Here is a 247,457-nt window from a genome sequence, read left to right as displayed (position 1 = left end):
GTAATTTCTCTTTGCAGGGCTCGAAGCTTGGCTCCTGCTGTGCTCCTGCTTTGGCAGAAGGGCCCAGCATGTCACATCACCTCATGCTCCATCCCGACCCCAGCTGCGTGCCCAGCAGTGCTCCTCTGACTCGCAGCTGGCACTGGTGGCTTTCCACGCCTGCAGCACACGCTAAGTGCTCACGGCTGCCGTATTCCCACCAAGGGGTCTCAGATCAGCAGGAGAACAGACCATGATGCCCTGAACCCTGCTGGAAGCTGTCTCCTTGCCTTCCCTCAGCCACCTGAGATATGGTGACGGCTTTCCTAATAACATTTCAGAGTTCTGATAATCAGTAAGGTCCCCCTGCTTTGTTTTCCTCTCCTCCAAGGGTCTGATCTCCCATCTTACAGAGAATGTAATTTTTAGGATGTTGTTCAATACTTATTCTTTCACAGCAGCAAAATCCTTATTAGTGAGTCTATGAGCAATGATTATTACCCTGACTACCAAAGGGCTTTGCATTTGCACTTCTTTTCCTTGCTGTTCACCCAGTCTTGTGTGCCAATCCAAACAACACCTTTACTAGCAACATGAGCAAACCAATGTTGTGTAGGCTAAGCTGGGCAGGAACATCGTCTGCTAAATTACGTGAGGTGGGAAGGGTCAGACTCTGACCTGAGCTATGATAGGTATAAGCTGTCTACACTCTAAATTCCCTCAGAGCTCATGAGAATCTAGAGTCTGACTCACATCTCCAGAGGTGAGTTCTATGGTACAGTCAGGAGACAGGGTAACATGTGCCCTGGCCAGCCCTCTCTAGCTGCCATCCTTCCTTTATCTTTTCTGTTTGGCCTGAAACACCTCCTCAGTGGCAAACACTCTTTTGTGCACCATTTCTGCCCCAAAAGAGCACTACTACTATTTCTATGCCACTGGAGCAGCAGTAATAGCACTCAGGCAGGCGAGAAGAAACCACCAGGGTGTCTCTACTTCTCAAACAACCTCTAAGAAGTTCCTTCCCTCTTTTCCTGAATTTTTCCTTTAAAGTTTTCCCTCAAGTCTGCAGAGCAGCTTTTCCTGATGCTGTGAGGTCCATATATCCCCCGCAAGCTGTAGTCCTCAGCTGCTGTTTGCCTTGGTCGCTCTGGGGTTTGGTCCAGTCTCACAAGGCAAAACTGACACAGAAATTCACTCAGACAAAAAGTGATCTTACAACAGTGGCTGATTTTTTAAAGTTGTTTTTTTCAGTAAGCTGAGCCTGCATTTGTTCGCCAAAAGCAGGTCATTTTGGGTAAAGGGCACTGACAAGGAACAGGCATTTACTGAGCTCCCTTATGGCAACAGACTAAAAACCCTCTCCCGGTGCTGCTTTGCCTCGAAGGGTGTGGCGAATAGGAAACAAACCCAGCCCTCCCCGATCCTCTGATCTCCAGTAATCCGGCCCTCTGGCTTCCTGCAGCAATTTTCTCCATAGCCCACCGTGGAGAGTGTGCCCTCATTGCCCTGGGCCTGCTTAACCCGGCTCTACCTTCATTTGCGCTAGCAGCAGCATCACGTAAATTACTTACTCACTAATGATGCCTCTCGTAAGTAAGCAAATGGGATGACATCACCCACCAGCGACATACCAGCTGCTCAGGGAGGGAGGGAAGGGCTGAGCCCTGTGTGCGTGGGTGTGCGCACACGGACCGCTTGAGCCATGGCTGCATGGTAGAACCCAATCCTCTCAGGAATGGAGACAGGATCAGCAATAATTCAGGCCTGGAAGGCACCTCAGGGTATCTCAGCCCACCCTCCTGCTCACATTACTGTCAGCAATGAGGCCAGACCAGGTTGCTCAGTGCTTTATTCTTCTTAATCTTGAAAACTTCTAAAGATGCAGCAAATAGCTTCTCCGGGCAACTTGCTCCAGGGTTCAACTGTCCTCACAGGGAAACATTGCTTCTTTGTGTCCAGTCTGACTCTTTTTACAACTTAAGGCCACTCTGCCAATTGTAAAGGTGGTTTTAAATACCCCTATACACAAAAATATCATGTAGACACATTGAAATGAATCCACATCTCCACCCACATCTTTGTTCATAGGAGCCCAAGCCTTCTCCAGCCTTTAATAATCTTGTTATACAATATCTGTTGTACACAGCATCATTTAATTTGTCTGTGGGAGTGCAGAAATTAGTTCATCTCCTAAATACCTCAAGCAAGCAGGACTATAGGCACTAAGGCAGGTAAAATGATTGCATAGCTTGTTTTGTCCAGATGCTGCATTATTACTTCATACTAAAAAAACCTACTGTTCACTAATTTCTCACAGTCTCCCTCCAGGCAGGAGGATCCCTGCCAGGTGCTCATCTCCAGAAAATGTCTTGCTGCCCACTCAGTCTTCTTCATGAGATCAGATGGTCCCATGCTTGGGGCAGCCCTTCTGCAGCCCAAGCTGGCTGGTAACGGAGACCACACACAGTCTCCTGTGTGCTGGGGCTCTGGCACTCAGCTTGTGCTTTGGGAGGAAGGTCTTCAACCCCCCAAAACCATTATCACTCCACAGCACTCTACCCAACACCACCCAATTTTGCTCCAAGAGCACTAAAAGACTGGTCAGTTGGATCTGGTGTGAGTTGCTGTGATGGTCATGAAAGGAGATTACATTCACCTGCCACATTCAGAAGCCATCTAGCAAACTGACAGCTGGTGAAGAGGAGGAAATTAAGAGAGGCACTGGAAAGCACCAGAAGAAGTGGTGCTTGCTAATACCCACCTTTGGGAAGGGAACTTTGCTTGAGATGGTTTGGTGGCATAATGCACATCCAGGACATTGCCAGCTAGCACCTCTGAGCCCAGAAGTCTCTAAAACTGAAGCAGATTAGAATGATCCTAACTCTCAGCTCCCACCATTATGCATAGACCAGTTCTGCATTAGACACGTGGTGGAAGCAAATATTCCCACCTGCACTGAGACAGTTATTTCCAACACCAAAATCAAGTATCAAAATCCACTTATTCCCCTATCCTTGCACTTAAAATGTGCTTTCAAAATTGCCAGTTTTAACATAAAATCAAGTTCAGGATATTTTTATTTCTCTTCTGATTTTGAGCCTCTTGGGTGTGCTCCAATTCTGTTGTGAAGCTTCTTTCTAGAAAGATGAGTGCCAGAATTGATTTTTTTTTTTTTTTTTTAAATCCAAAAGCAAGGATTCTGTAATTCTGTGAAGGCACTCAGGGAGACCAAAAAACTGTGAGACCTTGCACAGAAGCAATGATAGCAGACTGTACCACTGCAGCTCATATCACTCACACTGAGACACCTGTATCTGGGGGGGAACCCTGTAAACTGAATACCCCAAAAAGGCAAAAAAAAACAGTGAAGAATGTAGAAAGCTTATGGAAGGGAAGAGGTTGGCTCCTCATGTGTTTGCTCCCTGGCCTGCCCAAGGGACTGCTGTTGGCCATACCACCACCCAAGACAAGCAGCAGTAGCAGGTTGACTGCCCACCACCCCCAGCCCCACTGGGTGTTAGTGCTTACCAAGTGCTTTGAACACATGCCAGAACAATTGTGCACAGACATACAAACAGCACAGGGGTGCTGGAGATTAAATATGCCTAGGGAATAAGGGGATTTCCCTTCCAAAACTACCCTGAGTGTGTTGTCTCAGAGGGCAGATGCCTGCAGAGACACTGTTATTTGGTGTGTAACCTGCTGTGCAAAATTCTTGCCTGTCATCTCTTATTAGATCTGGTAATCTAGTCAAACTGGAGGAGAAAATGGATTTCTGTAGTAAATTTCAGGCATCATAAAGAAACATATGAAATTTTAGGTTCTTTAATTATCAAAGCAAATTCGAAGCCAGAGGAAGCAGAGAAAGCTATTAAAATCTGCTCAAAAGGATAATTAAGTTAAGATTGCTTGAAAATGTAACATGGTTAAATGCTGCCCTTTGTGCATTGTGAGAGCAAGGTTAGTGGCTCAGATATGTCTGTTTGTTAGGAAGACTCATCTGCAGCAACCCTGCTCTACAGGCTTCTGGCAAGAAGAAGAAATTGGCTTTGGTGAGTAGGTTAATACCACGCTCACGGAGATTGCTGGAGGATTGAGAGACCTCCCTTCTCCCTAGATTCCCTAACAGAGCTTGCCAAATCTACAGCCTGCAGAACACTTGCTTCCAAGTAAAATGGAGGGGAAAGTGTGTTCAGCCTGGGGGTTGCAGAAATCAGCCCCTCCCTACTCAAAGAAGAGGATCCAGAATATGCCAAAAATAGCACTAAGTGCCCTGGAGACCTTCCTAGTAGTGCAGAAGTCCCATCTGTAACCAGAAAGTTGCGATGTCCGGTGTCAATAATTACCAGCAGGCAACCCGAGGAACGCCAGATGTGTCTTCCCCAGGAGCAGAGCGAGGCCTGAGCTTTCCAGCGCCTCCCGCTCTGGAAAGGTGCGGCGGGCTGGCGAGGCCGCAGCATATGGAGGGCAGCCAGCTGGGAGCTGCTCCAAAGCCGGCGCCCAGACAGAGGTGAAAATCAATAACGCTGCTAATAAATCAAAGCGCAACCACTGGCACACAGCCCGGCTTCGCCCCGGCCTCGGGTTAGTCACTTCTGGCTGCTTTCTCCTGGGCCGGGGCCTCACTGGCTCCTGCTGCCGGCGCCCGGCCGGGACAGAGGGCTGCTCCCGGCTCCGCTCCCGGCCCCGGCCGTGCTCAGCCCTTCGGGGCGCCCCTTTCCCGGGAGCTCTCTCGGATCACCCGCGGTATTTGCGGGGGTGCGGGGCGGCGGAGGGAAGGGGGCCAGGCGGCTCCCCGGGCTCCAGCCCGGCCGGCAGTGACACGGCGCGGCGCGGCCGCCGGGCCGGCAGTGACACCGCGCGGCGGGCCCCGGCACCGGCCCCGGGCCCCGGCACAGCGGGGACACGGCGCTGGGGGCGGCTGCCCCGCCGGGGGCCGTGGTCTCGGCTCCTGGCACAGGGCCCTGCGTGCCCCCATCCTCCAGTGGGGGATGAGCCTTCTCCTCCCTTCTGGATATATGCACACACGCACATGCATATATTTAAATGTATATATATAGCTGCAGCCCACCTCCCTCCTCCTCAACTCAAAGCCTATAACGCTGTCGTGTCTTGCCTCCACGCCCCGCATGCCCATTCCCACTGGCGGCGCGGCAGAGGTGCCGGCAAACCCTCCCGGATCCGCGACAGCCTCCGGGAAGCAGCAGCCTTATCTGTAATCAAACTCACCCCGTTTTTTCCCAACCTTAGTCCCTTACACCATCCCCATTTGGCTCGCCCTCCCGGGATGTTCTAAATGAGATTCTGATTTCTTCAGGCCAGGGATGATCTTTTATCATGTCTGGTACAACGCTTCGCACGCTGGGGTGCAGGCAGCGTGGGACCGCCGGGCATAATTACAGTCCCGATAATAAGTACCAGTCACGTTGTTTGTCTCTCCGCTCAGGCTGCCACGCCGTGCTGTAATCAAACTTGCTGCTTGTTTTTAAAAGGCAGGTGTGTACTTTGGGCCTGATGCAAGGCTGTCCTACATTCTGCTCTGGGTCACATCGGGATCTTTGGATTCGATACTGAAGGGCTGTGGTAATCCTCCAGGCTTGTGTGCTGTAGGGCTCTGGCTCCCTGCCTTCCCTAAAAGACCTGAGATCCCTGCACTCAACACAGCGTGTGTGCACAATGCTCAGCCAGGGCACACATCTGCTTGTTAGTCCACTGCGAAGGAGGAGTGAGCTGATGCTGTCCTCTCATTCTACTTTGTGAACCACAGCACTTCCTGAAGGCTGCCAGCCCCGTGATGCCCAGCATAGCAGACGTGCCAGGTACATTCCTCCTAATTTTCCCGTTAATAAGCATGTGGTAAGTGCTGGTGCTGGACGGCGCTGTACTGCCAGCACCACAGACTCCCATGAGGAGACATGGCAGGACAAGAGGACTCCTCGCTGCCTCTCGGATTAGCATATGTCAAGTCAAGCTGGTCGCTCCACCTGTGCAGATCAGTACAGAAGAGACATCAGCACATTCTGAGATGCCAATTTGCAGCTGCGGCTCCCTCTGTGTGGCCAGCCTGCCCTGTGGGAGCCACATACCAGGACTGCCAATGTCTCTGGGGAGCACACCCGTGCTTGCAGACGCTGCTGGCACACGATGCTGCTGTGGAGCTCCACCACAGACACAAACTTCGGCAGAGATCATGTCCCTGGTTTTCTCATGTGACCTGGTTAAAGGGCAAGTCTTTGGCTTTTGGGAGGCAACCAGAATTGTCACTGCCAGATCTATGATGTGGCAGATCACTTGGGGAAGGCTTGGGAAATGCACTGAGACCCTGGACAATAGTCTACCTTCTAGATGCTGCTGTGCTGAGGCTGACAGGGCTATGTATCTCTGTGTCCAAGACCCCTTGGCATGTGTTGCCCAGGACCCATGGAAATGTATCACCCCAGCCCTGGAGGTGTCCCATGCCCACATGTCCAGAATAAAAACTCAGGATCTTGTCTCTTCTTTCTGCTCACCCTGTCCCTTGAATACTAGCAGTTTCTTCAGTGTCTTCAGGGGCCTCAGATATTAATTTTCAAGCCCCCTCAAAAATATGGCTTGGAAAAATGCAAAACACATCCACACCTGGCATCGGGCAGATGCCCATCTGGATCTGGAGAATGCTACAGAAGAGTCTGTTCTCTGAATATCACTGAGATCAGAGAGAACTGGGCCTCTCATCTGCTGAGCAAACAGTTGCATAAATGAAACTGCCTCAGGCTCACTGAAGTAAACTCACACACCCAGTGTGTCTTGGAGTTCAAGCGTTTTAGAGAAGAGAAGCACGGAAATATCACTGTCTGCTAGGGACAGTTCACTGCTCCACCTTTTTCAGCTCTCCTCTGGCAGGCTGTCATCACGCCTTGCCTATCACACCGTTCTCCTCTGCCTGGCACTCTGGGCAGGTTTCCAGGCTCCAGCTGGGGAATACCGACTTGATTAGATTTGATTCACAAAGGCATTTCACAACATTTGTTCACCTAAACAAAATAAAAGTCTTAGATCTAAGGATATTAATTAAGGGCAGGATAGATCCTTTTGAAGCAAACTACTGGTAACTCACCAAATTTTAAATAGTACACTTTCCTGACAAAATCCCCTGCTGAGGGAAAGTTCATATAAGTTCAGCTGCTCAACCCATGACTTCCTGAAATAGGAGGTGACGTGTTTCTGACTTTTGGGTCCCTTAAACATAAAGACTTATGTTCCAATTTTGTCAATTAACCACTCATCAGGTATGCAGGAGGCTTTAGCCATTTTTCCAGGTGTCAGATAAACAGGATGCCACCAAGGATGAGGAGGATGTTGTGTCTCTTACTCCTTCACCTTTGATTGTTTTTGCTTGGACTCCTAATTGATGTGTCCAACATGCACACTAGAAAAAAGAATGAAAAACCATCACAGCTGCAGCAATGTCCAGTTCCCAGTAATTTCTGCTCAGACTGACCTGGGAGGAGAGAATCCCTGGCCCAGTTCCATGTTGTGGTGTCCATCATACTCAAAATTCACTTTTTCTCCCCTAGCTGATTTCTCAGTAGCTACATACAGATGGGAATGAGCTGGTTCCTTTCTGAAAACCAGCAGACTTTGATGACTACAGCTAAGTTTATAATGTGGTTGGCCCCCTCATGCTCTCAGTCTGTCACCATGTTCAGTTCTAGCACACTGCTTACCTTGTCCATCCATGAGGCTGTGGATGGAACTGCTTAAAAAACAAAGCGCACTGCACAAGGAGAAAACCAATGGTGGCATACCAACAGCCTTCCTGGGTGCTCAGGGAGAAGAGCAAAGCTGACCTCTTTGGACCCAGGACAGGGGAGCATCATTTGCAAGCCACTGTCTCTCCTGGTGAAGACCAGCTCAGCCACCAGCTCCTTCTGAAGCACTCAAAGGTGCAGGGGCCAGACTGGCTTTGGCTCCCACCCTTCTAACAGTTTCATCCTGAAAGAAAACCACTATGGGGACACATTCAGTTTCCTCTCCATTAAACTGTTGCAGAAAAATAATCTCTACCAAGTGTACTTTCTTCAGAAGCAGCACAAAGCCTGTTCTGTGAATCCCAACAACAATGTGCTCATTAAAACTTGTTGTTATGCAGCAATGAAAGTGCCCTTGGGAAATGGGTATAAAAAAGGGGGTACAGTCAGGAGCAGAACAAGTAATTGATGGAGAAAGGAATTTACAGTCAGGCACTCCTTCACTAGGATGGAGTTACTTCAGTCTTACTGCAAAATGCTCTAAGGCAAAGTGAGAGCTGTTCCTGAGCAGAGGAAAACATGCAGGCACATGCATGCTCACATGATGGAAAGGGCATCTGAGGGCCACATGACATCTCTCAGGAGAAGGCCATGATTGAGGTGGATCTCTGAGAAGAGCAGGAGACTGGCCTGAAGCTCAGCACTGTTCCCATCAGCTCCCAGCCTTGCTGAAGGTGGAGGGATTTCATGCAGCATCAGATACAACACAGGATTGTGCCACCACCCCATGCTCAGGCACAGTCCCGCACTTTCTCTGGGGAAGCACAGCCCTCAGCTCACCAGGCAGGTCTGGTGCACCACACTGCAACATGAGACAAGAGAATACACTTTTGGCCATATCAAAATGAGTCATTCTTTTAACTGGAAATTTAAGCAAAGTGAAGACCATTGTGCAAAACATTTCCATGTCGATGAATCAGCTTCTTCCAAGGGGAAAAGCTGAGCCATTTGAAGAACACTGGCCCGTTATACAGCACAAGCCCTTCCCCAGAGACCTCACAATTAAGGCCTGAGACAAGCTGGAGCAAGCAGGCAAAATAAACCCTAGGTTCACAGGTACCAATTAAGCAAGAAGAACAGAAATCTGAGTTTACCACTGGCCTGACCAATGCCAGAGGGGAAGACTGTGTTGGCCAATTTCAAAATTAGATTTGAAAGAAGAAGAGCTGCTTAATATGAACTAATAAGCCTTGGTAGGCTGAAAAATTATGAAATAGCCCTCTGTGTGTTTCTTCCCCTTTTATGCATATGTCATGAATAATTAACTGTCTCTTTGTCTTCATCCCTTGATGAATTCTGGGGTGTAGTAACAGGAGTAGCCGATGATATCTTGACTGTTCTCCTTTCAGACAATACTACACTCTTGCATGTAATCCTATGGTGGCACAAAGCAAGTTCTCCTTATCCTCCCAATCAGGTTTCTATCCTGTCTTCTTCCTGTGCATGTAATTATCTTCTGGAGTCACGTTCATAGAAGCCATAAGGACATATACCACTCAGCAGCAGCGTTCAGACTGGCAGAGCTGCTAAGGCTGGGCTATAATTACACAGTAGAAATCCTTCAGCAGCAGTCAGCAGCCCTGGACAATAACAGCAAACAAGTAACACCTTGTAGACCAGCTTACCCATTAGTTTTTCATTATTTTTGTGGTCATGAGTCATGTGGGAGTACCTAGCAAGTAACATGTCACATGTAAGTGTTGAACTGGAGACCAAATGGAGCAGACAATATTTCTTCTTTGGCTGTAATCTGAGCTACCCTCAAGAGATAAGGTGGGCTATCACTGTCCTGGCAGTCATGCAGGTGGCTGGGCACACAGTGGTGTCCCACCATGACCAGGAGCTAGGGAGTTGCCAAAGCAAATGAAACACAAGACAGAAGGTACATGAATAAATCTTGTCTACCAGCACTGCAGGCAAACACAATCCATGCTGGGAACAAGCAACAGAGAATGTGATCCCATCCCACCCAAGGGTGGGATTGTCATATTCCACTTTTTAGCAGACCATTCAACAGTCCAAAGCTTGTGAAGTTCTTCAGGACACCTTGCATGTGTTCATGCACCTCCTGGGAGCACCATGAAAGCCACTGTAATCCTGGAAGTGTGACAATATTGGAGGCTGAACTAAATCACACTACTATGTGCCCACATTTCATTAGATGTGGCTGAAGTGGGGAAAGGCAGCCTGATGCTGTGTGCACTTCTGCTGTGGACAGCCATCACAGGCTGGCAGAGGGAAAGGAGCTTTCTGGGGAAGGAGACAGAGTATGGCTGGCACAGAGGACATAGATGGAAGGGCTGGCCCTAGCTAGGGTGAGACGAGCAAGTTTACTTGAGATCTTGGAGGATGATTAAAAAATGAAACACAAAGGTAGGTCTGAAGAGTTGCACGAGCAGTCACAGTGAACTAGCACAAACAGGTACTGCCGGTCTGCATCTCCCTCCTTCTCACCCACACCTCTCATCCTGCCCCAGCTGCTGGCTCCATGGGACATGAGTCTCCACAGCTCCCTTCTAGGAAAGGACAGCTCCTACCCTTTCCCTCTGTCTCCTGCCAGGCTGGTAGGCCTCTGCCTTTCTTATGTACATCCTCCTATGGGCCTCAGGAGTCCTGTGGACTGTCCTTGGCTGGCACTGCAAAGGCGCAAGGGGCACCCACCCTTGTGGCCCCTTCCTGCAGGAAAGATGTACAAAAGTGGTGAATTTCCCTGCTCTTTCCATCACATATTACAAGCCTTTTATGAAAGAAAATAATTAAAAAACAAATTAATAAAATAAAATTAACTGAGATATGACTGCAGCCTGGCCACTCTGAGCAAGAGGCAGTGTCTGGACCTGGTCAACTGTTGCTACACCTATGCCACAGCTTTCTATAAAGTAGTCAGAGAAAAGGCAGGGTCCATACTGCATGTTATTAATGTTTCTGGTGAAAGAACAACACTCTTTCCCTGATTTTCCAGCTTTTTCTTATGGGAAATTACTGGGAAGTGTTTACCTAGCTACTGGAGCTGAGAGTGAAATAAGGATGTTGCAACAAATAAACTGCCCATATTTTTCCCTTCAAAATAAATATAAACACAATGGAATCAAAATCTGCTCTTTTCTGACTTGTCCCAGCTAAATTAAACACATTTCCCTCCAACTTTGTCCTTCAATTTTCATTGATGCTCCCGGCTAGCCTGGAATCCCAGAGCAACATGGAGACAACGCAAGGACCTATCTGGGACAAGCACTCCTGTGCAGAGTGACAACAAGCACAAGGCAGGGGATTACTGCGGGCTAGGGAGTGTATCCACCTCAAAAATGCTGTTGGCTGCAGATGTATGAGGAAACATGTCACCATTGTAGACAGACATGTACATAGTGATGTCTGATTCAGATCACTATACTAATTATTCTGGCAGGGTACTTGAGGTGCCTTAGAAAGCCAACACCCGCTGATGAGGCACGATCCTTCCTGGAGTGGTGTTCTGCCACTGATTGCAGCTTGGGTGTTTCAGCTTGTGCTCATCTTTCCTCCTGAGAAGGGGCTTGCAACTTCTTCTGATGCTGAGCTCCCACAAGGAATGTGTTCACTGCTCTGTGATGAGCTTCTGAATGACAGCCCTGAAAGCAAGTAAATTTATGACAATTCAATACTCAGCTATACATAACTGCTCTCGCAGTGGGGGTTTTCACCCACTATTGCTTAGCAGAAAGTTCACTCAGGAAGTGAAGGAAAAGTGTGATGCAATCCATGTCCTATGTGAGGAAGAGGGAAGATGCCTCTCTGCCCCTCTGACCATGCAGAGAGGCTCCAAACAAGACTAAAAACAAAAACAGAAAAAGGCAAGAAAAAAATATGGATATGAAATGCAAGAGAGAAATACAACTAAATATGAGAGTGGTAAAAAAACCATCCAGGAAGGCATGTGCACTTGAAGCCCCTCTTCTGTATGGCCAGGGCTTCCATTCCCAGCTGTGCCACCTCCAGCCCCGCCATGGCCTCTAACCTGTCATAGGGGACCCAAGAGACATGAGGGCCACTGAGCCAAAGCTCACTCATTTGTTCCCAGGGTACAGCTCATCCTGCCCAGCCACCTCTGTATTCCAGCCACACTGAACGAAGAGGCAAATGCTGGCTCTCCTGGACACTCCCATGGTGACACTAAACCCATGTAGGACAAACACTGGTTCCTGCAGGACAGGTAGTCTTCAAAAGAGCCAGTGCCCTGGGGGGTAAGTATTTATGCATCCTTGTAATTTGATTTTAAAGGTTGGAGAATCCTAGGCAAAGAGCTGGGGAAAGTGGCGTGAAAAGACCACACTGGTTTTCTAATTGGCATCTTCTTGGCATTGGAGCAACACACATTAGCAGTAGCAAAAGATCCAAGACAAGACGTTCAACAAAAAAATTAGGTCAGTGGAACAAAACACATTATTGCTGAAACCACCTTGCCTCTCAACATTAACTGTGTCATGAAAGACACTGACTCAAACCTGATAGGAGATGAAATATTAGAGGTTGCAGCACACATTTCTCAAGAGCTCCTCCATTGATCCTGCTGCCCAGTTAATGATCAGCCTCTTTGACGACTTCCAGTTTCAGCAAGGGGTCCTTTCCCCGCTGTGCTGGTGTGAGGCCCCCACATGGCAGTGTGTGCCATCCAGTGTTCACAGCAGTGCTGACTGCTCTGGCTTCTTCTGTAAGGTACCTACACACCCATAGCAGAGGTCTATCCCACACAGAGGCTGTGCTATTCCATCACGTTGCTCACTCACTTGTTTTATATGTTGGGTTTTTTTCCCAAAAAGGAAAATGGAATTATTTTTTCAGGTTTTCTTTCTGTTGCGTTTTGGCTTGGTTTGGTTTTAAATCATCTTAATATTACTTGCAGAAAAAGGACTTGCACTTTGGACTCATGCAAGTGACCATGGGTGAAATTATACTCTCATTCAAATATTGTACTAAGGTCAAACAGCTCAAGGAAGTAAATTAAAATATTTTTATTACTGTTATGGTAAAGACTCTTGAAAAAAAACAACAATATTTTGCAACCTTGCATTTCCTGACACATGAAGATGAATCTAAGTTCCAGCACTGGAAGTGAAGACCTTTGTTTATTTGCTCATATGGAAAAAGAAAGTGGGAATGCACTTCAAAAGGGCACTACTTCTTGTTTTGGTGCCCTCTGGGAAAATGGTGGGACCAGGCTCCATAAAAAGCAATTGAGCAGATGCCTGCAGGTGGACTTCAGAGCCATGACAAAGTTAGGAAACCCACCAATTTAGGTCAGAAAGAAAGGAAAAGCCTTTGGCTGCAGCTGAAAAAGTGCTTTTGATGTATGATGAAACTGACCCTTAAAGTTCCCAAAAAAAACTGAGGTGGACTCTAGCTGTTTCTTTAGAGAAAATAACACCACAGGGATACTGAAAACTGGAAAATGAAGGTTAGGAACAGGCTGGTTCATTAATGATAAATCATCATGACACTCTTTGCAGAGAAACCAGGAAGTTTCTCTTCTCAGGTGTACCAAGGTCTTCAGGAGGAAATGATTGCAAACACAGTTGCTGAATCTTTTACCGATAATTATAATCTGGTTTTCTACTCAAGTAAACTCCCTCACTATTTTGCAGTTCAACTCAGGTGAGTTTTCAACACTTACATCATCATCATCATAAAAAGGAGTGTCCAAAGTCCTGCAAGGACTGGGAAGGGCAAGCAGCAGCATCGGCTCTGCCTCCTGCCCAGGAGCATCAACAGCACCTGGCAGGTGATAAACAGTATTCAGTCTGGGTAGGAGCAATATCGAAGCAGAAAAAATCAATAGGTCCTGAAGCAAAATAAATCTGCTGCGTTCTGAAATAGATATCTACCTGAAAGAGAAAAGCGAGGAGAAGCTGGGAAAATCAAAAGGGCTGCCAATATGGGCTGCCCGTGCAGAGTGCAGAGGGAAACATCATCCCAGCCCATGCCATCCCATCATTGCTTCCATTTGGGGGAGCCCAGGAACACTTATCCCTGGAGCAGATCCAAAGGAGGACAGTGACTGGACCAGGCACCACAAGGATTGAGTGATCCCCAGTGAGGAAGTGTGGGGAGCTCACCCTGTTCCCTGCACTCTCACACACAGCCCTCTGGGTCAGATCAGTACAAGTATTTAGCTGCCTACAAATGCAAATCAGGTGCAATGTGGTGTTTCCCAAAGCATTTGCATCTTAGACACCCACATATTCCTAAAACTCTCCCCTTCCGCCTATGCACTCTGCATTAGTTTCTTCATTTCTAAAATGGATATGGTAATTACCCGCCTCTCTGGCAGCAGCAGGAGGAGAGGAGATACCTGCTCTGCTGCCGTTACCCCAACAGAGGCAGCACCACATCCCCTTCCCATTCCCCCTCTGCAACACGTGCCAAGTGATGCCAGCTACTCCACCAGCACCTGCAATTGCATCTGGAGACTTTGGGAGAGGAGAGAAATGCCAGTTCTGCATCTAGCTCTGTTTAAGATGGTTTTCTGGGATGATGCTTCCTGACCACTACCTCAATATCTTCAGGCTTCTGCCTCAGGAAGACTCCCCAGACTGGCAGCACATCTGATCGTTGTGTTTCACACACACAGCTGCTGGCAGGCACGTGAAGGGCACTTGCCAGAAATACCATGGGGTCATGAGCGTGCACTGCAGGGAAATGAAGTCTGTGTGGGTGCCTTTTAAGGAAACCACAAGTCTTTGGGTGCCTCAGCAGTCACACAGCTCAGGAGAATCTGTCCCATGTGAATTTTTTGCGGTGTGTTTTTCCTGGACTGTCAGTCTTTTGTACTTCCCTTTCATAGCTAAGCCATGTCTTCATCTCTTCTTGGCAGTGCTCATTTCTCACAGTAAGAGAATATAATCAAAACCTAAGAATAACAAACAGAAGTGTATTCTTGCCAATCAGCATAAAGCAATCTCACATTAAATTGACCTTCTGGATAGCGCTTTATGTTCTACTTACTCAAACATAAAATCGTGTTTTCTTTTAAATAGGAAGGTGTACAAAGGGGTTTCACTTCAGGAACAGAGAATACCAAAGAGACTTCACCAATTCAGTTTGCAGGCTGAACTCAGCAATTAAAATATCACAAGTAGGAATCTATATGCTCAAACAAACACTTCAGCTGATCATCCACCTACTTCAGGCAGGCAATCCATCAGGTCTGACCACTCTGACACTTTTGAAAACTTGTGCAAATAAAAGCAGTAGGCAGTACACCTTGAGGCAGGTGCACTGGCCATGGGCAGAGCAACATACCTGACCTAAAAGCTCCCAGGCCAAAGAGGGAGCTGTCAAGACTGAGCTCACAGAATAGCACATATGGTGGGGTCATAGTGTTGAATTCCAGGTGCTCAGGTGCTTCTAAACCTCTCAGACACAAAAGGTACCACCAAAGCAGCAATGTGGCAAGTAAGAGGATGCAGCTCCCTTTGGCTGCAGTAGATGCATCTCATTCTGTACAGGCTCTCAGGGAGGTGCTGAGTGTAGTACACCAAATTAGCAGGAATGCTGCAGCATGCTTATTAACGCATCCTGTGAGCTGCTGGACTCACAGAAACTCCACAGAGCATAGTGGAAACAGACTCTCCTCAGCTGCAGACCTGTTTGCTCAGCCATTCCAGCTCTTATTTTTCATCCATGTCAGGCTCATTCTGAAATAGGGAGCACCATATGGTGATGGTGGTCCTGAGATTTTGGCCACAAGTGTAACAAAGAACAGCCCTGGATGTAACAAACTCAGCCCATGGTGCTGCCTCCTGGGTGTCTGCTATCAGTGTGCTTTTTTCTCACCTGAGCACTCGAAAAATTGTTTGGCTATCTAACCATGCCAAGATACACAAAACCATAGGAAGATACTAACAGTGGAAGCTGAGCTGTAGTGATTAATAAAGACACCAAATCCTTCAGACTTTCATTAGGAAATACAGCAGAGACCTGAGTCACTGGCTGCTCACAGCGTTCGCTGCAGCAGTGGCACTCAGCAGCACCTTGCAACACCTCTGCTGGCTCAGCCACCTTGCCTGCCTGGGAGTTTCACTACAGCCCGTGACAGTTATGCTCCAAATGGTGCTGGAGGATTGAAAAATTGCCCAAACCACTGTTTCTTGACTAGCAGACTGGCTTGTGGAGTATGTGCTTCAAATCTCATGCCATGTGGAGGAATGTCAGGGTACCCAGACCCAGGAGTCACAAGAAGAAAGCCACAAGAGCCTTTGAATTAAAAGGTCATTAAAAGGTCTCAGGGCTTAGCTGCTAGGCAGGATCTTCTATTTGCAAAGTGTCTGAAGCATCCTATGTTCATAAGCTCTTAAATCGCTGTAGTTTTGTCACTAGGGACTGCCATCCTGGGTCTGATAGGTCTTTCTTTCTGTAGCCTGCCTCCAGAAGGATTCAGCAGTGTGTGCTGATGGAAAGAGAGTGAGAAGCAAGATATTCACTGCCCAGTCCCTCTCTTGGTGGGTCCTCCTTTTCAGAAATTCCTCCTTTTCCTACAAGGTGTGCAAGGCTAGACAGGCATTTGTGCTCACAGATAGCTTATCTCTCCAGTTCATCCTCAGTCCTGGGCTCCCAGCTTCGTACACTGCCTGCTGGTCAGCAGCAAAGCTGCAGGCTCCCTGGGGCAAAACAAGGGGGGTGGGGGGTGGGGAAAAGAACATCAGCCCTCACGACTCAGGAGGATTCAGGTCAAAAGGTCTCCCAGCAGGCAGCCTGCCCACTACCTGGCAACTCCCATTGCAAATACCCTTGCAGCAGAACCTGCTTTTCCTTAGCCAGCCACAGGAGCAGAGTTGGGCCAGAGAAGCAAGCGACAAAATTCCTGCTGATTTCAATGAGAAGCAGCAGGCCAAGCTTCAATGCTCCAGGTATTCCCACCAGACACCAATGCAGATTTTTTTGCAGAGCTGGTTCCTGTTGTAGTAGAAAACACAAAGCATTTATCTGGCTTCTTCTGGCATCCAGAGGACTGTCCTTGGAGAGAAAGGATAAATAAAGACTTTGGTAGTTATTTGTGCTGCTCACTCCTCTCACAATGACAGCCAAGCATGGTGGAGGTTGGCTAGGACAGAGGCAGAGCCCTGAGATGGGTCTGGCTCAGCAAATGCTGCCATGGGCTTACCATGGGCCAGGGCTCAAACTTCTTCAACACCCGCCCCTCCACAGTGTTAGCTCCTGTTTTGCTGACAGTTGCAGCTGTGGAGAGCCTTTTGCTGATTCACAGGCTTTGCAAGGGTTATTATTAGCTTATTGAGATGAAATGGCTGTTGATTTGAAAAGATTTGGTACAAAACCGGAGCAGGGTGACCTGAAACTGGGCAGATTGCATTTTCTTGATGAGAAATGTCAAGCCCATCATGCTTTGCCTGTATGCACATACAAGCTGATGAGGATTAATGCACAAGTAGCGAACTGTTGTCACTATTAAAACAGCAGCACCCTCCCCCTGAAGAAAAAAGGAGGGAAGAGAGACATCCTTTTACATGGATCCTCATCCCCCTAAAAACAGTGAGCTAGGACTTGGGGGTGACACTTCTGGAGGATAAGAGAGTGGGGCTGATGGTCACTGACATGAGGTGTCCACCTGCTCCAGCTGGCTGTGTTTTATTATGCAATATTGTCTCCTAGCAAAAATGCCCAGTGTCTTTGCCCTCCATCTTCCACAGTCATCTTAATCCTTCAGAGCAAGACCTCTTGTAGCAGTAGGTGAGAAATGGAGTCAGACGTTTCCTGAACTGTCCTATAAAGTTTCTCTGCTAAAGGGTTCAAGCAGCACTGATGCACAGCAGGAGTGGCTACACAATCCCTCCACCACCTCAGCGAAACAGTGTAGGAAACCAGAGAGAATAATATGTCCTGTAACAATTTATTTGCACAAATCATCCAACTCCAGAACCAAATCAGATTGCTTCCTTGGTGCCTAATTAAGCTGATTTGCTCTCCCTTGGACACATGGGAATAGGATTGGTTGCTGTCACAGCCTTGACAGACTTTTCAGGGCTCCAAACAGGTTCCCACCTGGCTCCCTGCGTGGGTATCAGAAGGGAAGGATTGCTTTTAGTCACATGTCCTTGAGGAACACTCCCTGACCAGCCACTGCACCAAGAGGTCAGAGCTGAAGTCCCTGCTGGTGTGGCACCCCAGGGTCAGCATTTGGGCTGCTCAGCCTGGGCCGTGCTTGACACACCAATCCAGCTCTGCAGCCTCCTGCCGAAGGAAACAAGGGCGCTGCAGCGCTCCAGGCAGGCTCATGCTTAGCTGCATGCATCTGCCTGATGGATTCAGCCTGCGGAGCTACTCACACAGCTCTCCTGGATTTCTGCTCGTCTCAGTGAAAGAAGAGAGATCAGCAACAAAGCTGACAGCTGAAGCCAGATCTGCTCAGATCTGCTGCCACCAGCGAGTCTGGTTCAGGAATCTCTCTCTGAATTTCCATTTGAACCCACAGAATTAGTTTGAGTATAAGCAGCAATAACACACCTAATTTGTTTCACCCTGGAATACATCACCATTTAAAATCCTGTAATATTTATCGTTGGCAAAGAGATATTGATTGCTTAGCCACAGGCAGAGTAAAAATCATTGAGGGGAAAAAAAAGAACAAGCATAAAAACAAACCAGAAAATTTGCTCCGGTGGCTTCCTGCCACACTAGTGTGTGATGTGCTGCCTCAGTTTTCACTGCCTTCCAGCATCCCTCAGCTCTCACAAGCTTCCAAGGCACAAAAAAATGACTTTCCCCTTTGAATTTATTGGAGAATGGTTTCCAGCAGCTCCCGGGCACTTTATCACCTTCCTGCAGGGAAACATAAAACAGGGCCCTTGTCTATGCCTGTGCCGTAGGAACAAATAAATAAGGGCAGCTCCCTGCAGCTCCGCCACCGGCTCATCCACGCGCAGGAGCTGGCTGCATTGTAGCAGCGAGCTCAAGCTGCGGAGTTCAGAGCTACCTCGGCTCTCAACTCCCCACCGCCCCTGGATGTTTGGAGCCGGTTATTTCCTTCTTAGGGTTTGCCCAACAGGAAGGCTGTTCCCCACCCCTAAAACCTGGTTAAAAGCTAATGGTCCATTGTGGCTCTTGTAAAAGATTGATTTCCCTGCTAATGGGGGCTGCCTGCTTTCTTGTGGTGGCGGCGATTCCAGCGCTGCTTGGGCGCTGCAGTTGGGTGCGTGCGGCCGGAGCGGTTTCCTTTCGGCAAATTGCATTTTAACAGCGTGAGGGCAATCGCTCTCCTCACTGGGGTGCTGCAGTGGCCCTGCGGCAAGCCTCGCCGTCGCTTCATTTGCCACAAACCTCTCCCGCCGGCTTCCTCTGTGGCCTGTGCTCAGGCACAGCGGCACCGGCGCCTTCTGGGGCAGCGGCTTCAGACAGGGACTCACCGACACGAGAAAGTGGGGCTGATCCTGCGGGCAGTGGCCTGGCCATTCACTGGCGTGGGGGCTGGGATAAAACCTCGTGGGCGAGTGAGCAGCGGTGGAGGGCTCAGGGAATTGCCGTGAGGGCTGGCAAGCCGCCGCACTGCTGCTGGCCAGGGCCCGCTCCGGCCCCAGCGCAGAGATGCCCGCGCTGCCTCAGGCAGGGTGGTGCCGGGCCGCTTCGTGAGATAAGTGTGGGGCTGTCCCCCTGCACCGGCGGCCAGGCCTCTGTAATCTGTCCCCTGGCACCTGTCCATGGCCATCCCAGAACAGCTGGGCACAAGGACTGCAGCCGTGCAAGGTGACTGTGGCCGTGCACAAAGACGGAGGCCAGGCATGAGGATTGCGGTGGTGCAGCCCCTCCAGAGGCAGCCGCTCCCTCAAGCCCAGGCGTGGCAGAGTGAGAGACTGAAATGTCAGCAAGGTTGTGCTGGTACCAAAGGGACAGCAGCATCCCAGCACAGCCGCGCTCCCCGACAGGCAGCAGGCCTCTGCTCTCCCCACCACCCTCTTTGCTGGAGTGAGAAGCACGTAAATTTGCACCTCTGTGGGATTTTGCCACCCGCCTCTGGAGGTCTGGTAGGCGTGCCTCAAGGTTTTGATTATTCTAACTTTTTTCCCGGTTTTATAAGGGAAAAAAATAAGGTGCCACCCATATTTAAAAAAAAAAAATGTGGACTAACCTGTCAGTTCATTCACAGGGAACAATTTGTTGTGTTCTCATCAAGCCGTACTACTATTTCTTAAAAAAAAAAAAAAGTACTGTCTTTTCTCAGCCTAACCTTATTGATTATTCCTGCCCAAAAGCTTTAGATAATTATTTGGTTCAACATTTATCACTTAGAGAGTAATTCATGTGCTAATATGCATAATCCAACAGCAAAGTTTAATTGCAAGATCTTAGCACTACAGTTGAACTGCATTGTTGGGTTTAATTTCTCTTATTCTTTTACAGGCTCTAATTAGCCACATGCAAATAACAGACTTTCTAGATGTTAGCAGCTCTGTAAGCCTTTAGCAAAAGCTACTGGGGTCCAAATGTTTTGTTCTCAAAACACTGAGAGAATTTGAACGTGTAATTTCATTTACGAAAGTATTTCAAAATGGAAAGTGGTTTGCAGTCAGGTTTTTTAAAATAACTATTTCAGGAAGTTAAAGTGTTTTACAAAACATAAAGTCATCATTGCTCAAGTCTGTCTCTGCAGTGAAACCACCACCAGCTACTGAAATGTTTGTGCTTGTGTTTTCAAAATTTGGGGGGAGGGTATGGATTTCTCTTCTTGCCTTAGCATCACTTAAAGGAATAGAAATTGAAAGTACAGAAAGTAAACCATCTACTTACGAAAGACCTGAGCAAGGGCTTTGGGTGCCCTGGTGCCCCAGATCATGTCTGGGCTTTCCAGTCATGCCACAGGAGATGTCATCTCTGCTGTAGACATAAGATTTTTTCCCCAAATAGAATAGTAGCATTTTCAAGACAATCCTGTTGAAAGCAAACAAACCTGCTTAAAGTATCCTAAATTCTATGCAGTATCACTTGTCTAAAGTACACAGAGGCTCGGAAGCACTTGGGAGTGCTACTGACAACTCTGGGCTTTCTGAAACCATCTAAGTAGCATGAGAACATGGTGGTTTGTCCTTATGTTCTGTGTGACAATGAGATCCATGATACTTTTTGTGACACTTCTGTAGACTTGTAGACTGACAGCAGTCCTGGAGGTGGCTGTGGCTTGGATGTGGTGCTTCCTTGCCCCGAGAGAGGACAATGAGGGAGGACAAGTGAGCAATCTGAGACAAGATGGATTTACTCTCTGCTGAACTCCACAGGTCTTGCTCACACCCAACATGCTACGAACTCCTCAAGAGCACCAAGACAACTTCTTTCTTTCAGCCCCTCTGCTTCTGCCTGCGTGAGAAGCTGTGTACCAGGGAAGCACTGGCTGCATTCAGATTGTGGAGGGCTCTCATTTCACCACCTGACACATAAAAGCAAAAAATAAAGAAGTAAGAAACATTATCACCATGGAACTGTTCTGGATGAACTTTGTCCAAGATTAAAACCAAACCAGGAGCATTTTCAGCATGGCATGCATTTTCTTTAGCTTCCAGAAAAGAAAAACATGAGTCAACAGGCTAAAGAAATCTCAGAAACAGGTGGTGAGAGATGCTGTATGGAGTTCAGTATTTGTGCAGTTGCTCTGGTTCTTACATAGGCCTGTTTTAAATGAACCAAAATACCACTCTGTGGTTGACAAATACATACTGCCTTACAAGCAATGGACATCTACCACACCTTTGCTGCAGTGATGTGTATTCATTTAATAAGACAGTCTCTTAAATCTCCTCTCTATAACCTTTAAGAAAATCAAAGTGTGACCAAATAAATCTCTCTATAACTTTTAAGAAAATCAAAGTGGGACCAAATTAAAAACCCAAAAAAACACAAAACCCCACCACATATTTTTGGGCTTGGTTGGAGTGTTTTTTTTTTCTGGTTCTTCTGGACATCAAAGAGAACAAAATTAGGAAAATCCTTGAGTCCAACTGCTTCTGTATGCCTCCTAATTGACCTCCACAGGAGTCTGTCTCTATATCACTTTCAACCTGCTTTAGCTAAACTGCTTCAGGATACAAGAGGTTAAACTACCGTGCTGGTGGGGCAGAAGTCTTTTACTTTAAAGGTCTAACAGCCTTTCCCTTAATCTGCAGAGTGGAGCTGGGATCATACAACAGCTAAAGTCATGAGCTTGTTAATGCTAAAATGACAGATGTTATAACAACAGGATATTTATTAAGTTTCCCATTACCCTGCTGGGTTGTCAGGCCCCAATTTCTTTCTCAGACTGCTCTTTGGATTTTTATAACCAAAAGTTAACAGAAGTCTGTTTTCAGCCTTCTAACAAGAAGTCATGTGAAAGGAAAAAACAAAAAAAGAAAATATTTATAAACTCTCTGTCTCAGCTTGACTCCTGCTAAAGGAGGAAGCACTGCTACTAATTCTGTCTTTCTGCCTCCATGTTATGGTATAGATTTCTATTAGAGTAGGTATAATTTTAACCTTTTACCTAAACACTATACAGCATTGCATGAAAAGTCAGCATCCGTGTGATTCCCAAGTCCTGGAGACTTTAATATCTATTAATTATTTAGTGAAGCGCTGCAAACTGTCTCATGGTGGGTGTTTTTCCTAATTGCCAGATTAGAAAGCATCCAGCAGCCCTGCCTGGAGGATACCTACCTCTATGATCTATGACCTCTATGCTGGGAGGTGACAGCCCCTGCCCAAGCAGGGCTCGGAAGTTACTGTGGAAAAAGCAGACAGCCTAGAAAAGCCACATGCACAAGGAAACAAGAAATAACCAGGTTTAAGCAGTCGTTTATGTATAAATGGAGTTTCAAGACTCATTCAACAGTTCTAAACTCAGTAACAGCGTTAGTCCCAGAACAACTGTAGTGGCAGCCCAGTATCAGAGTTGTTACACCACTGGTGGTGCCATTCCCACCAGGCCATTGCACCCTTTACACCTATGCCACACATGCTGTGGATGCGGAGGCCTTTCCTATAGAGACAGGGGAAGTTTCAAACGTTGAGAGGCAGCGCTGTGCACACATTTGTTGGTAGATGGGTGTTCTGGACAGGAGATGCTCAGAGCACAGATTACCTGGCCTGCACATCCCAGCTGATGGCAATCATGTCCTCACTTCTCCTGTGTGCTGTGGCCCTAAAATCAGTGCAGCACAGCCAGGATCAGCCAGAAGCAATCCAGACCTCTCCAAGGGAAACTGTTGTTTTCCATCCCTCTAGTTGTGTCGGTTTGGAGTCCAATCCAAGAGAAGATGGCTTCTTTCCTTAGCACAGCTGTAGTCCTGCTGGATGCTTCTTGAGAATTTTAAAAGCCACCCCACACCTCTGTTTCCAAGGTCATCCTTAAACTGAAATTCTGGCTTTTGAGGAAAACCAAAGTCCATATGGAGATAAATGAGACCCCTCAGAGAACCACAGCTTCTACCATGGTCACATTTTCGAGTCTCAGCAAGTACTTCATATTTCTTTAAGCACTATCTAGCAGAGTTTGAGGGATGAAAAGTATGAGAGAGGTCAGGGCCCTGCATGTGCTATGAACAGAGAGCACATTTCACCTGTCAGAGTTCCCAATACAAGGCAGACTCTTATATTCATAATCTACTTACCAGAGATGAAAAGTGAGATGGAAAACATGCTCTAAGGGGTCCTGTAACAATCACTACCATTCTATCCAGTTTACTTAGTAAACATCTTGGACTTACCAAGAAGTACCTCAGTGAAATTTCAATGAATATTAAGTTTTCCTCCTCTACATATGAGTGGCTCTGTTTGGGGTTAGTCACAGATGCAGATAGTAAAAAAAAAAATTAACCAAACAAACTGAAAAACAAAACAAAACAAATCCCACCAAAACCCAAGAGCTCAACTTGTATTAACAAAGGCTTAAAGTGCTGAGAATTAATGTAGCCTTATCTTCAGCACATTCTTCCACATTTCCAGGTCTTCAATATCCTCCATCCAGCTCAGCTTGGTTCAGAGTCTTGCACTCCTACTGAGCACAGGAAAGCACAATGTTACTGGCTCAGCCAGCCAGCACGTGGCCCCTGAAGGCATTGTCAGAGGAAGGTACCCTGAAGCCAATTCGGCTGAGACATCCCCCTTCAAAAAGAATCTGTCAGAACAAAGTTCCTGTCAGAACCAAGTTGTTTGAAAACTAGGATGGTCACATTTGAGTAAAATCCCCAACAAACTCTCACATTATTTAAAAAAAGGTTCACATGTACTGGAAGGAGTAGCTGAATGATGTACAGTCCAGTATTGCATCTACCATCTCTCCACTCCTTCCCTACCATACTTTAACTGGCTGGATAAATCAGTGCATAGGACAGGATCTAATCTGGTATTTATGGAATAAAGTCACCATCACATCACCAGTATCTTGAAGGATTAGTTTTTCAGAATGCTATGTATAGTACAAGCCAAAATCCAGCTTACGAACAGATACATTTTCTTATGTATCACTAAAGCAGCTTCCTCTTTGTAAAGTTCAAGAAAACATTCTTCCACCCTAAGTTATTGCTGTGGACCCTGTCCACAGCACATTCTATGGCTACTCAGAGCTCTGCAAAGTGCTGAAGTACTTGTTAGTGGTGAGTGACCTGCTACCAAAATTCTGTGGTTAGCTCCACATTTTATGAACTTGACACTTCCTCTCTTTTTAGCTGATGTTAAAGAAAAATCATATGTTAGCAAAAATTGGACAGGTTTTTAAAAATAAAGCTTATTTCTATGTTCTGTGGATTAGAAACAAAGACATAAAATAAGTATATAATTCATTAAATGTTTTATCAGGAAAATTAATTATTTAATTTGAAAATATTCTTAGTAGTATTAAAAAATATTTGCATTTCAACTTTAAAGGCATAGAAATATTTCTGTTACCTAGAGGAACTTTCAGACCTTCATCATCATCAAAATAAGTAAGATCTATTAAAACATAGCTGGTTTCAGCAGTTGCAGACACACTGCACTGCATTAACCTCAAACTTGCAGTTTAAGGTTAAGGTTTAGAGATAAAGGGGAAGGGGAAGATGGCAGCAGTCCATCCTTGTTTATCTTGTTTAACTTTTGTCCTAGACCCAGACCAATGACTTTTTCTCTCCAAACCACTGTTTCGAAAGGGGAACGCTCATGTTGCATAAGAACCCTCCATATTTGACTTTTACCTGAAGTCATTTGGAGAAATACTGCTCTATCAGGATTTTTGCCACTGCCAGCAACAAACCCCCAAGCAAAGACATTATTTTTGCCAAGCTGCAGTCTCTTGCAGAGAGAGGCTACTTCTCATATGCTCAGGTGTGAAAATAAACTGCTGTTACCTGATTTTCGATCCCATTTCTCCAGCAGTGAGTTAAGCTTGGTACTTCACACTAACCTTTTCTGATGGAACAGCTGAGGCTGTGCTGGCTACCTTCTGTCACAGAAAGATTAAGTTCTCAGCTTCAGCTGTGATCTGTTTAAACATGTTTTTCCATGTCTTTCACTAACTTGGATTTCCATGGACTCCCAAGTGTGTAGGTCCCTCAGTAACAAGCTGTTAAGCACTGCAGAGCTATAGAGGAAAAGTAAAGAAAACCATTACCCTCATTAAAGCAGCTGCAGGAGGGGGAAAATATAACCATTACAAAATCAAAACCTAAACGCATTCCATTGCTTATTTTTCTCCATTGATGCCATTATTTCATTTGCTTTCTAATAACCAGAGTGACCACCACGGGAGAAGTGACCTGCCTTTTTGATACTATCCAAGATTAAAGGAGTTTTGGCAAAAATCTTGTAGATCAGATTTTCCATTCTTAAAGAATGCATCTAAAGAACTCCAGTCTGCCCCACTGTTCTTCTATGACACATGAATTATTGCATGCACATGCAGTAATAGTAACTCAGATAACTCTCTGGGAAGAGGACAGCAAATAAGAGCATCACAGAAAAAAAAGCTTCTGCAGAAGCTGTAGACTTGAGTATCTCACCAGCTTTCAGCAGAGAAACATTGTTTTGACATTACCTTGTTTTTGTAGATACTTTTAGAAAGGGCACATCAAGTGCAGTGCCCTTCATACTCTGGGTTCAATGGCACCTTTTTTTTCAGAGCAGCGCACAGTGTTGCAAGGCAGTTGAGCTACACACTCACCTTAGCTGTGTGGCTAAACTTCTCAGCATTAACGGATTGGAAAAAGGGGAAAAAAAACCCATGCAAGTTTTCAGTAAAAGTTACTGAGGTTTTCAATAACACATAAGAGCTGGGGTGATGCTCTGGGCTTTTCACATACGGCCCGTGATATCACGCTGCGGCTGTGACATCAGCGCAGCTCTGACACAGGCGCTCTGCCCACGCAGCTTGACTCAATATTTAGTTCTGCAGTTTTCCTACTCCTTCAGAAAAAGATAACTGGGACATTATGGTGCCAAGTGTCATTCCACTTCCAAACTCAAGCATATGTACCAAACACCTCCTTTTTAGCAATAACTTGCCGACTAACTCGTCAGTGTCTCTACTGAGATGCTGCTGCATGCAGGGAGGTTTTCAACGAACTGGAAACACACCTACTAAGGCTGGGTAATAATTTTTGTGATAATTAAACAAAGTTCTTTCCTTTTTTCTTTTTGAACAGCAATGTGAAGAGAAAATCACTTCAAACTAGCATAACACACAAGTCTAAGACCTGTGCCAGTCTGGATATTTAGGATGAACTTCTTGAGCCTAGATTTTACCCAGTACTTAAGTTCAACCCCTCCTAACACTCAGCTGGAAGCATGCAGAATCAACCCCATGCATTTGGGTCAGAACCTTCCCACATGCCCACAAAAATACAAGTGAAAATCATCACCCAAATTTTGATAATTCACATAATCCCTTTCTCAAGGAAAAATGTGCTCATCTGAAACTGACTGGGGGAGAGCCCAAGGCAGCACAGCATAAAACAATGGACTGAGTCTCCAGTCTGTGCTGCCTAATGAAAAAATCTTGAGGGTATAGCAACATGTGCAGCACTTACCTGTGGGAGTTTTTCACTCCTGAACTAGGGTATGAGCACCTAGCTCAGGTAAGCAACAGTGACCCAGTTACCTGCAGACTGCCTGTGCTGTACTCGCTGCATCCTCAGCTACAGGGATCACACGGTAACATCAAACCAAGCAGTGAAGCTTGAATCCAGGTCTGCAGCAGGCGAGCAGCATCCACTTACACTCAGCAGACACACTCTGAAGCACAGAAGACTGGCAGCAAGTAAATATTTCCCTCAGCTGAGGTCTTACCTACACTGCAAAATGCCTATAGCACAGAATGCAACTGGAACGAGTGTGGGCAAACCTTATCCAAGTAATTAAATCTAACAAATTCACCCAGTGAGTCCAGGCAAAGGTAAGGACAGGCTTCAGCCCAGGCCAGCAACACGAGCACAAATGCAGGAAACCCAGCAGGTTGCACATCCTGTTCCGCAGCATCACTAGGGCTATTCTTAGCTGCAGGAGCTGGTGCAGGAGGGAAACACTGGGAAGCCGACCAATGCTGTAACTAGGAACAGAGCTTGAGTGATGGGGGGTGGGGATTGCCATTTGGTCTCAGCAATACTTTAAGGTTTGTGTTGATTGTCAGAAGAAAAAACAACAACAATAACAACAAATAAAAAAAACCAAAAAAACAAAACACAAAAACCCAAACGGATTAACCAAACCACAAACATATATAAATGCTAGCCAAAGTTTCAGTGGCAAGACTTCCATGCCAGGCTTGGGATGCTAGCACAGATCAGCCTGAGAAGGTGCCTGTTGAAAGTGCTTGTCTTCCTGGAGTCAGACACTTCCATCCTACCCTTCTCCTGTGGCATTAGCTTCTCCAATGGAAAAGCAGCAAGGAGTTGTTCTGGGAGCTGGCTCTGGTCCTTGTGGTCAGGCTGCTATCTGTGGTAGGAGGTCTAGGAATGACTTGGGGGAAGGTACATTTAGCAAAAGTAAGCTATCGACCTGAAGCTTCCCTTCCTGCTAATTTAAAATTCCCACACCAGCATGTCTCATAAAGGATGTTCATAATAAGTTCAAATATCATCTTTTCATGAAGAGGTAGAAGCAGCTTTGGAAAATGGCAAAAACCAAGCTCACATGCAGTGCTTACAGCACAACCAGACATACCCTTCTGCACATATAACTAATAATGTGGAATCACTTTTCCCTCTTGAAGCAGAAAAAGAAGCTGCTGAAGGGCTCCAAAATGAACTCATCACTGCAAGTTTATTAACAGTTCAAGACAGGTACTGCTCACCATCCTACCCTTCTCAGTACTAGTGCTGGCAACTGCAGTCAGTCCTTTCCTCCCAAAAAAACCTGGGCAAACTGCAGTGTTTCTGAATTGAAACAAATGAAGCTGAAAAAGCACCAAAGCATCTTCTGCTCTAAAGCAGCTTTCTTCCAAAGACATTGAAAGAACAGTACAGAGTCCTCTTAGGAAGCCTACCTTATTGACCCTTATGTCAGATATTTAACCACGGCAAATTAACAGGTCAAGAAGATTTTCTTTTCAAAAGCTGTTTTCCTTTGAGATAAAAAAATACCTTTTGCATAATTAACTCTTCATGATACTAGAACTGAGCAACTCTTCTTTTAATTGGACCTGGAACCCCGACAGTTGGAGGCCAGGACTTTAAAACCCACTTACTAATCTCCACCTCCTCTATTTGCGCTCTTTTTATCTCTTTTAGATGTTCTGGGAGGTGGTGAATATGCATTTCTACTAGTTAGATTCCTTCCTGGGAGCTGATCTGAGAAAGAAATCCCAACTAAATGTATTTGATAGTCAAGAGCTCAATTTATTTTCTCAGCATTTTAATACTTAAAAACAAACAAAAAAAAAGAACAAAAAAGAACAAAAAAGAACATTATTCTTTATTTTAAAAGAAGGCAAAAAAGAAATATCATCAATGAACAAGCTATGCCAATTATATTTTAACATTGTTCAGAAACAGGATCCAGGACATGAAAAAAAAAAGAAGCCAAATTAATCCCATGTGCTTTTTGGAGACATACAGATGAAAGATATTTTTCAGCTTTGTGGTTTTGCTTTTCAACTAGTTAGACAACACGGTGAGTGCAAAAAATATAAATGTGAGCCTGCTAAAACATGGTGCTGTACCTCACAGGCAGCTAACCACACAAAGCAAAGGTCACAAGGAATAATTAGACCTTCTGTTATCAGCAAAGCTACATTTGATTTGGAAAATTGTCAACTCTGGCTTTAGCTCAGGCAAATGGAGCATCCACCTTTTTCTGTCTAGCAGAGAAAGGAAAAGCCAAAGATACTGTGGACCTGAACCACTTAAATGCATACCTAAAAAGGGTGTAACTGATGCTATGCTATGGAACTAAAATAGTCAGAGCATATTTATATGCTTTTAAATATAGTTAGCAGTATTTCCCATTTCCTCCACATGGAACTCAGAACATCTAGTTACAAAATTCACCCCCTCCATCTCCCCTGGTCTCTCCATAGCTGAAGAGATTAGAAAGTGCAGTCAAAGCAGGGGGCAGGGGAAGGAAAATGGCAAGAATCTTTATACCTTCTCACCAAACTCCACCAGGCAGTTTTTAATAAATTCAGATGGCCTGATTTCAGAAGCTAACAGCAATGTCAGTTTTGCTAAACTTGTTAACAAGTCTTAGGACACTCAGTGGGCTTTTCTCCCTTTCTTTTTAGATAATGGGGAAAGGGAATAAATACTGGAATTATACCAAACTGACAGTATTTCTGCAGCAAATTTAGAGACACCATAGCAGTCCTGATTTTAATACATCCATAAAATCTAGGTACTTTTTTCTTTAAAAGCCAGGCCACACTGGCAGAAGCTTTGGACTCACTCCCACAAGTAATTCCTGGCATGCAAGTAAGTACTCGTCAGCCTGATGAAACTATTTAAGAATACAGTAATTTTCAGGAGTAAGCCCTTGCCATGACTTTTGGGGAGTCACAAGTTGGGGCTGGTTCTTTTACATAACTCTGTGTATGTCCATACCACACACTGCGATGTGGCAACTACATATATTACCAAAGCCCACAGTGAGTGTTGAAAGCAATTGAGCTACAATTATTCAGGGTTCCACAAAAACAATTTACTCTGGAGGAAGTAAAAGGAAGACTAATGGTACTGTGGCTAGCCCACTGAGTGTCTGAATTAGTTCTGCACTGCACCTTAGGTGCAGATATAATCTAGGAAGTGATTCTAAAATAGCATGTTCCTGGATGAGACATAGTAAGGGTAAAATATTTCATCCAGTGATGTTTGGTACATCTCTGACACATTTAATCAGAAGCCTAAACAATCTATATGCTGAAGTACAAAATTGTTTTTCCTTAAAATCAGTGTTCCATAATTGTTTTTATTTTAAAAATTCAGGAATGTGATACACAACACAATTAGCTCCCTACCACTGCAGTGTTCACTTACATGAGATTCACTAGTTTCATGCTTTGTGGAAAAAAAATAAAGTAAAATAAAGAGAGACTGTGCAGTGCTTTTGAATGCTCTCAGTATTCTTAAACTGTGATCTTCAGAACAAATCAAGTCTGTGTAACTCCAGACAGGTCAACTTTAAAAAAAAAACCTGAGCTATTTCACAAGCTAGCAGGCTACAGTCTGGTCTCCTACAGCCAGAACGGAGAAATTGTGTTCCTGCTGCTGCACAGCCACCCCCTTGACCTCACTCTATGCTTTCAGGGAGTTTACCATCAAGGGCTAAGGAGACTAAAGGGCCCTGGAAACACCAGCTGGTGCTGCATGTGCAACAGGGCACATGACAGAGCGGCCACGCAACTCCCCCTTCTGCCCCCATCATCATCATCATCACCATCACCTCTGCATCCTGTCCTGATACTTAAAATAATGCGGGGGAGAGCTTTTTGTCTTTTTAGCTAGCCATTGCCTGCAATGGACACAGAAATAGAAAAATATGACTTCTGGCACAAAAAAAAAAAAAAAATTAAATAGTTCAAAATGGAATTAGTGACTACAACTCCCTCTACTCAGATGCATTTACTGAGACTATTAACCAATGATGGTAAGTGTTATGACTTACTAGTTGCCCTCTTTTTATAAGAGCAACAGGAGAGAAGTCAATGAGACCTCTCAGTGCTACCATGGTTTGATTTGTTGGTATTTTTTAAAGTAAACTAAAGAACAGTAGTTCTATGGTACGTTAGTGATATATGGCAGAACCTCAACAATTCATACTAACAATTGAGATGAATTTTAAACTAGTGATGAAAATAATTAGTGAAAGTTTACCATAGAAAGCAAGGATATACATTTAAAAAAAAATAGTACTTCGTTCATTTCAAAATTTACTTGGTTAATACTCTGTAGCATAGTAGCTGTGGTAGCATACTCGGCAAACGCAGTCTCATACAAGATCTCATTTAACAGTCAACTCTAGATCATATACAGGTAACAGAAAAAAGAGTTAAGATAATTCAGAAAAACAAAAGCATATATAAATACTATATTAACACATTTAAGTTAGTTCATGAGACTATACAACAAGCATATACACAGAAAAAGGTGAGTAATGCTGGTCGCTGCAAAACACCAACATCCCAAGCCAGCACAAAGCCGATCCCACCCATCCACAGCCCACAGCTTCCCACGAATGCGTCTGAGCAGCCAAGGGGCAAAACCCCTGGGCAGTGCTGTGCTGCCCCGACTACGCAGCCTGTGATGGGGCTCCCTGGAGGCAGAGCCGGCACCTCCACCTTGCCCGTGCTTTGGCACACAGCACTTGGCCAGAGCATGGCATGAGACAGGGGGATGGTCTTGGCTCCACAGACTGCACAGTTAATGCACAACACTGGTAATCCACCCATGGATAATCGAGAGTTGACTGCAATGCTTAGCTGAGAGCTTGGGTAAGAACCACTGACGTGACTTGGGCCAATCCGAGTCTGATGAGCAGCAGGACTATTTTTTGTACTATTTAGGAGTAATTATGATGCAAGACACAAACTAGAAATGCAAACTAGGGAAGTGTTCTATATCTGGAGGCAAAGCTACATTCCCTTCACTAACAAAACATTCTTTTTAAAAAAATCTATATTTAAATACTGTTAAAAACCTGAAAACCACAGCATCAAAGAATTTCGTAAGGCCAAAACTATCCTCAGTTCCCTCTGGTTGTGCCTAGGTATTGCAATACATTTGTAAAAGTAGTAAATGCCAGGTAATCTAGTAGCTCATCCTCTTTCCAGTGCCTTCCAGTAACATATCTCAGAGCTCTTCACACAATACTTAAGCCTCACAACACCCCTGTGAGGTAGGTATTATCCCCATTTGAAGACAGGGAAACTGAGGCAAAGTGTTTATCATGTCCAGAGTCATAGAGCAAAGAATGGAAGATCTGAGTTGTTTTCCAGTTTTGCACACTAGAGCAATCCGTTAATCACATGACATTAGTTCCCGTTCATAATGTGAGAGTGGATCAAAAGGGCCAGGGTTTTAGATTAGATTTCTGGTGTTTTATCTTGCAACTCTCATCTCATCTCTGCCAAATTCAGAGTCCACAGAGCAGCTTCTCCTTTCCTAAAGTGTAAATTGGCAGCACACTGTAACAGCTTCTTTAGAGCCAGTTGTCAATTAACTGAGTCAAGATTTTAAACCATCGATTCAGATACTGAGTAAGTGAAATTATGTGATACATAAACATCTCAAAGAGTGAAATACAGTGAATGAAATCTTACTCCCTGCACCACTTCCTCAAAAGTCAGTGGAGGGCTTCTGAGGACACAGTGGGGGACCAGGACCGAAATCACTGCAAGTGTTTACAGACACACTCAGCTAGAAGCAAAATGCACCTTTACATTATCTGTTGGGGAGCTGCTGTCTGTGCTTGAAAGCAGGAGTTACACTCTCGGTGCTTGGCAGACCTTCCCCAACAGAGTGCTTACTGACAGAACAAATTATTTTATCTTAGTAAACTCAGCATCAGCTAAGTATTTGTTCACAGCACTGTTGAGTCAAGGGTTCTTTAAACCTCAAAGACTTCCATCACCAGACAGAACTTGGAAGTAAGGGAAAACAGCAGAAAATCCATAAAATGTAAAAGTCTGCGTTACCTTATCGACCAGTCTCATGTCTTGATCACAGAGCAGTACAGAGTAGCCTGAACTGCCGTTCTGACAGAAAATAAACCCTTTCACATCTGTTGTTTTCAATTACCTTGCTACCTTACTTACCTCGCTACCTTACCAGAAGAAGAGGGGACAATTTCTGGCAATCACATGATGTTGTCTTTAAAATATGCTGTGCAATAAATTCACTAGAAAAGCCTTCACATTTTTTATTATTATTACATAGCTTTAAGAAAAAATAAGTGAAACTGCAAAGTGGTTTCCAGTTTTTAGTAGTTATATTTTTTAAAATGTTCTATGAACTTTGGTTTTCTTAGGGCTTCTAAATAAACAATATATTAAGGTATCTACAAATCAAATATTAAAGAAAAAAGTAGGTCCAAGAAATCTGTAACACAAATTGAGTTCCTACTTGCTTATCCCTCAAATACCTTTTCACTGGAAAAAAGTATCTTAATCTGAAGCACAGCAAAAAGTGTCTCTGCTGACATGCTGAAACTGGTTTTCTGAAGTGTTACAGCATGGGTGCACTTTCTGTCTGTCTCAGTCAAACAAAGTCAACACAAACACATTTTATCATGACAGTGACATTATATTCTTTAAAACAAGCATTCTATATTTAGCAATATGACAAGAACAAGGACTTCAGCAATTACACTGTTTGGCAAAATTGCATCTCAAACATCTGTCTCTTCCTCTTGCAACACAGCTGTTGACAAAGTCTCCACAACTCAGGTAGCACCCTTCAGGGAGTTACAAAGATGACTCAAACTGCTCATTTTGATCGGTGTTCGCCTCCAGCTTCACTGAAGGGATGCTCTCCGACTTAGTCCTCCTCGTTTTCGGAAATTCAATGACAACTTCTGAACAAGAAATACTAAGTGACGAGGATTTTTCTGTCTTCTTTGCAGTACTATCTTCTCCTGTTCCGCAACACTGCTTCAAAGCACATTGAGTCCTGCAAGGCAACTCACATTTCCCTCTCCCTGACTCAGAGCCAACGCTGGCAAACTCAGGCTGAATGGTAGTTGCATGAATCCCTTCATCATGAAAGATCTCTTTGATGCGCTTGGCCACCATCATGTATGTGGAAGGGTCAGGACACTTGATGTGAGCAGTGCCAATGATCCTACTGCCTGCTAGCTGCCAAATGTGTAACTCGTGGATTGCTTCGACTCCTTCGAGGGTACGTAACTTTGAGTTCAAAGAATGGACATCGATTTGTTTGGGAACAGTCTGTAGAAGGATGAGGGCTGACTCCCTAAGTAACGGGTAAGTTGTATAAAGGAGTATACAGACCATAATCAGACAGAGGACAGGATCTAAATATAACAACCAGCAAGGACCAGCCACCGTAATGCTCTCTTGCTCAGATTTGTTAGCTCTGCCAAGTGCTTGGGATAAAGTAGCATTTTCCATGCAATGATTATTGACGCATGGATTAAAGCAAGGCCCATCTTCAGGACACGGATTCCACAAGCCATAAAAGAGTAAGGCATTTACTACCACAATGACTGAACCTAAGGCATCTCCAAAAACATGCAGAAAAACTCCACGCATGTTAAGCTGTGCACTAGAGTCTTCTTCAACTTCCTCTTCATCCAGAGGATAATGGCCAGCGTTCCCATTTACTTGTACGTCACTCATGTCATCTTTCATATCACCTGACAAAAAACAATGAAACAATTAGGCATGAGCTATAATACATGTTACTGTAATTCCTTATAAAATCATATCCAATGGTAATCATGGCACACTGAGTATGAAACTGAAAAGCAACTCAACCCACACACTTAGCAACATCTTCTCTGGCTGAGGAAAATTCAGTTTTCCCAATAAGTGATCTAAATAATCTAGAAGGCAACTGTTTCTACATGGAGATTAAAGATGTGCAGTGGCAAAGAATGAAGATGACTACATTCTAACTTACTCTACTGACAAACTACTTTCACCTTTTCCAGCTGTTTAACCATTTGCCTATTCACTGCTTGTTTCTTAAAACTAAATGCAGAATTGCAGAGGATATGTAAAAAAGCTGGTTTAAGTAGCTCAGTTAGTTACATTTGCTCCTTCTTTTGAAACACTGATAGACTGACTGATTGCTAAAATCTCTCTTTAACCATAGGAATGCATTGCTATTTCATATTAAAATTTGAAGCTAGAAGTTCAAAAGCTGTATGAATACAGCTGTGTAGTAGCTTCTTTTCAGGTTTACCAAAGCCTTTTCAAGAGGCTTGTGAATTCAAGGAAAAGGTAGTTCTTCCAAGATGGTGCATGGAGTTAGCATGACCATGAGATACAATCAACTGAAATTTTGGGTCTGAAAGGCAGAATTTACCAGCAGAATTGACTATGGGGCAGCGTAAGTTATCATTGAAATTCTCTGATGATATGAACTACTGTTATTTATAAATAAATAAATAAATAGTAAAATTATAATTTTAATGCAAGTGACATATAGCTGTTGAGTGACATACAGCTTCTGATGTCCATAGTCATATGTCATGGACTGTGCATAAATTAACATTTTAGTGCTCTCCTTTGTCATAACTGTCTGCAATATTTACCACTTCAACACAGCTAACCAGCTGCATGGGAATAAAGACACACATCATTACAAAGAAGAATCCTTTATGAAAGAAAATCACCTTCCAATGTTCAAATTGAAGAGAACTGTACATGATTAACCTCCTGTTTTTCTTCAGAAGTTCTTCTTTGGATACTTCCAGTGCTAAAGCAAGTAACAGGCACTGGCCCCTGGCCTGACAAACTGAAACAAGGAACTCTTACTGCTTCTGAGGGTATTGAGTTCAGAGCTTTGTAAACATTAACACATTAATAAGACGTGCAGATTCTGCTGTTCTGCCCTCATGGCTGCGATTCTGCAATTGCAGAGTGGCACAAGTCCTCTCCTCTCTGAAGGAGTGGGCTCCTACCAAGGCTGACTTCCAAGCCCCAGCTCATTACCTCATCCAGTATGCTTCTGCCCTGAAGCTCCAGCTACATTTTCCACACTACCTCTAAGAGTTATGGAGCATGGGACCTGTAACTTTCCAGAGAATTAAATACATTAGAGGGAAATATGTCAGGTTACAGAGTTCAGACCTCAAGGTCCATCATGAGAGCAAGGAAAGAGGAACGCTCTACTTTGTACCAAATATTTGGAATAATGGAGATCTGAAAAGTCAGTACAGATATCTGTAAGAGTGGGGAACAGGAAACATAGTTCCAGAAAGCTCTTGAATGTTTTTTTAATGACAAATGGTTAAAACATGTCCATTTGAAATACGCTCATTGAAATGTACCAAAAAACTGATTATTTTACATAAAGTGCATGCACAGAAATGCCTGTGCAGGACTAGCACCTAAGGCTATGCCTACTTTTCACTTCCACCTTAGGAAATCAGGGCTACCCCACTCTGCGATTTCTAATGAAGGCACAGGACCACCCTTGTCTCCATCTCTACATCTTACATATTCTCCCAAGCCTCAAATCACCTTTACCTGTAACTTTTCCATAGGCAAACTATGAATAGCTCCATCCATTACATAATCATGACAGGGCACAGAAGGAAATACAAACTTAATTCAAAGTTTCACTGTGACCAAAATTATGCCCTATTACCATCTAAATACCCACAACAAATTATTTGTTGTTGCCAGAAGCACATCCATGAGACATTCCAGACAAGTTAGCTCACAACAATATGCATTTTAATCTATGCTATAACCTTTGGGTCTAACTAGTCCAAAACCTGGCTAAAAGCACAACTTTTCACCATTAAATAATAACTCCCAAGCCAAGGTATGCATGACACCAAGGATTAAGAGGATTTTACACTGTTTGAAACTAATTATTAGGATACCTTTGTTGGAATTAAACCAACATTAAGAGCTTATTATGTGGTCAAGAAAATGGTGTAGTATATTCAGAGGAACTTTCCTATTCTCTTGAAAAACTTGTCTTTCCAAAGCCAGCATGGAGTACGAGAAGCAGAAACTAAGTTTCTCAAATGTGTATTGGAACCTCTGACCACAGAAAACCTGAAACTGTAGCAAAGTTCACCCCGATCAATTAAAACTCCCTTTAAGCTACAACAATGCTCTGCCGAAGTCACCCTGAAACTGAAGGAGAGCAATTGGTTCCAAAGCCTAAAGTCCATTCCTTCTGGCGACAGGGATTCCCTAGGAACAGAGAAGTGGCAATCACGCACACCTTTCACTCCACTAGCACGCAATACTAGGCTTCGACCAAGCGGCTTCGGAATGAACTATCCAGGCTTCTGGATTCATTTTTAATTAACCCAGAAACTCCTATCCATGAAACCGTTTAACCACAATTGGGAAGGGAAGATTTTAAACGCATGTCTGTGTGCAGGTGAGTGGGAAGGCACATGCTTTAGAAAGCTAAAGAAAAATTATTCCAAGACACCACACGTGCGCCCTGACACCAGCATGCTCCACATTCCGGCTTCCACAGTTCTGACTGGCAATTTCCAAGACTTCCTCCTATTTAATACCGATGCTATGAAGAAGCACAATGTTATGGCAATGGAACAGGACTACAGTACGTGTGGTTTAGATGGAGAATAGCTTCCCAGGTAGTTAGTAACTGACCCAATGGAGCAATCCAGCTGCCGGGACCGAGGCACTGAGCCGCGCTCCATTTGATGTGCAGCCAGGTCGAATGGCATTAGAAGAGCATCTTGTGACAGCTCGTGTCGCTAGGCAAGAAACGCTTGTCATGTGCCTTCCCTTGCAGAACCAACTTTTTTCCCAGGGCAAACTGCTTTATTCTAAGACACTTTTACATTCTGACCTGTCTGCAAAACAAACATGCAGCTTAGAGCATCTGAAGGAAAGGCGTGAGGAAGAGGTGCGACAGCCATGTGCCCCAAGAGCTGCTAAGAAAGTTTCTCTCCTCTTTCCCAGGAGTGGGGACAGATGGTCCTCACAGAACCCTTACAGAGCCCGCACCAGGTGGGACCGGGACGGCTACCGTCCTACTCGGGAAAAGGATCCCTCCCGCTTTTCTACGTGTGGATGGGGCAGCGGCGCTTCCCCGCGGGGCTTACCCAGCTTCTCCTGGTTGACTCCGTTGGAGCTGCTGCAGTTCTCCACCAAGGTGCTGGTCTCCTCGCGGTGCAGCGCAGCCTCCCCGTCCCCGGGCGGCTGCTCGGGCTTGGGGCCACCGCGGGGTTGCTGCTGCCGGCCGCCGTGCGAGTGCCCGTGGCCGTGGGCGTGCCCGTGGCCCCCGACGCCGTGGTGATTGAAGAGGCAGAGCCCCAGCAGGTTGATGATGAGCCCCGCCACCCCCACGGCGATGACCACCAGCGGCTGCTGGATCTCGTGGGGCTCCGTGAAGCGCTCGATGGCCTCCAGCAGGATGGTGAAGCAGAGGGCGGTGAGGAACACGGCGTTGACGAGGGCGCCCATCACCTCGGCCCGCACCCACCCGAACGTGTTCTTCTTGGTGGCGCGGGTGCGCTGGGCGAAGCGCACGGCCACCAGCGCCACGACCAGGGCCATCACGTCGGAGAGCATGTGGAAGGAGTCGGAGAGCATGGCCAGCGACGACGTGACGCGGCTCACCGCCACCTCCACCACGAAGAACAGGAAGGTGAGCGCCAGCATGCACAGCAGCCGCGCCCGCCGGTTCTGCCAGCACCGCGGCCCGCCCGGACCCTGCGCCGCCATCCCCCCGCACATCGCGGCTGCCCCGGCGGGGGCGCGAGGAGCGCGGCGGGCGGCCGGAGCCCCGAGCTCTCGGGCGGCCGCTCCGCTCCGCTCCCCCCGCGCCGCCGCCGCTCCTTCCGCAGGCGCCGGGCGAGCAAACTTTGCACCCGAGCCCCCTCACTCTTTTCACACGGAACCCGAGCGCCGCCTCGGCCACGCCCCCACCCGCGCCCCATTGGCCGGCGCGCCCTGCCCGCCCGGCCGTGCCCTCCCGCCCCCGCGCCCGGCCCCGGTCGCCATTGGTCCGCGCGCCCTCGCGACAGCGGGGCCCCGCCCCCGCCCGGTAACGCCCAGCGAGCCGCGGCCGCCCCGTTCCGCCCGCCAGCGTCTGAAACGGGAGGTGGGCGGGGCCACGCGTGACGCGCCGGGGAACGACGGGCTCCCATTGGCTCATCCCGCCGGCTTTCTCCTCCCGCCCCGCCTCCGCAGGCCCCGCCCGCGGCGAGCGGGACTCGTGCAAAAGGTGCGCTTCACACGGCCCCGGCCCCGCGCGCGCCCGGGGGCGGGGCTCCCCCTGCGGGCCGCGGGGGCGGCGCCCGGCGTGAGGGGCGTTGTGACGTCACGCGTCCTGAGCGGGGATTTCGGGTGGGATTTGCGCTTTTTCTGTGAGTTTTTGCGGAGGGGTTTCTGTTTAATTCTTTTCCTGTTCGTGACACTGAGGGCACTAAGAGACGTGCGGACGCGGTCAGTAATAACTGATGAGCGGCTAAAGAAATTCGAAAAAGAAAGAAGTTTTGCTTGGGAGTTTTGAAAGGCTGTATAATAGAAAAACATATTAATAAAATATATAATAATTGCGATAATATGAAATAATTATTAAATTTTATAATAATTGTTTTATAATTTTGTAGCAGAAAATACGTAAATGCTAAAAAGTCAATCTCTGGACACTCTTTGGTTTGTTACGCTTGTAGTTAGGAAAGGGAAAGCAAGTGTTTGAGGCGTCCAAAAAAGTCACAGAAGGGTAACCACAAAATTTAAAAAAAGAAAAAAATAGCCGAAGTTACAAAAAGGCAGAGCTGACCTCTTACTTACCACTGTGTTCCAGGGAACCAACAAACACAGCAGCAAGAGGAAGTGTGGAAGAATATTCCATGAGCAGAACATGGAGAGGAGACAGCAGCCTTTTTGCACCTCTTTGCAGCTGTAGAGATGTAGCTGTGTGTGTGGGCCCATAGAGGCAGGAAGAGAACTGGTGCCCTGAGAAGGAATACTTAGCCAGAACACAAAATACTTTTCCTATACTTGGAGATTTCAAAGGGATTGTGATTCAGGATCTGTGCAAAGGTTCCTGACTCCATTTCAGCAGTAAAATGACAGAAGGAACTCACAAATCCACAATGAAAGCGTTATCAATGAGAATAACTGAGAGCAGTGATTCAGGACAGGCTTCCCCTGTGCTTGGCAGCATCCCCACGAGCCCACACCTGGATATCACACTGTTATCCTTGTGTGCCATCCCCTCACCTTTGCTTAACCTTCCTCACATGGCAGAGCTGGCTTGAGCACCACAACCACTGCTGTGCTGACCTATGACCCTGAACCCTGTTTTCTGTGAGAGTATCCTTGTGTCAAAATCCGGGCGTGCTACACACTGGACGTAGCGGTAGCAGCCCACAGAGAATTATTTAATGACCATTGTAAAGACAGTCAGCAATTGGATTACTATAACATTCTCCTCACCTGCCTGGCTTCCCGTTGCCCTAACATCACTCACTAAGAAGTAAATAACCGGGAAGCTGAATGGCAATTACATGGAAATGGAACATGCCCATGTTGTGTCGTCATTACTCCCACACAGGGCATTAGTTAACAAGAAAGAATTGCTCAAATTTAGGATATATGGTTCAAAGAAACTGGTACAGCTCAAGCCTCCTTTAATTCCTGCAGGTGAAGTGGGTCACCATTTTACAGGGATTGCTGTTAATCCAATGGAATTTAGCTAGGAAGGAAAGGAGGACAACAAGTTTGGTGTCTCTCATTGGCTTGGCTTCAGGAATTTGTGAAATTCCTGAATTTGGGTTTTAGTTGCCACTGGGGTGTCATCGTAATTTTCTTGATTAAAAGTATTTAGTCCCCTCCTGAGAGAAATAAACAGGATATCAATATCAGTAGAACCCTGATGAATAAAACTTTGTTATAAACTGTGTCAAGAGCTTTGCCTGATTTAAGGAGGGGAGTTGGGGCTTTTTAGGCTTCTTCCTTGGTATGCAAATGATGTCTAGATCAATTTGTGATTTTTTTAACATCACTGTAAGACCTCCTGATCTGCACAAGGATACCCATGCCACTGATCAGTGTGCTTCAGCCTTCCACTTACAGCATGGCATCTTGTTGATCCTTAGCCATGTCCAGGAATAGCTTTTTGTCCTGATATACCAGGCTGAATGTTGAATTCCACTTGGGGCCAGAAGCCACAAGACATGGACCATATACCCCAGGAGAATGGGAGGGTGTGGTTTCTTCCCAGGCAGGGAAGAAAAATGGTTCCTGAGGCCTTCCACTGCTCCCTGATGAATAGAGTTGGGCGTATAGCTTTGACCCAGCCACTGTTCTCTCCATGGGCTTGAAATACAGGGACTTTGATGAATGATCCCCTGTGGCAACCCAATCCTGCTGCCATCGTGCCAGGCATGGAACGGCAGCTAGACCACACAGGAGTTCATGCTGCCACCTCTTCCCCACACTCTTTATTGAAAACCAGTGGGCTGTATGCTGCTGTTTCCAGGCTTTTCTATTGTATTACTGTACACCAGTAGCCAAGAGGAACAGGGATAGTTCCTAAACTTAGGGCTGTCCATCTGGCAACATCATCAGTTTTAAGATTAATGGGCAAGTGACTGATACAGGTACCTAATGAAACCCTAAATGTTGTTTTACAGGAGACACAATGTTCTTGCTTATGCTTTTAGGGACAATACTTTGTCCTCAGAGTAGGGAGGACTCTGGATTTTTTGTTGGTTTATTTTGTTGGGTTTTTTTTAGGCTTCCAGGCATTGTTCATGACTCAAAGAATTCTTTCTCAGCTCAGCTTCCGGTCCACAGAGGTGGAAGGACCCATCTAAAATCTGTTTACTTACCATAAATGCTCTGTGTTCCAAGGGGAAAAGTAGCTGTGGATGTCTGGCACACAGCTTCCTCCCCCCAGAGCCAGGTGACAGGTCTGAACAGAGGGCTGCTGCTTGTCACTTGTCCTGCAGCAAAACGCTTTGTACCAGGTCCTGCTGGGCTCTCCTGAGCCAGTCGAGCACTGTGTGAAGAACAGGACTTTGGCTGTGAGTTTTGCTATTACTCAGCATGTTTGCTGAGTAAATAAAGCCACTGCTTTTTCCCTTTGAATTCCTGCACAGGGTTGCAAGTGGAGAGATCTCCACCATGGAGGGCTCTTCATCACTCTGTGCCTTTCCACTTGGAAAAGGTGAAACCCTGCCTATAAGCCACTGATGCAGTCACATATTACAGAGAACACTGCCTCCTTTTAACACCTAACTCTTCCCCTTTCTGTGCAGTCATCAGACCTGTCGGCTTTTAATGAGGGCTTGTGGGACTGTGGCAAATATGACTCCATCTGTCTGTTCCACTTCAAGGCTGTCAGTGTTCATTTTAGGCTGCGTTTCTCACAGGCAGTGTCTCTCTCTCTCTCTGGTAGCTGTCCTTACAAGGTTTCTTCAAATTAGATGCAGTCAGCAACACCGAAGTCAAACAGGAGCACTCACTGCCCAGTTACCTGCATAAAAAAAGGTTGTTCCTTGTAATGAGAAATAGCACAAATGAAAAGTGAGTATTACTGTTCACGTAGCTCTAGGTTGGATTCACTCTTATGCACTGATTCAGGAAAGCAGCTTTATCAAGGAAAGGACTTAGACATGTATTTGCAGTTAATTTAAAAGCCTTATTTGAACAGAGGCAAGTTAGGCATGTGCTTACATGCTTTTGTTTGTGACATGTGAAGAAAGACTATAGCATTAATTGGCACTGAGATAGGAAATGAAGGACACCTTGCTCTCTAAAGAGATTTCTTTTTCTACCTGGTTACTGTGTCTGTGAAATCTGGGCTCTTTGGAAGTCAGTGGCAGAACTCCAGGCAAGTTGAGTGGACAGTATATCATCTGCTATACTTCTTCTGAACCTTGCAAAACAGATTAAAAGCCCTTTTTTTTTCTTTCCTTCCAAAACATTTTCTCCCTAATGAAGAAACATCAGATTTTTATAATATGCCTCTCTTATGTCCAGTTTTGATCTTTCCTTTATTTTGCATTTTTATTTCAAGCTCTTACTTGATTCAATGGTGTTCAGTATCCTGTAACTGTTCCAGAACTTCGGGCACCACTGTACGCCAATCTGTAATTGTTTCTAATGAACAGGCATGCCCTTTTTGGTGGACTAAAGAGCATTTCCTGCCTGCTTTGATTACCAGTTTGTCTGCTTATGATACAAATAGTATTTTCTTAAAATCCACAAGTAAGCAGGCAAAATAGTTGCTCTAATCAGCTGTGAAATTAATACTGATAAGGTATTAGTTAGAACTAATGCCTTATCCAGCCAGTGCTTGAGTGGATCCAACTAGAAAAATCACCACCATATTAATCATTAAAGGAAAAAAAAAGGCAGGAAAACTTGTGGTGTTACTCACTTTTGCACACAGTGTGGCTCTCTGGTGGAAAGAGTAACAATGATTCAACAGGGATGGGAAAATTCTGTAAATATGGAATTCTGGAATAAAAAAATATCTTTGCATCTGATTGGTTCATAATATTTTTAATTATCACCAAAATAAATCATTATCCTTCGTATGGCATTTTCCATAAATCATACTGTTAAGCTCTGCCTTTTATTATCATTAGAAAGAACATGAGAACAAGCCAATTCTCTTGGAGCCATGCTAATGAGTATCAATGAATCAATGGGTAATTGCTGAGGACAGACACTGAGAGAGATATGTGCTAATCACTGCTGGGGCCTGCTACACCTATTTACAGTATCAGGTCTGATCAGAGAGCTCACAGTACTTTCTGGTGCCCAAGCTGGTTAACTGAGGGCAGGGATTTCCTGTCACAATATGATGCTGGATTTCATTGGTGAAGGATCTCTAGATGGTCTCTTGTAGGACGAAGATCACTCAGGTCCTTTCAGGTAAGTCCCTACAGGAACAATTAATACTGTAGGAACTCATAAACGTGCATGTACTGGCATTGGAAAAGGCAGTTCAAAACTAGTTCAACAAGTGCAGCTCTGAGTCGTGGGAAGCTGCAGAGCACCTCCATGTAGTGCTGCAAAGAAGCAATGCCCTTTGGTGGCACATTTTGCCCTCATGAATGGAGCTGTTCTGGTTTACCTCCATGTCTCCTGGGAGCTCAGTGACATCGAGGGCACACTGTGCAAAGACCTCAGTCTCGGCAACTGAGCTAGGCTATGTAAGAACATGGTACCAGAAGAGGAAGATCCCCAGGCAGATTGGAAAGGAAGCCATCCCCCTGGCTGCGTATATGCAGAGTTTACAGGTTGCTTCCTGGAACAGCCGTGAGCGCAGGATACGGCACACCCTATCATTTCTGCTGTGCGAGGCAGGCCTGCGTGCAGCATGGCAAAGAGCCTGGTGGCACAGGACATGCAAGGCATGCTCAGGCTTGGGGCCCCTGTGCATCTTGACAGGCTCCTGCCCTGACCCAGCACCAACGGGTCTGATCTGGAGGGCAGCCTCAGGCTCAGCTTCCCCAGCAGCCCAGGTACTCCTGGTGTTTCCAGCCAGCTCACCTACCCACACACACTGCTCCTGCTGCCACAACACACACCAGGCAAGAGCTGCAGCCTTCTGTCCTGACACAAAATATGTAAAGTCATTCAACTGGCTGAACAATAGCACACTCGTCATTTTACCCTTTACGTATTAGATATTTACTGTGTCAGCTTGAGGTAGATGAATTTGCCTTTATTACACAATAAATACTGATGCTTTGACTTGGAATGTGCTGCAATCCCAACTCTGAGACCTGCTGGACACTGCTGCTTTTCCCAGATGCCACACGTGGCCTTCACATAAGGATGGAGACATGAAAGCCTCTTTTTAAGGATCAATTATATTTGATGTTTGTCAAATCATATCCCAAGGCAGTAAACATAGGTTATGTTCTGTAGCTGCATCTATTAATTTTCAGAACTGCCTTCTACAGAGGCCATTTTGTTCTCAGGTTAAGATGGTCCAACTAAAAGCTGGTTCCAAACTGGGCCACTGCAAGTTCCTTTCAGAAATTTTATTCCTGCTCCTAATCAGGCCTCAGATCTAGCAATCAGGGTGTGTGATGCCATGAGGGGCATCAGCTTTGCCTGCCAGTGCAACCAAAAACCAAATTCTTTTTCATTTTCATTGCTTTTCAACCAGTTCAGTAAGCTAATCCTATTTACCTAGGGCAGCAGGATTGCTAGAGCTGACACACAGGACCATGTAATTGGGGCAGGGAAAAGAGTATGACTGTATACTGGCATCTACTGATGCTGCTCATGAAACCACAGCCTCAACTGGACAATAAGGGAGGAATTCATGTTTGGAAATTGGTAGCTGATACACAAACATCTTGTGATCACCTTTAGAGTCAGCAGAGATCTAATCAGCTTTGTCACTGTAGTCTGCAACAATGTGGTTTATCTCCTCCTACAGTGCTGTGTAATTGATTAGATGAGTTCCAGCCTTAGAGTGCGCATTTCTGTCCTGGATTATAAAGAAAGCTGGTGTAAATTGCTTAGATTAGGTCAATGGGTAATGAAGTGGCTCCTGCCCCCACTGTTGGTTTTGCCCACTATAAGACAAGGATTTTCCTTATTCTTTCATTAAAGAACATGAGCTAAGTGAGTTCTTTAATGTCACAAACTGAGTAATGCCAGCAGGAAGAGTAGAATCCAGTGGCCTGTCCTGCCAAGACCAATGGTTATACCAACATGCTAGAAATGTCATGTTCAAGGCTGCGTCTCCAAACTAAAATTCACAGGCATAGATAGCATCAGCCCTGGGCAGTTGACAGTTGCCTCAGAAGCAAACATAAAGGGTGGCTGCTTTTGGAAAGCAGGTCATTTATGTACATGATTAGGCACAGAAGAGCCTTACTTGGAGCATGAGGTTTCAAAACACCTTCATCCAAATCTTATGAGCTAATTCCATACAGTTCATTATCAATGGCTATTTGCATAGCAAAAGAGTGACTGTGAACATTATTTCTTGCAAGCTTTATTTGTGTTACCCTGCTTTATATCTAGCCAGATGTTTCTACCTTAATGTTTGGGGAAACAGGGGTTCATGTCAGCATGGGTGGATTAAATGATGTTCTACAGCAGCTGCAGAGTCAATGGAGGGAACCCATTTCTATCACTGCTAAGATGACAAAGCAGTTGTTAAACCCAGCAGTTACAGGGCTGGCCCAGGAAGGACTTGTCAGTCAAGTTTCCAAGTAATCTGTTTGTGAAATACGTGTTCCATCTCCCTTATTGACTAACAATGTATATTATCTGGTTAGTTAACTGTGGGGATAAAGGTCTTTTTTCATGTCATTTGTCAAGCTCTTGTGCAAAAAGTTGCTGCTAAACTGTGAATAACCTTAGAATCCTGAACAGTGCCAACTAAAGTTCTAGGAATATGCTTATTCAGTTTTTTACTAGACACATAAAATAGACAAACTTTGTGTCTTTGCCAATTAGATAAACCAGGGTCTACCTCTTTCTTGGAAATTTCCCTAGAGAAAGATATTCTCCTTGTAAAAAGAGAAATATAAAAATAAGCCAATTATATATTTGAGGAGCAGTAACATATTGTTGTTAAAGCTCCAGTACATGCATTTTGTAGCACCATGGTTATATAAAATCACCATAGGCATTATCAAAACACTTATAGACACTAACTGTTAAAAATGAATGAATTAGGAGATCTTTTTTAAATTGATCTTCAAAGCTTCTATGTTGTTGGTAATTATATGCAACACCTTTGTATCTAATCAAAAGCAGGAAAAATGTTTAATGGAGAATGATTCATGGAGACTTGTTTACAGCCTATAAGCACACAGAAAGTCAGCCAATTGTGTTTGTGTGTTCACATATCCCCAAGGAGTCGTAAAAGGCTAGGCTGACACAGTCCTACATCCCAGTGGACTGCCCTCTAGGACACTGTGTGGGTGAACAAGGGTTTGGGTGTGCACATGTGGCCGCTCCTGAGACCTTCTGTATGGCAATATGCAAGCACTGTGTAGGCTGGGAAATGTTACAGGAGGGAGAGGAGGAGCTGCTTGTTCTCTGTCATTATAATTTTACATTGTCATACGTGATGAATTCCTGGAATTGGCTCTGGCCTTATCAAGCAGGTGGGGCAGCAAGAGCCCAGCACTTCCTACCAGAGCGGGTAGCATGAGTGAGCCTCCCCTCTGCTGAGATGATTCATCTGAGCCCCACATACCACAGCGTCCTCCTGACCTCCTTAGTCTCTCTCTGACCTGCTGTGAAGTGTGTCACACAGCCTGCTTGTGCTGGTTGGGACGGTGACAGAGATCCCAGTGTATGGATGGGGAACTCTGGCAGCCAAATCCCAGTGCTCGGCATGCCCATGGCAGGGACCACCCAGTTACAGGAGCCCAGTGCTGTTCCCTCTGACTGACAGGCCCCAGTGTAACCCCAGACTTGGAGGCAGCCCAGTTTCATGTTTCTGTCTTATCTGCTTTACCCAGAGAGGGAACCCTCTGGGCCAGCAGGATAGCACATGTGCCTGGGGACCCTCCCGCCTGCAGCACTGCTACCAGCTCCCCTTCCTCACTCCTGCACAGGTGCTTATCTGAGACAGCTGGAGCCTTTCTGGGGGAATGGTCACCTCCAGCTCTTCCTTTCAAGATTGGCTGCACAGCCTTTGGGTGTGCCTGAGTGCCATGATCAGCAAGGTCTCCACATAGCCTTTTGAAGCCACCAAGGTGCAAACCAGCTAATGATTAAACCTGCTTTCTTGGTTTTACTGCTGGAGAAATGCTTCTGTGGCAAAGCACTGAGGAGAGTACAATACTCCTTTCACATCAAAAGAATATGCAGACACCCAAGGTAAATACTGGCCTGCACTGAGCACACTTCTTTCTGTGCTGCTATCTATTTGATAGTTTCAGTGAACTGAGTTCCTCAGCCCTCTAAAGAGTTCTCAGCACAGTGGTCGAACAAACAATGTAGTTTTCTTGGTTTTATTTGTTTCAGTAAAAAAAACCAAAACAACAGTGTGACTGAAAAATACAAAGGAAATGGAGCAGACAGTCAAGAAGGAACGAAGACAGCAAGAGGGAAAAGAAAATCAAAAGCAAGTAATTGGCAGGGTTAGAATTCGTTATTTATACTAATTCCAAAGTTCTTGCTTCCTTCTGCCAGCCTCATTCGATTGCTGGGCAATAGGGACAGTTTCTTTGGGTTTTCCTTTAGTTAAAATGATTTGTTTATAAGACATATTATTTGTAATAAACATAAGTATCACTTTGTAAAAACATTCTTCTTCAGGAAGTAATAAAGCACTTGCTCAGTTTAAAATGTGTCCTCAAGTGTTTTTGCTGGATGGGTGTCATACCCATGTGTCTTGACTCCACTGAATCATCCCCAGAGAGAGTAGAAATGAGGGATGGTGGGGAAAGAGATTTGGAAACAAATAAGCACTCTAAATCATAAGGACAGGACTTTGTGTGCAACCAGGCCACAATAGCATCAATAGCTCCCACAGGGCCAGAATTCCTCCTGCATTTACCATCCAAGGACAAAACCTAATAATCTCACCCTCACATTTCCTACTGCAGCAACTTCCCTTGGTAGTTTACAAACCTCAGTTCAGCAGTGTCTGATGCATGGCAGATGTCTCTCAGAGCTGTGAAGCCCCCATACTGTCATTTTTCTGATGTCACTCATGCCTCAAACTTAAAGGACTTACCAGCAGGGGATGGGGGAAATGCATTTGTCAACAGCTTTTACTACAATAGTTCTTAGTGGGACTTATATTTTGTGAAAAAGAACAGGTTTTCTTAGGAGTTCTCCATCCTTTGTAGATGCTCTAAGAGAGATGAAAGAAAATTTACAGAAAATCTTGGGGGCAGGTTCTGAAATTATTGCTCAAAGGCTGATCGTTAGGAGCTGTGGCTTTGATATAAGTTTAAACCCTGACTCAGAGATTCTCACATCAGGGACTTCTACCTAAATTGTGTACTGTCTTTTTGAAATCTATCCAGGAGTGATGGAAAGGTTTCAAGTTGTGGGGAAGCCATCTCTTTCCTCAGTATCTCAAGCCCTGCAGTCTTGCTGTCCCCTGGCTGCCAGTGTCTTCTGGCAAGAGCAGCCCCAATCACTCAGGTCCACACACTGGAAATGTTTCAGAAGTAGATAAATAAAACATTAATGATGATCAATGTAAGAGAAAATCCAGAAATAATACACTGCAAAGAGATGACCCTAATTAACAGCTGAAGGACTTTTTATTATGGACTTTTTATTATGATGTTAAGCCCAAATGTTTATAAAAAGTTTCTACATAACTCGCAGAGGAAGATGTAATTATGAAATGGGTACTAAATTAGAATTCCCAATTATAACCCGTGCCTTGAAAACGTGGAAGTTACAAGTTACATGGAAATTCTTTGCTTCCAATGATGCTGAATTAGGGTTAACATTTCTACCATTGCAGGGAAATTACAGTGAAACCCCGAGTACCTGTGAAGAAAGTACCATTGTTTTAACATCCACTCTCCCTCCCATTGTCCCAAGGGACAATTAGCTTAGACAAAATTTTAAAAATGGAAAGCATATCAAATATGGTCTTTTGATACCTCCTCAGTAATCTATGTAAAATTACCTATAATTGTTCTTCCTCTTTCTTGAAGAAGTAACCACTTCATAAAACACATAAGTAAGAGACACTACTCAGAGCAACCTAGATGAGGAAGCAGAGCACATACAGACAGGCTCACCTTGTTAATTCATAGTGAACTTCCTCTCATCAGTTACTGGGCTTAATTTAAGTAATAAAATGGGTTGGATTTTGCCACAAAGACATTTTCAGTTTACCTTGTGGTCTGTGTTGGTGTTTTGAGAGGGACTCAATAGCTGTGCAAAGACAACATATCACCATGGGGTTGTTTCTTCTAGCTACATGCTTGAAACAGACCAAAATCTCACTGCCAGCTAATGCAAATCATAAATAGGAATTTTCTTAGAATAACTCACAGGTGGAGAAATGTCTGGTACATGCATTTACTTAATTCTTTATTATATTATATATTTACACTACATACATGTATCTACTAGACATTATATTTTGTATTTTAATATTTGCATCCATATGTTATATATTTATACACAGAATATAATATTATATGTTACATATTATGTTCTTGCTTATTTCATGCATTTATTATTACTTATTACTTGCCAAGGACAGGAAGGAACCTGACTGCTAATCATGGGTCTTAATGCAGTTGGGGACATGTGGAGTGAGGCTGGGTTCATGTCCCATTCCTCAGCACTGCTGGGGCTGGCACAGCACAGGAAGATTTACAGCATGGTAAGGAGTCCTCCTGGCATTAAAGAAGTGAGCAGCTCCTGTTCTTACAGGCTGTGTCACCAGGGAGAATGAGCCTGTAAATATGGGAAGATGATCATTGTTCTGTGTTTGGTTACTAACATGGAGAGTAGGAGACAATTCTGTGTTTGCATATACTGAAAGCTGTCCACTGCAAAGACTTGGTTTTATTCAGTGCTTTCCTTGTCGATGCTTCTGATTTTCTGTAAGAGAACAATTGGTGATTCTACTATAAGATCACTAAAAAATATTAATTCACACCCCAATATTGTGAGATACTGGATTAGGACTGAAGTTGGCAGCATATTTGGTAGTACATGTTTTTATAATAATAACAATAATAAATCCGTGCAAAACATTCACAGTTTTTCTCCGACTTCGTACCAATTGTTTACATACAGTGTATCTTATCCACTACTAATTAGAGAGAATTAAATAGCATTATTCAGTATGTACAGATCTCAAAATGCTTCATTTCAGCATAGTAGTTTCTTCAATCCCACTTTCTAAAGGTAGGGGTTTGAGGGGGGAGGGAGGTGGCTCTCTTTGGGTTGGTTTTGTTTGTTTGGTTGGTTTTGGGGTTTTTGGTTGAGATGTTTCGGGGATTTTTTGAGAAAGTTGTGAGTTTTCCCAAGCTGAAGATGTGGAGAAACAGCCCGATGAGGGATGCAGGGGCAGGACCTGCAGAAAGGTTGTAGAATCAATTTCCATTTCTGACAGCAAGTCTTGCACACAACTGAGGCAATGCAGATATGGCAGGCCAAGCATGAAGTCTGCAAATCACAGCAATAATGCTTACCGAGATGATCTCGGCAGCAAGTGCTACTTCACTTCCATGAAAGTGGCTTTGAAGATGGAATATAAACTGAAAAAAAATTAAAAAAAAAAGAAAAAAAGTGACCAGTAGAGCATCTGCAGCATCATCAGCCGGAGCAGTGACTCCCGAGCGGTTTTCTGCCTCCTCTCCTCTCGTTATCCCGCTCATCCCTCCCATGCCCTCCCCCTGGGCCCCGCCGCGGTCTCGGCTCCGCCGGGCTCTCCCCGGGGCGCTGCGGGGTCACTGGGGGCCGTGGAGCTCCGGGCCCGGGGAATGCCGACCACTGGCGGGGCCGGGCAGGGGGACGCCGGAGCATCCCCTTTGGGGGGTGGCAAGGGGATCCGGACCCCCGGGGCAGCATCAGCCCCGCTGACGGCATCGCGGTCCCCTCCTCCCCTGGAACCGGTGCTGCTCCTACAGCGTCCTTCTGTGGCTTCCGAGGCCGTCGTGAGGCTCCTGGATTAGTGCGAGCTCCCCGACGGCTTCGTGCTTGTGATGGACCATCCAGAGTGCACCCAGGACTTCTGGGATTTCCTGGAGGAGTAGGGATTCCTTTTTTGTTTTCAGTCGCAGAAGGATTTGGGCTGTTCTACTCCCTTATTCAGCTTTGGCCTACGATATTTTTTCTTTGCCAATACATGTGTAGGGGGTAAGGGGATAAAAGCAGGGTTTTCCCTACTCAACTGTCCCCTTGCAGCACCAGAGGTTTTCTTTCACAACCCAAAATTTGTAAACAAGACTCAGGCACTGGTGAGAAGGCAGTGGGAGTGCCTTGTGCCACCAGTGCAGCCCTGACATCCCCAGGGATGCCCGGACAAACGAGGGTTTGAGAGGGAGCAGCATCCACCTGATGAGCTGTGCCTGTGTCCTGCGGGAATGCCAAAGTACAGCCCTCCAGAGTGGATCTGCTTCCGCTGCTACTGTGGCCATTCAGAGATGATCTAGACCCTGGACATCCTGCTGGACAACGTGATCTGTGGGGACCTTCCTGCCAACAGCAATGAGGACATCATCCAGGGCTGCCTGTTCTTCACACCACAGGACTCTTGGGGTAGGTAGGTACTTGGCTTCATGGCACAGAGCAAATAACAGCGCTGGAAGGGTGCAGGGTGACACACGAGCATCCCGTTCTTGCATCTCTGGAGAAAGTGGCACATACCCTCTGTCCTGCTCTTCTCCAAAATGTAGAATTGATTAGGGCGCTTGGGTGCAGCTCTGAGAAGCCCCAGTGTGGCCTGCGCACTTGGGGGCACTGGGGACACTGGGAAAGGGTGCACAGTTGTTTTCTTCCACTGACCAGCAGTTTCTGTCTTCTCTCCCTCTCCCTGGAGTGCCAGCACCTCAAAACATCACTCAGCCTGTGAGTTTGAAGGAAGGGGGTTAGGAGAAAACACTTTTTATGAGGATGAACGCTTTATTCACAGTCAAAAATAAACTTTATGCTTTTGGTCCCCCTTCCTCCAAGGCAATTTTTTGTGTCCTTGCTCACTAGCTTTATTGCAGTTAGGAAGGGGGTTAGGCAACCCAAAGAATGAATCAACAGCCTCTGTTTCAAACTGCAGCAGCCACTTCAGTGACCCTGAACTGCCACCCAGGCACACATGTGAATGTGAAAAGCAAGTGGGCTGCAGGGACAGAGATCTCCTGTGAGACCCCCTGTGAAAGCTGGGTGGAAATCAGAAGTGGCAAAATGCATTTCAGCTCAACCTCTGTCCAAATGGTTCATCTTCCACCTGTAGGCCCCTGCAAAATGGCCAGGCAAAGCTGGACTCTAGCAAGGTTTATTTTGGAGCGCTTTGTGCCCCCTGGCAGGAAAGTGATCAAGTAAACTATAATGTTTATTGATTGGAAAATGGATACTGAAGGGAGAAGGGGATTGTGGGAGACAGGGAAGTCTCTTGGGTCTCCTTTCTATCCCCAGGAGCTCCTCATGAAGAGAAATGCCTACCCTGGGTTTACACCTGACACCTCCCGATCCATCCACCCCTTCCCTCACTCGTGTCTGACCCATTCTGTGGACTTCATTAGCTGAACTAAGAGGAGTCCCAGTATCAATCAACACAGACCACAGAGAGAGGAACCCTGTGCAGTGAAGAAAGATTACAGATCTTACTTCAGGGGTAGAATTTGAGAATTGTATTTCTAAGGAGTTTACAATTTACTCTAGCAAACCACAAAACACTAAATATAGGCTATGAATCTTAAATGAAAAAAGCAGGAGGCGTGACAGCACAGGGATCAATAAACCAAAGGCCCTGGACCACAGGGATACCCTGTAAGCCCTAAACCCCTGGCAATCTATGGCAAGCTCTGAAGGCTAAACAATCGACCCTAAGCAATAACCACTAAAGCTGAATGAAAATCTGGAAATGCTGCTACTGATGTTTTACAACTCTTGTAGAGGTGGAGAACATGACAGAGAACAGTGGGTTCTGGCTGTCAGATTGTTTTTGAGAAGTTTTATATGCTATTATACCTAGATTCTATTAACACCCCATGCGGGGGGTTACTGGATCTCCAGCACAGCATCAGCTCCACTGATGGCATTGTGGTCCCCCCACATATTTTCCACATCCCTTTGGTGGAATGGGTGATGAGCAACAGCCAAAGGTCTGCCACAGCTGGAGAAATACAGATTTACCACTGCGGAGAAGACCCTTCTGGGGTGCAGGGGCCGCACAGAGACCCAAAGAGGAGGAGACTCAGAAGTGGCATCTTCCACTTTTATGAAGAAGTTTGATGGTCCTCTATATTTATGTCTGATTTTCATTTTTTTATCTGCCCAGCCAGACAGCCCTTTCACACTGTTTTAAGTGCTGTTCAGCTGGCTGCAGAGGTTACAGGGCATGACAGCTGAAAATCAGGAGACTAGTCAGTATTTTTCAAAGAAAATACAACTTTCCCTCCAGGTTATCCTTGATGTTCTTATGCATATAAAACTTCTGCAACTCCAGAGGTGCTCACAACTAATCATATTATTAAAATTCCTGACATCTGTATTAAACATTAATTAATTTCTCTCACAACATTCCACAGTGTACACCATTATTATAATCCTATAAGGCTTAAGCTGTACCATGTCCATATGCACACTTTTCCCTTCCCTTCTAAGACATTAGTATATCCATCAGCATGATGGCAATGTTTTGGAAGTACTCCATAAGCAGTCACCATTCCCATAAATGTTCTATTTGTGAATGTTCTATTCCCTGAATATGTTTGAAAAGTGCATTCTGAGTGTGATTCCAATGCTACACACGTTCTATTAGAAAAACAATTACGCCCTTGTAGGAAAATGTGAGTTTCAGGATTTCAAAGCAAAAATCCTGAGAGAACGAATACCATCTCCAGGATGCCTTTTACTATGTTTGGCACATCTTGGTAGGAAGTTCTTATTTCAAAAACCTCAAGAAATACTACATTTATCATATTAGAATGATAATACTTCAAGAAGACACTGTAAGAAATGCAGTTAAGCAGCTTAATGCTACAGTTGTCACCTAAGCTGTTCTCATTTATTACTGCCATTGTGATTGATACAGTTTGCACTCTCTGTAGCACTTCGGATTCATAACAGCATAGTTGTTAACCAGGACCTTGATTCAGCTATTTTTATAATGCATGCATAAAGATGCAAAATGGAAAATCGGAGATAATTATAATTAATTGCACCAGCAAGTACTAAGGCAGCCGTAGCCAAAGAAAGTCAGCATCTTGCAGCAACGTGCTTAGAACAAAACAGGTAAAAAGAAATGTAAATAAGATATTAGGTTCTGGATGAATGTATAATAGAGGAAGTTCTTATAAATGACAAGGCAACGGCGCCATCTTGAGGTTACTAGAGAATTAAAGAGGAAAGCCACAGACGGTGCTCTCAAGGCATTTTACTTTTAAATGCAGAAATGTGTGTTCCAAGAGAAGAAATAATACTCTCAAGCCATTTTCTTACCTTGGTCGTGTTAAAAGCAAAGCATTTGTAAACACCAGCCCTTTCACATGATTGGATGGATGGAGCAGCTCCCTTATGAGGAAAGGTTAAGAGAATTGGGATTGTTCAGCCTGGAGAAGGCTTTGGGGTGACCTAACTGTGGCCTTCCAGTACCTGGACGGAGTCTAGACGATGGCAGCTTGTTTACAAGAGCACGCTGTTACAAGACAAGGGGGAATGGCTTTTAACTGAAAGGCAGTAGGTTTAGATTAGATTCTAGGAAGAAATTCTTTGCTGTGAGGATGGTGAGGCACTGGAACAGGTTGCCCAGAGAATTTATGGATGTTTCCTGGGTGGTCCCTGGTAGTGTTCAAGGCCAGGCTGTGAGCTCTGAGGCACCTGATCTAGAGAAGTGTCCCTGTCCATGGCAGTGAGGTTGGAAGCAGATGAACTGTAAGGTCCCTTCCAACCCAAACCATTTTGTGATGCTATGAATATGGAATTTCATGAATCAGTATTATTTTCTTGGCTACTTGTTTTCCTCCTTTCACTGACACCTGAGTTTTACAGGCAAAACATTCTTGAATCCTTTGTATTTTTTCCAATTGTACTAACACCACTGTGCATCTCACCCTTTAATGTTTTATGGGTTAAGCCATAAAGATCCACGAAGGCCAGAACTGCATAGCAGTGCAATGCAGTGATTGAGGCATGGAACAGAAAAACCTGAGTGAGCAAAAATGGTGACAAAGCAGGGATTTACCCTTCACATACGTGTGAGAAGCTTCAGAAATATGATGGAATGCAGAGGAAAGCTGCACTGATCCACATGGCACATTCCCACCACACCTAGTGCTGGGGAATGACCACCAAAACGTTGTTAGTTTTAGATCAGCAAACAAAATAGTCATGTCTAATTCTTTTAAGCAAAGGTTGTGGTGAAAACAGCAACCACTCTGCAAGCAAATGTTAAGTTCTGCTGGTTGTTAAGAATCTGCTAGAGCAGATTGTTGTTGGGTTACACAAGTACTTCTTTCCTGCAAATCAGAATGATTGAGGTTGGAAGAGACCCTTAAGATATCTACTATGTCAAATTAAATTGATGTTTCAATGAAGATTCTTTTATGAACTAAAAACCATCTAGAATACCTCCTCAGATAACATTCATAGCCCAGTAAGGAAAGAGATGTTTTGAAAACAAGCTGTTTTCTAAGAATGTATGTTTTATGACATTTCAATCCAGAAAGAAAAAAAAATCTTCATATAAAACATATGCCAGTTTCAAAGGATATTTTAAAATTCATTGAGTCTGAGTTTATGAAACTTACACCACCTTAAGTGAGCAACTCCTACACCAGCAGGGAATTGTAAAGGGTAAGATGGAGATACCTCCTAAACTTCAAGAAAATAAGGTTTTACTATTTAAAGGACAACTGCCCCACCCCAAAACACAGATGCCAATATGCTGGATAGTGTCCCATCCTAGACAGCAGTCTCAGGGGATCAGTTTATAATACAGTTTCAAGGCAAGGCAAAGAAGTTGTTATTTCAAATGCCATACCCTGACGCAGGTCTTGTAGGAGGATGGACAAAGCATTCAGCTGCTCAGGCAGGAAAGGAATATAAACCCAGAAATTACATTATTTTGACCCATCCCACTCATTAGTCAAAACATAACATTAAAAGTAACCTGCTTTGATAAGTCACTTACTTAGTAGGAAGAGATGCAAAAAATCTTTGTGCTTTTTTGTTATAAAATATTTACAATTGCAGAAAAGAAGGCACTGTTTTCCCACATATACAGAATATCACTTCCTTTATCAACAACTGTGCATTACATACAGCATCATTTTAACCTATAGACTATGAATCTCTGTACATTTTTCACCTGAAAAGTTTTCCACATCAGATTTTAAACAAATAATTTATATATATTCATTCTTTATATTTTCAGAAATGTATGGTAAACAGGAGGACCAAAATATTTTTCTTTAAGAATACAATTAATTCAATTTGTTTTATTTGGTATCAAAAGTACCTATTTTCATCATAGAGCATCTTATGCATTTATCATAAACTACCTATCATAAACTAAGAGTTTGTACAAGTGTAAAAATAATTCTTCAGTAGGTTCTAGCTTAAGAGAGGGAGGCACAAGTATCTGCCTATACATTTAATCTTCTTTTCAAAGATAAATATATCTGTTACAGTTTCAACGCATGCCCAAGATTTGTCTGCTCTTTAGTTGATAGTTTTTTTCCAGTTCAGCCAGTGCTTGAGCTCGTAGATTTGCAGCATAGAGACGACTTTTGAGATCAGAGCTTTTCCCTTTGGAAAGGAAATAGTTTTCCATATTATGAGGAGACACAGCTTTCTCTTCACTTCCATCAAGGAGTGAGTTCTTCTTGGTTGTAGAAAGGGGAAGCAGGAGTGCGTTATCTTAAGAAATCAAAAAGTACTGCATTAGTGCATCTTCCAGCATTTATTGCCTTTAACCCTGGTGCCCATTTTGTCATCTACCTATGGCTTTAAGTGATCTAATTAAACGCATCTCAGTTATTAGCAACAATTCTTTTCTATTTTTTGAGGGGAAAAAAAATTGAAAACAAGCCTTTTAAATTATGGTGGCTAAAGGATATATGTCAGAGTAGTTTTTAGGGTGCACCTCCCAATACCTAAGGAAAGATTAGTTGATTCAGAAGAAAAGACATGATATTTCTTCTTAAGGACAGGAATTAAAAAAAAGCAACATAAGCCAATTTCAAAAGAAAATGCAGAATGAATTTTCAGCTTCTCAGCTTAATTTTTTTGAAAAACCTTGCCTTTGCATCCTTTCCAGTGGTCTTTGTATTTTACCCACATTGTTCCAACTCTATCCTTATAATAAGTCACTGGGGTACAAAATTAGGCTCTGACTTGATGAGTAATAAGTTTAGATGTATTAAAAATTAATAAGCTACTTTCACTGCAGCCTCTAGAACAGGAATTTTCGTAGTGTGTCCTACAGCGTGCCACTATCAAAAGGCAGTTACTGACTCAGGAGTAGAACAACTGCCATCAAAAGCTTTTGTAACACCTGAGTTGCCTCACATAAGAGCCAACTTCACAAGGCCCAACTTAAGGTGTGATTTTTATTTAATCAAAGGTCTAACTATTCTAATCTTAACACTGAAGCCTTAATTGTCAATTTATGAGGCTACAGCAAGAATGCAGGAAGCATAAAAGAGCAAGAAGGAATTTAAAAAGCAAGAAGGAATTAAAAAAGCCAGCAAATATTTCAGCATTGTTTAGCTTCATTACTGTAAGTCAGATCTGTTTTAACATTAAATGGTTCACTAAGAAAAATCCCTGCAAAAATAGCATCGTGTCTAGGACACTGTCTTAAAATCCAGGATTTTTTGTATTCCATTTTACTGTCAAAGTGAACCACTCAATGGACTTCTCCTAGAAGTTAGGGATCTAAGAGATGTGTGAGATGCAGTCCAGTAATATTTGAGCAACTGAAAATGCAAGCAAGCAATCTTGGTACCACTATTGGAGAAACATTCCATTTGTATGAGAATAGGCATAATTTTAGACAGTGTTACAAGAGAACCATAGAATGAAATGGAAGAGCAGCAAGTCACATGCTCTACAGATAGTTTTTACAAACCTGACCAAACCTTGCACTATGTTCACTTTGCATTATCTAGCTTGAGGTATTAACCATCCAAACTGGTTTTGCCTATCCTCAAAAACTAATATGGTAGGGTCAAAATATCATGCAAATGGATGGGAAATGCAGAAAAGAACAGAAGTCAGAGCTAAAGCTCATTTGCCTTCAGTCATCCAATTTTAGATGCAACATCAGAAAGCCAAAAGCAAGTTTGTTCTCAAATTCTTTAATGTGATGATGTCAGACAAGATGTTGAGAGACGGGTGGAATTCTCAAAGTTGACAGAAATGTTATAAACTGCTCAAGGAGCACTCACTTTCTAGGGACATTTTACTTGTGTCCTTTCCTGCTCTGATAGGCAGTTCTTGAAAAAAAAAAAAAAGCTACTTCAGTTTTATTTGGTTGGGAGGCAGGAACATGCTTATCCTGCTTTATCAGACCAAAACTAAATGAAGAGTGTTACTGCATGTTAAAGAGTGTTCACATGGCTTTGTTCTAGAGCATGACTTCTGACGCATCCCTTCATTATTCCTACCACTATTTAAAAAGGCATTTAGATACTTGAATATTATTTTTAGTAATAAAATATGGGAGCAATTAACAGATGATACCCTTATGATAGCAAAGGCTGAACAACCAAGGGCCAAGTGAGTATAAAATACTACTGTAAAACAGACTGTACTAGAGGCAGTCAGGAAGTATTTTAGTACATTTCCAAATATGAGTTTCTTTATAATAGCAATGTGTATTCTTCATAGTTTATATGATGCACCCACCAGTCACAGCTGGGTTCCTTGCAACAAATAGTATTTCCCACGTTAAAGCTTTTGGGGGTTTAATGAAAGCTGAATTTATTAGAAATGTGCAATTTTATTAGAATTAATTAAATTAAAGATCTGTAAAAAGACATCCATACATAAAATAAGTGCAGCTCTGAGAAAGGTTTGGGTTACAAGGAGGCACTTCCCTTAGCTCACCACAACAACCTAACCTCTCAGACAGCACAAGGCTGCAGTGCAAACAGTGCTAACACAGACTTTTGGCTGAGCATCACTCATTAAGTCCTTTTGCAAAGCAGAAAATCAAAAGTCTTTTCTCAACCATGCAGCCATAACTGGGCTTTGCCGTGCCCCAAGGGGACTGTGCCGAGCATGCTGAGCACCAGGGACTTTCTTCAGTTCACACCAGCCTACATGGACCTTTGCAAGTGCCTTCTTGCGTATTTGCATACCTGGACCTTCCGCACACGTTACCTCCCGCTGCTCCTTGTGGAGATTGTACCTCTTCAGCAGGTTTTCAGCTCTGGATTGGGAAGAGAAGTTTAAGCTTTTTGTTGTATGACTGTAGAGTTTCTAATATAGACTACTATAGGTTAGTAAGATACCTAGAAAGTTTGTCCTCTGCCAGTCTCTCCCGAACACAAAGCTCCCGTTCTCTCTCTGGAAGTAGAAATACGGTAGTATGCAGTGTGAACATGTAAATGTTAGAGTGACTGTGCATGGTAGGCTTCTGTTACAGGGAAAGACAGCAGTAATAGCCAGTCAGATGCACCCACACTTCTGATTCTATGGCTCTAAACAAAGGTAACTGCTGCGTAGATACATCTTTATCAATGCACTAATCAAGCACTGACAAGTACTCTGAAATGCCAGGCATACTTCTGTCCCAAACTCTGACACGTCTGCAACATAACAGATAGATAGCAACTTTCTATTATGCACATTAACTCATGGCACACATGACAACAGATTTAAATATTTATATACCAGATATTATAATTCAGCTATAATTAAACACTGCTCACAACAGTAGCAGCTGTTACTCAGGTTCATACATATGGCTAAAAACTGTATTGCAGAGACTACTGCATATGAAGAGAGATATTTTATGTGGGCAGGAAATGCCAGCACCTGAGGACCAGCCATCTACAGACTCAGGTAAACTACCTGTGGGAGTGCAGCTTTTATAAAAGCAGTTGACAGTTTACTCAAAGATTTTTTTTTTTCCTCCAGCATCAGGCTCACCTTATACATGTTAGTATAGGCAATTTCTACTTGCACAGTAGGTGAAAAGCAACCTACACTGCACAGTGCAGACCCTACGTTTCTGTATACTTCCCTGCCACTCATGTTTAATAATCTTCCACAAACCAGACTTCCATATACAAACTGCCAATTCTATCTTAGTAACTTAAAACAGAAGCTAGTATAGCAGAGTAAGCCCTGAGCATTCTTGGTTTGGTCATTAGACAATTCTAGTGGTGAATGCAGGACTATAGTATCCTAGTGCATTAAAATGAGGGTTGTGAAAACTTTCTACTTTTTCTTCCTCCAACTGAATCAGAATCCCACTGCCACCCCCTTCCCAAAATGGAATAGCATACGCTCCAGACGTTGTTCTCTCTCTTTAATGGCTTGCTCTCGCTCCTGTAATTGTTGCTCCTTCCGTTTCAGCTCATTCACTGCAACATCTGAGTACTGCGGCCTTTCTGGCTCCCGTGGTCTCAAGCCTCTTCTATCAAAATTCTGTTTTAGTTCTTCTGTCACCACATTTTCTATCAAGGGGCGCTGCAGAATATCTTCAACAGAAGGTCGGCAGTAATCCTAAAGGAAAGACATTACCAACACGTTCCATCTGTAAAAAGAAACATTAAGGCCAGAGGTTCCCAAGCAAGACCAGCTGAGGTGCTACAAAGTGAAGGAGAAAATGGAGAAAACTGGAGTTAGGAAGCAGTAGCACAACCAGATGATAAAAGCTAAGGGAGGAGGCCATTACAAGCCTCCAGATCCAGAGCTGCAAGTCTGTCTCCCAGCACAGGGACCCTCTTCTTGCAGGGTCAGAAGGGCGTGGGTGAGCCTGCAGAGGCAGCTGTCAGCAGATTCCTCAGCTAATACTCTGCTGAACAATCCATACCTGCTGGAAGCTTGGGTGCTTATTGTAGCTCTGTTGTCCCATGCCATGTTCTTCTCAGCACCCCCACAGCAGCCATGGGGGGAACAAGCTATACATTAGCCATATAAAGTAAACCCCAAAATGAAGACAAAATAGCCCCTTTCAGCTTCCAAACACACTGGAACCATCTTAATGCTGAAATTCTAAGACCTCAATAAGCATGCAGTCAGGAAATCCCATGTAAGCTAATATTGAGGCAGCCTTTGGCATCCTGTGACCCTGGCATGACACCTGAGCTGCTGCCTTTGTTTGATGGACTCCAAGCACAACTCCTCCCTCCTTCCTCTACAAGTGACACTGCCAGTGACAAGGTGATAACAACCACTGCTTCAGATTGGTTTGTTTCATAATTGAGAAGGAAAACTAGTATTTCAGTACTAGCTCAAATTATAGCTGGAAAATTAGTAATTGGTTCTTACCTTTACATTCAGCATCTCTTTGAGAAGGTCATTCAGCTCATCTGAGTAACGATATGGTATTCGCCTGAACCTCCCTTCCTTTATCTTTTCTGCCAGCTCCTTTTGGTTGTAAGCCGTAAATGGAGGCCTGAAGAAGAAATTTTTTCTTGGATTCTTTCACTAGTTTTACAGGGCTTATTTTCAGAAAAAAAAAAAATATCAGACTATGAAGAAGCCCTGCAGTCAAGGTTTGTTTTGACTACCCAATGTCAAGATGAATAGAGAAATAAAAATCTAGGACTAGTCTCTGAAACCTTTAAGCTTTCATCTACAAAAAATACAATCACACCTACATTAGCAGTTATGTTTCCACATTTGTTATCATACCACCATACTTACGAAAGAGCACATAATTCATACACGAGACATCCCAGCGACCAGATGTCAGATTTTTCATTGTATGACATGTAGTTCATTTGTTCCTAAAGAAATAGAACAATCTTAGGTTTATTAACAAAGACATGGTTTCACTATTGCAGGATAATCAGCTACTATTTAAACCTGAAATAAACCGTAATATACTGGAACAACTTCTGATGTTCTAATATTCCATCTTAATTAATATCCGTATCTACTCTTACTAGAAGGATTTTAACTATTTGTGGCAGTACTACACTGTAGAAGATTGAAGTGTTCCACCCATCTTTAACTGATGCAACTCTGTGTGGGAAAGTTTTATGTTGACTGACAAGAAGTGCCCTGTACCAGGGAATAAGTCATTCCTCCTCGTTTCCACTACAAATTAAAATCCTACCATTACGAGGTAATTTAATAAGCTCCTTACGTTAACAGTGTGAAGCATAAAAGCTCTCTAACTTCCCTGTTCCTTTTCAATATACAATATTGAAAACAATAAACAATATTCTCCAACTACTCTAATGTCCCCAGAACAAAACTTATACAGTGAAGAGCAATTGTATTTAAAAGGAAATTGATTGTGTGGGGAAGAAAGGAGATGAAAATAACTGCAAAATAACCTTGTCTCCAGAACATACATACTCTATGAAAAAGAGTCACCTGTGTTTAAGGCCAATAAGGCTTCATTAAAACCTCCCCAATATCCATGGACTCTGAGAGCAACACAGCACACCTTGGAGGGGCGAAGGGGAAGATAACGTATCATAAGAGGGAGGTCTTACAGGAGACATGTAGTATGGAGTGCCAACAAACGTTGTGGCAAATTTGGTGTCATGGTGTAATATCCTAGCCAGTCCAAAATCTCCAAGTTTCACATTCTGTTTGCCATCTAGAAAGACGTTTGCTGGTTTCAGGTCACGGTGCACAGTGACTCCACCATCGCTCCGTCTGTGACACTCCTTCAAGGCCAATGTTAATTGAGTCAACACTCTGAGAACAAAGCTTTCATCCAAAAAATGCCTGAAAAATGAACACATGGTTTAATGTATTTTCTGAGCACACATCAGTTTGATTAGTCTCTGCCAGTTTTAGTTCCATAACTTTTTAATACTACTATCATAAAACACCACTGAAATAACCACTATCAGCAACAGGCATCTATATATTCTACTTTTTAAATGGATTTTTTTTAAAAAAAAGTCACAGCAAATATGTTAGAAGACATTGAAGCTTTCATTTCAGAATCCCTGCAGTATTTTTCTCCCCAAACCATCTAACAAACACATAGCATTTTCACTACTTACAACACAAATATCAATTTGATGTTTTTGTAATGAGATGTGCCCCTCTGATCACTTAAGATAATAACACTTAAGATAACAATACACTGCCACCTGTTAATAATGAGCAACTAGCCATTGCTCATCACAGCCAAAACACAGCTGATTTTTTTAATACAAACTTCCTTAAATGAAAACACTGATGCTGGGAGGCAGCTGCAGAACTGTTTTAGACTATCCCCACAAAGTAAAAGAGGTGTTGTCATGTATCTGTTTGACCTAAGAATGTGAAAACTAACATTATACTTAAGTAGGATACTAAGTCTAAGATTAGATCAAGCCTTATCAACTTGATGTCTCTCCAAGCTTTATATATAGGCAGATAAAACAGCTTTTCACATTGTGCTCAAAATCACTCCTCCCTTACACATTTTGGTGTTCTCATAAGACATAGGGTCTCAGGAGTCTTACTCATGGGGAAGGCCAGGACCCACGGAACAAGCTGCCTGTCAAAAAGAGCTGTGACCTCCTGGTTTATGTTCTCAACCCCATTCGTAGCCAGAAACCCCTCAACAGCTTCTGCCTCACACGAGAGCTCTGGGTTTTTTACTACTTCAGCACCAACATCCAATCCGGTGATGCCTTCACTAGCACAGTTCCCATCACTGTTGTAACCTTGTACAAAACCTTTCACATTTGAGAAGGGTTGTTGGGTCCAAGGAGTTAAACCGGAAACTGTTCAGAAGTTACAAGGTAATCTTCCCTTCCCTCTGGACTGTACAAGACATCCCAAATGCGCCACAAGCACATTTCACATGCCTTTCTTTCGCGCACTTGGCGATCAAGCCGGCCAGGTCTCCCCCATCGCAGTACTCCATGACGATGTACAGGGTGGTGCTGCTCCTGTCAATGATGCGATCGTAGTAGCGCACGATGTTCGGGTGCCGCAGCTCCCTCAGCAAGTTCACCTCCGACACGAGCATCTGCTTCTCCGACTCCGTCATCGCGCCATAGTCCAGCTCCTTCCATACCAAGATCTGCGGAGGCAGAAACATCCTGCGGAGTGACTGGGACAGCGGCCGGGGCCGCGCAGGGGGAAGAAGGGCTGCCACAGCCGCTCCCTCGCGTGTCGCGGAGAGCCGCCACCAGCGGGCAGGGACGCACGGCAGCAGCAAAGCTGCGCTACCCCCGCCGCCACCTCCTTCTCCTCACCTTGCCGTCGGCCTTGCGGCGCACCTTGCGGCACTTCCCGTAAGAGCCGGCGCCGATGGTGAGCAGCACCTCGTAGTCGTCGGGGCGGCCGGGCATGGCGGGCAGCGCACGGACCCCGCCGGGCCGCGCAGGCCCCTATGCTCGCGCCGCGCCGCTCCAACGCACCGCCCCGCCCGCCCATTGGCCGCGCCGCCCGCGCGCCCCGCCCGCCCATTGGCTGCGCCGCCGTAAACAGCGCCCGCGAGGCCCGGCGGGTACGGCCGTTACCGCCGGGGGCGGGGCCCGCGCCCATCGCGAGATCGGGACGGGGCCGCCCCTCGCCTCGCCCCGCCCCGCCCGGGGCTGAAGGAGGCCGCCTCCGCTGGGTGTCCTACTGTTTCCCTTGCTTTTCCCCGGCTTTTCCCCTTTGTCTTCCCTTCTTCCTGATTAGACAAATCACCGGGCCTGCAGGTATCAGTATCAACTCACATATTCAGAGCTTCTAGGAAGGGGCGGGTTTTTGCCATTAAAAATAACAGTCATCACCTATCCTGAAATGCTTACATCTATTGGATAGAATGCCAGAAAGCTGGAACGTCTTTGAGCAGAGTTTTTTGCTATTCAGAAATGCTAAAATAACCTTAAGCTGTTTAAAATTATGTAAATCTAGTCTGGATTTATTGCAGTCTACAACTTCTTCGTGAGGGGAAGAGTAGGGGTAGGTGCTGATCTCTATGGTGACACTGACAGGACCCGAGGGAATGCCCTGAAGCTTGGATATTTGAAGCTGGATATTAGAAGTTGGATATTAGAAGTTGGATTTAGTTGTATATTACAAGAAGGCTCTTCAGCCAGAGGGTGGCTGGGCACTGACACAGGCTCCCCAGGGAAGTGGTCACAGCGCCAGCCTGACAGAGCTCAAGAAGTATTTGGACAATGCTGTCATGCACATGGTGTGACTCTTGGGATGTCCTGTGCAGGGCCAGGAGTTGAACTCAATGATCCTTGTGGGTCTCTTCCAACTCAGCACGTTCTGTGAAAATCGTCCTTTAAAACCAGTGCAAAAAATTTCTCATAGTTATTTAAAAAATCGCTCATGAAAAACTGTCAAAGTCATGGAAGCTCTCCTGTCCCACCACATAGGAACACCCATGCTACATCATGCACAAAACAAAAAAATATAATGGCTTAAAACATAAAATTTGGAAACGGCAAACTGTGGGTCCACATCCAAACGCTGAGCCAGCAAATACTGTGGTTACATGAAATGGCACTGAGTAACGCCACAGGATACTAATGTCATTATATACATTTTAAGAACAATACAGTGTATTTTCTAGCATTATTTATGATAAGGAATGAGGCCAAGGTGCAGTTCTGCATTCAATTTAATCTCTATCCATGTAGCTGCAGCTGTGACTGAAACAGGACCTCCTTCAGCAAAGCATTATAACATAATAATATAGAATCATCATGGCCTGGGGTGGAAGGGACCCTGAAGATCATCTTGTTCCAACCCCCTGCCATGGGCAGGGACACCTTTCCTGAATCAGGTGTGAAAAGGAACAGTAGTATGTCCTGACCTAGAAATTTAGCAACAGGACAGAGTAGCTCCTCATTTTGCATCTCCACATGGTCTCAATTATTTCCCAATTTTGTTTCGGCTTTGAAATAGGTTTGAGTAGGTGTCATGCTATGGCTGAATACTTATGAAATATTCTTCTATTACTCTTCAGAAAAATTGAAACCTTTACTTTTATCATCAGGAGGCACAAAAACTCCTGCTGTCCATTATAAAAATTTTATAGACTTCTATCTGTGGAGAGTGTATTACCATTACAGGAAAAAATGAGCAAATGGATTCTACAATGTAAAGACATTCCAGTTTTGTAATTAATGAGTAACAGGGTGATCTAAAGGGTTTGTGTTCATTACTGATTTCAATTAGCTTGAAAGGAAATCCTCACCTGCACCATTAGCATAGTGAATAAATTATGGCACTACACAATAAAAATGACAGGCAGTACAGTATGTATTATTCAGGCTGTAAGCTTCATTACTGGTTTCAAATATCTCCATTTCAAACTTCTGTACTTTCAAATTAGCAAAAGGTCATCGTGCATTCCCACTGCTATCAATGGGAGCCTTTCTATTTATGTTTCAAAAGAAATATATTAGGATTTCAATACTATGTTTTGTCTAGGGATGTCTGAAACGTTTCTTTAGAAATGTTGGTTTGAATCAGAGAAATGTCAAAATTTCATGCTTCAAAAGCCAGCAGCAGAGTCATTTTATTTTTTTATTATACTTATTAAGGGCTGGATAATTTTGAGAAAAATGCATTTCTAAAAGTGGTCATTACAATTTTTAACAGGCCCTCCATTTTCTTTCTTTCTGATTTTCACACTTAGAAAAATTGTAAGATTTTTTTTCCTTTTATATATGGACAAGTGAACCCAGACATGAATAATTCCAAAAATACATATCAAGTTTGAAATGAGGGCCTCTTTTTTCATGTATTGTGTTTTAAATTTTGGTCTCTAGTTCAGGAGCAGCTCTCAGATTTCTAGTCCTGAAAATACATGTGCTGACTTCAGGCCCTCAAAAGCTACCAAATAGTTCTCAATAACATATTTATAATTATATAATAATATTGTTATATTATATTATATATATAATATATAATGATAAATAGTATATAAAAATATATTTCTATATATAATATATATTATATTATTATATACAATATATAATGTATTATATATAATGTGTAATAATCTATAATATATATTAACAATATTATAATACAATACTATTATATTATTAATTATATTGTTATAATATTATTATAATATTGCTTCTAATATTATATTCTGCTGGTTTTGGTTTTGTTTTGTTTTTGTTTTTTGTTTTGTTTTGTTTTTTAACACCAAGTTTCACAAATTATTTCCCAGAACTGAAACAAAATAAAAGTACTCTTTGGTAGTTGCCCACTGAAGTTTTTCAGTTTTGATGACATCTGTCATTTGTGCTGTAAGGAGTACATTTTCCTCGTTTTCCAGGACCTAGTTATCTGACAAAATATTAAGTGCTGAAGATAAATAGTATGGTAGGCAATTTGATATTTCTCTTAAGATATTTTCTTTTTTGCATGTGGAAATAGGTAAAAATAAATGTGTAACACTTTGCTGTGAAAGTCCAACACAATATAATTGCACAGATTGACAGCAAAAAAAAGTGTGGTAAAGTACTGAAGGAAATTAACTTATGTTTCTGGCAGCTTTTTTTTTGTTTTCCAATCAGATAAGATTGCACAGGTTCAGAAAGTGAAAATAAGCTCAATAGGAAAAGTACTGAAAATAAAACCATAAAAATGATTAATAATGAAAAATAAACACAGTTTATAAAAATAATTAGAAAAAAAGCTGATAAAAATGTTGAGTTTTTTCCTTTTCAAAGAGGTGAAAGACATGTAAAGTCATAGTCCAGGATCTCAGAAATGTGCCAAAGTCTTCTAGAAAAAAAAGGAGGAACTGGGTATTCAATATTAGACAGGTAAGAGATCCTAGAAATATTTTTATATGACAACAAGGGGACTCATAAATACTGGAGTGACTGAGACAATGACTGCTTTATTTGAGTTCATTTTCAGCACAGAAATAGTTTGGTGTTTTAATGTTCAATTGCATTTGTCCTTACATGTCTTTATGCACATGGGGTTTTCCCCCTCCCTTTCTCCCATTTGGTCCATGCCCAGACTTTTTACATTCACCCAGGACTGCTGTGCACAGATGACATAATTTTTTGGTAATGTTATAGTTACTGACTTAACAACAAAATCATACACAGGATCAACAAAAACATATAAAATACCGGGATACTAGAGAGAAACACTCTAAAAAGTACCAGAGGATAAAATTTCCCCCTATTGCTTTGTGAGAGAAACAACATGTTAATTGAAGAAATTCTGCACAACACAGCCATGGACAGGACAGCAAAGGAGCAAAATTTAGCAGCATTAATTATAGCACTTGAGACCATGCTATTTTTCATCTTTTGTGATGTTTGAATTCAAAGGTGAGTGAGACTCCAAGAGCAATGTGTGCAGCAAGGCAAGCTCCACTGAGGGAGTTTGTTGCAGTAGCTGTACTTTGAATGTTTTGCATTTCAAACCATCCAGGTGAGGAAAACATAAACCCACCTGAAATAAATTCATCAGCAGGTCAAGTCTTTACACAAAGGACTGTAAAATTGACAAGCTAAGAGGATAGGAATCAATGAGGAAGAGACTGAGGAGAAAAGACACACTTTTACATTCAGAGGGGAGCATATGAATTCTACTAACTCCAGGTTATTATCCATTCCTTATGTTCTGTAAAGTAATATTTAAGTACAGTGCACAGCTGAACATTTTGAAAGCATGCAATTACTTAGCTCTCTTTCCTGTAATGAAACTAACAGCCCTATATGTTATATATGTCTTCATATATATGCTAATTTTCAAAATAGTATTCATTAACCTTAAGAACAGAAAGTGCTTGAATTGATCTTTAAGGCCACTATTTAAACTTAATTTAAACTGATTAAAGACTGATTATTCAATGTGTATAGAACTTCAAAAGTGAAATTACAGAGTGTCCTGAAATCCTTAATAAGTCAAAATTTAAAGAATTGGAATTGTCTCTAAGGAAGGGTTCTAGTATGATAATCCATGATTTCTGTTGGCTTACTAAGTCCATCCTAGGAAAGCGGACAAGTTTAGGATCTGTGCCTCAATTTATCCTCTTTTGAAAGGGAAACCTTCCAGATTAAAATTCATGTCTAGGAGCTCTCAAAATCCTCAAAAAATGCTTTAAGTGATACAGTAAGTAAATATTTTGCTTACTTGAGCTGCCTGATTTTTTAAAAAGCAACAATATTGGAGTTTCTTATTGTGGAACAGCCAGTCTCAAATGTTTTTCCATTAATTCATTTGTACTTACAATCCCCTCAAATATATTGGGAGAAAATTTTTCAAGTGTAGCCATCACCAGATTTCCGTGCACCATTATTGTCCCAGATATTTTCATTACCAGTTCAGTCACTATTTCTTTAACTCCCAATGTCTACAAACCCATGTAGACATAATCCCAGTAATACAATTCCTCCCTACCTTGTTTCTCCTGTGGGAGAAAAATGCACAGAATTCACATTGAAGTTGCATCATGAGCAATGATGGCAGAATCTCTTCCAGGTTCTCTCCCAGGTCATCACACCTGCAAAATGATGTGCAGCTCCAGCTTTCCCTGAATGCAGCATCTTTCTTGGAAAGGATGGTCCTAAGAAAGTGTGGTAGTATGGAGAGCCTCTGGGAACATAGCAAATGTAGTCACCTACCTTTGCTGAGAGCTCTAACAAGTGTCCTGGGGCAAGAGGCCTTCATTTTCAATCACATGGTGATAAAGTTGAAAATACTGACATAAAAAATTATTGGAAGAAAGAAGTGGCTTGAGATCGTGAAATATTTTTTTAAGATTTGAAATGTTGTGCTGATTATCCTGTCACCAAAATTCTGAGATAAATTGTAGCCAGGGAAATGTTAGGAATTGTGACAGCTTGGGAAAATCACTGACATTTTATGCACTCTGTGCAGTATTTTGCCTTTTACATTTTTAACAAAATTATGTACTTAGCTAAGGACTATTCTCCTTGCTTCCACAAGTGGCAGAGCAGTGTCAGGGAGACTGTCACCAGGGTTTTATTTGTTTCCAGTAAACAAAGACTGATATTCATCCTTCTGTTACTCTGCCTCTCAGAGTCCTCTGGTTAAAGAGTCTTTTCCACTGTGCTGTCTCTCTTATTAAGCTTTGAAATAAATTGTTGTACGCATCAGTGGAAGGCTTTATAAATAAAAGAGAGAATTACAAGAGTAGGAGGAACAAAAATGAAAGAAAGCTTTCTGGCATTTTTATGTTGACAACCTATGTTTTCAGGAAAGTATATAGTAAATGAAGCACTTACACTGCATAAAATCCACAAAAACTCTGTGGGTTTCCTAAATCCAAATGTTTTTAAATCAAAAATTTGTCATGTGCCTCAGTAGTGTGCAGAAAATTGTGCTGTGAAAGGCCAGTGTCCACAAAGGAGACAGAGGAGTCCTGCAAGAATCTGTGTCACCTTGCCTTGCCTTGCACTCAGGAAAGTGTAAGCTACAGTTGTAACAATCAGATTGTGAGACCACTTCAGATGGCAAGGATTTGTATCTGTGGACTCAAACTCACAGGGGAATCTGGGCTGCTTGTTTCTTAAGTCTGACATTCTGTTTTGCAGTCAGTGACTTTTAAGGTGGGAGAGGGAAGGATTTCTTACAGATTTTTTGTTTGAGTGTATAAATAACAACATTTTAATATATGTGAATATAGTTATTATATATATAATAATTCACATATAATATATGTGAATATAGTTATAAAATAATTATTTTTTTCAGTTATGTTGAGGACCTTGAGATCCATGAAACAAGGGATTCTCTCCTAAACTCAGGGACTGACAAAATATAGGGACAGAACAAGGGGAAGTGGCTTTAAACTGAAAAAAGGCAAGTTTAGAACAGCTATTGGGAAGATATTCTTCAGTGTGGCAGTGGTGAGGCACTGGCACAGGCTGCCCAGAGAAGCTGTGGATGCCCCATCCCTGGATGTGTTCAAGGCCAGGATGGATGGAGCTCTGAGCAACCTGATCTAATGAAAGGTGTCCCTGCCCATGTCAGGGGAGGTTGGAACTGGATGATCTTTAAGCCCCCTTCCAACTCAAACCATTCTGTGATTCTGTCAGGATTGTTTGGGTGAGTCACACTGAGCTCACAAGCCACAAGTTCAGCACTGTCAGTACAGGGACATTTGGTCAGAGCTCTCGGTTACATCCCCTGCTCTCTCAGGTGAATTCCCCAAAGGGACCTTAGCACCTCCATTATGAATGGAGCAAAAAGTATATTCTCTGCATGAGTCAGTGGCAGTGACACCAAGTGTGCACACCAAATGTGCATCCTTGTGTCTGCTGGCAAGAGAAACTGAAGTGCTTTAACAGTGCTGATACTCACAAGGCTTCTGGTCACCCGCAAGAGGAATGGGGCAGTGTCCCTCTCTGAGCCACCTTCAGTGTGTGAACTCAGGAGACATTCCTACCATGGTGACACAATAGTTCAGATTATATTTTGCTGGTCTGTCAAAACATATTTTGTTTGATTTTTTGTGCTTTCTGTGGGAACTGTTTGACAATGACAGCTGGCTAGGAAGACTTAAAGTGGTGCATAGAATCTTAGGTAACAAAGTTGGAGACTATGGCAAATGAGCCACGTCAGTACATCAGTCAGTTTGGAGCCTTCACAGAAGAGCTGTGACATCTGACTATAAAGGAGACTTTCTCTTTTGCAGCTATATTTGCTCCTTTTTAAGCTGGCTTCACAGTTAACCAAGATTTCTCTATCCTTTTTCATGTCCTTTTTCCATACTTTTTTTTTTTTTTTTTTAATTTCAGTTTAATTGCAGTGTCTCTGGGTTTCTAAGACTTTGTGGTTTGTACCATACTGAGAGAGTTTCTGGGTCAGAAGACCAGTCTCAGCTTTATCACACTTCAGTGCTGTATATGGTAAAAATTCCTAAAACCATAAGTGAAAAAACAAAACAAAAAATCCCCACTTATCAGATAAAGCCAAGGAAAAAAATTGGATTTACAATCTGCTTCTGCTGAAGGTTTCATTTCTCCTATATGTGCAATTAAATATTCAAATGACTTGTTGAAAATTGATATAATTATTTCTAATTATTCTTGGTTAGAGTCCTAGAATTATGTGATTACATCTAGATGCATCTATATGCAGGAGGTACAGCCTAGATGAGGAGGAAATGTCATTTTATTTTTCAGTTTATTAATTTTTACTAGCTAAAAAGATTCACAAAGTTTAATTTTCATGATCCTAAAAGAGGTTTGCTGAACTTACCTTTATTACATTTCTTTTTGTAAGTTAAGTAGTAAAACCTCTGCAGTTATGGAGACAAAATTTACTGTTTGGTTTTTTTTTTAATATTTAGGAAGATTAAAAAACACCTTAGAGTTGTGTGATTGATATGCAAGTAATGTGTGTGTTTCCTTTCTACAAAATCAAGCCTGTAGTGTTGAGTAGGTTATTCCTAGGAGAATATAACCATTGGAGAAGCAGCAGTTAAATCAAAGTTAGTTTGTTTCTATTCCATCTCAGCCTTTGCCCTTCTCTTGTGATACCAATTTGAATTTCACATTTCCTTCTACAGTAAATTCAGCTGTGTTCTTATGATTGTCTAGCACAGGTGCTTAATCAATTTCAATATGTATCAGATAAGCATCTGAACTTGATGATTTTTTTTTTTTTTTGACATCTTTATTAAATGCCATGGCAAAGCTACTGGGTCTGACTGTGCTACAGCAGAGAGTAGTGTAGGCTAGGACTGACTGCTGAAGTGAGATCACTCTGCAAGCAAAGTGCAAAATTGATTGTAAAGGTCCTTAGTTAAGACCATGTTTATTAAAAACGTGCATTGAGTTTACTGGTGTTGTGTCTAAGAGAATTCTATCTTCTTATATGAGTGAATGCTACATCTAAACAAAATAGGTCCTGTCTACCAGCAGCTTGCACAATTGGGTAAATTCCTGCTGAAGCAGGCAGAAGCTCCCTGCCAGTTTAAGTCCAGGTTGGAAGTATCTTTTTAGGAAATGGGATATGCTGTGCTGCCATAGGTTCACCAAAAGAACAGTGAGGAAGATTTCAGCATGCTGGAAAATAGGGGCATGACCTCTGGTGGCAGAGGAAAGTTCTGTGCAGATTTTAATGCTCAGAGCAATGAAACCTCAGCTGGAAAGCACTTTCTGCAATGAGGCTTCTCACTTACTCATGCTTTCCAAGAAGATAAAGCATCCATTTCTGAAATATCTCATCCTCTTTAAGTTACTGAAGAACCTCAGGCACAAATTTTAAAGCCTGATCTATTGAGAAACCTCATCAAGCCCAAATCACATCAATACCATTACCCTTTTTCCCATCTAAACTACAGCAACCACTGTCAGACATAGCAAAAAGTGTCTCTGAAGTAAGGCAAACTACAGAAACACGAATCTGTAATTTATGTATGGCCATTAAATAACAATGGAAGAGAGTTCCAGCTCCTTTTGGCACAATTTTCTAAAATCTTCAATACAAATCAGCCCAAACTTAACGAGACACTGTTCCAGTCCTGATGTAACTGAAGATGAGAAATGTTCCCAATAACCCCAGTGAAAGAGGCTTCATAGGAGGAGCCAGACGGGAAGACAGCAAGAACTTCTCCTCTTATTGTAAAGTCATCTAACAGTGTTGTTTCAGAAATTTTGAAGTCACTCACCAATACCAAGAGTAAGGATTATAAGAATATGTTAATACTTTCATCTCTTAGTTCTATTGGGAGAGCAACTGGAAATTCCTGTCTTTAAGGGAGATGCTCTGATGATCTATAATGGTCAAGTCTGCCTTCTATATGTAATGAGGCATGAAGATTTTTTAGCAGAAATTAAAATTTCTGGCCACCACATATTGCTTATGAAGACCATGGTTTGGCTTGTTCCATGTAGTTCTATCTGTAATCTAACTTTCAAAGTTTCACATCCACTGCTATCAAGGGAGGATGCTGTGAAACAGAACATAAAATACCTTACAACATGTGCTACCTGCACACACCAGAAGAAGGCATGTAATGAAATGCATTTCACACAAGATGGCTGCCATCTCTCAGCCCCAAAACTGGTCATATGTTTTAATATTTAAAGAAAACAATGCCAGCAGAGACACAGTGTGACCCCCTATTCCTATTCTGTTTGGACAACGACAGAGTTTAGTCCTCATCAGTCCTACATTTTTCTTACTTAGTAGCAAAAGGGGAAGAGAAAATGGTGCTCATCTATTGCAAGTAGAATACCCATGTGGTTTTTGGTAGCAGATACTGAAGGAATGGGTTTTCATACCAGACATCTCAAATAGCAATGCTTCATTTAATTGTGCACTGGCCATAATACATGGTCAGATTTTGCAATGTTAAAGGTGACCAGTGTGAGATAGATGGGCTAGAGACAGTATTTTCCATGGAGCAAGATCCATAAATAGTTGTAGTAGTATGTTAACAGAGACACTTGTCACTGTTGGTACTCTTGACAATGCAAGTATATGATATCCTATAGTTCCTTGTAAAAACACACAGAAACCTCATAACAATCCTTTGCTTTGAGGAATGAATAAACTGTTAAGCCAAGAATATCAGTTATATCTGATGCAACTGAACATTAGGAAAATAAAGGCCGTGTGTAGAAGAGGATGAGGAGACAGAAATTTTTTTCAGAAAGCAAATATTCTGGTATATAGTACATAATAGTGCAGCACTCCATGGTGTCCCTGAGTTTAAATTAAAAGAAACTGGCTTCCCGATTTTCAACAAGGAAGATTTGAACTTTGGAGCTGCTGTACAAGTGTAATACCCATACCTTTAGTGAGGATCTTGGTATGTGGGTTTCCCAATGACAATAACAAAAAAATGGTTTTGAAAACAAGACAGTTCAAATGGAAGCATCTGGAGTGATATTTTCTACTGCAAAGGTTTAAAAGCTGATGTTTTCTTTGCATAAACTGATTTTTTTTGTTTGTTTGTTTCCCTGTGGAAATATACCATAACTGATCATATCACCTATATATTTCTCAGTCTCTATGTCTCTTGCTGTCCTACAAATTCCAATAAAATAACTCAGCAGAGAGGGAAGAAACATCTCAAAGTGTTCAACTATGTTATTATACCAGAGTTCACATGGATGACAATGATGATGATGATAGTGATGGTGGGTGGGTTCACTGCTGGGAAGACCTTGCTTATTGTGTACTCTTGAGACGCTAGAGAATTTAACTATGAGATACAAATCCTCAGGAATATGAACTTCATTAGCTCCACTGTTTCCTGAACTACATGTGTTATTGATCTGTGGTATTTTCTCAAACAAAACTGAAATCAGTTCTACTGGTATTGCAGTAAGGTGGTTACAGTGAGTAAGTGCTTTCATGTGGAGAAAATGCATGGTACTTACAAGCTTTTTAGACAAATGGAGAAAGGTGCAACACAAACTGATTTTTGGAAGATGAAATCAGACAGATTAGAGGGAAAGGTACAGATTTTTAACTGAGCAAGTAAATTGAGGAGCAGACAACTAATGTGGTGTTCTCTGATTTTTTAATGCTTACTGATCAGGACACTGTTTCTTTTTGAAAGATAAACTTTAACCAAAGTTGTATCTATATTAGCAGGGTGAAATCTTCTCATCAGAAAGTTAAGACAGATGGCAGCATGTTTCTTTCTGGTTTAAACTTTATGAGCAAGTAAGAGGTGGGCAGTGGGGCTTGTAGGGACACTGTCATTAATGGATATAACAGAAGGGAAATAACTTGGCTGCATATAACTCTTTAAGGAACTCACTGCCTCATCACATCCCTTCTGTAAGGCAGGGCCCATCTATGTCTCTAGAACATTTACATTTGAGAGATACATTTTAGCAAATTTTGCTTTCATGCTCATGTATGTTTAAATATTTTCATCTGTTCTGATTTGAAACAATCAGCAAACACTGTGGTTAGAAGTATTTAAAGAGCAAGGTGGCCACTGTTCTTTTTTCTCAAAACTTTTAAACTTTATTTCTGTAGGAGGCTTTCAGGAAGGCACTTAATGACATCAATATGACCTCTTGCCTAGGCAGCACCAGCTTCTGAGTGTAACTCATTATGGAAAAGACAGACACAATACATTCAGATTAATAGGAGAAAGCAGAGAGACAGCAATTGCAGGACTGGTACAGCCAATACGCTTATGAAAGCTTGTCCTTTGCTTCACATTTTGTTTAAATAGAACTACCTTGAGAAGGAAATTTCAAGACCAAAAGTATATACATATAATTTTATTTATTTATTTCTGCAACAAAAGATTTGTTTGCCTTTAGTGGCAGTAATTTAGGCTGTCTCTTAAATCTAGCACAGCCCTTTACTGAAGGACTCCTCCAATACTCACAGTGTATTTGCCTTTTCTATATTTCACCCATGATTCTGAATGCCATCCTGTAGCAATAGCCTGATTTTTCCCCTCAGAGCCCACACTGGTGTGCTGACTAGACACACATTACCCTCACTGCAGAGGAGAGGTGTGAAGCTGTGACTGGGAAACCAGGCTCAGAGCACTTCAGTGAGCGAGCTAAGGACACCTATGATCAGAGACAGGGGAACTTTTGCAGTTCCTGTGTAGCCACAGGCAGCAGGCAGGCTCAGCACTAAGGTCACAGCACTGTGGCTCGTGGTGCCTATCACAACATGAGACTCAGCTGCTGGTGGCAGCACAGGAAGTTCAAGGCTAATCTTCCAAGTGGAGGAGAAGAAACAGATTGTGATTTTCCAGGTCACTGAAGCTGTTCCTGTCATGTTCAAAGGGGAGTTATTCTGGCACTCAGCAAATCCAGCAACAGAAAATGTCAAAAGCTACCTGGAAATATCTGGGACCAGAGGGAGAAACTGCTGTATGGAAGATCTCAGGATTTTCTGGGGGAATTACCTGTCAGTTGGATTATTTGCCCTCAGTCTTGTGACAGCCAATAGGGGGTAAAAAAGTCACTGCAATAGAGGATAGTTCTGTATTTTTATCTTGCTATCTTTTGTCAGGCTTTCTTAGAAAGGCTGGACTACACTATCAGAAATTAGAGGCACCTCAGAGTGCTTAGGGAAAATGCCCAATAGGAACAGAACTCAGTTACAGGTTATGGCTATGCTTCACTTGTCTGTGCACAGAGTGGACCTTCAAACAAAGTGATGACACCCATAAAATGAGCAGGACTGCCTAGAGAAGCTAAGTGCATCAGGAATGACTCTGAATTGAGTGAGGACAATCTCCTAACATAACTAAACTGACACCAGTCCTTGTCATTAAGGGCTTAATGTTTGAGAGAACATTATGTCAGATTCATATGTGATTGTTACACCACATTCCAAACCCACTGCTAAGGATGACTGGAAAACATGAAAAGCAGTTCTGGTCTGGCTGACTGTGCCTTGAGCCAGCAGCACTCTGGGGTATGAACAACCACTTGCTGATGGTTTTGGTCTCATGGTGCTTGCCAAGGCTTTTCCTAAAGGACACCACAGATCTCCTTCCTGTGCCAAACAAACTCCACAGTAGGTACCTTCTGCAGTTTGAAGTGATACGTGACTGGCACTCCATCAGAAGATGACTTGATGGGAACTGTGGTTATTGTCACAATCCAACCTCTTTCCTACAAGTCACTACAGCTTATTCAGAGTAGGGCACAGCAAAAAGCTTTTGCAAGACACGCAAGACATTTCTGTTTCCAGGGTAATAATTTCTGAAAGCTTCTGCAAAGCAGAGGGAAGAAGGGAGGAAGGGAGGGAGGAAGGATGTCCCTGTCCTTGGGAGAAATTCTTCCCCATTTAAGTTGTCTTATTGCTGGAAAAATTGATCAGTGTTTCTTTTATTGGTATTATTTCATGGCCCGGCAGAGTCCCTTTAAATGCTGTCAGTAATTCTTCATTGCCCTTGCTGTCTGCCACCTCCAGAATACTCATCAGCAACTGCAGCTACCTATCAGCTACCTATCAGCTGTTACACAACCATCTGTGCAGCTTTGGATTATGTTTTGTTTTTTTTCCTTCCAGATTGCTACCATCCTTCTGGAAAGAGAGAAAGGGACAGAATGTTATAGTAATGCTACACTGTAGGGTGATACATTGTAGCCACTGTATACCTGAGACAGTTTAGGGTAATGGCTGCTGACACCTCAGGCAGTCTACAGTCCCCAAAAGTCTGTAAAATTAGGGTGATTACAATTATTGTGGTATGTGACAAGTGCTTAAATCCATGGAGAACTGCTCTTTCTGAATGTGAAATCTGATTTATGTGATACTTCATTCAGTTTTGGAGGGGCTGAAACTCAGAATCTGAGACTATTTTGCTTCCATTTTGGTGATTTCAGTATCATCTTGTATTTATCTTGGAGCCTGGAAATCTTTAATAAAATCCAGATTGGAACGAATTTTGTTGATCACATTGATCTGTAATTGCCCTCTCTTTCTCTACTTAAAAACAGAAAGAAAACATTACTTGTATTGTTGAGTAAAACTAATTTCAAAAACCCTGATTACTTCTGTCTGGCTTTCTGTTAGAAGCTTATCGCAACATTAAAAAGGATGAAGAGACATAACAGGCTCTGAGAATCAAAATTTGAGAGCAGTCATGCAGACCACTGATGAATTAAAGCAGAAGAAATAGGGGAATTTTCTAGAAAATAGATGCAGAGTTTCAGTGAGAAAAAGATGCAACCCTGATGTAGGTTTGCAATGTCAGCTAAAAATAGCATTTTTGTGGTCAAAAGTGGTCAAATGCATGTTTAGTTTCTTAGATAATTTGATTCACAGAATATTAGTTTGAATAAATACAGGGCTCCAAAGCTCTCTGGACCTGATTCCTCTTCGTCCTCAGGGAAGTACCCACATGGTGTAATCCTAGTGAAGACAGCAGCTTTGCCTGAGTCCCTGGGGCATGGTGCTCATCCCTCCGCACACAAGTGCATGAAGTCCCTTACTGGCTGCCATCCTGAGAATCTGTTAATTCAATTTCTCAGTGATTTCCAGCATTCTCTCTGATCCTCTAAGTCCTGGGAGTTCAGGGAGTTAATGTGTTCTCTGCAAGAGGTGATTATTGTATTAATTAGTCATGCTCCAAAGCTTTATATGGGTAAGGCTGAAGCATTTAAAAGTCAAAAGTTACAATGCCACTTCCTAGAATTATGTCAAAGTGACCCCACAAATAAAATCCTCACTGGAATTGCTCAGGAAAAGCAATTCTCCCTCTGGCCACAGGGAGCCATACGGCCACCGCTGTGAGCCCAGGGAAGAAAGCAAGGGAGAGGGCAAAATCCATCGAGCCTGAATAGTCCCTGGCAGACGAGTTTGCAACAGGGGTTGTTCTCTCCTTGAGATCACCCCATCAGCTACACCTGTTTTCTCCCCAGCACCTGCTGGGATCTTGCGCTGTTGTTAGCCTGGCACACAGAATGCATGGATAGCAAAATACTTGTACCCAGAGTAAGTAATTAGTGCAGACTGTCACTGTAATTTCTAAGTTACTTTTTGACTGCAATTTTAAGGTCACTTTGCAAGATGGAGAATGACCATTAATCTGTGAAGCCCTAAGTGACAGCAGCAGTTGCTTGACTCCAGGTTTTGTGTGATCACCCCCAGTATAGAACTCTTAAACATTTAATTCTCCCTGTACCAGTAGCATTCTCAGTAACATTACAGATCAGAAGGTCTTGTCATTATCTCACACTTTATGCATCTAAGATAGTTCTGGTATTAATGTAAAGGTCTGGTAGCACTCAGCTTTGTTGTGCCTTCTAGACAAGAGCGTCACATTCAACTCCCTCAGCACCCTCAGCTTCTTTCTCAAGATCCCTACCTGGCTCACAGACTCACACTGCACCTTCCCAGCGTCTCCTTCAATGTGTTTCCACAAAATTTCAATTTAGTAAGCCTGGAGATTCAATAAAAGCTCCTGTATACCTTTTCTTGTGAGGGAAGGAAAAAAATTTAAATGAACCAGTAGCTCAACAGAAAAGCATCCAGGGAATTATTCAGGTCTACTGAAGGATCAGTTTCCCTTGTTTTCAGCCTGTCCTTATCTTTTCCTTTCTCCGGACACAGTATGTGCACTACAAAGGTAGAAACAAACTTCTTTGGGGATTTAAATTCTAACTAGGCATCTAAATAGGTAATTTTTCATTTATTCAGGTCCTTAACACTCCTTGTCATGCTTACATGCTTACACTTACCAGAGTGTGTAAACATGTTGAGATGTTGCCTAGGAGTTCAAATATAGAGATTGATTTGGACTAGAAGATCTGCTGCACTGATTCTCACTGTGCCAGATTAGAGGAGGAGTGCTGATAATGCTGTGGACCTGCCTGGTGTCACATGCCAAGTTAACTGTTGGTCCAGAAACTCAGCCTGATAATGCTTATTATTAGTCTGATTTTGCATCTACTGTTCTTTGCTGCTCTCAAGTCAGAAGTTTATCTGCTTGGAGGTGCAGATTTAGCCTGTAAAATCAAATTACATTGTCTCAGTCCAAACATAGCCTCAACTCCAAACATCCCCAGCTTTGTCTGAAAGCTGATACTTCCTAAACAAAGAGCTCCCTCTGTTTCATATATCTAGTGGAGATAAAGTGTATAGAGCAAGCACTGTTTCTTGGAGGACTTTAAAAATGCTCTCTGACCAAATGATATTTGACATTTCCTTTGCCACTCTGCAAGGCTCCTCAGGGAGCTGAGCTACTCTCATTTCTGCCACAGAGGCAAAGCCACCATTTCACTTCCCTCAAGCTAAGCAGTGTATGATGGGCAACAATTCAGAATTAATTTGACAGTAATGGAGTTGACAGCCATTACTGTGAGGTATTTCTGCTATGAACATTGTCATCCTGTCCTTGTTTCACACATACCCCACATTCCCCCCCCCCCCCAAGTTTTGGTGTTACAAGGAATCTCTGAGCAGCAGATAACCCCATACACAATGCACACACATATACCCTGCTGTCCAGACACAGCAGCAACTTTGGACTCGGCTCCTTTGGATACAGCAGCTGTAGCTTGGAGGAACAGAACAACCCCATCAGCATGGGGCTTCAAAGTACATAACGCACACAGGTCCATGGGAAGGGGCAATTCCTTCTAAATAGGAGTCAGGCCTAGAATCATAAACTAATTTTATTTAGAATGAATTTTTGGAATTCGTGTGATCCAATATCTTGCTAAAATTGTAGAATATCTTAGGCAAAAATGCTTATTATTTTCTTTCTGGCTCTCTTTCTAATTAAAATGCATAAAAGAAACTGGCAGTGGAAGGATGCATTCTGTATACATGACTAGAAAAAAAGAGTGCAGGTTAAATTAAAAATATATGCAGTTCCTTTCTTTCTAACACAGGTATCAGTGCAGAATGAATAGTACTGAGACAAATATAATTATAAAACAGACAACTGGCTACAGTCACTACACAGTATTGGAGTGGATCCTCTTCCTGTCTGCAATTATTTGATGTATTAATTCCCACATTGTAATTTGGGTCTTCCAACCCTGAGAATGAGGGCAAAGTTCTGAAATAATGAATGGCATAGGGTGAAGAAAACTGAGCAGCAGTCTCTTTAATATTGCAGTCAAAGCCACTTCACTTCCCTTGGACTTCTCTTCCCATTTCTCAAATAAAATGCAATTTCAACCTGCCTTGTGGGAGCTTGGCTCCTGCCATGCCGGATATCCCTGCTCAGCAGAGAGCTGCATTCCCCTCAGCCTGAAGCATTTACACACAGGAAGCATGGCACAGAGCTGCTCCAGGCTCACTGCCAGTGACTCGGACATGGCCTCTCCTTGATCCCAACCTGCTGGACATAATGAGTTTGTGCCCTTCCTGTGGAGAGCCAGGCTAAAGACAGATGCTGGAGCTGGTCACTGAAGATACCCAAACATGGCAAAAATGCCAAGATGTGTGAGGACAGGCATTGCAAGCAAGGACAGGTTCCTATCCAGCTGATGAAAGAAATTTCCTTAACTTTTAACGTCTCAGCAGCTGAATTTGTAAAATCAGAACTTAATGTTCTACTAAGGTATTAACACGAAGTCTCAGCTCCATTTAAGTCAATAGGAGCCTCATCTCTGACTTCACTCTGAATAGCTGGTATAGGCTTATTTCAGTAACTATCATGCATAACAATTAGTTTTATGATTTTTATCAGTAGGATACTTGGAATGCTTCAGGAAACAAAATGTTTCTGGGAGAGTTCTGTAAATGTAACTTCTACGAGAATAACAATACCACCTACCTGGTCTGATCTAATAAACAATGTTTGCCAGTTCCAGGTAGCAAATATCTCGGTGGAGTCAAACAGAACACAGTCAAGTAAGTCCTTCCTTTGCTTTATGCATAGACAACAGGAACATCAGTTATCCCACATGCTGCTGATAAAAATGGGGTGGTTTGTTTTTACTGAAACCCTCCCTGTTGGTTTCCTGTGTGGCCATGGGCAAGGCAGGCACAGGGGCTGTGTGTCACTTCTGTTTCTCTGGAATGAAACGAGCTCTGCTACCAACTTCTCAGGAGACAGGTAATGATCAAGATTTTGATCTTTTGATGAGCTGCAGCACAGAAGAGCAAGATGCTTTCATTATTTATATTCTCATACATTTTATCCTGTAGTAATTTATTGCACAAGCCAAGAATTATTCCTCAAAGAAGTGTAGAAGATAAATCCTCTAGGGCTGTTCTATGAGTGACAGAGCCGGGGAATGCTGGATTCCTACAGATTTGAGTTCTTTGCCTCCTGAATTCTGTTTCCTCCTCCCTTAATAAAAGCTCTGCTGCATGTTCCATGCAACACCCACTGGGTATGGAGAGCACATGCTGCAGTCACCACAGCCATCACAGACTGGCCAGCTGACCAGGTTAAATAAAATGCCTGTATTCTTTTTTTTTTTTCACCTGGGGGTCGTTAAGCTGTGGAGTCTGCCCTCTATATATTACTTTATGTGCTATTATTTTTTTCAGTAAAAAACCCTCTTAGGATCACACTTGCAGGATTTAAATGAAGCCGAAGATGGCAAATAGGCAAATAGGCATGAAATCTGTGGGGCAGAGTAAAAACAGATGAATCAACCACAAAAATCTTTTCCTTTTAGGAAACTGGGGATGTTTCTCCCACCCCTCATGTGTGGGATAGAAATGCAATATCAAGACTCACAGACAACCCGCTGTTGTATGGCAATAAAGTGCAATACAATTAGCTTAGGGCATTTTCATGTTTTAAAGATAGTTTCCCTATGTTGTCACAACAGGGTTAAATTCTTTTTCATGTTCTAGATAAGCATTTAATAATCTTAATATATCCTAATGTCTTAATGTAATCATTATAGATTTTCAAACCCCTTTGTTTGGGGATAATACTTACAGCATATTTTATTGAAAATTGCTAGTATGTTGGAGTGAATGGAGACTGTAATTTTGTCTAAAATTTCATAAGGAAAAATGTCACATATGGATAAACTACATTTCTAATGCCTTGAAAATATAAAGTATTGAGCCTAATTCTAAAGCTGTCCTTTTTACAATTGAATTTAGCTTTTTGGCCTTAAGATCAGTATTCCATTAAGTCACAGGCTGATGAAAGACACATAGGTAATAGGAGGAGCAGAAGCCTGTTCTTTGGCCTGGCTAACTGCAGACAGTCCAGATAGCTATTTTAATACATCTTACTCTGTTAGGAGAATTACAGTGTCATGCGTTTGTGCTTACAGCACTAGCACTAGCAAGGTGATAGGTAAGCTCAGTTTTTTATTTGAGTATGGTTTACCTAAACTAACAGGAGCACCCAGGAAAGCTGACAGCTCTAAAGACACCAGCTATAATGCAACTACATGGATATGACTCCACCAAGATTGGATGAGGAGACTGTATCTTTTCTTATTCAGTCCAGAAAATACAAGAATACAGAAGGCCAAAAGGCCTTCCCTAATGTCTTTAATGGAAAAATATAGTACATAATTATGTTACTCCTAATTAACAAAAGCTGGCTCTGAATTCTTCTGTTTAAGATGTGCTGGCCTGCACAGCCCTAAACTGACAGCTTTAACTCAGTACCTTCAGTAAGGGTGTGACCATGTGCTCTGGGCTTCTCAGTGGTTCAGATCACTGACTTTGCACAGTCCCTGTGAGATATATCCATCAATCCTGTCTCCTGGTGGCTCACACAGACAGCTTAGTCATGAAAGATTTCATTTTTTAAATGAAAAATTCAGATGAAGATTGCTGCTGTCTGTGATTCAACTGCCTGTGAAAAATAGCGATGTTGTCTAATATTCATTGTTTGAATAGTGCTGGTGTACTGGAGTGATAATCAAAGTAAAATCAATTGTAATTCTGACTGCAAATAAGGTCTCTATGATTAGGTGATCTGAGGACACAGTTTGTGGTTGAATGGGACATCCAGAAGAGAAGAGTAAGCTTAGAAGACATACCAGAAGGTGCAGGACCCCAATTTCAACCTCACTTGAAATTGAGTTGCTAGTCCTGTGTTTCTGAGGTGAAAGTCATGTTGGTCACATCCAGCGCAAAATGCTGACCCATTACCCATCCTCTGTAGTTTCACTTTAGACAGAATCACAGAATCTGGTTTCTCTCTGATCCCACCACAAGCTAATTCAGTGTATTTTGCTGGCAGAAAAGAGCTAGCTTTGATTTGGGTGGGCATGAGGTTTGTGTCAGTGCTATTCAAAGCAGAACACTAAAGCACAGGGAGGCAAAGTGACTTGGTAAGCCAGAGGGGAATCTCTTCCAAGTCTTTTCCAATACCAGTCCAGTAGAGTGACCACAAGGCTTCATGTGTTGCTTAAAATATTAAAATGGCCTCCAACATTTCAGTGTCAAAATCAATAGCATTCTGATGAATTGGGACATTAATTTTCTTCTCCCTCCCCCCTTCCCACATTTTTAATCTATTTCTCTGTGCTGATATACTAAATTTGTTTTGAGGTTTCAGATAAATTTGGAACATTTTAGCTTTTCATTTTAATTAGTAGGCACGAGAGGACCTGACCCCTTTTATAATAACTGGAAGGGTTGAATAATCAAAGTCTGAGTAGTCAAGGTCAAAATACATTTCTTAATGTACATCTTATAGTTATCTAATACCAACTCTATACATCACAGATGTTAATCTACAAAATCTTTAGAACCCAAATATTTGGTTTTTCTCTATTAACAGATTAAAAAAGACACCATTTATAAATTGAAAATTATTAATGTCACAGTTGCCTAACATTGCTTGTAGTAGCAGTGCATCTGCTCATGTTTGGGTCTGTTCACATCAGGAATAATACTTAGGATAAAGCTGCTTCTGTCTTTAATACAGGATCTGTAATGTCACGGGAGGTTCAATGTCTGCACCACAAGCACAATTACATAATGATGCATCACCCACAGTATCTATTGGTGTGCATTTGTCAACAAGGATGAGAGGCATATGCTTAGAGGGATCAATGTTCCTGTTAACACATTGCATCAGAGGGATGAGCAGACACCCCCATGGAAATGGATCCCAGGAGCAGGTAGCCTGGATTTGTTAAGACATTGTTCTCATTTTTCCTGAAAGTAAACATGAAATAATCTCTGCTTGGTTATGCTAATCTGTTTTCAAAGCTTGATACAATTTGTCAGAACAGGCTATTTCACCATTATAAAAACTCTGGACTCGGGGTGCTGCTCCTGCAGCAATGGATTTGGGAGAGAAAAGGGAGAAATTGGCCTATACATAGAGCTACACAGCAGCACCAGTTCATGGCAGTGCTTACAACACTACAACTGGTGCACTAGGAGGAAGCTAAATAAGCATGCTTGCATATGCCTGAGCCAATTAACTAAACCATCACAAGCCTGTATGTAAGTACACAAGATCTTTTCCAGCCTTAATGATTCTATGATAATTACGTCTACAATGCTGCTTCCTATGTCTCATATTCAAAATAACTGCTTCAGCCAAGTAATTCTTCAGCTTTCTGGAAAGAACAAGCTAGAAGTAAGGTGTTTATACCAGAAAAGAATAGAAGGCAGGAAGAGACAACTTGTAATAGATATAATGAGCCCCTAACAAGGAATTGCTCAAGAGAGGGCAAGGTGGGGTATTGTACAACCAACCCCCATCAGGGTGAATGCTGAGGACTTGTCCCATAATTTCATCTTCAGTGCTTAGCTCACCAAACCCTTGTCCTAAAGTCTGTTTCTTTCATTGAACTTTCCTTCCCCTCCTCTAGCTCTGTTTGGAAACCTCCTGAAGCAGTGCCATGAGATCTAATGAGCACTATTAGTCAGCCCTCTGCTGCCTTGGTTCTTGGCTGGTGTGGTCACACAGACTGAAATCAGAGCCTGTCCAAACCAATAAGCCACACTCTGGATGGAACATCTGAAAGGCAGAACACCCACCTACACTTTTAATGTAGTGGTCATCACTGGCAGAGAAACTGAGAGGTGTAGGAGGTAAGCTCTGCATCTGCACAAATAAATCAGGAAATGATCCTGAATTATGACACCCAGTGCTCCCATCCTTTGGGAAGCCTGGGAGAGCCAGTACTGCAGATAAGAGAGCCACTGCTATGAGCAAGTAGCTCCAGAGGCTGCTTTTCATGGACTGCATGCAGCACTAGGAACGGACTGCAGGTTATGTTTTAAACAGTACCCAGCAATGTAGATGTAACTGGGTTTGGGATATTGTGCTTGAGCAGTTCGCTTCCACAGGGTATCTCACTCCAGTCAGCAATCATCTGGCCCAGCTGCAGCCTTAGGCATTTACTTTGTAATTCACTCCCTCCAATAAAAATATAAGAATTCATGTTTTATAAAGCTGGAAGACTTTCTAGTGCAGTGCAAAAATGTAGTGCATCTCTCTCATGTTTATTCACCATTATAAATGCCACTTTTCTTTTTAATTTTGACACATATGAACTTACTGCTTCTTCTCTCCAATTTTGCCTAAATGTTAAAGCAAAATTCAATCTCTAAATATCTTTCTTTCTTGTAGGTCAGCTGGATGGAAGCACCTTCTTTATTTTCTCTTTTAGGGTGCAGTCCTGAGATAAGTGAGCTTTCTCATCATTTGAAGCTTAAGCGTGAGCCATTACTCAGCTAAAAGTCCAGATGGAATGTTGTCAGAAGACTTCTTACCCAGCTCTGGGACAACAGGTGGGCAGGGAGAAAGCAAGGCTGAGAAGAGAGCAGCATCTCACTGGCTATTTAGCTGAAACATTGTAAAATATCTCAGTCACTGCTTGAGCAGAAGCTCATGATTCCACAGATCTTGGCCTGAGAAATTCCTATTTGGGCCAGCACAACACAGCACAGCAAGTGGTATCAACGCTAAGCCAATGCCACAGAAGCCCAGGCCTTCCTAGTAAATCTCTTTGACAGTCAGTTTATCAAACACCTGATACCTACCAGGGATCAGGGGGATGCAACATGGTTAGTAACCTGCTGCATCACCAGAGAAAACTGAGGACAGCACCAGTTTGACAGATCTTATATAACAAGTCCAAAAATCTCAGCACAGATGTAATAATCCTCTTATTTATATATCTCCTTTTGGAGAGGATGAAGGACTCTTAACATTTCAGTGCTGGAAACTTCCACTGGTGATGCAAGTTGCAGGAAAGATAATGTCCTGAAGCACTTAGGTAGCTGAGCCTCTGCAGAACCACAGCAAGAGAGGCAACACTGTCAGGCTGCACTACCAGACAAAAAGGCACTGAGCAATCCAGGTGCAGCAGGTACCTACAGGATGTTGTTTGAGAAATGTTCTTAAGACTTCAAGTGGAAATTAGATAAAAAAGTATGTTTCTCTCTAGCTGTAGCAGATAATTTCTGGAAGGATTTTGCATCTGGGACATGTTCAGGAGAGATTTATCATCTTAAGGAAACTGGGATTTGCCCAAGGTCAAGACAGGATGGTCTGTGCAGTTGTTTATGGCAAATCCTTAAACTGCAAAAAACAAAAAAAAAATGAGCAGCCCAAAGCTTTGTACAAGCCAAAACATTAATTTTATCCTTTTCATTAAACTTTAGTTTCTCCAGGTGCTCTTAAACTTGTTTTCAACCTAAAACAGGATCCTGGGCATGAAATAGCAATCCAAAAGTTAAATCACCCAGTGATTTTTAGTATCATGAGAGTTTACTTGACTAAGAGCAGCACAATTTAAATCAGTTAAGTTTTTCTGACATTAATGCCACATTCTGACACAGGAAAAATACTGTTCTATGTCCTATCTGCAAAGGTAGTATCTAAAAAATTCTAAATTATCAACTGTTAATACAAATTCCTACAGCATACCATGACTCACCCTACCTTCCCAATTAATTGAATCACCAGAAAGTATGTCCACAGCAATGTTTGTATTGCAGATGGTTCAACCAGCTCATGTAGGATAGTGGGGTGCACTTCATTATCTTTTCAGCTCTCTGGAAATTGTGCTGGAGTACCAAGACCTACCAGAGTATGCCAGTTTGTTGAATTATATATCCAAAGAGATGGTAAGCGCATGAGATCTGGTAATCCTAAAAATACATGTGGCTTTGCTTAGGTGGAGATAAAAGCAGTGGCAAAAAATATGAAAAGTTTTGCTACGGTAAGGACAGGAGAAAGAGTCACACTTCACTTTTTTGAACCCAATCCTGGGCACTTTCAAGGACAGGTTTAAAGCTGACAAAGTGCAAATGCTGTGCTTACCCACTTAACCTGAGTGGGTTGCAGGTTCCAGGCTAGGCTGCATTTAGAGAGAGCCCAGTGAGAGAAACAAGCTAGTTTTCTATCCCCATCCTTTTCTGATTTAATGATCCTTTAAATGTCATGTGTCCCCTTTCCCATCTCCCAAGATGCAGGAAGTTGTTTTGACTTTCCCACTGATTTGATTTTGTCTGCCTCCAGCTTTGCAGCAATGCAAACGTCTTCCTGGCAAGAAGGAGACCCCGCCTTTGATGTTTGATTTAATTACCAGCAGCCAGTGCACAAGGAAGGAAAGAGAATAAGCAAATCCCAGTGCAGAGCCTTTGCATACACAAAACATATATTTTACATAAATGTGTCAGTTGGCTCCTACTCCTTATAGAAACCCCACCCAACAGCTCCTTTTTGTTGTTATTTTTGTTTCCCTTTAACAGTTTCAGCCTTCTTAGCCTTCAATAGCAAATGATGCAGCAATTATGATTAACCACTAGCAAAATGTATTTTCTCTCCCTCCTGACTTGCAAACTCCAAAGTATTAAAAAAAAATAACAAATTTTGTCATACTAACTTCTGAGGTGGGTGCCACTGTAACAGTTGCCACTGTAACACATACTTTTGATACCCAGTAAGGGTTATTGCCCTAACGTGGAGACTTCCATGCAGTGCTCTAAGTAAGGCATGTTTTGTTCCTGCAGTTTTGATAATTTAGCTGCAGGTCTGGCCTGTCTTACTATGCAGCTTATTCCTGATTCATCTTCTGAGCTTACAAAATACCGGATAAAAATAGATTATTGTTCTATCTAAATTCCCATAATCCTTGTACTCATTAAAAATAAAGTCATGTAACTGTACTTAGTCAGGATTGCACTAATTAGTACAACTGGCACTTCTGACCTTGTGATTTCTACCCTTAATACACTCAGGTTGGCTGTGCTGCCTGCATTAACATACCTAGCATATATAATACCTCCTTACACAACAAAGTGCTGCAGAGAGAAATGCAAACCAGAAAATAAAGGTCAGGAGCCTGTATGGAGTTTCTCCACATCCTCATCCTTTGGCTTCATCGAATATTTTTTATTTATTTCCATATAAGAAATTAGAAATTCACAAATGAAAATCAGGGGCTAACTTTTCATAGATCCATTAGGAGATAGGGCAGCTCCTCAAAGTGCTATTGATCAGTGGCTCTGGTTCAGGTTAGCAGTTTGTTGGATTCTGTAACAGCTCCTAGGATCTCAAAAATTTCTAGGAAATAGCAGCACAAGCTTATTAAATTTGACTGATTTATTTTTATTGCTTTTATTTTATTTTAAAGAAAGACAGATTAATATGAAGGAAACAACTTCCTTGTTCTCACTTTACCTTGGGGAACAGCTTTATCTTTTTAGTCTTCTTCACTATGCAATAAAATTAAATGTGGGTATTTTTGTGTAGGAAATTAAAAACTGTTGGCAGCAAATTTTTGTTCTGTAGCTGCTAACTTATTTATTGTTTGATTTATATGAGTCACTGGAGTCAGGAAATTACTGATCCATTAACAAATCTAATCCTCTCACCATCAAGCTGTATGGATAAGTAAATAAATTATACCAACAGCACGATCAATTCTCTGAATGTTGTAATAAAAAGCAGAAGGAACTTAAGTATGCAGGTGATAGATCTACCACAATGAGAACAGAAATTTACATAGTTCAGAGAAATACTCAGTTGTGGTAGACTGACATAGGATATAAAAACAAGAAAGATAGAGGGAATAAGCTACATCAGGGTTTGAGGGTTTTTTTAAAATATCTCATAACACAGGAGGAAAGAAGAACGAATGCAAACACAAAATGAAGCTTTTTCTGAAAAATGTGGACTTCTGACAGAGTTTCCAAGTGGCCTGCAGGACTCATTAACCTTCCCAAGCTCAAAAATCATCAGGTCAACAAAATAAAACCAAAAACTAAACCAACAAAATAGGGATTTCAGTCAGCCAGGATTGTAAGCCAACTTCTAGTGGAAGGGTTAGGAAGAAAATTCCTATATATAGCAAGGTTATTTGATGCTTGTCCACTCCAGGGATTCTTACAATCTTCTCTGAGGCACTTGTCCTAGCTATTCTGGGTGTGTGGATAATGGCTCAGACATATCTGAGGGCCTGATTCTCTATGCAACTCCAGTCATCTGTGCTTAAATAAGAAAGGAAGACATTTTAATAGTTCCTCCACATATGCAAATGATTAATCTGAAAAATTAGCATTGTATTTATTGCTATTTCTTGCAGAATTGAGGCTGGTAAGCCTGGAGCAGAAAACAGAAATGTTGCATTGAGAAGGTAAAAGCATAGAAAAAGAATCTGCCATCTAGCTGCTAATAAAATTCTACGTTTCACAAACATTTGGGCCAAAGCCCATGAATTATTTAGTCTTGTTACCTGCATAATGTAGGACACAACCTCCCTCTGTAATTAGGCTCAACAGTACCTACTTCTATTTCAGCTCTGTAATAAAACATTTAAGGCAACAGTTCTGATTTCAGGACTTGAGGGATGGAGAACAGAACACATGCCTTAAGTTGGGGCTTTCCCTCCCTTCCTCATCCTGAGCTCAGCTCATTACATCCTGCACGGAACTGCTGCCTCTTCAGTCTTTTATTTTCCCAGCCGAGAGTCCATGACTGACAGCACCAGCTGAGTACTTGTACATAACACAGTGGTATTTTACTTAACCTTTGGATGAGCTAACAAGACTTCCTTCTTTCTCTAAGTTTTTCTAGACTAACTTTGTAGCTTTTATTGTCTCTGCCTGGGGTTTTTTAGGGGTTGTGCTGGTACAGCTTCACTTTGTGTGTGTAAGGTTTATTCAATGATTAATGCTAAAAATCAATCTTCACCTAGATCCTTCTGTCAGCACAACAGAGACTCTGGCAAGGGCCTCACAGGAGCAGGTGTTAGACACAGCCTTTGGTGACTGTTCTCACCTACAGGTGCTTCTGCCCACTTAGCAAATCCTTAGCTGCCTGTTCTGAACTTCAGGTGCTTCTGCCCACTTAGCAAATCCTTAGCTGCCTGTTCTGAACTTCAGGGATCAGCTGTGGTACAAACATGGAATATCAAACTGCATTTTGTGATTATTTCCCATGGAGAATGGCTGGAATAAGAAAACCCATCAGTTACCACCTAAAGTGACAGTAGAATCAACACTTAATATTGGAATAAATGGAAGTACAAGAAAATTTTTTTGACATAAATTAATCCAGTGCTACCTAAGCAACCCTGCTTCAGCAAATATTACTGCAGGCCTGTGGGCAATTAACGAGCTTAGTTTTAAGACTCTACTAAGTATTATTCACACCTGGTTTTGTTGTCAGTTTTGGATTAGAAATTTCCTGGAAAAGCAACCCCACCCATCTTGTATGCTATAAGGTTCAGCTCTGAAGGCTCGTAAAATTGCTTGTCAGGTGAGGTCCTATAAACCATTTGGCCATGGTGTAACAAAGCAGAGCACTGCACATAAAATGTTCCACGGGTTTTGCCAGCTGCAAGAGAGTATTTAGTCAGAGCAGTGGCAAAAAAAACAAACCCAAAACCAAACCAAACCATCAGTTCTGTTCTAACAGATTCTAAGTTTGGCATTTTCAGTACATGAAAATTACCGTCTCATCCAGTGAAAGGAGTTTTCTTTCAGGATGCCTGATATCTTGTGCACTTCAAGGCAGAGGTGCAGGACAGCCCCTAACAGCTCTGGGTTTCTCCCCTTCAAATCCTTGCTGATGAGGAAGACCAGTGTGTCTGCCTAAGAGAAATGCAGAGAGCAGGGAACACATCCTGAACATGTGCAAGAACAGTGTCAGAAGCATCTTCAGTGTTGCAAAAAGCACAAAGGAAGTAGAAAACCCAACAGCTTTCACTTCAGGGGAAAACTCTGCCAGGCTCTTCCCTTCCATCTTACCTTCTCAGTTTGAATCAATATTCAATATATGGTCTCACTAATGTTGCAGAGGGAAATCCTGCTATCCTCTGCTCCTACTTGGTCTATCTGTTCAAAGGGTCAAATCTGCCCTTTTATTTACTTCTATGTATTTATTTACAGCAGAAATGCCAATGCAGCTCTCAGTTGCCAGAATATCTCAACTCTTGTGTTTTTTGGGATAATTTCTCTTCCTGGGACACATCTATTCCTTATGGAGAGATGACCTTCCTTTTGCTCAGTATCAAACATACACTGCACAAGTGACTTGGAGCATTCAGCAACTTGTTCACATTAGTAACAAATCAGTAATAAATTGTGGTTTATTTAATATAATTTATGAAAATATTGTACACAGTTGAACAGATCTGCAGAATTATACTAGCCAACTGTTAATGAAAACTTCCCTCTTCAAAAGTAATTCAGTATAAATTGATCTTTTAATTTTTCTCCTTCAGGTTCTCAAGTGAGATTATAAAAAACAGCTCTATTGTGGCATATAATAATGAGCCACATTTGCCATCAGTTTTAGTCCTGCAGTTTTGAGTAAGACCAGTGTTGCTTTTTCCCAAAGCTACGCAGAAGAGCTCTACTGAGGTTACCTTATTACGCACTCCTTTTATAGATCCAGAGTTTGATCTTATTGATCACTTTCACAACATCCACTTTTTTAGAACTTCCGATTTCCCAAGGTAAACTTAAAAATCCACATGTCACCATCCAGCAAGCTCTTTGCCACCTTTAATCCACTATCTATCTGTTCTTATCAGCCTTTAATACTTACACAATAATGCCATTTACAACAAACTCAATGATTATTTTTAAGCAAAAATACTGGCAGCCTTTATTCAGCTGCACCAGATCCCAGCACTAGCTGCTCTGAAATTCCTGATGCACCACTGCTCCTAGCCCATGGAGAAGTCTTAGTCAAACCTGGTACAAAATCAGACTGGCATTATAAAGGACAACCAACCTAAGAGACTTCTTCCTTATTCCACAGACAGCTCAAGGACATATGGGAAGTTTAAATTAACAGATTCTAGTTACAGAAAGGTATTGACAAGAAAACCTCTTTTTTTCTCCTCCAGGATGTATCTTCTTTGCCTTTGAGATCAAAGTAATTGCAGCACGTAACACCTGACCGCCTCAGCTGCCTGTTTTTTTACCTGTAGCCTTTCATCATTTTTCACAGGATGATTTTTTTTTGTCAAATCAAGACAAAAATGGTTTTTTTGTAAACCAGAGTAAGCACCCATGATATTCACACATCTTTTTTATTTGCTGTTTCAGCTGAAATTAGTGGTCTTTAAAAATGAAGAGCATCCTTTCAGAAAAGCTGACAGTTACCAGAACAGCAAAAATACAATAGAGTCCTGAGAGATAAAAATTTATTTGTCTCATCAGCATGTCATGATATGGCCACAACTCATACAGCTGACATTCTCATAGCCAAGAGGGATGGTTTTTCTTTTTAAAAATACATTTTTCTTTCCAGCAGGAAGTATTTTTTAAAAACAAATATTTCATACTAGGCAGGAATTAAAAACAATGGCTTTTTCAGTTTGACAACACGGCCGGTAAGCACTGGATCCCCCACCAGTGTCTTAATATTCAGATTTCAAGTTTTCCCTCCTGCTCCCCAATTCTCCCACCCCTCACTGAAAAACACCACACAGAAAAACAAGACAAAACCCAGAAGGGAAACAAAGAGGTAGACGTCACTACAACCATGGCGCTGTTTTGGAAATTGTGCAAGATGTCTCACAATGCTCCAAGGAGTTCCTTTTCCCTTCATTAAACGTTGCAGAACTGGGCCCCCAGCAGTGAACTCAAGAGGTGGCAGGAGCCAAGAGCCATCGCCAGCGAGAGGTGCCAGGGCTGCAAAATGAGTGGGGCTGTCCCACCTAGCATTGCTCTGCCCAGCTGGTGTTGCATAAAACCAGATCCCTCTTCAAAACTGTATGGATTTCACAATGATGACAGCCTTGCTCCCAACAAGGCTGGAGTCACGTCCTTCTAGGAGGCAAACCAGGGTCAAGAGAGCTCAGGTTCTGCTCTTGGCATGCCCTCAGCTCTTAAACTTTAGGAAGACTCATTGCTACAGTGACTTGCAGAGGAACTCTGCAGCCTGGGCCCTGGCACAGATTCTAGCAGGTGCTGGAGCGAGTGAGGGCTGCAGAAGCTGCTGTCCCTTCTCCCCTATTGCTCCACTCCTCTTGCCACTTCTGGCACTGAAACATTTGTCTCTGTGTTCTTCCTAAAAAACAATGTTATCTATCACAAATGAACACTGTGGCTGTAGAGTGAACCAAAGCATTATTTTACTATTTGTTGTGTTTATGGTAAGCACAGTAAAGGTTGTATATCCATTAGTAATAAGCACAATAAATACAACCATCAAAGAAAATCTCATCTATTAAGGATCAGAAGCATATGAAATAGTCTTGAAAAAAACTTAACTCTATTTTTGCCACAGGAAAAAAACCAAAACACCTAACCCAAAAAAAACCCACAAAAAACTACAAACCAGCCCAGGGAAAAGAAAGAAATGCTGCTTCTGGTATCTGTCTACATTTCTGAAAGACATCTTGGCTGCTGGGAAGATTTTTTAAAAAAATACCCCAATTAAATAAATTCAGCAAAATAATTCCAAACATGACTAGCCCTTTGCAAAACCACTGACAGTCACTCCAGGCTTCCACATCCATTTTACCACATGGAACAAAAATACAGGTAAGAGAGGAGAAAACTGGAGGTGAAGACACTTGTATAAAAAAACCCAAAAAAATCCTGTTCATCACATAATATGAACACCATGGTGGGGTAATTATAAGGAACTAACTCATTTTAATAGGACAGTTGTTCAGTGAATAATTACTTCATTATCTCATGAAAAAATAAAAGGCCTAACTTTAAAATGCATAGAATCCTTCCAATGACTTCTATTATAGCCAGGCAGTCTACAGCTCCTACAGAAAACGTAGTTGCTCAGAAGCATTTCTGATGTAGGCAGACATTTTAAACCAGAGTACGGTTTCCATTTTGCTCTTCCCACTGTTCCTTTGTATTTTTTTAAAAGAAGTGTAAAAACTATCAAATATGCAATTTTGCAAAATAACCCTTTATTTCATATGGCTCCATTATTTCCAAAAAATACAGAACCCCAGATGTATAATTTTGTGTGATTGTATCAGATCACCACAAAATCTCCAGCTGACTGTCAAGAGAATGCATCCAACCCTGGGCTCGTGATTTGGAAATCCCAGTTTTAGGTACCTTTGGTCCCAAAATTTACGTCAAGGCAAAGCGGAGCAGTTGAACCCTGTCACACACAGTGATCGGTATCTGTTATTATCTTGTACAAACAGGTGAAAAAAGTTAACAGCACTTTATGGCAGTGTCACACAAAGAAAAGTTACATCATCTGCAAACCAAGTGAACAATGAACAGTACTGCAGTGATAGCTTTATTTTTACTGCAAGAAGATGCACCTTATTTGTAACGCTGAGGGAGAGGGAAGCTTTTAATTTTTCAGGAAAGCAAGGTAAACTGAAATTTCACTTTTCAATGTGACAGCAACTTTAAAAAAAAAAAAAGGGGGGGGGGTGGAGAAAAGAAGGAAAAGAGACACCATGGTTGCAAAACTCAACAGAACCACACATGGAACCAAGTGAGATTGAAATGATGGCGCACTCACCCCAGGGCACTGAAGAAATTGCTCGGTGTGGATGGGCAGATGCTCTTCACATCATGGGATTCACAGAGCAGAAAAGCTAAACCGTGAGGACTGACACAACTTCAACTGTAACAACTTCTTTATGAACAATTAAACATAGAAACATGAAGATGCTTTGTGGGCAACCCTAGCAGAGAACCATCTTTATTCTTATTATTTGCAATGCACTCAAATTACTGTGTTCTCACTTCTGTGTACAACAGCTTTCAGTTAGAATTTTTTCTGTTTTTAATTTTTGATCATTTTACACATTTTCCATTATTTTTCCCCTAACATAAATTCAATGTGATACTAATTTGTGATCAACTGTGTAGTTCATTAACATCACTTTCTAACAAAACACATTTTGAACACTCCAGAGGAGGCAACGGTGCAGCAAAATGCCCACTACATCCAGAACTGGAGCCAACTGCCAGAAGGTAGAACCGAAGTGCAGCTGACAGGAATTAGTGTTTTACAGATTCACCTGCTAAGCTCCAGACTGTCTGGACCAGCACAATATTTTTAGCACTGAATTTCCTACTTATTGTATCCATTTTACATCTTCCCCTTCATAGCAGAACTTATTTTATCTGATTTATTCTCTTTCATGAAGCAGCATCCAGGATCATGCTGGGAGGGTCCTTTGGAGTTGCTTTCCAACAGTTTCATTCTGGTGTCACCCACAGCAACTCAGCGAGCCGCGGTGTCAGCTGCTCTTCATGTTTCCCAGTGCAAGCAGGAGAGAAACCGGGGACCTGACACTATTTCCTCACCCTACTGAAACAACAACCAGTGCTTGGAAACAACAAGCAATCTTGCAAGATTAAGAACTACAGAGGAACAAAGTGAAAATGAACAGGACCAGATCAATCTAACGCTTGTCTGAAACATTACTGCACAGTGCTAATTTCTTGAGGCAGCACGTGAACATTTGCTGTTGGCTGCAACCCACTGGGAAAATAAAAATACTGCATTTGATAAAACAAGATGCCCTTACATGGAGTTCACAGGGTCTAGAAAGAACAGTCTCCTGATGTGAGTAACTGCTGTGCAATCTGCTTATGTAAACTTCCCTTTTTGCATCAGTCCAGTCTGTCCTAGCTCAAAGTAAAATGAGTTGTACTCTGGGCATCTCTGTGGTTCTGATCAAACTACATGGGGGAGGACAGCAGTGAGTAGCTTGCCACCTGCCTTCTGCAGTTTTAAGGGTCAGTCCCATGGGCAGCAGAAATAACCATTTATACAACAGTGCTGGGCTGCCCCAACAGGCCCCTGTCAAAGGGCAGATTAAATACTTTCTTTCCATCAGCTGAACTTCAGCAAGAGCAACATGAAACAACAAACACTCCACATACTCTCTCCTTATCACAGCATACCTACCTCTTTTTAATGGTTACACCAAAATTCAGGTGCAGAGATGGTATTTCTAAACAGCATCTTGCCCCAAACATGAAGCTATTGGCAACCACTGTGCTTTGTCTCCAGCCCCCTGTGGAGTCAGGGAGGGAACACACACTTCAGGGGACCTTACTGTGGTGTGTCATTTTGCATCCATCTCCACTGAGCAACCACTGCTGCATGGAGAAGGGCAGGGATGGCATATTTGACAAGGTATTTTTCCACAAAGCCAGGGAAATTGGCACTGCCTTGTGTTTTGGTATGCTCTTTGCTCCCCCTGCCCCCAGAAAGAGAACACTGGCAAGGTTTTGTATTCTGCACACCACCTCCTGTGATTCATGTAGCAGCAGAGGGAGACAAGAAGGGGAATCAATATTGCTAGCTCAGAGCCAAAACTACTGAGGGCTTACTTTGTTCTCAACAAAATTACTCTGTAAAAGGCAATATGCCAACATCTGAAGTTCTGGCTACCCTGCCTGTATTTAGAGAGATTAGTTTTATTTTAGGAACAGTTCTCGCAAATCTGTGCATAATCACATAAACACAATGCCAACCAGACCTGCCAGAAGCAAGGCTGTACATCACAGACATCCTTTCAAAAGGATCCTGCACTACACATCTGAAAGTGTCTTCTGTTCCCATCTGCCCTTCAGTTCAACCCATCCTTCTTCCAGTATGATTTCAGCAGTAAGATTTTAGTGGTGAGCTAATTAATACTACCCTCCATGTAGTTATTCAGAATATTTACCATACTTATTTTTTCAGTAGCATCTTCCTACAGATTTAGGATAGCAATTATACCTATTTTTACTTTTTACGAAACTAGTTTTTCTTCTGTTATTCCTTAGCAAAACATTAAGATGGTTGGCATTGTATTATTTAAACTCTCCCACAAGTATATTTAGCACTGTTGCAACTAGCGGGGAGAAAAAGGCCTCTATAAACCACTCCAAGGTCACCTTGGTTGGACTGCAGTATACAAAATACAAAGGTGGCTAAAAATCACCAGCAGCACCAGCAGGCCTTCAGAAACAGCTAGAATTGCTCTGCCTTCCAATGCATGACAAACAAAGCTTCCCTCTGTTCCCTAAGTTTTATGCCTTTCCTTCACTGACATTTCATCTTTGAAAGTGCATTTTCAAAACTGATGATGAGGGTTGAGCTGCATTCTGAACAAAAAGGGAATTTAACTGAGTGAGTTTGTATTTTCCAAGTTTCCCTATAACACGAGACACTGGTAGCACATGGAACTTGGGAGAGCTGATGGCAAGACCACAGCAGGGATGGGCTGATTCATCCCACGTGGACAGCTTTTAATCACACTGTGATGCTGCAATGCTTGTTTGAGGACCAGTCTTGTCACAGGACAGACCTGACACCGGATCTTATTTGGGTGTTGGGTTTAGATCAATGTGTCTGGTACAACAACTGCTGACTGCGTAGCCACAAAGACACTTCCACCAGCTCTGTCGAGGATCTCTGACTCCAGCACAATGAGCTGCAATAAAGTACACGTTGTGCAAATGAGGAATCTCTACCACACCAATGCTGTACACACTACTGAAGAGACAAGTTGCTGAATTTTCTGAGCTCTAACTACAATGCCAAGAAATATTTGTGGTGACAAAGCTTTCTTGTCACAGACATTCTTCTATGGTGGTTGTACGATTGCACCTTTTGTCCAAATGCTGAAATTGCTTAAGTGTGGGTGAGAGTATACATTTTTAAAAATACAGACAATTCTTAAAATAATACATCATCAGGTCACTATGTTACTGATCTTCACTTTTAGTGGAGTTTAAAATTCCCCCAAAGAGAGGTAAAAGTCCATCCAGTATTTTCCTTTACTCTTGAATATTCACATTTGCACATACAACATGATACTCATTTGCAAGAGCCTGGATTCCCATTGTGTCCTCAAGTCCCATTCCACTTTTAAAATAGGCAATGGTACAAATACTGAAAAAGGCAGTACCACATCCCTCCTGACAAAAATGCAAATGATTGTATGGCAACCAGCCACAGGTTACTGAGGGTCATCTCCCGAGAAATCGCTTTTGTCTGACCCTGGGGTGGTGGAAAAGCTCCTGCAAGAGAAAAGAAAACACATTTAATACTTTGCATAGGAATTACAGCCTTAATGCACAATTCTTTACCACCACAGCATGTCCCAGCAATGAATCACAGAGTCACAGACTGACCAGGTTGGAAGAGACCCTCAAGATCATCGAGTCCAATCCAGCCCTGACACCTCAACTAAACCATGGCACCAAGTGCCACATCCAGTCTGTTTTTAAACACATCCAGGGATGGTGACTCCACCACCTCCCTGGACTGACCATTCCAATACTTCATTACCCTTTCTGTAAAAAACCTTTTCCTAATATCCAACCTATATTTCCTTTGGTGCAGCTTGAGACCGTATCCTCTCGTTCTGTCAGTTGCTGCCTGGAGAAAGAGACCAAACCCCACCTGACTACAGCCACCTTTCAGGAAGTTGTAGAGTGTGATAAGGTCACCTCTGAGTCTCCTTTTCTCTAGGCTAAACAGCCCCAGCCCCCTCAGTCGTTCCTCACAGGGTTTGTGTTCCAAGCCCCTCACCAGCCTCATTGCCTCCTCTGGATGCACTCAAAGCATCTCAACGTCCTTACTGAACTGTGGGGCCAGAACCAGACACAGCACTCAAGGTGCAGCCTCACCAGTGCCAGGTACTGCTCTGTGTTCTAATGCTGTCAAATTTATGCAAGATTCTCCAGAAGCCTTCAAGAAAATAAAAAAACCCAAACCAAAACACAACCTCTTATGTTAATGAATAAGAACAATTTTAATTTCCTTATAAACTCTAAGCATAAGCCTGAAAGCATCCCTTAGAATCTGCTAGTACTGTACTCAACTTTTGCAGAGATATTCAACTGTCAACTAAGCTTTGTGTGCTTTTGAAGTTTTATTAGTATCTCCAGGATTGAATTTAATGGATTCCATATTAAACTCCATAGCTGTTTGGTGGTGATATACTGTGAAAAAGCAACAAACATCTATTCTTGAGGTTCCTCTTGAAAATGTAAATACACACCCACACACTTTCTTTAAAGAACAGTTTCCACATATTGTTTGAACACTCAGTCATATTGACTAAGGAAACATAATTTGCCATGGAGTTTTCCAGAAATTCTTTACTGAAATCTTTGCTTAATTGGAGAAGACTGGAAGAGATTCAACTGACAATAAAATTTGGTTTTTCCGTACTTCGACATTCTCTGATTTGCAACACTAAATTAAATGTGCCTGAATACATCAGAGCTTTATGATCATAAGCAAACTACTTGCATATATTTACATCAGCATATTAAATCATCTGTGTTACATTGTACTGAAATGCACAAAGACTTGATGACACGAAGCACTTTTGTTGTTGTTAATCCTGAACAGGGGATATAAAATTCTGAATACACCAGACAAGATGATGTACTTGTTGCAGCATTATGAAGCCTCAACTTCTCACAGAAGAACATGAAATCAATGATTGAGAGTAAAGATGAAGCAATGTCAATTTTTAATCTTAGGAACCACACAATTTGGGCAATTAGATACCATCAGCAGCTTATCTCTGTGCTTCAGATTTGCAATCACTGGAAGAACTGCAATCAAGCATCTGAGACAAAGCTTTTCTTCCTGCATGAATGCTCTTAATTAAAAAAAAAAAAGTGCAAAACCAAAGCAAACAAAGAAAAAGCCTAAAAACACCCTTGATAAGCCCCATCCACATCTCCCTGATAGGTATTTCACACTTGGGCAGATCTGCCACATCATTATTCCCCAGAAACTCACACCTACCCTTCTGTCTACTCTATGTTGGCTTTATTCTTCCATAGCCCGTTTGTTTTTTTGTACCAACAATGACCTCTGGCTTAAATACCTTTCCTTTTTCTCTGTTAAGTACAGAGAGCTGTCTCTTCCCCCTCTCCCAAGTCATCTTTGACCCTTCCCTTTCCCAGCTGAGACAAGCCAAGTACTTCTAGTTGCCCTTCACAGAAATGACTCCACCCTCCCCTTAATCTTAGCTCCCATTATCCCTCCCTCTCCCCAGTTCAATTTGTATTCCTTGACAGGAATGATGGACCTGTACCCAGGATTTCCAGATAAGTTTTCAGATCTGGTAGAACAAAGAGTGCTTCCATAGCATTAGGGATGGCATTCCTTACTTTTTTCATCACTTCACACTACGCGGCTTCTGAGCACTGGGAATGAGGAGCACGATTACTTCAGCACACCATCACTCATTTCCAATTGCCCCTAGCTTATATGTTTGGGGTTTTTTCTTTAATTGGTCCCCGAGTGTTTTTGTCCTGATAAATGTAATTTTATCAGTAACTTGTGTTACTGTGGGCTTCAAGGTTATCTTGCTACAGAGTTCAGAATTGCCAAGAACTTGCCAATATAAGTTTTCCACTATCTGCCTAAAACAAGAGTCTGTTACCTACAGCTTTTAACTTGAAATTGTTTTAATTTTATAAATGAAATGTGTAAAATACACCTGTAAAAAATTACGGGATAATTTCATGTCAAATTTAAGGCATACTTTTGTTTTGGTCTGATTTCCAGAGATCTAATATTACAGGTTTCCCCCAGGTGATTTAAGTTCTTGACACTTAAGAATACTGCAAAATGGAAAAAGGTGCTCTGGGCTTTGTTTCTTTCTCTTCACAAATAAAAATAAGCCAAGAAAATGTATTTTTACCAGTGATACTGTCAATGCAAACTTTTAAAGTTCCATGGAGCATTAAATTTTACTCCAGCTTCATGAAATAAGCTTTATTAAGAGAAATTCCTAAGCAGTGTGTATTGTAAAATAATGATAATAATGGTAACAGTAATAACAACTATAATAATAATAATAACAATAACAATAATAATAATAATAGAATAATAATAATAGAAACAGCCCTAAGTCTTAAAACCACACACACTTATGACCATGTACCAGGTGAGTACAAAGCTGGCTCTTGAGGACCCTCAGGGATTCCCCTCACAGTCAACCTCAGGACCTTTCCAAGGGGTTGCCAAAAACTGTAACCTTTTTCAGTAGGCCAACTAAAGCAATGCAAGCAAGTTCTCAAAAAGTATAAATGGCAGTAACTTTAAATTATGCTTATTTATGCCTAATAAAGTCCTATGTCACAGCATTTACATTTAAAACATGTCTTTATTAATTCATACTGATTGCACTGGAAAATTATTACCAATTATGCTATTTTGAAAGTTCATATTAATGAATAAATCTGATTATATTAATTATACGCTCATAAATTCTGGACTAGTTAGATTTACTGGGTATGACTTATTTCAATAGCATAAAATAATGTCACGAAACCAAGAATTCCTTACAGTCTATTTGCTACATTTGTGTTTTTGAAGATATTCATGAAGTTAATTGTCTAATAAAATCCAATACATGTATTTGGATGTGATTTATACAGCAGAGTCTGAACTTTGCCATCAATGATGGCTGAGTGACAGCAACATTTCAGAAAACAAAACTCTGGGTTGTTAAAGAATTCTATTAATCTCTTTAAGCACTTGGATTGATAAATTAAGCACTCAAAACTAAATTAAAGCAGCCTTTGCAATAAATCATCTCACAGTAAAAGCTTCTTTTAAGTCACCCAGGAATACTAAACTCAGCTTATCTGAGACACTGAACACTTGATCCCATCAACTGTGATGCACTGGGCTGCACATCACAGCTCCAGAGACTGTGTGCCATGTAATTCTCACAGGTCCTTCCAATCATACTTTCAGTCATGGATCTTTGCCATGAAATCCCATACTGTTACTGTTTTGACTGCTTTGAAACATTATCCTTATTCTAATGTTGCCCAGGTAATTTACCTTTTCTAGGTAATTCTTTAATCATACTTCTTGCCACATAAAAAGCAGTAGTAACAGCAGAAATTGTATCTCCTGTACCCATGTGAAGAATGCTTACACATTCTGAAACCATTTTGAGATCCTTGTAAGGAAGTCACTACCAAAGCACAGTTCTCTTTGCTAGGTATCATTCTACCTGTTTCATAGAAATGTGTCAAGAGGTCCTCCTTTTCAATGAATCGTTGATATAGCCAGTTTGTGAGAGCTTCAGGCTCTGTAGGTACATCTTTCACTGGAAAAATCCTATCAAAGAAACAAACACAAATTAAACCTAGCAAATGTATTCTCCATGTGGAGAACAAAACTCTTCTGCCCCAGCTCACCACAAAACAGAGAACAGAACTTTTGTATAAATCCAACTGTGTGATGTGCACTCTCTCCAACTCACAGATCACAGAGGCACTAAGGATACAAGAGTGGGAAACTCCAGGCTGCCATCCAGAACCACACAAAAGACACTGACATCAGTCTCCACTTCTGATAAAAGCTACTAAGGTGCTGGTTTGTTTTCTTTTAAATAGAATACCATCACACTGTATATTACTATCCCTAAAAAGAATACAAACCAAGGAAGAATGAAAGAAATAAAAAAATAAGAAAGTTCATTCACAGCTTTGAAGAAACAATTCAGCAGGCAGAAGCCATATAATGACATCACTAAGCACCAATAGCTCTTCCACATCCCAGAAAACAAGCCCTCTGTGCTTTTCAAAGGATGCTGGCAGCTTTGTGTGAGATTTCTAAGGCACATTTTATACTGAAAACTGACCCTGTACTCAAATATTGCTGCTCTGTTCTAAAAACACCAATGGAAGAACTGCTAGTACTTTGGTACTTCTACGCTGAATATCAGCTCTGCTTAAAAAACCAGACACCCCAGGGCAGAATTCACTGTGGTACACACACCCTGAAACTCCCAAATAACCCACCATACCTCACTGGATTATTTTCAAAATAGAATTTCCAATCTTGCAGTAACTGTGAAACCTCCTTAGCAGACCCTCAGTGCCTTTGGATATACACAAGAAATTACACATCCACTGTGTTGTACTGGCAGGCCAATGCAGAAGAGATTTGTGTATCAGGCTAACCTGAAAACTTCGCACTCTGAAATGCAGGGCCTGTACTGTAGGTTTCTCTATCCAGGTGAGCTCCCGCTTAGCCTCTCATTTACATCATTCTTCTATTTTCATTACTGGATTTTCATTTCATTTTCAACACAGTCTTAACTGATCATAGTGCAAAGAATTGAAAGTAACACCACAATCACCTGAGCAGTCTCTGGACAGATATGTGAATGTCAGAATAAGGAAATAAGGCATTTCTGAAGAATGCTTTTGTTGCTGTTACAGTTTTCAACATCCTTGCCACTTTTGTTCATTTGTCACTTGTCCTTCCTCCTTTCAGTCTGATGTATGGAAAAATAAGCTGTAAGTGGGGGAGTCAAGCAGCAAAGCATTGCTCTAAATGAGTGAATTACAAATCATGGTGCTTTGGCATACAGAGACAATATATCTTCTATATAAGGAGATTAACAACTTTATTTACACTCTATAGTATCAACATGAACTCCGCTATCTCTGTAGCCTTTGGAGTAATTCTACCTACATCTTTCTCACACTGTGGAGTTCTCTATGCTCCAGTAAAGCCAGTTTTGGTAACCAGAAATTAGCAGCTGTTCTCTTGGATAAAACAGAGTTTGAAGGAAAGTCTTTGGCCAAAGACAAATGTTATGAAATGGTGCTTCAGTAAGCAGCTCAAGTTTTCAGTCTGCATATTAAGAACAAAGACAAACAATTAAGAACTATTTTATCTTGAAGCCCAGATGCTGTACAGCTGGTTAAAATTAAACCACGTAGCAGCAAGTAAAAAACACACCCATAGAGCAAGGACCATTTTGTTGAAGGTAGAACACTAAGAAAGACTTACTCTGCGTCCCCAAACACAACCGAGCTGCCAAGCACTATTTTTATTCTCTTCTGCCTATCTGCTGTGAAGAGATAAAAGGCTCAGCAACTGAATATTGTGTTTCACAGAGTATTTTTGAAGGACAGATGCTTGCTTACGCAGGTTTTAAGAAGGTTCAGAACTAAGAGAACGTGTGTTGCCTCAGGACAGAAGTGTAGGGTTACCTGGATTCACATGCAGTCTCCATTGTAGACTGCAAGATATTCCTCACCTCTACCTTCACTTTTTCTTGACCTAATGCGTAACAGCTCTATTTTGTCAAGAACATTCCTCCTAGTCTGAAAACATCACAGGATTTTGCCAGATACCTGTTAGAAACATTTTTTGAGCTGGTACTTTAATGGAGCAGTGAAGTGATGATGCAGAGGTGATACCACCACTGTGAGAGACTAATGGAATGCTGTATACCACTTCCCTGCTTGAATCCATCCAGGTTCTTGTGTGGATCAATAACGCTGCTGGAATATAATACAAACTCTGGGTATAAACTCTGCTTCTTAGAAGTCTGAGAAGCAATCACTGCTACACCCAGTTTGAACAAATATTAACAGAGGGAAAAACAACTGGTTTGCCAATAATGCTACACTGGCTGCCACAACTTAGCAATGGTTAAGTGCCAGTGTATTTAGAAGCATTTTCAAATGTATTTTTAGATTATCCAGAGTTATTTTTACCAGCAGAACATTCTTACTAATGACTGATCTAAATTAGAGATTAAATATTAAAAAAAAACCAACCCCAAACTCTGGAAAGAAGCCCTTTCTGTACTCAATAAGGCAAAGCTAAACCCCATTATATTTAAACTAAACATACTGCTAATGCCATGGTTCTCTGCCCATCAGATGCCTCAGCTGCCATTTTTCTAAGAACACTCTCTTGAAGGAGACTGGGTTCAGGAAGGCAAGCGAGCAAGTCTGCTGTTATAAAACACAGATAATCTAAGACAAAAGCAGGGAGCCCCTGCTCTGATGGGAGCAGGGTCACCCCCGACCACCATATACTGGCGTCTCCCAAGTCCAGTGTTAAAAGATGCAGAAAACAGTTCCTTATTTTCACTGAGATATGCAAACAGGTGTCCATGTGGTCAAGGCATGAGCATCACCTTGGCTCTACTCCACCTCTGAGTATGCAGCATCGGGAATGCCATTAGAAGCAAACAGTTTGCTCTTCTCAGGAAAATAAAACAGCATCAAACAGAACTGCCAAGACAAGGAATAAGGTCAATATGTAACATCTGAAGCTCCTGGAGTCTCTTGGGCGCGTGAATGTTTCTAGCTTTTGGGCAAAACTAACCTCACATTGCACTGTAATAGGAGCACCTTTGCTCCTCGTCTGGCAAACAAGGAATTTAACAGGACTGGATAAGAACTTGACCAGAAAATTCAAGCATAATACCTTTTTTTGCTTCTCATCACAGGTACAGCTGATTCTCTCTCCTCAGGGAAAGTGGGGAAGGGACTAAAAGCAGTGGCAGCACATGCTGCACCCAGGGAAGTGAAAAGGGGTGGTGGAAACAAAGACGCACTTCAGTGGGAATCTGTGAAGAATCTTTTTCCAGTAATGAAGCATTATCCTCCAGCTGGAGATGCCTACTGGCAGCTGCGAGGTGACAACAGCTGCAGGGTACTTCGAGTACCTGACTGAGGGACAGCAACTTCTTAAACCACTACACAGATTTGTGTCCACATCCCAAAACAGATTATAGTAGAATAAATAACAGTCCAGGAAAGAAGAAAGGATTTGAAAAATCAGGAGATGTAACTGCCAAAGACATGCTGGCATATGTGAGAATTATGGAGAAATAGGTACTGATTGGCTGTTTCTCAGAAGATATCAAAGGATTTTCAGAAATATGGCATATTTAGAAACGTCTATCTCTTTTAAGTCATCCTTATTGGAGAAACAACCTCTGATTCTGCATTTAAATTCTGAAGTTCATGGCTACCCCTTTAAGTACTAGCTGCCTTTTATCAGCTGTCCTACCCTGAATTGAAGTTCTGTATTACTTGCTACTCCACATCAGTCATGACATTATTTGCTGCTTCAATGGCTCTAAATAAATCTAGGACAGTGGAGGCTGTTGGTAGATGTCAGGCATGACCAAAAATAAGCTACTTGCGTAAAAAAGTGCATTAAAATACACTGCCAAACGGGATGCCCTTCTGCAACATTCATTCAGCAACCACAATGCATTTCACCTTGTTTATAGCTCACAGCCTGGCTTATTTCAATAAATCTGTATCAATGCAGACACAAAAATAGAAGTTCCTCAGCAGCTGAAAGCTTGTTTCAGCAGTGGCACAGCACAAAAGCTGGTATGGGGAAGAAAGATTACAGAGCTGGGAGCAGCCTGTGTGGCACTTCCATGCACAGCCACCCCTGCGTCACAGCTGACTCGGGCTGGCTCTGACATCAGGGCTGCTGCACCACAGTCACTGTCACACAGCCCAGAAGTGGGATGTGAGCATCCAAGGACATCACCCTGCAAGGAAGCTAAGGCAAAAAAACCCAGCCTCACACCATTCCTGACTGAGGGGACGCTAAGCACAGAGCCAACTTCATAGCCAGGGTGTTTTATATTTGCAAGTCTCATGTTTTGCTAACAGAACTGCAGCAACTTGAGAAATTACTGCTGAAGAAACTCGGTGATCAGTTAAGAAACACTAAGCCAATCAGACTAAGCAAGCGCCTGGTGTGAAAAGAAAAGAAATAAATCCCAAACTCAAGTCATAGCGCAGAAATGGTGGGAGCTGAGAAGAGCGGCCAGTCTGCGGCCTTGCTACACTGACACCAAACCATTCAGCTTATTTCTGCAGAGTGGAAGTGTTGCAAGTCTGGATTTACAGTCAACACACACCACACAATGACCCAATCATAAACCTAAACCATTTGAGAAGAGCAAACAAACCTTTCCAACAGACTCGTTACAAGGCAGGTCTTATAGTGATGCCTCTAGTTTGACATGCCTTGCACCAGATGGATTGACATCTCTCACAAAAATCCCAGTGCCATTTGGCCTGGAAGAAGTTAATTAGATATTTTTCTCAAGTATTATATTTCAGAGAGAAAACTGAGTTTTGCAGCACTTTCCAGTAAGTTCTGAGAAAAGTCAGTCAGGGTCAAAAATATTCAATATTCAATAGATGGGTGCAGATGTCACACCTTGTGTTTTTAGATTCAAACCTGGTAATTGTTCTTTTTTCTAGGGAAGTTTTTTTTTACATTCTGAGGAAAATCAGGCCACAGCTTAGCCTAATTATGAACTTCTGAAAATTGTGTCATTTGTACTGAAAATTGAAGTTTGAAAAGCAAGGTTCAACTCATAATCAAAACTGAGCTTTCAAAAAAAAAAAAAAAAAAGAACTGGATTAAACCAAGCCTTCTCTGCCATTTCCACCAGCTAGGAAAGCTCCTAGAAATGATAACGTAAGGCTCCTTGCTGTGTTCTCTTCTGTTGTTTCCTGAGCAGGATGAAAAAGAAATAATCCTGCAGCAAAGGCTCAGGCTATGAGAAAAGGAAATCACCAGATCTGAAAGTCTGTAAGGCAGAAAGAGACAGGTGGTGATCAAGGGGCACAGCAGAAGGGACTGACTGAGCCCCCAGAACAAAAGCAGCTCTGCAGACTCTTCTGCTCCACTTTGAGTGGCACAGAAAATGTTCCTTTTTTCCCCCACTGCTGTCATACATCATCAATACCTTGCTCTGGACTACTCCAGAAGGGAATAAACATGTTTAAATCCTGATTCTTCTTTCATACAGCACAGATGGCATCTGGACAAAACTATTCTTTGCTTTTTCCAAAGGGATGCTTTTTTTCCCCCTATAACTCAGTTAAAAGAAACTACATGAGAAACTATTGTGCTCTCTTCCCAGTTACTTAAAAATTACCCTGACAATTTATTTCAAATGTTATCTCCGAAGACATTCCAAATTACAAAAAAATGAGCAAGATTTTAATGCACTAAATTCAGGAAAAGTGAGATATAATACCAATGCAGACAGACTTGATGTACATTGAAAGAAAAATTCAGAGGACATCCATGTGCCAACCTGCACCCACCTCACAGTGCAGGAGCCATGTGCCTCATGAACTACCAGGACTGGAAGTCAGGCTGAGCTCCACCCAAACCCAAGACACTCTGGTCTCATTTCAGAGCCATCACACCCTGTGCCTGGCCAGGCCCAGTTGCTGCATGACTTTCCATTTGGGACACACTTCAACTGTTTTTACAGAGTCAGCCATGATAAATTCAGGTTATTAAGAACATACAAAAAGCAGTCAAATAGAGCAGCTTGCCCCTGTCTAAACCAGTGACTTATGCCCTCTGGAAGAAAATAACAAACTTAACACCCAAAAATAAATAATTTCAAATATTTTTCTCAGAATTTTAGTACTACAAGAACTTATACATTCAAGTACAATGCAAAAAAGGTTGCATTGTATTTATGCTTGTGATCAAAAATAGGTCTGGATATACATTTAGAAGCAGGAAATTAATTCAACTTACATTAACTTACTGTTGTTTATAAAGGAAGTATTTTTGGAAATACTTTTCAGAAGAACGCTAAATACATTCAACTTGCAATTATCCCAGAGGTCTGAGAGAGTACTAAGGTGACCTAAATAAAGTACAATAGATCTAATGCTATCTTACATAAATTAGGGTGTTCACCTTCAGGGAAACTTGGAAGGCAGCTTTCTATAAAAAGTAAGGACAGATTTAAACAAGGCTGTGAAAAGGAGCTCCCGCAAGCAGCCTGTACTCTGCAGCACACAACACTGACACAGCAGTGATGATGGAGAAGGTCATTCCCACTTCAACTGCCACCCAGGGGATCCACACAACAATACTTGAAAGCTTTCTGTAAAAGTCTAAAAGCTCTCCAAATCATCAAGAGGGAGTAAGACAAAATAATGTGATTTTGGGATAAAATGCAACAACTTATTTAGTATAGGAAAAGCATTAAAAACTCCTGGAGATTTCAAATTTGCAATTCACTGTAAACTAAAAGCAAAATGCAACTTCTCTCTCCATCAGTTTAGTCTTGAGACAAAGAACTGCTGAGGAGAAAAGTTTTAACAATCTCCCATTCTAGCTGTCAATGAGAGTTGCAACTTTTTCCACCTGGTTTTTCCAGTTGTTTTGCTCAACTACTTAAAGTATTCTTTGAGTGAAAAAGCTGGCATTTCTTTGTCAGAAAGTTAAATATAATATTTGATTAGGAAATCTTTTTATTTAAAAACAGCGATTTTCAATTAGTTGACATTACTAAAAACCAAAATTTTAAAAATTCAAGTTGGGTTTACCAGCACCTTAAGATTAACGTGATAGTCTTCAGATATATTCCCCACAACCCCATTCAACCACAGGACATGAATCCAAAACTTAAATGTCTGTCCTAAGATACAGGATAGCCGCTGAACTTTTTAAAAAAAGATGTATTGTGCTTAAATAATACGAGTTGCCCACCTGTGAGAGACATAAAAAACCCACTCCCACTGCTACTGATTTCCTCTTTCCTGGAATGACAATGATTTGTGAATACTTGAGCTCAGTGTAGGAGGAGGAGGTTTATTTCCTACCTGTAATGTACATGTGTCACTGTTGGCTGTCGGTAGCCAAGAATCCAGGTTTGGATGTCTATAGGTTCAGCTTTGGGATATGCAATGGTTGTATCTATCACCCACTGGAGGCCTTTGGATTTGCTCTCTAGGAACAAAAAGAAAATTCCATGTCACTTATTTGAGAGTTATTCCATTTTTATATTACTTCATGATGTACGAGGCACAAATAAGACAATCAAAAAACAAATCCAGATTTCATTACAGAGCACAGAAATATTCTTAGAAATTTCAGCTAGACCTAGATTTTATTTAACCGTTATTTCTGTTTTCTTAGATACCATGGGACACAGAATAGAACAAGTTCATTCACCAGGTTTGAGTACAGTCACAGGATATCTTGGCTTGAAGATCAGGTGCTTCTCCCCATTTACCAAAAGGAAAAATCCCAAAATAAACATCCAAGCTTCTTGGTCTGCACTTCAAGCACATTTACACCTGGGCCTTTCTAAAAGACCACTGATGGAGCAGCAGCCATGCAGATCCCTCAAAGGTTCTTAAAAACGTGAGTTGCAGGAAGAAGAGAAAAACCACCACTTTCAGGGTGTACTCAGGGTAAGAAAGCAAGGAACAGAAGGTGGTCAGTTTTCACACTAGGGAAGATACTGCACCCACAAGGTTCCAGGAGAGGCTGACACCAATACATGTTCATATGCTGCTCAGCTCACTTAGAAACTGAAAAAAGAATCAAAGGAGGTGAAAACACTTGCTATTAAGATGAGTCAAGAGAATCAATCTGTGGGTCCCTTCCAACTCAGAAAATTACGCGACTCTTTATAAAATCTGAATAGAGGTTACAATCAGCAACGGTCCAGGTCATAAATCAACCTAGCCATGACCTCTCTCTGGCCTGTCTTCACAGGTTTGCTAAGAGGGAGAGCAGATCTGTAGAGCAAACCAAGAAGGAAGGGCACACTGCCAAGATGGCACTCTGAGTTTAGCCTGTCAATTTTCGCTCTCTTCTGGATCTGTCTTGTGTTTGAGGTCACGTTATGCCCAGGCCGGCAGAGAATGCTCACTTACTGCTTGAGACACCAGTACAACAATATACTCACACCACATCAGGCAGTATCTCAAAGGATTTAAGAAGCTGACTATCAGAAACAGGCACCCATGGGCACGAGCATGTAAGAAATGTTAGCTTTGAGTACAAAGTACAGTACAATACAAGCCTGCAGCTGAGAAAGCTAAAAAAGAAATGTAACAGAGGTTGACAAGAGCACTGTCAGCATCAAGAACATGTACACGATTGACTGTTCACCATCTTTCCCAATACAAGAACAGACACTAAAAATTCAGCCAAGAGGAAAAGTTTTCATAGCAAACAGAAAAATGATTCTTTGTGCAGAGGGAGGGGGAAAAACCCTATCTCTTTCTAAAGGATGTCAAGGACACCAAGAACTGGGATGAAGAGAAAACTGAGTAAGTACATGAAGGGTTAACTAACCAGGCAAAAACCCCTACCTGACTTGGGAAACCCACCACACAAGTCAGAAGCTTGGAGAATATGTGGGACAAGTATGATGCTTGTTTTCTGTGTTCACATTCTTCCTCTGTAATCCACCTGGAGTCATGGACAAGATGTTGGGCTAGACAGATGTGTCTGGGCCTTGCCCGGAGTGGCCACACTAATTTTATGGAAGATCTACCACACACGTGAAGAAATCTGCTGCAGTCACTCTGAGCCACAGTTACTAACTCCAGCTAGAATGTACATGCAAGGACTGGCTTGCGAGTTTCTACCTGCTTTTAATTTCATTTAATTTGCATTTCATTTAAGCTTGAAAAGAAAACTGCAGCAATGCTATCACATGTATCAATTATTTTAACAAGCAGACAGTGTTTTCTTGGTGTCTGCTGATCAGTGGAGTCACACTGCTTTGTTACAAATGCACTACTCCAACAGAGCTAGACAGCATTTCCTAAAATTTAGATTTTGAGTTCTTAGCAGCACGCAACATGCTATTCCTAAACTTGACCCAGGGCAAGTTGCATAGGTCAAGCTGAAACATTCAGTGTTACCTTCTGGAAATTCAGTATTTTAAACCCCTGACAGACACATGGAATGAGAACTGGAGGCTGCAGGCTTGCCAGCATCATGACGGAGTGCTTGTCAAGTCTCTCTTAAGAAAATCACTAACTACAGAGTGCTTCATTTTAAAAGTAGCAATGAATCAGAGAAGAGCCAATATGAAATTAATATTAAATCAACAGAAGTATTCATTTAGAAATAGATTTTGAATCCAAGTCATTCAAGTTATTATTTTCCCAGATGTAAAGCAAGAATGGATAAAGACAAGTAAATTGCCAAAGTTAAATTGCCTAAGTGAGTAAGCAACAAAGATCATTAATTGCAATTAAAAAGTGCCAGATGAATATGGGCACATTTTCTTATTATTTACAGTAAAGTGTTTCAAAATAATTTATTCAATATTTAGCTGTATTTAAAGCTGTTCTTTCAGTGGATAATGGTTTGCACTTCATTAAGGGAAGACTCCTGCAGTACTCTGCTGTGCTGATTTCCTACCTTCTGCTTTTGTGGAGAGAGCTGCTGCAGCACTGGATTCCTCAGTCCAGCTCCAAACTCACATCCAACCATTTTCAGGGCAGGGTGGGGAGAACAATACAGACAGCCCACCAGAAACCCCAGGCCAGGAAAAAAAAATAAATCTGACAGTAACATCAGTCTCTACAGACCTCCTTTTAGAGCAAGCAGGTGTTAGTGCAGCTTCCTCCATGTACTCTCAAATCACAGTATTTGTGCATGCTCTGGTTTAAAATAAGCCTTACATAATCATCCGAGATACCTGACTGCCAAAAAAACCTATATCACCAAGGATTTAGGAAAATTAATTTTGAAATACATCTTGCTATACTTTTTTTTTTTTGGGGGGGGGAGGGGGGTTATACTGTGTTGCAACCTGCTCATAAGCAAATTTATTTTAAAGCGGGGAGCTCTGACAGACCCTGAAACTGCACAAAAAAATTCCTGAAAATCCGGAGAAGAAACTGTACAAAACACAAAGGAGTGGTACCTAAATATCTCCAAGGATGCTGCTTTCAGGTGTAAGCAGACCTTTGACTCTATTATTAACCCTAATACTAACAAACCCTATTATTTTTTAAATGGAGCATGTTAACAGGAGTGCAAATCAAAGACTGCTGCACTAGTTATAACATGGTGTGAATCTCACGTCTGGCATTTGTACCTGAGAAATCAGGGAGCTGCATACACCAGTGCTCAGGAACTCCTCTTTCCCAGCCTGGCTTGCCCAACTCAGCCACACCTTTCTGACAGCCAACTCTTCCAACTTTCTACCTACCATTAAAAGACACTCTTACCTTTCATTTCTAGTGCTTGCTGAAAGACTGAGCAGCCTGACTCTCAGAGACTTCAGCAGAAGAAGCTGCTGCAGAGGCCAAACTTAAGCTGATGTCTCCAAGCACTGGTTTGTCTTCTGTGGTGTCAGTCTGTTTGCCACTTCCAGCATAGGTGGAAGACACAGACTTCTCAAACTGCTTGAAAATGTTAACAGTCTCATTCTTCTTAAATAGCACATAAACCTTCTAAATATGCTCACAGGCATCTGCCCTACACACCCAAACCACACAGCAATGATGTACCTGAGTGTGAATGGTACATACTTGCCTTATAAGTGGCAAGACAGAACTGAACAATCACATGAAACAGCAGCTTTCTGGCCTAGACAAAAAAAAATAAAAATCAAAAATCAAATTTAAACAGCTTCCTAACTTGTTTGTTGTTTGGGGTTTTGCTTTTTTTTTCCAAATCATCAGCAGAGGCAAATCTTTACAACTATTTTCTTCACTGTGGATTCAGTGATACTAAGTTGCTCCCTATTTACTTAAGAAGCAACTCCTCGTCTGAGTCTTTAAGGCAATCGAGCTGTAACCCTCTGAAGTCCTTTCACAGCAGATACTTGACTGTCTACAATCACAAATTTGTGGGGGTTCAGAGGTTCTCTTCATTCCCCCTCTTTGTCCTCCCTGGGGTTCCTATTTCCTGGGGTCAATGCAAGCTGAACACCAGATCAGACCATGTACAGAACCTCTCAAACCCACCAGCAGACCGTCAGTGTTTGCCACTGAGAAAAAACAAGTTATAGACAGATTTCAGCAGGAAAGCTCGCCTCCAGCCAAGCTCTGGATGGTGTCACACTGCCAGACTGGATTCAGAGTGGGAAAGAATACACCAGCCAGGTGTGGTCTTGAGGACTTCAGCTTGCACTTGAAAAAAAAAGCATTTGCTAGTATTAACCAGCATTCAGGTGTGGTTTCCTGAACACTTGCACAACTCTAAACGCAGCCAAATAGGCTGTTGGCTCTTCCTTCACATCAATCTATTCTTGTAGCTTGTCCCTTGTTCTCTACTTGTCCTTTTGTGATCAACTGGATCACTGACCTCAGAATTAACTTTTTTCTCCAAAGATTAAGTCTCAGACTGAACATCTTACTCGTCATTCCAAGATCTTGACACAACAACCCACCTGGAACAAAACAAGAAGCCTTTTTTCCAGGGGGAAGAAAAAACAACCATCAAAGCTTTCTCACATGTTATTCAAGTCACATTCCTCATGTAACAGTGAATCAAAAAGTTTGATTTTTAAAAAAATCAATTATGAAGTTCAATATACAACCCTGCAGAAGTGAAAATTGAACTTCTCTGAGAAACAGCATCAGAACTGAATGTACTCTGATGCATTTGAAAACAGTATGGCAAGATTTCAGTACGGCTCTAACTAAGCTCATAGCAACCTCTTACCAGACAAAAAATTGCTGCATGGTAAAATAAAACAATTTAAAAAAACACACTAGAGCAAGTTTGATCAAAAATAAGCTCTGGAATGTGCATATTTGAAGAACAATAGCTTAAAACCCCTTTGAATTGTCAGCTTTTGGCATTTAGAACATTTTGACAGTTCTAAAACTAACAAAATCAATTCTTATCAACTGAAGAAACAGTGTATTTACAACCATGTTGAAGACTAAGTGTTGTGCTAAAAAAATTCAAAAAGCTGTAAAATACTCCTGCAAACACACACCTGGGTCACTAAAGGGTTAGGGTGATGATGGCTTCTCATGAAGGATTTTTATACTGCCTGTATTTCTATTCTGCACTAAAACCTTCCTCTGGAATGCAGGTGCTGGCAGCAGTGTTGGCCCATCTGGAGGCTTTCATCAGACACCAGAAGTACCTTTAAACTCTCTTTTCAGGGACAGACACCATTCACCGTATTATTTAGCTTCAAGCATGGTCATGCTATCAAATGATTGTCCTACCTTTCCTATGCTTTTCCATCCTTCTATTAATTTAGGAATACAATTACAAAATTTTGTTAAATTAAACAAGAGTTTCAAAAGACAGCAAAAGCAACAAGCATTCCAGTAACTTAATTTCGTGTTTACCAGCAATAAGCTAAAATTCACTCCAATGAAGGCTCGTACTTGGGTTTTTAAATATGAAAGGAAACTGATAAGATGAAAAAATTAAGTAAATAGAGGCTGCTTGTCCTGGAAAAGCCACTGATAAAGAACTAATCAGTTTAAGTACAAGAATTATCAAACAGTATTAATCATCTAGGAAGGTTTGTTCTTCTTGTCACTTTACAGAGGAAGAGTTAGCTACAAAACTGTGGGAAGTTCATTACTAGTATAAAAATAAATTGAAAAGAGGACTGGATATTAAGAATACTACTATCATAATTAAGACTAATGAATTTTTGGGGAGGTTACTGAACCTTGCACTTCTCAGCATAAACCCACCTCTACCAAAGGGATGCCATAAATCAGATTAGAGGCCTTACAGCAGAACAGACGATGTAGCACTGAGCTACAATTAGCCCAATTCTTGAACTATGACTTGAAGGGCACAGCTTCAGTGACATGTGACATTAAAAGCCAGCTGGGCTGAGGAGGTGGGGTGTGACACTGTATCAAACAACTGTATATGACTTGGTTTGTGTCAAACTGTGATAACAGTATATTAAGGACAAACCTTCTTTTATTATAGTTGCCTTTGTCATCTTTTCTTCTTTCACCCAGTTTTACACATCACTCCAGCTGAGAAAGTAGAATGCTATCAAATTTACAAGGTATAAAAGCTACAAGGATCATTTAAAATGAATTAAGTATTAATAAAATGACAGCAGCCAAGAACAGAACTGTGTATCATGACTCAACATTAAAATAGCTACCCAGGAAACTCAGCAGGAAGGGGACATAATTTTTGATAAGGAGAACTCTTAATCTATAAACCAATTTAACTAAAATCATGTGGGAGAGGAAGATAAATTCCCATGGGTATCAATAAAGCTTGGTGGAAACAAAAAGACAGGGAGAATAATAAATAATGGAGTAGAAAACTTATTATAGTAAGCTGAATAATTTGGCAACTCAGGACTCCAGGAACATTGTTAAGACAGTATAGAGCACAAGGAGTGCTGTAGATGAAGAATGTGTCCAGCAAACCATGAAGTTCAAGTGTGATGCTTCTGATAAAGAAACCACTTCCCAAGCAAAGGAGAAGAGTTATAATGTACAAAAGGTTTATAGGCAGTCTCTATGCAAGCCACTGGCAACACCTTTAATCTCTGCACTACACCTGGCTCTAGCACCCACAGCTCAACTATGGTCACCTGAACAGGAGGGAAGCTTGATTTCTCTTACATGGGTTTTTTATGTGATTTAAAAAAAGGGAAAAGATAGAAGAGATTAAAAGTAAAGATATTCACTAACTTTGTTAGACTTCTAACTTTCTAATATAACCATAGCAATTTATACAACTATATTTCATGCAACTGAAGAAACATTTTCTGACGCGGCAAGAGACCAATAAAAGCATTCAGAAAGCAGCAGATTAGAGGAAGAATCTTTTATACAAGATACAGATCAAGAACATCTCTGAAAGGAAAGTTTTATAATGCTAGAAACATTTTTGTATAAAAAAATTACTAAAGAGAAGAGAGGACATAAAATACCTCAGTGTCACTATGCATCAAATACTTTTCCCTAGCATATAAAATTTACTTTCACTTTTTCATCCTTTTCAGTATGTTTCCAAGTCCATTACTATGAAAGAGTGACAGCTAAACCCCCACATTTCATTTCTATTTCTGCCCAATTATCTTTCCTTGAGTAGGATGGACAATATGGCTCCATTCTATTTCTGAGAGAATTCCTTTATTTTAGCACCCAGTTAGGTCAACTACTATCAAATGTTCATTTCTCTAGAGTCTGAATGATGCCACTCAAACAGGGAGGAAAAAAAAAGGCAGCCAGGTTTGATTTCAGCTAAGTTGATAGCAACCAAAGAATAGGAAAATATGAAATTGGTATTTGATAAGCACCTCTGGTCTCTCTCCACAACCACACAACTTGTAATTAATTTAGGGAACTTCTTACTCTCCATACCTTTTTAAGACAGCAAGAAATAGAACAGGAATAGGCCAAACTTTTCTCATCAAAAAAACTAAACTATTTAACAAGAACTGGGGTATTCAGTTTCTCTCTTTTAAACTTAAAATGTTTTATGACAACAAGAGCTTTCTTCAGCCTTTCTTTTCTGCATGTAGCCTGACAAGAAAGACTCTGATGCATTCCACAGCTTGATTTTTCAGCTTATTTTAAATCCTATCTTCACTACTGTAAGAACATAATCTCAATTATTTCCTATGTTGACAAGAATAACTTCAAAACTAAAAATCTGAAAGCAATTTCTGTACAAGGGTTTTTGCTAACCCTGAGATTGGATTATTTTCTGTCTGAAGTTCAAAAGTGCTCTGCATATGTGGCTTCCTTAGTAAGGATCTTTGTTTCAAATTGCTAAATGATTATCAAAATTTGGCTGTGGACACAGCAGCACCACCCATCAGTAAGAAACTACCACAACTCCCCCATCCATTGTTTCTATAATAAGTAACAGAAATCCACAAGGAAGTTAACCCTGCTGCTGAACATGCCAAGAAGTTAATTTTAAAAACAGAGACTAAAGCACCACATCCTATAACTATAGGCATTATTTATAGCCCATCTATACACTCCCCTATAGCCTAGGAATCCCAGAACAATAATGCTGCAGGAATATTCTTATTCTCTCTTAACTCTTCTGATATGATAACCAAAACAATCCTTCAGATCTAGTGATCAGTGACAGTTAACTCCAGCAACAACAGGGACAGGCAACACAAAGATCTGTACAGAACAGAAGAACTTGAACTCAGTGGGAAATAGCTCAAGAAGAGGAATAAAGTATACAGCAGTGGATGCAAAGAAAGTTTTAAAGCCTGGAATAAAAATATGAACATAGCTAGCATATTCCAGAAATACTTTTACTACGGTCCCATGCTGTCACAAACCAGTGCAAACCATCAATCTTGCCAAAAGGAGATGATCACCTTCTTGATCACTCTGGATGCCTCTTCCAGTATCTGCTTCACCCATTATGTGAGCCAAGCCAAGCACTCATGCAGCCATACCTAAATCCATACCACACCATAGACTAAATCAAATTAAAACTAAGGTGGGTTTTTTTGTCTCAACATCAAAACAAAGTTAGCAGAACTAAAACTAATTATGGAAACATAAAATACATTATAAATGTATTTGATATTTGAAGAAACCAATTCTACACAACATTTTTCTTAACTCAGATCTTTGACATTTAATTTGCTTTATACCCATACAGTGATCTTTACCTTTTCTCACTGCATCTCCACCTGATGGAGTTCCATTTTCTTGCGGCGCTACAAGTGTTTTCAGAATTACTTGTGTTGCCCCAAGTCTTGGCAGGGTGACATGTTTAAGAAACGGCAAATTGTTTTTCTTGGCAAATGCCTGGCTTGTTTCTCTTCTTTTCCTAAGAAAGCCACCCTCTGGAAATAAAACAATCCATTTCCGATTGCGGCTCCTGTAATATTTTTCTAGATGATCTTTGAGTAACACAAGCTGCTGGTCACGGTGTGTTCTCCCCTGTAAGGATAAAACACTATCTAAATAAAATGATTGCTTAAAAGAGATAACATCAGACATAATTGTCATGTTTCTAAGGTTTCTCTGTTTTCAGAGATAAAAAGAAGCCCCTGAGAGAATAAAAAGCTACGCTCTCCTCAGAGTACCTACTGGAGGTGTACAGACCAGGCCTCAGCTGGGTTACCACAGCAGAACCACAGACCTCACTCAGACCTGCACTGCTCCAATGACCTACTCACTTCTCCTCTTTGATGCATTAAGACAACTTCTTCAGAACAGTAAGATACATCCTTAATTACTGCAGAAATATCTTCAGGAACAATCTTTCCTCTTCCCATCTCTGCATGCACCAAGTTAGTCAAATTTTCAGAGGAATCTCTTAACACTAATTAGCATTTCTGAGTGCTCCAAAGTGACTTTGTCAAATCACTCAAAAGACATAGGAGGGAAAAATTAGAACTCTCCTCAGCAGAGGTGATTTTAATTTTCTGAAATGTCAACAAAAATGCCACAAACATTGCACTGTTTGGTGGCTAGTTGGGTTTTTTTGGTCACAGGAAGAGGGGAAGAGTAGTGCGTTGAATGAAAGACAGTATTTTACTAAAGGTGAGTTTTGTCAAAGTGCTTCTCCTACATTTAATTCTCACCATTGCAATTACTTCTGACTGACTACACGAGGGGAAAGGAAGAGGCTCTGTCTGCTCATATTAAGGCAATTATAAAGCAATATAAAAATCCTCAGTTAAGCCAGACCTTATCAGACCACAGGACTCCAGGATAGCACAGTAGTTAAGAAAAGAACAGTGAACCATAACCACCCAAATATTACTAAAGCCTTTCTAGAGTTAGGCAAAGGACCATTACTCACTCACATGAAGTATTTTGCCACACCCAAAGGCTAACAGCCTAACTTTTATTTTCAACTGTCTGATCTCCAGACTCACAATGATATCATTGTATTTGTGATATTGTCTACATCAGCCACTTTACAAAAATGAGGAAAAGCCTTAGTTTTTGCTAAGTGCTTCAGTGATGGCTTGGTTTTGTGACTGGAATTGCAACCCCACATTCAGAAATCATAGCTAACAAGGTGACAACCCTCCGGACCTCGAAATGTGCATACTGTAAATTCTACCTGTTGGAACAGATTTATATTTTACAAAGCATCCAACCCTGTTCCTTCCATCCATCCTCTCACAATACAGAGTTGTGTGCCTCTAGAGACCTTTGTTTTATCTAATTTTGCCTGAGGTTTTCTAACTATGCCTCTAGTGTTCTCTATGTTCTCTAGTGAGAAATCTCACTTCAGCTGTGTACTGCTGTGATTAAGCATTTCTTTATTTCATTCTGAGTAAATGAACTTCTTCTCTGCAGTGTGAAAATGCATTAATTCTCTCTGGCTCTCCACACATTTTATGTCCAGACAAAGGAATAAGGAGAGGAAAAAAAACATGTATGATGGATATTGCAGTTCTCATAACTGGCAACAGGTTCATGCTTTTCATTGGCCTCCTGAATTTCTACTTCAAGAGTGCAGTTTGATCAACAGCCACCTAACAACAAAAAACCCTACCCAAACTGTATAAAATAATCTGAGGGTCTTGCTCATTAATATTTGAGATGCTGAGTTCAACAGACATTCTTTCCTAATGTTCAAATAATAATTAACCTTCAATAATAAATTACTATTTACACAGGTCCATCACCACCTTGATTGATCCACTACTATGTCACCATCAAAAGGGATGGTACTGCCTTTCCTAATTTGAAACTCTACAGCCGTAGCAGTGACCTAACCAGACTCTCTGCATGGCTTCAAGGTCCCTAAGGAAAGATGAGAGGTGTGCTCAGAACCAGAGATAAAAAGGACTGCCCATGTATTTTGCTTGTACACCTCTCTCACAATAGGCTCCCTTCACAACTGGATTCCACAATCATTTGTGTCTATGCAAATAATAAAAATAGCTTGGAAAACAAAGTAGCTTCAGAACAAAGACCTCCCCAAGTACACACTTTACAGCATAGCTATTTCATCATGCAAACCAACCAGGAGGTGAGAAAAAAGTCCCATAACACCACAGTATTCAAAATATATAAGGATAAATCAAAGCACTATAATCTGTTTGCATTTACCTGTCTTATAAAGAAGTCTCCATGGATTAGAGACACAATGCCAAAATTTGTATACTTAAAAATATGATCCATCAGCCACATCATCTGACGGACAACCTGAAAAGCAAAAAAAAAAATAATTAAAAATGAGTGAATTATCAAGTGCAGAGAATTATGGATTATGAATATACAGGTCACATTCTTGTCAATTCCTACAACAGCAATACAACTAGTAAATAAATAGAATAAGATCCTTTATGTCCAAAACATAAAGCAGCACAGGTGCTATGCTTCTCCCTTGAGAGTAAAATTAAATAGCTGCCTTTTTGTTATGTAATATACAGTTCTACAATTTTAGCTATGGCAGAGCAGCCACATGTATCCCTGAGAGCTTAAACAGATCCTGCTGCTCATCCCAGTCAAGCAGCACAGCAGGAAGGCAAAAACAGAGGTTTGCCTTCCTGCTTGACTTGAAGTGATGGTCAAGAAGTGACTTGACCATCACTTCTTACAGGACAGTGAGGCAGCTACTTTACCTGTTCAATCCTTAGAGATTTAAAATAGGAGAATTTCTCCCAACAAAGTAAACAACAGAAGGGAAAAGCTGCTTTTCTCATGAGGTCTTTTTCCTCGATCTCTCCTACATGTAGTTTTTGAGAGGGTAGGAAGCAGTTCTCCAAAACTGGAAAATCCAGTGTCTCTGCCATGTTCCAAATCATAGGCTAGGCTGCCTTTTCCCTGTGTTATGAGGCCACATCACTACTGGTGCAAGATCAGTGAAATTGAAGTCACCTAAGACAGTACTCTTCTATTTACCACTATCAAAAAAGAATATGAAGGACTGTGACATTTCTCTGGTGGTCAGATGATCATTCATGCACCTTCTGCTTTGTATCTTTCTCATGCACTTTGAGGCAAACACAAAAGAGATCAGCCTAAGAAACAAAAATAACATGCTAGTATCCCTTCCTGTCTGCCAGTGGTACTCCTTACTAGATGCCATACATCCAAAGGACCAAAGGCACACTATGTATCTGTGGGTGACAAAACAAAAATTAGTTCCTAGATACAATTCCTTACTTGTAACTAATATTGGCGAAATCGTTTATCCTACAGCTCTCTCCAGGCCTGTGTTAAATAAAAGTGAGGATCTTAAAGCCAAATTCTTCTCTGCAGACATTAACATTTTTTCAATTTCAGTAAATTAAAAAGCTTTATGGAAAAAAACAAGAAAGAAAAGGTGTGCCCTAAGGATAAGAGTTTAAAAAAGCATCACTCAGAGGTGTTACTGCTCTTCAAGGCACTACAATGAGCTCATGCCCACGCATCACCCAAAGGTGACCGGCTGGTGCGGGGAACCTTTGATAAAAACACCTCCAAAATTCCAGTAATGATGATTTAGCCTGCAGCAATACTCAAGGCCTGCCAGTGTTCAGGTACTACTTTGGCATTTTGACAACTGTTGTTCTATTATATCGAGCAGAAGCTAAAGCAACATAATCTGTTTTACTGGAGGAGATAAGTGAGTTTAACACTCTGCTCTGCTGGAAAGAAAACGCGTCTTTTGAGGAGTCAACACTGGACCCAGATGCTCTATGGCAATTCTGGATGAGGCACTCTTGCCTAGCAGTGCTACTGCTTCTCCTCTGCCATACTACTTGATACTTTTTCTTTAGATAATGGTGGATTTATCCTGCAAGTTGATCATTGCTCTTCAAAGTCTGAAGTCCATCCCACCTTGCTTTAGGCTTCTAACAGGGCTTCTAACTAGCATCCCTGAGCTTCCTCAGTCTTTCTGAGGAGTGATGAGATTTTGTCAAAGGTAAGTGTGACACACAAACTGTAACTAAGACACACAGAAATCTGTTGTGTGTGGGCTACAAAGAGACAAACTTCAGAGCCCAGTGATCATAAATCTGCCTGTAAGCCTAGGCAATGGTAAGTACAAAGAGAAAGTGTTTTTATGTATTAATTAATACATACACATACTAACATACCAAATCCAAAAAGCAGTTCAAAGAATAAGACACAGTTATCTTGTCTGCAATCAAAAGGCAAACAAGATTAATGGCTATTAATTTTGTTCTGCTACCAAGGGCAGAATAGAGGACTCTGCAAAATTTTGTTGGTAACTCTTCTATGTAGTAACTTCTCTATTTAGTATCCCCAGGAATGAAACAACAGTTAAGAGGTGAGCCTCTTATCACTTGCCTTTCAAGGAGGTTTAAACAAAGACATTCAGAACTGTTTTGAACACAAACTCAAAATTTGTGTTGTTGATGGTTTCAAAGAACTTCTGGATGCCACTTCAGGTCCTTTTTCGTTCATGCTTCCTGGTTAAGTTCAGAAGCTAGAACCAACTTTTACCAACTAGCTTTTACCAGCTAAATATAAAAAAACCTAGGTGCCTCCTATTCACAGGCCCACTTTCACTTCAGTCTACGCAGGTAACAAAACAACCTAGATAGACTGACTTTCATCTTTCAAGCACCTCTAACTTAACAATGAAACCTGAGAAAGCACGACTTGAAATCTGCATGCAAACCACTGCAAGCTGCACTTTTGTCTCCACTGCACCCTTCCTGGCACTGCTTTCTGTTCCAAATCAGAAAAAAACCCCACATTTATCAGTCCTGATCCAGTTAGAAAGCAGTAATAGCAACATTTTAACTTCTTTCTGTTAAACACAATCTTAAATATTTATGAGACTACAACTTACTGAATTTTTTTAACTCTTACTTTCACAAAGAAAGTGGAACAATTTCTCAAATTTTAATAAAAGCATAATTAGGTTACTTCTGGTTCACCTGAAACATTACTGTTTGTTTTATATTATGGTATAATGTATTAATCAAACAATGCCACTAGTCCTTCCACTAAAACTTTAATTTTTAGCTAAAGTTCTACTTCTCTAGTAAGAAATAATTTTTTTCTTATTCATGTAAGTGAATCTAAAAGACCAGAAATATCTCAGAACATGTATTTTATCTTACTGCTTTGTGAGATTAAATTTACTTAAAGCAGATAGACTACACTCTCACTGGTATCTAAGTATGTATAAAATACTAGAAAAAGATGTCATGATGGTTCCTGACACCACCCTTGGGACACTGTCAAGTTGCAAGACTGTCTCATGAGTTTGACTCACTACATAGAAAAATCCAGAACCTTAAATTGAACGCTTCTGATTCTTAAGTGAACTTTTTTTTTTTTCTAAAGCAGCATTGAACTGTAAGTGCTTGCAGTTTACATCTGTTTTTAGTCTGTATTGGCTGGCAAAAGCAAGCAAAAGAAGTTGTGGACTGGCACAAGCTTAACCCTCCTGAACAAAAAAGAATTCTTGAAAACTACAATCTGTCTGCAAGAGGAGTTTCAAGCTTGTGAAGGACTCCATGTTAAGTTTAAACTGGATTTAAGGAAAGCTGACTAATTTAAGCATTTTCACACTGTATAATGATTATTTCTGGACAGGAAGGTTTCTTTTCCTCCAGTACTTTCACAGTCACACGAAGACAATTCTCTACAGAAATATGAAGCATGCTATTTAAAAGCACTTGATCCAGCAAGTTCTAGCAAAGATAAACTATCCTGATCTTTCTCGTTATTTTCAGCCACTTGTACTATTCTTGCTGTATTTTAAGCACATATTGAAGCTCATAGTGTTTTATTTCTTTATTAGCTAAAAACATCAAAGCCATACTAAGCTCTGGATATGTACATTCCAAGAGCAATGACTGCAACTACTTAAGGGAAAAAATCCTGATGTTAGGGATTTTCTGAAAACATGCAAAGTTAATAAATTCCATGATGAAGATTATTTGTGATCTCAGTGCCTTCCTCCATTTTTAGCACCTCCTACATTCACTGAAACTAACTCTGTCTTGACTGAAATATTTAAGCTATGGGGTCAAATAGGACAAGCATGACTTAGACTTTTATCTATAAACTAGTGGTCAAGATCATATGCCATACATATCCACAGGACTACACCCTCACAGTCTTATCTTTACCACAAGGCTGTCCTATGTACAATTTTGATGAAGGGAATTACAGAGTTTCTTCTGTCATTCTACTCATTTGGGTACAGCACAGAATACCATATATACCGAATTCCCTCAATTCCAAAATAAATAAAAGCAATCAAAAGTACTTTTAAGACAGCCTGCTCTAGGCTAGAGTAGAAAGAAAGAAAGAAAAGTTTCTGCTCCATCTTGAGTACCATTTTCATACTTTGTGAGGTTGTGTTGTATAAAAGGGGTTTTTTTGCTATTTTTTTTTTTAATCAGCTTTGCTCTCATAAGCAAGATCTGGAAAAATTTCTAAAAAATGGTAAATCACTGATGAAGGTAAGTGTACCTATAACTATATTAATCTGCACTAAGAAAAACAGTGCCAGTTACAAATTGTGCAGATGCAACAAAAAACAGTTCTTGTTTTCTTTTTTCTTCAGGGTATGATGAAGGAATCAACACTAAGACACTTCAGTAAAGAAGACAACACTAAGACAAACACAGCTGATGCATTTTTTTCAGCTTGACAGGTATGCCTCCCATCCTAATCACGCACACGTGCCCTTCTTCCTGATTTGTACATAAATTTGATCTCCTGTTCAGATCCTATACTCTGGTTTCCACTCCTTAGATATTAATTTTCTGAACAGCAATGCATGAAACAATCAACATTAGTTACACTTCTCACCAAGAAATGCTTAAGGGATTGTGAAATAAGAGCTCAAACGATTTTGACCTTAGCTAGGTATCTTAACTTTGGCATGCCCCCACTCCTACCAAAATCCCATTAACAGCTTGCTCTAACTTTCCACGCTGGAATAAAGTCATAGCCAAGAAGCTAGCCTGTGCTGGTCTGAGCAAATTTGTCTTGAGTTGCACAGGGGCATGAGGTGAGAGGAGAAAGTCAAGTACATGACTACCTCCTAGGAGATCTGCTTCCCTCTGCATTAACCTTGACTGGATGCACAGTGACTCAGCTCACATCTGACCTTCTCCAAAGACAACATTCAGGGTCTATACCTGCTCCAAGCTACTGGCTGCCACACTGGACCAAATTCAAACCAAAAGCTCCCCCCTGAGATGATCTGGTGGGTTAACTCCTCAAAGTGAGCCCTTAGGGCAGCAGAGGGATGCAAGCAGTCCTGAGGGAACACAGCACACACAGCAGCCACCCCCTGCCCCGGATGCAGCATACCGTGCCTTTATCCTGAAGGCACATCATCAGAGTGCAGACGTCACCCGTCGCTTGGTGGTTCACCAGCACCATGGCTTCATCTTCTGACACTGCTTTAACATCATCACCCCATTCCACTACTATTAAAAAAAAAAACCAAAAAAAAAAGGTAAATTTAACAATGAGCACACAGAAATTTTTCTGTCAACAGAAGAAAACAAAACGACCCTACACCCAGACTATAACCATAAAGAAGCCTACATGCTACATGTCAATTTAGATTGGCACATAGCATATGGCAGGAATATTAGCAAGAGCGTTTTTCCAAGCAGAGGGTACTCCAGCTTTGAAATTGCATGCACAGAATAAAAACAGAACAAAAATACTCTACCAGAACATGTGCAGAGAGATTGATCTTTTTGTGTCATTACACCATTCTACATTTAGGGTCTGAAAATTACATAAGCTTTTTGACCCAGCTTTCGTATTCATCTATCTCATCTCATCTCATTAGATTAAAAAGAAAATTATATTGCCAACAGTGGGTTTTGCTGGCTGGGCTTGTTTGTTTTTTTTAAACTTAGCAAGTTTTTTTTTTGTTTCTACACTCATTATTATTATTATTCTACTCCAGTAAAAGCAAAACAAAATATCTGTATTTGGATCATTAGGTTTAAAATGCTACGTTAAACAAAATCATTCATTCAAATCCAAGTGAGTTAGCTATAGGCAAGGAAGTGGGTTCAGAAAATGCTGCTCAGATGACATTAACCTATTAGTATTTTGTAGACCAGAGACCAGATGCTCCAGTGGTAAGAATGATGTCAGAAGGAAGATACAGATGTTTAGCATCCAACACTTACCCGGACTATCAAAACTGTGCTGAGATTAGGAAGAGGGGTTAAAATTGATAGTTCCATCATCATGAAGTAACTAAGTGGAGAAAGAGAATACTGCCTCTCAAAGAGCACAGGATGGGATACTAGGAAACGTGTGCTGTAAACTAAAGACCATAATATGTCTAATGCTGCTATTGGGGCAAAAAGACAAGTGAGTAGAGTCTGTCTTTCTTCCATGAGAGGGATGGACACTGCAGTTCAGGGTAGAGGGAAAGAATGAACAGGCAGAGGAGCTCTATGAAGTTCCAAAAGAAAAATAAGATGCACTGCCTGTGCACGTAGGCTATAATTTTTTCTGTGTTTGTTACGTACCTTAAGCGGTTCCTACTGGCTATTGCTTTCAGTTCTGACAACGAAGGAAAGATTTCACCTGCACTACTGACTCTTTTGTATTGTTAGAAATTCTTCAGGCAGTAAAAAACTCTCAGCACAGGCCAATTACTTTACTATCTGTCTTTTAATAGATGGTTTAACTGATGAAAAGGTAATAGGCTACACACTGATCACAAGAAGCAATAATCCATGCATAGCTTCCCTGTCCTTGAAGAAATCAATTAGCACCACACTTTTGAAGATTGCCACTTTATTACTTTCTAACAGCTCCAAAATTAGTACTGAATTGAGACTTGAACACAAAATAAAAAGAATAAAATGCTGTATTTGGTCACAAGTAGACAAAATCAAAATAGAGGTTGAAGGTCTCTTTGCTAGAAGGTGAAGAGGACAACTCATTCCATAATGTACAACCTCCTCTTCTTTCCCTGGAAAAGCTAAGCACAAACCTTTCCTTATTTTTTTCACCACGAACTTGGAAAAGCCCCTTTATTACTCCTCCTCACTATGTGCAAATTCCCTGTGATGTCCTCTCTAATGCCATGAAAGCTGGAAAATGCTTGGCCGTGGCAGTCGTAGCTGACTGCAAACCTTCCTTATCAAGTATTTCACATATCTCAGTATGGCAGTATCCCACAGAGCAAGAAACCAAGATGAAATGCGAATTGCTTTAAAGGGAAATTAATCAACCACATACCGACTTTGAAATTATTATGTCAGTGTTTCTATCAAGCAGCCAATATACAGTAGTCTTACTGAACTGTGGCTTTCTAAAAGTAATAAAAATTAAGTACTAAATATATCAAGTATCTACAAAATCATGTTTCTCATAAGTAGCTAATTGTTTTCAAACAAAACTATTTCTAGATCACTCAGAGAAAATAAATGCATTCCTTTATTACAGATCTTTCCCAGGAACATAGCAATCTAATACTAATAATTTAAACTGTGGAACAGTTTAAAATGAAGCTCTTCAAAAATTATTTAGAGATCTAACTTTACAATGGATTAAAATAAATGTCATAACTGAAAAATATAAGCGATGAGAAGCAGCATACAATTGAAAACAATTAAAGAGGAGAATTTATGAAGCTTAATTTGCTACTAAAAATGTACACTTTTAACATACCAGGTGAAGACTAAGATAGGCCCAGTGAAAGACATATGGGGAAAAAAACCTTCTCTCGTTACCTGTTTTACCTACTGTTGTTAAATACAAGAGGGTATAAAAAAAACAAGCAGCTAACAATGCACTAACAGGATTCAGCTGGTAAGTAAGAAAAAGGTGGGCTACATGATCCCACTCCAAATGCAAAGTGAAGAAAAATCAAGTTTGATTTAATTCTTCAACTGATTTACTCCACTCATTTTACCTATCAACCAGCCAGGATAACAGCTCAACTTCTGCCACTCAGCTGACAGGTAGTGGGTTATTAAATCCCTGTGTATCCTGGCCCTCCTCTAGCTTCTTCTCCCTCTGTCATTCCTCCTCAGGCAATCAGGCTGTCTCTTGTGCTTAATAATGTTTTATGGTCAATTGATTGACCTGATTATCAAGGAGAAGAGAATCACCTTGTGCAAGTCCTTCACAGAGCATCTCTGGATTGAAAAGAGAACAGCAAACCACCAAAGCGTGCAGAAAAACCACTGCCATTACTACAGTTTTTTAAAGTAGAAAAAACCAAAACCTTTAGTCTCTAGCATTTTAAGTCCATGGTGTCCCTTTAAATTCAGTGGGGGGAATAAATGCTTATCATCAATTTCCTCCGCACACAAAGGAGAACCTTTTGCTTTAAGAAATACTTGCACTATTACAGTTCTCCGCTGCAGTTGGAAACATGGAAATCAAAACCCCAGCTGCATGGCAGCAGAACCAACAACACTGCTTTGCTCTACTCTAAGAAGACAAAAAACAGCTCAAAGACAAATATTTGTCACTTGGGGGCCCAAGATCCAGCAAACTTTGCTCCACAGCTTTCTGTGCCAGAGCACATTTTTTTAAAGACAGTAGTTCTGTGTCTACAGCCTGACAACAATTAGACTTCTGCAAATGCAGTTGAACACAGCAAAATAACGTAAAGGGAGGAAAGAGCAGGAAATAATTTTAATGTGGCAATACAGACGTGACTGTAGTAGCTGTAAGAGAGACTTCATGTGACTTCAGGTTGTGAGCAAAAGGATGAAGACAATTTTCCTTGCAATTACATGAGCCCCAAAACAGAAATATTTATCCTTCTCTCATAAAAAGAAATCCAAGATGTAGAACATCAAGAAAGTATTTCATCTAATGAGCTGCAGATTTAGATTTTTATGATTCAATCCTTATATAACTTAAAGAAGGGAACAAAAGTAATAGAATTTTTCCCATATTTTTACTGAACTATTACTAGCTATTGAGACACTTGGCTACTTTGTAATCATGTCCTTAATGTAATTGTCTGCATGCAAGTGCTGCTATGAATAAATATTCAAGCACTTCAATTACAGTATGTCACTATGCTGAGCAAAGGACTACTAACCTAACAAAAAATTCAGTAGATTTATTTTATAGTTTTGAATATACCTGGAAGAATGGCAATCTACTGATCTGTGCAACTGCCCAGACATTAATATGAACAACTTCATTTTGCATACTGTATTTAAAACTTAAAAAATGCTCCAAAATTTTCAGCATCTCTTCTTTGTAATAGTCAGTAGTTTCACTACAGTGTGTGTCCTGAGAATTGGCATAGATGTCCTCGGCCTCATAACAACTTACATCTAACTTATTTCAAAAGGTACTGGGTTTAAAAGACTGACATTTTATGGCAACATCAGGGAAGTGACCTTAAGCATTCTAATCACAACTATTGAAACACAAATCACCTAAAAATTACAGTAGATGCAAACATGTAATTGATTTGGATATCCACTTTATTTGCTATTGGACTTGAGTCCACACAATATTCACAACTTTCTCTAGAAACGGGGAGAAGTTTAGAAGTCACTGTAGAACTTTCCACAGAATCACAGAATGGGTAAGGTGTAAGGCACCACAGTGGCTCATGCAGTCCAACCTCTCTGCTCAAGCAGAGTCATGCCAGAGCACACAGCACAGGATTGTGCCCAGACAGTCCTTGAGCATCTCCAGTGAGGGAGACCCCACAATCTCTCCGGACAGCCTGTTCCAGTGCTTGGTCATTGTACAGTAAAGAAGCTCTTCCTCATGTTCAGGTGGAACTTCCTGTGCATCACTCTCTGCACATTGTTCTTGTCCAACTGCCTGGCACCACTGAGAAGAGCCTGGTCCATCCTCTAACACCTCCCTTCAGATACCTAAGTAGATTGATGAGGTCCCCTCTCAGTCATCTCTCTCATTTTTTCCTCCTTAGAGAGGTGCTCCAGTCCCTGCATCATCTTTGTAGAAGTCCACTGGACCAGCTCCAGGAGCTCCTTTTTTCTCTGGTACTGAGGAGCCCAGAACTGCACAGAGCACTCCAGATGTGGCCTCACTAGAACAGAGCTGAGGGGCAGGATTACCTGTTGGCAATGCTCCTTCTAATGCATCCCAGGACAGCTTTGGCCTTCTTGGCACAAGGGCACTGCTGTTCAAGGACAGCCTGTTGTCCAGAAGGACCTCCAAGTCATTCTCAGAAGAGCTGCTTTCCAGCAGGTCAGCTCCCAAACTGTGCTGCTGGTGCACAGCTCCTCCTCAGCTACAGGACCCTGCCTTTTCAGATCCATCCTTTGGTTATTTTCTTTCTGATGACTTGTATCCATGTCACAAGACTTCATGACAACTTGTTCCAAGAAGCTGCAGACTGGCAACTCTTAGAAATGAACAGAATTACCTTTTGTTGATCGCTTGGAAACCTTAAGCAACAAATAAACAGCATTACTGAGGAACAGCTTTCCTCAAAAGCCACCCTGCTATCCAGCAGAAAGAATGTTATTGTTAGGTGTTCAGCAGTGACTGATGCCTGACAACCAGGTTTCTAGGTTTTAAACATTTCCCGTCTTACTCAAGCATTTATATCTGGCAAGTTACAATCCTGCTTTACTGTTATTCACAAATGACTTGTCAAAGCGTGTTTCAACTGGAGTGACTATGTACAGTTGTTCAATTAATTTGTCTCTCCTTAATATTGACAGGATTCTTCGATAGCTAGCATTACCAAATCCCAGAAGTGATGCCAGAGGTTAAATACTACTTAGATGTTTTTTACCCTTCACAAAAAAGTTAAGGTATTTATCTCTGGGAATTGGTTGTCTACAGTAAAAAAAAGGAAAACAAACAATGGACTAAGCTAATTATCATACAGTTAGTCCTTTACATTTATTAGGCATGTATTTTAGGGTCAGAAGGCATTTAAAAACACCAACATGAAATCAGACATTACTACTGGAAAGAGAAAAATAGCTCCTCTTATCCCACTCATTCCTTCCAAAATTCCATCTGCCAAGGAAGATTTCGTATCTTGGTTTTAATAACAGACAAGAGGTACAGATGATGAATAAAAACACAGCACAGAAAAGGAGGGAAAGTATATACATACCATTTCATATCTCATTAAATACGGCTTCACCTAACGTACTGTCCTCCTTCTATTAAAAAATGTACTCTTCCTAACAGAAGTATTGTTGATTTCAAGGCTATCACAATATCCATATCTTTAGGTTTTAAACATGTCATTTCAAGCCAGATTTTGCTAACAAAAAGAGCATCCTTTACAGGTGACTTGATCAGAATTTTATGATGATAAACTGATGGCACTGACAATTTTTCCCTTTATTTCCATGAAGAAAAACCACTTGAAATAGGTAATTCAGAGTAGGAGCAGCAGCTGGCTGCAAATAAATAAAGGGAGGTTATTCCTACAATCTATGATACTAAGCCAGGGCTGGGTTTAAGATGTCCCAATCACCAGCTTTGTTTTTTTGTGACCAACTATTTTGCACACCTCTATGCTTCACTTCATGAAACAACACAAATTTCTTTTTGTTCTCAGTTCTCCTTAGCTTCCATTCCCTCCTTTTACAGTTTAAAGTCACATCTGCTTTGTGGACAAGAGCACTTTAGTAGTTACAGTATTTATCCCTTAAGTCAACTGACCCTCTTACTTCAATTAACCAACAGTCAGGAGTGTTAAAAACAGGAGAGAACTACAACAGAGATGCCCTGGCTCTGTCACCTTTCTAACCAACCCAAGAACCATGCTCTTCCTAAAGCACAGTAGCTCCCTTTGGAAACAGGCTCTAGCAATGACTGCTTTTGCAGACTGACTTAATTTTCCTGGAGCACACATTCAAGACCTCATGGGTACAGTTTACTTGAGTTCTATAATTCACTGGCACAAGAGCTGACACTTGTGGCTGAAGAGAGGGCTGCTTTTACCCATATATGAATGAGAATCAATAAAACAAAAGCAAAACCTTATCTCATCTTCAAGGAAGCAAACTTCTTTCACTGACTTAAGTACTGGCAATACCATTTCAAGAGCTTCAGCATTTTGCAGTTGCATTAGGCAAGCAGTTTATATGATGAGAAAAATTTTAAATTAACAGATACTGTCAGAATACACAAGCAATGATCACAGAAAATATTTAAGGAAGAGCTCCAATATATCTTAATTATTACAGGAACAAGTCTTGCACTGGACGTACCCTCCACATTTTTTGGAGGTCTGAGTTATTTTATGCTGCTCCCATAACACTGCTTGAAATGTACATGCACCCATGACTTGGGTGCTCATACTTTTGATCATCCAAACTGGAAGCCCAGCTGTAGATGGTGGTTCCTGCTCCCAAGGAGTAGAACTAGTAGTCACAGTGCTTGCAGCCACACAGGTAAATGGGAACTGTGAGATGTGAAGATTGCCATTGATGTCAGCTTTCATGACTAGAGTGGTAATGAACTGTAGCAGCTGAGAAGGAACTCCGCTGTCTGTTTTGCTGCTTCTATTCTTAGAAAAGCAACTGCAAGACTGAAGAAGGAGATGGAGTGCTGAAATATTTTTCAAGTACCTCACGCTCATGAGTCAGAGCACTCGCAGAAGGAGCGAGCTGAACAGCACATTCCTCCCCAGTGACACATAAAATACATTAACCACCTAGAAGAACATCAATGCATTCATGAACTAATATCCTAATGCTCTAAGACCTTACATACTGCAGATGTTATAATGGCCAGGAGAAAAAAAATAGTTTGTCTGAAGCCTAGGAGAAGCAAAACAGTGAGGTAGTCTGGCAAGTTTTTCTCACCATTAAAGAATATTTCAAAATAAAATATCAGCACAAGTAAAGGTTATTAAGGAATACTGCAATCAAATGATCAGGCCTGAAAGTTGAAAATTATCCTGACAAGTTTTAAAGTATGCACACAGAAAATTACCTAGTTAGAAGCACACTGTCACCAAGGCTCTAAAAAGGCAGGTGAACCTGAGCCAAGAGTAAATACACTGCAGATTAACTGCCACCACTTCAGTTTATGTGCAAAGCTGACATCCTGTACCATTTTGGTCATTTCCAGCTGCAGTATGGAAAGAAATAATGTCAACCTACGTTCAAAAATGTCTATTTCCAATATGAAATAAAGACTAAATGTACAGAACTGTCTTTAAGATTACTATAAACTAAAAAAAAAGATGTAAGCTAAAGTTGAAATTTTGCCTTTTCATGGTCAAAAGCCTCTAAACACCGGGGATGACCAAAAAGTTGTAATGCCATAAGTGATAGAAGCAAATAACCATATTTTCATAAAACAAACATCTAAGAGATTCTGAATAGAAGGATCTCATTGAGGTTGTTACATAGTGCAAATACAAGATTTGCAGCTTATTAAGACTGCATAATGGAAAGAAACCTAATTTGACAATCATTGACCACAAGACCTATTGTATGAAGAAAATGTCCCATGGAATTTTGGTCCAGACATCTTTTATTCCTCCTTAAAGAGAGAGTATGGATTTGAAAATTTTAAGAGACAGCCAAGACATACAATTTTTTTTTTTTACCACTCAGCACTTTGTGTTTCAAGTGTAAGGTAAGAGACGATGGAAACACCACAGACTATCTCTCATCGCAGAGGTCAGCATTTGCTTAACTAGACCTGTTTTCAGACAAAGCTGTGAGCCCTGTATTTTGGTCTCTTTATCCACAGGAATGATTTTTACAAGTGAAAAAGGATTCTCATCAATTAAGCACATGACTTTAAATACTGGATCCATATGATACTCTTCCATTGTTTTAAAATGCAAGAGTCAAAATTTCAGAGTTTCACCCGTAACACTGATGTCTACTTTTAACAAGAGGGAAATTTGATGTTGGACTACCCTAAGATGGTATCTTAGAAGTCCTTTTCAGTGTACTGTATATTGAAACTAATAAAGTAATTTAACTGTTGTTACAAGGCGAAACATAACGTAATCTCAAAGAAAACTTTATCTGTAAGACTGCTTTATGAGAAATAGCCTGGTTTTTCTAGACTTAAAAAGAAAAGTTACTTTGAAAGCAAAAATTCTGGACTACAATACCACTAACAACATTTCCAGCATGCTTTTTTGCAAAAGCTCAAGTACTACAGAGGAGCAAAAGAGGAGTAAAGGGTGTTGGTTTTCTCTGGTAAAAAACATACCAGTACTGCTGGGTAAGGAAAATATGCTGCAAATACAAAGCTTCCTATTATTGTTAGCCTTATAACCCATTTGAGCAAATAACAGTTGGCTGAGGCTCTGTATTTTTAATAACTTGAACTCAGCAGGTTGCTACAGTATTTTACCCATACTCATCTGCCCCATCACTACTGCTGTGCCACTAAGCAAGCAGGAACAGAGCTGACAAACAGGTCTGACTCAGCAAACACCGACAAGCAGGAATAGAAGTGCTACGGCCCTTCTGTCTTTATTTTCCCTTTAAAAACTATTGTTATCTTATAAAAAATACCCATTTGCTGCATGAGCTGGAGAATTTGTTCCCTCCTGGAATCAAGTCAGAAAATACCATATGATTTCATGCTCAGTATATAAAGTTGGGGGAAGAGGGAAGATGCAGGATGTTTGGCATGATGGTGCTTGTCTTCCCAAGCAAACACTCGTGTGATGGAGCCCTGCTTTCCCAGGGATAGCTGAACACCTGCCTGCCATGGGGAAGTGGAGAAACACCTCCTTGTTTTACTTTGCTTGTGTGCCCAGCTTTTGCTTTCCCTACTAACTATTAAACTGCCTCTGCTTCAGCCCATGGGTTTTCACTTTTACTTTCAATTCTCTTCTGGATCCTGCTGGCAGAGGAGGAACCCAGCAGCTGCATGGGGCTCGGGGATTAAACCACAACAAAGAGCCACTGAGATAATGAAGGGACCAGAGCATCTTTCATTGGAGGTGAGAGTGAGGAAGATGGGACTGTTCAGCCTGAAGAACAAAAGGCTTCAGAGGGAAAAATCGTACCCACGTGTCAGTACCTGATGGGGGCACAGAGAGAAGTGTAAAGACTCTTCCCTGCGGTGTCCAGTGACAGGTCGAGAGGTAATAGGGACAAATAAAAAGTAAAAGCTATCCCACTTCAACACAAGGCAAAAAAAAAAAAAAAACAACAACCAACCCCAACAACCAAACCACCAAAACATTTTTACTATAGCATTGCAGGTTGCACAATGAGGTTGTGAAATGTCTATCCTTGGAGCTAGCTCGTTCAGACCCTAACAGGACATCAACCTGTACAACCTATTCGAACTGATCTTGCTTTGAGCAGGGGAGTTCAGCTGTATGAGCCTCAGAACTCCTTTCCAACCTAAACAATTCCGACAGCCTGACACCAGGAGGAAAAACACAGTGTTAACAGAACTTTCTCTTAGCAGATATGCACAGCTACAGCAAAACCTACAACTTCACCCAGCAGCATGAGAAGGAACAGCCTTTACAATCACAAAGTAGGTGTTGCAAATGAAAACTGGTAACAGCTTTGTATCTTACTGCTGCAGAACTGCAGCAAAGATATAACTCTGAAAGACAGCTCAAATCTTAACATGAAAGAAGCATGAATCATCTGGGATCATCAAACTCAGGCAAAAAAGTGGGGCCAACAGCAGAACTTGAGGCAACAATGCATTTTAGCCAGAATAAGCCACTGTGTTCTTTGCTAGGAAGTCTTCATCTGAAGATCTTCATTTGAATATTTTTATCTTTAACTATATATGGAAAAATGAACTCTTCTATTGAGACTGTTTTGTCTGTGTGACAAACATAACACATGTAAGCAGTGAGATTGAAACTGAACTACTTTAAATTACTTGAACACCAAGATATTCAAATTACTACTTAATACTCAGATATAGCTAGTGACACCTACTCAAACACGAAACTTAAGAGTAATAACAAATAAACAAAAAACTCCAACATGTAAAGTGGGAAGGCCTCAATTACTTCCCTTATTATCTTTATCCAAGATATTTATCTAAAATAGTTACCTAAGCTGGTCTTATACTTGAGAAGCAGAAGAGAGTCACTGCAACATTGTGGGACAGTCTATGCTGGTTAAAAAAAACCCCAAAACTAGAAGGGGCAAGCCAGCACAATCAGGGCTATCAGAAGATGGCATGATGGGGCAGCAAGGACGAGTTGAACCAGGATGAATCCTTACAGAACTGTGGTTTGCTACACTGGAAGACCTGCTGGGCAAGTCTGGTTGGCCCAACAAGAAAAGCATAACCACTAAGAGTCACCCAGGTTACCTTCAAAATTGCTGTGAAAAACCTTTTAGGCATGTTGTGGTCTCTAAAGCACAGCAAATGTAGAGTTTTGTTCTTTTAAAGAACATGTTTAGAACGTGCTAAAAGCCTGCAACCTCCCCACTCTTTTTTGTAAGCTTAAGTACAAGAGAAAATTAAACATCCTTGGTACAAAATTTTTGTAGCCATGTGTCACAGAGACTACAGAGCCACTATGTGGGCAGGGATGGGGTGACAATTTTTAGTGGGCTTTGGATTTATTTGGGGAAAGCAAACTAAAGAAAATATTTTCTCCCTAAGAGAGCAGTCTGAAAGCACACCCTCTGTCACAGTTAAAGTACTGCATCCTAGCAATAGCCTGAGCTGTCTTCACAGAATCAACTGACTAGACAGCAGAAATTACCCAGAGGCAGTACCAAAAACTACAATACCATTACTACAGTTTCCTTTTGAGTCACTAGCAATGGTATGCATTACTAATTAGAACATGCTGCTTGTCTTTCCATTATGTGAAACTCCCTGCGATGCCAAAAAGACTCATTCATAAGGTACTGCACTTGCCTCAACTGTTAAGGTGACTCAAAAAGTACAGCTAACACACCATACAGCCTTAAAAAGCTAATATATACAGGACTAAAGCAGTCTGACAAAACCCAGTCAGGTTCCAGGGGAGACAATGCCCAGAAAAGAGAGCCAAGGCTTTTGGCCCTAGAGTGAAGGGACACATTTCAGATTGTGTCATCAATACCCACAAACAGTACATCCAAGCCAAATGTGTGAAAAATCCCATTAGGATAATGGTGTATGCAGAGCAAATGACTTGTGAAATTGCGGGCCTGTAGAACTCTCAAAGTAGGGGGAAGGCTGAAACCTCCTTTGCAGCCTCCGCTGTTCACTCTGAGAACCCTGATGTCAACTGGTCAGCCTAGAACAAGCTGGCCAAAACTAATAATCCCCAAGCCACAGTACAGGAACACAGCACTCCCACAGCCCCCATTCAACTGTTCAGCTCCTTCTGCAGAGGTGCACATTGCAGGACTCTGTTAGGGATCAAATTTTCTTCTTATATCACAGAAACAGGGTCTGCACTGTGTTATCCAGAAAAACATAAATAATGGGGAAACTGGACAAAGAATCACTGAAAAAAAATGCACTTGCATGCCAAAAGCAAGGCTTTAAATAAATAATTGAGAAAAATCTGTAATGCTGTTTCAAGAAGAAAATAAAACATGAGCAGAGTCTGATGGCTATAAAGAAATAAGGATAAGAATCATCTATTATCATTGGTAAATAGGTGGATGCGATCCACACTAGATTTTTCTGCTTTTGAAGTGGACAGATATAAGTCCTGGCCGCTTCTGGGAGCAATTCTTAAGACTTGAAGGGATTTATTACAGAAATTTCAAGTATATTTACTGGTAACTGTTGAGGTGCTCAAAATCAAATCCTGATAAAGACTGCATGAAATTTTCATTGTTACTTAAGAGGGAACAAACTCTAGCACTATAAAGTTCCACAAAAATTGCTGGTTTATACTCTGGGGGGGAAAAAAAAAATAGAGTTGAGGTATTTCTAAAGCCACAGTTCCAACCATACAGAAAATTCTGCTCTCACTTCATCTAGATCCTCCAGTCAGCCCAGCTGAAAGCAGGGCTTTAAAGGGCAAGTACCTGGTGGCAGATAGCAATGAACCTGCCCAAGAAGAGTTGGCTATTTCCTCTCCTTTCAAGATTTGCAGATCGCAACCTTCCAATGTAATAACAAGAAAACCAGGGCATCTTGAAGCTTTCCCAAAAAACACAGCTGCAGAAATGACATGACATATGCAGCAATTTTCCAACAAATATCCCAAGGCCATGCTATACCAAGTCTTTCTGGAGACAGCAGAAGAACTCAGCCAAATTTAGTTATTATGTATTGCATGAGGGACTGGAGAGGGTGACCAGCAATGCAAAGATACTCACTGTAAGTCTCATTCATATTTTTCACTGAAAGTTTTAACTTACTTTATGATTTGGGACCACGTACTTTTCAGAGCACTACGCAAGAGGTTCTCTGTGGTAAAAGGCATGCAGAATGCAGAAAACTCTCACTGGGTTGCAAGAAGAGAGAAAGCAGGATCTCATAGGAAACTGATAAAACATAGCTATTCTAGTGCACTTACATAATAGTTAGAGAAGTAACACATCAAGAGTTTTCTGGTATCATGAAAATCTCCGAAGTGCCTTGAGGTTTATGAAACATGGGAACTGGAGAACTACAGTCAGACTGGAAGTGAACAAACATTGCTTTTTCTTAATACAAGAAAAAGCCTTTTCTTTGCCTGAAGCTCCAAGTGAGAGTTTGCATTCATCTCTCCCTACATACAAACCCTAATGCATAGTATGGTGAAAAGGCCTGCTCAGCCCCCAAGCATTCAACTGCTTAGCTCTGAACTGCACCACCAGGACCAGGTGTGGCCAAGGGTTAGAGCAAGAGGGTACACATCAAGAAAAGCTGCCAGAGTGACACCAGTTAAGAACTAAGACCATGCTTTTCAAAGTTTTTTTATTTACTTTTTTTAAGCTATGTTAAAAAAAAACCTAATTACACTACTAAGCAAGGAAAGCATTTTCTCAGCATTCAAATCAACCAGGCTCACAAAAACATGGTATTTCATATATCCTTTAAATAAGTCATATTGATTAAATACAAACAAACAAAAACAGATCTTAATCTGCTTTTCCTTCTAAGGGAAGCAAACTGCATGACTTTAATCACTGGCTGAAGGTTCAAGACAAGAAAACAATACTATTACCGGAAGTCAAGATTCTAACTATTCAAACCACCCATATATCCCAGCTCTGATCATTACCTTCTGTTCACCTAAACCAAGTTGAGACCTTGCAGTTACCTCTTCATATTCTTCAGTTCTTGCCAAAGTTACCACCAGACATGACAATGTCTTGTAATACAGCTGATATTTTTCAGCCCAGCTCATAGTCCAGTACAAATAATCACAACACAAAGTAGTGCCAAATGTATCTGGAAAACAATTTACTTTTAGATTACCTTAATTAAATAGCCTACATGGGAAAGGCAAAAGGGCCTTCAGTGCATTTATTTGTTGTCTCCTTACAGTGACCTCAGCACTGAGAAGCTTGTCTCCACTTGAAAGACATTGACCATTTAAATCTCTTCAACTTAGTCAAGCCTGGACAGTAAAAACAGCTACTGAGTGCCTGAATGATCACAAGAACACTGAGAACGCAGATGTAGCATAATCTGGAAATCAATATCCTCAAGCCATAAAACTGGCTACTAATCAACAGCTGCAGCATTACTGTCTTCTCCACCCACACACCTCCTGTGCCTTCCCCCAGTTCCAGCAGGACAGCGTGGCCATATACCACAGAACACACCCAGGCACTGGACATTCTCAAGCTGCAGCATGGAGGAGGACACTTAAAAATGAAAGGCTTGCAAAGAATGAAAAATAACTGGATACAGATGCAAGAAAGAAAGATAAACCTTTTAAGCTAAGCTTTACATGTTTCCACCATTATGTTCCAAGGACTTTAAACAACTTCTCATCCATGCTAAAAATAACAGTCTTTACAGCAAGGAAGCTGTAACATGAACAAGAACTGTGAAAACATTGTCCCTTGGACTTGTTAGATACCAGGTTAGTATTTTCCAAATGACAAATTTTATAAAGTCTGGGGGAAATGAAGTTCAGTTACCAAAAATTTAATGAAATAATTTAATTGTAAACCAATTAAAAGCTAAAGATGAAAATAAATATAATAGCAAATTCCTAGATTTGGTTTTATGTTTCTGTTTATGCAAATTCCACTATTAAAACAAGAGGCCACAGTAAGTTTGAAAAGCATGCTGCGATGTGTATGACATCAATTCTAGCTGGGAACTTAAGTATTACTTTTGTTAGTATGACACAACAAATTATACAAGAGAACAAAGCCTCTTATTACATTTGCCCCAGGTTATCCTATACCAGTTCAGCAACTTTTAAGAATTAAGTGTGTGGCCAGGTATCAGGCTGACAGTAAGCAGAAGCCCATTGTAACATCAGAAATAATACCTTTAATAGCATAGTCAGGCTATCACAAATTAAGTAAATAGCGGGAAAAAACAGCCTTTCTCATTATATTGTTCTAGCTAATATATCTCAAAGCAGCAGCAGAAAGTTTACTGTTCCTAATTTTACAGAAATTTTAGCTCTCTGGCATCAGTTACTATTATGAAACAAACAATCCTCTTACACCTGCTGACAACTTCAAGAAGTACCTTGGATTTGTGGCCAAGAGACACTACTACTTGGAACTACTGAAACTTGGAACTTCAGTAGTACTTTCTACTAACATAAAATGGTCACTCTCTAGAAACAAATTTATTCAAACATTCTGAGTGGATGGTTCCAATTCCTATCCTTCATCCTCGGTGCACGGACCAGTATTGAATACACCTTTCAATGAAATATACAAGTTCAAATTGTGAAATATGTTGCTGCAATGACAGTAATTGAGGCTTCTCTTTCTCCCTCTTTTTTCACTCCTCACATTATAAAAGAACTCCCCAGCTCAAATAAAAAGGAGTTTCTACACATTTGGAATAAACAGTGAAAATGACAGCACAAAAATGCTGGGGAACAAAAAAAGAAAAAGAGCAGCCTTCAGAGTACTCCTATTAAAAACTACTTCAGTGCAGAGCAGTTTCTCTGGAGAGCACCCATAAAGGGGTTGAACAACAGAGCTGTGAAAAAGACTGTGGAAATGGGCTTCTCCATTTCAAATACAGAAGGGTGCCACAAATGAAAGAAGATATGATGACTCTCAAACTTCTTCTTTACAATTAAATGATTAATGTGAATACTCCAAGTCTGCGGGTAGCAATGGGCACCATAAGCACTTTAAATGCAACTTTTTATGATCTCTGGCTACTAATGCCTTGGCTTACTCCACTCCTGAAACTCTTGTCAGAAGTCTTACAAATTACTTTTTCTTCAAACAGAAAGAAAACTAGGCAAAAAAAAAAAAAAAGAATAGAAAGGAAAAAAAATTGTCAGGCTACAGAAGTCTAGCATTCCCACAGAGTAAGAGATTTGGTCAATACCATTCAAACATGGAATTCTACCTATCCAACCAAATCATCCATACTTCTTCACTGCCTCAGGTCAAGCCCAGTGAGTGACCAGACAGCCAGATTTACTAAACACTTCTTGCAAAGTATCAGGAAAGGGTAGTAATAGGACTGGAAAAGAAGGGAGGAGGCCACCTGCCAGGGTTCCTTCCCACAGCAGCCACCCAGAATAACCCTTTGCCTTCCTACAGTGATGCACAGTAACACCATTTATGGTTACATGAACTCAGCTCTGCATTTTAGCTTTTAAAGTTCAGTAGGCTGTTAAAGCAAATCAGAGGATGTAAGCAATAAAGGAAAAAAAGGTATGTTTCAGTATTTTCTCCCTTTGAAAGAGGAACAGAAGTGCTCCTGAAGCCTGCAGAAATCTTGTCAAACTCCAGAAGCCCCAAATAGGCATCAAATGATCTTAAGTGTTTCGAGATGCATTAACCAAGACAACAGAATTACCTGGGCAAAGACCTTGCTGTTGTCCCATTCCCTTCCTCTGTTACTACGTTAGAAGACCAAAATATTAGGTTTGATAATACAAACAGAAGAGTTCCAAATACAAAAAATATTCATCTGTTCATTTTCATGTCATCCACTCCATGCAAGAGATTTAGCAGACATTTTTATTAACCATGCCTGCATCTGGAAACATTTTTACAAATGTAAACTGAACCTCAGAGGTCCTTCATTCTCTATTAATGTATACACAGGCTATGGTTCTATTTATTTACAAGTAATGCTGCTGACAGGAGCAACAACAACTGAATTTCATGCCAGAGACAACCATGGGAAATAAAAATGGGTAAGAAAGAATAATGCATTTGGAAAGCAAACTGGCAGCTATCAGAGCTGGAGGTTTGCCAGGCCATCTATATATATTTATACATATCAAAATAGGACAAGTTCAGTACAAAACTCAAGAGGCCACACTTCTAATGTGATGCCTTTAAGAGCGGTGCAACAGTGGTACAGAACCCTTCTTGACAGACTCTCATGCTGCTTACAATCCACACCATTGCTTTCTTCCAGGTTTTCCCAAATATACTCAAATATATACCTTGACCTTCAGGTTTCTGCATGTCCCTGGGTCAGATTCACAACTGATTTCTTCTTTGACTCTGACCTGCCTACAGTAATCTGAGCATCACTGCTCTTTCTTGAGAGTTTGATGTGGTTTTAGGAGGAAAATTAACACTATCCCAAAATCAGGATGGAGTTTCAGTCAGGTTTATGTCTTTCTAGTCCTCTTTGTAAGAGGTTATGTGAACTTCTGTTTAATACAAAGCAGAAGATATTAAAAGCTCAATATATTAAGTTCTTTTACCAATTAGCCTTTTTCCTAATATTGAGTAAAGAGTTTTCTGTATATGCCTTTTGGATCCAAAAGACTATGATAAGCAAGGTGCACTAAACCCCACAGGAAAGGATGCTGCTTCCAGCACCATCTGCCACTGCCAGGTTAATGTGTTGCTCCAGAAGCAGAAGTAACAAATGCCGATCTCCCAAAAACCCACTATCTCCTTCTCCCCAGCAGGATGGACAAGATATGCTGGCACTGTGGCAAACCCTGAATCACTGATGTACTGTTTGAACAAGCAGCAGATGTCAAACAAGCCATACAATGGCTGAGTCTGCCTGTACTACCCTCAGCTGAGGCACAAACTTGGGTCTCTCTCCTCCGCTCAGCTGTCAATTTTCACAAAACTCATGAGAACGCAATTGCGCCTGAAACCTGAACCATCTGGTCAATCGCAGACAGATTTGCAAGGAAGCAAATCAGAAGTGTGGGAGAGGTGAGAGAAAGAATAGCTGTTAAACAAGTAGCTTAATCTCCTCACAAAACTATACTTAAACATGGTCACATTTATCTACATGGGTAATAAATACCCAAGTCATAAAATTACATTAAAATGGTGTTTGATGGCCCACCTTAAACACCACACTCAAACATAACTGATGCTTAAATTAACCAAAAGTATATGTTCTTAATATTGATGGGGTTTTTTCTCCCCCAGTCCTAGCAAGCAAACACAGACACTGTGGACTTTCACAGAAACTCGCCATGCTTCTAACTACGGGATGCTAGAAAACAAATTAAACTAAATTTTAAAAGAAGTCAGACAAAGCCCTCCTTTTTGCCACCAAAAAAAGCCCAAATCCACAAGCATTCGTGCCACTGTCCTAAAGAGTCAACTTTCCTGAACCCATGTCCTCACAAACAGCAGCAGCTCCACCCCTTGCCCTTAGAACACCATTTCTACTTTCAGTTCCACATAAGTGAGAAGCAGTAATAAAGCTATTAATCTTTCCCCTCCTCCTTTACTTAAATTACAAAACTGAGGTGAGTTTCTAAGCTATGAACTATTAAACTCCTTGAAAAGGGAGAATTCCTTACCCTTTAGATCTGTAACATTTAAACAAGAAGTTTTACAGTTATGTTGTATGAATAAAAAGAAGTAACACCATTGGCATTATCTGGTAAAGCATTTGTGAAAAGGTATAATGGAAGTATTTAAGAAAAAATTAAGCATAACCTCCAGGCATGCTGTCTTATTAAATCTCATAGACTTGCACTATTCTACCTTTTAATGGGAACACTAAAAATTCCCTTTTCCTTTACACAGAATATTTTCTGTCCAGGAAACAGAATCACCGAGTTGTCCAATTTGGTTCTACTTTGAGTTCAGCTGAGACTGAAATGGTTCTGGTTTGATTTCAGCCTGCACTAATGAGGCTGATGACCCTTCTAGAGAGGTCTGAACTCTTCAATAGCTTTAGAACAACTGAGACAAAATTACTGAACTGCAAAGGTGAACCACTGATATTTTTAAATTTATTATTTATTTATTATTTATTATTATTATTTTATTATTTATTATTTATTTATAATACTAATATTATTCTCCGTTCTGTTCTTCAGATATTTTATAACAGAAGGTACAGTTGTTCATTGGGACAAAACTTTCTCTAAGCTTTCCACCATGATACTCATCTATTTCCTAAACTGCTACTTTATTTAAATGTTTATTATTTTATATTGTCCAACACCAAACAACTTCTGCACTGTGTTGGCTATTCATGCAGCTTAAGTACTTTTCAAGTTTTCTACAACTGTCTCTGCAGCTGACAAATTCAAATAGTACACATACAAAACTTTAGAGAAACCCCATTGCTGAGCTTGCCCCAGAAGCACTGGTCTCCTTATTTCTTTATGAACTAGTTTTTAGTTTATCCTAGTCCTTTGTTCTCACCCTAAGCTTCCTTTTCTTCTCCAGAAGAATTTGGCAGAAGGCAGTTTTCCAGTCTAAACAACATCAACCAGTTAAAATAATAAGAAAAGGTGAAGAAATCCACTTCAGTGACACTCACCTACTCAAGCCCTATCACACATAGGATTGCTCCCTTGAATTGAGGCCATAAGCAGTAGTTAAAAAAATACACTGAAGCTGGTGCTGCCACCAAAAAATGCATTTCTTTCCTCTTTCTCTTTGCTGTTTGTACCTACCTTCTCCCACCACACCCACAAAATTAACTGGGTTAGGGACTGTGTCTTCTACATCACCCAGCAAAAATAGAGGTGGGTGGGTAGTTTTAGCATGGGCCAGACCTGGCTGTGCTCCAGATCACCAATTAAATACTTGGCCAATAAAACTGAAGCAGTGGTAGGATGAGTGAAAGACTGGGACTGGCTTTCTTCTGTGGCACTCCCTACTCAAAATGCATTTAGCGGGGAGAGGAAAAACACCGAAGAGCCTCATACACAGAACCCCTCACTGGTGTCATGGAACATTTTTGGGAATGCAAACATATTAGCCTTATTTATTTCAGTAAGTGCACACATTAAGTGGCTGGACTATTATCTGAGCCATGCTGGCTGCAAGGGCAGTGCAATTCCGTGCCTGTGCAATCACACATTTGACATGTCATCCTCTGCATCAGAGTTTACATCCCACTGCAATAAACAAGAGCAGATTACATATCTTGGAGCTGTACTTTGGCTCGGTTCACACTAGGGAGTTACACCACTAAGATTATATGCCATAAAGGATTTACTAACTATCCTGTCTAATTAAGGTTGCACAACTCTTCCATTTTTCAGCACTTGTCAAACTAACCTTTGGCAAGACTTTTCTGTCCCTCACACACGACAGAAAAAGGGAAAGTGATGTATTCTGCTAATCTGTTTGAGCCTCAGTCTAAAAAAGTAATTTCCCAGAAAAAAACTTCAGAGAAAATAAGTTATCTTCTCCACAGGAAACAATATTTTTTCTCCAGCTTTCTTGAAAATCTCTAAGACTTCCATGCTTCAGAAGAGTTACATTAAATGAGAGTGAGAAATTGCATCTTTGACATAAAGGCATCACCTCTAATGCATTCCAATATACATGATGACACTATTCAAGTGGAAAAAAAATTTCACTACAAAGAATTTGTGAACAAATTATTTAACTCTCTAAGACTTTGTTTGTCCAAATCAGACCTGGACAAAAGCTTTCCTGTAATTATTTCACATGGTTACTAAAAGCCTACCATCAAGGAAAAGAACAGGAAAAATAAAAGAGAACAGAGACACATCTCTCAGGTATTCTTAGTCATATCCCTTCAGTAATGAAGGGAGAAGTAAGAAGACTAAAGTGAATTGACATGCCAAAATCAAAGACACAGGTGAAGTATGAGGGGATAAAAACATGCTAAAAATAGCAAACCCAGCCATAAGGAGGAATAGAACCCAGAATTCCTAAAACTTCATTTTGCTTTGGCTGTGAGCATATGAGCTAATTTAGAAGCATTCCACAGCCATTGCTGGACTTAAAATTACAGAATCACACCTTTCTGTACATGTATTCATCAGTAATTTAATCTTTAATATGCTTTGGTAGGCTTCCAGTAGTTCTTGTATTATCCAGATTAGGTGAAAAAGGAACAGAGACTAACCTGCTCTAAAAAAAGAAAAAAAGAAAGAAAAGAAAAAAGAAAAAACCCAAACAAACAGAAGTAAAAAAGTACTTCAATAGCAACAAACAACAAAAACAATAGTGTATACTTTTACTCTAAGCGTTGTGCCAGGAGGCAGTAACTTTCTGAAAAAAAAAAAACAAAACAAAAACCAACTCAGAGATGATTTTATTATCTAATCTTTTGGAATGACCCTTTACAGTGAAATGATACAATAGAAAAATGAATTATAAGCTTTACTGCTTTTGACACATTAGATTACATTTGCTGGCATTAGCTGAACTACAAAGAAGCATGGTAACTGTAACCCATGTCCCCAAAAGGAGATAGGGGGTTTTTGTGACATGGCATCTCATGCCACTAGAAAAGGACAAGGGTCTTTGTACAGCACTCTTTCAGACACATCACATGCACAAAGAAGTTGACACCAAGTTCACTGCATACCTTCCCTCCTCTTACGCAAAGCTGCAATGGGCCTTTGCTCTGAGGCCACGGTGGAAACAGCTCCCATGTCCCCAGCTCATTCATCTCTGACCTTTTCTTATTGAAACAGCTCAAAAGGTAAACACAAACTTCCTCTTACAAGCAGTAAAATGAATGCAAAGATTCCTGCTTGATCTCAGCATAACCTACACATCAGGGAAAGTTTCATTTAAGTCAGAGATTGCCTAGAAACCTAACGCACGCCCACAGCATAAACCAGAAGTTTATGCAAGGTACACATTGCTACCCAAATCTGAGTCACATCACGTATTTTTGCACATTCTAAGAAAACGTTAACAAGAACAATTCTCCTTCTCCATTTCACACACTGTCTGACCTCAAAAATAGTAGCTGTTTCCCCATGCCTCTCCCTGCTCAGACCTCAGAGTAGTGACCAGACCCAAAAGCAAAACACAATGAAAAATCACCCTGTAGGAACTGAGGAGAGTAGAACCAACGGCAGGGTTAGAGGCATAGATAGGTCTCCTGAAATAACACTGCCTGCCTTATATGGAATAAAAAATTTACTTTATCTCATCTGCCATCCTTCAGCTTCTGCTGCACTCCCTGCCCGAGGAGGGGGGCCAACCTGCTACAAGAAGCAGTGCAGACAGCATTTGCTGCACTGCTTCTTGTGCTGTTGCACAAGGAAGTGGTGTCACAGCAACTCCACCTGTATCTTTTACAGCTCTGGAAGACAAAAATATTTGCATTCTTAGAAGATTAGAGGAATTTAGACTGTTGACTTAAAAAATGGAAACTAGATTTCGCATTAGAAGGAAAAAAAAAAAGTATGACTGCTGAAAAAATTGTACAGCGGTCACACCCTAATCACATGTATAAATCAGCCAATAAAAGCTTAATCACTTGCGAGGAGACTGGGACAATAAAAATCAAAATCTCAATCTCAGCTTTTCTTTAACTGGCTGAACAGATAAGGAAAGAGAAATTCTCCTTACTTGACAAAACCTGACCATTCTTACAGACACTCTTTAAAATTAGTCACCATCCTGGCTGACACAGAACAGTAACACCATAGGATCAGTTCACTTTTAATTAAGCAGTGCATCATTATGCCAGCAAGCACTAGGAATTTTTAGTGTGTGGTAACAGGTGTATTACTCTTTTCCACCTGCCCACAACCCACTGACCTATCCAATACTACTGCAGGACTGTGTGTGTCACTGAGAGGTTGAAACACAAGGTTTTGTCAAGCTGTCCTCTTTGCTGCTGGAGTACAAAATACTCCAGGCACAGTTCTGAAGAAACCCCCTCCCCAGGTGCACACAAGCCTGCAGAGCCCATGGTTTCTCTCTCCTGCAGCTGGTGCTTGCTGCAGCCAGAGGACACTGACCCTCCGCCAGCCCTTCCCCACCCGCAGCCAGAGGCGCAGGCTGGGCCCAAGCACCGCTCCCCACGGTGGGACCGAGCTGCACCGAGCACAGTGGAGCAGAACACCGGCATCATGTCGGGACTGCACTGCCAGCTGATTACTCTGCTGTCCTGGAGACTCCTAATTTCAGTACTGCAACAACACCACCACAGGCCCCTGCTGACTCCTGCCTTCAGACAGCAGGAGAGGCAACAAAACAGTTTGCCTACGTGTATGTAATTAATTAAGCAAGCTTCTCTCTAGCAGTCCTATTTTTGGTGATTTGATTAGGTACATGGATATTACACTTAGTCTGCAATACTTAACCAAAGAAGATGCAATCTGTAAGATGATTGCTTTAAAACTAGTTTTGTAGGAGAGCAAAAGGTCATCAGAAATTCACCACCAGAGATATTCTCCATGTCCCTCCCATCTACTGCTCTATTTAGTGCTATCTGGTGTACTCTTATATTAAATGACAAATTACAGTACAGGGGGAAAAGGTACTTACAAATAAAGGACCAAGCACTCTTGAGTTTGCTTTTTTTTAGAATGTATCTTCCAACAAATGCAGGAAAATATTTAGAAGTATTATTCAAAGGTGCCTTTCAAATCACACTAATATGCAGATTCCAAGTGCCCTGGCTGAACAGCTCCTACAAGAGCAATGCATTTATTAAAAAAAACTTTAAAAAAAGATTTAGAAGAGTTATAAGAAGGCCCTTCTGAAATCATATAAAAGTAAAATAACATTACTAGACTGTCTGTATGCTCTTCATAAAAAGATACTCCATTTTCATTTTTGTAAGAAACCCTATGGAGCTCAAGAGAACAGAGATATTGATCATATTCTGCCCTTTTAAAATCAAAGTCAACCAATTATGCACAAGTTCTCTCTCATGCTTGCATCTTAAGAAGAGAAAGATGAGGGAGAAGACAGTGACCTTTACAATTTCTCTTCCCAGTCCCTTCTTTATTTTGCTTGTCCAGTCACGTGCTATCTCTTTACATAATATCAAGTGCATCTGCAAACAGAAACACCTACATTTATCAGAAAGCACAGATTAAAGCTACTGATACAGAACAGGTAATTTCTGTAATGGATCCTGTATGATCCTAACAAAAACCTCCAGGTTTAGACAGGGGTGAGGAAGAGAAGGGCAGACATAGTCCAGGAGTTCTTCCTCAGCTCCTTCCAGCTATATTCAATACACCAACAATTATGCAACAGCAGCAAAGCCCAGAAGGATAAGCTAGCACTCACCATATTCTCTTCATTTGGTGTTGAGCTTTCTCCTACATATTACACACAAATTACGGGAGCAAAAAAAGTCCGCCCTGAATCTATTTAGCAGGCTGAGTTTAAGTCCCTAATTACAAATGATTTATGTCACTTCTTACCCAAGAGATGACCCAAGCTTGGAAACGGAAAAAATAAATGAACTAAAGAACTAAAACATACTTGCAACACAACTGAAATAGACCACTCCCTCCAATTAAAAGACAAGTAAACTTATTTATCTGGTTACCCTTTTAAAGACGAACAAATCAACCAAAAAACCCTTCACCACCTACTCTGATACTCAAAAGAAAAAAACTTTAATATTTTCAATGAACCCATGCATACCTACTGTCTTGTATTTACTTTTGCAAAGAGAGAACACACTGAAGCCTACCTTTGACTTAGTTTTTTGGAATTTAAAACAGAAGAATTCCGGAGCAATGTCTCTTGCAGACGCACCACTGCAAATTTTGGACACCAACTCTAATCAGCAGTATTTCAGTTCTGAGTTAATTGGGTTATCCTGTACAAAAAACAGGGGACCTACTGGCAATTTTTATAAATCTGTTAATCTGAAAAAAACCACACAGATTACCCTGTCTGGATATGTTGAAACCAGAATGATACACTTTCCAGGTTTGCTCTGCAAGTGGTAGTGAGCACTGATGAGGTTAAAGAAAGGACGAAGAAATAAGCTGTTCCTGTTAATTCACAGCTTTCAGTATAAAACACATTAATGCCTTCATGTCAAATAAAATGCATTTAAACTAAACTTTCATACAAGCATTTGCTCAAAATCCTCCCCAAAAGCCATGCTTCATAGTGAAAAGCAAAAAGAAGGGCCTCCTTACCCATACACCATCCCATAAAACACTTCTGCATAGCAGTTTGCACGTACTTCAAATAAATATGCTACGACATTTCAAGACTATAAAACAAATTATTTCAAATTGTCATGATACATCAGCAACACCAACCAACAGATGCTTCAGGAGGACTCTAGGATATGCAGATCATGCTACGACCACCTTCCAAGCAATAGGCAAAAGAAACCACACAGTTCTGCAGTCAGCAGTAAAACTACCCTGAGGAAATGGCTTTGAAAAATTGTCATAGGACAATGAATTTTAACCAGCACATTCAGTACACACAGTGACTCCTCGGGGTCATGAGCTGTATGACTTCCACATCACTATTACATCCATAAACTTTCCCATTTCCAATTAATAATACACAAGACACCTTGAAAGTCAATCCTTCCTTCTGGAAGGCCTTTGTGCTTCACGACATAAAGCAGACTTTTACAAGTGTACCTGCCACTGCAAACACTATGTGGACTTCTTTTAATGAGCAAACATATAAAGAGGTTTTTAAACAGCATATCTGGATAAGCTTGAGCTGTACCAGGCAAGGCAGTTTTGAAGCAGTGCAACGTTGCGATAGTTCTAGCCCGACAGATCAGAGTCTAGCTTGCTGCTGCTGCTGCCACCATCTCCTTAAGAAGAATGGGAAGCTCACCTAGAGTATCCATAGAAACTCTGCATCTCGGAAAGGCACACGACAGGGTACCAAAAGCCACACTGGCACAGAGGCGTCAGCTCTCGTTGCCTAACAAGACTCCGTCTGGGCCAACACTGACTTTCTGACTAATCAGGAGTCTGACCAGACTCCAGAGCTGTGTGCTGCCATTCCTTGTTTTTCTTGTTTACACAAGACCTGCAGATGCAGCCTGGGCAGAAGAGAAGGAAAGAATTTTAGGAGGGCTGCTCATACTTTGTACTCAGTAGATTAATTTCTTCCCTTTCCAAAGCACACACAAAGAACTGATGGCTGTGTTTTTGCACAAAGTGCAGTAGCCAGGATGAAAATCAGTGCATTCGAGGACAAAACCAGAGCCTTCCTTAATAATTCAGTTCAGTCCATCACCTTGATGAGCCTATGAATACTAAACGAGCAAAAACAAGTTCAGTAATAACCACAAAGCAAGCATGCAGAGGGAAAAACCCTACAGATACTGTAATTAGCTCTGCTAACAATAAATGAAGAGTCATATGGTTGAGAAATACTCCGTATCACTACTTGAATGAAAGAGGCTCCCTCTGTTTCTCTCCATTCTAAAACAGCAGAAAAGACAGTCGATGTCGCAAGGAACAGAAGACCTACTCTTCTGGCAAGAGCTTCGTGTCAAACTTCTTAGCCTTGTCTCCTGATATTGCTAAGGGGAGATGATTTAGAGATGCACACACCTAATAGAAGAAAAGTTTAGTTCTACCAGCTACATGCACAGTACAAATCAACTGTCCTTTGAAGAGACGTATCTTTTTCATGTAACACTAAAATAATGTGATCGAGATACTAAGGAGAAGTCAAATTCCCCATTTTACTAGGATACTGACTGCAAAACACTTAAAATACATAAAGTTTCTAGCTACAATTAAAAAATGTTTCAGTACACAGCATCTCAACCCAGGAACACATCAGTGTAAGACCCCTGAAAGAAGAGCATTCTGCATATCTACTACATTCAGATATTCCCTATACATCCCCTTATGAAAACAGTGTTTTAACATATTAGTACGTTTTAAATTAATAAGACATTCTTACCTGTATATCCTGCCCACCAGCCCCAGGAAGCCACCATAGCTAAAAGCCATTTAAATAACACTCCTTCGATATACCAGAAGCTTTTACTGTCCAATATTCGGAGAGGCTGCAGCACAATTAAATACAAGACGTAGGACGGAATAGCAACCAGGTTATTGGCGACCATAAAAGCGAACCTGAGGAGTGCTTTCAGGCCGGTATAGCCCACCCTCTGGGCCTGCTCTAGAGTCACGGCCATGCTCTTCACAGCGGAGGGCGCGGGACAGTCCTGCGGGCAGAGGGAGAACAAGGTGGCACAGGTAGCGCTCTCCGAGGGGGTGAGGCGCGGGTGTCCGCCGGCCCGGCCCCCGGCCCCGGCCATGAGTCACCGGGCAGGCAGCGACCCCCGCCCCGGGGGCACGGAGGCTCCGGCGCGACCCTCCGGCCGGCGCCGCCTCAGCGCCCGGGCCCCGGGGGACCCCAGCCGGCACTCCCGGCGGGGCACGCACGCGGGCTCCCGGCCGCCCTCCATCTCCCCCTCCCCGAAAAGGCGGCGGACGCTACAGCGGCTGCCGGCGGCCTCTCCCCCGCCCCGGCGCGGCTGACAGCAGCCCGGGCCCGCGGGCCAGGGGGGCAGCGGGCTGCGGCGGCCCGGCCGCGGGACTCACCTCCGGCGGGGCGGCGGAGCGGCGGCGGAAGCGGCGGGGCTGGGGGAGCTGGGCCCGGCGGCGGCGGTCTCGGCTGGCGGCGGCGGCTGGCGGCGGCTCATGGACCCGGAGGTGGCTGGCCCGGCCGCGGCAGCGCTGCTCGCCCTGCGGCTCCCTGCGGAGGGGGAGAGGGGGGCGGGCGGCGTGAGCGCGGGGGAGGCGGGAGCGCCGGGCCGGGCGGGCAGGCGCAGACCGCGGGTTCACCTCGGTTCTCCCGCGGCCGGGCCTGGCACGCTTTGCTCTCCCTTCCCCTCCCCTCTCTTACCCTTCCCCTCCCTGCCGGCTCGGCGCTCCGCGGGCGGGACCGCGCCGAACCCCGGCCCCGTAAGGGCAGGCGGTGCCGGGAGCGGGGGGAGGACCCTGCACCTGCCGGGGGCGGGGGCTCGTACCTCGGCACCGCCGCCGCCTCCGAGCCCCCGCCGCGGGTTCATGCCGGGCGCTGGGGCCGCGCTCCCCGCCCCCGCCGCGTCCGCCGTGACCGCCCGGGAGCGGGGCTGGCGCTGCAGCGAGCGCCGCCCCCGCCGGGCAGCGCGCAGCCCCCCGCGCCCTCCCGCTCTCCCTCACACACACTCACACAAACACTCACACACACTCACACACATACACACGAAAGCACAGATAGACGGACGGACACGCAGAGACACTGGTACGGATGCCGGAGCGCAGCCGCCCTAGCCGCAGCGCATCCCGGGCCGGCCCGCCGACACCCGCGCTCCGCGGAGGGGACACGGGCAGGGGCTGCCCCCAGGGCTTCTGCGCCCGGCCCGGAGCCGGCGGGGCGACACCGGGACGAGCGGGTGAATGGCCTGAAGTTGTGTCAAAAGAGGTTTAAGATGGGTGTTGTGAAAAGGTTCTTCACCCGGAGGGTGGTTGGACACTGGAACGGGGAAGTGGTCACAGCACCATCGTGGCAGAGTTCAAGAAGTGTTTGGACAACGCTCTCAGGCACATGGTGTGACCCTTGGGGGTGTTCTGTGCAGGGCCAGGAGTTGGATTTGGTGACCCCTGTGCATCCCGTACAACTGTGGTTCTGTGACCAGGGAGCAGCATGGCTTGGCCCCCTGACTCCCCCTTGCCCTTGTTTTTTGGTGAAGGTTGGGCAGTCGGGGAAGGTAGAAGAGGATGCTGCCCCAGGTTCCCTTAACACCACCAGAAAGATGCTTTGGGTACAGACAGCAACAGTGCATTTTGTCTTGTCCTTGTAGTTGTAAGTCCCTTGTGTGTGCTTTTTATAGATCAACTTCTCTCTCCAGTTTTCTTCCTTCTCTCTTATCCCTCCCCAGCAGCCACAAACATCATCTACCTCCAAACTTAACTCTTGTGATGGTCTCCAACCTACAGAGACACCTGACTCCAGCACAGAAGGAGCTGAGGGCAGAGACTACAGCCCCATCCAGAGAACCCGCACCTTTACAAAAGCACTCCAGGGTGAGGATTTTTTACATTCTGTGTAACTGCTCTGTCCCTTGTGGCAAAACAGGACTGCTGCCTCTTGTCTGTTCACTGTGCCTGTCAGACACAGGTCTGCTCCTGTCTTCTCTGTAACCCCTTAGGAGGCCATGGAAGAGCACTGCCACACCTCCTTCAGCCCTCTCTGGCCTGACCAGGCTGTTCCCTCGGCTTACTTGAACTCTTAAATCACTTACACTGAGCAGAATGGTTTTGCACGTGATTTTAACTCTGCTTGTGTTCTTAAGGAAGAGCAGCAGTCGAAACCGCCTTAACAGGGAGATGTGCTAGGTCTTTTGTGCTGAAAAAAAGAAAAGAGTTCAAATTGTAATATGTGGACTGAAAAACATATTGGTTTCACATACTAACCATGCCATGTGTAAAGCTACTCTACCGTTTCCTAGACAATGAGGCTTCAGAGATGACTGTGCCATCAACAAAATTAAATCCCAACCTCCATTCCAAGAAACAAACAAAGTTGTTTTTGCAGATAAATTTGAAAACTTAAAAATGCGAACAACCAAATAATACCATCATGTTCTATTTGAGCAAAACAAAACAACGCTAAACTTGTGACCTTTTTGACAAAAAGGACACATCTTGCATAAGTGTTTCCAAGTCTGGGCATTTTTTTGCCTGTGCTATTTTTATTCTAAAGTTAAACCTGACAGTTGTGCTCAGTAATCATTATGCAGTCAGCTCGAGCAGTTCTGAAGTGCTACCAGCATCAGTAGAACTTGAGTATTATGTTGGTTTTGGGTTTCTTTTCATATAATTCATACAAACAACTCCGGGTATACACTTGAAGTTATTCTCAGCAAAATTTTGCTCCAAAATTCTCAGGTAGAAAAAGGATAATTTTTAGGCCATAATTAAGGATACATTTTAATTTTTTTACATCCAACAGCAAAGTGAAGCTTAGTTTATGTATCATTCCAAGATTAAAATCATAAATTATAATTAATTTTTAGAAAATTTTATATATCTTAATTTTATTCACACTGCACAATTTGGAATACTGTTCTGAAATCTGATGTATCCAATGAGGGACTGCAGAAATGATGTTAGACAAATAATGAATTAGGCAATTTATCCTGCAGAAAGGAATTGCACATGGGGAAGCAGCCGTACAAAGCATTCATTCTTTGTCAGTGACTGCCTTAGAGTTTAGGAAGATGTGGTTTAGCATTCTGCTGAATGAGCTTGTAGCAAAGGCCCACCCCTATTCCTCATTTCCTGGCCTTCCTGTGGACAACCCAGGTCCTAGGAAGCATGCACAATGAAATAACCCTACTGCTCTTGAGAAGCCAGCTGTGCCACCCAGTCTGGGCCTCTGAAGAATCCATTCTAGTACAAAGCTACATGTGTGCCACTGCTGCAAACAAAAAGAAGGAGACAATTAAAAGCAGCAATTTTTCATTAGGTCAATAACTCTGAAGCCCAGAAGTATCATAAGTGATTTTTTGTTTCAATTTTAAGAAAATAAATTCCAATTTCTGGAAGCCATTCCTCAATCTCTGAGCTTCATAAGCTTTCATTATATATTGTTTGTCTTTTTACTACTATAAATGCAAAAAAACCAGCAAAGTATTAATATAAGCAGCTCTCACTGTATGGCCTTTTTAATAATTTCTCAGAAGTTTACGTGTTTTTTGACTGAATACCTACCCTATAATTTCCTCTTTTCAGCCTCACAGAAACGCTGACAGGGATGTCACTATTGATCATTGTAAAAATACATTTTAATGTGCTTATTAACTGGTAGCTACAGATATGAACATTGGTAAAATTAGGTGATTAACCAATGTCAATGATTGCTGGAGCAGATAAATAAATTTGCAGTTGTCTCCCACTTACCTTCATAAAAACCTACAGACCAAAACCACAGAAGGTTAGGGCTAATCCTGACAGTAAGAAGGGGAAACATGTTAGAGGAGTGAATGTGACACAGTAATAAAGAAACATCTGCTGCATTTGGCTCCCTTAACAAGTTATCCTAATGAGTGCACAGGTTACTGCATAGCCTGGATCTGAACACTGGATCTGGCTGCACGATTCCAGTCAGGTGTCAGTCGTAAACTCCTCAAAAGCCTTTTGAAGAAGGTAATGTTTCTCATGCCTGGGTACACTTCCAGAAGAGATTAAGCCACTGTCATTGTCATACTCTGCCCTTCAATGGCACATCTTTGCATCTCAGCTTTGCTGTAGCATTAGAGCTGCCTGCGAGCGTGGGGCAAGGAGGAGATGTAGCACAGACATTCAGGCAGTCCACGAGTCACAGCCACAGTGGAACCCAGGCTTGGAACTGTAAACAACAGCTAGCTGAAGGATCGGTTTCTGGAGTTAGGAAACAGAAAGTTTTGGAATGCTTTTGAACCTCAGTCTGGGTCAAAGATTGGCAAATCAAAAGCTGCTCATTTGTCATGACCAGATTCAATCAGCTCTCCCTGCTTGCTTTTGTTGTAGCAAACTGAAGCTGCAGATGCCATATGGTTGGAGAAAAAAGGGTTAGGAGGATGCACTCATGTGCTGATGCCAGTAAAAACAAAATGCCCTTTTCAAATCATAATCTCTTTCATAGAAAGAAAGGACAAGAAAATCAATTTTCTGAGAAATCTCAGAAATTGTACAGTGCAGAAAACAACTACTGCATCCAGCCTCTCAGAAAAAAACAACTGGCTACTTGGGGAATTATATAAAATTTTATTTTTTAAAAAAAGAGCATGATAGAAAACATGAAAGTAGACTAAACTGCCATGAGGAACTACAGAGATGGGAACGTGCAGAGCACAGGCTGCTGGAAGGTACATAATATGAAACAGGGAATACACTCAGGGGAGCATAAACACAGAAAGCATCTCAAGTGAATTAAGTAGTTAGCACTGGATTTGGAAAAGTCACAGTTTAAAGAAGCATCAAGAACATATCTTTTCTATAATCTGCCATAAAGGGGGGGGTGGGGGGTGGGGGAAGATAAACCCAAAACAAAATACAAAAGGAAGGAAGTTTTAGGAAAAAAATAAATTACATTTAACCTTCAATTCTGAGCTGCTTTACAGTTTCAAATACCCAGGTGTGAAAGATTTTTGCATTACTGTCTTAGAACATTTAACATTTTAATTACAATTAAACCTTCCAAAATACTCTCTAACAGTAGCTTCTACTGCAACCTCTGTAAGAGAGGCAAAATCACTTCCATTCTCCAAGTAAATTCTTAAATTTAAAGGACAGTTCCACCATCTGCACCTCAGAAGGAACTGTGCTTGTCAAAGTCCCCGAACTTCAGTGGCAAGCTGATCTCATGTTCTTTCCCGTAGTCATCCAACAGCAGACACGCTTTTACAAAGATCTATTTTCAGTAATCTTTCAGACACAGGAGTTCCTTTTGAAGGCTCGCCTTCATTTATCACACACAAAATGTAAAACCCAGGCCACTTGCCTTTTGTCATTTCTCTCCAGGAAGTAAATGTTATCAGCCTATTTGACCTTTTGGTCAAAGATGCTTTTGTTTGCACTTTAATTCTTTTAAGGACACTTCAGGGTAACATGAAGCAGAAGTTAAAAAGGAAGTGAATTGTGGCATTGGCTTTAACACTTGTCACATTCCTGAATTTATGTAAAAAGGCTTTAACTGAGCTGACGCTGAATCTCAGCCCCCTGACAAGTTCCCTTCCCTTGCTTCCAACTCCAGATCCCTTCACCAAGATCAGCTAGGTGCAGCCTTGCCAGTTCCCTTGGCTCTAGCATACAGAGTTGTCATTTTTACTTGTTTTCTCTAGTATTTAAACTCTTGGAAGAAAGGCTAAGTTTTTTCATGTTAAAAAATTACAGGCCTCAGAGAAAACGGTCACAGGCATGACCAAAAATTTTGAGCTCATGATAAATGCACGCTTTTCTTCTCTCTTCTACTAGCTTGAGTTGACATCAGATCTTAGACAGTGCTTGTTTAACAAGACTGCAGGATGCCAAGTTAAGGTCTGGAGTTGTTTTAGGGACATTTTTTTATCACTAGTGTAAGAGAGACTAAACAAAATGTACTTTTTCCTGCGTGAATAAAAAGTGGCATTGAAGTAGCAGCATTTGACCTGAAATGGGTTTTGGTTGTTGTTGCTGTTTGGGGTTTTTTCAACCAAGAATCATTAAATATGATGCAAGTTAGATTTTTACATAGCTCTTTAAGTTAATATTTCATTCCGAAATTTTTGTAAGCCTAAATGAGACCAAGTAAACATTTTATAACCAGGCTTTATTGCATTTCTAATTTTGCCCAAGAGAGTTTTATACAGTTAGACACAGACAGAAGAAACTCTGGCTCCAGTGAGGCAACTCCAGTGTAATGCTTGAAGTTCTGTCCAACATTAAGTAAAAAAGTAAGTTTGAGACACAGCTTCTGGGGTGTTCTCAGAACAAACCAAGGTACACCCAAGGAGGCTGTGCAACATGGAAGACACAGCTACACAAAATCAGGATACAAAAATATCAGTGTACAAAAATACAGGGGTAGAGAGAAGAGAGCACATGTCTAATGCTGGGGCTGGCTGTGGTCCCATCGCTCCATCTACTGAGTCCTGCATCAAATTGGGCCTTTATGCAGTGAGATTGTCAAGAACATGTACTGCATCCTCCCTGCTCTGCATTTCAGATGCAGCTCATTTGGTGGATTGCTGCTGCTCAATTTAATTGGCTAGCATAGTTGGGCTTACTCTATGGGAAGATATTTTTGTCCCATTTAATACCTAATTTTTATTTATTATGTGCTTTCCAATTGTTTTCTGTGTCCAAGATGGTGTCAAATAGATTTAATGGGTATGGTCCCATAAAAAGTGATAGTTCATGAATGTTTTCAGGTGGAGATTATGTTCTAATATTTAGAAGTACTCTGTTATTTAGGATTTGTCAAGGGTTTGTTTTTAACTATTTTTGGATGCATTTCTTTCCTTTGTGGCACAAGAGCAGTGTGATAACCAGCATCTGTACAGCTGCCACCACAAAGACCCTAAAGAGACTCTTAAGTATAAGCTACAGAGCGGGACAAAGCCATATGATGCTTCAGTGAAGGCTATCTTCATCTCCCAAAAGAATTTGGGTACATTAATATCTGAATGTACTTATTCTTTCTACAGCATAACAGGAGCAAATCAAGGAATTTTGGAGCTGGTTAAGAACAGTGCAGTCATCTTGTTCATGACCTTCACTATTTGTAAGACAGGCAAAACCCAGAATATATCACATTTGAACAACCTGCCAGCTAGTCAAGACTAGCAGAAGGTGAGGCAGATGTAGCCATCGTTCCCTTTCTTCTACCAGCTATATGCAAATTTCATAATTTTCCACTTAGGCAGAGCTTGTTAACCTTCACACAAGGCCACTCTTGGATTTTCCATTTCAATCTGTTTTACATAAGATGTACACGTCATATTTGTAACTTTTTGGGTTACTCTTGGTCCAACCTATGAGGAATGTAAGGCCTCTTCTTGCAGCTACATCTTCTGTAACTCGTATGCAGACCTCATAAGGTTACTCATAATGTATTTCACAGTTGGCCAAATCAACATAATCTTAAAAACCAGAGAGGCTGTTCCTGCTATTACAATGCCTTTTCATACCGTAATAAAGTCACCATACCAACCCCTGTAATTGTGAGCTGAATAATTTGGGTGTTTTGAGGTGTCTGATTTCTCATTAAAGCTAAACTGAAGTCTTTGACAGAGGCCTCTTATTAAAGATGGGTAACAGATACAGCACAATGCAACCAGGTGGCCAGTGAGCAGCACTTCCATTTGCTGCCGTATGGAATGTGTTTCTGCCATGTGTCAGTCAATGGGCAGCTTATGTAGGGCACAACAAAGCTGGGCTCTCATCTCAGTTGCATGGATGTTGCTTTCACCCCACTGACACTACTGTCACCAAGGTAAGTTTGACCTCAGGGTTTGCTTTTGATTTTTGTGGCACCTTGTTTTGTGTTGGTTTGTTGGCTTTTTTTCTAGAATTAATCTTTAACCTCTTTGTTAGCTTGGTTATGAAATCTTTTATCCATAACATTGATTTAATCCAATCCCATCTACAGAATCTTATTACTTCAGGCAATGATAACATGCTGATTAAATATATAAGCTTGCGCTTTGCAAGATTTTTTTGTAAGCCCATTAAGTTTGCATAAGGAAGCATGGTACAAACACAGAGATGAAGCCATCCTGTCTTTAGGCAGATGGGACTCCTAACATTTTCTAGTTATCACACTGTTTTGTGATTAGCCATTTAAAATATATATATATATATATTAAAAAACCCAGGAATTCGACTGCCCTGAGTTAGTCTCTAATATTTTTCTCCATCTGTACTGGCAAACTAAGCACTACACTGTATGGTCCTGATCATAAAGTTCATATGTTACATAAAGTTCAGATGAAGCTCTTATTTTCATTCAAGTTCATTTCAAGTCAACATTTACCAGACTGACCTACTTGGGTTTTGGTAAACTCTTAACACCAAGTCAGTGTTTGAAGATCAAACCATAAATACAAGAAAACTAAATAAATACTTATCACTATTATAAAATGTGATTATCACACTTAAATCTCTAGTGAACAGCTTGTTACAAAATTAAAGAGTTATTCACACTACTTTGTCCTTCTTATGTTTGTTGAATTCTAGATTGTTACAGTCTAAAAATAATGTTTCAGGAAAGTGGTGATTTTCCAGTTGAAAAAGAAAGTAAAGAGTCCAATGTAACAACAACAGCTGCCTTTGTGAGGGAGTCTCATGTCCATGTGATTTCAAACAGCATTGGTCAAAGTGCAAAGATCCATCCTATCTGAGCTGACTGAAGACCTAAGGACAAACTAATCAGGTCTGATCCAAGGTCCACTGTGCATTTCCAGGAAGCAGGTATTGTAAGATAAATACCACCATTGAAATCTGATCAGTATAGAGATCTATTAAAAAACTCCTCATCTTCCCTCCCCCAGTTTAGCACCTCCTTGTTTTATGATGCCATATGCAGCTTTGCAACTGTTTTGCTGAGCTTCCTCAAAGACTTTAACTTGGTTACCCAAAGAAGGTCATGAGCACATCAATGTTGCAAGCTGTTTATACAGATTTTGCACAAGCTCAAGTTGACTGAAGAAATAATGCAACACTGGGAAATCCAAAAGGAGAAGTCACACCATAATTTGCATTCAAGCTACCCACATCTTCTGCAGCCTTGCTACCTAGATGAAAAACACTGATACTGTCTCTGCTGAATGTAGAATAGTGATGTCCACTGTTAAAAGCAGTTAATCATTTATTTGGGAAAACTTCAGTTAAAGATACTGTTGGCACTGGTTAATGAGAAATCATTCATTTATGTAGACAACACTATCAGTTAGGTATTAAAACGTATCGTGTTTTGTTTTTTTTTTCCCTCCAGGGAAAGATAGAATCATAGAATGGCTTTAATTGGAAGGGATCTTAAAGATTATTTAGTCCCACCCCTCTGCTCTGTGCAGGGACACCTTCCACTAGACCACATTGCTCAAAGCCCCATCCAACCTGGCCTTGAACACTTCCAGGGATGGGCCATCCACAGATTCTCTGGGCAATCTGTGGCAGTGCCTCACCACCGTTACAGTAAAGAATTTCATCCTAATATCTAATCTAAACCTACCCTCAGTTTGAATCCATTCCCTCTTGTCCTGTCACTCCATGCCCTTGTAAAAAGTACCTCTCCATCTTTCCCATAGGCTCCCTTCAGGTACTGCAAGGCCACAATTAGGTCTTAACCAAAGTCTCCTTTTTTCCACAGATGCAGGAGAAGGTTGAATTCCAGAAAATCCTTTTATATCTTATCTGTAGTTTCATATTAACTGTATCATCCTAAGCCAGAGGCAGGCCCAAAATTCTCGAAAGGAGAGGAAGGGAGGAGACTGCATGCCCTGTCCTATGATTGGCATCAACAATAAAGCCCCTTCCCATCCTGCCCACAACCAATCCAAACCACTTCATCCTGATTTACACCAGCCAACAGCACAGACTTAGACAACAGTCATTAGCCAAAGAGGAATTTTCATCTAGATGATTGTAATGCTGTTACGTATTTTTTACCAGACATCCAAGACCAGTTTCCTTAAGTCTGTGGCACAGAACAAACATGTTTGTAAGGGACAATTACTCCCTATTTTCATGCCACACAGTCAAGTGCTGCCCAAAAGCTCCATAGGTTGGCATGTGCAGTAAGAGCTGGAAATTGTCCTTCCTAAAATACCACAATTGTTTGTCATTAGTGCTATTGATGCATTTCAACTTAATAAAATGTTGTAAAATCCATTACACCATTGTTAACTGTGGCTAAGACAGGCAATCCTAATGGCATGGATGAATCCAGCCAGACCACAAGGGATTACATAGTTTGATTTGTTCAGCCTAAGTCTCATAACAAAAAGGAAAGAAGGAAACTAAAGTAAGGTTTCAAAATTATACAGTTTCCTAATGATACATATAACTGTAATACTATTTTTGTAATACTATGTACTTAGGAAAAAAAAAATATTGAAGAAAGTTAAAACACAACAGAAACTCCCTTTGTCAAACAGAAGTGATGCAAGTGGAAGATAAAAACCCTTTCAACCATCTGCTCAACTCAAATCCCTTTTTCTCCATACAGAAATATCAGTAGTCCCAGTTTCACTGAGCTCCTCTGGAGCTGTACATCCCCTTATCGATCCAATGTGGCCCAGGCTGAGGCTGATTGACCTACCAGTGTTTTATGTCTCATCTCACACTTTCAAATGCAAGTTTCTCTAAGGTCCCAGCTTTCACCTCCCTGCTTTACAGCCCCAAGTTTTCCAATGGAAGCTGGAAGCTCTGAGCAGGACCACGTTGTTCAGGTGGGGATCCATCCCCAGCTTTGGAGGTTGAAAAATGGCATTAAATGTAGTTTTGAGATTGATAAATTAAGTTTCATTATTAGTAGAACTAGATCTTTCCACTTGCTTCCTCTTACAATTGCCAAGACTGACAGATATCAGTGGAAGCCACTATAATTAGATTTGGGAGGGGGGAGGAAGGAGAAGACGGAACAGGCTGATGTGTTGAGGTTCTGAAAAATTATCAAACAAGATGTGCCTTGTGTTAATGTTGAATGATACATCAAGCAAACTGAGTATCATAGAACCATAACTGCTTATAACACTCAGCTGTGAGGATGGTGTACTGACTTAATTGAGGTCAAGAATTAATTGCATGTCTTTCAGATAACACTTCCAAATGGCAGCATCTGTCTAAAGTGAAGACATTAATTCAAACCTTTTAGGCCAAACCTTTACAGAGAAGCAGAAAGTCCCAGTCAGAGGAAGAATGTGAAAAAGTAAGTAAAATGTTATCTTGTCATAAAATGTGTCCTGATTGGCAAACTCTAAGTATGGATCAAAGCAGTAATATGCTGGAGAAAGAGCTAGATACAGCAGAGCGTAGGCTTGAGTATTTAACCTACTATTTAATGTTCTCTTCTCTGTGCTTGTGTATTCCAAGGAATTTGCCTCCCAAACCCACCTTTGCCTCTTTTCCAATATTAATACTTCGTGATGACTGACTTAGATTCTTAGCAAGCCAAACCTACCAAAGATGAACACAAAAATAAACAGCAGTTGAAGAACAAATTATGTTGCATTTGTGACAGCTTGTTAGTAAGGGTTCTCAAGCTTGACTGGTGAAGAAACAGGACATACCACGGGGTGGTACTTGAATTCCAGGCTATCCTGGTGCCTGAGATTACCAGCTGACAACCTAGCAGGGAGCAGCCCTGGGCAGGGCACTGTCTCAGACATGAGCATCTCCAGGAGTATCTACCATGCCCAGTGATAAACTTTCTTTTCCTAAAGGCAGGGAAGAATTGGAAGCAGAGACTTGACACCTTCTAGTTCCACACCAGCTACTGCTGTCTCAAGTTGGGCTGGAGGCCAGTAATTTGGAGTATGTAAATTACATTGCACATTCCAGTCCCTACAACACACAGTCTTATTGTGGTAACTTCTACCTCCAAGTACAGGTAGTATAGGAGTTGTTACATTCTTTACATATTGATCATCTCTCCCCTAAGGATGTGGCACACCTTAAAAAACAAGCAAACACCCCTAGCCAACCAACCCCAAATCTAAACCAACATCAGTTGTTAGATGAGTGCACAAAAACATTCCCTGGGCTATCCTAGACGGCAGCAGCAGCATCTAGGACTACAAGCAAACATAAATTACACATGTCCAAATCTACAGTAGAAAGGCTCACATTCCAGGTGAGGAATCTCTGCCATTCCCTATGCTGCCAGACACCATCATACTTGCTCCTGGCCATTTAAGTTTTCCCTGTGAAAGGTGAGCTAGGAAGGGAGCAGCCCTGACACGTGGTCAGGCAGAGACTGCCACTGACTGCAAGACAGCCAGGGTGATCTGTGCTGCTGCCCCAGCACGCACATGGACAGCATTGCCCAGCTCATTCTGCTCCTCCTCCTCTCTGACAGAAACTCACAAGCATCACAACTTCTGCAAAGATAACTTCAGGGAGTTACAGAAAGAATCACTGGGCACATTTGGAAGGAGTGGGTGCAAGCACTGTTGTGCAGGATGACCTGTTAGAAGCTGTGGATTTTGTCTTGAGGAGATGGATGAAAAAGTGCAAGCTAGCAGCTGAATGAAGACACAACTGAGCAGAATCCACTTGTGAATTTGCAGAATCGAGGCAATAGATTGTAGGGAAAAAAGCTGACTAAGATTGCTCAAGTAAATACACTATATAATACACTCTGAAAAAGGCTTAACCATTACAGAAAAGTCAAGAGGATTTGCAAATCACTACTTGTAACCAACACACTCAGGAGCAGTCATTCTTCACCAGTATTTGCCAGAGGCCTTACAAAACACCACTACTTGACTTTATGGTCAAAACAAAAAGATAAAAACATTGACTTGCAACTTTAGTCTTGCAATGCTGCAGCTCAGAGAGCAGCAGCAGCCAAAACCCTATAGTCTCTAGTCACCATCTTTAAAAACAGATGAAAAATGAAATATCCTTGCAAAATAAATGGATTAACATTCTGTTCCAGTAGAAAAGCAATGAGTGTCACAGAAAAACTCTCTGTACCTTTGTTCACAGAAGCTCTTCACCCTGTGAGCTGTGTTGCTGAGATCCTAGCCAGTCTGTAACAGCTGATCGAGTTCACATCGAATTTCAGCTGAACTGTTATAAAAATCCTGCAGGGTTTCCACAAAAGGTCATCACAATGTATGCAAATGTATGATGAAAGGATATAAACGAACATACAAAATAAACAATATGAATTCCTGGTTAAAAATAGTTCAGCTGAACCTAGGTATTATATAAACACCAAAGATGACTTTTTATAATCTGATCATGCTAGTCAGTGACTTCATTATGCAGGGAAACATGAGCTGGAATACTCAGATTTTTCAGTGCATTCTACAGTTTCACGTACAGAGCCATTTACATGCATTCAGTTCCAGGCAAAGTCCACTGCTAAGTACATCTGCAAACAGAGCTCAACAGGGCTGCCTACATAAACACAAAAACTGAATTTTGAATCTGTGATTCAATGCATGTGAAACTACAGCTATTTCTACCAGCTAGATTAAGAAGAATGCTCATGGACAAGGTTCTCCTTTTAGCAATTCAGAAGCACTAATTCTGTTACAATAGACCTAATCATCAAGAACATTTAAATTAGTCTTTACTCAGTAGAGCTTCATAACTTAACATGTGCTATTTGAGGGCATTTATTAAGTGCAATGTTAGTATTTCCCCCTCCTCAAAACTCAAATACCTCTTGATCTTTTTCAGATTCTCTTTTAGAATTCATCTTTAATCTTTGCTGTTACAGAAGTGTAAGTTTGTCCAGTTTCTCTTATCTTCCACCCTCCTTCAAAGTAACAGTTGCTTACACATGCACAAATACTTTAAAGGCTTATATTCCTGAAGCTACAAAGCTTTCATGCATCTCCAAAATACTTTAGTAAGTGGAATGTCCATGCAACTGCAGCTCCTTCTACTCCTAGGTAGCCAAAATGATTAAAGAAACTAATTAAATAATTAATTACAAGTAGCATTCTTTGTAATGACTGGATTCTTTTGCCATTGCCTGGATAACACAGATAAATATTTTACTGTATCAGGTTGTATGTCTTGCCAGGCTTGTAATTGAAGTGGCCTGGAAGTTTAATATTTTAGAGAGGCACAAATGAGTCATGGTCTCAACTGCCTGCGCTGAGCATGAATTATGCACCTCATTTTAACAGCAGTTCAACACAGAACTATGGCAGACATCCTGTGCCCTGTGTCAAACCTACTACAGTGTTACAGAGATTTGTCCTACATTAAAGGAAACTTTTGTCTACATTCTGTTTAGAAATTCAATTCCTGTGAATGGCTTGTGAATCCATGTAGACTGTTGAGTAATCAAATCACTGGTGAACAAATTATATCTCAGGCAGCACAGCTGTAGATTGCTGCTCTCTTGCTGGACAAAGTCCTTTCCACCTCTGTCCTTCAGCTGTCAGCTTCTCATTATCAACGCCACAGCTAGAACTAAGAACGGGTACAAATGAATCACTGCTCAAACAGCTGAACTGCTGTGACTAACCCAGGCTCCACAGCCTCTTTACACTGGTCAAAGTCTTCCTGAAGGAAAGATAAAGGACAAAATGAGTTATGTTTTTATACACATGTGATCTCAGTATTTCTATACTGTACTAAGTAAATAACATTATTACTTGTAATAATTTCTGTGAGCACAACCAGAGGATGCTGGTGTTTTTTATCTCTTCCAAAGGTTGCAGATGAGGAAATAAAACAGGTGATAATTACAGTGATAGATTTTTAAATTGCTAATTTGCCATCAACTTTTGTCAACCGCAAGTCACACAAGTGCAGCCCAAGTCCCACCCACAGGATGGAGTGGCAGCCACTTGGCTTCTAAAGCTATTAAGTTCCTGTGCTGATAATCCTTTACTCCTTGAATGGCAAAATGTCAGGCACAGCCCAGCAAGGCTGGGCATTTCAAGGTCAAACCAAAACTAATTGAATTGCCTAAGAGTGCTGTTGGACGGACAGATTTATTTTTTATTATTTTTTTTTCTCAGAACGACAGATCTTACTGAACATTTGGCTCTTTTTAAACTTATGTTTTTAAGCCACACTTCCTGGAGTCATATACTAAAAATAAAAATGAGGAATGAGATTAGGCTAAACATGATTTATGGCTATCATGATTGTAGAGAAGAAGTTGAAAGTAAAAGCGCAAGAGATTGAAAGTGGCATTTTTCAAATTTATTCAGATTGCAGAATATTTAAGGTGACCAATGCCAACTTCTCCCTGGGCTGCCCTGGAGCTGCTGGAAGTGGTTAAAGATTTATAGCAGGAAGAGGATGTCAAGCTCCCAGCAGCTTCTCATAGCAGAGAATATTTCCATCTCTGCCAGGAGGAGATAAGTGGTCACATACAGGTGGGAACTCATGAATCAGAAAAACCACATCACAGGTAAACAGGGGCTGACTTGGCAGTGGATGTCCGAAACCAGCACAGCCTGTCAGTGCTGTTATTAGCCACGACTGGAAGGGCAGTGCCCAGAAAGCACAAAGAGCTGCAGAAAGGCACCTCTCAGGTGATTAGACAGGCATCACAGAGGGCTCTCCCATCTGTCTTCTCACAGCAAGAGCTCACTGTATTTGTACTACAGAGCAGGCTTCACTGAAAACAAATTTTAAGTTCCATATCCCTCTGGGTAAGCTGTTTTCTGGTGAGGTAGTGTTGACAAATATATTCAGTGAATCAACATTCCCATCTGCCATTTAGTACATTTACACCACTAAAGGGCAGACCTGAACATGAGTACCTGATCACCAAGTTTTTGTTTTTGTTAAAAAAAGGTTCAGTTAAAAAAAAAAAAAAAAGATTGATTCATCAGCATGGAATTTAAAAATATTTTTTCTCAAAAGCATTAATTACATTTTAAGTTCTGCACTGGTTTTGTTATCTTGCCAAATTGAACTACTGGAAGCATTGCAACACAGTTAAGAGTCATGGGGATTGTGTCCTCCTTTTTCCTATACAAAAAAGAAAAAATACCCCTCCACAAAACAGAACAATATTTTGTATGACCATAGTGAATTCGTAAAAATCTGAACAGCAAAACAAAGAATTAGGTGTTTGGGAGTTGTTGTTATTGTTGTTATCTGGTTTTGTTTTGTTTTAAGCAGGAAAACCAACAGAATTGGGTGCTTTTTTTAAGGTCAGGCTGAAATACCAGAAATACAACTAAACATACAGCCTTCAAGCTGTTTGTTCTTCTGGTTCATCTTTATTGCCCCACTCCCCCAAAAATGAAAATCAGTGTATATTTTTGTTCTTGACCTAACTTACACATGCTAACAGAAGTACAAATCTCTCCAGTGGATCTATGATTTGGCTTGTACTACCCTGATGCAGTCAGGATTACTCTCAGAAATTCCTACCCAACTCACAAAGACTTGGTCAACACTAGAATTTAAAACCCTTTCAAAAGGAGGAACAAAGAAATCTCCTGCATCTCTCTCACATGGCACAGAAAGCTGCCAGGCAAACATTTTCCTCTGCAAGGGTGAAAATGCACATCAATTCATTATTGGTGACAGACAGAGATAAAGGAAATAAACTATTGGAGTTTGGACACTGGAGGGAGGATCTGCTCACTGCTTACATATATCAGCTTCACTGATGAGTAGCAATAATTAGCCTAATTAATTATGGTTGCTTTTGCTCCTGCCTTGTGGAATGTGGGAAAGACCTTCTGAAGAGGTCAGACATCTTTTGTCAATTATTACAACTCCTGAAATTTCCTCTATGTCTGAAGCGCGTGACCAGCTCTGAGAGGTCTCCATCCACTTCACTCAATGATCTGGTTTGGACACTGTCATTTGCACAGCCCAATTTCTGCAAATATGTACCCAAGAAACCAGTGTCAGTGGATTTCAGGCTTAAGGATAAAAGCCTACCTTTAGCCAGAATTTTTAAGTGTTCATGCAGGAATATCACTGGTATAAACTGCAATACGTGAAATCGGACCTCTGCACACCTTGGGACTTTGTGAAACAAGGCAAGTCAGAAGCCATCATGTGAGCTGCTGCCCACATGCATTGCTGGCAAATCAGGACATACTCAAGTATGCCTCACCTGCTGCAGAGCAGAGAGTGACACTCACACAGGCTTGGCCCCAGCCACTGGTCCAAAGGACATTCCTTGCCTTCTGTCGCCTCACTCACTGGTGGGCGGTGACTCAGAGCAGCCGGGAGGCCGGGCAGCTGGCTGGGAGCTCCTGCAGTGCTCTCTGCCCTCTCCAGCTGCCCAAACCGAAAAGCCACAGTTGAGACACACATGAACACACAGTTTCCTCCAGACTCCTGGTAAGTACAGAAGTACACTGCAGGTTCATGGTCAGCCAGTCCAGCAGTTCACTATTACTTCCAGGATACACCACACGTCTTCCCCAGCACCTTTCTGCTACTGACTGCATTCACCAAGTCACTCTACAGTCAGACAAGACAAACCAGCTGAAAAAACACTCAAGCCAAACAGAACTGTTTTAAGTGGATAAACTAATGATCTGATCCAAAGAGCAAAGCTGGAGTCAGGAATAAGCACAAGAGAGAGTCCCATTTCAGCACTAGCACCACACACCTAGAGGGTGTCAAGTGAAGCCTGAAACTGTACCCTGAAGATTCACCCACCATGTTTGGCAGAGTCCATCCATCCACATCACACTCAGTTTATATTTATCCCTGTCTCTTCCAGCTCAACTGTTACTCCTTGGGTTTTCTCCACAGTTAGCTGCATGTTAAGCACAGACAGCTCTTAATTTCACATTAACTGCATTCCTAAATTTAGAGTTTCTAGGAAGCAAGGAAGGGCTCTATAAAATGGATTGCCAGCATGTCACATACTTAAGCTGTTGAGCAAAGGTATTTTAAATCAGCCAACCCACACAAGTCTCTTATTTTATCCTATCCTCCTTGGAGCTCACCATTGATACCCATTAAAAAAAACCTTTCAAACAATTGTTTTTAGTAATCAAAGTTTTTAAAGACTTCTGGAGAACTCCACAATCATGTCTGAGGGAATGTGAATATGACTCCTTATCTATAGAGAAAAAGCAAAAGGATGATTTTTAAGACTGAAGTGGCTATGGCCTAAGTTTTTTATCTATACAATAAAACAGTTTCAGTATCTGCTTGACTGCTCTACTGGTCACTGGTTCAACTCTGACAAAAAGAAAAATTAGCTTTTTACTACAGTTAGCTGTCCAGTAGACTAAAGGGTTTATAGGTTCTTTCTAACCTCAAAAAGACTTTTCTCTCAAAATTCACTGAACGCTGCTCTTACCTTATCTAAGATCCTTGGATCAGGAGACTGAGGCTAAGTGCAAACATCTCGGACATACAACCAAGCTGTCCTTAATTTTGATAGCATCAGTTGGAGGTGGGCAAGCAAGAGATAAAGACATTATCCTAAAAGCAAATAAGAACACCAAATAAATGCTTCCTATTTCTCAGCTGACAATCAGTAGAGTGGAGAAACTTCCTGAAGTGCAGACCTGGGATGACTGCTCACTGAAATGCAGCAATCTGTGATTTCAGTCGTGAGTTTGAGCAGCTGCTGTTTGGCAGAGAGATGTTCCTTGGAGTACAAACAACTCGGGAACTATCAGGGGTCACTAAGATAGGCTTGTTTCCTGGTGACACAAAACAGCACCTGGCTTAAAGGTTCACAGGGGGAGAGGGTAACTGCAACACTGCATAAGATGCCTTGCTAGAAAAGCAGGTAACACTTGGTTTTCTTTTAATTTCAAGAAGTGTTTTTGTCTCAGGCACTCTCTCTGCTCTGAAGGTGAAAATGCCAAGGTTCTGGGTAAGTCTGTTTTTGCTTAGCATCTCAGGTTGTGTCCTTGGAGGCACTTATGTATATGAAGCAAGAGCAGCTCCCATAGTGCTGGACACAGAACTGCAGCAGTCAAGCAGAGAGAACTACCAGTTCTTGGGCTTTACTCAACTCAGAACTGCTTTGAGAGCTGGCAGGGCTCCTAAGTTCCCCCCCTCTACCCTCTATTTTTCCCCACCTGCCGTCTTGGTTCGCACAGTGCAGACACCTGAGTACACCTGCACTGCTACAAAAGGAACAGATTGTTCAGAGAAGATGCTATTAGCAACTAAAAGGACATGTGTGTAAATATGCTGACCAAGGACACAGCAAGCAGCACTTTAGGCAAACAAAAAGATAACCAGAAAAGAAATGAAGCTAATCTGAAGGCAAGATGCCTCCAAACTGTGTTGTATGAGATTTCTCTTTCTCTAAATGCATACACACGCACACTGAATATCACTCAAAAGATATTTTAGGAATGCAACAAAATTCCTTCAAATCCTATAAATTTGTTCAGTAGGCTGGTGGGGTTTTTAGCTAGAATTGTGGTATCACTAAATAAAATATTTCTTAAAAGCTTATGCATATGTTTAAAGAATCATTGAACTTTCTTCTAGACCTGTGCAATTCCCATACAGTTTCACAGGATTTAAGTCAAAATATATCCCCTATCAAATACAAAAACTTCAGCTATATTAGGGCATATCAGTCCTTGGGTAAAATGAGGGCATATCCAAGGAAACAAAAATAGGAAAGGAAGTCTAAGATTCCATGAATACCCATGATGAGTACAACTTCAGGAATCACTTCTGAAATACACTTGAATGACCTTAGCAGGAGATTACACTCCAAATTCCAGGGGAAGGTAGAATCTGACAGCGGACATTCCTTCCCTTCCCTGCATTCAGTTCCACATTGCCTGGAGCAAGGAATCAGCCAGGAATCCAGAAGTGACACTTTCTGGTATGCCTGAGCACGTGTTCACAGGAATGTGAGTAGCAAGTACTTCTGAGAGTAACTGGTTACACCATCTGTGGAGAAGTCAGGTCAAATTATAAAGCCTAAGCACCAAAAACTATTGCCTTAATGCCAAACTGCACATATTATCAGCACCTCCAGTCATCTTCATTCAGCGATCTCCTCCTGCTCTGCCCAACAATTTATCCAAGCTAGATGAAAGCATATCTCAATGATCAGGAACAGATCATGACGTAGCTGTCTGTATAAGCCCTTCTGTTGTTTGAATTCTTAGCAGCTGTCTCAGGACCAATGTCTGGACACTGAATATTTTCTTTCTTCTGCCAGTTAGTGAAACAGATCTGAATTGTCTTCCATTATCAGTATGCAGCTATGCACAGTAATCAAATTACTGCTTTGTTTACTGAGAAACAATAAGGAGATAAAAGTTGGGTCCCTATCTTAGAAGTGCTTTCCAAATCTTTATTGCGTATCGTCAAGTACAGGTACCAGAAACTGAATGCAGGAATCAAACATTAATAACTCCCCTGCTTCCACTAATAGTCAAGGATCACATTCACTGCTGATAGCTCCAACAGCAGCTTTCTGTATATTGCTGTAATTTTAACTCCCTTCCTCACTTCTCTTTAGGTATTTTCAGACATTGTTTGCCATAAAATCCATGGTTTCTGTTTGACAAGTCTATTTCCCAGCATATTAAGAATAAAAATACACCATGTTAGGAAAAAAAACAAAACACATACACAAAAAAGAACCTCACTACAAATCCAACAAAACATAAGACACTTGTGTTTACATAAAAAGAGAAGTTACTAATAGATCCAGGGCCTTTCCTGATCAGCACACACATATAACTAACCCACAAATGAGTCAGCATGAGAAACTCTTCAGGGTTTGTTAGGAATACAGGTATTTGTACAGCAAGCCATCTTCCTATACAAGCTAACTTCCAATAAGCAGCAATTGCAATTTTCCTCCCCCTGCAATCTCCCATACCTAACATCCAGACTCTTAGGCTTCAATTATTATTTGCTTGGCTTTAAAACTGATACAAGTTCTTGGAATTCTAGAAGCCTCTCAGATCAGGTAAGCAGACATGTTTAAAGAAGGAACACTTTTTTCAGCTGTAGTAGGGTTAATCTCAGCAGCTCAGAGACAGTTAAGCCTCAAGCCAGAGCAGGGCTTTCCCTGGATAAGGCTGGGGTTTTTTCCCACTAGGCTTCTCGTAAGTTTAATTATGCACTCTGAACATCACATGACTTACGAGAAAAGTTTGTTCCCCAGCATGGAAATGTCTTGTAATTTCTGACTTGTTTTGGAATAGCACCATCAAAGGTTTCCACCAACATATTGGTCAATAACAGCAAGAAACACACATTCATTATGCAGGATTAAAAAAATTGTTTGACCTCTTAGTCTCTTTTTTTTTTTGGCATTAAAATACAGAGGTTTTTGTGGTAAAGACACTGATCTATGCCTTTAATGAAAAAAAACCAAATGACCACAAAAAGTTCAGATCTCCAGTCTGATAGAGAGCATACACAACAGCAGGTCAATTACCTCTTTCTGGACTTTCATTTAATTAAATGTAGCTACAGGTACATGTATGCATGTGTGCACACAGCTGCATGTATATACACACACACACACCAAACTATAGTCATGGAACCACAAAAGTGGCACAGAAACCACCACTTTCCTCAGTCAGCTTGAAAGGCAGTGGCACTTTGTGCCTCCTGCTCAAAAGGAAAATAATTTAAGGAGGATGCTGCTCAACTTTTCACCAATTTTATGTCTTCTGTTTCTACCTTGCATCCCAATTATCTTTTCTAATTAGGATTATAGCCTGAGCAAGATATGACATCTAGCATCATCACTTCCAGTTTTTTCTTTTTTTTAACAGTCTCAAGCCAAGAGGAGCTACTGTAGGAAAACACAGCAAAAAATCCTTCATCCTGCTATGCAAAAGAAGCCTCAGCTTACACCAGTTCATTATCAGATTCTCTGCACTTGAAGGAAGCAAAATCCATGAACTCCAGTCAGCTCTAGAATGAGATCAGATTGAAGAAATACAGTAGCATGGGAATTTGCTGAGAAAATAACAATAAAAATTTCTGCTCCAATGAGAGAGATTAACAAGATGAAGTATGTAAGAAGTGCCATTCATCCTCCTCCTCCTCACCCAAGTGGGTCCTGCTTTTCTACAAAGTGATAAGCAGAGACTATTTATGAAGATCAGATGAAGGCCATGTTACCTGATCTACTGCCCATGGGTCTGGATACAGTTCAGCCTTTTATATCACAAAGGAGGTGTAAAATTATGTATGAAGCAGCATATTTCCAGAATTATTCTGGATCTATTTCTAGAATTGGCAAAATTCTATTTCAAGTTATCTTGTAAAATTAACATTTAAGCTTAGCAAGTTGGTCAAAGAGTACATAAGATTACAAATTTTTGGTACAAAGGACTCCTTTTAAAAAACAAAGCTGTTAACTTGCAAGTTGTCATTAATTTTAACTTCCCCCTTAAAAGAGCAAGTGAAAAAAAAACAACAAAATGACAGGTTTCAGTAACACAGATGCATAAAAATTTAAAAACAGCACAGTAGTATTTTTCATATCATCTCAGAGACAGTGATTATTCCCACCTATAAATCTCTGCCTCTTCCAGGACTCCCCCAACACCAACCCCTCAACCAGTCTCCTCCCTCTGCAGTGACAGGTTATCAGAAGTGAACTGCAATGTTTTTTCTTTCAGCTGCGTGCATTAAGTAATGCTGATGAATTGCAATAACATACATGCACCAGCCAAATACTGGAACTTGCTATTAAAATGTCAGAAAAGGAATCTCTGGATATTCATGACAATTCCTTCATATTAAAAGATACACACTTGATATTACAATCATTTCTATATAACCAGCCAACGTGAAGTGTTTCCCAGTGTCCTGTAAACCTGACATTAGAACCTATGTGTGCCTCAAAAAAAATGGAAAGTACCAGTCAACAAGTTCTTAGTGTCCCCTGCTACTGTAGTTTGTGGAGCCTGCTGGAATAGGTTTGTAAACAGAAGTTAGAGATCAGATAGAAGTTCTTATAGCAAGAGCACAACTCCAAATTTGAACCGTTGCCTCTGCTGAATCAAGTTCAGATTTACCCCAGATAATTTAAAAATCAACAAATTGGCATCTGAGACTTTCTAGGAGAAAGTTATGATGATAAGAAGTCTTCAAAAAACAATTAAAAAAAAAAAAGTGTCCAAGAAAAACTTCAATACCAGTTGAGCAGGACCGAGTGACCTCTGGGAATCAAAAGCGTGAGTACGCGGTTCTCTGCTGCTGCTGCTGGGATGGAGGCTGTCCTTGCTGCTGCTGGAGACGAACCTGCTGAGAGTATGGATCCTCAAGAGACTTAACAAAAATAGTTGTTTTAGGCCCAGTTTTCCAGACAATACCATTTGAGTCTATCACAGAGGACTCCACTGTGATGTTGTGGGTGCCAAGGATCACAAAGTTTAACAGGAACTGAGTGCTGAAATAGTCGTTGTGCGGTTCCACCTTCTGCTCCATTTCATTGGTCATGTTGTCAATAGGAATCTGAGAACACAGATGGAAAGTTAAAACACCGTTTTACATAAACCTGCCAAAAATAAGTTTCTAACTCTCCATTTGAAGGAGAGGAATAAAAAGGAAAAAGCTGTCCTCAATTCTTCTAAACATAAACACATGTGCATGTTTGAGACAGCTTGACAAGATAACAAGTCGCCTTCTACCTGAGGTTCTACTTTTCCACAAAGTAATGTGAGTCAAACATCACACACTTCCTAGTCCTGTTACTTTACAAGCCATTGACTTTCTCCTATTTGCCCTCAAAAAAACCCAAACAACAAAACAAACAAAAACCTGACCCCAAAACACACCAAAACCAGGGCTTTCACTATCAGATGTTAGTTGAACCTAAATCTCAGGCATGCAATCTTTGATGAAACTGTTTACTTAAAGTTAATATGTGTCTCTGCAGATGCTATTTGATTCGGACAGTGTGTCCTCAAAATTTCCACAAACAAAAGAAAAGAACCTTAAAACGACTGTAAAGAAATTCTAGAGATTATGTGGTAGAGAATAATCTATTCCTGGTTTGTTTTTTTTCCCTGCGGAGTTTTGTATGATGTATAACTGGGCTGAGTTCTCCTAATCTCAGGCAGATTCCTAATGACTTGTTCTGAACATCACAAAGCCTCTTTGTTTGGAAGAAGAGCTGTTACAAAAAGGTACTGACATATTGCAGACTTAAAAATCCCAGATCCCCTCCACACGTTATGCTTGGCCCTGGCCAGTGCTTGAATGTCAACTGGCAGGAGTGAAAGGATTACAGAACCACCCATTCATTTCACCCTGGAAATTCTGCTACCCAGAGTCAAACAAAAGAACAGCAAAACACAGCAAAAAAGCTTAAGACTCGTCCTGACTCTACTCTATCCACACCTTATAGTCTTGTCCAGATTTGCTCTGCAGCACCGAAGAGACATTCAGACAGACGGACTGGATTTTACGGAAAAGGCCTGGTTTAGATCCATGCTGAACCACTCCTTCCACCTTGAGGGCCAATTGCTGGTTGTTCTGTACTGCTATAGGCTCTGCTGGGTTCCTTGGAGATGGGGATAGAGCAAGCTGGAACACAAGTAAACAGATCAAAATGTAATTATGAGCCTTCAGAAAAGCAAACAGAATTCAAGGATGAAACAGGACACCTTCTTACAGAAAAATTTCCGAGGAGAGGTTGGGTAGGAAAATCAGCAAATGGAAACACAGACATTATCAGAGTATTCGTTACTATATTAACTAATAAACATCATCAGCAATACCAGATATTATCTTTGTATCAGTTTCATTTACTTGTTTCATTTACTTGTGGAAGATGTGGAAGAAATGTGAAGCTGAACAAAAAAGCAAAATGCAATGAGTAATATTAAAAAAATTTAAGGCTTTCACTTTTCCCAGAAAAAAGAAGCACTTGAGTAAAACAAAAAAAAACACCACCATAGCCATATACACTCACTCTTAGTCAGTGAGCTGATATATATGACAATTTTCTTCCAAGATAGTGAACACTGTTTAAAGGAAAAGGGAAAAAAACTAATACAAATCTATAAAAGCTGTCCTCCCAGGACCAGAATTATTTAGCTTTGCAGACTCAGAATCAACAAAAATTCCAGGTACATTTTATCTTTAAGGCTTTGCAATCAAAAAACTGAATCCCACTTGCCTAAGTGACAGTCTAGTAGTTCTGAACAACCATACATACATGTTATTCAAGTTATTCCTAACATTAACCTAAATGCTATTTGAGTTATGTATATTCACTAAAGATGCTGAAGCTTTGTGCCTTCAGTAGGGCTTTTCTCATGAAAGGCTCTGTAAAGAGAAATTTGAGGTCCTATTTGAGCAGTACATACCTTAATACTTGTAGACTGGAGCTTTTGGAAAAAATACCTTTGAAATGAAAGGGGCACCTTCAACAATGCAATGACAGCATTGCACAGACAAGCTGTATGCTGCAAGAAACAAGAGTCAGAACAATTGAGAAAAAATATCATTCATGACACAGCAAAACCCATGTACTTAAACAGCAGGAATTTCCATTTTAAGTCCAAAAATATATTAATACAGTCACAGAATTAAAGCCACTAAGATGACAGTGACTACATTCAGCCGCTCTGTTTATGTTCTGCCCCTTATTGAAGGAGGTATTCTGCTCTGGAAAAAACAAGGAGGCCAAGCAAAAGAAAAATACAAACTCTCCAGTCCTAGTGTCACAGTCAGCAGAGCATTTTCTGCTTGAAACACTCATCCAGAAAAACTCTCAAAGAACAACTCCCCTCCAAGCAAAAAGGCTGGCATCTATCACAACTTAATGCAGTAATTAAGTTTTAAGCCTCTTGTCTACTCTTTCTTTCCCTGCTGCACCATGCCTCTGGCTCACATGAACACAAGCAGTGCCACTGAAACCACCAAGCTGCCTTGGTGTGGAGCCAGCCACAACTACGTTTACAGGGTTTACCTTTGCTGTGGTTTACATGATTTACTCTTCTATTCTATTTGGAATTGGTAAGGACTGTTTGATTAAGAAACCAGGCAAACAGATGGCAGCCATGACAAACAAACTACCTTGTTCCCATTAACATGCACTTCAGCTTTATGATGTTCATGAGCAGTAAGAGACAAACCCACCAGCCCTGTAAAGGAGAGTGTTATCAGCTCGGTGTTTGCACCCAGCACACTCCACACTGTGCTCTCTGATGACCTGCACTGATAAGAGAAATGCTACACTCACAGAGCACAGTGCTCACCACCACCAGAGAATTTCTCTGCAGCAAGAACATGAATGAAGAGAATGTGCTCCAGTGTTTGAATGTGAATGTAGTAAGGGGTCTGACAGAGACCTGACAGTGCTTTTAGTTACCTTATCAGCATCTGCTGTGCTCCTAGGATGGGAATTTTAAAAAGATTATTTTTAATCAGACCAGTGAGGCTACGGATGTTTTAGCAAAATGGTTCTTGAAGTATTTTTAAACAAGTGTAGAGGCCATTTGTGTCAATAATGTCAAGTAACTGAGAATGCTTCCCGGTTTCTTGCCAACCACAGATATATGGAGTTCTGGGATGTTGGCCGCTTTCTCTACACAATATTTAAACATTTAAAACTGTTACTTGCCAAGTAAGACACAGGAGCATACTTCCTGTTGAGAGATTCCACTTCCTCTAGTACACGATTAAATACAGACATCATTCTTCTTTCATATTCACTTTCAACATGAGCTGTTCCGTTTGAGCTATATTCCTGGAAACTAAAAAAAAACCAGAAGAAACTTTTCATTATGTCTAACCTATCTTCCTCATCATAACCTGGAAGGCATACTGCCAAAGAGACATGACAAGGGATTACAACATGAAATCCATTAAAAAATGTCTTTCAAACGTTTTACGCTGTTTTTTAAATTATTTTTCCACTATAACACTTGCCCTTTGAATTTAAATCTTTCTTAACTACCACTTATTCACCACTTCTTGTCCCCACCCTCTCAGTTGAGGCAGTGACAGGTCTAACAGACTCAGCATACATACTTCCCATGTATTTTATTTAACCCTGCAGTGTGTGTAACAGTCAAGAAAATCTCACAGCACAAAGCAAGAATGCCAGTCAGAATTACAACTAAATCTTGAAGTTTATAATCTCCTCCTCTGAATAGAATCGTACACACCCAGCTTCCTACTAATTTGACTAATACACCTTCTAAGCAATGCTTAATTCATAATGAGTATTACAGTAACTTAGGATGTTCACTTTTATTACCAGCTATAAAATCACTGAGAGCTTTTACCCACAGTATTTTCCATTTAATCTCAGCCTGGGAGTTTTAAGCAGTGATTCAATTCATCAGGACTTCAATGTTGTTTTCTAGTGGACTTAAGCTCACTGTTAGAAAAAGAGCCAGAGGTGATGGCTTTACATTAAAAATTTGAACTAATTTAGTGCATGTATTCTCACAACTCTGAAGGAAGCTAAGTTGCACTTGCAAGTGCAAGCAACAGGTATGGGATCTAACACACAACACAAATTAAAGTAAGCAGCTAAAGGAGAGATTTAAAGTTCAAGTCTGCATTTAAGGTAAGTCCAGTATTCTCAAGAGCAAAATCAGTATGAAATGCAGAACCCAAGAGAGTTCCCAATCTGCCAGGTATGGCACAGCAGCAACAGTTTCTGAATGTTTCTGAACATTCCTTGAGTTCCTAGTTTTAAAGCTCCCAGGATTTATCAATAAGCAGAAAAAGAACATGCAGTTAACTATCAAACCTACCTTGCAGATTCTGGATCCAAAATCAGAGCTTCTATTGCATGTGAAATCAACAGACAGCTCTGCTGTTGTCTGATATTAATACTAAGGAGTTAAAAGACTTTCAAAGTTGGCACCTAAAGCAAGAAATGCAGTGTGTTTAGTGGCACTTTTCCTTGCTTCTGGTGAAGTAATCCTACAGTCATTACTCAGTTAGTGACCAAAGAGCAAGAACTGTGAAAATACCAAGTTATATGCTGCTCCAATTTTTGTCTCATAACTTGCTTATCAAGTAATTCCAAACAATAATATGGTAATGTTTATTTTCAAATAGGTTTTAAACAATTGACTGCTAATTTTTATGTTAGCAACTTTCAAAATTACTTCATGGCAGTCTTCATAGGAAAGAGGATTCTTACGCTTCATGCTGCCCACATTAGAATGGAAGTGGACAAACTCTCGGATTTTTAAAGGATACAGTTCTACATTCCTTAGAGTTGCTGAGTCTGCATCAAATGATGACTGATACAGATCTCCATACCGTGTAGCCAAGTTTCGGAATTCCTCCATTGAGTGCTTCATCTGGAGAGACAATGTTACTAGGCAAAAACACAAAGCAAAACAAAACAAACAAAACCCCACACATCCAGAAAACCACTGCACTCTAACATACAACACTGAAGGAATAGGTGGCTTATTCGAGAAAAATTTATTAAGTTCTTGCTTCTTCACTCAGATAAAGATTACCAAAGTGACAGACTGTTATCTACGCATTAAACAAGTATTTTTCCTGCACCAACAAAATCTCCTTGGGTTAAAAACAAAGCAAAAGGAAAACAAAAGCCACCAACAACCTCCTCCATCCCCTACTGGTAAATCAAACTGCTCTTTCAACGACCACCCACTGGTTCCTTCCTGCAGACTACATGGATTTGGAAGCAAACCTCCTTGGTGTTACGTACGGTACCATGGCAGCTGTCAACTCTCAGCAAAAGGAGTTGCAGAATCATCCTCAGGTACATATGTTCTTCCTTAGTGTACTCAAGAGTGTCTGAGGTGTTTCAAATCAAGGTGTGAAAAGCCTTGCCACAAGTTTGAGTGTACCAAGTGACTTGCTACATGCATAACCTTGGAAACTGTGCGTGACTGGAGGAGAAAACACACATGCACGCTCAGCTTCAAAACACGGCCTGCTATAGGCAGGCATTTTCAGAGCTACAGCTGAAAACCAAAGTCCACAATTCAAAAAAACACACTTCACAACTACTTTTCATTTATTTTGTCAAATATGCTTGCTGAGAAGCAAAATTCATACCAGAGTCACAAACATAACTGCACAAGAGCAAAATAGGAGCACATATACCTGGTTGGAGATGCGTCCACACCTCTGGAGATCATTTCCTGATGTCATAGCAATTGTCGTGGCAATAGCTGGGGGGGGACTTGTTTTTAGGCTGTTGCAGGTACAAATAAGTTGAGAAAAAGCTTGCAGAAGGTCAATCCTGAGTTTCACAAAACCACACTGAAAGCTCAGAGGATTAAGTGGCGTACTGGCAGCCTGAAACAACAGTAATAGGAATGTTGGCAAACTAGGTCAAAAGCAAAAATGATAAAATGACACTGCAGTGCCACTGAACATTAGAAAACTGAATCCTTAAGTTCAATTCTAAAAGCTGGTTTTTTAAAACTGCATTTAACAGGTTTGCTCAATTTCAACCATACTAAATATAAATGACATAGAAATTACATAATTACTAAGTCATATTCCAAGCACTTCACCCTCGTAACCAATGTGACTTAAGCTGCCAAAACACTGTTAGGGCACCTATTTCCTCTTTTTCCAAGGCCAAACCATTAGGCTTCAAATGACATTAGGCCAGATAGTCTTTACCATAAGAAAAAGTACACTGAATTGGATGGTAAACAAGAAACGCAAGGACTGAAAAAGTGATTCTCTGCATCAGCCAGAAAAGAAAGAATTGGCTGAAGTAACCCACAGCAAGATGAAGGGGTGATTTTTTTGGAACTGTGAAATGGATGAGAACACTATGAAGGCACTGAACCTTGCATTTGATCAAGGCAAGAGACACGGTCTAGTGGTAACTAAGAACAGTAAATAACAGAATTCCAGGAAGATAGACAAGCTGCTATTGTTTAGAAAATACAGTTCTATGAAGCTTTGCTCCCTAAGAGCTTATCTGACTTGGAGAAACATCTGTGACAACTTAGGACACCCAGGAGAGGGTAAACTGCAGTACTCAATGCTTGATATTAGTAAGCCAAAAATCCACTACTTATTTTTCTTACACTGTTGGATTTTGTAAAGAATGAGCCCTCTCCAAAAACAAAGCACTGAGACTTTCTCTTAAGACTTACTTCCCCAGTGCTTCTTGTTCCTCACCAGGTCACTTCTCAAAGCAAGAAGTTATAATCTACACCAAAACCTTACTAAAAATCATTTCTCTGCTGGCAGAAAACCAGCTAACTGATTTCTCACAAAGCATCACATCATCTGAGAACTGGCCCACTATTGCCAAAAGTGAGGAATTATCAGCCCACTGCAACCAGTTTAAACTACTGAACTAAACTTCAACTGAAAAAATAAGACTATTTCATATTAAACCATTAAGCCTCTCTTATTTAGCACTTTGCTTTTCCTTCTCCAAGGGCACACAAAAAAAATCCCTTTTGAACTGGAATTGTTCCATTTATTTTGCAAGGATGGTTTCAGCAAACCCTCTGTGGAAGAGGGCTACACTGCACTGTAATTGCTCTACAGAGACTACATGCTTTTAAAGAGTAAAGTACTCATATCAGAAAATCCAGACATTTTTAGTAGCACAAATTGGACATGAGTCTTGTAAATGGAAATACAAGCTTGTCTCATTAATACTGCAATTTACCTTATCTGCTATGGGCAATAAATGAGTAACAATTCTTTTTGAAAGTGACAGAAATATTTTTTTGGCTCAGCCAAGTTCTTCAAACACTACCACTTCCTATAGACATATCTGGATTTGGTGCTACTTAACCAATAGCTGTATAAGTGCTTTGTTCAAGTTTTGTATCTCCTTTAGATTACCAGCAGTGAAAAATTAACCCAATGCTTCCAATGAGACACATGATCTGTGCCAGAAAGAGCAGAACCTATTCAAAAACTTTGCTAACTCTATGACCAAGCACACAGCAAGGCAGATGTGGTCAGTATGCTCCCTGACAAGTCCCTGTTCTCCCACAGGGAGAACCTCTTACCCATAAAGCAGAGGGACTTCCTTCTCTCAAGTGCACTAACTCCCATGAAAGAACACTCTGCAGTGCAAGACAGAGTTTAATGTACATCAAGGAGGAATTGAGAAATTTTCCGACAAGGCACTGTCTGAGTATTTCATCGTTGCTAAACTGGGCTGGCTGAACATCTGCAAGAGATTTACTGACACTGTTTTCCAGCTACAAAGTGGAGGAGCTACACAAGGTTCATCACATGCACCACTGGTCTGTGGTACCAGCAGTGCTGAGTCATGCCCTACACTGAAGCAGCAGCAACAGGAAAGCTCAAGTCACAGGGAAGAGAGCAAAAGCCTCCAGCAGCAAGGCTGTCACATGCATTTTGTGGCACTTTGCTCCCCTTGGAGAGGCTGAGTTCTATAGACAAGCAGTGAGTGGCTCCTTTTACAGCTGATACACTCAAGCATGGCTGGGAAGTTCTCCAGAGTGATGCAACAAGTCAGTAGCAACCAGCAGTAAAACCCAACTTCCTCCCCTCTAACCTACAGAACGTGTACTTAGTCCCCCAGACCACAGCCATTCACAAGGAGGGCACTGCGCCCAGAAAAGCACTACATGCAACAGGAACTGAAGTCAGCAGAAGACATGAAGACAGGAATCCTTCAACAGAAAAAAAGCCCCAAACTCCACAGAATTGGTAATTAAATTACTGGATCACAGTATGACCTGTTAAAGCAAGTTTTTTTCCTGCCTGTATTAAATATTAACATCTAATTAGATGAGGTCCTCCTCTCAATGTCTTCTCGATGTTAGAGAAATCTTGAAATGTTGAATTAAAAGCCTTATTCACTCAGCCAACAGTCGAAGAAAAACACTTCAGGAATGATGGGTCTTTCAGAGGACAAAAGTAGAAGTTTATGTCATTTCAGCTTATTCAGGGACATTTAATTAATAAATAGTAATATCTGGAATTTATTAAACACTAATGTCTGAATTGCCATGACCCTAACTGTCCGGTAACTGAAACAACAAAGCAGCTTCACTGAAAAGGCACCCAGAAAACTGCATGTAAAGATTTCCTCATGGAAACTAAAATATGAAAGAAAGTATTGTGTGAAGCTGGATCATCTTTGCTTAAGAAGCAACTTTACAGTAGGAACTAAAGGTCCCTAATCATTAATGCTTTTTTTGGTCTAAAGACATCACATAGCTTCTTGGTATTTTTACCACTTCAGAGAAGCAGAAATATTTGCATAAATGCAGGTACCAGTTGGATTTGAAGAAACTGAATTGTCTTCCCTCTTCTTACTAACTTGCTGTTAGGATTCCATGAGATCACATTGTCAAATAGAAGGCAACATGAACTCAACAGGAGGGAGGAAGACAACTGAACCCTTCTCTGTATTTCAAGAAGACAGCAGCCAATTTAGGCCAATTCCCAGGCTTGACTATTACAGTAACTTTTGTTCACCCAAAGCAAGGAGTGGAAAATTTTAAGTATTGCAACTTTAATTAAACAAGATCTGTCACATTTCATATGATCTCATCAAGGGAGGAAATGAGGGATGGAGGGAGAAGAAAAAGCAAAGAGAAATCTAGCTAATGACACCTGGCTGAGTTAGAGGATTTTTCTCTCAAGATGCAGTGTGTTACAACTGAGATGCCTGCAGAGGAGAACCCAGCAGAGTCTGGCAGATGCCAGACATATTTAAGAACTTTTCAGGGAGTTAAGAACAGACCCCAAAGAGCCATGCTGCAGCACCCAGAAGCATCACCACTACTAGAGATGTGTGCTGACCGTCAGTGAGGCTATTCCTTTGTGGTAGGATTTTAAGGCTTCGGCAATGCAGGAGAGCGCGGAGCTGTAGTTGTCCTCCTGCAGGCCTGTCAGGCACTGCTCTGCATGGGAGAACTCCTTCAGGCTGTTCAGCCAGAAGTAGAAGTGCTCTGAAGCCACTTGAGTCAGCAGGCTTTGGTACAGTTCTCTGGCCATGTCGTGGTTGCCCTGTAATGAGAAGAATGTTTCTGAAAGGGAATGTGAAAGAAGGCTGGGGATTTCTACAAAACTTACACAAATAAGAAAACAGGAACATCTCCAGAACTATTCCCATCTTAAAACCAGAAATAGTGAAACTTTTTCCAATTATTTGATTGTGGCAATCCTGGTAATATAGAAAAGCACAAGGGCTTACTTTATAGAAATATCAGCCTGTAAAAAAGTATATATTTATTTACACAAGATAATTCAATATGATGAGAAAAAAAAATCATGGAAATTTACCTCATCGTCTCATACTAGGATTTCTGTGTATTCTAACCCCTACTGTGAATTTACTGAAGGGAAAAGGGGAACAGTATATTTTTCTTCCTTTCTTTACATTGAAGAAAGAGAACCATACATCACATTCTGAAGAGCAGTCAGACAATACAGATTAGGTAGGTCCTCAAGAAAATGCCAGGACATCACTTACTTCCTTCTCAAACACTTTAAAAGGACAAGTGAAAAAAACATTTTGATGGGATGAGTGTCCCAAATTATATGTATCTGAACCTGCATTCCAGGGAATTAGGAGGGAAAGTGATTTTTATTCTTTTTTCCTCCATTCCTTATCCAATTCAAAGAAATCCCTGGCATTCCTTCAATCACAGCAAAGCATTTTTCTCCAGGTATTTTTACTTACCATCCTGGAAGCTTGCCTGGCTATCCTGTAGGCTGTCCATCCATTGGAGGCATTCTCAAGCTGCTGTTTGATAACCGTTTTGATTTCTGTGGACAAAGCTTTCTGACTGGAAACAAATATCACTGTGGCAAGAGAAACCTCGTAGAGAGTGGAGGAGTGAGAAAGAAAGTTATATTTCAGTAACAAAAGAAGAAAAAAAAGCCATTTCTGTTTTAATTTGGGCTGAAAACTACATAGAAGATTACACATATATATTTTAACTGCAAAACTTCTCAGTCATATGTTTTAAATAGTTAAGCAATCCAACTATATCTTGTAGATAAAAGTAACTTTCATTTAAAGAATCTCTACTCTGCCTTGTAGCTGAAATATTTCAAATGCTCCAAATAAATTAACAGAAAGCTTGTAATTTCTTTTTTAAAATTCAAATTATTTTCCAAGTAGATGTGATGAAAGCATTTTTCTCTCTTACAGTATATTAAGTCATTTGCCTCAGAGCACCCTATATAAATGGAGCTAGCTGCCATTTGGCCTTTAACCACTACTTTAGAGATACCCCAATAATTTCAAAAGCCAGGTTTGCCTAAGCAGTGCCATCTGCTGGAAAAATTAATGAATACACTGCACAGTACAGCTCTGTCTTGGAGGTTTTTCTACACTAAGCACTGACACATGGAGTCAGAAGTTAAAACAAAATTGAAAATAATGGCTACAGACCGGCACATCAACCTGGACACATAACAAATGTCTTAGCTGCCTTTTAAAATACAGTCCATTCACAACTGTTTACACAGACTTTATCCATCAAAGGAGGTCTTACCAAGAGTTCCTGCTTTTTATCTGTGGCAGATTGTCCAATTAATTTATAGAGGTCCATCAGGTCTCCCAGCATCCCATCTGCCAAGACAGGCAGCTGCATGGCAATGGCTGCTAGGCAGTGGCACATGAGGATCCTGGCATTGTCCTGGGCACTGTGCAGCTGTGTCAGCAGGGATTCCACCACGGACTGGCTCAGGTGAGGGCGGCACTTCACCAGCTCCACCATGCAAGTTAGCGTGATCTGCAGCTCACACAATCCACAGGTACAATCAACACAATGTCTTCAAAACCAGAAAATCCAAGCACACTTACTTAGCTGCAAGCAGGGCTGCAGAAATACAGATCTGGTAATTTCAGAACTATGTACTCTACAAAAGATGAGACTTTTCTAAGAGCCCAAGCCTTTGTCCCCAAGCTACCAGCACAAAAACATGTCACAAATTCAAGAAACATTAGTAGTCTCTCACACCACCAGCCTTTAAGGTAAATAACTAGAAAAATTACTGATGGTTGCTGAAGTGGGAAAATAAGAATAATCATTTACAAAAATGTTGTGATAATGTACATTACATCTCCATCTCCAAAAAGCAAGTTCTCTCCAAGATTCTCTTTGTCCTCCAGATACCCCGACATCCAATGGCGGTTCATGTTTTATTACAGGTCCTCTGAGAGGAATGCTCCCTGCCACCTGTAACAATCCTCTTATCTTAGAGCTGAAGGGAGTTCTACTATAGCTATGCTCAATTTCTCAACTGCTCTGAACTCTGATTATGGACAAACCAGAAAAATCTTCTTTTCCCTCCACTCTGTTATGCTTCCACCAGAAAGGATCTGGTGCACACCAGCCTCTCTGTTATACAAGCTGTTATTGTAACTTACAGCTGTGAAGGGGAATACAACAGTAATGTCACCTTTAAGGTTGCCTGAGCTCCTGGGCTGTCATCTTGGCTACAGAGAACAAGAAGAGCTTCTAAGCCAAAAACTGCATCTTGCTCCAAAGGCAGAAGATCTACAAAAAAGAAAAAGAGTGAGTTTGTTCTGTGACCATAGTTGGTGTAATGCTTGCACTGCTGTTGCAGCCATGACAATTAAGAATCTTCCTAACTCTTCTGCTTTGCCTTACTTTGACAAGAAACAATTCTGCCATTCTATGTCTTGGGTAACTATTCAGCAGCCACACTGACACTTACAAAGCATGCATAAATCTTGGGACCAAGACTTCTAAACACCTTGTTATTATTTTGCAAGACACTTTGTGCCAAGGGCTTTCAAAGGTTGACGAGCAATTTATTAGCCTTACAGCAAAGGTAAAGCAAGTATTCATTTAGCACGAGTTCTACTGTGGACAGTGACTTTCTCTAAATGAGACAAAGATGGAACCTTCCCAACCATTCATAAAACCATACGGAGTATTCCCTGCTAGATTACAGTCCCCATTTTTTCCTAACCAGCATGAGGGATCAGACAGATTTACAGGCAAGTTCACAGACAGGACAAGTCAATACGTGTTAAGTGCATAAGCCTGACTGTAAACAGAGCCACTTCACTGCCCTTGCCTTCCCTTACCTTTTTCCTGGCAAGAGGCTGATATATTGGTCAGAATTCTCACTCCATGAGCTGCAATGCCACGGTTATTATGATAACAGCACTCCTGTGCTAGTTTTACCAAATCAAATGACCTTGCAGTTGTAGCTGTTGCTCCTAAATAAAAGCAAGGCAAATGAAACATAAAACTGCACAGTCCATAAATACACCACAGATCTTTAAGTACATTTCTGCAAAACAATGATATTCGTTTAGGGTTTCTTCTTATGTTTAAACAATAGGATAGAAATATTTTTCTCCCTTCAGATAAAATCAGAGACTCTCTCATTCTTGAACACTACACAAGTTAGACACATGAGAAAGAACATTTGGACCTAATGGTTGATGTTTCAGGACTCGGAGAAATATTGCCTTAAGAAATATTATGTCTGATTAAAAAAAGCTGGTGAGTCTATTATTAAGCCATGCTAGAATGATTGAAGAGGATGTACTATTTTTTCTTCCATTTCTGCAGCCCATGTATTTGAGCTCATAATACTCATTAAGACAGTCTGGCTTTCAAGAAGAAAAAAAAAAAAGAAAAAGGAGCATGATCACAATTTTGGGAACAAGATATCTTTAATCACTTTTAAATGTCTACTCTTTTTCAACAGTTTCTCCAGAACATTGTCACAGAGCAGAAAGGTTCACCTGGTACTGCTGTAGGTCAAGCCCACAAGGGTGGAAGAGTAACATACCAGCCCACTCTTACACCATGAAGCCTCCCTTACTACTCAAGAATTATGCAAATTCATGGTTTCAAAGCACCTTAAGCAGAATGCAGGTCAGTCATTTGAGAGGCAATACATCTCTTCACAAAATGAAGAAAACTTGAAGACCCAAAGGCAAAAAACCCTTTTTCATATACCACAGTACTCACAAAACAAAACAAAACCATCATTACTCATGACTATACAGTGTCCCATTTTAAGTTCTAAACATGATGAACACAGTCTGACTCTCAGTGTTCTGAAGTTCAAAAAATAGTTTTAGAAAATGCTACAAAGTATTTAGATGAAACTGATCATCAGCAGAAAACCAAGCTACTAAAATGCCAAAGGTAATGATCTAATCCAGTTTTCTTACCTGGAGCACTGCTGAAGTACTGTTTAATGGCAATGGTCCCTGATAACGTGGAAAGAACAGATAACATGCCCATTTTCAAGCTGTCATAAGGAGTGTTAAGAGCAGATTCACAGAGTGCCTAAAAATCAGCAGGAAAAAATAGAGAGTTAAAAAGTCCCATGAGCTGTTTATATGAAAAATTCAGTTGCACTTCTCTGGGAAGCTTTAAGAATCAAGATTTTCTATAGAAATTACTGTACTAAAATCAAAAATCAAGTTCTCAAGCATCTGGTTTAGAGGACTGAGGATGTGGCTTGCAGAAAAGTGACAGTGGATCCTATATGCTAGGAAACATCAATTAGAAGTCATTCATTAATTAAAAATCACTGACAAAAATATTATCTGGTCTCACTGATCCAACACTATAAAGGATTTTAAGACAGTTTCAGGCCTACTGATGATTCTGCAAGGTTTCAATTCTACTGTAACAATCTGCAAGGTTTTATATAAATATACACCTCTGAAGAGCAAGGTTTCAAGTGTCATTTCTTTTGCAGTATTTGTGTCCAATGTCTTTATTAATAAATAAATTAAGGTGTATTTTATGTTTTAACTCATTTGTTGTCCAACCCCTGTCTTACTTTTGTGCCTTTTGCCAGATCTTATCACAGGCCTTATCACATTTAGGTTTTAATAACTCTTAAAATGCACATTGTTCTCAATTCCTTATGCCAACACTGCCCACAATTTAGTCATTCACTGATTTTGGATGCTTTTTTAGTCAACAGGAGTGACAGTAATATGAGACATAAATAGAAAACATAAGTATATTCTGCTTTAGAGTGTGTCAAAACTGAATGACAGAGAGCCAGTAATGGATAAAGGAAAACAACACAATTAGTTCCATAGAACATAAAAAAACCCCACAGTATCAGGTATATGTATTGTGTAAGGGTTAAATTCTAAATATATCTGTGATTTATATCAATTAGTATTTTGCTAATCCACTGAATAGAATGGCATCCAAAGACAGAGGAAGATCTAATGACTGGGTTAGAAAATGAGTCTCAATGTGTCCCAAGACACCAATGTTTTACTCCAGTGCTATCAGATGAACTCCCAGAGCAAATCTGAAGCAGTAACTGTGAAGACTGCCAGGAACAGAGAAGAATTAGCAGGATGGACTGCTCTAGGCAGCAACAACTTCTGAAGCTGATGTCTAGAAATCAGTGAAGCCTCCACAGTACAAAGACCAAATCTCCCAACTGACCTACACAGGACAGACTTAAAATGCTGAAGAAACTAAACAATGTTTGTTGGTAGAAAGGCATAAGAGGCAGGCCTTGCCATGGTAAAAGGAGGGTCTGTTCCAGTCCCTCTTGTATAAATATGAATAACTGTGGAGAACAACTTCCCAACTAAATATGTCAACTTTTTATTTCAGAAGTCAGAAAAACTCTTATTACTTCTGCATACCATTCTGCAAGCAGTAGCAAGTTTCAGACAATTAGTTTTGTTTTTACCTAGTCACTGGTTTAGCTCCGACATCAGTGGGACTTCTTCCCTATGCATTTCAACCATCAGGACACCCACTTCAAAACACTACATGACAATGAAAGCCATATTATCAATGTCTCTCACTTGAACTGATATGACTACTAATGAAATATAATGGGATAGAGTAGCATTTTCTCCACAAAAAATCCATAAATCCATAATTCCTTAAAATTCCTAAAAGGAAATAAATTTCTGGAGTTAAGCAATTATGCAGAATAAAACAGTTCACTAAAGCAAAAAGCTCTGCACACTCCAACTCATCATCGAGAACCCAAGAACTGGGGACAAAGCAGAACATGCTTTATTTCTCCACAATTGTTAACAAAAACCTGCACAGATTTTCCTTCCAGCTGCCTTCTGCTCCCACAGCACAGAACCAAAGTAGCTTCTGAGAGTAACAAAAGCAAAGAAAAAATGACCTAGGAAAAAGTAAAGCTGTAACCCTGTCCCATTAAGTTCTTGAAATATTTACTTTCCCATTAATCTAAACTGAAGTTATTTTCCATTGTCATTTCTACCAGAAAAAGGGAAAAGAGAAAAAATTCATATGCAACTGTAATTGAAAGAAGGCAGCAGTAGTATCTACAGTAGAACACTAGTTTCCCCAAATAGCACAGGTGCACTATAAACACCTTCTCATGAATACAACAGGAGTCACAAGACTACTATTGAAAAAAAAAAACCATTAATTCTAGGAAATGAAATCAAAATTCCATTTGTCCTTTCAAGAAACACCTTGCTGGACGACATGTTCTGACAAATCCCGGAGGCTCTGTTTTGCACCAGAGCGTTGGTGTGTACTCCGTGTGGTAAGATCAGTGTAAACATTCAGCTCTCATGTCTGTTACCTGAAATGGGTTTGTCAGATGGAAAAGCTACTTCCTCACTGTACAAAGGCCTCCTTCATGGCACATGCCTTCCCTCAGTAATAATGCTTCAACTTTAATCACTGAGGGTCAGCTTATCCAACTGAAGACGTTCTACGAACTGCTCATTAATACTTGGCTAGTCTGCTTGGCAGAGTAACCTAACTTAAGGGTATGGAGATACATGTTACTCCTTTCTTTACCTCCCAGATTGTTCCTCTGGAAAGAATTCTATGACTCCTTGGGAAGTTTCATAATAGACTTTAGCTTGAAAAACATACAGACCTGAATATTTTCTCTGCTCCATGTATGTGGTGTCTTGTTGGCCAACAGCTTCAAATCCTGGATTGCAAGCCTCTTCACAGCCTTCCTGGGGTCATTTTTCAAGTACTGCAACAAAAGTTGAATCTGCAAGAAAATAAATTCACTGTTTAAGAGTGATGCTACTCGGAGGAAGTATTTTCAAAAGCACTCAGGAAGAAAGGTAGAGCACACTGAGCCAAAACTAACTTGAAAAAGTATGAACATGCCAGCCATGGTTTTAGTCTCCATCCCCACCCTGGCTACATCAGTTTTGTGCAGTATTAGCTGTTGTGCTGCAGAAATACAGCCTAAATCTCCATGTTTACTGCATCAAAAAAAATAAAAGCAGCACATTAAGTGTTCTACTGTTGTTTCAGTAGACTCAGATTCAGTACCATCATTCATTATCTAAAATACAGAAGTGAGCCACAGCACTTTCAGAGTTTCAGACAGATCAATGCTATTATCTAACAGTCACAGACACCAGCCTTGCACGGCCGTACAGGGCTGAAAGAAAGCAAATAGATTTTCCTGACTCCTTTACAAGGATTTGCTGGATGAGTCTCAAGACCTGCTCTATAAACCACATCCATAAAGCTCATTATCAGAGCATAAAAAGCATTGTAGTTTCCCATCACTGCTTTCCCATTACTTGGTTTTCAGTTCTTGAATTTAAAGAACCGACTGAAATTCCTCAAAGTTCTCCAAGAAATGCATTTTAATGCATTCTATGCTATTGAAAGCTTCATGTGCTTGCATGAAAGAAAGGCAAAGGGCACACCTACAACCCAAGACAATATACAGAAATGCAAAGTGAAGCCTGGCTTCCACAGGCAAGTTGAAGATTTTTCAGAAAAAGTCAGGATGGTTATTTTCCTGCATGCTGATCTATCCTTGTTGATTTGAATCCCACTGTTGATTTGAATCCCTGATTTAGAAAAATACATGTTATGAACTGTAAAAAAGGCATAGTGTGTTTGATAGAGTCACCTGGAAATGGAACCAGAAAAGGCAGAAACTACGAAAGCAGCAGCAATTTTCAGGGTATTCTTCCCCAACAGCATACAGAAGCAACCAACCCAGAACAGCCATCACCATTTATTTTGATCAGCAGGCAGAATCTGAGGGTTTTTTAAATGTACTTTGTACTTCACAAGGAAGGCATGCCTTAGGAAGAATTACCTGCTTGGGAATGTCAACCAAAGAAGAAGCAGCAAGCAGAGTAAAGGTGTGCAGGGTGACAATGACCATCTTGGTGGAGGGGTAGGATGTCACCAGCTGCTGCAGTAGCTGCCGGGAGCTGGAGGCCAAGCTGGCATCGTGGTGCATGTGCTGCAGAATAGGGATCAACTTCAGCTTCAAGTCCACAGGTGTGGCCAAACCTGCAATAAGGAAAGAAACACAGCCAGAGTTAGTCCTTGGGCTGACTTTTTTGGCAGTTCTGAGGCAGAGTATGTCAGGATTGCTAGCACTGCTGAAAGGAGATTTCTGAACACCTGCAGTGGCTTCAAATAACTCATGTTCTAGCTAGGTGTGAAATGACAGCACTACCAAGCACTTTCATGGTTGTTTGAGAAAGCTACTCCTTGTTTCACTGCAGGTAACACACAAAGTAACTCATCTGAAGCAACCTATGAGAGTCCATGCAAGTTTATTCACCACACTGTAGATAGGCTTTTATTTCTACCAAGCAGGTGCTTCGAAAACTTAAATTTTAGGAGGATTTAAGATAACCAGACAGATTATTGATCAGATAATTTAAAAATTGGAATCATCTGAGAGCACCAGCATTCTGACAGCTAATATGTAAATATGAATAATAAAGAATTTTCAGACAAACTAAAGCTTTTCCTCCTTATCATTCAACATACACATGTACCTTGAATCATCTCACTGATTTTATTACAAATTCCGACAGCAAAATCCCTGTGGAGAAAAGAAAGTACCAGGTGAAATAAAAATAAAAAATTAAGTAATTAAAAATGAAATAAAATTTACACTGAACTACTGAACACTGTGTTTTAGCAATTCAAAGTTACACAAAAGAGTGCCTGCCAAAACCTAAGTCTTTTCAGAGCCCCTGCACACAGGCATGACCAAAGGAGAAAATGAAAACTGACTTTCAAAAACTGACAAGCAACACTACATTTTAGTAATGTAATTTCTGTAAAGTAATTAATGATTAAAGCTGCTATTCCAGATCTCAGGCTTATATTTGAGCTTTCCATTTTAGGGGAAAAAAAAAAATCTGCTGAACTTGTATTCAGATTTCCTTACACTGTTATTGCACATAATTGCTTTGCTGTAAAGGACAGCACAACAGAAAATAGTAAGGTTTGTGAATGTCAGTGTTAATGGAGTTTCCATTCCCTGTAATACGAAAAAGTGAAAAAAAACAGTTCTTACTTAGATTGTGCAGAAAAGTTGGCAGCAGCAAATATAGCAGCTTCAACTTCCACATTATCATGGGAATCCAAACTCTGGCGAATACTGTGATGTGCATTCTTCCTTTCTGGAATGATAGATGCCATGCTGCCCAACATCCTACAGAAATAAACCACAGCAAAATCAAGGAGAACAATGATCATGAAGGAATGATGAAACCAAATAAAAATGTAAAAAGGCTATGCTTATATAAATATGTGCTCTTTCATGACTATTACAGAAATAAACAAATGCTAAAAGCACAAAACTAAATGTAACAGATTTTGACCTGTGGGTTTTGTCAGTGGTTTGATAAAAATTTAATTACATTTTGATACCTTTTAGCTTGAAATTGGCACAGTGAGAAAACTTACTAAAAACTCTTTCAAAATTAAGAGTTCACTACGGCATTCTTTATTTCCAACATCTTTCACTGATGTAAGATAAGGTTATTAGGGAAAAAAGTACACTCTGTGTAATTGCTAAAAAGGTACCAAATCAACCTATACTTTGCCAAAAATATTTCAAAGATACCGTTCAGACATCTTTAGCATAATTCAATTAAAAGAAGAATAAATGTAGGATTGATTTATACTGATGGTAATTTTAGCAAGAGTTCTGTGGAAATATTTACACAGTTATCTAACAATAAAATTCCACAAAGTTTTGTTTAAGCAGTTCTTTCTTTCAACATGTTCTTCCTTACTGACACTATTCAAGGAGGACCAAAAAAAAAAAAAAATCAACAGGAGATTTTAAACTGAAACTGCTAAACCAACAGCTATTTTAACATTATATTTGATGTATTCTGAGAATTTATTAGTAATTTAAGTTTTTTTGCAAACTGAGAGGATATCTGGGACTTGTAGCAGTCTGTGAAGATAACCCTCCATGCCAGTCAACAACTGCAATCTTAAATTAGAATACTGAACTACAAAAAATGATGCAGACACATTGTATTTACAGATTTCTGAGACACCAGGGCATGAAAGCATAATCTCAAATGAAGTATTGAAGGACAAAAGAAATGGACCTGATCAATCAAAAGTCCTGTTAATGCCTCCAATTTCCCAGTAGCAAAATCAGTAACAGTTCTAGATGAAGGTACAAAAATAATATAAAGAGAAAAAGACAAGTGCTCTCTTCACATTTGAATTCACCCACACAGAGGCTGGAAGTTGTAGTTAAGAGGATCATGTTGGACAGCATTAGAGACACAGACACCAAACCAACAGGAGAGTGACATGAAAGATTAATTTTATTTGTTTTCCCATTTGATTCCCAGAAGTTAAAAGCAGTAAGTAATATAAAAGCATTTCCTTAGAAGTTACTGATCAGAGATCAACTAGCAGTTCCAGCTGGGACAAGACTGAATGAAAAATAGGTGCAAACATTACAAGCTTCCTTTAAGTTTTTGTTACAAGTTAACAAAAACTATTTGGAAAGGAAGCACTTTCACTTGGTCTAAATGTATCCTAGACAAGATGGGATATATTGCATATAGCTACTGTCTGGCTTATGCATACAACAGATTCAGTTTTCTTCTCTGGTGTACACAAAATTTCAACACTGCAAATTTTGCTTTGACTGGGACCAGCCACAAAATTCTCACCATTGTAAGTAGTTAATAACCTTGTTCTTATCCACAAAATTCTCACCATCATAAGTGGTTAATAACCTAGTTCTTGTATTACAAATCCTTATCATTCACACCTTTTAAAGACAGAATTCTTTGCTTTTAACTTTATCAGCAATGTATAAAAAGCCTCCTTTATTTCATTCACAGAATCACAGAATGGCCTGTGTTGGAAGGGACCTTAAAGATCATCCAGTTCCAACCCCCTTGCCATGGGCAGGGACACCTTCCACTAGACCAGGTTGCTCAAAGTCCCATCCAACCTGGTTTTGAACACTTTCACGGATGATGCATCCGTAACTTCTCTAGGCAACCTGTTCCAGTGCTTCACCACGCTCATAAGAAAGAATTTTTTCCCAATATTTTATCTAAACCTGCTCTCTTTCAGTTTGAAGCCATTCCCCCTTATCCTGTCACTATAAACTCTTGTAAAAAGTCGCTCTCCATTGTTCTTGTAGGGTCCCTTCAGGTACTGGAAGGCCACACTGAGGTCACCCCCTATCCTTCTCTTCTCCAGGCTGAACAATCCCAATTCTCTCAGCATTTTTTCACAAGTCAGGTGCTCCATCCCTTTGACCATCTCGGTTGCCTCCTCTGGATTCCATCAACAGGTCCATGTCCTTGCTGTGCTGAGAACCCCAGAGCTGGACAGCATTGCAGGAGGGGTCTCACCAGTGGGGAGCAGAGAGGCAGAATCCCCTTCCTTGGCCTCCTGCCCAGGCTCCTTTTGATGTAGCCCAGGACACATTTGGCTTTCTGAGCTGCCAGTGCACATTGCTGGGTCATGTCCAGCTTTTCATCCACCAGCACCCTCAAGTCCTCGGCAGGGCTCCTCTGGTCTGTTCATTGCCCAGCCTGAACTGATAGCAGGGGTTGCCCAGATGCAACACCTTGTACTTGGTCTTACTATTTCAGACAAGTACATTGATAGTTACCTACATATTTGAAGTAAATCACAATCATTCATCAGATTTGAAGTACATCAAAACCATTCATGCCATACATACCGGAGTGTAATAGCCCGAGCAACAGGATCATTGCTATGGATTACTGAGAAAACTCTCTTGACAAATTCATCCACATTCAGGATCTTCTCTAAGTGCTTCTCACTCTGCTGAGTAACTTTCAGTACACACAGCCTCAGGAAGTTGTTCCTGTTGGAAAATATACACATTTCTTTGTCAGGCTATTTTGTAACAAACATTCAAGCACTTTAAATACTAAGTAACTTAATTACAAATTTAGGGAGCAAATTAAAACAAGGAAATGTCTATGCTTTAGAAACATTTGAGTAGACTGATACAGTAGAAAAGAGGCTATTAATATACTGTTGTTTTATTTTCTAGTTCAGCTAGTGTCAAATTAAAGCCCAATTCCCGGGAAATGAACCTGTTGACACCAGTGAGGAGGGGTGTAAGCAAATGCCTGTTTTGTGCACACACACAGGGATCCAAATCTGCTGGAAAAACACATCCAAGACTAAGACAGAGAAGTCTAATTACCACTTTAAAGTACTGAGAAAATTTATATTCCTTTCTGAAGACAAGAGCAAAGATTCCACGACATCAACATACATTTTTGTAAGCTTTTACAAAGCAGCTTTGATTCCATTATATACATCACTTGGACAGCAGGCACTTGGAAAAGCTGTACTTTGAGCTTTGTTCCAAAAGCTTTGAGCTTTTATATCTGCACATGTGATCATTCATCCATTTATGAGCTACGATTTGGATGTGCTTATGGAGCAAAACTTACACCACTGAAATGAAACCAGTCAGGGAGAGAATCCTCAAATCAGGACAGATGCAAAGGAACTCTGTCCTTATCACTCATAGCCACTTAAGCCCACTACAGAAGTGGAAAACAAGTTTCAGTCAAGCACAGCCGCGACCGGCTGGGTAGCACAGCGGTGCTGCCAGGCAGGCACGACACGCCAGACTCCAGCGCAGGGACACTCCGAGGCACAGTGAGTTCTCACGGATCAGGCTTGAATGGCTAGGGCCAGACCGACAGTACTCACCCCACTCGGAAAACATCGGCTAGCTTTAGGAATGCCGAGTTGATGAGAATGGGGAACGGGTATTTCTGGAAGAGCCTCGGAAAACGAACGACGGCTTCGCACTGCTCCCCGAGCTTGCCAGACCTGAGGCCTAAAGGAGACAGCAGGAATTACCGCAGGTACCTCCAGCCCCGGGTGCTCCCTCCGCCCCCCGCCGTGGACAAAGCCGTACCAAGCAAAGCCCCCACCCCGGCCCCGCTGTCCAGACCGGCGACAGCGCCGATCCCGCGCGGGCTCACCTTTGTCCAGCTCCATGAGGGCGGAGTTGGCGTCGAGCTCCTGCTCGCCATAGCCCGCGTCGGCCAGGAAGGACTTGGCGCTGGCCGCCATTGCTGCCGCTCACGCCGGCCCTGCGCAGGCGCAGCCGCGCCTCTGACCCCGCCCTCCTGGCGCGGCCGCGGGAACCGGCGGCGGGCGCGGCCTGGAGGCCCCGCCCCCAGCACCGCCCAATGAGAGGAGGCGGGAGCTGCGCGGCGCGCTCGCCGCTGACCAATGAGGGCGCGGGTTGCGCTTGGCGGGCCGGTCGTTTGGCGGGAGCTGGCGCGGCGCGCGCCGGTCGTGTCCCCTTGGCCATGCTGTGCCGCGCGCTGCTCCGCCGCGCCGCCGAGCCCGCCGGTGGGTACCGAGCCTTTCCCCACAGCCCCCCCGTCCCGACCCATCCCCGGCCGCCTGCACCGCCGCGGCGGCCGCCTCGCGGCTCCTGGTGCCCGAGCCTGTGGTGCCGGAGGCGTTTACGGTCCGTCTGTCCCCTTGTAGGTCGGTCCTCAGCGCTTCCCCTGCAGCATCTCCTGGAGAGCTACCAGTGCAGCCAAGAAGATGGCCACCTGTCTTGCGGGGAAACGGGAATGCCTGTCCCTCCTTTCGGCTGCACCTTTTCTACAGGTAAAGTCACCTCCTGAAAGGCCTTTTGTGGGCGCAGGGTATGTGCTCTGTCGTCAGCAGTTTCTTATTTTAAAGTGAGCTGGTAACAGTGTGCTTGCTCCTACACGTGATAAGCACTGGATCTTGGTGCACCCAGATATACCGGTGGAAAGTACTCAAAGAAGCAACTGCAAAGAACTTACTTTAATGCCTCTTTGTTTCATCTGTGTCTGTTTCAAGGTATGTCTTCTTGGTGACAGTGTGAGGCTACATAGGTGAGAAACTGAGCTTTGTTCAAAATATATAATAGCTATCATAGGGTGAAAATTAGGTGGAAATCAGAGGTGGATGGATGTCACCAGGCAGTCACACACTGCCAGCATTTTCCCATGATGAGAGAAAGGATTAAGCAATTAAGCTCCTGCATCTTTTTCATTCATTGTACTCTAGTTTTGGCATGAGATTTTACATTTCTCTAAGGTGGCTTCCTGCTTTTCCAAGTCAGATTGTAGAAAATGCTGGAGGCTGTAGATAATAGGTACTCTAGATACAGAAAACGGTAACTAGAAAGCTATTATAGCTGGTGAAAGAGGCATTATCTCGAAAGTTGCTCCTGGAGCCATTTGATTGCCCGTGTATAGTCATTCCTGAACGGAACATCTAGAAAAAATGCTTGCCGATATTTCTGTGCTTTAACACTTATGTTGCCATATAAATGCTATTTATTTCACAGCTTTATGTTTTCTGCATTCCCTATTTAAAGCATCTGTGGCCCTTCACAAAAAGCATGGGCATTATTATGTTTTAGCTACCTAGCATAATACGTTTCAATTTCTTTCCAGCCCCAAATTTGGAGCACATCCTGGCAGTTGCAAATGAAGAAGGGTTTGTTAGACTGTACGATACTGAAGCACAGGGCACCAGCAAGCTCATCTTTAAAGGTAAATGTTGTATAGAAGGTGATCTTCATTTGATGTGACAAGTATGGGATTTGCTGGAATCCAAGAGAGCTTTTGGCAAGTCCTTAAAACGTAAATTCTAGGCAGTATTTTAGTCCTTCCACGTTCTTTGCTGAGTCTTCTTTACGAAGCAGCAGCATGAATGTGCTCTTAAAACAGCAGTAGCAGATGAATTGTTCTGTTGTCTTTCATCCCTGAGGCAAACTGTTGACAAGATTTCTGATTTGAGTGTCTGATGCCATTTAGTCTTCTGCAAAATACCATCCTGCAATGCACTGAACTAATCGTGGCTTTTGTTTTTTTGTTAGAATGGCAGGCTCACTCAAATGCTGTATTTGACCTTGCCTGGGTGCCAGGGGAACACAAGATTGTAAGCAGTCTTTTACCATCCAACTTTTTTTTTTTTTCATGCTTTGGCGACTGTGTACAGAAAATGACTAAAGCTTTTTATTTTTCTTTCTGAAGGTCACTGCTTCAGGAGATCAGACAGCCAAGGTGTGGGATGTGAGAGCTGGTGAACTTCTTGGCATATGCAAAGGTCACCAGTGTAGCCTCAAGTCAGTTGCTTTTTCCAGATTTGAGAAAGGTAAATGTTGATATTCCCTGTTGTCTGTTTTTTTTCCTTCTTTCCCCCTGGCAAAGTACTTTAAGGGCTTAAAAAGGGCTTTGGAAACTGACAGGTAGAAATAGCACAGGACTGCGCAGTGAACCAGCCAGGAAAGCAAAACTGTCTTGCTGGAACTTGATGGTGTCCTGATGCTAAAATCTGCATTTTTCTTATTTTGGGATAAGATAGGATGTCAGGTTCCATACCCAAGTGTGTGAAAATGCTTTCCATAAGCTGGTTTCTCTAGTGGGAGCAAGAAAAGAATAGTAAGAATAAGGGAACAAGTCAAAAAGCATGGCAAAACAATGGCCTGAATTTTGTGTTTCTAGGACTGGCATCCCAAGTGGTGGGAGAAGAGCCAGAGTTACCCAGATGGAATTGTACTGCATTCAGTTACTTAAGTGAATGCTTTTAGGAGCTAATAACACTTTTTTTTTTTTTTTTTCTTTCAGCTGTTTTCTGTACTGGAGGGAGAGATGGAAACATCATGGTTTGGGATACCAGGTGCAACAAGAAAGGTAAATAAACTTTCAGATGTGTATCAAAAAAGCTTGGTATCTCATGAAAAAGGACTGCTCCAATGGACTTGTTGGACTGATACTTTTGATTACAATATAGGCAGCAGAGCATTCTCAGATAACTGTACTGCTTTAGGTACCTTAAGAGGATAGAATTGGTATCTGTGCTATGTATAATACATTTCTCCACTTTGCAGCAGTCTCAGATTTGCAGCATCAAGCCACAGGCTGGTTTGATAATTCCCTGTGTGAAGGTAAGGAGATGAGGTTGTATAGAATGCATCCCTGTTAGGGCACCACACAAGCCGATGAGGTGGGAGAAATTGTTTAGTTCAGAGCCATCCAGAGGGGTGAAGAAAAGTTGGAAAGGCTCCTGCCAGCATAGGAAGGAAGGCAGAAAGTGTAGAAAAAAGAGCTTGTGAGTGCTGGCAGCAACTGAATATATTGGGGGAAAACCTACTGTAAGTAAGGTATGAGCTCATTCTGCTCCTGCTTATTTCCTGGAGCTTTTCCTTCCCCAGCCCCTTCCTCTCATGCCTTTTCCCAGTTCCCTGCTCTGCCACAACTGTTTCTTTGCCTGAACATGTCTTGCTTTTCCATCTGTCCCAGGTTCCCTGGTTTTTCAAACAGGCAAATGAAGGAAAAGACTGACTCCACATGACTGAAGTGGAAGGTGTAGGAAAAAAAAAGTAGAAAAGTTGCATTACTCTAGTAAGGCAGCATATTTCATAAACTAACAGACAAAAGGCTAAACAGAAAATTATAGGGTGGAAAAGCACTGGAAATCTTCCAGTGAGCACCGTTCTGCATGGGATGAGGTGGATTGAGCACTCCAGACCAGGATGCATGTGAAAAACAGTCCAAGGGGTAACGATTTCCAAAGGCAGAGCCAAATTGCCTAGATCAGTTTTAGTTTTGTTGTCCATGCTTCACTGACCTTTGTAGTTTTTTTGCACTGTGCTCTTCTCACTGGTTTTGTACATAAGTAATTTTTGTTTTCAGAATATAGTAATGATTTTAAAGGCCAGCCTAAGCCACCTTTTAGGACTAATTCCAAGCTGATACCTGTTTTATTAAAGCGATAGCAAAATTGCATGTAAACTACTACTTGAGATGCCTTTGATTTCTTTCAGATGGCTTTTACAGGCAAGTGAATCAAATCAGTGGAGCACACAACATGGTTGACAAGCAGACTCCTTCCAAACTGAAGAAGAAGAGGCAGAGCCTGAGAGGACTTGCTCCCTCGGTGGTGGGTATCTGGGCAACAAACAAAATGTCTCTGCTGGGGACATTGTTACTCACAGAATCCTTTCTGTGTAAATATGATGAAAAATATGTGGCTTGTATGTGGTAAATGCTTCCATTTATTTTTGCAGAGATAGGGGTTTTTGTCATGGTCAATTGCTATGGCTAATTTTAGACATTGTTTTGTTGTCTAACAGCCTATTTCCCATAAAAGCCAACTTTAGGCAAATGCTATCTGAAAACACATTTTTTTTGGTTTTGTTTGGGTTTTGTTGTTGTTGGGTTTTTTGTGGGTTTGTTTGTTTGTTTTGTTGTTTTTTTGTTTGGTTGGCTGGGGGTTTTTTGTTTGGTTTTGGTTCTTTTTCCCCAGAGAGGAACGGAGTGGCCCAGCATTACCTTTTTGAGGGGGACATATGGAGAGTTGTAACTTTTTTACCCCCCTAATTTGACCAGACAACTTACTGCCTTAGTGGTGTAAGACCTAATAATTTTTAATCTATTAAACCTTGTGATGAAGGTAGCTCTCTTATCTGTGACCTGAAAGGTGTTATCTCAAACTGCTGCCCTAACACTTACCTCTCAGTGGTAATTTCACTGGTAGGAGTGTTCAAAGGATTGTTGTATCCTAAATGACATCTGCTGTTTCTAGGCTCTCGTGCCTGGTTAGGAGGACGTTTTCCCTGCATTCACATGGCCTTGAACTAAGCAGCAATATCTTGCTGAGCTTAAAAGAAAATAAAGTTCTTTTTTCTTCTCTTTTTAAGGATTTCCAGCAGAGTGTAACTGTGGTGCTGCTTCAGGATGAGCATACTCTAATCTCTGCAGGAGCTGTTGATGGGTAAGGAGGGAGGATGCCTGCTTTCCTGTCTATTCTGTGTTCTCAGAGGCATAAAAAGATTGGGAGATTTTCTCTCTAAGATCACTCAGTGGCCAGCAAGGCTAGAGCTACTGCTAGGTGAAATCAGCAGCTATGCTGCCAGCTTGCATTAGTTTTACTTCTTTACTGGAGATTGTAGTTCTGAACAAACTGTGATATGTGGTAAATGCTCATTTTAATGTCTTAGCTATGGGGCACAATGAGAGCAATTCTTCCCTCTCTCTCCCTTTATTCTCATGGACCTACGAGACCACACATAGACAGATTATTGTTAGACAGCCTTTTTGGATGTGAGTGGGTGGTCAGGATCTAGATATGTGTAGGAGTGCTTGAGAAAATGTTGCTTTGAGTTACAAAAGATGCATTCTCTTAGGTGCCATATCCCTTGCAGCATCTTGGAGCTCGAGCAAACTGTCTTATTGATTAGCATAGAAATTATCCTCTTGGACTCAATTCTTTAGCAGGATCCATGTGGACAGAGCCTTTCTGAGGCAGATATGATTGACTCTCCTGCCTATGGTTCATGACAGAGACTAACTTCCAAAGAGCAAGTAAAAAAAATTGGAAGACTTAATTTTTAAAACTGCAAACTAAAACTACTTGTCAGAAGTATAAAGGCATCCATGTATTTTGTTTTACCAGTTGAGTAGAGCCATTACTAGAGTACTACTAGAGCTTCTAGGCTCTTGTTCTGTCTTGTGTTTGTTACAGAAGGCAGTGCTCACCCATGGCCAGCAGAGCAATTGTTTGGCTTTCAGCATGGCTCTGCTCTGCTCCTGCTCAGTTATTGTCTCTTTAGCACTGGATACTCCTCAGTCATGAGCAACGTGACTTTCTGTGCTCTTAAAAGGCTTTATCAGCATGAAAAGGGAAATTTGGAAGCTGTAGACACTCGTGCTTTTCCATTCCAGTGTGATCAAAGTGTGGGACTTGCGCAAGAACTACGCCGCTTTCCGCCAGGACCCGCTGCCCGTCAGGTCTTTCTGCTACCCTGGAACCAGCACTCGCAAGCTTGGTAAGGCACTGGACATGGATTTGTTAGAGTGCAGAACGAATTTAAGTAGTACTGTCAGTGACATATCTTACCTTTATAGCCAATTGTTGATCAAACTGGCAAACTGTGCAGGATGTTTTGATTGCCAACACCAAATTTTCAAGTTGAAAAGTGAACATATGCCTGACTTTTATATCACTGCACCAATGATAAAAACTTGCAGAAGCCTCAGCAGTGCATTTTCATAAACAGAGTTGAGGAACAGTAGAGCTCTTGATGAAGAATTTAGCTAGTAATTCTGATACATGACTAAAATTCAGATTGAACTTTCTTTGCATTGTGTCTTGCAAGGACAACAGACTGGACTGGGTTTTTATATTATCGCTTCTTGAAATTCTTATCAAAAACAATAGCACACTTGTTCATGTTTCTCTGTCTTCTTTGTACCTTTAATGCCATACAATGCTCTGATGCAACACAGTAATTCCTGATGAGTTGTCTGTCCAACGTGGTAATGGTCATTGTCAGTCCCAGGAACCTGAGGCAAATCCTCAAGGAGGTAGCTGTGAAATAATTTGCCTGCAGCAAAAGATTTTTCTTTGACCTGAATGACTAGCAAATCAGAAAATGGCTTGTTCTACCAAAGCATGAGGGTTTCTCTTTATTTTTGTTCTCTGCTTCTACAACTGGTTGTTCCTGTTAACTGTTTGAAACTATCTAATAAATCACTTGCCTGTTCTGAAGGTGCAGTTCCTTTCTAAATACCATCCTGAATCCTCATGAGAAAATGTAGATGTTATTCTAGAAATATTTCTTCTTCAGCAAGTGCTCTGTCAAACATAGGAACTTTACCATGACAATCTCATGCATGTCACAGATCCTTTCCAAATTTCCTTCTCTGGGCATCTGGGCATTTCTTTAAGAATATCTCTTTTCCAATTTTTTTTTTTTTATGAAGAACTCTTTCTCTGTAGGATATTCTAGCCTGGTTTTGGATTCCACTGGTGCTAATCTGTTTGCCAACTGCACTGATGACAGTATCTACATGTTCAATATGACAAGTTTAAGGACCACTCCAGGTAAGCATGATATCTGTGGAAATACCTGCAAAAACAATAGATGTTACAGAGTGTAGAAAGGCAAGTTTGTCCCTCTGACACAGAGGGACAGGGACCAGGTTCAACACTTGAAGGAAATCTATTCCATGCTCTTATCTCTAAAGCTGTGTAGGAGAGATCCGCATTTTGTGTTAAACCATCCACATGAAATAATAGCAGATACTGGTTCAGACAGACAGAGACTGATGGTAGTTTGTGTGTTAGCTCTAGTTATCCAGTGAGGAATGGCTACTATCCAGCCTGAAGCAAGTTTGAATCTTCTGCTTACTGGCAATCACTGATTTGTCAGACTTTTAGATATGAACCCAGTGAAAGTGGTCACCTGATAACTTCAGATATTTTAAGGTGTCTTTTCAATTTAACTTCTACCACAGTTTCTGGAAGAAAGGATCCCCAGATATCAAGGTGCCTCAGCCTTTCAGATTCCTTCAGCTCTGCATCTGTGACCTTTACATGCACAAGATGGCCCTGAGCCTTTGGTGCACGAAGCTGCTTTGCCATAGGCCAGTGGCAAAATTTGTTAGATGCATTCCAGCCAGACACATAATTTATTTTCCACTGCCTTTTCTCAGTCTCTCAGTTAACTGAAATGAAATTAACAATGCGTCCTTCTGTCTGCTCTTCAGGAAGGCAGTCTGGTGGGTGGGAATTCTTCCAGAGTGGAGAAGTGCTGCAAGTAGTAAATATTAATAGCTTGGTTGTTGAGGTTAACCCCGGGTGCCACCGCCAGCTGCTCTGTGGGAATGGGCTGCCTGGCCTATCCCCTCACAGGAGCAGGCTCTTGCCAGCACACCCCTCGGCCTCCTCATGGAGCTCTTGCCTTGTGTGTGTGCGGCTGAGGCGAGCAGTCTCCGTTGCTCCGGCTGCACGGAGCTCCTGTGGCGCGGCTCCTCGGAGCGTGCGGTTCCCGCAGAGGGCAGCGCCTGCCCGCCCTTGTGCCGCCCTCACCGCGGCTGCAGCTGCTCTTACCCAGCACTGAGGCGGCTTTCGTTCGTCGGGAAATCTTCCTGCAGCAGCACTTGCTGCCTGGTTTGGGAAGGGATGATGGCCACTGCACTGGGAAAGCTGTGGGCAAAAAAAATCCAAGGGTGTTTTGGGGTCTTGCAACTCTTCAAAGGCCGCTGAAGGCAGCTACGTGTCCTCTCAGACTGTGGGCTGTTTCCTTTGCGAGAGCCACTGCCAGAACAGGGCTGGAGGAGAGGGTGCCAGCCCAGCCTGGGGCTACACTGGGAAACCTGTGCTTTGTGCTCCATGAGAGGACAGGACATGGTGCAGCCAAGCACTTTGGATCCACGCTCAGCTCTCATGCCAGCTGTTGTGGTAGGGGCAGTGTCAGCCATTTGGGGTGATGGTTTCAAGGCTTTAGCAAACACTACTAAGGCCTTAAGTACGGCAGAGCATGACTGACAAAATGCAAGTTTTATTGACAAAATAAAACTGCTGGCAGTGGGAGGAAGGAGCAGCCAGTGCCTTTGTTGCCACCTGTGTGGAAGAAGGCTCCTGCCGCAGGACTGCCCTTGCTGATGGAGTGGGACTGGTGATGGCGAGTGAGGGAGGAAGGGACAGGGAAGCTGAACCAGAGTAGTGGGGGAGCCCAGGTGAGGGCTGGGCCTGCTTGTGATATGGGTCAAGCTAGAGCTTTAATAAACTGCCACTGGTTTGTTTGGGAAGCCTGAAGGGCTCCAGTTGAATAATAAAAACTTCCTGCTGCCAGAGCCCCAGAGCAAGGGAGCAGTGCAACCACTTTCTCCAAAGGATATGTGGCTAGGCAGGAAAAGCCTGTAAGATCAGCCTTTCTTGCACAACTGACTCCAGGGCTGTGCACTGAGTGGGGCTTTTACTTATTTTTTTATTTTATTTTCTCTTCACAGTGGCTGTTTTCAGTGGACACCAGAATTCAACCTTTTACATCAAATCCAGCACCAGCCCTGATGACCAGTTCCTGGTCAGTGGCTCAAGCGACTGCAGCGCGTACATCTGGAAGGTGAGGCAGTGGGGTGAGACCCAAGTGTGCAGCCTGGAGCTGCATTTGCTTGTCAAGTTCACATAGAACACTCCTTGCTTCCCAATCCTACCCAAAGCAGCTAGCTCCTGATGGGTTGCACCTGGAGCGTGTGTGTTGCTGTCAAGGCTTCATGTAATTGCTTAATGTAAAACAGAGCTAACCTCCTGCTATCAGTACCTCTCTCGTCGCTGCTGCTTATTGCAAATTGCTCTTCTTAATCTGGTTTTAATGGGCATTAAAATCCTCTTTCACTCCTGTTGGTTCAAGCAGCTATGACAAGTAGACAGACAGTTCTTGGTTCATATTTAGCAATGGAGCACATTAGCAGAAACCTAAAAGTTTAATTGTTTTAAAGGGCACTCTTTCCCTCCACCTCTTCCTTTTCCAGCTCCTGCTTCAGATATAGCTTTTTCTCATGCTTAATTTACAGTAGTTAAAGCTTTTGTATTATAGCAAAGGTTCAGCCAGAGCCGTCAGCAAAATTCCAAAGCACTGTCTGACAGCTGAGGGGCTTTGTCACTTAACATCTTGCAGTGATGTGTAGGAAATGCAAATGTCACCAAGTTAGTAGCAGGCACCTCAGAATAGGGTATGCTTCAAGTTCTATTCTTCATGTTCCTCATAGGAGAACAGAGTAGACTTACTGAAGTAGAATAGATAGAAACCACAGGTGACTGCCTGTTTCAGGTTTGGGATATTTTTTATGGACTGTTGACTTGTGTGTCCATTTCACAACGAGTTTGAAAGTAAAATACAAACCTCTCAGAGGAGAGGGTCAGCCTGCTGAGGCTGTGGTTAGAGCACACCTTAATTTAGAGAACACATGGAAGAGCTGGGTTGCTCAGTCAGTGGAGGCAGGAGTTTATAGTAGCAGGACTACTATGCCAAGGGATGTAATTTTAACCTTCCTCATGTTCTGTGCAAATTCAGCAAAAATGCCTGTGCAAACCTGAGTTGCACATTCTGCATTCATGTGTTCTGATACTTTCTGGGAACACAGGCTGGGACTCAGTTGAGAGCATTCAAGGATGTAATTTTATCTCAAAATTTAAGCATTTGAGCACATTTAAAATATGATAATGTACAGAAGGCTTCTGTTGCTATTGCATATGAGTGACAGATCATATTGCACATTTATAAAATAAATCATCAGATGATTTTTCTTTTAATACCATAGTCATATTACAAAGTGGGACTTGCAGTGCACTTGTCTCTTTCAAGATCTATAGTATTCAAAGGCTTCTTAATTTAAATGTTGACAGATTTGACTCTGAAACATATGTATCTTTTCATGGCATGAGGACTTGCTTTGCTGTGAAAAAAAAATGGTTAGATGTTGCATGAGTAGATAAGAGGTGATGTAAGGACCTTAATGAAGAGTTCTTTCTGTACCTACAGAGGAATAAAATGCAGAGGACCTTTTCCACTTAGATGATTTCTTTGAGAAACTTTTGCAGCAGTACTAAGTTTGTGTTTGGGTGAGAAACACTGTGGATAGAAGTTACTGCTGACAAGGATGCTGTTTCAGTCTGTTTTCTTTATAAGTCACTTCCAGGCAATGAATACTTCTTTTATCGTGTTTGGGTTTTTTTTTTTGTTTGTTTGTTTGTTTTTAATTAGAAGTTCATCAATTAATGAACTTTCACTCTTGAACAACCATAAGATTATATAAGCTGAAGAGCAGAGAGGTTTTTCTCCACAAAGATGGTACCTATCTGAGATACCTTTCTGGTAATAAACAAATACCATTTATAGACTTGTACTTCCATTGTTCTTTCAGTTCTTAAATGTGGATCACTCCCAGGAAACCATATCAAGTTATGCTTTGGAGTGTCCCAGCCCTGGAATGGGCATGTTTCTGTATCATATGGTGCACAGGACCATAGACACCATTTTACATGGCATCCTGAAAATAGATGTAACAGCTGTTTCCAGTGAGGAGAGTGACTGAAAAAAGTCTCATTTCCTAGGTTTCTCTTTTTAACCTTTCCACAATAGCCCTCACTTCCCCAGCAATATCCTGTCAGTTCAGGGACAAAATGCAGCCTGTGCTGTGGCTAATCCTGACTTAACACGCGCAGACTGGCTGACAGTCTTCTGCCAGTCCATCCAAGTGGATGCAGCCATAACTGTGCACTCTTCTTCACAGTAATATAAATTTGGTATAGTTGTTTCAATTTACACTGCTATAGTGTAAAACCACTGTGTCCTAGAAAGAGTAATTCCCTTCTTCTGCTTTCCTTCCAGCTATCAGTGGCTACTGGACCACTGTTTTGGTTGCCATGAATGTATAATTAGCAAGACTGCTATTAACTGTAAGTGAAGGTGTTTTCTGCACCAAGATCTCCTGTTTATTCCCTAAATAGGGATTTTGTTTCCATGGCATTGCATGTTTTGGCAGCGAAGGGAATGCTCTGACCAAGGCATTTAGTGGATGTTTAGTCAAGTGATTGCCTCTATCATGCCATGGGGAAAAAAAGGTGCTATTAAGATGAACCTGTTTGTATCAGAACAACTTGAGTTCTGAAGCTGCAGTTTTGCAGGCTGTTGTAGATGATCGACAAGAGAAAAACGTTTGTAAATCAGAAGCCTTTCCCAAAGTCTTGCATCTTCCTTTGAAACCTATATGTAATGTCTACTCCTTTTCCCAGACAGGAAAGGATTTGTTCATTCCCTCAGTCATTTATGCAAACCCCCTTGATAAATCTCCCTTATAATGTCACACCAATGATGGTGACTCACAAAACCAGAAAGGATTGCCTGCTGAAAGCAAGCAAAACTTGGCTAGAATCTGTGTGTGTGTATGTGTGTTTTCTTCTGTGAGCCACTTAATGCTGGCTTCAGCTGTCTGTTACTTAACCGAGCTGGAGTCAAAGATAAGTAGCAATACTATAGAATAGGGGAATCATTTTTATGAAGAGTGTGAGAGAAATAGAGAGCAGTTGAATGAATGTGAGTGATTTTGAGAACTCTTAAGCTGAACTCTTGAGTGGGTCTCTTGTCCAGCTGATTGGCTGGAGAAGGAACAGGCACTTGGCAGTTGCACAAATGCCAGTTCTGAAGCCAGTGAAAGTTCATCTATGGGATTTTGTTGGCAGTGGTTTCATTTTTTTAATAAACCATTGACCTGTGATTGGGACGTTGGTAAAACAGCAGCAGAATATATTTGCCTAACCTGATTCAAAATATGAGCCTCTCAACATTTAAGCATCTTGCCTGGAACAGGTAGAGGTACTTAAAATGCTTCTCATGTTTTGGGCTCTCAGCTCTGGAGGCAGAATTCCTGTGTGTAACAGGAATTGAACAAGTGTTTCCATGAATTGCTGCTTAGGACTTCCTCAGTTGTTACCTCATAATGACAGGCTGAGAGCATTTGATTTATACATTTCATACAGGAAAGATGGGAAGTATCCACATGCTTCACAGGTGGGATATGGGGTTTTTCTTGGAGATGTATATTAGGCTGTGTGCCTTCTGACTGTTTGCTTGTTTTTCTCTGGAATTTTTAAGGTTTCTGAGCCCAGCCTTCCTCCACGGATACTCCTTGGTCACTCTCAGGAAGTTACCTCCATTGCTTGGTGTCCTTCAGACTTCACTAAGGTTTGTCCTCTGCAAAATGGCCTTTCCTGTGAAACAATAGATGTGATGTGACAACATCTGCTTTTCAAAACGGCAGCAGCATTTGTTGTTTTGGGAGGAAATTTTTAGCCAATCAATTCTAAAATGTTCATTTAGGGGACAGTAATCCAACCATGTCATATTAACACAATGTATCAGAACCTTTTTATTATTTTCAGATAGTTTAGGCTAATTGAGAAGTCTAAGAAATTGCAAATCAGTAAAGACCTCTCCTGATGAGAGCTTAATACCACCTATAAGAGACAAAAAAATGAAATCATTTAATCAGGGCTTTCATAAGCCAAAGGCTTGTTTTGGTGTTCCATATTCACATCTTTCTTTCTCTCTGACTGCTGAGTGGCGAGAAGTTTTGAATGCCCTTTAAAAAACATATGGACTCTTTTCATTGTGACCTCTTTTCAAAACCTGAGCTGTTTTTATGATAAAAAGAGCCTCCAGTGAAAACTGGGTCAGTAGTTATGCACCAGGTGTCACTAAAAAGGAAAACAGCTGAAGTAGGAAGTTGGTTCGAATTTTTGGCCTAGCTCAAAACTAGAAATAACCCTGAAAAATCCTGAACAGTGTCCTAATGATAGCCAGAATTTCTTCCACCCCACAACGTTAAAGAAGTCAGCTTCTTTCTCTAGCTTGCATTGCAGCACCAGGGCTTCAGAAAAGCATTACAGTATAGGAGGATGGGAGTCCTGCAGGGAAACATCAGGAATTGTTCTACTGGTGTAAGATAAACAATATGAGAACTGGCATTTCAGATGAAATCTGTGATGTAGAGGTAGCCCAGCATCCTGATCATGATGCATTGGAAATACAGACCAATTTGACCTTTGAAATTGTTACTGGCACAGGGAAGAAATAGTCAGCCATTGTTCAGATGCTAAAGCATGAGAAAAAGGGGAAAATATAGAGCTAAGACAGGTCGGGAAGCTGCTTGGTGTGATTTGAGAAGGTTGCTTTTGGTAGGGACAACATTGGTGTGACAAAGGTTGGAGTAGAAACATTTGCCCCATTCAGATTGCTATGAACTTTCACCACAGCATTTCTTTTTTCTTTCTACTGATTTCCTGTAGAGTAACCAGTTAATCTGCCTGAAGATAGCCATAAAATGTGGGCTAGATGGGTGCTACTCCTTTGGTTGGGATTCCAGAGATCTTTTTAGAGCGCGTGATGCTGCGGCAGGGCTCTAGAGCTGTGTTCCTGGCAGAGTTGGGTTCTCTGCCAGATACTGCTGACACCTGACTCTGAAGAGATAGCACAGGTCATGCAACAGCCATCCAATGTCACCTTCTCAGTGTGCTGCAAACGTTTGTCCCCAAGCAGAAGATGTCCTCAGCAACAGAGGCAGATTAAGATGTAGGTGCAAAAAGGATTGTGGCTGCTTTTGTCTACTGAGGGCCTGAAATTTCAAAACAGAGCAGTGTCTGTTATGTAGCCATGCATTTCTATAGCAGAAAGACATGGATGTGGTAGCCTTGCCTGCTTTAAAACAAATACTGCTGTCTGGTGCAGTAATGAAACATTGTTGGGTTATTTTCATTGCTGAATGGTCAATCTTGTACCCCTTCAGCCAAGCTTCACCATCATTCATACTGGTTTGGTGTGTTGGACATAGCTGTTCCAGTTCACTCAGCCAGTGATCCATAGGATGTGCTCTGGTTGCTCTAACACACAGATTTATACTTAGATTGCCACATGCTCTGATGACAACACTGTGAGGATTTGGCGCTTACAACGATGTCCTCAGGAAGAGAAATCAGTATACAGAAAAGCCAACTTGTTGGGCTGGGTCACTCAGAGGAAACCAGAAGAACAACATGGAGCAGGTAAGGCCTCTGAGCTATCTTGCTCTGCAACACGGCTGCTGAATTTTGTCTGTTCTCTGTACCAACAAAAGCCTTTGGCTTGTCTTATTAGCCTTCTGAGGTTTTTCTCATATTAGGCAATTCCTCATATAGCCAGACGAGCACTTATATTTGTAAACGCTTCTGCCATCAACAGGACAAGGTAGCTGAAGTAGCTTACAAGTATGGCAAAGTCTGTATGGCCAGACTGCAAAGCTGATATTCATTGACACATCTTGTTGGGCAGCCAGGTCTTCAGTGGGTTTCAGCAGAGTTCAGTAACTGAACAGTTAAAGGAGATGTCACTGTAGCAATAACTCACTTTTTTTTTTCCCCTACCAAATAGTAACTGAGAGCAGTAAGATCATGTGCCTTTTCCAGTTTGGTAGTTTACTCAGCAAAGGGCTGACAGCACATATATAGAGCCTTGAAACTCTGAACTGTTTGCTTCTGCCCATAGTTGCATTGTGCACAGATTTCTCAGGTGCAGTTATCAGTATTGTGTCTCTTCCTTCATCTTTAGTCAGTGGTACTGACCATATACACCCAAATGAAATGCTGTGTAGTGAAAGTACTTCAAAAAAACATATAGACATTTGTTATAATTGTAATGTCCCAGAATTAATCATCTATTCATGAGTTAAGTCTAGTGAAAAAATGCAGTACCCTTCTACCAAGCCTGGGCGCTCAGGCAAGTTGTGCAGCATGCTCTGAGCTAGCTAGCAGATGTGGGCTCTGTAGAGAAGGGAATCACTAAACAGGCAATACCTTAGACCAGAAGAAAGGAACCCTGATCATAATATTACTTTGATTTGTCTGTAACCTGCATTTTGTTGCAGTAGAGTAGGTGAAAGGAGAAGTGCCCTTCCCCCCAAAGTGAAGTAAGATGAGCTTCTCTGTAGCGTAGCTCTGAAATTAAGAATACAATAGCTTCCCAGCAGCTGCTGCTGTGACTTCCTGCATTCCACCTATCTTTTCGAGCCACCCTCCAAATGAATTTCATCTTGGCCAACACACATAAAAGCTGAAGGTCTCCAAATCCCACTAATGGGATAATATTACCTCTAACCTTTTGCCAGTGAGTAACAAGTCTAGCAGGAAGTTTGCAGGACAATAGGAGGGAGAGTGCCAGGTCCACTCCATAGCTGGTAATTGTTTTGTGTGCACACACTCTTCCTCAGAGAGGCCTCAAAAATATATTTGTGTCATAGTTTCAGAAAAACGAAAGTAAACATAGATCTAGACCAGAAATGTGAAGTCTAAAGTATCTTACACACTAAAACTTTTCAAGTCAGGTTTGGCAATAATACCAGAAAAAATTATTTATTTCTCCTTGTTCTTGCTGCATTAAAGTAACACAGGAGGGAAGAGGAAGTACACAGACACTGCAAACACAACAGCAGGCTTCCTGCTGACCTTGGCTCTTGAAAACAAAACACGTGCTGTTAGAATATAGGAGTTATCTGCAGAGACTGATTCAGAGCTGGCAAGCAGAATACTATTTGACCTGCTGGGATGAATCTAGTTAGTTCCCCACCCATTTCTGACGAATAAATTACAAGATTGAGGTTGTGTATTGATTGTTGACCTACATCATCCAGTGTAGCAACCAGAGTTTCCTTTACTTTAGCAATTACTTTTGTGGTTTCTGTAAGTTGTACTACTTTCTCTGTGGTTTTGTGTAACCAAATTTCTGGAGCAGGCCTGTGCACGGACAACTTGATTCTTAAATCTTGAGATTGATTATACCACTCTAGAAGATTTGTGGCAGAGAGGGTAGGAAACATACAAAATAACCTCCTTTGGTGTGATGCAGATTGACTGCAGGTATTTGCAGTATTGTACCATGTGCAGTGTCAGCATAAATGGAAACAGCTTGAAACTGGATTAGTAGAATCCTGAAAAATGCAGGCAGTCCTAGGAAAAAAGAAAGCCGTATCTTCATATTCTTTATTTCAAATTTGTGTTTGCTTCTTGCCATGACAAGAAGTCATCCTACTCCAAGGATAACTTGTTTTCCATTATCCAGTGTGTCCACAGCATAACTTTAAGACTGGTTTGGGATTCAAAGTGCTCATACCCAACTAGTCATGCAATATTTCTGCTGAATGAATTTGTAATGGTCGTTGTGGATTAAGAGTTGCTGAGCTTGCTACCTTCTTCCCCTCTAGGAGCTTAGATATTTGAGTGCAACTAATTTCCTGGCTGAGTTATTATTGTCTTGTAAGTGCTCATTAAACCAAAGATTAGGAGAAGAAATCTTGGCCGTTATGTTCTCATAGCTCAGATTGAAGCAAGTTGTTATGAAGTAGCATATTTTATCAGGAAAGGAGCCTTTAACTCGTTTTTTTGTGTTGAAGTTATTCGTAGCAGGGTCCTTTAATAGGGGTTCCTATTCAATTTTGTTCTGATACAGCAGTACTTGTATTTTGAATACTAGTTAGATAACACAGTTAAAGGATTAGAAGAGGCTTAGTATGGTGTATAACCAGGCCTGTAGGTGCTCACTCAACATGTGTGTGAGACAGCCCAGCATTGTAAAGAAAATGGCAGGTTATTCCCCCTAGACTTCTCATGTTTCTAATGAAGTGCTTTATAGTGCAGTGCTAGTGCTGAGAGTGGGGAATTTGGATTAAACCCACAGTATACACAAAATTTTTAGTGCTCTTGTGCCCAGCAGTGGAAGTGCACAAAGTTACTTAAGGCACTACCCCATTTAATTGCATTACCATAAGTTAGATGAATGAGAAAGCAGGCATCTTGCAAACCTACTAATGTGTTCCCTGTGTGAGGGGGATGGAGCTAAAAACATTTGAAAAAATTAAAATAACCTCTCTAATACTGCTGCAGACTGAGATCTTTGCTATGTATGATTCCCACTCTTGTTAGTGAGGTCCTTAGGCCCCCTACCTATGACTGGTGTTTTCTGGGTGTTCAAAACTTCCTTTTTACAAGAAGGGGGATTTATGTCTTGGCTAGTGAGCTCAAAAGCCACTGAAATACCTGTTTGGGAATCATTTGTTGAGAGATTTTATTTCCTTCAGAATTTAGTCCTTGTTCAGGAGGTGAAGAATTTCTCAGACTTCCCTAACTTTGGTAAATAACTACTGGATCTCCGTTCTAATACAGAACTGCAGGAAGCCCTCCAGCAAAAAGACAAGAGAATGAAAGTATGTCCTTCACTAAAAAAGTCTTTAAAATACGCAGTCAGTAACACCTGACTTAGGAGCATTATTCACGTGGTAGAGCATCACAGTGTAAGGCTTCCTTGCTATTGTAATTAGCTGTGGGACCTCCTTGCAGTACCTTTGTCCCTCAGCTTGGTTATGCAGCTGTTAAAGATGCAGGGCAGATTGTACTTTGTCAGTGTGACACAGGATTTTATAACGGGCTTGTAGCAGTTTAACCAAACTCAGAGGGATTTATACAACTTCTTAGTTGAAAAGGGTGCATCTGACGCACAGCACCAATTCATGTCCTGGTTGGAAGGGGTGTTTTTAAAAAGACTGTCCTTAATTTGCTGTTCTGTGTCCCTCATCAAACTACTTATTTCTCCCTTCTCAGGGCCACTAGCCAGCCCACAAAGCACTCCTGCCAAGGCCCTGACAGCAGGCAGCGTGTGCAGTTCCTCACCACGGCCTGCTGCCTGTGCTCCCACTCACTCCGGGGACCTTCCGCTGCCCACCAACACTCCCACAGTCACTCTCAAAACCCTGACTGCCACTGCCTCCACCCCAGCCAAGCCACCTGGAGCCAGCCCCTGTGTGTCTCCCAAACCAATCTCTTCCTCCAAAATGTCCATCAAACACTGGATTACAAGGACTCCATGCTCTTCTCCTCCAGAAGTGGAGAAAATGGCTTCTTCTCCTAGAAAAGCCCTGGCAGAAGTCACCCAAGTTACTCAGGATTGCCTGGAAGCTGCTTGCCCTCCTCAAGTCCCACACTCACAGTTTGAAAAGCGTGCCAAGAGAAGGCTTGACTGCAGCAAGGAGGCTGATGAGGGGCAGAAGTGTCTGCAGGCCTGTAGCTGTGTGACTGAGCTGGACCATGCAGCTAAGAAATCCAAGCTGAATTTATGTCACTTGGTTCCAGAGGAAAAAGCTGCTAATGAAGACTCTCTCAGCCTGGCTGACTTGTGTAGCAACCATGAAGGCTCCAACCACAGCCCGAAAGAGCCTTCCCTTTCTGGAAGCCATGTTAATCCATCAGGCATTGAAACTTCCCCCTATCTTTTCAGATCTCAACGTGGGAAAGACACTGAGGTAGCAGATAAAGAGAACAGTTCTCCTGAAACAAAAAATTGGTTGTGTGCTCTGGGAGAGAAGCTACGGACTGGCAGACCTGGCAGCCAGAGCACACCAAACAGCCCCCTGTCACTCTGCAGCCCCGGTGCCAAAAGACAAGAGTCTGTGGCGGTGGCCACTTTGCCGAAAACTGTAAGTAGGGCAGCCAACAACATTGTCATGAAATAAGCTATCCCTAGCTGCCACTCTCCCCTTGTTTGTTCTCTCCTGCTCAGACACAAAGAATTATCTGATCCCTTTGACTATAGACGAAAGGGATGATTTCTGGCCTAATAAGCCAGATACATTATTGCTGTGATCTGCTAAGCCCCTCCATGCAGGAACAGAATTTTTATGATGTGTCCTTTGTTCTCAAGGGACTTAAGGCACACTGGAGCTCAGAGATCCTTGTAGCTCCCAGCTGGATGTTTGAAGGATGTAGCTGTCTTCTTAAGTACAGTGTAGTCTGAGAGGCACAATATGCCAACAGCTTTCCTGGCAGACCTCCTGTTCATGTGTTCACCATCACATCTGCCTGTTTATGTTACTGGAAAGCCACTTAAACATTGGAAGAAAGAGCTAAACTCTCTTCCCGCTCAGGTAGGAAAAGAATTTGTTACCCATGTTAAAACTGTGGGGCATTAAATAATGTCTTCAGTTCCTTCAATGGAAAACTAGAAGAAAACAGTAAGTGTGCAAGAGTGAGAGGTCAGGATTTGACCTACATCATCCTGCTTTTGGTGTACAGGAAGCCTGTCACAGAGCCCATCCTAGGTTCTGAAATTAAAGTTAAGCTTATAAAGCAGCTAAAAATATTGGCATGAGGGTTTAACTAGGAAATTATGATTACATTTTTTAAAACAAGCCAGACTTGCCTTATCTCTGAAACTGGACTCCCAAGTCTTCCAGTGTCTTTGACTGAGTCTTACTTCAGTAAATGTTAGGTAAATTTTCAATCATCAAATTTTAGTTGTATTCTTGAATATCTGGTGCTAAAAGATCTAAGGCTAAAAGCCATTATTGAGGCTTATCTCATTTCTTAGCTAATTACATGCCTTCCAGCACTTCTATCAGATATGACCTGGGCAAACCACCAGTCCTGAAATTATTCATAGCATCTTCATGTTGTGGTTGTACCAAGAAATCTTGGTTATAGAAAACCTACAGCTACTTGTGACTACTTGTGGTTTATGCTGTATGTGCTTAAACACAAGACAGAGTGACTTGCCCTGGAGAGAGATTTCTATAGAAAAATTACCTTTCCTGCCCAGTATGCTCTGGTTCAGATTTTGGGATGCTCCTGTGATGCAGCCTGAGGAGATGCCAGAAACACCCCACAGCATTCATTGAATTTGTTCTATCTTGGAAATCTGCAGCTCTCTTACCTGCTGTAGGGAAGCTGAAACTGCAGTTGGAGTTCTGCATTTCTCATGGCAGTAGGACAACCCTAGGATTTAGACAGTGCTGCCTGTGGTTAGTAAGCCTCTTATCTGTGAAACATTGTAGTAAAGAACCTTTCCACTTACTTTCTTAGTTGGGAAGCCAAGCAAACTGGAACAGTGATGGAAGGGAGACTGAGATTCCTGCAGCAAATGAGCTGTTAACCTAAAAGTGTTTCATGTTGGTTTTGGTTTTATTTCTTGCTAGGCTGCAGCCACTTCAATTTCCATGAGGAAGATCTGCACATACTTCCACAGAAAGCCACAAAATGACTGAAACAGCATGTGGTGGTTGCACCTGAGGCATGTTGACACTGAGGTATCAAGACCAGGCTTAACAATGCCAGCAACGATGCACCAGCATTACGCAAGTTGTTGTCGGACCTTCATAGACTTGAGGTTTTAGTCTTCCTGTTTTTAAAGCTGTTAGCAGTTAAAGTGAGCTGAGTGTGTAAAATCTACACAATACTTACTCGTGGTCTCTTTCAGACTTCTAGGGTACGTATTTTTTTAATAAACAAAGTATTTTTAATGTGGCAACTGTTCTAGTCCAAAGATACCCACAGCTCTGCTGTGTATTGTTGACAGGTACCTATAGCTTGTCAGTTTATGTTATTAATCTGCTGTTCAAACTGCCTCTATTTAAGAGTAGTGTGTCAATCATTACACCCTCCTGAAAAGTAAGTGTTGGAATGTGTGTACAGAAATTTACTGGAGGTACATCTGAGCCTCTAAATACTGAATGGCATTTCTAGAGTTATTCCTCTAGTACTGCAATGACTGCCTGCTTCCAGCAGGGAAGTTAGAAATGTGTTAATTGAATCTAAAAGCCTTTTAAATAGCCTACGTCCATCTGATGGTGACTATGGTATAAGAGACAAAGTATAATCAAGCACATAATGCCTGTTCTCCCCTTGCCATCCCCTTTCTTCTCCCACCCTGAAAACTACTCTATTTACCTACTTAGCTGCCTCTTGAACCATCAGCACTACAGCTCTTAAGACCAAAAGTTTATCACTTTTCTGAAATAAAATACTGGCAAAGCATGTTTGAGGAATTAGTTTGACCTAGCCTAAATAGGCATCCATAACAGCCCACTGCCAGTCAGCTCCTACAGGTTCAGCCTGTAGCAAAGGCATTAGTAACTGCTTATAACACACCTTCGTAACAGTTTTATAATACAGTAGTTACAAAATAATACCTTGTAAATTTTGGGAGAGGCAACTGACATTTTAGAAAGCACTTGAGAGCATTTACATATTAATATTAAATGCTTTGCCATTGTGTGTTGTCCCTGATGCTGATAGGTCACTGAAATGAGGTCACTGTCCTGGCTAATGACACCAATTCCTCGTCCACGCTTTCCCCAGGATCTTCTAGTAGAAGATCCCTACCTTATGTTGGAGCATTTACTCTGTTTTCTGGTGTAATACTTCCCATGAACTTCAAAACAAATCAAACCCTTTGAATTCCTATTAAATTTTTCGACTGCAGAAGAATTGAGGTATATGAAGGGGAGATGATCCCACTAACTTATGTTTTCTATCTTAAATTGTAACACCTACTTTCCTGTAACATTGGAAAGTAGGGTAGGTGAAAGGGATTAGAAGGAAACGGGATGGTTTGTACTTTGTGGTAGATTGTATTTTGCAAAGAAATCAATTACTTGAGAGACAATGGCTTCTGTTAAAGGTCTGTTACAGCTACAAATCAAAAGGAAATGTATAGTGTGCTTTTTTTAAAAAAAAGAAAAGTAATTACTGTCATGTTGCATCTTTTAGCAGAAGCTCTTGGGTACAAATAGGGGCCAGGACAGTTTTCTTGTGTTTGCTGAATTACAGGCCATCATCCTATGAATGCGTCAGGCATATTTTTATAGTTCTTCTTTTAAAAAATGGATTTTTAAAAAGTGATTATCTGAATAGATCTAGTATCTTAGGCAAAACAGGAATATAAAAATATCTGCTAGTTTAATTTTAACCTACTTCTGTATATTGAAGTACATGGAAGTAGTAGAAACATAACCTAAAATAAGTAGTTTTGGGATTAAATTCTGTCTTAATTTTAATTATTAGAGCAACTTTGTGGGGTACAACCTGCCTTGCTTCAACCAGATTTTCACACAGGATTCTTCCATACAGTTTCTAAAAAACATTACAGAGTAAAGAGATGTGAACCCTATTGAAGTAAATGAGAGTCATCAGACACTTCAACAATAGGATTTTGTGTTTCTCCACTTTTCCATAGTATTTTACTCCTCCAGAAACATTCTGCAACCAAACCATTGTCTCCTGTATCTTGTAAATGTCTACCTAGAGATGATAAACACTAATGGCTTACTACTTGGATGAATAATATTCTGTGGGCATGTGAGATCTTCTTTCAGGCGATACTTGTTTAGTGGAACAACTTGTTTTATGGACCACTGGGCATTTATTTTTTCATCTGAAGCTGGTGTCAACCTGGTTCAGAGTCTAGGAGAATTAACTGAAACATATTTTTCTAGGACCAACTGCCTTGACCTTATTGTGATAAAATCAAAATTGCAAAAGCATGGAAAAATTGCTTATACAAATTGTATGCCAGGTGGTTCAAGGTAACCAGTGCTGCCTTTACCTTAGAAGCTTGATAAAATAAGCAGAGAACTGCTTTCAATTGTTTTGGGACAACAAGCCATACCTCAGAATTTTCTTTCCTTCCAAAGGATTTGCAGAATCTCTTACCTCCATGTTCTATAATAAAATTAAGCCTTTTAAGGTATTATTCCCAAATCCTACATATGTATGTAAATCCCACCTTAAGTATCTTATAGGTTTTTCCAGGCAGATGATAGTGATTCCTGATGTCTTGTCTCTGTCCTCAGTGTTTACCTTTACCCTCTGACTGCCAAGTAGGATTTGGGACTGACCACAGCAGTTTCTGATGGTGCTACATCCAACAGTTATTGCTGCTGCTCTGTTGGAAGTTGTGCCTCCCCCTGCTCAGCTGTGAGCAGCCAGCCAGTTTGGATTTTGGGCAGCCTGACAGCAACTGGGGCTAACCCTGCTGGGCAAAACTGGGCAGGCAAAACTGGCAGATCCCAGGATCTGTGCAGCTGCATGGTCAGCAAGCCTGGGCAAGCATTTCTGCTGGGAGCAGCCCTCACTTAAGAGTCCCTTAGGGCAGCTAGCAGCCAAGAAAACCTAAATTGCCTCAGTTCCCTGCCTCAGCATCTAGCTATGGACCATGGAGGAGACAGACGTGAACGTGTGGGGACAACATTGCCACCAAGGGGACTGTTCTGTCAAACTACCTCTTGATGTGTAGAGTTGGCTTCTGGTGGAATTCAACGTCTTGTTGGTCAGGGAGTGCTTGAGTGTTCCTCTGGCACAGTTGTTTCTGCAGCCACTGAACATGGCTGGAATCTCCAGTATGGTCCATATTACCTTTGAGTGTCCATGTTGTAAAGTGGTTACTGAGATGACAGAAAATGCACTAGCATGGCTTAGAAAAACGTTCTAGTTGCTCTCTGTGTGGGGTATATAAGTTCTTAAGAAGTTTTGTTTAGAAATTGATGCTTTTCAGCCAGGAATTTGCCAAAAGCATTTGGTAGCTGAATATTCTAAGGTCTGTGTATAACTCTTTTGAAGAGGCTCCTCAAGGTCAAATATTAAGTTTTTCATCACTAATACTTCTTTGCCAGTAAATGGGAAATTGTGTTCATCTTCAGGTCCACTATGATCAAATGTCATTCTTTCCCTCCTGGAGCTGACCTAAACAGTTTTCCAAGTGGAAATTATAATTCTCTTTCTCTTCACAGAACTCAGAACTTCCCCTCTCTCTGATTTATGAATACTACAATAAATAAAATACATCATGCTACTATACAGCATCCATGTGTTGTCCTTCAAATAACAGCTTTACCCATAATAAACTGCTCATCATCTGCACTCCACAAAATGCCAAATACAAAGCAAAGCATGGGTATGGGGAAAGCAAACATGAAAGAGTCCATCTATAATTTCTTTTAAAATTACTTAAACATTTCATGTCAGTTGTTTTATAGAATAATGCATAGTTGATATGAGGACAGCATGAGCTCAGAAGGGGAAAAAACAAAATTGCAATCAAAGAACATTTAAATTTTAAGCCTGTCTAAATTACATATTTTTCTAATCAGAATAACTAACTTTCCATATTAATTTGTGCATTATGGAAAAATTCCAGGGACTAAAGGGACAGTAGGAAGACACATTACTCCAGTCTTGTGCAGCTAGACAAAGATAGAAAGCATTATGTATAATGAAGTCTGAATACCTGTCTTGGCATGAAAAGACAGGTGTCTGCTAAGGAAGGAAGGAGCCTCTGTTGAAATGGAAAATATAAACTCTCCCTCTGAATTAATATAATTTTGACATTAAAAGACTCTAAGGTGAAAGATATGGGAGTAAGAATAACAGTTCTTTGCTAGTATGTATAAATAAAAAAAAAACCTACAATTTTATAGGAAAATTAAAATAAAATGCATCAGCACAAAAACCACAGAGAATACAACCTGACCCCTGTTGGTCAGGGTGTTGGTAGCAGACCCATTAAGTGGTGGCTGCAGTCCTCCTGGAGAGACAGATGTGGTTCTGTTGAAGCAAGGATCCTGTAGAAGGGATTCTGTAGTTTTCCCCTGAAGGTCCAGTGGTGATGTAGAATGGTCTGGTCTTCCTCTGGGAATCCAGTGGAGAAAGGCTGCCTGTGGTGTTCCAAGTAAATTAATAATAAAGATTATATCCAGGCAGGAATGCTTGGCTCCTCCCCCTGGGTGGAGCATCTCACAATGGGATGATGTAATTTTATCAGTCATGCACTGAGACTCAATGGCCCATTAACATGAGATATCTCCCTGGAGGGAGGATGGGTTGTGGAAGAGATAAAGAACACTGCCCAGCTGGTTTTAACAGCTGGTAATAGAATACATACTTTTGGTTAAATCTTGAATTGCAATTGAAGGACAATACCCCATCTTAATTTTTCAATATAGTATTTTTAACTGTTGAATCTACAGCAGTTTTTATTTTTTAAGTTGTTCAGTCTTGATTTAAATGCTTTGCGTGATTACATGTCCATTACAGTTGTACATAAATTATTCTAGAGCTAAGATACTGTGGTAAGACTGACTTTTTGAATTTGTTTAGCATTGTCTTTTGCCTGTTAGCTCAGGTTACTCACTTTTTACTATTTATACTACATTAGATCTTTTATCCAATTTGTAGAAAGCTCAAACATGAAACAACCACGTCTTATTCTTCTCTTTCTTGAGCTAAAGAGATTCTACATACAAAACCCAAAACAGCCAAGGAAGTGCTTCATTCGTTCACATTAAAGAGCCACAGTTGTAGCTCCACTTATATTAACACCAAAGCCGCTGTGTGTCTTTACTTCACTTGGATTTATGGTTTACTTCTCTTGTCTGAAGATTGACTGAATCCTTTGGCAAAGTATCTTCAACCACCCACTTCTGTGCCATCCCTAGACGTTTTCATTCTGGTCATAAATTACGTAACTCCCTGGGTGCCTCATAAGTGTGCTCTCACATTGTATTGGGAGTGTAGCAGAGGAGGAGATGCAGCAAGCAAACCCAAGCAGCAAAGACAAGGCTGACCTGGGAGAGCTCATCATCCTTACATCCCCTTGCCTATAACTGTGACAAACCTGTTTTGGTTGGGGTTTTATCCCTCTAGTTGTAACATCATGATGATAAAAATATCAATTTATTCTCCTGTCCTGTTCTTGCAAAAAGTGTTAACTATCCAAAAACCAGACTAATAATAGTCCATGTGACTGTAAGGCCAGCTCCAGAAACAGCAAGGTAGGCTATGTTGACAGGAGTTTAGCAGATATTGTCGGAGTGTATCACTGAATTATTCAGTGTCACCATTATTTTTGTTCTGATTTTCATTGATTGACTGACAGAGGAAGTGACAGTTTGTACACTGAGATCCAGAGGTCCCTTGGATTCTTGAAAACAATCTGACTGACATAACTGCAATGAGTTCTCATTTGCTTGAATGGACTGATTTGATGCAGGTAATTGACGGCAAGGTGATTATGTGAAAATTGGAAGCGTTTTATCATAAGGAAGTGGCTGTTTGTACACATCCAGTTGTCTGAAGAAGCAGGACTGGTGAAAGAATGATAAAGAGAAAGCTGATGCTTGCACAAGGGGGAAAACATTCACCATAAATGTGAAAGAACAAAGTACATTGCATAAGACAAGCAGCTGACAGGAGAAACTAATATTCATCCAGCTGTTACATGCTTAGAAGAAAGAGTAGGGCTTGGGAGGCCCTTACCTTTATATCAGACTCTCATCTATATACTCCTGGTTTTTTCCTCTGTGGAACGGGACAATTGTCCATGCTTGCCAATTCATTCTGATTAAGAGAGGGTGTGAATTTGAGGTCTGTTCCTGATCCTTCTCTTTGTGGATGCTCTTCTTCCAACTGTTCTGATTTAACCCGATCAACTGAAAAGATGTCAGTTTTGAAACAGTATTGAGATCAATCAGAATAAGGGTTTTTTTGTTTCAGAATAAGCCTAGTTTTGCACTGGTTGTTCAGAAACAGCTATTTTGAAGAAACAGCAACTCAAACGGCCCTACAGTAACTCCACTACGTAGGCGAATCTTCAAGAAAGTCATGCGAGACTGCTGGGGGAGCGGGATAACATAAAAGCAAGGATACTCTCAAGCATGAAGGCAGCAGGAAAAATATTCTCCATCAAAATTAATTTCTTAATTTTTTCAGCTCAGCACCCTCAGCCATACCAGTTAGCAAGCATGATACAGAGAAGGGCTCTGGTTTTGAGTCACACAGCCTGTGGTTTGGCCGTCGACATGCTTCTGCCCATCCAAGGCTGAAGGGACCCCTGCTGCTGCCCCTGCTTCCTGGTGGCAGAGCCCTCCTCACCCCTCTGCCGACTGAGAAAGTTCCACTCGCTTATGGATCTGTACAAGACTCTGCTGCTCTGCTTTCCTGCAGAACAGGAAATTCCAAGGGATGCAGCCCCATGGAATCGGGGATATTCCTGTAACAGCCACATTCCCGGCTCCAGAGGGTCTCTGAGGCTGTGCCTGCATCCCTGCACCTCCAGCACACCAAGCACAGCCCTGCATCACAGCCTCCCACCACCTTCTGTCTCCCCCGCTGCCCCAGAGGGCCCACAGTGGGTCCCGACTGTGCTCACACAGCCGATGTGCTCCAAAAAGCATGTTCTGGCTGTGCTTTTATGGCCTTGCTGTGCAGCCAGCAGGGACACCACCTTGGGCCACCCTTACCACAGGGCGTGCATGCAGCCTTCCTTTTCATTTTCTCCCTGGGAGGCGGAGAAGAGTGAGTTTTAAATACAATGCTGCGAGTTCAATGCTGCTAAGCAGAGCCTGTCTGATTGCAGATGCAGCTGGAGCTCCTGGCTTAGTCCTGGCACAAGCAAGGACAAAAGGTCTTCGTTCCTCTTATGCAAAGAGACAATTTCTGTGGCAGCTGAGGGCAGCATTAGTATTCATGCCTTGGCTGGTCTGGCAGCAAGGCGGCTAACTTGATACTAACTGTGGCACAATGACTGGGGCTTATGGGCTGTTTCTTAATATATATCACAGGTAGCCAACCAAATGTCTCTTTATCCTATTTTCCCTGGGGTACCTGCTCTCCTATCCGCTCCAACTACGGCCTTGGGTTTTTCTTGCAATGGTGGTGTTTTTTAAAGAGCCACAGGCTGGTTCCCTATTTGGCTCATTTATTGTCGTGTTGTAATTTTGTGTTGGTTTATTTTCCAGCTGACCAAAGTTCCTCTTAAACTCAAGTCATCTGTGTTTACAAATATTTTATTGTGTAATATACTAAAGCTTTTTCCCAGCATTTGAACTGGACCATAGATTTGCTTCTGAGACATTTCCACATTGTATGCATTAGAAACGTGTTACCCTGAATGACTAATGGAAATTATTTCTGCTCCAGGAAGCAAAATGATGCTGAGTGAAAGAGAGAAGAGGGTTTATATGGAAACAAGTGTATATTCCTCTTTGCTCGGGCCTGCTGAAATGCTCTTTCCCCTGCCCCTCATCATGTATCTCACCACAGCACAAGGGTGTGCCAGAACATGTTCCCACAACCTTTCAACCCATTCCGCACAGCCTGCAACTTTCCTGGCTATTTTTGTGTACTCCACTCAATGATTAAGTGCCTAGTGCCTAGGACTGTGATAATACATCCTTTCAGCACTGGCAACCAACAAAATGCAGTCTCAGCTGCTCACAAACAGCTTTTCCAGTTCTTCTTCCTTAAAAAAAAATGGATTATGGATAGCTTATCCTTCTGATCATAAGGGTGTAAACTTGGAGACGTGTTCTTCCTGGCAAGGACTTCAGCTCTTAGTAATCAAGGATTATTCTTGTTGACAATAGGGGTTCTGCATCTAACTGAAGCCCCTTGCAGGCTGCCTTTGCCTGCTATAAACAAAGTGTCTCATCTGCAGCTGAAGATTAACCACGTCTGGGTCGAAACAGGGCAGCTATTCAGTTTTACAAAGCTGTAGCACACATTGGTTTCCTGAACACCTCTGGTTGTATAGTGGTATTTTAGCTTTGCTTCAACTTCTCAGTCTATTTACCAAACAGGCTATAACGCTGCTGATGATTTATCCTTGGCAGAAAAGCCCCTTCCCTCTCTGACATCTGACAGTTTTTCCACTGCTCAGCCACACTCGGGTGCTGTGAGCCCCCACTCCCACAGCAAGATTAATTCAATCTCATATTGACCAGGTGGAAGGGCTACCATCAATTCACTGCTGTTCATTGTTCTTGTCAGCAGCAGAAGCGAGTCTTGTGGTTTGGGTCGGGGTACAGTGATACCACCCCAATAAACCATTTCAATTGCTCCTTCAGTGTCAGCTGACAGACACAAAGCCACAACGCATCTATTGCAGCTGACTGACAGCTTGCTGACAGCTCACAACCCAAATCACGCCTGCTTTCACGTTATACCCCGGTGAACTAATAAAAATAAAACAACAAAATGGGAGCTCTACCATTGAAGAAAGTAGGGGAGCATCAGCCACTGCAATGTGGGCAGGATGTGACAGAATCAGAAATAGGAGCTTTTGGTTCCCACTTTCCCACTCACCTTCAGGAGTGCCTGAATCTTTGAGGAGCCTTCATTGCCTGAGCTTCCAGGCAGGCTCTGCAGCAATGTTTGAGAGCAGGAGTGTGTCTTCCAAGGACCCTTGGCACAGTGAACATTTCAACATTAAAACTTGACTCACTAAACAGAGCAGGGGCTAAATGTAGGGAACCACACCGAGGGTCTGGCCCTGCACATACCTGCAGAGACAGGTGATTTTTGATGCCTGCTAAGATCAGGGTCAGGCAGAAGAAAGAATTTCCCTCTTGGGCTTTCTCTGATTCTGCAAGACATATCCTCTGAGTCCCACATGGCAGCCAGAGGAAAGTCTCCATCCAGAAAAAGAAAAGTAGGTTGTTTTTGGGACTTGCCAGCCACAGCCAATAGGAGTTATGTGGGCAAAGGGCCAGACTCCCACAGATATAAATCAGTCAGGCTCCACTGACACCACAGCTCTGCTCGTTCACTCCAAGTGAAGCTGGTGCTCACTGTATTTCAGGTGTTAGATTCTAATTTATGCTCACTCTCTATCCCACTACAAGGTAAATCACATTCGCTGGCAGGCTCTGGGCTGAAGAGGGTGGTGAATTATATCTCTGGTTTCATTCTAAAAAGTAAAATCAAAACCTTAGTTTAGCCATTCCAAACTACGGTATGAAAATGCATTCCAAAACTGTGCTGTAAAAATATTTGGAATGTTAAAAATAGATTGGCATTTGAATAGCTGTTGAAAGGGGAAGCAGTCCCAACTAAACCTGGCATGACCAAAGCTGTTTGTTTTCCCTACACTTACTTCCAAGCAGGTTCAGCACACGGGGAGATCATTTCCTCTTGGGGTCTTTGTATCCCAGGTATCACTGGTGGCAGCTCCCAGTGTAACTGTAGCTGGTTTCCCACTGCTGTCACCTGCCCTCCTGGCTCAGCATCCAGTCTGGGCATTGTCGTCATCAAACTGGAAACTTTTTCACCACAGGAAACTATGAAGGTTGAGTTAATGAGAACAAAAAAAAGCTCACTTAGGTAAAGATGAGCATCTTCAAATTTCAGCGTCTGAAACTCTTCTATGCTATTTTAAAGGCAGAACCTACCGACTTATCAAACCATCAGACAGATCAATGCATGCAAATATTGTCTGCTTTCTCACTGTCCTGTGCTGATGCACTTGCACATTGCTCATTTTCCACACTGAAGTCATGCTGTGCTAAGTCAAACACTCATATGTAAGTCTCTGCAGCATCCTATTCATGGCAAGATAATGATAATGATATCTTAGAAGCATATTTTTCCAGCTCAACTCAATGTATTTTTATACAATCGATATTCACCTTTAAATATGAGAGACTTACAGAACTTACTAATCTTTTGAGGGGCCAGAGCATGGGGCAAGTGGAAGGGCCATGCTATGGAGAAGGGAACTGATGCCAAGAGGAATGATGAAGTCAACGTTTTATGAAGCCAATGGATAGACAGAAAAGCAGTAAATAAATAATCACATATAATTCTTGTCCAATTTAAGCCTCAAACCACCATTATCAAGAAAATCCTGCCAGGAGAATTATGAACATCTTCTGTGATATTTTACATGACCATATTTGTGTGTGTTTCTAAACAAAATCTCCTCTGCAGCTCACACTTGTGCTCAGCTTCACACTTTTTCAGGGCAAAAAGCTTCACCTTTGTTCTTTCTTGCCAGTATGCCTCACTTAAATTGTGCCTAGGTTTTTGATGACTGCCTGAGGTGGTTTCTCTGTGTGCTAGAAGAATCATTTCAAAAGGCTTATTTGTTCTAAAGTGCACCAGAGGAATGCAGGGAAGTGCGCTGGTGAGGGAAAAGATAAACAGAGCAAACAAAAAGAGCAGTTTAATCTTGCTCAGCTGTATCTCAGCTGCAATTCTACTTTCTCTGGGCAGCTTTGACACAATCATGATGAAAGCAGATAGCAAGGAAGTGAAATTTGCAGTAGCACCCAGCCCCACCTTGAAACAAGACTGAAACACCCACAGAAAAGAAAAGCCTTGCTCACCAAGCCATGATACACAACAAAATTTTGCTCTACCATGGCTGCAATTTGTTGGTAGTCTCTTATATTTCTGTATCTATAGTGTACAGCAAGCAGGAAGCTATCAACTGCATTACCACAGAAAATGGTTTTTGCTTAGCAAGACTGCAAGGTGAGTCATTAGATCCACCGGCACAAGCTCTGTGTGCTGCTTCATGCCAGGCACTCCCTGAGGAGCCAGGGCAGCAGGGTGGTCATAAGCCTGGGGATGTCCACAGAACAAGAGGCTGGAGCTGAACCCTGTTCTTGCCAGCAGCAAGTTCTCTGCAGGTTGTTTGATGTTTTTCTCTTTGTTTCTCCTCCTTTGCAAAGCTATTCCTCTCTATTTCACCTGATGCTGTTGGCATCTCCCACTGCAAAGCCCTTTAAAATAATTTCATGGAAGGACATCTATGGAGATGCACTTTACAGCTCCAGGGTAACTGGTGGAAGGAGGAGAAAGCACATTGCCCCCCCAAATTCAAAGAGATAATCCAAAGAGCTATTTCAGGCTTTCTGGCTCACAGCTAGGGTAGCAAAAAAATAAAAAAGCTTCATGGTGAACTCTCCTTCTTTCTGGCATCTCAGTGTGGATGAGGGTGGGGAAACTCATGAAAGGATCACTACAGTAGGGCTGTGAAATAATATTTAAATCAACATCCTAAAGCAATAAAAAGAGGTTTGCTTCACAGGATGATTTCTTTATGGTGGACATTTTATTATACTGGTTCAGGTTTGCTGAAGCCTCCAGAAAAAGTCATATGGTCCAAATGAATAAGTATTTAATCAGTAAAAAACCCTCTCACTCTTTGCATGTTGTTGCAGTTCTGCCACAAGCCACCCAAAAAAACCAGGCTTGGGCCAGGGAATCCCTTTCCACAGCCCTCGACCACAGCAAGTCCTGTCCCTGTGTTCCCAGGAGGCTGCCTGGCTCCAGCAGGGTCCCTGGGGCTGCACTGCTGTGCCTGCACCTTGGGATTGGCTTTTAGTCTCACTGCTGTTTACCAGAACCTACCCTTGGACCAAAGCAGGTTTCCTTCCTCCATTGCAACAACTTGGAAAAACATTATTTCAAAGTAAACCCTAAGAAGTGAATGATTGGAGGTGCGTCTCAACTGATTAACAAAAATCCTCAGTAAGAATAAGCCTCCCCTCTGAGCTACTTTGAAATAACCTTTAGCACAAATGTCTCTCCAGGCTCAGGACAGCTGAATGCAAAGCAGACAGGTCCCAAGAGCTCAAAGAGTTTTCCCCTGCACTCTTATACTTCCTCTGTTTTTGCCATGATTCATTTGCATTTAAAAGTAACAAACGGAGAAAAATTACACCTTGTGGGAAGTGTAGCTCTGTTCACATGATCTGCTTTCTTTTTTTAGCAGGATGCTTCCTGTATGCTCAGGGAGGTCAGTCACTGCTTCTGGTAAAGTACATTCCCAGAAGAGAAGGGAGTACAGGATGGGCAGCTTCTGTATAATTAGCTAACTAGCCCCTTACAGCACAGAGGATTTGAAGGGAAGAATTTTTTTTACATGCAGAAATCCCCCTCCCTTCAGGCCTCCTGAGACGCTGGCAGGGTGAGCACAGCATCTCTTGTTGCAAATGTGTGCCTCAGAACGCAGCTGCTGAGCTCAGGCACGAGGGTGAAAGGAGTGTCACCACCACCGTGCCCTGCCGCCTCCAGCTGCAGAGAGGTGCCAGCTCTCCTCCCCCCTTTCTGGAGGCAAAGCTCGGGGCACTGCCCTCCTGCACCCAGAGGCACCCAGGGGGAGGGAAGAGAAACCCTGGGGAGCAGCAATGCCCAAGGTCCTGAACATGTGCCATTTGGGTTCAGCATCCCCAGATTCAGGTGGGAGAGCAGAGGACATCCCTCCTCCCTCCATCCTCCAGCACCACTGTGGGTCATTTGGCCCCTCAGTGTCCAGGACCTGTCTGGAGACCTCCTGCCCATGGTGCTGGCAGAGGCCGTGGTCATTCTTTCCATGTGATAAATATGGTAACAGAGTTTGTACAAGGTCAGAGCTGGGAATAAATTCCATTGCTCAAATAGGAGAGAGCTAAGTTTCGTTCACTTGCCCCCGTTCCAGCTCCGTGTCAACGCTGTTTGTTAAGGGTGACCTATTACGGGTGACCTACAGACTGCCCTGGAAACCAAATTCACTCTTTATCTCTCCTCCAAGCTCACAAAAGCCCCTCTGTAGAGGCAGTGACCGAGCACACTGGGCTGTTTGCTCCCAGCCGGGCTGCTGGAGCTCACACAGGCTGATCCTTTGGCCAGCACCGAGGACACACGCACAGCACAAGGCCACGCACACCACGCTTGGTAGCTACAGATCTCTGCCTGTGCACTCTGCCATGGACCCAAATGAGGTGGCAGAGTGCTGATCTTGGCTGCCCTTACTGCGTCCAGAGGTCACCCACTTGCCGCTGGCACCGCTCTCCCAGGCCACGCCAAGCCGCCAGCCTGGCATCTTCGCACGGCCATTGGGCAGCCCCAGGGCCACCTGCCCTTTTCCCAAAGAGCTCGTCTTGGCTCCAGTGGGAAAATCCCTTTTGTGCAGCTGGATGTTGCAAATATGCCCAATCACTTGCCAAAACCTAGCAGTTGGAGGCTGTACCAATAGATGCACAAAGAGACTGAACTATGCATTACAAACAGCTAAAACAAACAAACAAACAAACAAACAAATAAATAAATATGTATCTGACACTTCAACAGCCCTGAGCACTTGCCCTTGCAACTTACAAGAGGGAGTAAAAGGGCACCAAATTTTCCATGTGTGTCGTATATTAAATATGGCGATTGTATATTGAAGATCATTAATCTCTGCTACCTATTTTTCCCAGATTGTATAGAAAGGCTTATTTTGGAATACCTGAAGCATGCAAGTGTTGTCCTCATTAATAAATCATGGGAAAATCAACTGTCCATATGAATAACAACTGTTTGGTGAATATGAGAGAAGAAAAAATTCTCATCTGAACACTGCTGATGGCTTCTAAGAGGTCCTGAGTAGGAGGTTACCTAACAAATGCACATTTTATTTGAATGATGGATCTGCCTCATATCTGTGCACCAGTGTTTGAGATCTGCTCAGATTCACCTGCAGTTGAGGTTTAAATTAGTATTTATACACATTTATCTCTGGTTGAACAGCCAAGAGTGTCATTTCAGGTGATGGTGTTTGGAATAGGGGGAATATAGCGTGGAATAATAAAGCAGCGCTCTGAGCTATCAGACAATAGATCATGTTGGACAGTGTGAATTCAAAATATTAAAACTGTACCATGTGAAGGTGCTTCATCCTCCTGCTGGTTTGGATACTCAAGAAAACCATTCTCTGTTTTTGCTCTCAAGAAAATGGACTAAGTGAAACTTAGGTCACTCCTTCCTACCATTCCTGTTCATTAATTCAATTTTGAGAATTTAGAGGAAAATGTCTTTTTTACGCTTTGATGTATGGATGGAGAAGGAGAATGTGTTTTTAGGATGGCAAGTGGTGTAGTTTACATGAGGAAATTCTAACACTGAAAAGTGATCTCTCAAATCTGATTGCTCACCACTGTACAAACATAGGGCTACTGTAGTCTCAGTTTGCAGAAGTTTTAAGGCTTCAGAAAAACAAAGCAAATTACAGTCATTTCCAGATCTCCTACCACACATTACTAAAATTTCAGTTGTCATCCATATGTGTACCACAACCAAAGACAATTCCTGCCCTAAGGAGTTATCAAATCTAGTTGACTGATGAAAATATAATTATTACAGGCAAGCCACTTCCATATTTTAGAAGTATCTAACTAGTCTTGAAAACATGCCTGCAGAATCTGCTGTATTTATACAGATACAACTTCTCTAACTGATTTAGGAGAGAATATGCCCAGTATACAACAGCAATGCTCACTGATAGGTTTGCACTGTGTTCCTCCAATCTTTCTCTGGGGCCCTTGGGCCAGTCCGAAATCTGTACACTGTTCATTTTCATTTTAGGCTTTCTCAGTGACCATTTGTCTACTGACAGCACACTTGAGAGCCTCTGTCGCTGGAATTGTTTCTGCTTAGAGGCTATTTGAGATCCTCTCGGGTGCTGAGGTGATGAGCATCACACAGGTCTGTGAAAGCCAGCTAGCAGGGCTCACCTCTGATGAAGGCAGTATGAGGGGAGAGGCTAAGGCTATCTTGGGAGAGCATAAACAAAGTTATCTCCTCAAGGAGTAAACAGATCCATCTCCTGGCAGGGAAGTAGGGTGGGAATTACGTCTGAATTAACTTTCTCTGCTTGCATTGCGAAAGATTGAATGTATTTGTTGAATTAATTTAAAGAGATATCCAGAAGTTTACAAATATCTTCCTTCTATTTTCTATTCTAAATACATTCTCCTTTGAAATACTGAGCCTTAAGCCAAATGCTTAAGTCTTTAGTAGGAAATTTGACTAAGTAATAAAATTTATAATGACTTTAGGTTTTGGCCCTGGGTAAAAACAAATCTTCTTCCTGTGACAGAGAAAACGAATCAATTGATATGAAGTATCTAAATGGTCACTGACACAATAAATCATTTCATAAATCCCTGACCACTGATCTTTCAAATTCTCTGTAGTTTGAAACAGATACACTGCATGCTTTAGAAAGTCCTGAATTATGCACTTTTTCCAACCCAAATATGCAAACCTCTTATTTGACTAACACTTGTTTTTAAGACAAAGCCTTGAGAGGGAGTGAGATTAGCTGGCTTGTAGTGTGATAGTTCTCTCTTGGACAGATGTGCTGGGAAAGCAAAGGGTGCTTCTGACACATCTGTCCAGAGGCAGCAGCAGTCTGGCTCTCCTCTCTGACTGGTGACACCAAAATATTCCTTTTGCATCACTAACATCAATAAATCATCCTTTCCCTCATGACGTATTAGGTGATATTATTGTGTTTACATAAAGCATAATCAATGCTGCTGACTCAAACAATTCCCATTTTGGTGTAGCAGAGGATGTCCCTAGTCACCAGGGCCTGGCCCACACATATTATAGGAAGCTAAATACCAGTAAAACAGAGTACTACATTACAACTTCTGCCCTCAATGAATTATCTTCTCTCCTGTTATGTTTCAGAGACCTCTTCAGAAGAGAGTTTTTTCCCCTCCTGAATACTGTATACCTACACAAATACAAGTGACAGAGGTTTCAGCAGGAAAAAAAAATCCCAGGTAATCTGCTGAATTTGATTACTGTACTGAAGGTGATATTAATTTCCCAAGCTGCTTTAGCATCTCTAAACTGCACCAAAATTACTTCATCTGGGAGGCTGAGGTAGAACACTTAATATTTCCTAAAGGGTATAGAGTGAAATGCATCCTCAAGATTCACAGTAAGAGATGACTCCACATATCTTCTGGATAGCTTTGTGTTTGTCACCCCCATGCTGCATCACTGGCCAGGAGTGTGTGTGCTCTTTCAGGAAAACCTATGAACAGATGGGAGATACAAACAGGACATCAAACTGGTACTGGCCAAGTCAAGCAATATACTTCCCTCACCCAGATACCTGGACAGGTGTTGTCAAGGAAAGCAATAAAACATTTCAAGTATAAAATCTAGTAATTTTTTCACTGTATTGAAAGAAAAGATAGATTAGAGCATATATCCTTAAGATAGTCTTGGATCAGTAAACTTGATATATTCTGAAGGATAAATTTTTAAAGATCAGTACCTCCCATCTATAAATTATCCCATTATCTCAATGCAAGATATCTGTAACTAGCAAGCGATAGGATTCTAGTAACAAGGCATTTTTCTGGCCAGCACAGACAACCTGATTTTTAAACAAAACTGATAGAATTTTTTTTCTTTTCAAATGCACTGGAGGGAGATTAAAAAAAAAAAAAAAAAAAAAAAAAAAGTGGGTAGCTGTATTCGTGTAAAATCCTGTTCCCACTCCCTGTATTTTGTAGAGGAACAAAGCTCTTATCTTGGATGTTTAAATTCCACAAACCCAACAACAATGGAGTGCTCATCCCTGTGACGTCTGAATTTCCTGTGCGGCTCAAACCCCTCCTAAGTGAGATATCCTTTATCACAGACCAGTCACTTTTGAAGTTGCAAGAAATCCCTGTAAGATGGTGGGACAGTTTTTTAGATCACTGCAGAAATCTGTTCTAACCTTCATCCCAAGGCAAGCTGAGAGAGGTACATGTGAGCTTGCCACATCTCCCTTTGTGAGGTGCAGCACTTGACACCATCTTCTGCAAACGTGAGGGTCCCTGCAGTGAACTGAAGCCTTGTTCTGCTGCATCAGGCAAAAAACCTACTAAAGGCATTAAAAAGAAGGACCAAAAAAAGTGTACATTATTTTTATTCCTGTGCTGGTGACCACAGCTTTATGCAAGAGTGTGAGGAAGGAAGTGGAAAAAGTGGGTTGTTGTGCTGCCTCACTTACAACTTTCCACAAGCCGGTGAAAGGGGAAATCAAACGTGCTACAAGAGGTAAACAAAGCTCTGGGTTTATCAAGGATATCGAGGGCAGTATTAATCACATCTCAGGGTATCTCTTTGTCTTTCCAGTTTAGACCCTATATGCAAAAATCAGACATATCAACAAATAAGATATGTTACAAATCAGTGCCATGACTGTGCTTCCAAAGGGGATGAAGCAGGGTAGGACTTTGCCAAGTAGCTGCCCAGAGTTATGTTTGTTTTATGAGCCAGCTTTAGCTGCACACAACTTTCACTGGTGTAAGACCTACCTATTGCACACCTCAGCTAAATTAATTGCTTGTCCTTATCAGCTACATAGTGTGCAGTTCTGTTTCTCCTGACCTCAGACACATTTATTGTTAAGAGGGGAGATGATGCACAAATGGCATTTTTTTCAGCAGTGTGTCTGTTCCTTGAAAGGAAGGTAGTTTGATTTTTCTGCAAAAAATTTCCAATGATACCTCTTTTTCCATAGTAAGAGAATATCTCTCTCTTCAGCCTTTACACACAATCCTATGGTTCTGAAATAGGTGCCTCTTCAGCAGACCCTGCACAGCTGGACCCCAATTGTGGGGGTGCCTCCCTTTCCACTGAGAAATTAAAATTTATCCTAAAAACTAATCAGGCACTGGCCTACAATTAAACATCCAAGCCTCTGTCTTCAAAAGTTTTCACCTCCTGCTGCAATCCCTACTTTTCCTCACTGCCAACAGTGCTAGTCCCAGGATGGTGCCTGCCACCTTCCTGGTGGTCCCAAAGAGGAAGAAAGAAATGGAACAAGGATTCTGAGGGTCTCCTCAGAGCTGGGTGCATTTCAGCTGTTCTCATTTTAAGTTCAAAGCCTTCTACATGGCAGCTGATTGGGAGGGTTTCCAAAATCTACAGGAGGCTGGGAAGGAATCCAGCATCACAAAGAGTACCCTGACAGAAACAGAAGAACTGGCAAATAAGCATATGTGAAACGTACCCCTTTTTGTCACAACCAGAGGCACTGTTTTCCCAACAAACACCCGATCCATCTGGTAAAGAACAGCCACTACCTGGCTCTGTGGAAATGATCCTTGCTGCCCAGCCAAAGGAAGTTTTAAGCAAGCAATCCTACTCTACACATTGCCCTCTTCTTACCCCGTTATCTTTCCAGTGTTGCTACTATTTTGTAAGAGAAGGTATTCTTCTGAGATCCTAGACCTACAAAATGATAGCAGTGTCATGCAAATGGGTTCATTTGCAGAGATAAGAATTCGTCACTAGCACTGTTTTACAGCACTGGGCCTTATATATTTTTCCTTGAACTCTTTGCAATAATTTCTCTCCTGCCAAATCCCTTTCTGTCTAGATCCTGCTCTTACATTCAGACTCCATTTCCTGTGGCTTTGGTTTGGCTGGAGTTTATACCCTTTTTTTCTTCTTAATCCCTCAGCTTTCTTTTGCTGTATTTTATTTTTGCTTCTCAAGCTCCTAATAGTGTTTCTGTAATCAGACTTCTGCACAGCTTCTGAAAAGGCAACACTGCAGGTCTGTCTCGGAGCATTAGTTTGCAAGCATTAGAAGACTCAAAGAAAAACCCTCTGTGTCTAAATCCTGCTATTTAAGCTACTATAATAGACCATGTTCACAGAAAATCCTATAAATATATATTTTTTAAGGGTATCTCAAATGTCATACATGCTGCAGGCACAGACTTTTTGAGTCAAGGATTTACACTGACATCAGCGTCTCCTCAATTTTCTTCATAAAGCAGTGTACCCAACTCTTTCCTGGTATGTCCTTGCCTGTCTCCAGCGGATGCAATAACACCAGAAGTAATTCAGAGGAGCGAGTAAGAGGCTCCTGCTTTGTGTATATCAGTGAAAAGCCCAAGGACAGAGCGAGCCTGTGCTTCTGGCAGCACAGCACATGATAATTAGACAGCCCTGGTTACACATCCGTTGGTGCAGGAATGGCATACTTTCCTGGTGAGCTGGCAGGTAATAAAGCTTGCATGCTTACATGTCCATTATGAACAGGCTTATTAAGAGCCTCTCCTCCCACAGGAATGCTGTAGTATACATGGAAATGAGTCTGTGGTCACCCAGCATTTCACAGGTATCCAGCTGCGCACTCAGCAGACACGGAGCACGCAAAGCTGTGCCAGCCTCCCAGGCAGAATCCAAATATTCCTGCTTAGAGAAGCAAGATCCTTTTAGTTGGAGCAAAGACAAGGCCCTCTTGCTTTTAGCACTGCTTGAACCACAGAAAAAAAAAGGCATTTCTCATTCTCTTCAAAGAAAGACGGTTGCACATATTTCTCCAGGCCCCCAAGGGTATTTTGTCTCCATCTAAAATCCTCCAGATTACTTCACAAGTTTCTTAGCCAATATCTCATTGATTACTGTTGCTATAACTCCTCCTAAACAGATAAAATATTTCAACTGCCTCAGAGAAATGTCCTCTCTCTGCACTGGCGTGTGTAGAAATGCCTCTCATAACTTCTGAATCTGGCTTATCTTTCCCAAGGGCTGAGGCATGACAATTCCTTGCTATTCCTCTCCCTGGTGTTTAGAATCGTGCTTCTGCCTTTGGCAAAGGATGAGGGAGGCCAGAATCTCCCCCCGTACACTTTGTTGAAGCTACAGTACTTGAGACAGATTATTACTGTTAATATTATTAATTGTTTTAGCACATATTTTTACTGCCTTTTACAGACTTCATTGTGAATGCTACTACTCCCTTCCAGCTACTCACTACTCCCTTCAGGCATACCTCCTTTGAAGCAGCAGGTACAGGGTAAAGTGCTTCAAAACTCAGGAGCTGCTAGGGTTTAGAATGCACGCGATGATGATTAGTGTTTCCTTCAGGGACTTCATGTTTCTGAGATATTCTTAACATTGGGTTCTTGCATCCCTCAGACACTCAAAACTCCCAGGGGATCTAGGGAAGTTGCAGTCCAGCCAAGTCCACTTATTCCCACAGTTCGCTTTCCACACCTCATTAAAGAAGTGATTCAGGATTTCTCTTCAAAGCTTCAGCAACCCTGCACGATAAAAAAGAAACCCTTCAGAAACAAACCAGTATATGCTGTGAAGCACATATGGTACTCTCAGTGGGATTATATGGCAATAAGGAAATATTTTTGGGTAAAACACCAAAACAAAAATACATTTTTAAAAAGCAATGCAATACAAATGAGGCCAGCAGCTCCACATGACTCCAAACAACATTCCAAGGTCTTCAAGGATTCATGTATGCTTACCAGTTCTGCTACTTTAATTATGCTAACACAGAGAAGCATAATGCCTTTCTGGCAAAGCAGCAAGTATACTGGTACAGTTTAGTCCAGTTACACCCATTGAGAGTGCCTATTGTTTTATACCTTTGTCCCCAGAGTGAAGATTTTACTGGCTATATGTCTATCTATCTATCTATCTATCTATCTATCTATCTAATCTATCTCAAAAGAAAAATCATATGCTTGTTAATAAAAAATATGCTCTGTGTCAATTAGGTATAAGTCCCAACTAAATTCACCTTTACTTGAAGTTGCTTGTTTCTCTATCAGTTCTTCTGGGGTCTTCTTTGGAGATCTCTTTATCATGACTCCCCTGTGCCTTCCCTGCTGCACTTTTCTGTGTGCTGCTGCAGCTGCTAAACCTCTTCCCAGGTTTGATTCCAGGCTTAACTCCTCCCAGTCATTTTGCAACATTTTCAGATCAAACCTAAGTGTGTGATCATCTATATTCCATTTTTCCTGACAACATTCACCTCCTCTTATTTCTTTGAGCTGGGTTAAAAAACCAGCTGGAGCAGAAGGCCAGCATGAGCCTGGTTATTCCAGCAGGACAGGTGGAAGTTAAGCAATACTGTTACCTGCTTATTAATGCGTTTTCATATAGAAAGGTAGGGAACGACTACAACTTGAGAGAGGTAGTTTTCTTCTTACCATCAGACTGCCTTACCAGCCTATTTTCCATTGTAAAGAGGTTTCACTAAGTGCAGACCTTTTTCCCCACGTAGGTTCTCTCTGAGGCTCTTGCACACTCAGATTTATCACACATTTGAATCAGGAATTAACAGCCACCCCACAAATCTGGGTAAGGTACCTACATGTGTACATCTATCTTCCCTGCTTCTCTGGTAAGAGTGACATCATTACTTCTGACAACAGATCACTGCTGGAGTAACTCCTCCTTACCTCCTGAAGGGAGTCAGCATCCCCTCAAGCACACATCAACTGGTCCTTCTCTGAGGCAGCCACAAGCTGGAGGCAAAATGGGACAGAATCTTCCATCTGAAGCAAAGACAGTCACCACCTCTGAACACATCTTTGTGCCAGAGCTGGCACTGGCCATTTGATGAGAAGTCTGAGAGCCCGGGCTCATCTATTACAAACTAGTGTGGAGAGCCATCTGCGTTACCCACAGCATGATTGTCCAGGGAGAAGTTCTGCAACTCTTTGGACTTACAGATGATGTCTCTGCCAGTTGTATCAGCTGCAGAAGCAGGTGTTTTTTCAAAAGGGAAGTATGAGAAGGACATTGGAGAGCTGCCTGCATTTCACTGATGGGGTGAAATCTTGCAGATGGGGTTGGTACCAGGCTACTGTAAAACATCACTCAGGGAACTAATCTGCAACTCCAGACAGGAAAACTCACTTTTCCCTGAAACATTTTGAAGCATTTGTCTCTGGGAGCTGAGGAAGCAAAGGGCTGCACAGTGCTCAGTATGGTGGGTGTTTGGTCCCTGATTGCTTCAAGTCAGTCATTTAAACAACCTAGGGAAAAAACAAGGGAAGGACCTAACTGATGTGACTATTAAAGGAAAAAAAGGACAAGATTCAAAATCTGATTTCCTTCATATTTACTCCAGTTAAGTGAGGATAGACACACTGCAAAACACAGGAGTAGGAGTAGGAAACTGAAGCCCTGTATTGGCTCAAACATCAGCCTGAATCCTGCGATGACCCAGATCACAAAGATTAAAAGCAACACAATCCCTGAACTAATGAAGTAGGTAAGTGGATAGGACTTAATAACGGTGTGATACTTGGGTTATGTGTGCATTTTGAAGTAAAGAGGAACTCTTTGGATAACTGGTGAATTTTTTTGTTCCCCTTTTTCTCAGCCTCTCTCAAACCAGCACTCACACTCTCAGAGAGTCTTGATCCTGCCAGCAATTTGGAGAGGGATGCTAAATGTCAGAAATGCAGTAGGACAGAAATGGCTTAACTTTCTCCAATCAGTGGCACTTTCTTTTCTTTTTTCTTCTTTTTTTTTTTTTTTTTTTTAATTTACACTGTAAGCTGTTTAACTGGGGCAGGGACAACTTACTTTTTATGGATTTGCATACAGGATTCAAACCACAACTCTTATATTTCAGTGAAGCACTCGTAGGTGCTTCCATAAAAGAAATAAAGTGAAAAATCCTACAGGGATGTGCAGTGAGAAAGTCTAATTATTACTGAAAAGGGCAGTATTCCAAGGAGAAGTGACATCTAATACAGCTCTGTGGCAGTGACAGAGACAGCAAATAAGGCACTAACACCACTTGTTAGCAAAGGAGCAATTACAGCACCAGCAGCTGTGGGTGAATGTGAAATCTCTGTAGAAAGGCCTGTGCCTCTACCACACTTCTCTGACAGCAAATGAGACAACTGAACTCCCCAGTTGCTGCACAAAGAAGGAAGATGACAAAAGTAAATCAGTTTGTTGTGGGTCACTTCAAACTGCAGACAACCCCAAAATATACTATACTTCTTAAACCTATGTCTAGGCAAGCAGCAGCAGCAGTTCAAGCTTGTGGCAATGGTGTTTGAGGTATTGATGCCACAACAGTGGCTGCCACAGGAGAGCTCAGGCTCAGAAAGTGTTCCACAGAGAGCTGCCACTGTGAAACTCTTGTTCCATTTTCATCTCAGTGGGACTAGACTAGTGGGACATGCAAGGGATGTCATGCAGTAAGAGACACTCCACGTCAAAATTAGAGGCCACAAAGGACTGGAAAAGTGGAAATTTTTCTTTTCCACTTTTGTTTAGGAAGAAACAAATCACAGAAAACAATGTATCACAGAGGGGCCATCTAACCCTGGGGAGACAGGACGGCAGTTTTGGAGCACTTCTGTGGACAAGTTCTGGCACCTCTGAGCCCCATGAGCATAGCAGGTGGCAGTGCTCGGGGCACAGGGACACTGGAAGGCCTTGGGCTGCTGCTTTGTAGTTGGATATCTCTGTATTACTGTCTGCATCTCTTCTAAATCTCCTTACGGAATAATTACTTGAGAGATCCCTCTAAACACTGCAGGAAAGTACTTCATCCTAGGCATTAATTAATATGGCTGCCAGCCCTGTACCTACAGCTGTTTTGTAATCAAAGGAGTGAAGACTGCAATTAGTTGCTCATCTTTCAAGCCTTTATTTTGAAGAAGGTAACAATCCCAGTTACAACCAAAATGATTAAGACATGAGAAACTGCAGAGTTGATGAGTAAATAATAACCATATGACTCATTTCCTAGATCAGAGATGCCTGGAAACTGAAATTAGCAAGTCACAGAGCAAAAGGCTTCATCTTTGAGGGGTTTCATTTTGTCTTCTAATTGTACATAAAAAGATAAAATCTGCAGTGCCTGGGCCTTGTGAAGTGTCTTTCCAAGACAGTTTATGGAGGAACTTGTACTTTGTTATATTAAAGGCCATGCCTTACAGTGCCTAAAACCACACCTTAGAGCTCAGTGGATGGCCAGGGGTCTGCAATGCATGTTCCTGAGCTGTTGGCACCATGGGGCTCCCTGTTCCTGGGCTCTTCTTACTTTCCCAGCTGTGGTTTGGGCTGTGACTTATGGAAACAGTCAGATGGATCAGGATTGACCTTAAATCCAAATTTCCTTGCTGCAAGAAAGCTGAGGTTTAATGGGTAATTAGAATCTGAATTAGAAGAAACCACCAAATCAGAGAACCCTGCTTATGTTCATGAGTTATGGTGGCTGGTCTCTACCAGCTCTGATACCAGCTTGCTTTTCTTTGCAAATATGTCAGTTCACAAATGGGCCTCAAGGATTTAGGAACTAAATCCAAGACACTTTGCAAATCTTGTGTATCCTTTAAGACACAAAAAAACCTAATTTTGAGGGTGAGTAGTACATAAGTGCTATATACAGCTCATGTTCATCTCTGAGCAGGAGAAAATGTATTAGAATATTTAACATAATCTGGCATTCTAGAGGGAAGCCTTACTTTGGTTGTACCCACAGAAATTTGTTACAAGAGTAAATACATGGTACAGAAACAATTCATCTCACCTTGAAAACTTGCAGTCTGGATTTGGGAGGTTAAGAGACAAAATGTTGAAGCAGGTAAGAAAACTACTTCATCTGAATGTAATTTGAATGTCCAACAGAATGTCATTGTAGTCCCATGTCACCCAAATAAATGACTGCTCAGAACATTCAGAGAACATTATTCAGAGTTTCAAATTAAGAAATATAAAAAATGGAGAGAGCCTACATTATTCATAAAGGCTGGCCCAGTGAAAGACCCAAAAACCTGAGCTTTCAGAAACTTCAGCCAGAGATGATCCTCTGTGCAAAGCCATTGTAACCCCCATAAATCACTCAGCTGCAGTGGACTTCAACACACACAGCAGAGAAGCCCAGATAAAAAGAGTAAATATTTTAAAATACCAAAAAAAATCAATAACAGACCTGAGCAGAAGATTACTTCCAAATCTATGAATCAGTTCCTTCATTCTTATGTTCACATAGTGCTCACTTGTCAATGGTTTATGAAAAATAAGATCCTTTCAGATTTGAGAACAAACTGTACCAAAACCATAACCAAAACATATGGTTTACCTTCAATTTCAGCAATTATCAAGTGTGTTATTTTGAGTTAATACAATTATTAATGAGAGCTTTGCAAATATTTTAGATATTCTGATTATTCAAAACAGGCACAATATGTACTTGTCTATATTTGTAGCAGAAGCGAAGACATTTCAAGGTCCTGTTAGCCTCTCTGACTGTGCTCTGGAGCTGCTCACCTGCCCCTTCAGCCTCACAAGTGGGCTGAGGTTGCCCCAGGAGTCCCAGCACAAGCAGAAATGGGAGGCCTCCCATCCTCATGCCTTCAACCCAGCTTCAGAACTGAGACCTGCTTTTTATCTTGAGACATTTTCCCAAACTGGCCATTCCCCACTGGTCCTTTCACAGACTGTATTCCCAACCCATTACTTAGCTCCTTCAACCATTTCCCAGTTATCACCTCTCAAACCAGTAAGGGAGTAGCAGCAAGAAAACCACAATTTTTACTTCAAATATGACATCGGCCTAATAACCCAGACCATACCTATCTCTGATATATTGTCTTTTTCTTTGCCTTCATCTGACCGTGACTCTAGCAGGCCTGTCATACAGTTGTGTGCCGATTTGTCCTACTTGTATTGCTTCTTTCCTAGATTTCTGGTGAAATTCCTGGTTTGTACTAGCATGACTGCATACAT

At 41.6% G+C, this 247,457-nt stretch overlaps 5 protein-coding genes and 1 pseudogene across 6 annotated transcripts; 2 read left to right on the top strand and 4 right to left on the bottom strand.

Moving 5' to 3' along the window:
- Positions 1-28,634: 28,634 nt before the first annotated feature.
- Positions 28,635-38,637, bottom strand: SLC30A1 (solute carrier family 30 member 1). The gene is made up of 2 exons (XM_005523353.3): positions 37,965-38,637; positions 28,635-34,553 (listed from the first exon to the last, which is right to left on the bottom strand). The coding sequence occupies exons 1-2, from the start codon at positions 38,596-38,598 to the stop codon at positions 33,643-33,645; spliced, it is 1,545 nt and encodes a 514-aa protein (XP_005523410.1). The 5' UTR covers positions 38,599-38,637; the 3' UTR covers positions 28,635-33,642.
- Positions 38,638-56,139: 17,502 nt separating this feature from the next.
- Positions 56,140-65,004, bottom strand: NEK2 (NIMA related kinase 2). 2 transcript variants are annotated; one of them, XM_005523352.3, is made up of 9 exons: positions 64,851-65,004; positions 64,458-64,675; positions 63,141-63,378; positions 62,341-62,423; positions 61,963-62,089; positions 60,975-61,194; positions 59,976-60,030; positions 59,823-59,893; positions 56,140-57,375 (listed from the first exon to the last, which is right to left on the bottom strand). In XM_005523352.3, the coding sequence occupies exons 1-9, from the start codon at positions 64,944-64,946 to the stop codon at positions 57,149-57,151; spliced, it is 1,335 nt and encodes a 444-aa protein (XP_005523409.1). In that variant the 5' UTR covers positions 64,947-65,004; the 3' UTR covers positions 56,140-57,148. The 2 variants fall into 2 exon arrangements, with proteins under 2 accessions (XP_005523409.1, XP_014108319.1); XM_014252844.2 differs by having other exon boundaries at positions 60,984-61,194.
- On the top strand, positions 64,988-95,194 carry LOC106628194 (uncharacterized; annotated as a pseudogene).
- Positions 94,546-155,640, bottom strand: LPGAT1 (lysophosphatidylglycerol acyltransferase 1). Its single transcript, XM_005523351.3, has 8 exons — positions 155,501-155,640; positions 154,854-155,121; positions 128,116-128,234; positions 122,932-123,027; positions 120,525-120,798; positions 111,772-111,898; positions 104,355-104,461; positions 94,546-100,377 (listed from the first exon to the last, which is right to left on the bottom strand). Exons 2-8 carry the CDS (start codon positions 155,089-155,091, stop codon positions 100,226-100,228), a joined length of 1,113 nt encoding a protein of 370 aa, XP_005523408.2. The 5' UTR covers positions 155,092-155,121; positions 155,501-155,640; the 3' UTR covers positions 94,546-100,225.
- A 10,709-nt stretch (positions 155,641-166,349) lies between these two features.
- Positions 166,350-201,295, bottom strand: INTS7 (integrator complex subunit 7). The gene is made up of 20 exons (XM_014252886.2): positions 201,198-201,295; positions 200,920-201,049; positions 199,907-200,053; positions 197,246-197,383; positions 196,719-196,765; positions 196,022-196,221; positions 194,822-194,944; positions 192,135-192,252; positions 191,031-191,165; positions 190,376-190,473; positions 189,466-189,705; positions 188,646-188,783; positions 187,763-187,969; positions 184,103-184,297; positions 183,218-183,321; positions 182,764-182,832; positions 181,620-181,752; positions 180,361-180,459; positions 179,390-179,575; positions 166,350-178,501 (listed from the first exon to the last, which is right to left on the bottom strand). Exons 1-20 carry the CDS (start codon positions 201,286-201,288, stop codon positions 178,214-178,216), a joined length of 2,886 nt encoding a protein of 961 aa, XP_014108361.1. The 5' UTR covers positions 201,289-201,295; the 3' UTR covers positions 166,350-178,213.
- Positions 201,296-201,454: 159 nt separating this feature from the next.
- Positions 201,455-225,202, top strand: DTL (denticleless E3 ubiquitin protein ligase adapter). Its single transcript, XM_005523428.3, has 15 exons — positions 201,455-201,573; positions 201,715-201,840; positions 202,662-202,760; positions 203,087-203,148; positions 203,244-203,364; positions 203,838-203,903; positions 205,037-205,152; positions 205,913-205,986; positions 206,937-207,040; positions 207,994-208,098; positions 210,009-210,121; positions 213,653-213,742; positions 215,460-215,598; positions 219,181-220,052; positions 221,547-225,202. The coding sequence occupies exons 1-15, from the start codon at positions 201,531-201,533 to the stop codon at positions 221,613-221,615; spliced, it is 2,199 nt and encodes a 732-aa protein (XP_005523485.2). The 5' UTR covers positions 201,455-201,530; the 3' UTR covers positions 221,616-225,202.
- The last annotated feature ends 22,255 nt before the right edge of the window (positions 225,203-247,457 follow it).

This window comes from Pseudopodoces humilis, chromosome 3 (genome assembly GCF_049639895.1).
Source record: "Pseudopodoces humilis isolate 2021_Gansu_Grassland_sample_001 chromosome 3, ASM4963989v1, whole genome shotgun sequence".
Lineage (NCBI taxonomy): Eukaryota > Metazoa > Chordata > Aves > Passeriformes > Paridae > Pseudopodoces > Pseudopodoces humilis.
Note: the sequence above shows the minus strand (reverse complement) of the source record. Positions and strands in the feature narration are given on the sequence as shown.

Excerpts from the sequence above, each read along its gene's own strand:
- NEK2 (XM_005523352.3), bottom strand. The coding sequence starts at position 64,946 with ATGCCCGGCCGCCCCGACGACTACGAGGTGCTGCTCACCATCGGCGCC. Across the intron at positions 62,090-62,340 it reads TATGAATTATGTGCTCTTTC|GCCTCCATTTACGGCTTACA; the intron begins GTAAGTATGGTG and ends TTTCTTCTTCAG. Across the intron at positions 57,376-59,822 it reads AACGTGTGCGGAAGGTCCAG|ATAACGCACTCCTGCTTCCC; the intron begins GTATGCAAATAC and ends TGATTTCTTAAG.
- DTL (XM_005523428.3), top strand. The coding sequence starts at position 201,531 with ATGCTGTGCCGCGCGCTGCTCCGCCGCGCCGCCGAGCCCGCCG. Across the intron at positions 210,122-213,652 it reads GCAGCGCGTACATCTGGAAG|GTTTCTGAGCCCAGCCTTCC; the intron begins GTGAGGCAGTGG and ends GGAATTTTTAAG. Across the intron at positions 220,053-221,546 it reads TGGCCACTTTGCCGAAAACT|GCTGCAGCCACTTCAATTTC; the intron begins GTAAGTAGGGCA and ends ATTTCTTGCTAG.
- LPGAT1 (XM_005523351.3), bottom strand. The coding sequence starts at position 155,091 with ATGGCCGTGACTCTAGAGCAGGCCCAGAGGGTGGGCTATACCGGCCTG. Across the intron at positions 120,799-122,931 it reads GAGACTTCTTTATAAGACAG|GGGAGAACACACCGTGACCA; the intron begins GTAAATGCAAAC and ends TTATCCTTACAG. Across the intron at positions 111,899-120,524 it reads TGGAGATGCAGTGAGAAAAG|AGAGCAAATCCAAAGGCCTC; the intron begins GTAAAGATCACT and ends TTTTGTTCCTAG.
- SLC30A1 (XM_005523353.3), bottom strand. The coding sequence starts at position 38,598 with ATGTGCGGGGGGATGGCGGCGCAGGGTCCGGGCGGGCCGCGGTGCTGG. Across the intron at positions 34,554-37,964 it reads AGTCAACCAGGAGAAGCTGG|GTGATATGAAAGATGACATG; the intron begins GTAAGCCCCGCG and ends GTTTTTTGTCAG.
- INTS7 (XM_014252886.2), bottom strand. The coding sequence starts at position 201,288 with ATGGCGGCCAGCGCCAAGTCCTTCCTGGCCGACGCGGGCTATGGCGAG. Across the intron at positions 191,166-192,134 it reads GTACTTCAGCAGTGCTCCAG|GAGCAACAGCTACAACTGCA; the intron begins GTAAGAAAACTG and ends GCTTTTATTTAG. Across the intron at positions 179,576-180,360 it reads TCCAGTCTACAAGTATTAAG|CTTGCTCTATCCCCATCTCC; the intron begins GTATGTACTGCT and ends CTTGTGTTCCAG.